Raw genomic sequence first — 283,739 nt, forward strand, 5'->3', positions numbered from 1 at the left:
CCTTCTCTCTTCCTCTCCCCAGAAAAGGCAGAAGGTCCCACACTGTGCCCTGCAGCCAAGTGATCCAAGCTGCTGCGTGGCCAGAGCAGCTCCTGCAGAAAAGCTTTGCAGAGCCTTGCAGAGGCAGAGCTCTGCACAGGGGCTGGGCAGCAGCTCCAGCTGCAGACATTGTCCCAGGAGCAGCACCTGGCTTTGGGTCATGGCTCCGTCTCTCTTGATGGAACTGGATTTCTAGGAAGGGAGAACAAATTTTTAAGGAAAATGGAGGACATTTTCCCTTCTGGGGTCAAATAAAAGGGCATCAGGAGTTGCACGGCTCCATGCTGAGGAGCATCAGGGACACAGATGTAGCTTTCTGTACATAGCCCTGATCTAACACTGAATTCACTCTGTGACTTTCAAAAAGGCACTTGGCTTTCCACCAGCTGTGCCTTTCCTCTGCCTTGCCTCAGGCTCTAAGCATCAGTAGGTGACACATGTAAAGGGAAGGGCCACCCTGCAGCTCCTGCCTCTTTGGGATGTCACTGCCTGTGGATGCCCAATAATGACAAACACCATGGGAACCTCTGCACCCACCAACCCACTTCTTCCCTGACCTGGGAGAGTGGGGCTGGTTTTAACTTGAGGCAGAGGACAAGCAAAGGAGAGAGGAGATGGGAGAAGTGCCTTTTAAGAAGTTCCTTTGTCGCTTGCCTCCATGTCCCGTGGCGGTGCCTGCACTGACGTCAGTGTGGCGCTGGTTGATTGGCACCAGCTGAGGGGCTGGCACAGCATCCTCCCCTCCACAGCGGCTCTGACGTGGGGCAGGAAGGGCTCGTGCTGGGATTATTCCTGCCCGTGTCACCCTGGTGGCCACAGGGCGAGGAATGAGGAACCTCTGTGGAGCGACAGCCGACCCTCATGGCTGCCACAGAGCCCCTGCTGCACCCTGGCACCCAGTGATGGGGGCTGCTGCCCAGCCCTGGTCCCTCCGTGCCAGGGGAAGCACAGTGAGGTGGCTGCTGCAGGAGCACCAGCATCAAAGCCTCACCTTGCCAAGGGGTGCCAGCCTGGCACCTTGCTCACAGCGTTTGTGCCAGCTGTGACACAGCTGTGAGCCCTCGCTGCCATCCCTGCTCCTGGAGAGGAGCTCTCGCTGCCATCCCTGCTCCTCTCCAGGTGTTCTTCCCTCAGTGGAGGCTGCAGGACCTGACTTGGGCATCCAGCCCTACAGCTCTGGGGTTTCAGCAGCCCATGGAGGTGATGCCCTGGTACGCCCAACCTTAGCTTGCTGCCTTACAGAGCAACGAATCCCAGAAGAGCATTTTTGACTAGTACTTTGCTCCCACACGTGGGAAGCACCCCACTAAACGCTCCTGGGAAAGAGGAGCCAGCCCTTGGAATCAGAGCTGCTTTGGGAAATGGATGATGGAATGCTACGCACCCAGCCACAAGAAGGACAAGTGCTAGGCAGTCAGCAGCAGTCTTCTTTACTATGGACCACAGGAGATCAGAAAAGTAACCTTGTTAACAGGAGAGCTAGCGGCTAACAAAATGTCATGCTGTAGGACGGACTAGAGAAGCACAATCACCAGAACAGAACGGCACCCAGGGGGACAGGGAAGCCCAGGGGGTTGCAGGAGATGCTCTACAGCAAATCTCTAGTGTGGTATTGACAGGTCTGTGAGTGCAGGGGCTGGCTGCATGTGTTCCTTTAGTCTTGGACACAAGGCAAAGGGTCTTCACCTTTACCCAGTTCCAGTGGCTCTGGCACAACGATTATTGACTTTTTTCAGAATAAAAATACGAATATAATTTTGTTCCAAGAACTTTGTGCAACAATCATTTCTCCAGGTGCAGTGAAAGGAGGGCAGATAGGAAAATGGCCTTCCCAGGGTTGTCCTTGTGGCTCCTGCCCTCTCCTCACTGACACCACAGCTCTCCCCAGCAATCCTCTGTGGCTTTGCCTTCCGTGAATCCCAAACAAGGTTTTTCAGAAAAAAAAGGGGGAAAAAAAAGTATTGCTGCTTCTTCTTGTAATATTTTTCCTCTCTCTCTCACCCCCCCGTTTCTCCTTAAAAATGTTTACTTTCAAAAATTCCATTCCTGCAGAGATTCCTCCTGAGCTCTGAGGTCTCTGGACTCCACCCTCCTCTTCGCCAGTCAGAAAAACTGAGTCTCGATGTCTCTTTGGTTAAAAAAAAAAAAAAAAATTAAAAAATAGCACAAACAAAGAACACACAACCCAGTATGATCCCATTCCACCCCGCGGACGCCTGATGAGAGGGTGTCTGTGGAAGAAGGAAGCATCAGAGACGAGCTGTCTGCTCTGGAAGCCGAGGTCTCCGCTCCGTCCCGCCGCTCTCCTCTCTCATACGGTGGTCGCCGGCCCGTACTGGAGCACCAGCGGGGACGTCTCCTTGATGCGCACCAGGAACCGCCCCTCGGGCTGGCTCGTGTGGAGGGACAGGGGCAAGAAGTCATCGGGGAGCCACCGCTCGCCCTCGCTGGCAGCGAACACCAGCCCGAAGTGCTCCAGCTGCTCCTCGCCGTAGCAGACGGCGGCGGCGGCGCCCAGCACGTCCCGCGCGAGGCCGTTCATCTCCAGCACCACCAGCTTCACCACCTCGCTGGCAGGCGTCTGGCTGGTGATGTGCAGCTGTGGAGAGAGAGATGGCACAGATGGAGAGATGGGAGAGATGCATGGTAAGGGGGAGGAATGAGGAGGAACAGGGGCCAGAGGCAGCGGATGGCGTGGAGGAATGGTGAGGGTGGAGGAACAGCTGCCCAGCAGTGCCCGTGAGCAGTGCTGCCCATGGCAGCAGCCTGGCACAGAGCCATGGGCACACCACGCCAAGGGAATGCCCAAGGGGTGCCCCTGCATGCCAGGGCCCAAACTTATGGACTACTCTCCTGCCTCTACTCCTGTTTCCAAGCCCTTGCCACTCAACCCTTGCATGTGTCACCTACAGCTCTGCTGAGGCTGCCCCACAATCTCATCACCTGGAGGTGGAGAGGGACAGTCCCTGTCGTGCTCCTGATACTGTGGAGGGATCTGTGTGAAGTCCCTCTCGTGAGCAGGGTCCAGACCCTCAGACTAGCTGGATCACAACAGCTCTGCCAAGCTACAACTGAAACCTCTCTGGAACATGGCAATAAATTTCATCCCGCGCACAAGCTTGGGTTCTCCCACCAACAGCTACCCTTGCCCTCTGCTTCCCAGAGGACAGCCCTGTGAATCCCAAATCCTGTCAAGAAAATGAGCTCATCAGGGCCCTGGCTGCTAATGCCAGGAACCACTGCTTGGCTTCAAAGGCCCCAAGGCAGGACATCCATCCTCACCCAGGGAAAGCAACGTTTCCTTTGGCACATCTGTGAGGGCACGCAGAGCTCCAGGAGTGCCCTGGCAGGGTGGTCCCAGCCCTGGCCCATGTGAGCACTGCCAGCCCTGAGCAGCCGTGGCAGGGCTCAGCCATTCACACCAGCCCAGGAGCTGCCTTTGAACTCGCCTTTCTTCCAGGAGAACATCGTAAAACGCTTCCAAGCAGGCGTGTCCAAAGCTTTGTAGCTTCAAAAGCCACATGGGCAGCCCGCCAAGAACCTGAGGGCTGGGCTTCAGTTCCATAGAAATCTATGGGCATTCCTCAAATGGAAAAATCCAGTGAGGCAGAGTTGTCTCTGCTAGGATGTCCCAGCTGGGTGCAGAGACACTGGCTATCAACCCTCCCCAGCTATAAACCAATCAGCCTGTTGGCACTGTTCTTCCTCTGCCATTCCTTTAGGGTTGCTTTCAACCCATACCAGTCATGATTTAATGATTTTCTGCTCCATCATCCTCTGTCCTGGGCACCGGGAATGTCTCGGAAAGGAAACTTCAACAGGGAAAGCATCTCCATGGCTGGGACCAAAGGAGGGCACAAAGCCAGAGGGGCACCTGCCCAAGATGTGTGTCCTGGGGGATGGTCCTCTATGGGGGACCCCACCTGGAGCAGGTGTGAGTGATCAGAGCTGGTGGGGTCAGCTCTTGGCAGCAAAGCCCTCATGGAAGGGAGTCAGGTCACACAGCTGCTCCAGCATAGTCTGAAGGAGCATGGAAGGAGCTCTGCCCGCTGCCCCAGCTGGAACTGGAGTGGGTTCTGCCACTGGAATTGCCAGAGGCTGGAGACAAAAAGCTCCTGCTCTCCCTTCCCTAATGAGCAAGGCTGGAGCAGAGACCACATACCCAGGACGGGGAGGCTGTAGGAGGAGCATGGCCCGGGCAGGGGTGACAGCTGAATTTTGGCCTGGAAGTATAATGTGTTTGAACACATCATCACATCAGGATATGGCAAGGATGTGGCAAGAACACCACCTTAAACAATGGATTCAGTTATTATATCAGTAGCTTGGATATATCAAGGAAGATTTGGATTTTTGCTAATACACTCATCTACTATTTTGGCTTTTTTCCCCCTATTAGAACAGTCGGGTTTTCTTCTCTCTTTATTTTAAACAAAGCTAAAAAAACCAAAAAAAAAACCCCAAAGAACACCAAAAAAAATCCAAAAAACCCCAAAAATGTGTCCTTTGCTCTGCCTGCCCACACTGGGTGGCACCAAGCTACTGTCACCTGCTGAACCACAGACCAAGATCTGAACTTCAGCTCCACTGCTTTGTCCCCAAAATTCACCGTGTATGGCCCTGACTCATCCTTTTGCAGCAGCGGCCATCCCTCCTGCAGAGACACCCTGTGCTGCCAGGAGCCTCATCTACAGCAGGGACACAGGGAGACAGGGAGTCAGGGAGTCAGGGCAGGGGTGCTGTGGGTCTCCAGGGGATGGTGAAGGATGGGGAGGGCAGTGCCAGGTGTGGGGCACAGGACCCTGCTGGCTCTGTCCCCATCCTGCCAGCCCTGTCCCTCCGGGCACGGCAGAGCCACTCTGCCACCCGTGACAGGCTCGGGTACCTTGACACTGGTGTCTTTGGAGAGTCCCGTTTCGTACTGAGGGCACACCCTCAAGGTGACAGAGCCCGGCTTCTTCCCTTGCTCGGCCAAGCCCCCGGGCTGCTCTGGCTGCTCCTCCGGCAAGTCCTGAGTCCACTCATGGGAGCCCCGGCGGCCCCGGCGGCGCTCGGGGCTGGGTGTGGAGCCAGGCCGCAGCCGGAGCTGCCCGCCCGGGCCCGCGCTCCTGCTCTCGGCCGGGGAGCTGTCCACGGAGCCGGGGCACGACTTCCTCGGGGCAGGGCAGTGCGGCTTGGGGAAGTCCAGGCTGCTGGTCCGGACGCAGTAGGCCTGTCGCTTCTCGGTGATGCGCAGCAGCTCGATCTGCCGGCTGGGCAGCACAAAGTCACTGTCGTAGAGCTTGGCCGGCGGCCGGGGCTCCTCGGGTGGGGGCGGCCCTGCGGGGGCGGTCTGGAGCTCGTGACTCTGCAGGACATCCGGGGCGCTGTCCCGCAGGGTGCGGGCCCCCCTCCGGCTGCAGCACTCGGGCCCTGAGGTGGAGCACACCAGGTCCAGCTCCTTCGGGCTCTGCGCCCGGCTGGAGTCGTAGTCGCTGTCGGTGGCCAGGAACACCTCCGAAGAGCCCTCCTCGTCCGACAGGCCGTGCGAGTCTGCCGGGGGGAGAGCAGTAAAGAGCGACTCAGCCTGAGTGTGGAATCCCTCGCTGAGGGGAATCCAGGGAAGCCTCTGGGGTTTACCCCCTTGTGACACACCTGAGCTGCTCGGCTCGGCACAGGCAGGGCGGGTCTGCCCCCCTGAGACCGACTGCCCTGGGTGTCCACAGCTCCAGCCCTGCTGGCACCCCGGGCACAGCCACCCCGATCCCCCGAGCCCCAGCCCGGGCACAGCCACCCTGACCCCCCGAGCCCGGGCAGCCCCTGAGCCCCCAGGCAGGAGCTCGGGTCCCTACCGGAGTTGAGCTTGCGGCTGGTCTCCGGTGAGAGCACTGGGGACGGAAGATAGTCCAGGTGGGACAAGGAGGATCGCGTTTTCTCCTTCGCTGGCCCCCCGGCCTCGCTGAGGAAGCCACTAAGAGAGATCCCACAGGAGGGCTGCTTGTAGCGGGCGTGCTGCAGGACATCCATGATCCAGCGCATCTCTCGCCAGATCTCCTCCATTTGCTGCCAACAGAGGAAATGGAGGAGCCCTTTCACACAGCACACGACAGCAAGAAAGTGCCATGGCCAAACACGGAGTCTGTACACACACACACATCTCCCCAGAGCTCTGGGGGAATCCCTGAGCTGGGAAATGCAAAGAAAGTGCTCTCAGGCAGGAGGAGGATGCAGCTGCTGGTTCAGCAAGAGTGCTGGTGACAGGAGTAGGTGAGATGCTCTTTTGCAAGTCCATCCTAAAATGCACTTGCAGGCCTTTTTCTAGCAAGGAGGGCATGTGCACTTTGGGTGTCTCCTTGGGATTTTTCATGTGATCACTGCACTAAGAAGTTGCTGGATAAAGCAGCTGCAGCCTGGAGAAGAGTTGAGGAGGCTCCAGGGACATCTCAGAGCCCCTTCCATTGCCCAAAGGGGCTCCAGGAGAGCTGGAGAGGGAACTGGGACAAGGGATGGAGGGATGGGACAAGGGCCTGTAGTGACAGGACAAGGGTGAATGGCTTCCCACTGCCAGGGGGCAGGATTAGATGGAATATTGGGCAGGAATTGTTCCCTGTGAGGGGAGGCCCTGGCACAGGGTGCCCAGAGCAGCTGTGGCTGTCCCTGGATCCCTGGAAGTGTGCAAGGCCAGGATGGACAGGGCTTGGAACAACCAGGGAAAGTGGAAGGTGTGGGCTGGATGAGGTTTAATATCTGTTCCAACCCAAACCATTCCATGAATCTATGAAAGACCTGCCTGCTGCTACCCATCAGTAACCTCAGAGAAATCCCCCAGGGCTACCAAGACCAGGGAACAGCCTGGGTGCAGATGCTGCTGCCTGAGTCCTGGCAGGTCAGGGGCACTGTCGAGCCTCCTCCTCCCCATACCTGGATGTAGTCCTGAACCTGCTGGTGCCTCTGCTTGGCAGTGGCGAGCTCGGCATCGGAGAAAGCCTCCCTGAGGCTCTGCTGGGACAGGAGGGACTCCAGCTCCAGCAGGGCGGACACCTGGCAGTACTGTGTGATGAACTCCCGGCTGTATGTGAAGAAGTGGACTGGGAGAGGAAACGAGAGGGGGGATGTAAAACATGAGGTCCCACGCTGTGGGTGCCCTACAGCCTCCTCCCTGTCACCCAAGATGAGGAGGGAACACTGTCCATCAGTCCACCTGGACAGCCCTCAGTACATCCCTGCATGCCTCCTCCCCAGGGAGGGAGGGAACTCTAGGCACCCACCCCCTGCCCAGCCCAGCTCTCAGGGAGCCTCAGAGGACAAGAGGACCAGCAAAGTTGGGTTTTTGCACTCCCTCTCCTCACCCAGCTCAAAGATCTGCAGCGGCAGCGTGAGGAAGCCAGAGCGAGGGGTGTAGGGGTTGTTCTGGCCCGGAGCGGTGCAGACATCATCTGATGGAGGCAGCAGCAGCAGGAAGGAGACCTGATCCCCAAAGTCCAGCACCTCTTGGCTGTACAGACGGAAGTCTTTGGCCTGCAAGAGGATAGTGCAGGTAACAGCTGCACACATCACCTGGGGGGGCCTCTGCCCAGTCCTCATGGATGGAGCAGTCCTCAGGGACCACCTGCAGCCAGGGGACACTGCACCTTCAGCACATAACCAGAGGCTTCTGGCACAATCTGCATAATCTCATCACTTCTCCTAATTTATCCTAAAAGTTTCAAAACTTCTGGTCAAAGCCACCATGGCAGGATGTGGAAAACGTCCCACCAGTGATGGCTCAGCAATGAGCAGGGAGGTGCCTTCCCAGCTGCCCAGCCAGAAGCACATACCCAATGACCCAGCAGTCATTGGGGCTGCTTACCAGCAGATATTTGGCATGATGGAAGGAAGTTTCTCCCCATGCAGTCTGGCCCCAGGGGCTGCAGCTCCAGTCCAGCACTGGCCAGGGACCAGCCTGCTTTGGAGGGGCAGAGCTGGGCTGGTCTCATGCTGCCCAGGACAAAACCACTGGCAGCAATAACAACCCAGATTTGCTGTTGCTGCTTTGGGGGTACAGTGTGGGAAGGACAAACAGCTCCTGTGGACACTGTCCCTGGGCAGGGCAGACTCACCACTCACAAACCTTTTGTTTGCACAGCACTAAAATCTGGGTGCTCCAGCCTCACAAGGAGAGCTAGACATGCAGCTCCCCACCTGCTGCAACCACCAGCACTGTGCTCACAGCCCCATCCCCTCCCTCTGCCCAGGCCTTGGCTCCTGCCTCTACCTCTTGCAGTGGGATGTTCACCAGGGTCATCAGTTCTTTGATGGCCACTTGGAGCTCCTGAAACAAGGGGTTCTGGGACCTGTCAGTCTCTGGCTCTGTGGGAACAGGCTCCTCCACGCCGGCCATCTTCTGCAGCCACTCCCACTCCTCCCTGCAGAAGGCCAGAGACAGACAGGTGAAGGAGGGAGCAGTTTGGGTGGACATGGATACAATTTCTCTGAGAGCTGTGTTTGCTTGGCTGTTCCTCTCCCAGGCAGTGCAGCATCCCCAGAGGTTTGGGAGAGGTGGAGGTAGAGAGGGAACTTGGTTTGCTCTAGGCTGAATCAGAAGCACAGAATATGCTGAGCTGGATGGGACCCACAGGATTGTGGAGTTCAGCCCTGACCCCACCCAGGACACCCCAACAACCCCACCCTGTGCCTGGGAGCACTGCACAGGGGGGACAGGAGGGGATATCACACTGCTGCTGAAGAAGGAGGTGATGGATGCTGGTAGCCTGGGTGGGACACAGCAGCCTGGCTGGGACAGGGGCTCTCACCACCCCCTGCAAATCCCACCTGGAGATGTTGGGGTTGGAGCGGATCTTGACGTGGCACAGGATGTTGGGGAGCTGCTCTGGCACCAGCACTCGGATCTGATCCACGGCACTGCACAGCTTCAAGTAGCCCAGGTAGAGCCCCGGGGAGAGGGCATGGCTGCTCCGCTGGTGATAAGCCAGCTTGTCCTGGGAACAAAGACACTGCTGGACCGAGCAAGTCCTCACAGCAGGGCTTGTGCTGATGCTGTAGCACAGCCAGTGCAGCTGGAGAAGGGGAGCAGCACAGGAACACAACCCAGCACTGCCAGCTCCAATCTGGCACCATCTGGATGCCTCCCCTTGAAACAACAGGAATTTTGGAGCTGGCTGGGCTCTGCTCCCCCTCTGCTGTGACCCTTCCAGGCCGAGGGGAGCAGGGAGCACTGGTGTTTCCCAGGGGAGCCCCAGCACAGACCTGCAGGGAGATGAGCAGCGTGTCCAGGGCCGTGGGCTCCTCGGGGGAGGACACGGACTTGCGGCCGCTCTGCAGCTTGCAGATGGGCACCCAGCGGACGCTCTCGAAGGTCTGGTTGGTCTTCACCTCCTTCAGGGTGACGATGAGGATGTTGCCCTGCTTGTCTTTGATGGGCTCAAAGAAGACCTGCCCCAGGTCCTGGATGCCCAGCAGCCCCTGTGTGACAGGGTGGGAAGGCAGGAGAAAGCAGAGGGTCAGGGGACATCCCGGAGGCATGGTGGGTCTGGGCAGCTGAAATGTGCCTGCAGCTGCCTGCTGGAAACCAGTCTGCCCAGAAAAGCACCCGGATGGTGCCCAGCCCCTCTGCTGGAGACTGCCATGACACCTGGCACCTCACTGTGCCATGTCCAGAGTCCTGCTAGGGGGACGAGGCAGGGACACGCAGTCATGGCCTGCAGATCCTGGGTTTATCTGACTGTGGTACATCTGCATGCTGCTCCCAAGGGAGCTCAGCCTCCAGCATCCCACTCAAAGTGTTTGTTCCCCCCCAGGCTGACCCTCACCTGCATCTGTGAGATGGCCAGCAGCATCTTGAAGCGCGTCTGCAGGATGCAGGAGCAGGAGGACTGGGACACGGTGACACACTGCCGCAGCCACAGGATCTCGTCCCACATGCACGACACCTGCACACACCAGTGTCACTGCTGCTGCAGCTGGGGCACACCAGGGAGTTCTGGGGAAGGTGTTTGCCTCTCTCAGCTGGGTCAGGAATGTGCATGGGCATGCAGCACCTCAGCAGGGGTGCAAACCAATCCCTGTGCCACAGGCGCTGAGGTGCCTGCACCCGAGGGCAGCCCTGAGCCGTGTCCACTCAGACACCCATCTTCATCCAGGACTGAAACCTTAAGCTTGAATACAAGTTGGCCAAGGTGGGGAGGGAGGAGAAAGCACTCCCCATCAGTAGATAAGGATCACCCAGCAAATTATTTTGGCCCTGAGCTGCCCACATGCCCTTTCCCTAAATCTGCTGACATCAGAGGAGCTGGCAGCTGCTCCCTGTGCATCCCACAGCAGAGGCAGAGATGCCATGGCAGGATGCTGAGTGGAAGCAGTTCAACAGCCACTGACATCCCTGCGGAGAGGCACCCCACCCTGGCACACAGCCTGCTCAGCGTTGCTCTGGTCTGTCACCCATCTTTGGGCTTGATGAAATTTCCTGGTCTGTGCTGAACCCCAGCAAGAAGCAAGTCCACGGGCTGCCTGCACTGCCAAGCCCCAGTGTCCAGGCTGGAGGGGCAGAAGTGTTGCCTGATGCCTGCCTGGGTCACCTTGGCACTCCTGGCCCTCTGCCCAAGCACAGGGTCCCTCACCTTGGTGAGCCAGAGGAAATCCTGCATGAGCAGGCAGGAGTAGGTGTCATCAATCTCCACCACAGGGATCTGGTCCTCGTGGGTCACCAGGATGTTGTCATCCTTGTAGAAGATGGCTGTCAGGTAGAGACCCCTGCAGGGGAGAGAAGAGAGACTTCAGTACCACCCCAGCTGCCAGCTCCATCTCCCAAAGGGTCTCTTTCCTGAAAGAAGAGGAGATGTCCCAGTCCCCACTTCTCTCCAACAGCCCATGGCAGAAGAGGCTTGTGGCTGGCACGGGAGCAGGGACAGGAACCCAACGTGTCCCAGAGATGGCCCATGACCCTGCAGCACATGGGACAGAGATGAGCCAGGCTGTGCAGGGAACACTCTGGGTCTGGACAAGGTGGGGTGCCAGGTGAGCCCCAGAGGTGATGCAGGGATCTGGGCACCAGCACAGCTTGGCCAGTCCAAATAGAGACACCCAGAGCACCTCTGATCTCTGGGCCATGGGATTCATCTCCACTGACACCACCAGCTCACTCCCAGTGCAGACCCTGCTCTGAGCACCCCCAGCCCCCAGCATGCAGGCACAGCTCTCAGGATGGGCAGCTCTGCAGCCCTGCTGGGACAGGGGCTCTCACCATCCCCGAGCACCAGCTCTCACCGCTTCAGTGTCTTGAGAAACTTGCTGCCAGGGTGGAAGAGGTGCTTGAGGCTCTTGGAGACTGAATGCTTTCTGCTCTGGGGCTGGTTCTTGCAGGGCTCTGTGGAGCAGAGAGCAGAGGATACTGCAGCAGGAGATGAAGAGCTGATACCAACCCTCTGCTGAGGTCTCCACTGCTGAGCTGTCTCCCTGCTCTTCACATCCCTGGCACAGAGCTGTTCCTGCAGCACCAGCTCTGCAGATCACACCAGCACTCCCAGGGCTCAGCTGCCCCCGCCCCAGCCTCCGTGGAGCACCGTGCTGTGGGCTCACCGTGGCAGATGCAGTGCTGGTGGACGGTCTTCACCTGGCCCAGGAGATGGTCCAGGGCCTCAGCCTGGCCCCGCCGCCGCGGCGCCCGCCCGTCGTACTCACGCCAGTCTGTGGGACAGAGCAGCGTCACCCCGGCACCCTCTGCCTGTGTGGGGGCACCTCTGGGGCACAAGGGCTCCATCCCCTCCTCCCACACCCCCTGGGTGTCCCCCTCACGCCACCGCATGGCAGCACTTGTGGGTGCTGGGCGATCCCCAGCTTTGTGCCCCTCTTCCTAGGAACACCCAGCTCTGCACAGCACCCCGTGGCCACCAGCCTCCCCACAGCATGGCAGGGACACACCAGGGGCAAGGAACAAGGTTCTGTCTGTTGCTGCTACACTTCACTGGCCTTAAAAAATAAAATTCTTTCCAGTCTCTTCCTCCAGGTCTTTCCCAGTTACTCCAGATGAGCGCTGGAAGCCGGGCTTACCTCGACAAACACATAAATAAACTCCTGCCAGCTCCACCCGCTGTGGGACAGCAGCAGGACCCTGAGCAGGGCTGGGACCTGCCTGCTCCTCTCCCTCAACTTTATATTAATTGCTTTAAACACCCCATGTCCTGCCCGCTGCTGTTTTCCATGGAAAGTTCAGCTCTGTTAACTTTGGCTGGAACTTGCTGCTATTTTTAGTAGCTTTAAAAACACCCAGGGAGGTGCCTGACCATATTCTGCTGGGCCAGGGAGGGATCTCCAGTGAAGGGAGAAATATTACTGGCAATAAAAATAAATAAACCCCACTCCTGTCTGATTCACTTTGGCCACACTCAATTGATGCCACCTGGATCGTGGTCACAGGGAATGTGACCTGTGTGAGGTGGCAAATGGGCTTTAAAGTGGGTGCAAACATGACAGGGACAAGATAAAGCCACGGTAGTAGACTGCTGTGCCCTTGCTGTGTGCATTCCTAGACATGCAAATGGATTTTTTGTGATTTCAGCGCTCTGTGGATCTGCAGCCAGGGCTGTGTGCATGGTGCTGCACATGTCTGACCCATTACTGTTCATCTCCATCTGTTCCCAGTGCCCTCCCTGCTTCCAGGAGCAGCAGCCCTGCTCCCTGGGTGCCTGCAGCTTGGTGGGACAGGACGTGCCTCCATGGCCTGATCCTTGGGACAAGCTCAGCCTCCCATGGGGCTGCTCCTTACTCATTTACAGCACCAGTCCCATGGGACACCACACAGGCACCTGTTTTGGGACTGGTGACAAGTGGCAGAGACCATTCTGGAGCCTCCTTAGTCCTGAACTTCACCTTTGGGCTGCTCCTCTCAGCTCAGTCCTCCTGGCCCTTCTCCACCCAGCCCCCTGGGGTTCCTTGTGTGACACTGGGGCTGTTTCATGACAATTTTCCTGGGGCCAGCATGGGGAGGAGAGCGCTGACAGCCCAGAGCTGGTCTCTGTTGGGGCTTGTGACCCCCATCCATGCCAGGGAATGCAGCTCCTTGAGTCTGGGCTGGATGGGAGAGACCATGTGGGGGCACAGAGGCCACTGCCACCCAGGACCCCTCTGAGTCCTGGCTCTTTGCCACCTCCCAGCTTCCTCCATGGGATGAGCTGATTCAGGTGGCCTGAAATGGCTCAGACTTTCCCAGGTGCCAAGGGTAATTCAAGGCTGAAAACTCACTGTTTGCAAAGCCCCTGTTGGCTGCAGGCAGCACCCCAGACCCCCAGGCACAGCCTCCCTGCCCGGCCTGAGACTCCAGACTCTGCCCCAGCTCCCCTCACTCCCATCCCAGCAGTGAGAGGGACCCCTGGATGGCACGGGGGGCTGTCCTGTCCCCCCTGCCCCACGCTGGCATCCATGGGGGTGTTGCCAGGGGTACTCACTGGAGGGGATGGCGAAGGGGGGCGTGGAGGCTTGCGGGGGACCCCAGCCCTTCATGTTGTAGGCAGACACGCGGACGTGGTACGCCGTGCCCTGCAAGGAGAGCAGCACACTCAGCACACCCCACCCCTCCCAGCTTGGCAGGGAGGCAAGGGGGATTCCCCCCAGCCCTCTGCTCCAGTACAGCATGAGGAGCACTCAGCTGGGAGCCCACAGCCCGGTCACTGGCTCTCACCTCCCCTCCTTACAAAGCCCTTGTTATGAGGCACTAGAGAATCCCTGTGGCCTTGCTGGGTGGGTTTGGGGCACACAGGAAGGACTGGACATTGCAAATTGCCAGAGAGGCTCCAGCCTGAAAGTCTCAGTGCTTCTGTGGGTTGGGTGCTGGCGATCCCCTGGGACACGTAAGGATTCAGCCCCTGGAGACAGGGAGCTGGCCCAGTACTGTCAAGGGCTTGTAGCACAGTGATGGTGATTAAAGCCTCTGATTAAAGCCCAGCCAAGCTGCCAGATGTTGCCAGGCCTCCAGGCACTCATGAAGGTGGCAGGAGCCTGTGAAGCAGCTCTGAGAGTGTGATTGATGGGCTTGGAGCAGCTCCTTGCAGTGATGCTGCTCCAGGCTCTGCTCGAGCCCCTCCTGCCACACCACAGACAGCCCTGACAGCTCCTGGGCTGGGCACTGCTGCTGGGCCTCAGCCCCTCTCACCTCACCTCACCAAGGGGGTTCTCTGCTCCTCAAATCAGTGCTCCCTGCCTGCCTACCCCTGCTAAGGCTGACCCCATTTATCCCAGCATCTGCCCGTGCTCCCATCCTGAGCTTCATCCCACCACAGTCCCCGTGTCCCTGGTGCCAGCCCAGGCACAGCTCCTGCAGCTCTCAGGGAGATAAACCAGCAGGGAGCCACAGTCCCACCAGCCACGACCTTGCTGAGCTCCCAAAGATGAAGATGGGGCTGGTCCCCCCTCTTGGTGACACTGGGGCTGGGCTGAGGGGTTGGACTGTGCAGGTGGCAGAGGGCTGAGCACTGATTTACTGCCCAGGAAGAGCCTGGGTGGAGACAGGAGTGGGGAGGGGGACGGAGGATAAATCAGAGCTGGGTGAATGGGCCCATTCTGGCTGTCACTGCAGTCCCCAGGCACCCTCTCAGGGAGGTGCCCCACTGTCAGGGGCTTCAGCCATGTGGGGACAGACAAATGCTTCTCCCAGCCCCATGGTCTTGGCTCTGCCCAAGCTGCGCCCATGGCACACAGCGTGGCACAGCCCTACTGTTCCTGCTCAGAATGATCACAGAAACAAAGAACCATTAAGGTTGGAAAAGGCATCTAGGATCACTGAGTCCAACCACTGCCAAGGCCACCACTAAACCATGTCCCCAGGTACCAAATACACATCTTCTGAACATTTCCAGGGATGACGACTCCACCACTGCCCTGGGCAGCCTGTGGCAGTGCCTGATCCCCTCCTCATGGGCTGCACTAAGGCCTTTTCCCAGCTATGGGCTCTCCCTGCTGTGCCCTGCCCGCTTGGGCACTCACCGACACCAGCCCCTGGATGGTGAAGTGCAGGTCCTTCAGCTTGTCAATCACAGCTTCTCCCAGCAGTGGTGAGAAGGTGGGGGAGCAGCTCCACTCCACTGCAAGGACAGAGACCCCAAGGTGCCATGAGGCCCTGGAGTGGGGACAGGCCACCAGGGCTGGGGCAGCGTGTCACAGAGAGCAGCTCAGGGGGACTGCAGACAGCACAAGAGATGGAGGCAGCAGAGTGCAGGCATGGAAAAGGTGATTCACAGAGGGGGGAAGGTCATGGGGAGCTGCTGTCCTCACCAAGCCACCTAAGATGGGCTCAGCACCTCTAATTGGTGGCTCAGAAGTTGGGGGTGGAAGAAACTCTTCCAGAAGCCAAAAATATCTGGTTTAAGTGGGTGAGGGGTGCATAACAACAAAGTCTTCCCAGTGTGCAGGATGAGGGAGCAGCCAACAAGCGACACCCCAAGTTTTGCCTTGGTGCAGGATGATGTTTGGTCTAGCTCAGAGCATTTGGGTGGTGGCCAGGCTGTCCAGCAGCTGTGGCTTCCTCTGTCGTCCAGCATAAAACTGGCCTGACTGGGGCTTGGCAGCACTGCCCATGCTCTGTTGTGTTGACATGGGGTGCAAGGCACCTGCTGTGGCTGTGTGACCCTGCCCTGCTGCAGGGATCCCCGTCCTTACCTTTGTACTTGGTGACAACAGCTGAATTGACACTCAGGGGCTCCCAGAAGGTCACCTGCAGTGAGGTGCTGCTGGCCACAGAGAGGTGGACACTGCTGGGGGCATCTGGCACTCCTGGGGACAGAGAGGGCAGGCGCTGCTACAGCCATGACGGTCACTCTGAACCTCCCTGCGTCCCTCTTGGGCCTCTCCCCAGTCCCAGGGACATATTCCCTGATGGAACATGTTCTCCCTCCATGCACCACACTGCAAGCCTGGCCTCAGGGTGCAGGTGATGGGAGCTGGAGCCATGCACAGCCCCAGTCCTTCCCCCAGAGCAGGCACAGCCCCAGCCGTGCTGCGGGCACTCACGGGCATGCTCAAACCCTGCCTTCATGCGCTTGTACAGCCGGAACCGCCACTCCCAGGCCTTGAGCTGCTTCTCCTTCTCGGAGCAGTCGGCGTGGGGCGCCTCGTTCACCACCTGCGCCATCAGCTCGTTGACGCGCTGCTCCGCCTCCCGCACCAGCGTGGACAGGTGCAGCGAGCGGCTCTCCAGGCTCACGACTGCGGGAGGGAGCACACGGCCACGGGCCCAGGAGGAAAGGGAGGACAAGGTGGTTAGGGCAAGCTCTGCCTCTGCTGGAAGAATCCCCACCCTGAGACCCCAGCTCCTTGCTGTGTCCCGGTCCTGGGGCTGATTGAGCGCACGGTTCCCCTGCAGCCCTGCTGCAGCCCGCACTGGTGTCCCAGAGCCCAGTGATCACCTCCCCACCTGCATCCACTGCCGGGGGTGCTCCACTGCACCACGCTGCAGACCCAGGTGATGGGCACAGCATGACTCCTGTCCCAACTCACAGTGTGGGCTCTCCTTCGCTCCCGCCTGCAGCAGGGCCCTGGCGATGGGAGCATTGTTGGTCATGATGGCGATGTCCAGGGGCAGGAGCCCCTCGCTGTTGGGGGTGTTGAGGTCCAGCTCCTCAGGGCTGTAGTGCTTCAGCATCTCCTGCACCCTGTCAAGATCCTGCAGTTCCACGGCCTCAAAGAGCGCAGCATTGCTCTGGAACTGGGTGAAAGGAGAAACGCAGCTGGGCTGAGCACAAGGCACCCTCCTCCCTCCCACCACACACCCTGGACCCTCACTAGCACCCCATGGACCCAATCTGGGAGAGGGTGCCCTCATCCCAAGGGCTTGTGAGCATCAGCTCTTTGCAGACACATCTGGATGATGCCAAGTGAACACCTGGACCACCTCCAACTGAACTTGCTACAGCTTCACTTAACACAATCTTGTGCTCCCACCCAGGTTCCAGCACCACCCACACAGAGACCCTCTGTCCCCACCTGGATGGATCCAGCCCCCACAGACCCTCTGTCCCCATGTGGATGGATCCAGCCCCCACAGACCCTCTGTCCCCTCTGGATGGATCCAGACCCTCTCTCTCCTTCTGGATGGATCCAGCCCCCCCAGACCCTCTGTCCCCATCTGGATGGATCCACCCCCATAGACCCTCTGTCCCCTCTGGATGGATCCAGCCCCCACAGACCCTCTGTCCCCATGTGGATGGATCCAGCCCCCACAGACCCTCTGTCCCCCCTGGATGGAGCTATCAGGCACTGACCAGGTAGGACTTGCGGAGCTTCTCCTTCTCGCCCCGTCCCACCAGGCTGCCCTCGTCGAAGGAGGTGTAGTTGACGCGGAATTTCCCGGACAGGTTTCGGTAGAGCCTCTTGGCCGCGTTTGGTGAGGAAGGGCCTGGTGGCTTCCTGGCCTGCGCCAGCTGCAGGTCCCGCATCTGCTGGGTCATTTTAGGGGAGGATGACCTGGGAGAAAAGGCAGGAGGGAAATGAGGCATGGAGGATGTGCCAGAAAGGCAGAGGCACATCTGTACTGTCAGGACCAAGACAGCAATCGGAGAGCCAGAGCACTCCCAGGCAGTGCCAACGTGAGCAGCTCCAACGTGAATGCCAGTGCCAGCAATGCCCTCACCCATCTGTTTTCAGCTGAGGCAGATCTGTTCCTAGCTGCTGGCCCTGCAGGGGTGCCAAGGGGCTCATATGGTCCCTGCAGGTAGGACATTTGCTTCCAGACACAAGCTGGGATGCCCAAAACAACCTCAGGCTGCTCAGCTCTACAACTGGTCTGGATCCATCCCAGCAGGGCAATCTCTGCACACACCCAGTCTCCACCATCCAGCTCCTACAGAGATGCCAGCCCCCCCAGCAGTGGAGGCTGCAGGGCCTGGCAGCCCCAGACCCGTGCTGGGTGATTGCTGTCCATCACCACTGGCCTGGGACAGTCTTGTGTACCATCTCTGCACCCACCCTTCTGCAGGAACCCTGCACTGAGCACCATCCCTCTGCTCTTTGTGGTACATGACTTTTCTCAGAGTTGTTATTCCAGCAAGGGCACTCTCTGGAAGTGAAGTGGGAGCAGGGAACATTAAGCCCCATTTCTAAGGGCATCCAGACAATGCCAGGTCCTGATGGGGACCAGTGACCCCAGTCTTCCGCTCACCAAGAGATCCTGGCTTCAGAGCTGCTCCTTACCTTTTCCATCCATTAACCTACAAAACCTTTTCTCCTCTCTGATTATAGAATCACAGGCTGGTTTGGGTTGGAAGGGAGCTTGAAGACCATCTAGTTCCAATGCCCTGCCATTGGGACATGATTTTGATTCTTACTTTCAAGATCTACCAGTCACAAGGAAAGCTGGTGTCTTTTCTGGGGCTCTCCAGAGTGGGAGCTGTTCCTTTCCCTGCCGTCAGAACTCTCCTGTCTCCATCAAGACCTCTTCCCACCAGTCAAAATCCCCAGCTTTGCATGAGTGTGGCCCTGCTGCTGTGTGGGGCTCTTGCCCATGAGTCATCCCCTGCGGCATGGAGGGTTTCCACTGCGTCAAACATCTGATCCCCTTCTTGCTGGAGCTCTGGCACAGCTCCCAGAGAGGAGCATCAGGTCTGAGGAGCATTTAGCATGGCTACACTTAACACAGTTTCTCTCAGTTTTGGCCCCATCCCCCTGTGTATAAGGTCAGATATTTAGGGGCAAAGTCTTCCTCCCCTTGCTTTATTGGTTAAATATCAAGTGTGATAAAAGCATGGCATTTGGCTGAAGGTCATGGCAGAGCAGCCCAGCGAGGCTGTGCCTGGGGTAAGGATGTTTATAAAGCCATCATCGTGAGACAGGATATTAATAACCCCTCGCTCTGCGCCCTTCGTCGTCCTCATTTCAGATGAGGCACAGGGGGCTGCAGAAGGACTTTAATGATTTTACCTTTTATTACTGTGATATTTAAGAGTGGAAAATGCTGCTAAGGTTGGCTCCTGGCAATCATTCATCTCATCAGCTTCAGCCTGTGGATTTAGAGGGCTCCAGCGTGGCCCAAGCCACAGTGTCAAGTTGCTGCCCTGGGTTGCTCCAGAAATGGACATTATCTGAGCACAGGGCTTCATGGGTCAGGCACCGAGCACCAGCCACACCAACCAAAGGCCCATTTGCAAAAGCAGACAAGTGTTTTGTCACTTCAGGTGGCAAAGTACCCCTGAGCACCCACACTAGAGTGGGTGAGTTTTGAGCAGCAGAGTCCTACTTGTTGTGGTGGGAAGGGAGGGAGCAGCACCCAGGACTGTGTCACCATGGTGGGAGACACCTGCACAATGCAAGAAAGGGTGGAAAACCAGTCCTACGGTCTCTGGGCCTGCCTGGCTCTGACATGGTGTCCTCAGCCTGTGCACACCACGTGTGATCATGGACAGGGAGCAGCTCCTGGCACGGCCTCTCCTGAGGGCTCCTCATGCCAAGGGCTCACACACACAGCACACACAGGGCACAGGGCTGCAGCAGCAGCACAGCTCTGCTGTCACTGCTGCACAGACATGAGAGAAAAGCCACCTGCACCTGAGCAGGCAGAGATGTTCTGGCAGGAAGAGACAGGGAGGCAGGTCCTGACTCTCAGGAGAAGCCTGAGATGCAAAACCTGGCATATTTAGGAAAAAGAACTGACTCAAGAGGTTCTCCAGCAAAACCTTGCCCTTTCTCTTGTGTTTAAGAGCTGACTGCTGCCCAGGTTCTTGTCTCTCCTCTCCACCTCCAGCTGCTGCTCAGAGGTGAAGGTGCCTCTTTCAGCAGGCTCATCAACAGTCCCAGTAAATTCCACTCCCTCAAAGGAGGCAACAATGCTCTCCCACACAGAATGCTCTTCCCTCCATGGAAGCTGGAGCTTGTAACAGAGCCCTTCTCCAATCGTGCCTGCAGAATCAGGCTTTAAAATGGAGTGGTGCTTTGGAGAGAAAGTCATTTGTTCTGCCAATTAAAATACACAGCAAATGACCCAGTGCAGGCAGACTGCACAGCTGGGAGGAAGCTCTCTCAGAGATGGCAGAAACAGAGACAGAGAAATTTCTCACTGTTTTCCCTCCTCTGATTTGCTTTTAATGAGAAGTAAAGAGATGGAAATTATTCAGTGCTCAGGAGTGAACATCTATGTATATTAAACCAGCTGCCCCAAAGATAAAAGAGTTTCCTGCCCTGTGGTTATGAGTCATCTGGACTCGGTGAAATGGTCTTGATTTATCTACAGCTAAACTTTGCCCTGGAGCAGCTGATAGCTGAAAACAACACCTGCAGGTGTCCTGCCCTCAGGGGCCAACCAGCCAACACCAGCTCAGCCATGGCAAAGCCCCATCCTGCAGGGAGGTGTGGGAGGAGATCCCACCTTCTCTGCCTGAAGAGTCTCAGTGCAGCCAAACTAAATTTATCCCAGCCACAAATGGGTCTTGTTGCTAATTACTGTCCTGCAGCCTGCAAGCAGAGGACAGGTGCTCTGCCTGCCCCAGCAGTTCAGGTCTCTGTGACCATCGGGGAGGTGATGTGGACATCAGGTCTGCAGTGCCATAAACCCACACACCAGCAAACTCCATCACCCTCTCCAGAGAAGAGGCTGAGGTTCTGTGGAAGGATGAGCTGGGTGGGACTGGTCAGATCCAACTGGGGTCAGTTCTGGAACTCCCATGGCTGGAGGGGGTCCAGAGAAGGGAATGGAGCTGGGAAGGGTCAGGAGCACCAGGAGGGGCTGAGGGAGCTGGGAGGGGGCTCAGCCTGGAGCAAAGGAGGCTCAGGGGGGACCTTGTGGCTCTGCACAGCTCCTGACAGGAGGGGACAGCCGGGGGGGTCGGGCTGTGCTCCAGGGAACAGGGACAGAACAAGGGGAAACAGCCCCAAGCTGTGCCAGGAGAGGTTTGGAATGAATATCAGGAAAACCTCTTCCCTGAAAGGGTGCTCAGGCACTGGCACAGCTGCCCAGGGCAGTGGTGGAGTCACAATCCCTTGAGGAATTTAAAAGTGGATGTGGCACTTGGGGACATTGTTTAGTGGTGGCCTTGGCAGTGCTGGGTTAATTGTTGGATTTGATGATCTTAAATGTTTTTTTCCAACCTTAGTGATTCTAACTGTGATTCTGTCTCAGGAAACCAATGCAATAGAGGTGGTTTTCTTTTTTAAAAAAAGTACATGAGAATGGATGAGCTAAGGCATCTTCGTTTTTTCCCTTCCTCCAGCATCAAACAAGCAAATCCACTGGGTACTTTACAACGTGGTTTATGGATATTCTGAATGTTAATGTTTGCAACACTGCAGATCTTGGCCTAGTAAAAAGTGTTAATAATTGCTGCAATTCCTTGATTTTAAGTGCATTTTGTAGAAGGGCGTAGCCCCTCCAGTTGTCCAGCTGAGAACCAGTCCCTGACAGCCAGGGCTGCTGTGCCCCTGACAGCAGAGCCAGGGGCTGGGACAGCCCTGCCCAGCGGGCACCTGGACAGGCAGGGCATGGCACCCTGCCCACAGCTCACCAGGACAGACATAGGGAAGGAATTGTTCCCTGTGAGGGTGGCCAGGCCGTGGCACAGGGTGCCCAGAGCAGCTGTGGCTGCCCCTGGATCCCTGGCAGTGCCCAAGGCCAGGCTGGGCAGGGCTTGGAGCAGCCTAGGACAGTGGGAGGTGTCCCTGCCATGGCGGGGTGGGATGAGATAAATGATCTTTGAGGTCCCTTCCAACCCAGAGGAGTCCATGATCCCAACACGTGGCTGGTGAGGGCCAGGGTGGCCATCCCAGGGCCCCAGGAACAGCTGGGAACAGCTGGGAGCAGCTCCTGTGCCAGCAGGGCTGTGCTGGGGCAGTGCCCTCCCAGGCTCCGGGTGCCCCAGGCTGGCTGTGGTGCCTGCTCAGGGTGGCAGTGGGAGGGCAGGCTCGGGCACAGCAGCTGCCATGAGGTCACTGTGCACTGCAGCCCCTGGGTCACTGGGGGTGGCTGTCACTGCGGGGAGCTCCCACCAGTCCCTGATGCAGCAAACAAGGAAGCAGCAGGGCTCTGTGCGCGAGAAAAAGGGAGCCTGGAGGAGGGGGGTGAAAGGTGCTGGTGGCTTTCTAAGGACAAGGGTTGGTATTGGGAGCAGAAGAGGGATTGGGCCCTGGCAGAGTTTGCTGAAGCCTCACAGCTATGTGGATGTTAGTGGTGTGTCAGCACAAGATGCCAGGGATACTCTCCTGAACCATGCTCCAGTTCAGCCCAGAGGGGTATCCAAGGATGGAACAGGAGCAGCCCAAAACCCAATTTCAGGGGGACACAACCCAGTGCAGCCAGGCTCCCCCCAACAGGGAGCTCACAGCAAGAGGTGATCAGCACCAAGCACGGGCAGCAGGGCAAGGGGGCAAATCCACCCCTCTGCCCCACTCAGGTGAGACCCCACCCGCAGAGCTGCCCCCAGATCTGGGCCCCCAGCATAGAAAAGTGAGTCCAGAGCCACAGAGATGCTTCAAAGACTGGAGCTCCTCACTCTGAGCCAGGCTGGCAGAGCTGGGGGTGCTCACCTGGAGAGGAGAAGCTCCAGGGACACCTCAGAGCCCCTGCCAGGGCCTAAAGGGGCTCCAGGAGAGCTGCAGAGGGACTGGGGACAAGGGATGGAGGGACAGGACACAGGGAATGGCTCCCACTGCCAGAGGGCAGGGATGGATGGGATATTGGGAATGAGGAATTGTTCCCTGGCAGGGTGGGCAGGCCCTGACACAGGTGCCCAGAGCAGCTGGGGCTGCCCCTGCATCCTTGGCAGTGCCCAAGGCCAGGCTGGACAGGGCTGGGCTGGGAGCAGCCTGGGACAGTGGGAGGTGTCCCTGGATATGGCAGGGGTGGAACTGGATGGTCTTTAAGGTCCCTTCCAACCTGAGCTGTCCCATGGCTGTATGAAACTATGAGATCAAGTGGCAAAATCAACATACAGGTGTTTCCTGAGAGAAAAACCTGAGTGTGAGAGGTCTCTCCACACCTGAGCACACTTGGTCTGCCCCATGTCCAGGGCTGTGCTCACCCCTGTGCAGCAGGAATTCACAACCATGGCCATGGACACTTGGACACCAACAACTCAGAGCAGCTCCCCCACAGCCATGGGGACAGCAACAAGAAGTGCCGTGTCCTGCATGAAGAGGAGCTGCTGATGTGTTTGCATTTTCCACTCTTTTTGCCCAAGCATAAGTAATTTTTCATGACTGGCAAAACAGAGGCTGGATTAAACATGGAACATGAGTAGGGGAGCCCTTCCAAAGAGTGGGATTTCATAACCCACCAAAAAGCACGCTCAGAACGAGGACCAAATGCCATGATCAGCATCCCTGCAAGGCAGCAGGGCTCATGGAGCAGCAGGCACAGCAGTTACCCACCCTGGGCTGTGCAGACCACCAAGGCATTTAGGTGCTGTGCAGTGACCTGGCCATGCAGACACAGAGCAAAACACTCCTGCTCCACAGAAACATCATTTGCCTAGAAAATGCACGTGCCTATTGAAACCTGGGTCCAGGGAAAGGCACCAAAGCAGACTTTGTTTATTTGTTTGTTTGTTTGTTTGTGTTTCCTCCAGCTTTTTTCTTTTCTCCCCACTTGGCAAACCTGCTGGGTTTTGTTTTGAGTGGAGCTGAAGCGAGCATGCCTCTTTTGTTTAGCAATAACAACTAACTTATATAGATGCTCTCCTGCCAAGACATTTTTGTTGGAGCTCCAGAAACCCAGTGCTGTTAGACCCCAAAGCTTGGAAGAGCTCAGCGTGGCGTCAGGCCCCTGGGTCAGTGCAGACCTTCCCGAGCAGCAATGGCAGCACACTGTCCCTGCTGTCCCCACGCCAGGCACACACGGTGTGTCTGTGCTGCCCGAGCAGCTCATGGCCCCTAGAGCAGAGAACACCCCATGGACACCCAGCCCAGCCTGGCACAGCACGGCTCTGCAGGGGAAAGCTGACTCCCAGCAGCTCAGAACCCAAATGAAAAGCACATCCTGGGTGAGATCTGCAATATCCAGCAGTGCCCAGTGCCCTGCACCTCTCCAGGAGATGGAGAGCAGCATTCCCCCTCGGAGCACTCCTCCTGTGCCATCCAGGCTGCTCCCCAAACCTGCAGGGTTTTTGCATCCTTTGGGGAGCACTTGCACTGGGAACACATGGCAAGGACCCCCCTCACCCCTGGGTCCAGTCCTCACTCAGCTGTGGCCAGAGGGCACTGACACAGGCTGGACACAGGAGATCCCACAGCACAGGCTGGGGTCAGCAGTGTCCTCCTGAGCACAGCCATGTCCCCTGGCACAGCACAAAAGAGCTGCCCAAATGTCTCATCCCTACTTAAATCACAGGCTGAATTTGGGAAAGACAGAGACTTCAGGACTCCAAGAGAAGTCTGGAGCCAACCAAGTAGATCACTTGCTGACAGTGTCCCATAAAACACCCCACTGCTGCAGGCCCAGCAGCGCCCTTGGGGAGGAAGGCAGCAGAGACGCTTGAGCAAACTCTGCTGCCACACAACAATGCTGCTGCTTCTTGCTTTTCTTTATTTTTTTCATTAGACCTCCTGATCACTGCTAAAAAGTGAGACCAGAAGGATCTTGTGATTCAATGGCCATGAAAATGTTGCCAAATCAGACCTTCACTTGCAGTGTCCCTGTGACATGTGCCATCAGGCAGGGCTGCCATCACAAAGTGCCACTGTGCTGGCCGTGCCATGCAGGGCACCGTCCTGCCCACACACCTCACACAGCACTGCCAGGCACGGGGCACCTCTCCTGGGCACTGTGCTGCTGAGGGACATGGCACAATGACTGCCTCACCAGCCGAGGCAGGCAGCCCATAAGCAACACCTTGGGCTGCAATGAACGGGGCACTAGTGGGCACAGCCTGGCTCCAGACACCCCAAACCATCCCTTGAGGGAGGAAATTCAACATTTCAGAGGCTCACACAGTCTCCATGCACAGATCTGGGTCAGGAAGGAGACGCTGGAAGCTTCTATGCCTAGCCCAGCTCTGCTGATTTTACTGTTTTCACAAGGATTTACCCCACAGAGCTGCTGCGTGTCCTGCCCAGAGGTTCCTACCTAGAAAATCCACAGAAAATCCACTTTTCTGCTTCTGTGCTACCAAACTTTTGTGAGGATGGAGCCGAGTGGTCTGTGCATTACAGACTGAGGGCATCTCTGCCCGGAGCGGTTCGGGAGCTGCTGCTGGGGATGCAGCATCCCCGTGGTACCTGCAGTGTCCCGGGCACCTCCCGTGCCAAACGGCGCCGGTCCCTCCCACCGGCACCGCCACCGGCCCCGGGCTCCCGTCTGCCGGGCCGGGCAAGCCCTCCTCGCTGCCCCGCCACAAAGCCAGCCTTTAATTGCCGCTTGACATTAAGTATCTGAGCAAGGAAGTCTTGGGTAAATGTTCTTGCTATGGGAACACACAGTGCTGAGTCTCTTTAATTACATTGTTTTTGTTTGGCTTTTTTTATTAGTCGTGCTGCGGCTTCCCCTCCCTGACAGGCCGGCGAGGCTCACGCTAAATATGGCCGGGTTTAAAGTGCGCCGTGAAACCCGAAGCGCGGCACCAGACTGGCTGGACGCGGCGCAAGCCAGGGTTACGCGGGACACGCATTCCAGCCGCCGGCTCCGGCCCGCGCTCCCCCCCTTCTCACACATCGAGCCTCCCCGAGAACAACCTCCACGCTCCGAACCACCTCTGCACCTTCCTCTTCCTCGCCCTGTGAAACCCCCCTGTGAGCAGCCCAGCCCTGGGCCCCAGGCTGCCCCATGTCTGTCGTGCTCATCACTTCCACACCGCATGTGCCCACATCTCCACGGTACCCTCGAGCCCGTCTCCATCCCATCTGTCACCTCCTGTGCTGTCCCCCTCCCAAACTGCCCTGCCCCACACCTGCTCAGCCCACCCCCAGGCTGCCCCTCAGGGCCAAAGAGCCTTCTTTCCACTGGCCACACTGCTTTCATCTTCCTCTGCCCTCCTTGTTATTTTAAAGGCATTCCAGAGGATGCTGTCAGGCTTGGATGTGGTTTGGTTGGGTTGTTTGTTTTCGTACTGGAGGTTTTATGATCGCATTGGGAACAAGCCCTAATTGAGCTGCAATTCGAATTGCAGTCCGTGGGTATTTGTTTCATTTTTGGAAGGGCTCAAACGACTGTGCAGCTTAGGCTGGAGAATGCATTTGGTTTTAACTGGAACCTGATGGAGACAGGACAGAGCAGGACAAGCTGCCCTGAGCCATGATCAAAGTTCCTGGGGAAGCCCATCGTGGTCAGCCCGGTGCCAGGTACCCATGACAGACCAAGCAGTGCTGGTTGTGATCACAGCCCTGTGACCACCCAAAAGCCCTGGCACCGTCAGGGAGGAGGCAGACAGAGCCAGAGCTCTGGTGCCAAGAGCCAAGCACACAGCCCTGGGGCCTGGCTCGGTGGGAGCTTGCAGCCACCCTGCAAACCCCAGTCCCCTGCAAACTTCCATTCCCTGTGAACTCCTGCCCTGCAAACCCCTGTCCCCTGCAAACCTCTATTCCCTGTGAACTCCTGCCCCTGCAAACCCCTGCAAACCCTTGTCCTCTGAAAACCCCTGAAAACCCCTGTCCTCTAAAAACCCCTGCCCTCTAAAAACCCCTGAAAACCCCTATGCCCTGCAAGCCCCTGTCCCCTGCAAACCCCTGTCCCCTGCAAACCCATCTGCTGACAGCCCGTGTTCTACAAATATCTGTGCGCAGCAAACCCCTGCACTCTGTAAATCCCTGTTCCCTGCAAACCTCTGGAGGGGTTTGGGACTTGTGCTCACCTAAGAAAGGGAGCCCAGCACCCCAGAGGGAGCCCAGCACCACTGCTGGCTGCTCCTTGCTGAGTCAGGAGCTGCTGCAGACCAGGGCTGCCCACAGGGAACAGCAGCAAGAAGGGGCAGCACCCAGGTCAGTGCCCAGATCGCCCTTCATGGGAACTGCGTGGTGTCACCTTCCACTGACCGTGTCCCACAGCCACTGCCACAACCAGTGCTCAGCCCCACAGCCAAACGTGCCTGATGCTTCCAGCACCAGCAACCAGCCAGACCTCTGCAGGTAGGGATGGGCAGACAGAGGGGCCAGAGAGCACCTGCTCTGCTCCCTTCCCATCCTGCCAGGAGCTCAGAGGCCCAGATGCTGGAGCAGGTCAGCAGAGCTCTGGGAGACACCTCCAAGCCACTAACAGCACCCTGGTTAAATCAGATTTCACATGGGGAAGCAGATGAGCCGTGGGGACTCAGGAGGAAACCCTATCCCAGGCTGGCCTGCCAGGAACGAGCAGCACTCCTGCCACAGCTGCATGTTTGCAAACCCTGCTCCAGGGATCAAATGCAGGAGCTGAGTCATACGACGACTGAAATCAAAGATCACTGAAGGCAAAAGAAGGGAGAAAAAGTATCCCTGTGGGTTCTCAGGGGCCCACTTTGGATCCAACAGAGCAGGAGGTAAATGCTCAGCATGGAGATGCCCAGGGAACAGCTGGCATGCTGGGAAGAGTGAGAAGGGATGTAAGGTCACACTCACCCAAGCCTGGTCCTGTCCCCTTCCTTGGGTGCTGACACACACCTCTGGGGAAGGAGCAGGGCAGGGGCTGGCAGAGCCCATGGGGCCAGAGGCTGCTCCAATGGGAGAAGGAAGGGGGCTGGGATGGCAGTGTCCCAGCTGCTCTGAGGGCTGCTGCCATGTTCCTGCACCCCACCAAAGAGCCCAGGACCCTCCAGGAGCCAGGAAGAAGCACTCACCTGTCTGTGCCCGGACTGCTGTAGCTTGGGCCAGAGGATGTCATATGTTTTGTCATGGCCTCACCCCAGGGTAATGTTCCAGTGTCTCCTCACTGCCCTGACACCACCTGGGCTCTACCCCCGAGTCTGGTTCCTCTGCCTCACTGTGCCTTCCCTGGCACGGTGGGGTCCACATGCAGACCCCCACGATGGTTTGAAGGTTGGTCAGCTCCTGGTTCTGCTGGAACAGAGCTCCAGGGAGCCCCATCCTCACTGCCTGGCCCTGGGGCTGAGGCTGGCCTGGCTCGGCTCCGGGGGCTGAGACCTGCAGGCTCATCACAGCAGTGGGAGGCAATCCGTGTGCACCCAGAGCTGCAGAGAGCCAAATCCTTTAACCTCCTGCGCCACCTGGTGCCACCGGGAAGGACGTGCCACCGGGACGCACCTCCCGGCGGGAACCACATCCTCTCCAGAACCATGAAATGGTAGAGAAATGGCCCAAGAAGGTCTTCTGGAGGTCCCCTGAGCTCAGCTCCCCATGCCTATGGCTGGGCTTCATCCTCAGCCACCTACATCCCACCTGTACTTCCCAGTCCTCCAGCCCATACTGGGATGTCCCTTCTGGTGGAAAGCCACCTGCATTCCATTGTCCCACCCAAGACCTCCAGCCAGATGGGAGCAGCATTGTGACCGAAACCAGGCTGAAGACTTCCAGAGCTGCACCCAAAGGGGTTACAAAAGGGAGCCCACAGCCACTGATCTCAGCGGGGAGGAGGAGACATCGGCCAAGCGACAATGGAAGGGCAGACAAACGCACACACCCAGCTCCAGAGCTGCTCCCAGCTGGTAAATGTTACTGCAGTCAGAAAGGCGCTTCCCGCTGGAAGGCACGCAGCAGGAGCCAGCCAGCAGAGCTGGGCACTGCCCACAGACTGTCCCTGGCACAGCTGCCAACCCAGCCACCCCCAGCAGGCTCTCCAGCCTGTCCCAGCCTGGCAAACCCCTGGCCTGGCACAGCTTCATGCCAGGGTTTGCTCCCAGCTCCCTCCAGATCAGCTCCCTGCCCAGCACCCACCAGGACCTTCTCTGAGCACGCCACCACCTCGCCCTGGGGCTGGTCTCATCCAGCACCACCCAACCCATGAGCAGCACCAGAGGGGCTGGGTCACTGCCATGGGGTCATCACTGCCACTGATCTCCATGGGGTCAGGGTCCAAAGCCTGCAGCCCACGAGGAGAAGCCAGTTTTTTCCACCATTTTGCTAGAAAACATCCCGTAAGTGCCTGAGCACTCTTGTACCTGCACTAACTGGGGCCAATGACCACCAGCAGGAGCTCCTGCCAGCTGGGGCTTGCCTGTTCTTCATCAGAGCAGAGCTTTCCCAGCTCATGTGTCATTCCTCCCTCTGCAGAAAGCTCTGAGGTCCCATCAAGTAGAGAAACCCCAGCTGAAGATAACAGAGTCTGTGGAGGAATTTCCAAAGCCCTCGGGACAGCAATTAGGAAAAGCTTCCACTCAAATATAAAAGAGCAACTTTGAAAACCATAGGGATCACCAGGACAAACCTCCAGCTACCAGGACCTGCTCAGCCTGGACCTGATGGCCTTGAAGGTCCTTCCCAGCTGTAATGGCTCTGGGATTCTGTCCCTCCATGCACGGATGTGATGCTGCTGAGCTCACCCATGGGGCAGGCAGGTCTACAAACACCCTTCCCAGGTCTGGCATGACAGGAGCGTTTCCTCAGCTTCTCCTCCCCTCACCTGGCACAGCCCAAGCTGGCCTGAGCTCTGCTGAGGGTGAGAGGCAGGTGATACCCACAGCCAGTGCCACACACGGGAAATGGGGACAGAAACAACCTTGTCTTCGTAATCTGCTTCTGAGTTCATTGGAAACGGCTCCTTCAGCCACCACCCCTGACCTGGACCTGCCCGGGCAAGGAGGTGTCCCTAGAGAAAGGGACAGAGGACACAGAGTGGCCAGAATCCCTTTGCAAATGGAGACACCAGCAGCTGGCCCCTGAAAACCTCCTCAGGCATGCCCAGCTTTCCAATGGCTAACCATTTGACCAAATCCATGTTGACTTCCAGCAGGAATGCAGCATCCCTGCCAAATTTCAAGTCTCTTTTTCAAAGAGTGGAGATACCAGAAGCCCTCAAACAAAGAGACAGCAGGGAAAAAAAAAAAAGATAAATTGACAAAGCTGCCATTTTTCCCCAACCTTCTGCTGAAAATTGGGAAAAATAGAGGGAAAAAAAAGGAGAAAGTTCAGCCTGAGGCAGAAAAACATGGAATAATCCAGCCCAAACAGTTAAAGCCTGGCAAAGGTAAGAGAAACAAACTTCTACTGGGAAATGCTGTACAGCCCTTCCAAGGGTAAGCTGTGGTGCCCTCCTCATCCCTCCAGGCAGCTCGCAGGGATGGCTTCCCTGCAGCTCCAAAGACCAAGGGTGGCAGGGGGCAAGAGGAGACAGCACCTCCAAGATCTCCCAAAGCCCTTGGGACATCCCTGCTCACACAGTGACACCAAACAGGACCTTGGAGCCACACACAGCCACCTTGGGCCCTCCACCACCAAGGGGCTGAGAAACATCTCCAGAGCTGGTGGCCCCAACACATGGTGGGTGCTGCTGCCTCCTTCCTCCCCGTCTTCATCCCCTGAGCAGTGAGGTGAGGGGTGGGGATACCCCCATGCTCCTCAGACACCCAGCTCTCCCCACCATGCTCCTCACCCTGCGTTTCACATGTGCTGCAAGAGGTTTCCCAGCAGCAGGATGCTCACAGATCTGTAGAACCCCACTGTGCCCGGCCACGTGCTGCCTTAGGATGCCACAGCTTGTCCCGTGTTCACATGGGTGGCTCACACTGCAATCACACCTTCCCCTCACTGATCCAACAACTCCTCAGCCCTGAGGGCCTCCCTGGCTCCACTGCCCCAATTTTTCTGTGGTCAGAACACAGACATGGGAGGGAACAAGAGTAATCTCCAGGCAAAGTGTGGGAGTGTCACGAGGAGGGGGATTTAACTCTCTCACAGACCATCTGGGTACCCCTGAGCAGGCCACTAAAGCCCTGGTGCTGTGCCCACCATCCCCTGGGACCAGGGAGAGCAAAGGTGACAGGAGCACAGTCCCAGTGTAACACAGGAACAGCTCCATGTCTGCTGCTGGTCCTGCCTGGGCACCAACAACTACAGAATCCTGGAGTAGCCAGAGCTGGAAGGGACCCACAAAGGTCACAAGTCCAATCCCTGGCCCTGCACAGACACCCCAACAACCCCACCCTGGGCATCCCTGGCAGTGCTGCCCAAACACTCCTGGAGCTCTGGCAGCCCCGGGGCCGTGCCCATTCCCTGGGGAGCCTGGGCAGTGCCAGCACCCTCTGGCCAAAGAACCTTTTTGAGAGATCCAGCCTGCCCCTGCCCTGGCACAGCTGCTGCTGCTCCATGGGCCTGTCCCTGGTCACAGGGAGCAGAGATTGAAGCTGCCCCTGTGCTTCAGAAGGATGAGGTGATGACAAGGAAGGCAGCCTTGGGTCCCTGTGCAGTGCAGGATCCTGATCCTGACCTCCCTGCATCATCAGGACAGAAAACGGCCAAAGAGACTTGGAGTTCATGTGGAGTTCACCCGAGCTGAGCTGTGCTCCACAAGCAAAACTTTCCTGCCTGCCACAGCCTTCCAGAGCCTTCCAGAGCTCATGACCGGGGCAGAGCAGGGCCAGGACTGTGCTGGGAGGATGGGATCGCTTGGCAGGATCCTCCTTCCACTTGCACAGGAATCAGGCAGGGTTCCACTGGGAGTTCCACCTCCTGCAGCTCCAGCAGTGTGCTCACTGCTGAGGCTCCTCAGGCCCCAGCTGGACAGCAGCAGTGCACCAGGCACAGACAGGGAGAGCAGGAGCACTGACTAAATATCACAGCAGCTTACCTGTGTGCAGAAGCAGCCTCTTGCTGCCCAGGGTTTGGCCCGGTGTTCTGCAGGATTTCAGGGCACAGGAAACCCTGCCCAGGTCCCCTGCAGGCACAGCAGGACTTGGCTCTGGAGCCCGGCTCGGGCAGGGAGGATGGAGCAGGAGGATGTGGCACAGGCAGGGACAAGCACATGGCAGAACCTGACAGCAAACCCTTTGCCCAACTCACTTCCCAAGGAGATCCAGAGGGACCACAACCCAGCCCAGCCTCAGGAGGTGCCTCTGCCCTTGGGGCTAGTCAGGGCATGGACAGCAGGGACTGATCCCCCAGCAGCCTCTGATGGATCACTCACTCCTTCAGGACTGGTATCCCCTGACACAGGCCGGGCTTGCAGACTGCAGCACACAGGAGGAGTGAGCACCCTACAACTCCAGGGCCTGGAGCACAGTGACATCTGTAAACCCACAAGAATTTGGGTTAAGATTATACCTGCCTGGATCTCCCCATTTACCTCTGCTCCTGCCACTGCCTCTGACCACAGTCACTGCCTCCTCCTCCTCCCCAGTGACAGTGCTCAGCAATCAGAACACCGGGGATGAAATAGAGACTTTTTTAGAATGTGCTCCCTGGGCAGAAGTTTCAGCCTCTCTGGACACCACTTTCGGTACAGAAACCTTGACCTTGGTGTTCTTAGCTACAGTGCCAGCACAAGCTGATGTAAAAGCCTACCAGGAAAACCTGACCTGCCAGCCTGGAGCTCAGAGCAAGCCCACAAGTCAGCCATGGGTCTGGGGCATGGCCAGCACGAGACCCAGATGCCAGGAGCCCTAGAACAGCAGCAGCTCCTTCACCAGCAGCTCTCATAGAATCAGAGATTCCTGGAATGGTTTGGGTTGGAAAGGACCTGAAAGATCACCTTGTTCCAGTCCCTCTCTATGGGCAGGAATACCAAAGTGCCTGAAAAAGGAGAACAACATTGCCATGCACCTTTTAAAGAGTGAGAAGCTGGGGGACAAGGAGGGCCAGCTCTTGTCCTCAGCTGCTCAGTGGGCCAGGAGAAGCCTCAGGTACCACAGGTACCCCAGTCCTCTCTGCAGTGGGTGAAGCTCAGAAGTTCTGGTAAGTTCTGGGTTCTGACCTTAAACGTGCAGTCTGGGGATAGAGAGGAGAAGCAAGACCAGGAGGAGGTGAGTGACCATGGTGCCAGGTAATCCTGCAGCCCCTGCCCTCTCAGGGGCCTCAGCAACCCCACCCTGGGAAACCTGCAGGGTTTATGTGGAGACACAGCCCAACAAGCCAGAGTCCCCTCAAGGTGACAGTGGCTCCTTTTGGGGCAGCGGGCCAGAGCCCATCCTGACAGCACCAAGAAGAGATGTTCCTCATGTTCCTCACAGCTCTGCTCACCTCGGCAGCTGTTCTGCAGCCACGCTTAACAAACCCTATGTAATGTCATATGTTCATTTTTCAAAGTTCATTAAATCCAGTTTTTACTGCAAATCAAGAATGCAACACAAGACAAATGTAGACTTGTAGGAGAGATTCCAGAGGAGGCCATGAAGATGCTCCAAGGGGCGAAGCCCCTCTGCCCTGGAGACAGACTGAGAAAGCTGGGAGTGGTCAGCCTGGAGAAGACTCCTGGGAGACCTCAGAGCCCTTCAGTGCCTAAAGGGAGCCTGCAGGAAGGCTGCAGAGGCAATTTTTGGAAGGGCAGACAATGATAGGACAAGGGGGAATGGCTTTAGGCTGAAGGAGGGCAAATTTACATTGGGTATTGGAAAGAATTTCTTCTCTGCAATGAAGGTGAGGCCCTGGCACAGGGTGCCCAGAGCAGCTGTGGCTGGCCCTGGATCCCTGGCAGTGCCCAAGGCCAGGTTGGACAGGGCTGGGAGCAGTCTGGGACAGTGGAAGGTGTCCCTGCCATGGCAGGGGTGGAATGAGGTGATCATGAAGGTCCCTTCCAACCCAAACCATTCAATGATTCTATGCTTGAAAGCAAAGGAGAGCTCAGAGCTCTCCAGGGCAGGGGTAGGCCAAACAAAGCCCACTCCATGATTCTGTGACTGAATGAAACCATTAGCAAGAACCCTGCCCTGACCACTGGCATGAGATTTGTCCCCGAGTACTGCCTGATGAGCCCTGGCAGCCCTGTTGGGACACTTGGATGGAAAGCAGACTCTGAACAGACCTGGAGGGGGCTCAGGTGAAGCTCTGCACCGTGGGCAGGGTGAAGACCACAGAGAAGTCCTCAGGGTGACACTGGCAGCTACTGCCAAGTGCCCAGTTCCACCTTGGACAAAGCCAGGCATGATCCTTGCCTTTGCCTGGCCTGAAATCTAGCAGATCTGCACTATCTGGCACTGCCTGCATGGAAAATTCTCCTCCACATTGCCCAACAGTTCCTTGTGGCAGAAGATCATCCCTGTCTGACCTTCCCTGTTACCAGAAAAATAAAGGCAACAAAGGTAAAATGAGACAGGGAGAGGAATGTCCCTGAGGAGGAAACTGCTGAGGTAGATGGGGTAGATGGATGAATAGTTTAATTTTCAGGAGAAAGGGAGGAAATGTGGAAGTCAGGAGTGGAAGGGAACATAACTTCCCTCTCTGATCTCCACCAGGCATAAGGCTCAGCAGGTGTGGAGGCCACTTGGGCTCACAACTTCCCCAAAAAGGTTCCAGCCCACACAGGAAGGTTGGGTATGAGGGATGGGCATGAGTTAGTGTGCAGTAAGACTCCATCACAGGTGGAAAGAGGTCCCAGCACATCCAAGGACATGGTCCTCCTTGCCCCAGCGTCCTGGGCTGACTCCTCCCTCCCACTTGGCCTCCCCAGAGCACTGCCCATCCTGCCAGCATCCAAGCCAGTAGATCCAATATCAACCTGGCACTGAGAGATACTCTCCAGGAAGATAAACAGGAGGTGTCTGGAGCCCTGGCAGGCAGAATTGTCTCTGCCAGAGGAAACTCTCTAAGAGCATGAGAAACCTGCCCAACAGTGACTGCCACTGCTCAAGGGACAAGGAAGGATTGAAAGTCCTGGAACACCTTGAAAGTGCCACCTGTCAGGACTATCTGGCTATGTCCATGCTTCTGTGTTTCCTGACCCAATGTCTCCAGAAGCATCAGCAGCAGAACCAGTGATCCCTTCTGCTCCCAGGGATGGAGGGAGCCTGGCATTCCAGAACTGGAGTGTGCTGCTGCCCTTGCTGGAGTTGCTCAAGATGTGCAACTCCTCCACACTGCCCTTCCCCAAGCCCAAAGTGGCTCATGGAGAAGGAGGTTCATGGCTGAAGATCCAAACACCTGACCAGTAGCAGGAAACCAGGACTATTATGGATATTCCCATTAAAAGAAGCATACTGAGATACTTTTGTGTGCTGGATAAGGGGACTGGGAGAGCAACAACCTTCCAAATCCAGTGCACTGGCACCATTGGTAATGAATAAGGGGGAATGACTTCACACCAAAAGGTTTATGCTGGATATTGGGCAGGAATTGTTCCCTGTGAGGGTGCTGAGGCCCTGGCACAGGGTGCCCAGAGCAGCTGTGGCTGCCCCTGGATCCCTGGGAGTGTCCAGGGCCAGGCTGGGCAGGGCTTGGAGCACCTTGGGATGGTGGAATGAGATGGGCTTTAAGGTCTCTTCCAACTCAAACCATTCTGGGATTCCATGGGAATACCAGGTGGTGTGGAAAGGCTTGACTAGCACTGAGATTTAGATACCCATGAGGTTTCCCTTTCCTACCAAGGATTGTGGCATCTCTGCAATTTCCCCAGTATATCCATGGGACTTGAGTTGCCTGCAGTGGAAATCCACTGGCACCTTCCAGGCAGAGGCATGTTCATGTAGAAGAACCAGTGGAGATCCTGCAGGATGAAGAGTGTCCTCCACTCTTCAGCAGGGACCAAGGCACCCATCCTGCTTTGCAGATCCTGGCCATGGGAAATTGCAGAGGGATGATGACAATAAATAAAAACAAATCAGGCAATTGGGCTATTTGAGAGAAATGAAAGTGTGTTGAAGGTAATGGATTGAGAAATAATCTTATTGGAGGTATCAGCTACCAGCAGAGGGAAGCGGCCAGAGCACCAAATCAGCACAATATTTTATATTTGCCTTTTAAATGTTATTTGTTGCCTGTGCTCTCAGAGAGGAAGGGATCTGGCTGAGGGCTCTGGTCCCAGACAGGGAGAACCTGGACATCAGTCTTCCCTGAACATTTTCCTTCTGTTGCTTCCCCAGAGGACTCAATTTCTCCCACAGCAGTGACACAAGAAACAAATGGAGGAGAGCGTGCTGGACCTGCAGGAGCCTGCGGCAGCACAGAGAGGCTCCAGGCCCTGCTCTGCTCCCAGCCTCTCCAGCCTCATCCTAATGACAAGCTGAGCTGCCTCTCCTGAGAAGAGGAGGAAAACTGGGCTCCCAGAGCCTTGTGGCACCAGGAGGAGACGCACAAGATCTCTCCTTTCCCACCTGCCCCGTAGGTCAGAATGCTCCCAGCTCCCTGCTGGCAGCATGAGGCAGCAGGAGCGGGGCTGCAGGGACCCGGCTCCTCTGCCAAAGCTGCCTCGGGGCTGAGGAGTGGCTGCAGCACCATGCCAGTCCCACCGGGACCACCAGCTGCCCTCCAGCCTCTGCCCGCCTGCAGGCAACTCAGAAAATGAGGATAAAAAGTGATCTTTCTCAAGTAAATTGTTCCTTTGCAATGTTCTCCTGAGGGTAATCTGACTTTCAGGGGTGTTTGAAGGGCTCGCTCCTCCCCACCCCACCAGCATGTCCCTCACAGTCACTGTTCAATCATGGTCCCTGGGGAGGGGATGTGATCCCCTGCTCCCCAGTGCATCCCGAGGCACTGGCCATGCCATTCTCAGGCTGCCAGGGACACAACCAAGCTATTGAACCACACTGTCCCACATACAGCTCAACACCAGGAACTCTGGGGTTCCTCAGCCGGCATCACCTCACTGCCAGAGAGGGGAGGAGAGGTAAGGATGGCACAGCAGGGCAGCCAGCAGAGCCCCTCGCGTGTCTCTGCAGACAGAGCCCTCCTTGTTCACTGGGGGGCTGCAGCTTCTCTTGGCCACATCCATCGTCTCTACACCAGCTTTGCAGGGCCCTGCTGATGGCAATGTCCATCTGTCCATCTGCCACACGAGGGAAGCTGCGGCTGCACCGAGCCCCGGGCGAAGGGCCCCGGGAGCCCGGACAGCTCGGCAGGGCCCGGCACAGCCCAGCAGAACCCGGACAGGCCGGCAGAGCCTGGACAGCCCAGCAGAGCCCGGCACAGCCCGGCAGGGCCCGGACAGGCCGGCAGGGCCCGGCACGGTGTGGCAGAGCAGCTCCCACCCGGCTAATTCAATAAGTCACAGACACCATGACTGCATAAGGCACAGAGGCTCCACAGCTATTAGGGGAATTGGGAGCGGGGGGAGGAGGAGCTGAAATGGAGAAGGGATGGAGACGGGGAGGGTGGAGAGGGGGAAGCTAAGACAAGCAGCAGAACAAAACATCCCATAAATCATGAGGAGCTGCTGAAATACCAGAACAAATGACCCCATAGCTTGGCCATTGTTCCCGAGCGAGGCCTTAAAGCGCTCCCAGTTGAGACAAAGCGCCTCGCGTTTCGTTTCAGCACCGCCGGCCGGACCTGGGCTGGGGCTGTGTGTCACCTCGGGCTATGTGTCCCCTCAGGGCTGTGTGTCCCCTCAGGGCTGTGTGTCACCTCAGGGCTGTGTGTCACCTTGGGCTGCGTGTCACCTTGGGGCTGTGTGTCCCCCCAGGGCTGTGTGTCCCCTCAGGACTGTGTGTCACCTCAGGCTGTGTGTCCCCTCAGGGCTGTGTCACCCCTGGCTGTGTGTGTGTGTGTCACCCCGGGGCTGTGTGTCACCTCGGGCTGTGTGTCCCCTCAGGACTGTGTGTCACCTCGGGGCTGTGTGTCACCTCAGGCTGTGTGTCACCTCAGGCTGTGTGTCCCCTCAGGGCTGTGTCACCCCTGGCTGTGTGTGTGTGTGTCACCTCGGGGCTGTGTGTCACCTCAGGCTGTGTGTCACCTCGGGGCTGGGCTGGGGGCTGTGTGTCACCTCGGGGCTGTGTCACCCCCCAGCTGTGTGTCACCTCAGGCTGTGTGCCACCTCAGGCTGTGTGTCACCCCGGGGCTGTGTGGCACCTCAGGCCTGTGTGTCACCTTGGGCTGTGTGTCACCTCGGGCTGTGTCACCTTGGGCTGTGTGTCACCTCGGGCTGTGTGTCACCTCAGGGCTCTGTGTCACCTCACCCCTGGCTAGCACCCCTGGATGGGGGTGTGATGCCCTTCAAGGTTGGCTCCCCACAGGAAGCGCTGCCAAGGCCATGCCCACAGCTCAGCCTGCCCAAAGCATCTCCCTGCTCCCACAGCTCCCAGGCTCTCTCATTCCTTCCCTTCCACTGCAAGGCTCAGGCCTCATTTCCCTGGTTTTCCCTCACTCAGGCTAAGAGCTTCCTGGTCCGGGAAGAGAAAAAGCTCCAAGACTTTCCTGGAGTGAGATGGCTCAAGTAGGGCTGTGAAACCTGGAGGAGCTCTCAGCCCACCATCTTTGTGGTGCTGCTACTCTGCCTCCCAAAAAGTTGACAACAACTTACTTTGTGCTGGCTGACTTGGCAAAGGGACAAATGTCACACAGAGAGTCCTGGGGACAGCCCCAGATGACTGTGGACAGCTGTGGGAACAGCAGCAGGCTCTCAGGGAGCTGTGCAACAGCAGCAGTCCCCTGCACTGGATCAGGAACAGTGGCATGGGTCAGTTGGCAGCTCAGCACTTCCTCCAAGCCCTGCAGCTCCACCAGGACCACGGCACTTGGTGCCAGGAGGAAAGGACCCCATGGATGGGGACAGATCACCTGGCTGCTTGCCCACAGCAGCGACAGCACCAATGCTGGAGGCACTTTCACAGCAGGGATTCCATACCCAGCCATCCAGGGAGAACCTCCACGCCAACAGAGACCACTCAGAGGGGAAATATTACACTTTGAATAACTTGAAAAACAGTTGAAAACAGTTCCCTTAAAAAACATCTTTACAACCAAACCCCAAACACAAGGCAGAGTGCAGCAGAGTCATGTGCCACCTCCACCAACCAGATGGTGCTAGCGAGGTTCCCGTGCCTGGTGGCTCCAGCTCACTTGGCACCTTCCACCCGGGCCTGTGTGCTCTGCAGGGTGGCTGCTGGGCTGGCAGCTCCCTGAGCATCCCAGCGAGGAGCCAAGGGTCAGGCAGGAACTGAGCTGCAGGCAGGGCTGAGCCTGTCACAGGAACTGAGACGCTGCTGCCAGCACAGGGTGGGCAGCCAAGGAGCACAATGAAATAAGGGCATGGGTTGGTGGGAGGCAGGAATGCTGCATTTCTCCTGGCACCATGGGAATAGGCCATTCCAACCATGGATCACAGGGAGCCTGTCTGACAGGGAGAATGCCAGGAGCACAGAGAGGAAAAGCAGTGAGTAAGCAAGAAGAAGAAAACAGAGGGGAATCAGCGTGAACAAGTGGTGAGAATGGGGGGAAAGCAAACCCAGGAACAAACAGAAGGAAAACCAGAGCTAGAGCTAAAAAGGAAAAGGAAGGGACAAAAGGATTTCAGGACAAACCTGCAGGGCTGAAAGACCCAATGAGCAATGGAGCTCTGAGGATGCAAGAGGGAACAGAGGCTCCCAGCTCTGCCCACACAAGGGCAAACCAGGGATCACAGCCCTTCCATTGGATTCAGCCTCACTTAAGAGGGAAGATAAATGTGGGGCATATCTCAGGTAACAGGCACTGGAGGAGGCCTCTGCTCGCTCTGAGAGGGGAGAACAGGGATTGCTGGGGTTTTGACATTGCTGTAGGACACGGTGAGGACTCCATGGGAATCACCAGCTTTCATCTTCACCCCATCAGCAGAATGTGGTGAACTTCAAGTCAAGAGTGCTTTAGTAGCCTTGTGCTATTTAGGCTTGGGAGCTAGATTAGGACCAGAGATCACAGAAAGCAGAGCTTTAATAAACAAAATCCCAAATACTTCCTTGCCTAAGTTACTTTTGCCTCATTTGGAGCAGAAGCTGCCTTGGTGACCCAGCACACACCATGGAGCAAAGAGGAGAAGGGAATCAGCAAACCTGGGCAAAACCAGACATGTGCAGCCCCCAGGTTTCTCCCAAAGACTGGGAAAGCTCCTCTCCAGCACCTCTGACAGCAGGACACCAGCACAGGGAGCCATGGGCTGAGGTGATCCAGCACATTCACAGGCCCGAACACTGGGGACTTTGTGGCGCTGGCTTTAAAAAAAATACCCTAAAAAAGGCCTAATAATGAAGTATTTATTTCAGCAAACAACATATGAATGAAAGAAGTGTTTTCTCAATACTTCACTTTTTCTCTGCCTTCTCTCCCTTCCCCCAGCAATTTTGTTTTTAATAAGTGGAACTAACAGGGCTTCGCTCGCTGCTGGCCGGGCTGGGAGCAGGGCCTGCTGCAGCACAGGGACACGTGCCATGGCAATAGAGCTGCCTTGTGCCACCAGTGTCCCCTGAGCCAGGGACATGGGCTCTGATGGACACACACACTGCCTTGGGAGCATACTTGGGCTGGACAGCAGCACAGGACATGCAGCCCCTCGCTTGTTGTGGCAGCAAGAACTGCAGCTCCTCCTGGCCCAGGGCTCCTGACACTGGAGAAGGGCCAAGGGGAGGTGAAGGATCTGTGTCCTGTCCCACCTGGCTGTGCTCAGAGCAGGAACACAGTGTTAGACTCCTTCACTTCTACCTCAGCTCCATCCACCCCTGCCTGAGCATCTGAATAATTGGGAACACTGGAAAACTGGCTCAGCTTGCCCCGTGTGGGGATGGGTTGCACTGACAATGCTTTGGTGGGAATTTCAAGCAGGAAACTCTAATCCCTGTCCCAAACTGACACCCAGCTTTTCAAAGCAAAGAGCACAGATGATGTCATGCTTTTCTACCTCCTCCTTGGCAACAGGCAACAGCAGGTTGAGAAGCTGTCCTTTGCCTTCAAGCCTTGAGGTAAGGATGGGCAGGATTCTCAGAAGCTGCTGATTTGGGAAAACATGGTCCATTGCTCTTCCATGCCACTGTTACCCATGTGGGATGAGCTGAACCCATCACACACAGGGTGGGTGTTCACCTCTGTGCAGAGGCAGGTGAAAGGACGCAGTGGGAACCCTGGGCTGTAAATACAGACAGATTTGATGGGGGTAGGTATTTACTCTGAAAGACAAGTTAGGCATCTGTAGATTTGCCAGGATATGAGCCAAGTTTCCCAGCCAGAGCACTGAAGAGCAGCCTCACGTGCACCCCAGGATGGTCTGGAGTGACTGAGGGTGCTGATCCTGCTGTGATGAGCAGAGATCCCTGGTGGTGTACAGGGAACACAGAAAAGCGGTTTCACACCAAGGAAAAGGCCAGGTCACGGCTGCAGAGAAGGCTGGGATAATCTCTGAATGCCTCCCTGAGGCCCTGTGCACATGAGATAGATGGGAGCAGGCAACAGGCAGGGTCCTCAGCCCCCTGCCACCCCTCACCACTGTGCCCCTCTGGGGTGACCCCTCCTCTGTGCCCTGGCAGCCCTGAGCTCCAGCAGCCTGAGCCACCCATCCTGGCTGCCCTGGTGGTGCCTGATCCAGCCCAAGGTATCTCCAAGCCATGGAGACAACCCCAGCACAGGGTGGGAGTCCTGCCTGGCTGTGCCTGTGTCCTGCAGGATGGGGACATCAGGGCTGTGTCCCTCAGCCCCAGGAGGGACACAGCACCTCCAAGGGACACAGCACCTCCAAGGCAAAGGCAGCCCCTCCTCAGGCACAGCTCCTTCCCAGGCTGAATCCCTCCAAAAGAGCATCGTCTGCCACTGCTGCGAGTCCTCGCTGCACAAGGTGCTGTGCCAAATGCAAGACAGATGGTTTCCCCCAGGAAAATGCTGTGGAGTGGGGAAAATGTACCACAAATATCCCCCAACAGGGCTAAACTGGGACCCGGGGGCTTCAAAGACACATTTAGAGAGGAAAGAGATTTGCTGGCTTCTCGTGCTCCTTTGTTATGAATAAAGACAAACTCTGATGGTTTTTAATGAGCTCTCTCTTGTTTCCCTATTTGCTACATTACAAATTCACATATTTGTCTCTTTGGGAGATTGAGAGTAATTGCAGACCAGGTTTCCTCATGACATCCTCTTAGCAAAGGGAAGAAAGTTGTGTAAGTGGAGAGGAAAGCAGTCTGTCCCCAAATATCCTGAATTCTTTGGTTCATTAATATCTGGTGAGCTTTGATGCTCAAGGAACCTCAGATAAAGGAAGCCTTTGAGGAGGGTTCCACAGCCTCACACTGAAGTGCTAGAACACACAATAAATGCCAGAAAGATCTCCAAAAAAAGCAGGGAAATTGAAAACCAAATTTGACATTCTTGCAATTTCTAAGCACTTTTCTTTTTTCTTTTTTTTTTTTAAGTTTTACCCTCCTTTATCCATCTAAGGAAGCAGAAAGCAATGTAATTTCCAGCTCTTTTAAATATCCTTAGCAGGTCACCTCTAAGGCAGGGAAGGGAAGGTTCGGGAAGGTTCCGGGAAGGGAAGGTTTGGGAAGGTTTGCGAAGGTTTGGGAAGGGAAGGTTTGGGAAGGGAAGGTTTGGGAAGGTTTGGGAAGGTTTGGGAAGGGAAGGTTTGGGAAGGTTTGGGAAGGTTTGGGAAGAAGGTTTGGAGGGAAGGGAAGGGAAGGGAAGGGAAGGGAAGGGAGGAAGGAAGGGAAGGGAAGGGAAGGGAAGGGAAGGGAAGGGAAGGGAAGGGAAGGGAAGGAAGGGAAGGGAAGGGAAGGGAAGGGAAGGGAAGGGAGGAAGGGAAGGGAAGGGAAGGGGGAAGGGAAGGGAAGGGAAGGGAAGGAAGGGAAGGGAAGGGAAGGGAAGGGAAGGAGGGGAAGGGAAGGGAAGGGAAGGGAAAGGGAAGGAAGGGAAGGGAAGGGAAGGGAAGGGAAGGGAAGGGAAGGGAAGGGAAGGGAAGGGAAGGAGGCAGTGGTGGGTGCTGCCAGAGGCTGTGTGCTCGTGTGCCCCAGCTCAGCAGACACTCAGCTGGGGGTTGGCCCTCGTTTGATGCCTTGGGGGGCTCTGCAGCAGGTGCAGGGGTTTGGAGGGCCATTGTCCCATGGGACACCACTCTGACCATGGCAGCAGTGGGAAAAGGGGACAGGAGGCGACTGGAGAGGCAGAAGCTTTGTCCCAGCCCTGTCCTGCAGCTCTTACCATTCAATGCTCAGAGACCTGGGCCGGAAGGCAGACAGCTCGGCCGAGCCATACTCAGCTTTCCTTCTCTTCTCCTGCTTCTGCTTCACCGACAAGCGGTGGGCAAACCTAGCGAGGCTGCTCTCCGACCTGGGGAGGGGAGAGGACAGGTGTTAATGGCCCTGCAGCCCTGGGCACACCCTGGCACAGCCACAGGTGCTCAGTGCTGAAAGGAGGGGGCTCCCAGGGCGGGCACCAGCCCTGGGGGTGGGCAGTGCTGGAGCAGCAGAGCAGCATGGTTGAATTGCTCAGCAGGCCAGGACCAGCACAGGTCCATGTTAGCCAAAGTGGAGCTGCAGCCTGGCAGGCTGAGAGAGCCAGGTTCTGCTCCCTGTGCAGCTAAATTCCCTCCCCAGGCTGTGCATTCCTCCCCAAGCTCCAACAGGTGACAGCCAGCACCGAGAAACAGCCAGGGACAGTCAGTGGAGAGAAGCAAAGCAACTGAATCAAAGGCCACACGCTCCTTCAGAGGAACCCTGGAGCCCCCGTGGCCTCCCGAGCACCAGAACAGCTTCCCTGAGCAGGGCTGACATGGAAATCAGCCCACATCAGAGAGGTTCTGGAGACAGAAACAGAAACGTGTGGGAGCAAATGGATTCAACTGAAGGACCTGTCTGTGCTGACAAAGCCCCTTCCCCGCAGGTGGGCGGCACTGCCAGCCCCTGGCACCTGGGAAAGGCACATCCACAGGCTCTGGGAGCTGCTGCACATCCCAGCCCAGCAGCAGGGAGGGCTGCTGGCCCAGGGCACACCTGCCCTGTGTCCAAGCCCATGGCACAGGGCTCACAGGCTGAGACAGGCTGGGGAGGCGCCTGCCCCACAGAGACCCTCGGCCCTCTGCCTCCCACTGGCACACGGGAGCCCCAGAGCCCCCCATGCTGAGGGTGGCACCCCCAGAGCCCCCGTGCCAAGGGTGGCACCCCCAGGGTCCAAGCTGGGCACGGGGCACAGCCTGTCCCTGCTGCCAGCCCGGAGCAAGGCAGGACAAGCCCAGGGAGCTGGGACACCCAGACTTGGGCACACAACCAGGCACGGGGGCTGAGTGCCAGCCCTGCCACACACACTGACACAGGCACTGCCTCCCATCCATCAGTGTGCCAGCACAACCTGCTCCCACTGCTCAGCCAGCCCGGGCTGGGCATGGAAGGGACAGGAGGGATTTGACAGAGGTGCCAGGGGATGAAGGATAGAGCTGGGGGGAACTTTGAACCTACACACATTGCTAAAGCCAATCCTCTCCTCTCCTCTCCTCTCCTCTCCTCTCCTCTCCTCTCCTCTCCTCTCCTCTCCTCTCCTCTCCTCTCCTCTCCTCTCCTCTCCTCTCCTCTCCTCTCCTCTCCTCTCCTCTCCTCTCCTCTCCTCTCCTCTCCTCTCCTCTCCTCTCCTCTCCTCTCCTCTCTCCTCACAAAATACCTCCAAAGAAAGAGAAAAAGAGAAGCTGTTTCTCAGAACTGAGAGCTCCCTGCCTTTCCTCACAGTAATTAGGCCAGCCCCGACCAGCTAACAGTTTTTTCCCTGATACATTTTAAACACAGACATCTTCAATTCATTAACTGGTTATTGATTTATTTTTCAGCTTATGAATTGCTGTTGCTGGGGATGGTGTGGAGACAGCTTTCTGGAGAGGGCTCTTGTCTCTCCAGTCCCTGCCAGCAAAGAGCTGTTCAGACCTTCCAGGGCAATTCTTTACATTCTTGAGAAAAAATCCTACTTTGATGTAAAGGATGAGGTTTGCCTTAAAAGAAACCCAACAAGAAACCCAAACCCTAACTTCCCCCACTCACAGCCGGAGAAAGAGGATGAAGAGGAGTGATCCTGGTGCCCACAGAGCAGAGCCTGGCACCAGCCCCATCCCCACCTCCTCACTCCCCTTTCATCTGGTGTCAGAGCTCACTGGGATGGAGCAGATCCCATTGGGGAGGGGTGAGAGGTGGGCACTGCCAGCCAAGGCTCTGCAGGAGCCTCAGGCATGGTGTGCACACCAGGATGTGCAGGGCTGGGCCAGCAATGGGGCTGGCAGTGGGAGCAGGGGCTGCTGGCTCCCTACAGCACCTCCTCAGGGGTATTTGGCTGCTCCCAATCCTTCCCACCTGGCCAGAGGAGCTCCTGCCAGCCTGCAGGGCTGGGGGTGTTTATGTGGGGCCTGCCTGCAGAATCCTGCCCTGCCTGCTGTGCTGAGCCCACCTGCAGCACACTCCCTGCAGGATTCCAGCCACCCCTCCCACCCTGCAGGGAGAGGGGCTGGGAAGGCCTTGGTGCCCTGCACAGATGCAGGAAGGCAGCAGCCCCTGCCACAAGTGCCTCTGTGGTGCTGCTACATGGCCCTGGCAATGACCACCACGGGGACAATCACACACCCAGGGGCTTTACCTGGATCTATCCACCTGCCCAAGCATGGCAGGAGCAGCCACTGCATCCTTCAGATTGGATAAAACCAAAGAAGAGCTGGTGGGCGAAAACAGGGCCATGTGCCCCATGTCATCAGGGTTAAGGATGAAGGATGGTTAGTCCTGGGGGCAGGTGGGCTGGTGGGGCTGGAGAAGCCACCTGGGTGCTCAGGAACATGAGGCCTTGCTGTGAGGCCCCAGGGGTGGCATCAAGGACACAGGCCATGGATGCTCTGCAGCCCAGGGCAGGGGGTGCCCACATCTGCCTGAGGCAGGACAGACAAGCCAGTCCATGGATGAGTCAGAAGCTGACCAAGAACCTTGGGGTGCTGATTGCACCCCCAGACCTGCTGGCCACCACCTCCAGCTGCTACAGACCAGGTACAGGAATGGCTGGGACATTCCTGACAGCCCAACACCTCCCCTGAGAGCTGTCAGCAACTTCTCCAGCCATGAACCAGCCTCCCTCACCTCCGCCAGACCCCAGAGCTCCAGCAGAAGCATCACTAATTAGAAGCCAGGAGCACATTACAGATCATCTGGCAATTGATACAGAGCTGCTTTACATAAACCCTGCTGCAGAAAGGAATGAATCATACCTGCTCTGCCAGGGCTCTGCTGGTGGCAGCTCCCAGCCCCTGTGCTGAGCTGCCCCTGTCCCCTGGGGTCAGAGTGCACCCAGGATGGTGTGCCAGGGCTGGGTGTTCCCAGGATGCTGTGCCCAGGGCTGGGATGCTCCCAGGATGGTGTGCCCAGGGATGGGGGCTCCCAGGATGGTGTGCCCAGGGCTGGGTGTTCCCAGGATGCTGTGCCCAGGGCTGGGATGCTCCCAGGATGCTGTGCCCAGGGATGGGGGCTCCCAGGATGGTGTGCCCAGGGATGGGGGCTCCCAGGATGGTGTGCCCAGGGATGCTCCCAGGATGGTGTGCCCAGGGCTGCTCCCAGGATGGTGTGCCCAGGGATGCTCCCAGGACAATGTGCCCAGGGCTGGGATGCTCCCAGGATGCTGTGCCCAGGGCTGGGATGCTCCCAGGATGGTGTGCCCAGGGATAGGATGTTCCCAGGATGGTGTGCCCAGGGCTGGGATGCTCCCAGGATGGTGTGCCCAGGGATGCTCCCAGGATGGTGTGCCCAGGGCTGGGATGCTCCCAGGATGGTGTGCCCAGGGATAGGATGTTCCCAGGATGGTGTGCCCAGGGCTGGGTGCTCCCAGGATGGTGTGCCCAGGGCTGGGATGCTCCCAGGATGGTGTGCCCAGGGATAGGATGTTCCCAGGATGGTGTGCCCAGGGATAGGATGCACCCAGGATGGTGTGCCCAGGGCTGGGTGTTCCCAGGATGGTGTGCCCAGGGCTGGGTGCTCCCAGGATGGTGTGCCCAGGGCTGGGATGCTCCCAGGATGGTGTGCCCAGGGCTGGGATGTTCCCAGGTTGCTGTGCCCAGGGCTGGGGGCTCCCACAGCTCTGGTACTGTGCGGGGGCAGTGGGGGTGAGCCCCCAGCACAGGGAGGGGGATGCTGTGGAGACCACAGTGCTACTTCCCAAGTGCTTTCCAAACATTCACAGATGTCTCTGTCCCTTAAGAAGGATCAGCATTAGGGATGTTAAGGCAGAAGCAGAGAAACTGAGGCACGGAGAGGGCACACAGGTGAGACAGATTCCCTGTGGCTGTCAGCATCCTTCCCCTTGTGCTTATCTGATGGGCAAGATTTGGGTGCCTTCCCCCATCAGGACCACACACTCAGCCCCACAAGGGCTGTTCTGGGGAACAGGCAGCCCCAAGTCCCACTGTCATCCTGAGCCAGCTTCATGGCAGCCACAGGATGGGGACAAGGGCAGCCTTGCCCCTGCACAGCACTGCCCCAGGTCCAGCCGGGCTCACCTGCCCAGCCTCCCTCAGAGGCAGCACCCCTGCAGCAGCTCAGCACTGGAGCAGCAGGGCTGGCACTCAGGGCTGGCACAATGGGCACAGCTGGCACCTGCCAAGGCAGTCCCCACACCCCCAGGGGACACGTGGGAAAAGCCATCAATTGGAACATCAACTGCAGCACCAGGAAGAATTGTCTCCTGACAACCAGAGAAGGTTGTTCAGCTACTGTGCTGTATCATAAATCACACCTCTATGACTTTGCCATCTGTCAGCCAGATTACACGTGTTCAGAGTCCCATGTCAGCATTTAAGTCAGAACACGGCATCTTTTTCCAGAAATAATTATCAGTGCTGAAGGCTCTTGCAGCAATATCTGTCCTCAGCCCTTCTCTCCAAAGCTCTGGACAGAAGGGCAGGACTGCCAGTGTGGCACAGCAATGCACAGCCTGGTGTGACATTGCCCCCTAAGCCCACTGCTTCAGGCACAGGGAGGGGCAGGGTCTGGCATGGCAATCTCCCTCCTGGCACCAGCCATGGTACCCAGCACCCTGAACAGAGCAGGCAGGGACAGGCAGAGGCAGAGAGACAGTGCTGTCCCCAGCCTGGGGTGTGCTGAGAGCCTGAGTGTCCCACCAGGATGAGCAGAGTACCCAGAGCAGCACCTGCACGCCAGCCTGGCCAAGGGGAAGGGTCCAGCTAAGCCCAGGGCACAGCTCCCACTGTGTGACACAGCCCGTATCCATCCCTTCACCCCACGGGTTTCCTGGGAGTCCAAGCCCACAGGAGTGACTGCCAAAGCCCCAGCCTGCCGAGGCACTGGGGAAGGCAGGCAGGGCACGGATGGGGGCTGGCAGCCTGTCCCCATCCTGCCTGTGCCTCCAGCAGCTCGCTGAGCCGGCCCTGGCCCCGGCACCCAGCGCACAAACCCCTCAGCTGCCCTGGGATGAGGACAAGGGGCTGAAGCAGCGTCCTCCGCCCCCTCGCTGGCCGGGCAGGCGGATGAGCAGTGACATTTCCCAAAGCTCAGTACAGAAATACACAGGCACTGGATCCATCCTCCAGCTTCACCCGCCACACACAGGCGTGGATCCGGCCGGGGGTTCGCAGTCAGCACCGCATTCCCCACACCACAGCTGGGAAGTGATGACAAGCACAATCCTGATCCCTGGGCTCCGCATCCCTCCCTCCCTCCCCTGTGGTGATCTGCTAAAGCCTTTTGGCAGTTTGCAGCCGCCGGGGTGAGCGTGTGCCCACAGGAGCCCGGGTGTCTCAGCAGGCACCTGCAGCATTCTGCCACAGCCAGAGGGCAGGGACACCAGGGGCTGTTCAGGCAGGGACACCAGGGGCCGTGCAGGGACACCAGGGGCCGTGCAGGCACGGACACCAGGGGCCATGCAGACACAACTGCACCAAGCCACGGGTGAGGGACGGCCAAGGTCACGAGAGAGCTGGTCCCAGGCACAGGATGACCAGCACAGGATGACCAGCACATGATGACCAGCACCAGCAACACCTCTGCCCCACCAACCCACCCAGCCAAAGCCCTCAGCACCACACGAGTACCAGCCATCCATCCCACAAGATAGCACATCCAGGCAGGAAAACCTCCCACTTGTTGCATGCACACTCCTTATCCTGAGACTCGGGAGCCAGCACGTGCCTGTGGCTCTGAACTAACCCAGATGTGGGCAGGCAGCTCCCAGCCTCTTCCACCAGCACAGGCAACAGTCCCGGGACGAGCCACGGGCTGCCAGCAGCCCAGGCAAACAAGCAGCGTCTCAGCTGGTCCTCCCTCCCTGGGGAGCAGCCCCTGCACGAAGAGCTTTGAGCCGGGCTCATCCCCAGCAGATCCTGGCTGCAGCCGGGCTGGGGAGGGCGGCTGTGCCCGGGGTGAGCAGTGCTGGGGGCACAGAGCCCTGCACTCCCTGCGCTGCAGGGCTCGGCTGCTGTCCGCAGCTTATTTGCACAGGTACAGTCAGGATCAAATAGAAGGAAAATAACCAAAGCTGGAAAGGCTCTTCCCAAGCAGGGAGCAGTCTTTTGGGAGAGAGAGGGTTTGGAAGCCCTCATGGCCACGAGCACGCAGTCAGTGCTGGCTGTGCACAGCACTCCGGCGAGCCCTGCTCCCGGTGACACGCTTCCCACTGACCATGGTCCCGGGCACGAGAGTGCCTCCAAAGCAGCAGCCAGGGCCAGGAGCCAGTGAGCCATGCCCAGCTGTGCCCTGCAGGGACAGGGACAGCGACAGATGCCCGCGAGCCGCGCCAGCGATGCTCACTCACCTGCACAGCCTCTGCTCCCTTTGCTCGTGGTGCTTGGCTCACCCACTGCCAGAGCAGCAGCTCATCCCGGGGCGTCTCTTCGGGAGAGTCCCTGTCCCCTCTGTGCACACTCCCATCCTGAGTGGGGTCCCTGCTCCCATCTGCGTCGCCTGACCTCCTCAGCTGCCACCTCCGCTTCCCTCACCCATCACCTCAGGTTTCTCGTTTGCTCTGTGCTTGGCTCTTTTTTTCTTTTATTTTTTTTTCTCCCAATCTTGTTTCTATAGAAACGAGATTAGCAGAGGGGGAAATAAAACAGCCCCATGTGACTCAGATTCCGACACTGAAGAATCTCCTGGTTGTGCCTGCTGTGGCTTTACATAACCAGGAGCCTTGCGGGCTCAGATGGGGGTACCGGGCTGGGACGAGGGACACAGGGCCCAGCCAAGGGGAACCAGGCTCAGGTGAGCGGGATCAGGCTCAGGTGAGGAGCACCAGGCTCAGCTGTGGAGGAACTACAGGCAGAAGGCAGCGATGCCTCACCTCCACTTGCTTTGGGTTTGCTGTGACACCCCTGATGCAATGACAGGTCACCAAACCCTGCATGGCCCTGCCTCACTACCTGCTCCCATTGAGAAGGGCAGAAAGCAGAAGCAGGAATGATGAAAACTGCTCTGAATCTCACCAAAACCTCTGGGGTCCCCAGGTGAGCTTTGGAGGAGGAAGCCCCAAGACCCCGCCATGCTGTCAGGCTGTTCTGCCCCTGCCCTCAGCAGAGGGAAAGTGCTTTGGGCCACTGGTCTCCAACCTTCAGGGACTCATGGGTGACCATGCAGGCAGTCTGCTGAGCTGCAGACAGCCACATATTACACTCTGCTGACATTCCTCCTCCTCAATCTCCCAAACCTGTGAGCAGTGCCCATGACTGGGGCACACAAACCACAGACTGAGCTCTTCCATCACTGTTTTGGGGACCAACACAGGACGCTGCCCACAGGGACTCCCCAAGCCCAAACCTTAGCTCCAGGTGAGCTGGGAAGTGCTGAGGATACTGCCTGAGGACCCCCATGTGTTTCCTTAGCTTGGGGACAGATGATGATTGCACGTGACCAGTGCTGCCTGCCAGGGTCACCCACCCAGAGCTTGTGCTGATGAACTCTTTGTGTGTATGGCTCACTGCACTTCTGCTGCACCCCTGGAGGCTCAGTCCCCACTCAGCCCCAACTCCCCAGGTACTTTTTATAGTGATAGGACAAGGAGCAACAACTTTAAAGTAAAAGAGGGGAGATTTAGATTAGATGTTTGGAAGAAATTTTTTGCTTATAGTGTGGTGAGACCCTGGCACAGGGTGCCCAGAGAAGCTATGGCTGCTCCTGGATCCCTGGAAGTGTCCAAGGCCAGGCTGGATGGGGCTTGGAGCAATCTGGGATAGGGGGAGGTGTCCCTGCCCACAGTACAGGAGTGGAACAAGATTATCATGAAGGCCCCTTCCAACCCAAACCATTCCATGATTTCTAGGATTCTGTGAAATGGGAGTCTGGGATGATGTCCTGCCAGAACACAGCAGTGAGGTGCCTTCCCCATGGAACAGCATGGAGCTCAGCTGGGCTAGCAAAGCAGCAGAACATCTCTGGAGGTTTGGCTCCTACCCAAAGGATGGAGCATTGGCTTAGCCAGTTCCTCCAAGTCTCTGGTTTTCCTTCGGGATTTCAATGTCCCACTTCTCAGGCTGACTCAGCCATGATTAGCTGGTGAGCTCTGCTGCTGTGACAGCCCCAGGCCTGCCTGCAGGATATGACATTAGGAAACCTCTCCCCCCTAGGGCACACTGGTGTTCAAGGGGGTCTCAGTTCCCTCCCTGACAAGCTCAGGACAGATCAGACAGAATGTCAGAGCAACTGTGGGCAGCCATACTGAGAGCAAGCGATGAATTCGGGCACATCCACTCAACCAAACTTCTCCATGAGCTGTCCCAGAGGGCTGGGGATGTGATGAGCAGTGGGGTGGTGCTGCAGAGAAGGAGCTGCAGAGAAGGTTCATGCAGTGCAGAGGGGATGAGCTCTGTGAGGGCCTGGCTCTCCCACCTGCTGAGGACACAGCTGCACACCCAAACCCTGTGTGGTGGGACAGAGCTGGGGATGCCTGTTCTGGCCCAGCAGGGAGGTGCTCAAGGGCAGCACAGCAGGGTAGCAGCAGCTTGAGGCTTCCCAAGGCCAGGGAGAGGGACTCTGGAGGTGCTGCAGATGGGGAAAGAGTGGCAGGACTTGCATGAGAGAGTAAGGAAAGAATGTAGAGGGCTCGTCAAAAGGGAACAAGGAGAGATGTCTGACAGCCCTGGGATATGAGGCTGCAGCTCTAGACAAGTCAACCCTGAGACCCCAAACTATTCCTCCCCCTACCACAGCTCACCTCAACATGAGCCATTGTTCTGATTACCCTAAAACAGTAAAGAAAAGATGGATCAGAGTGCAACCCCCTGAAAACCACAGCCCAGGGCAGTCCCTTTCATTGGCCCAACACAGCTGTGGTCACCGGGGACTTGGGGAAGGGATTTTATAACAACAAAAGTCTCAGTGGTCACTGACATTTGCCAGATATTGGGGGCCATAATCAGTGCTTAAAGCCTGTCACTGAGTGCTGCTGTGCCAAGCCTGACTCTTCACAAGCCAAGCAGATGCAGGCACCAGGACTGATGCTGGGCTGGATTCCCTAGAAAGGACCAAGCTGGGCTCTGCAGGTCCTGGCTCTGCAGCCAGAAGCTGGGCAGAGCAGACGGGATCCTCTATTTAAAGTGTGATAACAGGGTCACAGAAACGTCTGCCAGCAAAAGGACTTGGATACCTTGATCTAATTATATATGGCATTATCAGGCTGCATTACAATTAGCAAGTCAGTGGCCAGTCTCTATTTCTGGTCTGCAACACGAGGCAGGTTGGTATTCCAAGGAAGAAGGAGAAGGGAAGCAGGGGGAGCAGGACGGAGATACCTCACAGTGTGTTAAATAAGCAGCACAGCTGCTTCCGAGAGCTGAAGACAGGCAAGTTTTATTTGGAGGGGCTTTATATGGAAAGCCAAGGAGAGAAACACAACCCATCCCTTCAGCACAGCCTCCATCAGCCACCTGTGAGCAGCTCCTGCCCCCACACCTGCTCCTTCCCTGGCTGCTGAGGGCTGTCCTCACCCTCCAGGGGAGCTCCCACCAGACCTGGGGTCCTGTGCCTCAGAGAAACCCTGGCCCAGCTTTTCATGGAATTGTTTACGTGGGAAAGTCCTCTCAGATCATCCAGTCTGACCATACCCCAGAACTGCCAAGGCAATCACTGAGACATACCCCCAGGTGACACATCCACACAACTTTTAAATCCTTCTGGGGACAGCGATGCCACCCCTGCCCTGGGGCAGCCTCTTCCAATGCCTGAGCACCCTTCCAATGCATAAGCACCCTTCCATTTCTTCCAGTGAAGAAATTTTCCTGAACATCCAAACTTTTCTAAGCTATTTAGAAGCCAAATTGAAGCAGCATCCAGGAGGGAGCCCAACCACACATCCTATTTGAACCCCAAAGTCTATTCCCACTGGCCCTGTTCAGTGTTCAGCACCAGACCAGTCACTTAAGGACGGCTGACAGCAGCCAGAATCCCAGGAAATGGCTGGCATTTCTAGAACATCTTTTTGTTTTCTTTGAAAACCAGAGTTTTTTCAAACTTAGAGCATTTGCTGCAAAGTATATGATGCTAATCCCAGCAGAAGGAACCATCTGATGAGTCCCAAATTAAAATGTTCTTTTGTTTTGGCTTTCAAACATTGCATTTTAATACTAATGCACAATCAGAATGGAAGGTAAATTTGCATGTCCTTCCCCTAAAAATTGTCTCTCAAAACAATAATTTTACTCATTTGCATTTTGACAATAACAACTGTCCCCTCTCTGACCAACATCTGTGCTGTGACAGAGATGCTGGGCACATGTGCCACAGCCTGGTGAGTCATCCTGCACCCCAGCATGCCTGTGCCACTGGGGAGATTGGCCCTGCATCAGTATCATCTCCCCCCTGAGCCGACCCTTCCAGCTGGAAACCCACCCCACAGGAGCCATCCCAAAGGGGCACAGCAAGGAGGCAGCAGGATGTGCTGCTGAGAGCCCAAGGATGTGGTCTGAAAAGGGGCTACAGGGCCTTGCAAGAGGGGGATCCTGGAGACTATGTAAGACAGTCAGGAAGTTTCCTCTCTCTCCAGATTCTAAGCAATATTTACGCTGGGATCTGCACACCTGTGCCATTGTCACATTCAGATCCCGTTGTTGCCATGTGGTGCTGTAAAACAGCTGAAAAGCAGAGAAGGGTTTGGGGGTGCTGCTGGCTGAGAGCTGGACCTGCCCCAGCCGTGGGCACTCAGAGCCCCCCTGGGCTGGGCAGCAGGGAGGGGGATTCTGCCCCCTCAGCTGAGACCCCACCTGCAGAGCTGCCCCAGCCTGGAGCTGCTGCAGTGAACCCAGAGGAGGTCACAGAGATACTCCAAGGAGGGAGCCCCTCTGCTCTGAGCCAGGCTGGGGTGTTCAGTCCCAAGAAAAGGCAGCTCCAGGGAGAGCTCAGAGCCCCCTCCAGGGCCTAAAGGGGCTCCAGGAGAGCTGGAGAGGAGCTGGGGACAAGGGACGGAGGGACAGGACACAGGGAATGGCTCCCACTGCCAGAGGGCAGGGATGGATGGGATATTGGGAATGAGGAATTGTGAGGGTGCTGAAGCCCTGGCACAAGGTGCCCAGAGAAGCTGTGGCTGCCCCTGGATCCCTGGAAGTGTTCCAGGCCAGGCTGAACGTGGGTTGGAGCAAACTGGGATAGTGGGAGCTGTCCCTGCCCATGGCAGGGTGGGGAACTGGATGGGCTTTAGGGTCCTTTTCAACGCAAACCATTCCATGATCCTATGATTGTACATAACAAAGATCCTTTTCTGACCCCCAACCATGAACCAGATCATTGACAAGGACCATTTAATGACTGGCACATACCAGTGTGCTTCACTCTCAAAATTAACAGTCTACTTTAAACCCAAAAATCCATCCATATACAGACAACAAATAAATAAAACCTACAAAATAACATGGTCAAAAATTCCTTTCCTTGGGCAAAATTCCCATCACTTTGCTTGTTTTTAAGAATTCTATCATTTCCCTCTGAGATTGTTTTTAATGAAGATATCTATCACTCCTTCCTGAGCAGCAGGACGGAGCACTCGGGCTCTTCCAAGCAGGCTGTGTGAGCATGATGGATTGTCCATGTGCCAAGTCAGAGGAACGTGCAGACTTGCTCCTGTCTTGCCAGGAGCCAGGTTTTTAGAATTCCCCTACTACCAATTACAGCTTTTATCCTAATTAAAAAGATAGCAGGGAAAACAAAGAAAAGGAAGAAATCCAACGAATGTTTTTGTTCTTGTTCTCTCAGCAAGGATGGGTGAGGAGGTTCCTGAGGGGTTCAGTCCTCCTGGGACCTTCACCATTCTCCATTCCTGCCAGCTGTGAGCCCACACATGGAGAGGCAGCACCACGCCGCGCTGGCAGCCCTGCCGTGCCGTGCCCAGCCAAGCCGAGCCAAGCCGTGCTGTGCCGTGCCTAGCCGTGCCCAGCCCCGCCATGCCCGGCCGTGCTGAGCCGTGCCGTGCGGTGCCGAGCCAAGCCGTGCCCAGCCAAGCCATGCTATGCTGTGCCGTGTCCAACCGCCCCGGCCGTGCCCAGCCCCGCCGTGCCGAGCCGCGCCGAGCCGCGCCGAGCCGAGCCATGCCGAGCCATGCCCAGCCCCGCCGTGCCGAGCCGAGCCGAGCCGAGCCGTCCCGTGCCGAGCCCCTGCCCGCAACCTGCCCTCCCTGCGCGGGGACAGCCCGGGGCTGTGCCATTGTTTAGTCTGAGCGCAGCCCTGGCGCTGGAGCCGCCTCTTGTTTTCCATGGCCGCGCGTCCCACGGTGCTCAGGAATGGAAAAGCTATGTTATTGTGGGCTGCCGGGAGCCGGGCCCGGCCAGCAGCGGCTGCGGGGATGTGCTGAGGGCCAGGGGGGATATGCTGAGGGCCAGAGGGATGTGCTGAGGGCCAGCGGGGATGTGCTGAGGGGCAGGGCGATGTGCTGAGGGCCAGGGGGATGTGCTGAGGGCCAGCGGGGATGTGCTGAGGGCCAGCGGGGATGTGCTGAGGGCCAGGGGGATGTGCTGAGGGCCAGCGGGGATGTGCTGAGGGGCAGGGGGATGTGGTAGGGCCAGCGGAGATGTGCTGAGGGCCAGGGGGATGTGCTGAGGGCCAGGGGAATGCAGTGAGGCCCAGCCGGCCCAGCCTCCATGGATCAGCCCCGGCTGTCCCGCACCGCAGCAGCGGCACCGGCAGGGACAGGAGCCGGCTGTGCCGGGAACACCATCCATGCTCATGTGCCCAAGGGTGCCTGCAGGGGCTGCAGGGAGGGGAAGCATAGGACAAGGGTGACAGAGAACAAGCCCAGACCACAGAGGCATCAGGCAGCTGCTCATAAATGAACCCCTCAGCATCCCACTGGCCTCAGTGCTCAGGAATGGTACAAAGCGGGGCCAGGACATGTCCCTTTGGGGGATGGAGCACTGCAACGGGCTGCCCAGAGGGGCGGGGGAGTCCCCTTCCCCAAATATGATAAAAAACACACCTGGGCACGATCCTGTGTAACCTGCTGTAGGTGACACTGTGCTTCAGCAGGGCTTGGACAAGATGATCTCCAGAGATGCCTTCCAGCCCCAACCACTCCTCAGTCCCACAGCACACACAGCCTGACCCATCTGCTGCCTCTGCACATCTGCATAGTTGGAGGTTCTGGTGACCCCCAAGGGCACCCAATACCCCTCTGTTTCACTCACAAAGTTCCTCAAACTGGTAAAGACCTATCAAAGAAGTTAAGACCTGTTAAATCCCAACCTATGGGGATCCTGGGCAACCAAAGGGAAAAAGGAGAATAGCAAAATACCACAAGTCTGATTATGAGATGTAACACTGGTGCTCACCAACACCAAACAGGAAAAACTCACTGAAGTACTTTAATGGTCAGAAGGAGGAGACCATAAAATGCCACCGTGTTACCACAGCCCTGTTCTGCCCTCTGCGGTTCTTCTCCTGCAGAGAGTAAGTGATTATTAGGGACAGCTGGGCCCACACCACAGAGCCCACTCCGTTGCCAGCACCTCCTGGTCCCAGGATGGGCTGCAGGAAGATGAAGAGCTGCAGGGGCACCTGTGGAACTTGTGCCCTGACCCCTGGGTGGATCTGGCTGGGGGTGCAGACCCTGCAGGCCGCAGTTCCAACCACATCTGTCCATGCCAAACCAAAACGTCCCTCTCTGGTTTTCCCTCAGGATTTGTGAGCATGTCAGAATTAAACCCCACTCTCCTGGGCTCATTGCACTGGTGCAGGAACCTGCCACTTTTTCTCTTCTCTGTGTCCCAGTTCTTCCCAGTTCAGTGAAAATCCCTCCCCACCTTGCCCAATGCACTTCAATACTCATGGGGATGCAGGACGCTGCTTAGCAGCTCTTGAAATAATGGGGACCAGGAGAATGGGAAACACATCCCTACAGGCAAACCGTGGCTTCTTCAAACTTCCTCCCAGTCCAAAACCTCCCTTGAAAAGGCACGACAGGGAGTTACAAAGGTCCCTCTTGCAAGAAGGGGAAAAATGCAGGAGAGAAAAGCCCTTGGCGTGCCTCCCGCGCAGCCGGCTCCGGCCCCCGCGGCTGCCATGGAGGTTTGAGGGACTTGAAGGGATTTGCGACGCAATAAAAACATTCCTGCTTGCAAAGCATGAAACCCCAAAAGTTTATGGGAAACCACTGTCTTCGGGATGTCTGCATATCTTCAGGCATCCTGGGAGCTGTAGTTCAAAGAAACCAAGAAAAAGCAAGCAGCCGATAATGATGGTTTCTGGATGGAGGTTGTGTGACTATTGGCTCCTGCACGAAAGCCTGAATTTCTGGGATGCTGAGCCCATTTCTGCAGCCAAGTGAGAGGAGAGCTCCTTGGCGCCTGGGGCACGAGGGACTCCACCCCACAGCGAGGGAGAGTGAGAGGCACCCAGAGAAGGGAACCCAAAACCCAGGTGTTGATGACTGGGAGGAGGAGTGCACTGCAGCAGAGGCCAAGAGGGACAGGCCAAAGCCATTTCCAGGGCTGGGAACCTGGCTGGAGCACGGCCTCGCCTGTGAGCTAAAACCTCTGTGCCTCAGTTTCCCCATAAACTCTTATTATCCCCCTATTTCCAAAGGCTGCAAGATCTCTGCTGTTTGAACACCTCTGGAGAGCTAAACTCCTCAGAAGGCAGCTGTTCACACTGCACCAACAGCATTAAATCACCTCCAGGCCCATTTCCTCTGAGCCCATGAAGGACAGCTGTGCCAGCCAGGCTGCTGAAAGGCACTTTATTCCAACACAAGACACCCTGCATGCAGGAGTCACCTCCCAGCAGGAGAGCCAGCAGCACGTGAGTGACACCCTCAGGGTGAGGCACTGCCCATCAGCAGAACTGCCACACCTGAAATGCCCCGGGGTGCAGGGGCAGTGGTGGGGGACAGAGATGTGAGAGGCTGTGCATCATCCTGGACTGAGCATGGAGTCATGCAGGAAATACTTTTATTTCCAGCTGAGGAATCCTGCAGCAAAGACCACAGCCTGGGTGAAGCCAGCGCTGGAGACATGAGCCAGGCAGGTGACCTTCCCACAACCTGCTTTGTATCATGGGCTTGGCCTTCACTGCCCCGTGGCTGTGCAAGGCCCTGTGTGACAAGGGACAACATCTCCCCACCAAGGCACCACCACACAAACCACGGGGACAAACCCACAGCGTCAGGCCTGGCACCAGCTGCCACAGCCAACATCAGCATGGTGTGCTCTGCTGGCTGCTGTCAGCCTGAAGGCCTCAGAAGGGCTTTCTGACACTTGGAAAGCAAAGATAAACCACAGGAGAGTTTGTCCTGGGGGAAGTCCTGCAGTCCTGAAGAACAAAGAAGAGGTGGAGCATTCACACAGGCAATAGCAGCATGGATGCTATTCCATGGATGTTCTCTAGCTGCAGCATCATCCTGCTCCACAGCAGAGTATCTTGCACATTGTTGCCAAAACCACACATTGGTGCTCACCAAACACTGCCCATGGGGTGGGAACACCACACAAGCCAGGTCCTCAGGACACAGCATTCTTCTCATCTCACTGTCACTCCATCCAGGCTGTCACAGAGCTGGGCTTTCAACTCCTCAGCACCACTCTGGTGTGACGAGGCAGCAGGTCCACACCACACTGAAGCCCAGAGCTGAGTTTCTGAAGGTTCTGCAGACAGACACCTTGGCTTTGCAGAGCTGAGCCCTCTGCTCTGGAGAAGAGTGACTAGAATGTTTCTGGGCCAGCTGTGCCTTCACAGGCAGTGGAAAGGGCACCCTGAAATGGCCAAGGCCAGGGCATGTAAGCTGGAGACCTACCAAGATTTAGGACATCATGCTGGTGCCTCTTGCTTCCTTCTCCTTGACTGTCAGACTCACACAGCAATTCTGATTTCTCCTAAGTCCAGACTGACTGAAACCATGCAGTGGACACAGCCAGCTCCCTGCTCTGAGGCTCCCAAACCCCAGGAGATACCCAGAGGCCATGGGGTGAATGCCAGCACCTGCTCCACCTCTCCCAAGGCAGGAGGTCTGCACTGTGGCCTTGCAATGGTTGTCCCTGCTCACTTCAAACCTCAGTTTGGAGCCCTTGTTCTGTACCTCAGAGCTGATAAAACCCAGCTGAGGAAGATGGTGGGGCCTTCAGCAGCAGAGCAGATACTCAGAAACCAGGACTACCTCCCAGACAAGCCCAGCCAAAGCACAGCATGTGCCTCTTGCACTGCAGGTCTTCTCCTGCACTGCCTGACCCTGACAGAGCCTTTTCATGGCACCACAAGCCTCAGGAATGGACATCTTCAATGCAGAACCCCAGGGAGAGAAGAGAGGAGCAGGAAGCTCCTGGTGTTATGGCCATTGTAGAAAGGAAAAGCAACCATCTGGGTTCAGAGCACCTCTCAGCAGCTGGAGGAACACACAGGCACTGCTGTGGTTTGAGGCAGGTTGGCTCAATGCCCCCCAACAGGTACCCTGGGCCTTCTGCAGTCATCTCCCTTTGAATTAACGCTGCTCCTCAGATGTGACTGACAATGCTGACGTCTGGCTATTGTACCAGGAGTCATTCCCAAAGCTCCTGTACCTTTTTCCAAAAGAGCCAAAGCAGCAAAGGGTTATTAACCAGGGAGAGAGCGAGCACAGGGAAGGAACGTGCTGTTCTTTGACAGGAACTGTGCTAATGAACGTTATAAAATTAAAGATCAGGAAAACCTCAATGACAACTTCAGCCCTAGAAACGCTGCCATTCAACCCCAAGGAGAACAGCCAAGAATGAAGAAAGTTCACTGTAGATTCTGGGTCCACATTCCAGAACTTTCTCCTCCAGCACCAGGTTATTCCATTAAAGCAGAGTCTGGCTTTAGGCTCATCACAGGGGCCCTCTGCAAATTCTGGCTAAGATTTCAGCCAGCCACTACCCTATCCTGATGGAAAGCAGTTAGGTGATAGCTGAACCAGGACTTTGCAAGCCACCAAGAGCACCATGCAGACACAGATCCCTGTCCTTTCTTTCAGCACATTCCTTGGGGACGAGTGGACCTGGTGTCCTCTCTCCTCACACCTCCTTGGAGCTGGTTAATCCACAGAGAAGAGGAGCTGCCACACCATGATGTTTGTGGCCTTGCAAGTGGCTTTCAGGTTTGCTTGAATGGTTTGCTTGGAAACTTGAGTGGTTTTCAGGCTTCATCTCCTTGGCCACTGCAGGCACTGCTTTAACAGGAGCAAGTCCAATGAAACCCTTCAGCATGTGCTCATCTCCCAGGTATGAGCAGCCTGTGGAGATCAGTGCTCCAGAAAAACACTTTCTTGGATGTGATGGAGATGCCACCACCAAAGCTACCTGAGTAAGACCTCCCAGGGCTGCCTCTCCCCAGGAAAAACAGCAAACCTATTTTGAGTACCAACCTATACTTCAGGCATTTCAAAACAAGCACAACTCACTCCGCTCTACAAAATAACAAAAATCCTGGAAAAAACAGAGCACAAACTGTGCCTTCACACAGGCCCCACCAAGCGTCAGCCCAGGCTGAGCAGAAGCAGCTGAGTCCAACGAGAGTCCCATTTTCGAGGGAACATTAATGCAGCCCTGGAGCTGGTGCTGACAGGTGAGCTCCGGGCTCCTGGCTGTGCTGGGCTCAGTGGGAGACGGGGCTGGAGCCCCCTGGGATGGGAGCTCTAAATCAGGAATGCAAACATTGCCCCCCTGCTCAGCAGAAGGCTGCACTCAAAGTGAGCCCTTGTCTGGGACAGCCAGCGAGGCGATAACAACAGCTCTGCCAGAGTCCAAAATACACCCGCAACTTGTTTGGAATTATTTTGTGCTTTAAAATATGCTGAAAAATTTCCATCCAGCCTGGCTGTGGAGCTGCAGGAGGAGCCTGGGGTTTGTTTCCACATGCAGTGATGCTGATCTGAATTTCTCCCCATGGGTAGTGAAAGAGAGAACTCTCAGGGAGGGCAGTGCTGAGGGGAGAAGGGGACAAGGAGCCACCCAGGGTGCCCTAGAGTGATTTTGGGTGGGGACAGCACAGTACCCACAGCAGGAGCTGTAGGGGGGAGCAAAGCACCCATGGACACATCAAGCTGAGCTAAAGCACAGAGGGAGATCTGCTCCCTGAGAGGGCAGCACAGCCCCCGCCGGCACTGGAGCCTCTCGCTTGTGGCTCAAGTCAAGGCAGATCCATTACAAACAAACCTGTGGGAGGGAGAGGCAAAGAAAGAATCCCTCGAGGAATCTGCAAGGCACTGGAGGAGCTAAAAATAACCACCACCAACAAATCAATCTAGAAACAGAAAGCTAAAATCCCTAATAATAGAGGGTTGCCAGGTGGAGGAGGGAGGTGCCTGGCATCCTATGCTCTGGCTCTGCCCACCAAGGATCCTGCAGGGAGTGGGGGCACAGGAATGTGGGACTGAGGGGGCATCGCTGCCTCTGTCTCCAGCACACACCAGCTCCCATACAGGGAAGCGGGGCATGGTTCCCCTGTTGTTTCTTACCTTTGGGGTTTCAGATTGTCTCTCAAGATGGGCCAGCTGACTCCAAGGAACCAAGGTGCTTCAGCCAAACTGCCCAATCCCTCCTCCATCCCATTCCAAGCTCCAGAAATGGAGCCAAATCTTGTGTCCTTTCCAGTACTGGTCACCATCTTTCCCACATCCCTCTGGTGAGATCAGTCTGATCTTAGGACTCATCTCTGTATTTATCAGTGCTTGGGTCTGACATTTCCCCCCAACCCCAGACCCCTCCAAGGATGCACATCCCAATCCAGGCCTTCTGCCCCTGAACATGTGCTGTCACAGACAGAAACCTAAGAGTGCAGGTCACCACCATCCCACAATTGTAAAGTAACAGAAACACTCTTGGAAAGTGCATAAAGGGCTCTGGATGGCAACTCAATTGCAATGTGAAATTCAAATGTGAATTTTAGGACTTCACAGGACCAAAAGAATCTGTCCTGGATGTGGTAAATCAGCAGGGTGGAGGAGCCCTGGGTTTGTTCACCAGGCACACAAGAGAATTCCCAGCTTGCTGGAAGGTCCCAGCACAGGGGCAGAGAGCTGCTCCTGCCCTCCACATCCCCAAGGCCAGCAGGGAAGAATGCACCCCGGGGGACTGGGAGAGCCCCCCATGTTCGTGCCATCCCCAGTCCCAGGCTGCCATCTGCACACCACGGCATGCCCAGAGCCAAGCAGAGCTGTGCCATGGCGGCTGCACCCATCCCTGTCTGTGCCCACCCCAGGCCTGGCACAGCCCCCTGGATCAGAAGGGCAGAACTGGAGGGACATGCGGCAAGGACAGGCCACCCGGGAGCAGGGACAGGAGGAAATTCGATGTGCTGCCCATGCCTCCCCCAGCACGGCTCAGCTCGGGTAACGAGCGCTGCAGGAAAGGGGACGCTGCTCTCCTGACACCATACACGCTGCTAATCCCACGGCTTTATCTGTCACTTTATCTGTCACTTTATCTGTCACTTCCGCGCCGGCTGCGGGACCCAGCCCCATCCTGCCCGGCTCCCTGCCTGCCTCCCCATCCCCGCTCCTCGCTCCCTCCTTTGCCTTAAAAACTCCAGCAGGGGAAAAGGGTGTTGACAGGGTGTTTGTTAAATCCGATGAGCTGGGAATGAGTGGGAGACTCACCAGGCAGCGCTCCCAGCTCTCCTGCCACAGAGTCCTTCCCTGGGCTGGGAGGGGAACGGGACAGGCACGGGGCTGGGGACTTGCCCGTGGGGTCGATGCTGACACAGGGCACCCCTGCGAGGGTGCAGCAGGTTTAGCACTGGGCAAGGAACTGTGGAAGCACAGGAGCAAAATTCCCAGTGGCCACCAGTCCCTCCTGGGTGCTCCCCTGCCCTGCTGCTCCCTGCAGGGACCCCCAAATCCCTCACATCCCTCACAGCCCTCACATGCCTCACATCCCCCACATCCCTCACATCCCCAGCCTCCAGGGACCAGCAGCAGGCCCTGACATCCCCATCCACACCTCCTCTCTGGCTGTGAAGCAAGGCCCCTGGACATGCCTGGAGGGATCTGCCCAGGGACACAGACCCCAGCCATGGGTCCCCATGGCAGTGCCACCCAGGCCAGGGCCAGCTCCTGCCCAGGAGCCTCAGAGCAGATAACCTGCACTGTGCAAGTGTGGGGCATGCAGCTCGGCTATAGCCCAGCTCTCCAGCTCAGGAATGTCCAAATAAATACAGAAATACATAAAAAGGCCATAAATAAGGTTGCCTGAGATGACTGTTTGTCTCCCCCTGGCCAGGACCCCTGCTCCCCTGCTGCTGTTTGCCTTGGCAGATGACAGCTGGGTAATTTGTTTCCATTGCAATGAAGTCCCAATTAACTGGAATAAACTTTTTACACTAAGTGTGTTTGTTTAACAAACTGGCTCTTTCAGAGCCTCACCGAGACCTGATTGATGCATTTGAGGGGAGTGGAAACACGCTGGGTGCTTGGACATTAAAGCTGCAGTGTCTGAGCAGGCTGGGGCTGAAAGGGCTCTCTCTGTGTTTGGGAAATCAAAACTGACACCTCTGATGTCTGGACTGGGACAGGGATTTCAGCGTGGCCTTTGTGTACAAATATTGGCAGTTTCTAATTTGCTGGGGCTGACAGCCCCTCCCGTGTCATTGCTGGGCATTGCTCCACTCTGCTGGGACAAGGTGGGATCCAGCACTGCTGGGATGCACGTGGTCCCTCCTGGGGACAGCACTGGGGGCTCCAGCCAGCCATCAAAACCCCAAAGAAAGGTGGGATTGACTCCACAGGGCACTCTCAATGAAGCAGAGCCAATGTGTGCAGAAGCAGCCACGCTCCTCCTCCCAGCCCTCTGAGATCAGCCCCATGGCTCATGGAGCCATTGATTCACAGCAGCAAGGCCAAGATGGTGAGAGACCAGTCTGAGATGGCTGGAAACTGGCTGGGAGTCTGAGCCTGCTTTCTGCTTCACACCAGAGTTTTCAGCAACACCCTCCAGCCTAGGGGAGGTGAGAGAACAGAGAAACATGATAAAAGCTCAGAAGCAGAGTCCTCAGAACCATTCAGCTGGGATGGAAATGGCAAAGCCAAGTGGACAAACTGCACAACAGGGGTCTGGCACAACTGGGGGCCAAGGCAGGCAGTGAGGACCCTGCCTGGACACATCTGGAGGCTGCTGTGCCTCCTTTGGGAGCACTGCTGCTGGGAGCACCCCCAGGACAGCACAACCCAGCCCCACACCTGCCAGGAGGTGGCCTAGGATGGAGAGGGACAAAAGAGGAACACCGTGGGGAAAAGATGACCCAGCCACCCCTGGCAGTGGTGCCAAAGGCAGGCACCAAGCACCGCTGCTGGCTCTGGTGGGATGTCCCAGGAGGAGGCAAAGCCACGGCACAGCTCCATGGCAGAGCCCACGCCAGGAGCAGCCCCACGCTGGAGCTGTGTTCCAGCTGCCTGCTGAGACACTGCATGAATAATAAGCACTTGTGGAAAACAAAGCACTTCTGACATCCGAGGGGACAATGAGAGCAGCTGAGCTTTCTCTCCCTGGGTGCTTTTTCCTTCCTACCTCAAACTGCAAAGGAAAACCTCCAACAGATCCTGCTTGAGAACTGTCAGCTCCAGAGGTGTTCTTGAAGCATTTGCTGGGAAGGTTTTTCTATTTCAAATCTAAAAATGGGAATTTGCAGGTCCCAGAGCTCCTTTCTTCTGCAAGCAACACACACACTTTCATTTGCCGTGGGGCAAGGTGGTCTGGGGGTTGAGCTGATCTCCCACAATCCTTCAGTAAAATGCTCCAAAGTCTGCCTGAAGTCAGCCTGCCAGGGCTGTCCGCAGCTTGATTCAGTCAAGTCTTTAATTTAGGTGTAAATACAATTATTCATTGCTCCATGCCCTGGCACAGGGTGCCCAGAGCAGCTGTGGCTGCCCCTGGATCCCTGGCAGTGCCCAAGAACAGGCTGGACAGGGCTGGGAGAAGCCTGGGACAGTGGGAGATGTCCCTGGATATGGCAGGGGTGGAACAAGATGAGCTTTAAGGTCCCTTCCAACCCAAACCATTCTGGGATTCCATGATTCTTCAGTGACTCTTCTCAGCTCATCCTACATTCAGGATGTGCTGAAGCCACCAGAGGCAGCACTGATGGCAGAGCTCTGCACTCTGCCCAGGCTCTCTGTGCAGTCCATGGGGAGGTAAGAATTCATTTCCCCATAAATCAGATAGAATGCTGGTCGTGATGCCATTTCACATGATGTCCCAAGCCTGAAGAGACAAATAAGCACCCTCACCCTTATCCCTTCCCAGTGCACAGCCACCACACCCTGAATGCTGTGTCTGCCAATGCCAGAAAGCTGCAGGGAAGCTGAAATCCCTGGATCCCCCTCCATGCTCTGTCAGGATGCAGGACAGACAGAGCCCTCCCTCCTGTTACACCCTCAGTGACACTTTCCCTGAGCAGATCAGCACTGTTCCCATGGCCCTGCAGGCTGCCCAGCACAGCCCAGCCCTGCCTGATGATCCCTCCCAGGGGAAGAGCTCCAGGATCTGGCTGATTGCTCACACAGCCTGAGACTGCCCCTGGATCAATGGAAGTGCTCCAAGAATGGGGTTTGGAGCAGCCTGGGACAGTGGAAGGTGTCCCTGCCATGGCAGAGGGGTAGAACTAGATGATTCTTAAGGTCCCTTCCAGCACAAACCCTTGTGTGATACCCCAGTGCCACAGCCCAGCTGTCAGTGTGGCCCTGCAGGTGGGAGCACGGAGAGAAAACACCACAGTGGTATATGAATAAAAACCCAGATGAATCTGAGGCTGCTCCAAGCAACTGTATCAGAGCCCTGCTCGTGCTGTGCTGACAGACAAAGCTCTTGAGGTGATGTGAGGCAGCAAGGTGGAGAAGGGAGAATGAGGAAAGGGCAATTTTCCCTCACGAGCAGAAACTGAAGGCGCTCAACACCCTGGAGCTGCTGAAGGTGACGGCAGAGCCTGCGTGGGAGGGTGCCAGGGAGTGCAGGGGAGGGCACTGCACACCATTATATGCTCTTCTTTGGAATTACAGATCTTTTAGCAGTTGGTGCTTGAATAAACTCGTATTTACCTTCTCACCAAGGACTGGGGCGAGGCACAGCACATCATACCTAAGCCAGCTGCAGGGGCTCAGCCTTACAGGCATGTTCCCAAGGGATAAGGAATAATGTGTTAGCACACTGGGAGACTCTCAGAGCCAGCAGTAAAATCATGGAATCATGGGGAGGGTTTGGGTTCCATCTATTTCCAACCTCCTGCCATGCAGTGCAGAATAGGGTACTCAATACAAATGAAATATTACAATATATAGGAAAATTATTAGGGAAACTAAAGAAAGGGAAAATGTGTGGCTGGACATGGAAAATCTGCTATTGAGGGCCAAACAAAGGCTAGCAGTAGGTCTGGTTTTAAGGATCACTGGGGCTGCTTTAAAGCAGAGTCTGTAGGACTGCTCAAATGATGCAGAAAAGGAAAACATCGTCCATATTTATTCCATGTTTGGAAAAAAAATGTGAGTAAACTAATTCCTAGGAGAGATGAAGCTCTCCTGAATCATTAGCATCCATGTGTCTCAAATGTGGCCAAATGGCACCAAGCAGCCAGCACAGCCAACACATACCCAGAAGCTGGAGAGAGGTTTCTGGGCAGTGCTGCTTGTTTTGAGCCAAGTTCAGGTTACCACATCCAGATGGAAACGGCTCCTTCCCCCCAACATTCCCACCTGGCAGTAAGGGTGACCTAGTTACCAACCAACCAGTCAGCCTGATACAGGACCCAGAAGGCAGGGCTCATCTGGAATTAAATTAAGGAATAATTAAAGGATGTAAGTTCTAATTAAAGTCAGTCGGTGTGTCTTGGTGGAAGAGATCCTGTCCAATGAGCCTGATGTCACTCTGTAATGAACCCTGGCTGCACAGGCAGAGCTCCCAGTGCTCCCTGACACTCTCAGCTCAGAAGATGGGGCTGTGCTGCCCTAATCAAGCACTTTAAATAGATTTAGAGGCAGCTGACAGGTCTCACACAGGAGGTGTCAATTGGGAATCGTTAGCCAGGCTCCACAGGGAACACACCAGCCGATATTTCCATTGATGATCACATGGAAATACAAAATCCTCACTCAAAAAATTAGCGGGTGACAGGAAGATTGATGGAATGGTAAATATTGATGAGGAGAGAGGGAAATGCCTGGTAATGCTGAGCCCATTCAAACCCTGTACATGATAATGCAGCCCAGCCTGGGCTAACACACTTCAGAAAGGGATTTCAGGCTGTATTTCTGAACAGGGACTGGACCCCAGACAAGAGGGAGCCCCCAGAAAGGGTCAGGGGTCACCACGGGTGAGCAGCCCAGCACAAGGCTCTAATGTGATGCTGTGGTGAAAAAAGCTGATGCAGTTCTTAGGGGAGAGCAGGAGAGCTGCACATACTGCACGGCTGGGACTGCCACTGCCACTGCTGCAATTAAGGTGTCCGTGTTGAAAGGGGACATTAAAATAGCAGAGCCTGGAGGGATGAGTCACAAAATTGATCTGGTGGCTGGAGAAAACACCATGCTGTAAAAAGATTTGAGCTATATTGAGTTTATTGATAAAAATCTGCCACCAATCAAAAAACAGAGTGGTGCCAACTGCTGTTATGAGTGAGAGGTGGCAGGAGGCAGGGACTGGGAAATAGAGCCCAGCAAATTCTAGCAAGTTTTGGGTCAGGATTGGATACATCTCAGGGGTGCTCGGAGAATTAGGTAACTCTCAGAAGGCAACCAAAACCTCTGCAGGAGCTTTTGGGCAATTCATATCCCTGCAGCACATGGGAGGCCAAAGGAGGGCTCTAACAGACCTAAATCCCACCCAAATTAATCCCAGCAGACAACTGGAGCTCCAGGGCTGGCTCCTGCCATGCACACGATAAAGGCTCAGAAGGGCTGTTTAGTGACTTTAAACTGGCAGAAAGCATATTTGGAGTAAATGCTGTGAAGGAATTGTTCCCTGTGAGGGTGGGCAGGCCCTGGCACAGGGTGCCCAGAGCAGCTGTGGCTGCCCCTGGATCCCTGACAGTGCCCAAGGCCAGGCTGGACAGGGCTTGGAGCAACCTGGGACAGTGAAAGATGTCTCTGCCCATGGCAGAGGTGGGACTGGATGAGTTTTGAAGTTCCTTCCAACCCAAACCATTCTGGGATCCTATGAGACAGTCCTGGCCTTGGAGCCATGGGGAGCTGGGGGGCACTGAGCTCCTCAAAGTAGAAATTCTGAGCTGCAAGTCCAGGTACCATTGAGGAGTCCCCATCAAGTCCTGTGCCAGAAGCAAAGCACGAGGGAAAGGACCCCTGTGTCTGGAAGAAAGCCCAGCAGGGACTGCTGGCAGCAGCTCAGGGAACTCCTCTCCCCACTTGTCCCTTCTGCACCCGGCTGTCCTTGGGACCGACGGCTGCTGTGGGCGGCAGCAGCACCTCCCATGGCTGAAGCATCTCTGGCTTGACTCACTGCAGCAAACAGTTTGCTCTCTTGCTTAGGGGAGAAGGCAGGCTCGGTTATTTGTTAAAAATGCCCATCTTCCTACGCTCAATTCCCTTCCCATGATTAATGCCAGGCGCTGCAGTCGTGGCAGGGCTCCTGTGCCAGCCTGAGTGCTGAGCTGGCAGCAGCAGGGGGAAGGCAGCCCCGGGCTCAGGGCAGGCAGTGCCATCCTCATGTCCCCACCAGCGGCCTGGGCAGCCCCAGTGCCCACTCTGCTCCCTCCTCCTGGAAAAAGCAGCAAGGACAGGGACCCCATGGTGAGCAAGGAGCCTTGTGCTGCCCAGAGGCTCTGCAGGGGCACAAGGGCTGAGCCCCAGTCCCTGCTGGCATTTCATGGGACAGAATCCCCTCAGGGAAGTGCACAGGGCAGGGGAACACACACCCTTCAGCTGGGACAACAGCAAGCACGACAGAAAGACTTTGAGTCCTTTTGTGGCAGTTCTGGAGACAGGGAATCAGGCCCAGGCAGGTTTTTAATTGGAATGGAATTGAAATTACAGGGGGGACAAAATTCAACCCTGCTTTGGTGTAAAGAAAGGGGCTGGGGGATCAGGGAAGAAAGCCCTGCAAGTTTCTATGACAACTGCCACAGTAAGAGCCTACACTGCAACCTCACTTAACACATTAAAAGCTGCAGAGAAACAATGAAAGCCTAAACTTTATTTTATGCCAGGTGCAGGAGGGCCATTCCCAGGGGAGAGCAGGCACAGGGCCTGGGCTTGGTCCAGTGCTCCCATGGCCTGTGCATCCAGTGCAGGCTGGAATGAGTTCAGCCAGCCCCAGAAACCCCTCCTGCTGTCCCCTGGGCTCCAGGGACCACTAAAACCAAATCCTTGTCCAAACCTTTCTTGGACAATATATTGAATTCTGGTTATCAAGGGTCCTGATGCCATCCAGGGTATCTGTGTCCTGAAAAGCCGTGGATCCAGAATAGTTTGGGTTGGAAGGGACCTTAAAGCTCATCTCATTCCAAGCCCCTGCCATGGGCAAGGCACCTTCCACTGTCCCAGGTTGCTCCAAGCCCCATCCAGCCTGGCCTTGGGCACTGCCAGGGATCCAGGGGCAGCCCCAGCTGCTCTGGGCACCCTGTGCCAGGGCCTGCCCACCCTCACAGGGAACAATTTCTCCCAATACTGAATTCAAATATCTTCTCTTTTACTTTAAAACCATTCCTCTTTTTCCTATCACTCTCTGTCAATGTAAACAAGACACTCTCCCTCTCTTTAATAAGCTCCTTTAAGTTCTGGAAGACTGAAATGAGGCACCACTGAAGCCTTTCCTTCTCCAGGTGAACACCCTCAGCTCTCCCAGCCTGGCTCCAGAGCAGAGGGCCCAGCCCTGGAAGCATCTTTGTGGCTTCCTCTGGGCCCATTCTGTGTGCAGAGCATCCCACCATGGTCCTGCAGGCCCAGAGGGCATAGGAGCCCAGGGCAGGCACTCTCTCCCAAAAACCAACAAAAGGAAAATGAGCAAGAGCAGTGTTCACCCAGACCTCAGCAGAGGCAGTTTGGGACAGTTTCTTGCATCACTGAGTATCCCCATGAGTATCCTTTATGGAGAGGTGGTCTTGGCATTGCTTCTCCTACCCCACAGCTCCCTGGTGTCTCTGGCACCATCTCCCCACTTCCCATCAGTGTCTCCTCCCTCTGCTCAGCACTTGGAACCTGAGCTCCCAGCTGAACACCTCTCAGCCACCACAGAAGTCAAACGCTTCTACATGTGTGTGATTGTCATCATTCCTACAGCAATAATGTCTGAGGGAGGGAGGCAATGAAATGAGAACCTGGCTTAGGAACACATCACGCTCATTATGATGGTCCTTAATGCTTCCAAAATGTAAATACTTATTTCTAGAGCCTTTAAACCACCAACATTTTACGAGATAATGATTCAGCAAGGAAACACTTTCATCGAAGTGCTGGCATGGCAAGATTGGAGTCTGGGAGATGAAATGTTGTGCTGTAAGGGCCAGGTGACAAAGAATTAGCTGTGGAGACAGCTCTGTGTAATGACTTTAAGACAGCAAACAGGAGCTGCTGCTTTCTGGGAGGTGCTTTCAAAGGCCCCTCCCGTGTTTGCACTTCTGAGCCTGAAGGACAGAGGGTGGGGGCAGCCTTTGATCCCAGCTGAAGCCAGAGCCACGAGGTGCTGCCCAAAAGGGCTGTGGGATCCTGTGGGATCCTGTGGGATCCTGCTGTGAGATCCTGCTGTGGGATCCCGCTGTGAGATCCTGCTGTGGGATCCTGCTGTGGGATCCTGTGGGATCCTGCTGAGGGACCCTGCTGTGGGATCCTGCTGAGGGACCCTGCTGTGGGATCCTGCTGTGGGATCCTATTGTGACATCCTGCTGTGGGATCCTGTGGGATCCTGTAGGATCCTGTGGAATCCTGCTGTGGGATGATCCTGTGGGATCCTGTGGCATTCTGTGGGATCCTGCTGCTGCAGGGCACGCTCTGAGCCAGCCAGTCTCTTCTGCAGGGCCACCACACCAGGGGACAGGCGTTCAGGATCCATGGAGAGCATTTTGTCACTGCAGCTGTGTCTCTGACCCCTCGGAGTGCCTGGCACACAGTCCCTGGCAGCTCAGCACAGGGGGAATGAGGGCAGCTCCCACTGCAGAGCAGGGACACTTTATTAAGCCCAGGTATTTCAGTCTGCATTTCCTAGGGGTTTATGAGTGTCATTACCACCAACATCTCTTTCTGCTTTAAAGAAAATTAGTTCCTGACACTGAAGGGCAAATGCGTGCCAGGGGCAATTAGCAAACACACCAGACAACTTCAGCTCCTGTCAAGGGACTTCCACCCAGCCCTGCCAGGAGAGTTATTACCTCCTGTCCCAGGAAAGCCTATTCCTGTCTCTGAGCATGGTGTCCTTGCCCCTGAGTCCTCGGCCAGGGCTCCTCACGGCCTTGACAGAGAAGTCAGGGCCCTGTGTTAGAAATCTGCAAGGACCTCTGGAAGCCTGGCTATTCTGACAGCATTACAGCTGTATCAGCACCTTCCAAAAGTGGGGTGGCAAAGGAGAGAGCAGCTCAGGGGCTGGCCTGATACCACCCCATCCCTGCAAACTCTGGTCAGATCCTACACAGAGCAGAGTTGCAGCCAGGCCCTGTCATGGGCCCAAACTGCATCAGATGAGAGTTTTTAGTTGGTCAGGATAAACCACTCTGACATCTGAACACACTGTTTTGGAAGCACAGGAAGGCTCCTGTACCTGTTCATGTGGGATGGCTGGAGCAGTCAGTGCAGGTGAGGATACTGTGCACATGCTGGCTACCAGCTGCACTTGTGGCCATTCCCAACATGCCAGATTCCTCTCAGGTATTTCAGCTACAGGAGCTCTTTATGTGCCACTGCTGGTCCTTCCTTGGCTGGTCTCTACCCCTTCCAGTTCTCAGCTGATGTAACTTTTCTTAAGATTAATGCTTCATCATTCCAGGCTCAGGCTGCATCCCTCCATTTCCCATGGCAGAGGGAACATTCCCTCCCAGACCAGAGACCAGGAGAGCCAGCTCCTGCCATGGGCCAGCTCTTACAGGATCATCCATAGCACCACCACTGAATCCTTGCAAGCAGAGGGGTGTCCCCCAGGGCAGGCAGCAGCTCCATTCTGCTGGGGTGCACCTGCACTGCAGCTCACTGTGTGCTTTCACTGCATCCTGGGGAGATCTGAACCTCATGGATGGACTGGGAGGTGGGGAAGGGCCATCAGAGGCTGATGGGTGAGGATGGACACATCTCCATGCCCTAGATCAGCACTGGGATGCTCCAGGAGCTCAGGAACACTCACCTGCTGCCTGAGACAGACAGGAACTGGGAGGGGAGGACACATTTCCATTTCTGAAAGGAAGAGGCAGCAAAGGAAGGAAAGGACTCACTTCAGGAGACACAAGGCAATTCAGCAGATGGAATATCTGGTGTCCATTGAGGAAGAGGGCACCTGATTTGAGAGAGCTGAACATCGCAGGAATGGAGCAGGAGTCCCTCCCAGGACAAGCAGTGACAAACTCACTGCTGAGATTTCTGGCATGGGTGTCTCCTTTTTCTGCTTTCAGGACCAGCACCTGCTGTGGGAGAGCCCCAGTGCTGACACACGAGCAGGAGGGCTCTGACCCTGCTCCCACAGGGCTTTGGGGCAGGTGAGGCAATGCCTCGGAGCTGGCAAAGGAAAAGCAGAAGCACAGTCAAGCTTGCTGTGGCACATGGGAGCTGCAGGACAGCTGCACACTGCCAGGCTTCTCTCACTGCACAGATGTGTCCAGGAGCTCCCACAGCTGGGCTCAGCTCCTGCCATGCTCTGGCTGCTGGCCCAGGGTTGGAGAGCTGTGATCTGGGCTGAGGAGCTGCTGCACAGGAGCTCAGCTCTCTCAATCCTCAGCAGGGCCACCCAAGCTCTGGCACTTTCTAGCAACCCTCTGCTGAGGAGGATGAGCTCCAGCCCTGGCAGAAACTGAAGGGCTCCATAGGGAGCACCTGGTCCAGCCTTGCAGATGGGTTCAGCAGGCACAGTGTGGCATCAGCTGGGGGATCAACAAGCCAGATGGGATGGGGGCAGTGGTACCAGGCCACATCATGGCCAGAAACTCACCCATCACAACCCAAAACAGCCACTGAGGAGTGTGAATGGGCATTAACCAAAGCCACAGTGTTATGACCAGTCACAGCTGCTGGGCCAAACCATGGAGGTCCCATGGCCTTGTGGAACAGAGAAACAAACTCCCATAAACCATCCTGGATCTACAAGAACACCAGCAACCCCACTCTGACCCAGCAGCTCCACACCTGCAGTGAGATGGGAAGCCCATGTTCTCCCATTCCAGGTAGAGAAACAATCCTCATTTCTCAGAGGAGCTTAGTTATAAATGCAGCACCACAAATTGTTGTACCAACCACCAAAACCACAGAAAACTATAGGAAATCTGAACAGTAAGAGCTCTTTAAAGATTTCCTCCAAATCTCCTACTTCAAGCCTCCCCAAAGCTTCAGCTGGAACTGAGACATGGGAGATGCTTCAATCTGGTCTAAACCTGCTTGCCAGACTCCTCACAAACACAGCTTACACTCAGGAGCACCAGAATCTTGGACAGCTGTTGGGAGAGGTCGCACAAACACAACCATGAGCTCTTTGCCAAATGTGTGTTCATGTTGTTGTGGCATCCACAATGACTCCATAATCTCCTGTGATATTCCTCTGATCTCCCAGAAAGCCATGCAAGATTAAACAGATATTCTGTGTTTCCAGAAGTCTTTATCTGCCTGAGGTCTTGGAGAGCTGATGAGCTGCACTGCCTTGGGGTGAGCAGGCAGAGAAGCTCCCTCAAATCAGATTCTCAGTACAGACCTAGAAACCAGCACTGAGTTTTAAAAACTCTTGGTGACATAAAGAGGAATCAGCAGACAACTGCAGAGCATGCACAGAGCCCACACCTGCCCTCCCAGGACAGACAGAGAGCAGGCAGCTCTGTACAACATTCCCTGGCACAGGCTGGCACCCCCGGACCTGCTCCCCCTGAGGCCAAGCCTGGCTCAGACCGAGGATGCTGCTTGCACTGCTGGGATGCTCAGGAAAGCAGCAAAGAGTGAGCAAGAGCAGGACAGTGAGCTTTGGAGGAGAAATCCTCAACCCAATTCCTTCTGAATTGTCCAAAGCCAAGCTCCCCTGATAATCCTGCCCATCAGAGCACTGACCCACAGCTTCAATTGCACCTTTGTTTTTTGGTTTGGTTTTTTTCAGAAGAAAGGTGATAACCTGCAGACCTTCACTGCCCCAAGCAAAGCAGGAGCAACACAAGGTCCCACAGGTGATGTGCTCAGCAGCACAGCACATAATGCAGTGCCAGGGCAGAGCCTGGCAGGGCTTTTAACAGAGTTTGCCATTACCCAAATGATGATGGGAGCAAACCTGTCCATCCAGCAAGCACAAGCCTGGAAGGTGCCATGCTCTGGTGAGGTTCTGGTACCTAACCCACACACCAAGCAGCCAACTGCTGTGCTGGTGGAGTGGTTTGCAGTAACTTTCTCATGTCCATAGCTCTAAAGCCCCCTTGGCCTCCTGTCCCCCTGCAGCTCACAGAGCTGCACCAAGCACAGGGTGAGACAAAGGCACCAGCAGCTGTGGGGATGCACTGGGAGATCTGTGACACACAGCAAAACCCTTCCATCCTCCAAGGCAGCTCAGCTGTGCAAACCAGGAGCAGAGGGAGCCCGAGGCGGGAAAGGTCACCAGTGCACCCCCTTCTCCTGGCTCTGTCCCCCAGGCTCAGTCAAGCTGTCATGGCTCCTTCTGACCTGATGGAAGGATTTGCATATGCCCTGAAGCCAGCATGACTGACAGCCCTTCCCCTGTTATCCTCACTTGTGTAATTGCAGCAGCTATTCTTGTACACTGAAATGTCTAATCTTAGCAAGCCATGGAGCTGCTGGGTAATGTGGACCAGCCGGGAATTTCCATGCAATTACTCACCACTGCTACTGGCACTTACTTTGGCTGGTAAAAGTCCTTCTTGTCTGCCGACCCCAGGCTCTGCAAGACACAAAAGACAGATGTATTTATTTTTTTACCCTTTGCCAAGTGAGTGTCACTGATGAGGATGTGTGGGGAAGCACTGAAAGGCACATGTCTGCTGTTTTCCTGCCCAATGGGTCTCAATGTACTGGCTGGACAGGACAGCTTGGCCCTCCAGCCATAGGCAGTACCCACAGCATCAAAGATGTAAAAATAGAGAGTTAAGCTAGAGGTGAAAGGATGCATTAGATCTGAACTCAATGTACTCTGGCATGTCTGTGTGTCCTGCCGAAAAGTGGCACCTGGTGTCTGAGGGGACTCAAGGCCTGTCAAGTCCCCCCAGCTGGAAAGAGGACAAAGTGCAGGGTTTGGTGGAGGGGCTGAGCCACCACCACTGCAAAGCCCCTCTGGCAGGTCAGGGGCTGAGCCCCAGGCCCACAGTTTCCGCCAGGAGCAGGACAACAAAATTCTTCTGCCAGGAAAACCACACCAGGCCTCAAGCACATGCAAAATAGGAAGCAGAGAGAGCCCTGATGCTCGCTCAGGTTCCTGTCCCTCCAGCTACTCCCCAGCATGATGGATGGATTAGAAGTCAGAGAGCACCACAGATGGGCTGTGCTACGGTTCCCTGTGAGACCCCAGTAAGGCCAAGCCTCCCCACGGGACCCCTGGGGGCTCTGGGCACAGCACAGACCCCAGCTGGGGTGCGTGGCCAGGTGTGTGCATGGCACACAGAGCAGGTGCGCAGCTCCTTGTGCTGTGAGGATGGGGCCGTGCACCCCACACACACCCCACTCTGTCCCCCATCACACCCTGTCCAGAGGCACCCACAGCAGGGCCTGGCCCTGCCCCGAGGCCCCAGGGCATGGCAGGAGCTCCTAGAGCACAGCTTGGCACCTGCTGCACCGAGGGTGTGCAGGGCAAGCTGTGCCCAACGCTGGGGGATGCCCATGGCAGGCGGCACCGGGACAGACAGACACAGAGCCACCAGACCTGGCTGTCACCAAAGCTCCTGCACCACCACAGCCCTCTTCTCCTCCTCCTCCTCGTCCTGGGGCTGATCCTTGTCTGTGCACCCTGTGGGGTGGAGGGCAGGGGGCAGCAGTGCAGGGTGGCCCAGCTCCTGTCCCTGTCCCCGCGTGTCGGTGCCGGTGCCTCTCGCAGGAGCCGCCGGGGCTCGGGGCTGCTGCTGGAGTTTTGCTCTGTGGTTGCCAGGCAATGGCGAGCTCCAACTCCAAACAGTGGGAGCAGCAGGGCCGAATGCTAATCAGGCCCAAAGAGCGATCCCAAAGCTTCCCCTTGCCAGCCAAAGCCACAGAGAGCTCCCACCAAAGCCAGCAGGGAGAGGAGGACCCCAGCTTTTAAACAGACAGGGATCCACTGTCACCAAAACATAACCAGAAGGGAGCTCTGGCCACTCCAGCAAGATGGGGATGCGGTTCTGGGGTGGGTGACCCTCTCCATGGCATGGAGATGTTGGGTGGTCACCGGGGCAGTGGGGAGGCTGCAGCCGCCCCAGGGCACACAGGGTACAACAGTCTGTGTGTGACATCCTGGGGCTCAGCCAGGGCACACAGGGTACGACAGTCTGTGTGTGACATCCTGGGGCTCAGCCCAGGACACACAGAGGCCTGCAGGCAGAGCTGGCAGCACACGAGGAGCAGCTTCCATTTGGGGTGAGAAGCTCATTGGGAAGGGCTGGAGCTGTGTCAGGGCAGGTTTGGGTTGGATATCAGGAAAAGCTCTTCCCCCAGAGGGTGCTGGCACTGCCCAGGCTCCCCAGGGAATGGGCACAGCCCTGGGGCTGCCAGAGCTCCAGGAGAGCTTGGCCAATGATCTCAGGGGTGCACAGGGTGGGATTGTTGGGGTGTCTGTGCAGGGCCAGGAGTTGGACTGGATGATCTTTGTGGGCCCCTTCCACCTCAGGAGATTTTCTGGTTCCGTGTTTCTAAGATGTCACCTGCCCTGGTGCTGACTGTCAACATGCAAGAGCTCTGAGCAGCCCCGCTGGGTGGATTGGGGACAGCCCTGGCTGTCCCTGCTGCTCCTCTGACCCCACAGCAGCACGGAGCTGCAGCAAAGCCCACAAATCAATGGCCGGACACCAAACTGGGCTGATCCAACACTGGCACAACCTGCCCAGATAGGTGCTGGATTCTCCATCCTTGGAGACATCCAACACCCACTGGACATGGTCCAAGATAATCCAGGGTAGGTGATCCTGCACTGAGCAGGGGTTGGGCTGAGAGATCTCCAGGAGATCCCCAGATCTCCCAATGCACTCTGTGCATTCCTGAGGTAGCAGAAAAATGAGCAGAGCAGTAACTGCTGAGGGTGAGTGATGGCACCTGAGCCATGGGAGCTGTCCTGCAAGCCCAGAGCACACCCAGGAACAGCTCCACCCCTTCCACACAGCATTCCCATATGATATTTCCTTACTTCCTTAAACTTGCACCCAAAACCCAAAGTGTCAGGGGAGGATGCATTGGTTTCAATGAAGTTCATCAGCCACAACAAATTCAGTTCCTCCTGCTCTCTGTGCTAGTGGGGATCATGGAGAACTGCTGATTCTTAAGGAGAAATCACCCACAAATACTGTTTTCAATGCCATTGAAACATCTGGACAACCTGCACCTCACATAGCCAGACCCTCCACCCAGCCACAGTGGAGATGTCCACAGAAAAAGCTCCCATCAATGCCACAGCCAGTGGAAAACTAAGATTTTAGATATCTGAGATAAAACAATGAGGAACTATGCAGAGAGATTAAAGAACCCCACCAATAAACTGGGCAGTGGTTACAGCAATGATGAGCCAAAATTACTAATTTAATGCTCATGAGGAAAATAGCAAATGAGGAAGAAAAGCAGAATTTCAGCAACATGTCCAAGGACTTGGGCCCTGAGGAAGACCAGGTGCTCTGACTCAGCTGGTGGCTGTACCACCACCCCAAAGTCTGCCCTCCGGCCATTTCTTCCCACTTTGTGTCCCAGTTTCCCCACATTGCTCAGGCACAGCCCTTTGCCTCCTCATCCTCTTTCCAGAAAAGAACAGGACCATGCCCAATAGGCAGGTGGAGCTGCACAGGTCAATCCCACCATGCTGCATTTCTCTGTCCCAAGCAAGGTGGCCATGGATGCAGAGGGCTCTGAGAGAGTGTCCAGGAAGGCACAAGAACCACCAGGGAATGGAGCAGAACTTGCTGGAGCCTTTCCATGGGCAGGGACAGCACAACATCCTGGTAGGAACCAGAGCCCTGAGAGAGCTCAGAGCCCTGCCTGGGAAGATCCTCCTCATCAGGGGATTGGTTAATGAAGAGGTTAATGAGGGATCACGCAGGGAATGGGGGAGGCTGTGGGCAGGACTGCCATGGGCACTGCCTGCTGTGCTGTCACACACAAGGGACAGCAGCAGGGCTGGGACAGTGCCACCAGTGCCACCTCGGTGCCACCAGGTACCACCCACAAGAGGGGGAGATAAGGGAGAAGTGGCAAGGGAAGGGCGGGATGTAGGTAAGCAGGGTCAGGCAAAGGGAACACACATCCTGGACTTTAGGGAAAGTGTCCTGTCACTGGGCCTGAGCAGTGCCAACACCTCCAAGGGGGAGGGATACAGCAGGTTTTACAGCACTCACCAAACAAACCAGTGTAGAGGGGACAGGTCCTGACCTTACTGGGAACCGGGATTGGCTTTTCTTTTCCTGCCTGTTCCCGAAGCCTGGGAACTGAAAGAGGCAGAGGAGCAGAAGGGGGCCTGGTGTTTTCCTGTGCCTTCTGGGAGGAAAGATCAATTCCTCCTGGACTGAGAGGGGATCTGCAGGCTTCTATCAATGCAAATAAAGAGCAAAAGCTCAAATGCCAGCCTGTGTGCATGCTCTGCTCCTGGATGGTCTCCAGACTCCTGGAGCAGTGACTGCTTGTGGCTCCTGTGCATGCAGGCAGAGCTGGGGATGGCAGAGAGGGGCAGCTGCAGTGTGCCTCAGCTCCCAGAACAATCTGGGAGCCTCACAGCCCCCCAGACACCTCCTGCTGCTGCTCAGGGTGCTGAGAGCCCCAGCCATGCTGAGACAGAGGGAGAGGAGCATCACCCAGCTCTGAGCCCTGTGAGCCCCGCGCTGCAGCGTGAGTCACCCTCCACTGGGACCCACTGCTGCTCCTGCTTGCTCACTCCACTGATGACTCAGGCCTGAGGAAGCACACTTTAAGTCCCTTAATGAAATAATTTTCATCAGCTTGTCTTTCTAAAACAAACACCTCAAGCAAGGCCAGCATCCATCTCCTCCCTTTTGTCCTGAGGCACCGGGGTGAGGGACTGTGGGCATGGGCAGCACAGAGGCACCTGTGGGGGCAGGAGCAGCCCTGCTGCCCTGGTATGAGGCACTGGGCAGGGCAGCCCCCAAAACTTCCCAGAGCATGTGCTCCATCCCTCCAGTGCCCCAGCAGGGCCAGGAGAGGAAAGGGGGACACAAGGCTGCTTCCCAGATGACACTGCACATCCCTGGAAGTCTCCAAGGCCAGGTTGGATGGGGTTTGGAGAAACCTGGGATAGTGGAAGGTGCCCATGGCAAGGGGTGGGACAGAATGAGCTTTAAAGTCCTTTCTGACCCAAACCACTCCTTGATTCTATGAATCTGGGCCAACAGGAATGCTTGAATTTGCTTGTTCAATTTCACTTTTCAGGCACTAATTAAATAATTTTGTGAGTTCCACAATGCAGGTAAGACAGCAGCCCAGATTCCCTAGGCCAGCTCATCTCCCCAGCCAGCCCTGCTGGTCCCTAGTCAGAATTAGCACAACATGCTGCAGACAGAAATGATGAGTGACTTAAAGGAGTGTGCTGAATTTCAAAATTCAGCCATGCTAGGAAGATTACAGACCTGGGGTTGGAAACAAGGATGTTCATGGAGGGGCTAAGACAGAGGTATTGTTTTATTTATTTCTCCCTGCCAGCAGACATAAATCCTGTTGTACTTTTTCCTCCCATAAATGTTGCCAAGCATAATCTTGGCTCATCTTTTTTTCTAGGCAGTGTCCCTGGGAGAACAAAGTTATTAGCAAGGCTGAAGAAGCCTCATGCAATTATTTAGCAGCTATACCAAAATAATCCCCAAAGACCGGTGGCTGCTCACAGGTGGCAGCTTTCTCAGTCACTCCAATAAAATCTGGCTCAGTAACTCCCAGCGTAATCAATGCCCACACAAACAAACCAGAGGAAAACTGAGGGATGACTGATTCTTCCATGCTAGAAGAGGATCCTGCAAAGCAAGCTCACCAGCCATTGCTGGCTGCAGGCTGTGCTGCCACCCTGCCACTGTCCCCTGCCAGGACCTCAGTGTCCCTGAGCTGCACCTGGAGCTGGGCTGGGCAGACCCCGGGGGGATTTGGGCACAGGCAGGAGGTGCTTGGCCCCAGGGCAGGGCAGGGGCTGGGGACCATGGCTGTACAGCCTGTCCCCATCCCTCCCGGCTGTCACCTGGATCCTGGTGGTTCTGCTCCCAGCACAGCCATTCCCCAGGCTCTGTGTATCTGCAGCATGCTGCAGTTATGAGTAATCAGGAGGTGATGCCTGACTGTCGGAAGGGGAATAAAATTCAGAGCCTGGGATGTGAGTGGTTGGTTGGGAGGAGGAGGAGGAGGAGGAAGGAGATGGCAGCCCCCAGCCCAGCTCACAGCATCCCCCCAAGCCAGGGCTGGAGCAGGGGCAGGCTGTGTGCTCCAGGCAGCCCCTGTCCCTCCAGCCCAATGGCAGGGGCTGGCTGGGGAGCCAGAGGGCTCTGGGAATGCTGCAATGCTGCCTCCCTTCTGTGGGCTCCAGACCCACCCCACCTGCCCCCAACACTGCACTCCCCAAACAGCCCCGAGCTAATACAGCCCCAGGCAGCCCCAAAACACCCACTGAGGCCAGATGAACCCTCAAATCCTAAAACTCGAATTTCAGGCTGGATGAACCAGATTGCTGAGCTGAAAATCACAGAGGTAACTCCTGCCTCCAGTGTGGGTGCCAGCCTGGAGGGAGCTCCAGGCCACCAAGCTGGGGGCAGCCCAGATTCCCAAAGGCCATCCTGGATGGAGAGCAGATCCTGCTGTGTGCTGAAGTATGGAGCACAAGGAATGGAGAACTGGGGTGACCCAGCACAACAAATGTGGTGGCAGAGGAAGGGTCAGGTGGGGCAGGCAGTGCTGCCCAGATGAGAATGGCTGGCTCAAGGAAAGGAGGGAAGAGGACACAACCCTCTGGCAATCACAGAAGGGCCTTTGTCAGAGGATGGGATTTTGGCAAGACCAAAGCACCCGTGGGAGCACAGGGAGGGGTGTGAGCCCTCAGCCCCAACCTCTCACCATCGTGACCCTGCCTCTTCCTGCCTCCAATGCAGAGGATCTGAGGAGGGGGTGGCAATGCACCCCAGACCCAGCCAGGGAGGATGCCAATGGCTCCAGCATGTTCATTCTTCCACAGCTCCCTCATCCCAGCTCAGAGCAGGAGCCTGATCCAGCTCCCACACTGGCCTGCAGACAGCCCTGACCCCATGCATGCACATGGGGCAGCGATGCACATCCAGCTGGGCTTTGAGTCCAATAGAAGGTGAAAAACAAGCTGGAAACCAGAGAAAACAGGGTTTGGACCACTGAGGGGGGAAGGAGGAGGGAATGTGGCTATGCACACACAGTGCACTGAGGCAATGCAGAGAACAGAAGCAAGGCCCTGCAGAGCAGCAAACCCACACTCAGGAGCTGGGGAGCTCCTGGGGCCCTCCAGGCACCTGCCCAAGAGACCACAGAGCCCGTGGGGAACAGGGGCTGTTTCTGTGTCCCCCTGCTGCCACAGCGTTGCTCAGACACCAACCCGAGCCCAGCCCCTCACAGTGGCAGGGTGTGTGAGCAGGTGAGCTCCACCCTGCTCAGCTCAGCTCAGCTCAGGGGCAGGGGCCTTTCTGCCACCCACCCTCACAGCTGGGACCCAGGAGGGGAGGCCTTGGTGCTTTTCTAGGTCCTGAAATACAAATATGAACCTGGTTCTTTGGAAAATGGGGTGACCACCAAAGGGCGCTGGCACTGCCCAGGCTCCCCAGGGAATGGGCACAGCCCCGGGGCTGCCAGAGCTCCAGGAGTGTTTGGGCAGCACTGCCAGGGATGCCCAGGGTGGGATTGTTGGGGTGTCTGTGCAGGGCCAGCAGCTGGACTTGGGTCCAGTTCTTAGGTCCAGCCTGGGTCCAATCCCTGTGGGTCCATTCCAGGGTGTTCCATGATTCTGTGATCCCCACCCAGCCTCTCCCTGAGCCCCAGGACAGTGATCAGAAGGGCTCTCTGGGACAGCAGCCACATCTCCAGCCCCTCACTCCAGAGCATGTCTGCAGCTCAGCCTGGCCCTGCCAGCAGGTTGTACACTCCTCAGGGCCAGGCCAACCAGAACAGTGCCAAATTTCCCAACATCATTAATTCTGTTTCCTATTCTCTTCCAGCTCGGAGCTCACCCCTACAGGTGCAGTGCACAGTGGAGCAGGGATCTGTGTTGAAGCAGAGGAAGGAGCCAAGCCCTGGTTCCACAAACCATGCCAGCATGGCTCCAGGGACCCCACACCCCCCTCCCTCAGCAACTGCACCCACAAAACTGGGCTGCCTGCAGCACAGACCCACAGTGACTTGGGGTTCCTCATCAGCCGCGAAGGGAGGACCAACCCCACCCCAGCCTGCCTTCCTGCAGGAGGAAAAGCAAGTCTGCTCACGAGCATCTGCCAGCACTCTCATTAAACAAGCCCCTTTGCACTCCCTCCTTGCCTTCCCACCCCTTGCAGCATCTCCCAGCCCTGCTTTCCCCAGCTGAGCCTCCTCCCAGCCGCGCTCCCCGTGCCAAGGGGAGCTCACCCACAAACCCCTCACAGCTCACACCACGCTACGGCTGACCCAAGCTTCAAAGCATTTCTGTACTGAGAGCTCATCCAGGAAACTTTGTTTTGTGCACTGCTATTGTAGTGCTGCATGCCTGCAGGAGTTCATTGATGCACAGACAGCCACGCAGGCACGCACAGGCTCTGTGCTGGAGCCTCCCTGTGCAAGGAGCTCCCTGCCAGGCCGCCACAGCCAGACCTGCACTTGCTGCTGCTCCGCATGGAAGAACTTGTCAAATTGCTGGCAAAACCAGGGGAGCTTGTAAACCTGCCACCTCCACAGCCCCCAGGGGGACAGGCACGCACAGGCCTGGCACCCTGGCTCTGTGCTGTCAGTCACCAGCCCTGCAGAGGGGCACAGGGGGCAGAACGTGCCAGGGAGCTGCAGGCACAGGCTGCAGTCACCCATGGCCTGTACCTGGTGGGCCGCACACTTCCCTTCTCCACCTTATTTTTCCTTCTTTTTCGTGATTAGAGCCTGTAAACTATTACAGCAGCTTGGAGCATATCGGGAAGGAGCTGTGCTTGGGCTTAAGTGTTTGCAGGATCAGGGCTGAGCTGTGGAGCTGAACTTGCTGCTATTTATAGAGGGAAGCCCTGAGCACAGCACGTGCTGGAGGGGAAGGTGGCCAGGCCTCTGTTCCTGCTAAAACCTGGTGGTTTTTCTATTTTGCCTCCATTTGGGGATGTCAGCTTCCTGATCTCATAATTGCATTCATGTGCTGCCTGGTATTTACAAATTGTTACTTTTTAATCTTTAGGCACACCAGGTCATAAAATCCCAGACTGGTTTGGGTTGGAAGAGACCTTGAAGTTCATCCTATTCCACCCCCTGCCATGGGCAGGGCCACCTTCCACTAGACCAGGTTGCTCCAAGCCCTATCTACCCTGGCCTTGAACACTTCCATCCTCCTACATGTTTATACTGGTTTATAGGTGAACTTCTATCTTTCATCACTGGTTTAAAAAAAAAAAAAAAAACAACAACAGGAAAAGAAGCTAAATCTGAGTAGTAACCTCAGCTCCCAGGACCTGCAGCTAATTAACCACACCCTGTGGGGCAGCATGCACTTCACACACGGCCCTGCTGCCCGCAGCCTGCCTGGGTGTCAGCAGCCTGACAGCAGCTCTGCCCTCCAGCCCAGCTAATTATAGTGTGGGGAGCAAATGAGGGTGCCCTCCCTGCCCTCCCTGCCCTGCCATCCCTCCCTTCCCCTCCCTGCCCTCCCATCCCCTCCCGTGGCTGCTCCCCTGTTGCTGCAGCCTCTGACAAAGAGGATGAGGATGCAGGGCTGCAGCTCAGGTCCCCCTTCCCTGAGGCTCCCAGGTGAGCAGCACAAGGATGAGTTCCCAGAGATGTGTCAGGGGGTGTCCAAGGGCCCTGAGCCCACCCCAGGGGTACCTGGGCAGGGAGCAGGGCTGCCACCACACCCCCACTGTGACCCTACCCCGCTGCAGAGCCAGGCTGCTGGTCCCACGCCATCCCTGCTGTCCCTCCAGCCACCCCAGCCCTCCTCGGACAGAGCTCTGCCTCTCCCTTGGCTCTCCCGCTGCCTCCATGCACCCCCAGCTCTGGGTCTGGGGGAGCCCCCACAATCTGCTGGAAACCAAGGTCATGGGAATGTCCCTCTCCTCCAGCAGCCTCAGCCCCTCGAGAGGGACAAGGCACAGATGTAAGAGGAGCAGAGTGGGACCCACCTCCACTGCCCGGGGTTTGCAGCCCCACTGGGGAGCCTGGTACCACAGACCCCCCCACAGGCAGCAATGCTGTCATCTCAGTGGGCACAGCCAGGACCAACAAAGCACAGCACCCTCAGGAAGTGTCCTCTGCCATCCAACCACTCCTGGGGTAACACACGTGGAAAATGGGGAGGATCTGAGCAGAGCAGGACCAGGGGACCTGGCTGGTCACCCAGCATGAGTTATAAACACCCACAGCACACATGACACCTGCAGGGACATGAACAGAACCCAGCCCTCGCACAAGACACAGAATTCCACATGGCTGGAATGGGTTGGAAGTGATATTAAACCTCATCCCACCCCCTGCCATGGGCAGGGACACCTTCCACTATCCCAGTTGCTCCAAGTCCTGTCCTACCTGGCCTAGAACACTTCCAGGGCTCCAGGGGCAGCCACGGCTTCTCTGGACAACACCACCCACCCAGAGCTGAAAGCACCATTGCAGAGCAGCTCTCTCGTGCTTTTGGCCCTGAAAGTGGCTCCCCAAGGTCACACAGCATCTGACTCAGTCAGTGTCAATCAGTGAATCTCCACTCCCAGGAATGTGGCTGCCACCACAGAATGACCTTAACTGCTCCTAGCCCTGGGGGAAGAGCAGGGCTGTTTGCAGAATGACATGCCTGCCACAAAACAAGGATGCTCCTCACAGCTGGCCTCTTCATCGTCCTCCTCTTCCTCCTCAGTAGCCAGCACTGAGCCCAATGCATGGGAAAGCTGCTCCTCCTGCACAGTTCGTGCCCGGGGAGCTGATGGGGCTGGGCAAGCTGGATGCTACAATTTGCTCCTGAGGTGCTGCCTCAGCTTTATCTCAAGGCAACAGCAGCTAAAATATGATTTGGTCAGGACAGGGACAGATGTGAGTCAGAGGGAGCACCTGAGCTCCACAATACAGAGCAAATCCACTGCTTAGACACAGCAGGAACCACTTCACTGCCTGGGTAACACTGAAAGGTCTCATCTGAGCACTCCTTTGCCACCATCAATTGTCCAAGGAAACTCTTCTAGATCGAGAAATTCACTTTTACTCTCAAGTTAAAAGTATTTGTTTAAATAGGGCTTGTAACATATCAACTAACGCTTATCAGAGCAGCAAGCTCTCTGAAATTCATATGAAGCTGTGGCTGCCCCACCCCTGGAAGTGCCAGGTTGGATGGAGCTCGGAGGAACCTTGGATCATGGAAGGTGCCCCTGCCCATGGCAGGGGGTGGAATGAGATGAGCTTTAAGGTCCCTTCAAGACGAGTCCCTTCCATTCCAAACCACTCCATGGTTCTAGGATAATATGCCGCAGGTTTTTGGGAGTATCATCAATGTGAGCACAGAAAAACTTACAAGAACTTTATCTATTTTGGTTACAGGCGAGGCTTTAAGAAGAAAGAGCCCCTGGAGCTTTGCAGATTTCTCTTGGAACAGCCTTTCCTGAGGGATGGAGGCACTGGTTCAGTGCTGGCCACACATTTCTCATGTAGACAGGGGGGAAGAAGGAGCCAGGGGATGAGGATACCCCTCCATCCCCACAAAGTCACCCCATCTGGTAGGAAGACTGAGGTCAGCAGTAAGGTGGGGACAATGATGGCCTTGCTATGTCCCCAATTCCACCTTCCCAAGTGGAAAGGGACAGGGACAGGCAGCCCCTCACTGCTCCCACTACTGCATCCATACCCTGAGCACTTACACAGGCTCCAGCCAGCCAACCACCACCATTCAGGAATCAAACTCCATAAAGGACGCACAAGACACACTACAGAATAAATTGAGTACATTAGAAAAAGCCCAGAGAGGAAAAATAGATTTTTGGAACGTGTTCTCAATCTCATTAATTGGGAAGACAGCCTTGGAGGGGGAAAAAAATGATTATATCCTCCCCAAACCATTATCCGCTCTTCAGAGTGTATCATATGAAAACAGTTATATAAAAGAATAAATTATATTTGGAATGGCAAGAACCCCAGAATAAAGCTAGGAACTCTGATGTTCCCATATAAAGATAGGAGACAGTTATCTGTTCCAAATTTTCCAGTTTTCTGCTGCGCCAATTCAAATTCACTACATACCAGCATGGCCATATAAAGGGGACTCCACCCATGTGAGCTTGGAAAGAGCAGTAATCCCCCAAACTATCAATTTAATGTATGGGGATAGAAAATGAGGGAAGAATGTACTCCCAGAAGGAGCGTTCTTTTAACGACATGGCACAGGGCTCCAGAACGTGCACACAGCAATATCATTTACAGGCACCTCTGCCTTGGGAGACCCGGCTGAAATCGAGATTTCTGCACGCAGACGCCATCGATGCTGCAAATTAAATGTCCGCTTCCAGATCCAATGTGAACTTTATTTTTGTTTTATTTTCTACTATTTGCTCAGTGTCACGTTTCTTGGCCGGCACTAGGAAATCATCTCTTCCTTGGGGGTTTTTAAATTAATTTTCAGCCCATCTTGCCCGGGCTGTCCTGAGCAGCAGAGGAGTGAGGATGCCTCAGGGCAGGGCTGGCATCAGGCAGGGTGCTCTCAGCCTGACCCTGTGGAGGTGCTCCAGTCCCAGCCTGAGATGTGGGTGCTGACCCCATGCAGGAAACTCCACATGGGCAGCCTCAAGCTCCCCTTACCCTGCCCTGGGTCTGAGGTGGATAAAAATCCTCCTTTTTCATGGATTTCTGCAGATGCAACACAGCACTGGCAATGTTGTTAGCATGGGCACATGGCCCTGGTGTGGGCTGGGGCACAGCAGCAAGGGGCCAGTGACACAAACAGGGGAGGCAGGATGTGACCCTGAATCTGCCCACACACTCCTGAGCCCCCAGGAATGTGTTGTCACGTTTGAAACCACACAAGCAGCTGGTTCCTCACATGAACTACACAAACAATACACAAAGTGCAGGTGGTGCCTTTCCAAGTTTTCTCTCCTGTTTGGAGTTCCTGGGCAGGAGACCCAGTGAGTGGCCCAGCAGCTCCATACTCCTCCCACCAGACCCGTGGAGCCACTGCTCACACCAGGAGGCAAGAAGACAGGAAGGATGGCTAGGAGATTGAAATATGGGCCAGGAGATGGAAATGAGGGCTACAGCCCATCTTTCATCAGTTTTTAAACCAGTCAAGGGCTGGCACAGAGACCCCTTGTCACCAGTCTGAAGCTTCCAGTCCCTCTCCCTGAAAGTGTTCAAGGCCAGGTTGGACAGGTCTTGGAGAAACCTGGTATGGTGAAAAGTGTCCCTGGGCATGGCAGGGGGTTGGTACAACATGAGCTTAAAATTTCCTTCCAACCCAAGCCATTCTATGAAGAAGCAGCCTGAAGAAGAAATTATTTTCTCCAGCTCTGCCAATCTAATAATAATCATTACAAAATAAAACAACAAAAAAATAAAACCTAAAAGCTAAGAACTTTCTAGAAAGCACCTCTGGTCATGCCCCGAGAGCCTGCTGGGGACAGCAGCTCCAGGCCCCGCTCCCCCGCGCCATCGGCACCGCGCGGCGCCAGCGCCCTGGGAAGGAGCCGGCAGCCACAGCCAGCCCTGTCCAAGCCATCAGGATGGATATGCAGATAAACCAGGTCACAGAAGTGTTTCCATCCCGGCCAGACAGTGACTAAGAGACGGCATTAATTTGTTCCTCAGCCCAAGTTTAACTTTTCAGACCAAGGAGAGCCAAATGGTCGTTCCAAGTGAAAAAATACTGCAGGATGCATTCCTTTGCCCTGTCCCAGGAATACCCAGGGATTCATGATTTCAAGATGGAGTTGACAGCTCTTTCATATATCACTAAGAATAACAAACCAACCTTTCTGTTTTTCTTTTCATTCCCCAAATGCTATTTACTGGTTGCAAGAAGCCACACGTCATGTTCACATAGCGCTCTGGGAAGGTGGGGCTGGACGAGCTCCACATGCTCTTAGTGCAGCACATCAAACCACCACAGACAACAAAAAGTTGTTTTATTGGCAGTCCTGCTGTCAGCACAGAGAATGAAGCGTGTATGAGGGAGCATCCACCTTCCACCCCTTTCTGGGCCCACTGTGAAGGCTCCTGGGAGCTTCACCAAGGATGTGAGACTGAGAACTCAACTGAAAAACCCTTGGGAGCTTGAAAGCCCTTCTAAGTTTATTCAGAATTTGGTAATCTGCTACAGCAGCTGTTTCTGTTGCCCTGCCTGATTCAGACAGTCCCCACATCACCGCAGGTACAGGGCAGCACCTCCATGCCAGGCCAGGGAGGGACCCACATGCCCAAGTGAAGGGACAGCAGCCCAATGCCTCACTGCAGGGCCCAGCAACCCCAACACCACACAGAGGGTTTGGTATCGCCAGAACCTATCACACAACAGCCTTTTTTAAAATTTTTGCCTTTTAGGGCCTCCAGAAAATGGTGTTTTCAATAACTGGGCTCAGAGACTCATCCAGCATCATGCCAAGATGGTGGCAGTTGTGCCCAGGGAGAGTCATCCCAGCCCCACTGGTGCCCTCCTGTCCCTGGGCTGAAGCTGCAGGGCATGAGGCACCACAGGGTCCCTGGGATGCCTCACACCACGTCAAAGCATTTGTTCCTGCAGGGAGAGGAGATCTGACACTGTCAGCCTGGCCAAGGGCAGCACAGCAGAGCTCTAAACAAACACTGCCACAGCGCTCACGGCCAACTCTGCCCAAAGATGGAGCAGAAGGGATGTCCATGACATGGTACAGCCTCAGAAAATCCTGCCAGAGAGCTCAGACCATGCCATACCCACATCTTGTTTTATAAAACCATGTGCTGTTTCACAGCAGGTCGGGGCTGTGCAAAGTTTTCAGCCCCAGCATCCCTCTCCTGAAAAATTCCCAACCAGCTCTGCCAAGGGGCCATGATCCAGAGATCCAAATCCACCTCCCTGTGGTTACCCAGCACAAGGGCTGGTACCACACACTGCTCCTGCCCCTTTGGACCCCAAACAGTCCCTTCTCCACCACTCAGGACCTGGGAACCAGTTTTAGTCCACAGCCAAACAAGCTGCAGGAATGCCTGTGGGACAGTGATGGGAGAGCCCACAGAGGCCCAGCCCATGAAGGACCACTGTCACTTGGGGGACAGCACAGTGACAGTCCTCACTCCCCCTGGACATGGAAACCAGGCAGACAGGACCCACCTGGTCTCCAGCAAAACCCCGGGCAGCTCCAGCCGAGCTGGGTTGCTGTGGGAGGGCAGCCCAGCCCAGCACCCCCGGGCACGGACAGACAGACAGACAGGGGCTCTTACACTGAGGCAGGGCATCCTCCCGGCAGCCAGGCAGTCAAAGGGCTGTGCTGAAATGCAGGGGCCACTCGGGAGGCAGGTGACACATCCTGCGTGCAAAAGGCACATCTCCAACCTGCCGGGGCTTTCGGGGCTGGGCAGGGCTCCTGCTCCTCCCCGTGCCACCCACAGCCCTTCCCTGTGGCAGCTGCTCCCAGTCCCACCCTGCAGCTCCTGCCATGCCCTCATGCTCACCCCATCCCACCAGCTCCAGCTCAGAGGGCATGAGAACCCTCCAGAACTGGGGTAAGGACTGGGCCAAACCCCACTGAGCCATGGCAGCTCAGGGCTGGCTGCCACAATGCCACTGGAGAGGTCCCTCCTCTGCTGTGCCCCTTGTCAGGCACAGCCTCCCACACACAGGGGTCTGGGCAGAGCTCACCTCTGCACTCCACAGGGCAGCAGCCCCCCAGGTGCTGGCTGAGCCCTGCTGGCCTTCCCCACAGCCAGAACCACAGAGTCTTTATGAACCTCGTGAAAAAAACAACCGCCTTGAATGCATTTTGGCTTTTTCCCAGTAAATCTCTTTGGTACCCCCCTAGTCTGATGTGCAATCACTCACCATCTCCACAGCACTCAGAGCTGCACAGAGTCCCTGCTTCTCCCTATCGTTCTTGTCTTCTCCTTCTGTCTTCTCTCCTTGTCCTCCTCCTCTCCCATCTGGGTGGCCAGGCAGGGCAGCACCTATTCCAAGATTCCTATCCGGCCGCCCACAGCCTCTCCCAACAATTACAGGCCTCTGCAGCTGTCCCAGGTAAGCAGCAATGACAGACCTCGAGGCAACTGCATGGAAATGTCTGTTCAGAGGCAGGGTTACCTGTCCCAGCCAGCTCCTGCCTGGAAAGGAGCATCCTGCACACCCTGGCAGCATGACGATCCCAAACTGGATGGAGGGAAACGAAATGACACCAACATGTCCCTAGAAAACAAGGGTCTAAGTATTTTCTGGGGTCCCTGCATCATTCCAGCGGCCCCACCCCAGTCCTATGGCTTCTTCCCAGGTCTGTGGGGTTGGGGTGCCCACCCCTAAAGCTTGCTCGAGCCCAGCAATTGCAAAGACAGAGTAATCCTTTCAGGCCACATCCACATCCAAAGGTTATTATTGGTGAAAACCCAAAGGACAATCCTCGGCAGCCACACTCAAAATGTGGGTGCTGGGCACTGGGCAGTGCAGGGCAGAGCCCTGGGCAGTGGCTGCAGGAGAAGCCTCAGCCCTGAGGTCAGGCTGCAGCTGCTCCCCAGAGAGGCACAGCCAGGCAGTGGGGCACAATGTGATGGGCTGGGGCTACACCAAACCCTTCATCTCTGACTTCTGGGTGTGATCACAATGAAAGCCCAGAACCCCCATCCAAAGGACAAAGCTGGGAATTCCCGGTTGCAGCAGACACCAAGCCCACGCTGCTGACACAAGGCACAAGAAACTTACAGCTCCTCTCACCACAAGCAAATGACCTTGTTCCCCCTGTGCCATCCCTCAGGAGTCACTGAAGGCATCACCTCCCTTGCCTTATCCCTGTGTGATCCCAGCCCTGCCCAGCAGCACCAGCCCTGCCAGATTGAACACTCAGCACAGACTCAGCCCAGCTTCCCTGTGCTTTGAAAACAGCAGCCTCCGACCTCAGGAGGGGCTGGTGCCTCAGCAGGGCCCGTGTTTCCCACTCCCACAGTCTGTCCATGAAAGCCCTCACACTTCCCTGCTGAGCAGGACACCCAGGACCCCCTGTCCTGTCTATCCACTGCAAGGAGCTCCCTGGTCACTGCCTGCTGCTCTGCCTGTGTATTGTAGGGACATGTGGCAGATGGGCACACCAGGGAGGATGCAGGAGGCCCTGGTCCAGCACAAGCTTGTGGCAAGTGAACAGCACCCAAATTTTGCTGACCACAGGTGTAAAAAGTGATTTAGACATAAATATGAGCATAGATCTTTGGGAAGGGTGAGGAGGAAAAAGGCTGAGGAAGAACTGGCTGAACTGGGATAAAGAAACTCTTGCATCCAGACCCCATTTCTCTCCAGAAAAAGCCAAAACCTTAACAGGGGTTTGCATTAAAGCCTCTGATTTTCACTGGGGTTTCACCCCTGGGCACCACATGTTCACACAGCCGAAGCCCAAATTCAACTTTAACCCAAATAACATTAAAAAGATACTCCAGGGATTAAGTGACTTGACAAGCTCCAGGCACACCCAGGGACAGAAAACTAATGGTGTGTGTCACAACAGGGCTCTGATCACATGGCCCTCCTGGCACTCACCCCATGTGCCTCAGTTTACCCAGTCATTATGGGCAGGTGCAGCAGTGCCCAGCTCCTGCAGGGCAGGAGGAGGTCAGGTGCATATCACAGAATCATGGAACCATGGAATGGTTTGGGTTGGGAGGGACATAAAAACCCATCTCATTCCAGCCCTCTCATCCTCCCATCCATCCCACACCTCCCACTGTCCCAGGCTGCTCCCAGCCCTGCCCAGCCTGGCCTTGGGCACTGCCAGGGATCCAGGGGCAGCCACAGCTGCTCTGGGCACCCTGTGCCAGGGCCTGCCCACCCTCACAGGGAACAATTCCTGCCCAATATCTCATCTAATCCTACTCTCTCTCAGTTCAAAGCCATTTCCTTGTGTCCTATCACTATATTCCCTTGCAAATAAATAAATAAATAAATAAATAAATAAATATTTATATACACGCACTCCCACCCACACATATTAGATCTGCATTTGTATTTTATGCTCAATAGTGCTGTTCCCAGGACTGCTCCCAAGGGAAGCACAGCCCCACTCTGCTTTGGCTGGGGGTCGGGATGAATAAGCAAGAGGAGGGAGGAAAGCCATGGCCCTGGGGGGTCTGCCTGCAATCAGGCAGCGTTTCAGCAGTGGTGAGGGAAGAAATTAAAGAAATAAATCGTATTTTGTTCGTGCTCAGTGAACACTCACTAGAGAGTCATGATGAAACCACACATATGCTTTTCCAGGCAGGAGACTGCAGTGCTGGGAATCACGGGCTGGTCCCAGGGTGGCACAGAGATGTGGGTACTCACAGCAGGAACAGGATGGATGCTGACAGGGGAGGAGGTGTCAGAGCTCAGGGAGCTCTGGCTGGGGATGTGGGGTGAAGCAATGGATTTGCTATGCCTGAAAAGCTGGGCTGAGGTGGGGTGCTGGGAGACGAGCTGAGGGAGGAGAGGGGAGGTGCAGCCTGAGCCCTGTGGCTGGCACAAAAGGGGCAGCAGAAAACCCCCTTGACAGGACAGACCCTGCCCAATGCCACCATGGCACTGCTGGGGCTGGGCACCACCTGCTCCCCTGCCTGTCCCCTGGCCTTGAGAATGAGCTGGCCAGGAGCATCCCAACATCTCAGGATTCCCCGCAGCAGCAGGGCGGGCATGGCGCCTGCTACAAAAAAATGAATTGGGTGAGCCAGTTTTGGGGCAAAAGAGCAGTTTGTGAAGAGGAGGGGAGAAAAGAAAATAATTAAAAAAAAAAAAAAAAAAAAAGAAAAGGGAAAGACAAAACCGCTGTGTAAGAGATGAAGGGAATGGGGGGAGAAAAGTTTAGAAGAAATCCCTGGGGAATTGTGGAGAAGAAGAAAAAGCAGAGGCACGCCAGGCGCGCTGGAGTGCGAGCCAGGGAGCAGGAAGCGCCTAACTAGGATGGAGACAGAGATACTACAGAGCCCGGTGACGTCATGGCGGAGCGCAGCGGTTTCCAAAACAACTCCAAACTCCAGCCCAGAGAGGGATGGGGAGTGCGGCAGAAGGGGAAACGAGATGGGGCTGGGCGCTCCGAGGGAGCTGGAACGGGAGCTGCAGGCGTCTGCGGAGCGCAGCCTGCTCCCCGCTCCCCGCTCCCCGTCGGTTCGCTCTGGCGGGACGGGCTCTGGGGAGCCGGCAGCCGCGGAGACAGAGCTTATTGTAGAGCCAGGCAGCATCAGAAAGGAAATTCCTGAGGGTGTTTTCCTAATTGACACGTACAATGAAGTTACAGTCCCCCAAAGCCCCTTGCTGCAAGAAGGTAAATGCTGGATGCTCCCAGAAGCAGAGCCAAAGAGTGAGCAACAGCAGAGCCAGCGACCCAGAGGAAATAAATCTGCACTAAATGGGAACCACACACAGAGAGCTGTCCCGATGGCAGCAGGCGGCTCTGCCCCAGCCTGTTCGGATTAGAGGGTTTTATGGCTGTGCTGGCCTTGGGGAGCCTGGCCAAGGCGGCTGGGTCGGCTCAGGGCTCTGTGAGGAGGGTGGAGAACAAAGGGAGAGGGCAGAGCGAACCCCCAGGGTCAGGCTGTGGTGCCCTTTGTCCGGGGCTTGCAATGTGGGACTGCCCCCTGTGCCCCCAGCTCACCCCACAGCTGCTGGGTGGGTATGGCAGCACCCTGTGGGTGAGGAAGGGTGGCACAAACGCCATGGTGACTTTTCCTGTCTCCCAGCCTCAGGTGTGTTTCTGCCGGAGGCTGCAGGAATTCCTGCAGGTTCTCCACTGCCAGCCTGGCCAGAGCCAAGGCCAGGGCAGCACCTGGGTGCTCCCACACCTTTGCTCTCACAGCTTCACCTCCTGCCAGGCTGGAGCCTGCCTGCTCTCACGGGCTGTGCTGCAGTTGTAATTGAGCTGTCCTGGGGCCGGGGCTGATCCTGGAGGTCTGGTATCCTGCAGCAATCCAGGCCTGGATCCTGCTGGGACACAAGGATCCCCACTCCGTAACAGTGCTGCACATGTGATGAACCTGCTTGGTCTTAGAACTGTGCTTGGCTTCTGCCAGGGGATGCAGCACCAGGGAACACTGCCAAACACACTGGCCAGGGGGATGGGGGTCAGGGCACACCTGCAGGCTGCTAAAGGGGTCCAGGGTGGGAAAAGGACCCAAAAGGGGTGAGCAGGGCACAGTCACCTCTCTGCCTCCAAACCTGTGCCAAGCAGCAGGAGGGCACAGGCTGCACAAAGCGACTTTGGCCATGAGTCCACCTTGCAAGCCACTCAGGGAAATCCGTGGGAAGGCAGCGAGACCCCCGAGCTGGCGAGAGAGGCAATTGTTAGGATGGAAGTGCTGAGAGATGTCCTTGGTGCACACCCTGCACGGCTCGGAGCCGGCAGCACCGGCAGCGGGCTGGCCACAGCAGCAGCCCCTGCCCACCACCCTCCCCTGGGCCCCTTCCCGGCTCCCTGCTTCAATCCCACCACGGCTGCTTTCCTGCCCGGGGGCGAGGAGAGCCTGACTCACGCAGCAGCAGAGATTAATAAGTGAGCAGAGGAGCCGGGCTGGTGCTCCGAGGCGCGGCTGAATCACCGCGCTCCGGCTGCCGGCGCATTGTTCCAGCGCTGAGTCAGGGCTGCTGCGCACAACAGCGGCAGCGAGCACAACCTGTGGCCTCTGAAATGCAGTGGCACGGAGAAATCAAAAAAGAAGCGTTGCTGTAAGCAAGCTAATAGGGCTACCCACGGAGTCCCAGCAAAGCAGTGCTCTGGGCTCCAGCCTCCCCCCAGAAATGCAAACCCCCAGACTCTCACAGGAGCACTGCTCTTGGCATCAGCAGCTTTCCTTCTGCTTAAAAGCTGCCACCTCTGTAGTTATCACTTTTTATGTTCAGCCTTAACTGGATGACGTGGTCTGGTTGTTCTCCCACCCCGGCAGGGCTGCCCATGCACTGCACACAGATATCCCAAGCCTTTCCCACCCCTGGCAGTGTCCAAGGGCTGGACGGGACTTGGAGCAACCTGGGACAGAGGAAGGTGTCCCTGCATGTGGCAGGGGGTGGGATGGGATGAGCTTTAAGGTCTTCCCAACCCAAACCTATGCTCTTCCCATAGCTCTCAAACTCACAGTCCTGGTCCAGCACTTCCTCCAAAAGTACAAGATGGGATTTTGAAAGATGAGGGAAACATTAATTCCTGGAGAAAGTGCTGTCTCAGAGCAAGTGACAGCCATCCTTCTCAAACTCTCCAGATCATCTCCAGCTGCCAGGCTGCCAAGGTTCTCTGTCTCTCCCACTGCAGCCAGGTGTGCCACCCCCTTTTGCCCCCCTAGAACAGCTCCTGCCACACAGCAGCGTGAACAGCCACCACTTGCTGGGCCTTGCAAAATAAACCATATTTCACGTCAAAATGAAGCAAAAGCCTCCTGCACTCAACATCCTCCTTCCTGAGGTTGGGAGGGAGTGTCTCAAATCCTCTTAGGGTCCTTGTCCACCCACAAGCCACACACTTGGCAATCTGGAAAGTACTTTGCTGATATGCAGGGCTCAGAAACTTGGAGAAACAAGGAACTAGAACCTGGATTCATGGAGCAGAGGGACAGAAATCAGCTTGAGAAACAGGGTCAGCTGCTGGTCTGCCCTTAAACACAGCCCTGAATTACAAACACCACTGTGCCCCAAGTGCCTCTTTCTGATCATATCACCCCCAGACGAGTCTCAGCCTCCCCTGACAGCAGCTAATGACTGGGCTTTGAAGGTGCTGCATGGCAGCAAGTTCTGCAGGTTAATGGCAACGTGTGGCAGTGTTGTGTCTCCTTCCTTCCAGCCTGGTGCAATGTCCTGCCCCAGAGAAAGACCAAGTGCCCAAAGGACACACCAGGAGCCACTGTGTCACCCCACAGGCACCAGCCCCAGTGCAGCTCTGGGAGCCTCTGCACCCCAGATGGATGGTCCCAGCACTGAGTTGTGCCAGCAGCTCCTCCACCCCCCGTGCCCCACTGTGGGCTGACCGCAGTGCTGGTGGTGCTGGGCAGGTCCCACAAGAACACAACGTGAAACCTCCTTGTCCATCATCCAGCCCAGGGTCATCCAATCTCCAACCACCCCAATCTCAATGAACCATCAACCTGAAATATAACAAAATCCGCTCAAAATCCCAGGGAGCACCAGGTTGCCTCTGTTTGCTCTTACAAGGATCTAATTCAGGTCTAATAGGACAGTTATTATGATATATTAAATGAGTGGCAATTGATTATTAAGAGCTTATTCATTGGACCTGGGCAGATGGGTAATCAGATACCTGCCTATTACATAGCTGTGAAACCACTCTGAATGTGCTTCTAATGACCAAGTGATATTTACTTAACATTCAATATCCATCACTAGGAAAGGTCTCTCTAGATTTAATAAGCCTCTGTTATTTTATGTTTAATTAAATACCATCCACTATTAAAAACATATTTAACTGAGGTCAAAACCAGTAAAAACTGTATCTTATAACATAGCTGTTAAACCTCAAATATCTTCTTAATGATTAATTGGGATTTAGCACACGATCGCTGTCCTACTGGGAGCAGATGGAAAGCGGAAGCTCAACGATTCAGGGACCAAAGTGCTTTGCTTCTGCAAACAATTCTGCTGGCTAGATGGTTTGGCTAATAAAAATAAAGCAGAGCAGTGGGAGCCTCGGTTCCTACGTCACCCAACTTTGGAAAGTCCAGAATACAGCACAGTCACTTGCACAGTGCCCAGCAACTCAAACAGCCAGGGAGCCGGGACCACCATCCTCCTCCCGGAGATGTGTGTGCCACAGGGGCTTTCCTGAGGGTCAGGACATCAGCAGGACCTCTCCAGAGCTGCTCTGCCCCAGCTTCAAGGCAGAAACTCTGGGGCAGCGCTCTGGGGACTCCTGATGGGACAGTTCCAGTAGGGATTGTGAATGGCATCCTTTCTGCTTGGGCTGGCCAGCTGGGGCAGTTCAGTGGTCCATCACACCTATCAGTTTCCCCAATGGAAACAATAGTGCCTGGGAGAAGGTGGAAACAGATTTCATAGAATCATGTAATGACTTGGGCTGGAAGAACCTTAAATAGATCCTTAATAGGACCCATCCCATTCCACCCCCCTCCTACAGGCCAGGACCCCTTCCATAGACCAGGCTGCTCCAAGCCCCATCCAGCCTGAACTAGGCCACTTCCAGGAATGGGGCAGCCACAGCTTCTCTGGGCAACCTGTTTGCCACAATGGTCCAAAACCTCGATGTTACAAACAGAGAGATCTTTTCAGGCCAAGGGACCCAACCCTAACCCTAACCCTAACCCTAACCCAGATCCAAGGGCCCTGGAAGCACAAGTCCTGCAGCAGCAGCACACTAAGGACAGATGTTTCTGTCACTGCCCTGCACAAGTGTCCTCCAGGCAGCTGTGAACACACACAGCACCACACACCACATGCTTCCTTCACCTCAGCACAGGGACAGCTGATGGGGGAAAGGAGCCTCTAGGCAAGGGGGAATAAGTTTGGACAGGGAGCAGGGAAAAGTCCAAAGCATGTCAGCACTTGGGAAAAAGCCATTCCACCTCAGTGACCTCCTGCAAGAAGATTTATTTTTATTGGTTTTGTTTTGAAAGACCTTGAAAGCAAAATCCGATACTAGCAAAGTATTAAATATAGCAGTACAGACCCACATGGATTGCACAAGAAAACAATTTCAGAATAGAAACAGTAAGAATGTCTACAAACACTGAGAAAAATACCAAGAGACTGAAGCCAAGAGGGTCCTTTCTTTCTGTTGTTCCCCTGGCAGGCTCAGGCATGCTGGGGAAATCGGGGTTAGACCGTGGGCTGCATGCTACAGCCCTGGGAAATGAGTCAAGAGCCTGGAACGTGTGCTCAGCACCAGGCACAGCCAGGGTAGCCCTGGGCTCTGAGCTCATGAGCTTCCTTGGAGGGACCCTGGTGGGTCAGACCCGCTTGTGGCGCTCCAGGGAGAGGCACAGAGGGAGCATCCCAAGGGAGCTGCTGGATGGGCTTGGAGACAACCAAAGCTCTTGCCCAAAGTCATGTCCCAGGAGTGAATCATCATCCTGCCATGAATGACATTCCAAAGGGATAAGAAAACATTCCCAGTGTCTGACAAGACACTGTGTTATGCGTGAGAGGGGTTCTAAATATCCACATGGAAAAGATGTTTTTGGAGGAAAACCTCAATGTTATTCTGTGTTTCTAAGACCAGGAGTCTCTGGGAGTCACAAAATTCCAGGATGGTCTGTGCTACAAGAGACTTAAAGCCCATCTCATTGCATCCCCTGCCATGGGCAGGGACACCTTCCACTATCCCATTTTGTTTCAGGCTCCATCCAACTTGGGCTCAGACACTTCCAGGGATGGGGCAGCCAGAGCTGCTCTGGGGAAGAAGAACAAGTCTTTGTTTTCTTCTTCTTCACCAGAGAAGCCCAAGAGAGTCCAAGCACCAGAGATCCAAGAACCTCAACCAGAGGGAAGCAGTTCAGAGCAGACCTGGGCAGTTGGCCCTGCAGCCTCCACAGAGGCTCCACGGAGAGGACACTCATGGAGTAACCTTGTCATCAGAAATACTCAGTCACTCCCCACATGTGAGGACCAGGAGGAAAGTGCAGCTGGATTTCATTTCCTTCCCCAAGCACTGTCTGTATTTGTATATACACAAATGCACAAACCACCTCCTCACCCTCAGCACCTCCCTCCCATGAGGAGCCCCAGCAGCAGGGCAGGCAGGCCCAGCAGATATCATCTGGGCTGCTTCAAAGCCACGCAGCTGATTAAGGAAATGGCAGAGGTGGCTGTCTGGGGGATATGGTGATTAAGGATGTCTCCATCTCCAATCAGCCCTGGAGACTTTGCTGGAATATTGACTAGTGCCCCACATGTCATGGGAGCAGCTCCATACCTGCTGTGTCCTGTCTCATTCTGCAGAAGTCAGAGCATGTGAAGAGTGAGGAGGAAGGAGCCTCTTGAGATGTCTCCCTTGGCCAGTGGAAGAGAGCAAGACATCTGCTCCACCACATCTGTCTCCAATGGACAGGGCTGGACTTTTCTCTTTCCCCTCATTCAGACAGAAACCACTGCTCATTCAGAGTGAGTTAATCTCACTTTTGATCAACTCTTCACAAGAGCCTTACAACCTACAACTGCACTTTGGTATCTGTAAATGACTCCCAGGAGTAGGGGAGGCCTCGGGAGCTGCTCCAGCCCCAACACAAGGGTTTGCCTCCTTCAAATGTTCCTTTTATACCCTTGCAACCCCAAGGTTCCCCAGAAGGAAAGAAGCACCTTTTCCACCAATCCAGTCCTCCAGCTGAGGCTGCAGGCCACATCCCATTGAGTTTGAGTGTTTCCAGGAAAAACTTCAGAGCTGTACAGAGGAGGGCCCAGGTGGGCATCATGGATGCATGGGATAAGGACACCAAGGTGGGCTGTAAGACCCTTCACAGAGGTCCTGTTTTCTTCCATAATGGCCAGGACACTCCTTGCTCAAAGATGAGGTGGGGCTGGCCAAGCCCTCCATGGAGTCAGACACACCTAAACACACACAGGGCTCACGACAGAGCCAAATCCCACCTCTGCTTCTGCTGGATGCTTCTCACTTGGGAAACATCACCAGGCCCATCTTCCTCTCCAGGCTGCAGCAGAGGCATCATCTCCAGTCCATGGCAACCCAAATGTGTCCCTCTGCTGCTTCACACCCCCACCCACACAAGCCAATGGCACTCTCCTGATGCCCACTTCCCTCCACACCTGTGAAGACACTGCAGACACCCAGTCCAGACACCACCACATCTCTGTCTGGACAGGCAATTCTCATCCCTCCCCTTCCATACCTCAGTTTCTCCTGTGGCAGAAGCAAACAGTCTGTGGGTGCCATCCCACCCCAGCCCCAGCAACACAGGGAGGCTGAACTCAACCCTGCAAAGTCCTCGAGATCCTTCCTCCACCACCATGGAAATCCCCAGAGGGTGTTTGTTTAACCCCAGTGTGCAGACAGAGCCAGGCACTCAAACCCACATCCCCACAGCCCCACTGCCTTCTCACAGCCCCACAGCCCCACAGCCCTCCCACAGCCCCACAGCCCTCCCACACAGCCCCATTGCCTTCCCACAGCCCCACTGCCTTCCCACAGCCCCACTGCCCTCTCACAGCCCCACAGCCCCCCAAGGGGCAGCACATGGATTGGTTGCTGTGAAACAACAACTTCCTTCTTTCTTTTTGCTGGAGTTAACTGGGTTTAGACTGGGAATTCAGTTACATTTGTGGGCAGCCTTTCTGGAGACATCCACCCGCCTGATGCAGGGGAGAGCTGTCTGAAACCACGGGCACTTCATGTGTGTTTGGATTCCAATCCTCCCGTGGTTCAAAATCCTGGGAAAATGAATCTGTGTTGCTGAGGTGAAGTTTTGGTTTGGAAGTGTTAGACTGGAAGTGACTGGCTGTCCAGCCAAGCTGCTGGGAGTTTGGGCTCCCTCCTTTGGCTCTCCCACACTTCCCTGAGCAGGAGTTTGCAAAGACTGAAGTGATGTGCGCCGGGACATTTGGGGCCTGCAGGCCAGGGAAGCACAGGCACTCAGGAGCCTGCCCCCCAAACCCTGCAGGCCAGGGAAGCACAGGCACACCAAACCCTGCAGGCCAGGGAAGCACAGGCACTCAGGAGCCTGCCCGCCCAACCCGACACCGCTCTGGAATGCAGAAACTGCAAACGATACTTTAATTCCACAGTCACTCAACAGTAGCTCCGGCCTTGGGAAATACTGGGAAAGCACATGCTCAGGAGCACTTAAAGGGAGCACATCCAGCCCCAGCCTAATCCACGGGCTGGAAACCATGCTATCTTTATCAGAACTTCCCACCCCAGCCAGCCTCCCCCCATGCCTGCCCTTGAACCAGCAAGAACCACTGTGAGGCATGGGCCAGGGCCTGAGCCACAGCTCAGCTCAGCTCAGCTCAGCTCAGCTCAGCTCCCTAACAGTGCCACAGGAAGGGACACTGGCGCTGGGGACACTGCCCGTGGTGCCACCCTGCCACCCACACCTCAATGGGCACAGAGCTGTCCTGCCACCCACACCTCAATGGGCACAGGGCTGTCCTGCCACCCACACCTCAATGGGCACAGGGCTGTCCTGCCACCCACACCTCAATGGGCACAGGGCTGTCCTCTCCACCCACACCTCAATGGCCACAGAGCTGTCCTGCCACCCACACCTCAATGGGCACAGGGCTGTCCTGCCACCCACACCTCGATGGCCAAAAGGCCCTCTGATCCTGCCTGGGCACTGCACATGTCGCCACTGTCCTCTCCACCCAGGACACTTGTGCTGAGCTGTTTTGTCCAGATGCCCCCTCTCCCCGCAGGGACCATCCCAGAGCACACCCAAGCCCCCAGGCACAGGCTCCCTGCACAAGTCCTGCTGCCTCGCTGGCTCCCACCCGTGCCTGGTGCTGATGGGTCAGAGCTGCAGGAGCCATGTCCCCTGTCCCACAGCAGGGATGTGCTCAGGCACAGCACCTAAGGAGCCAGGAGAACCTCAGGACTCAACCCCCAAGCGCTCTGCTCCCCCCAGAAGCCCACACCTCTGTGCTCTCACCCTGCTCTGCACCCTCAGCCTCCCCTGCAGGGGCACGGGCATCACCAGCAGATCCATGGGGACCACGGTGGGGAAGGGCAAGGACAGACCCACAGAAACAAAGGTCAGAGGATATGGTAAGCTCAGAAAAGCCACATAAGGAACTGAGCAATGGCCATGGCTGGATTTATTACCAGAAGGGAGGATGTGAACTTGAGGAGAGTTTGCAGTTCAGATTTAGCACCTCTCAGTGCTCAGGCGGTGACGCTGAGAAGAGCTCAGCACATCGGGATGAAGGCTGTTCTCGCCTTTCAGGAACTTCCTGCTCTGGTTTCAGCTCTTTCTTTCTTCCTTCCTTCCTCTCAAGCTGTCCCCTCTGAAGTGGATGGTTTTGGAGACCAAAGGATAAACCAATTTGCTTCTCTGTTCCTGAGAAGGGCCTTTCAGCTCCCTGCTGGCATACTCCAAAAGCTCTCAGTGGCACAAGGGGCGGGGTTGGGCATTCCCAGGGCAGGTGCCACATCCCACAGCTCAGGAGACTTTCCTGGGCCCCCGACGGTGCTTCCACCTCTCCCCTCCTGCTCACCCACCGTGGGCAGCAGCAGATGGGGTCCTGTTCCTGTCTGCAAACTCCTCCTGCCCTCCAGCAACGCGCTGCACAGTGAGAGCTGTCCCACAGATTACTGCTGCCACCTGACGTGTCACACCAGGTACTGTGTGACACAGCCCAGAGCTGCAACATGAGGTCCCCTCCACATCACAGCCTAGCTGGATGGAGACACACTGTGCCTGCATGTCAGCACGAGAACTGGGTGCTTCTCCTGCCCTGGGTCACACAGCTACTGTGACCTTAAAACCTCACCTCCCCCAGAGCTCTGCCATGGGTGACCCACCTGGATTAAGGCTATCATGATGGAAAAAACCTACAGGATTTAATGTCAAACCATCCTCTAATCTCTGGCACTGAGCCAGCTCAAGGCTCTGAATGGTGAACACGCAGGGCTCTGGACCAGGGACAACTATTGCTGCCCCCACCCTGCCCCCAGAGCCTCTGTGCTCAGACACACTCCAGAACAGGTTTCTTGTTATAGCTTGTGTCAAATACTGGGTCTTCAGCAGAAAAGACTCAGTGGGATATCTAAGGCTCTGCACGAGCTCTCATTGATCCTGCATGTAGCTCGTCTCTGAGCATTCCATAAATCACAGAATGCCATGAGTGGGAAAAGACTTAAAAGGATCATCCAGTCCAACTCCTGGTCCTGCCCAGGACAAACCCAACAATCCCACCCTGGGCATCCCTGAGATATTGTCCAAGCTCTCCTGGAGCTCTGGCAGCCTCAGGGCTGTGCCCATTCCTTGGGGAGCCTGGGCAGTGCCAGCACCCTCTGGGGGAAGAACCTTTCCTGAGATCCAACCCAAACCTCCCTGGCACAGCTCCAGCCACTCCCTGTCCGTCCCTGTGACAGAGAGCAGAGGTTGGAGCTGCCCCTCAGGACAAAGCTGTAGCCACTGATGAGGTGTGACCTCAGTCCCCTCCAGCTGAACAGGCCAAGTGCCCTCAGGCCTTTGTTTGGTCAAGTGAGGTCCCTGCACCATGGGGACAACACCCAAAGGTGAAAGTTCCCATGTCCTGTGGTACCAGTGTCACTTATACCATCTCCAAGGGTCCTGATTCATACATGCTGTGGCTCTGGGCAGGGAGCTCGGCACAGGATGCCCAGGAGCACAACCATCACTCCAGGAACCACTGGCTCCAAGGTGGCTCTTTGGGAGGCTCAGATCCCACACACACCCACTGGAGAACATCTCTGCCTGAGTACTCCTCATGCAGCTCTGGTTTCCTTGGGAGGTTCAACCCATGATCAAACCCCTCAAAACCACGAGTCAGAAAAGAGCGCTGGCTATTCTGGGCTGTGTGTCACACTGAGCAGTGGGGAGAGCTCTGCCCTCCCAGTGCCACCTCACTGGTTTCTCCTCCCAGAGAGCCGTGTTTGCCACTGGAGTGAGCAATCCCCACCCTGCCTGTACACTGCCCTTTCCCAGCAGTGATCCCTCTTCCCCCAGAGCTCCTGCAGGCCAGGACTGGGCTCTGTGCTCCGGCCCAGCCAGGCAGGGAGGGAGCAGCCCCTTGTGCCAGAGCGCCCTGCCGTGCCTGGAACAGGGTAACCCGAGCTGTGGCTTCCCCACATTCCTTGTGGCTCTAGCTCCCCAGCCAAAACAAAACCAACATTTTCCTTTTTTTTTTTTAATTCCCTCTTCTCCTCAAGGCCAAACAGGAGGAGGGGGTCCCTCACAGCACTTAGCCAAAGCTGCTTTGGCTGGAAAGCAGCTATTCCTACTTCCAGCCGTGTTCCTGCAGCCCCTGGGTGAGCAGGACATGTGGAGTGACGCTGTGGGGTGACACTGTGGGGTGACACTGTGAGGTGGCACCGTGAGGTGACACCGTGGGGTGACACCATGGGGTGACACTGTGGGGTAACACTTGGGGTGACATTGTGAGGTGACACTGTGAGGTGACACTGTGGGGTGACATTGTGGGGTGACACCATGGGGTGACACCATGGAGCGATGCTGTGGGGTGACGCTGTGGGGTGACACCATGAGGTGACACTGTGGGGTGACACCGTGGGGTGACACCATGGAGCGATGCTGTGGGGTGACACCATGAGGTGACACTGTGAGGTGACACCATGGAGCGATGCTGTGGGGTGATACTGCAGGGTGACACCATGGGATGACACTGCAGGGTGACACCGTGGGGTGACACTGTGGGGTAACACTGTGAGGTGACACTGTGGAGTGACACCATGGAGCGATCCTGTGGGGTGACACTGTGGGGTGACACCATGGAGCAATGCCGTGGCACCGGGGCACACAGCAATGACACAGGGACACTGACTGCTCCCAGCTCATGGAAATCACTGCTGCTCCCCGAGGAGCTGGGGAAGCACTGCTGGGTCCCACAGAAGGGAGCCAGGGCCCTCCTCTTCAGAAACCTCCCCAGGGGCAGCAAGCCAGGAGAAGGACAATGCTGCCCCAGGGACAGCACCTGCCACGTGTGTGTGACCCCATGGCCACATCAGGAGCTGCAGGGCCTCCCAGGGAACATGAAAAAGGATCTGGAGGCTGCCCCCCACATGGTGTGAGCACTGCAAGCATGGCCCAGGTAGAAAGGACGGAATCACACCTCGAGGCTGAAGAACGGACACACATTCACCCAATACTCTGAGTTGGAAGGGATCCACAGGCATTACTGAGTCAAATTCTTAAGTAAATGGCCCAATGGGGATTGAAGTGAGCCCTGTTTGTGCCACTCTGATGAGCCAGTGGCATCCCCATGTGTCACCTTCACAGAGGCTCCTGCTATCCACACCACCCACAGCAAAGCTGGTAGCCATGGGATGGTGTCAGGAGGAGGACACAGATCCTCTGCTGCCACCCACCATCCAAATCCATCCCATGCCATCCCACTCTGCTACAGAGCACAGTGAAATGCACCTGGAAGGCAGGCTCACTCTCCAAAACACTGGGACACAGGGACATGCTGAGCCCTGTCCCCAAGCAGGATGTACAGCAGGGAGCAGTGAGGAGCCCCAGCTGCCAGGAATGGCTGGGGTTTACCTTGGCTGGCTGCCCAACACCCCCAGACTGGTGTCTCCCACCCCCTCCTCAAGAGCAGCCCCAGAGCTGCAAATCCCCAACAGCTCTGAGCTGCCTTGCAAGCTGCCTGGTTTGCTGAAGCAAAGCTCCAAGCCCACAAGCCCATGGAGTCAAGGCACCATGCCAAGGTGCCAGCCCAGACCGGGCACAGGGACAGTGCTGGGCAGCCCCATGCAGAGCCAGCGCTGAGCAATGGGGGCACATCAGTCCATCGTGCCAAGGGACTCGGGATGGCAGGAGAGGAGTGTAAGCACGGTGCCCTCACCATAACAGGTCCTTTGCAGACTCACACACAGTGGGCAGAGCTGTGAAATTTAACTTTGATCATCTCAGGGCAAACCGTGGCACTGCTGCTGTGCAGCTGAGTGTGAGCAGAGTGAGAATGGGGTGAGAGCAGGGTGAGCTGCCAGCCTGGGCTCCTGCCTGGGTGTCTGCTGCAAACACCAAAGCTGAAATTCTCTGCTTGCATTAGAGAAGCACAGATTCAACAACTGTAACAGCTGGAGCAGTGGGTCAAGCCCCACCATATGAAGTTGAACAAGGCTCAGTGCCAGGTCCTGCACTTGGCTCACCACAACCACAACCTCCTGCAGCTCCAGGCTCGGGGCAGGGTGGCTGGAAAGGTCCCAGCAGGAAAGGCCCTGGGGGTGCTGGTGACAGCAGCTGAACCTGAGCCCAGGTGTGCCCAGGTGTGCCAGAAGGCCAATGGTACCTGGCTGGGATCAGCCATGGTGTGGCCACAGGCCCAGGGCAGTGACCATTCCCTGTGCTGGGCACTGCTGGGGCACCTCCTGTGCTGGTGCCCTATGACAGAAAAGACACTGAGGGGCTGGAGCAGGGTCAGAAAAGGGAACAGAGCTAGGAAGGGGCTGGAGCACCAGGAGGGGCTGAGGGAGCTGGGCAGGGGCTCAGCCTGGAGAAAAGGAGGTTCAGGGGAGACCTTGTGGCTCTGCACAGCTCCTGACAGGAGGAGACAGCCAGGGGGAACAGGGCTGCTCCAGGGAATAGGGGCAGAACAAGAGGAAACAGCCTCAACTTACACCAGGAGAGGCTCAGATTGGATACTGGGAACATTTCTTCACAGTAAGGGTGGTCAAGCACTGGCTCAGGCTGCCCAGTGCAGTGGTGGAGTCCCAGCCCCTTGAGGGATTTAAAGGCTGTGTGGATGTGGCACTTGCGGCTTGGCAGTGCTGGGTTAATGGTTGGACTCGATTATCTTAAAGGTCTTTTCTGAACTCAGTAATTCTATGACTATGACTCTGAGCTGAATGGCTAACAAAGCAACTGCTGCCTGCTGGCCATAGCAGGGGAGCCTCCACGATGGGAAGAAAATTACATTCACCAAGGAATGGGAAGAAGGAAATGCTGGTGAGCAGGAAAGGCCACCAAGGACAGGGCAGGACCACTGCAAGGTGGGAAGTGGTCCCAGCTGGGCTGGTACAGCCAAGAGGCAGAGGCACTTTCCCATGTGGGGAACATCCATTCTGGAAATGCTAAAAGCTGCTCCTCAGTCACCAGTGCAGGAAAAAAATCAGAGATGTGCCAAACTTAACAGCAAGCAATGCCTTGTCAGTTAACGTGACTTAATTGGTAAATTCCTAACTAATTCAAAAGTTCTGTGCTATAATGTGCCACACTCTGCCACCCTCAGCCAGGCTACCATCAGATGGGGAGGAACCAGGTTCCCCTTGTTCTTGTCCCTGTGCCTGGGCACAGGGAACAATCTTGGGGTGAGATATTCCCCAGGGCTGGGTTTGAATATCCCCAGCCCTGCCCATGGGACCGCAGCTCCTCTGCAGAGGCTCCCACAGCGAGCTGCAGCCTGGGGAAAGAGTTAATGCTTCCCCCGTTTCTGACAGTGTTATTCAATACATTATTGACGTTGAAAAGTCGTCACATTACAAGCCAGCAGTCCACGAGTATTAGGGGTAAAACAGCGGCACGCAGAGACACACAGAGCGCGGAGCCGTGGGCCCCTCCGAGCTACGGTTACGTTACCGCACACAAACTCCTTTCCCAGACTCGCTTTCCTCCCCCATTTGGGGCGAAACCGACTCGTCTGTTATTTGCATTTAATGCCACAGTGAATCCCTAAATCCAGCTCAGGGAATGGATTACTGAGGGGGGAGGGATGGCTGCACTGAGTTTTTTCTCAGGCTTCAGCAGTTGTGATGCTGTGTGAAACGAGGAGCAGGACAGTGGTGCTGGGACTGGAGTCCCCTCATGGCTGCCTGGCCAGACCCGTGTCCCCAGAGTGGACGGAGCTCCCCAGCTGTGCTGGCCTCAGAGCCTCTGCCAGCAGAGCCCACGTGCTGTGCCCAGCACATCCCACCCTGCAGCCCAGCACATCCCTGCTGGCTCTGCATGCTGAGCTTCCCACGGAGCCACGGCTGGCAGCTGTCTGTGCCAATTTCGCAGAATCCCAGCATGGTTGGGGTTGGAAGGGACCTTAAAGCTCATCTTGTTTCACCCCCTGCCATGGGCAGGGACACCCTCCCACTACCCCAGGTTGTTCCACAACCTGTCCAACCCAGTCTGGAACAGTTCCAGCAATCCAGGGGCAGCCACAGCTGCTCTGGGCACCCTGTGCCAGGGCCTGCCCACCCTGCCTGGGAGCAATTCCCTCCCAATATCCCATCCATCCCTGCCCTCTGGCACTGGGAAGCCATTCCCCCTTGTCCTGTGATTCCAGGCTCTTGTCCAAAGTCCTTCTCCAGCTCTCCTGAAGCACCTTTAGGCACTGGAAGGGGTTCTAAGCTGTCCCCAGAGCCTTCTCCAGGTGAACACCTTCAGATCTCCCAGCCTAGCTCCAGAGCAAAGGGGCTCCAGTTCTCGGAGCATCTTTGTGGCCCTTGGAACCATTAATTGCAGAATAGTGACATCACGATGGTTCACAGGAACAGCTGTGTTTCATTCCCTGTCTCTTCCTCCAGCCCACACCTCATACTCCACTCCAGACCTCATGATGCTGATGGTGCTTCTCTGGGGAGGTCCAGTCCAGCAGCAGGAAAAGAATATTTTAAAATAATTTAAGGAGTGTAATTGGTCCGGCCAGCACTGAGGAGAGGAAACCCACCGTGGTACAGACCTCGGTCTGCCACCAAGGCAGACCTGAAGGCTTCAGCTTCTGCCAGCTGCTCCAGCCTTGGGCATCTCCACCCTGCCAAGCCTATGGGAGCCCAAAACTACACCTTGTCCCTCTGCCCACCCCAGGTGAGCTGGGAAGGTCATGAGGCCTCAGGTGATGGCAGATAGGGGCCAGCAGAGCTGCTGCCAGGGCAGGCAGGGGTCCAGCAGCACCTGCACACCACGGGGTCAGCCACGCACAGGCAGAGGAGGCTGGACGGGCACAGGGAGCTCGCCAGGCACGTTCCCTCCCTGCTCATATTTTATTTCATCTCCTGATGGGTGAAATGTGTCCTTAATTTGTTCAGAAAGAAAAAGCGAGTGAGCTGCATTCTCACACCCCTAACGAAGACAACACGCAAAGCCCTTTCAAAGCCGGCGCCACACATACGACGCGCGGCCTTGTTCTAATTAGCGATGTCTTTTCTCATTAGCCACGGCCGCGCGTGCTCCGGGCCACGCTGCCTCTGGGGCGAGGGCCCCACGGTGCCACTCCTGCCCAGCAGCACCGCCGGGCACTCCTGGCCCGGGGCTGAGCGGTGCCTCGGGCTGCAGGGCCGAGCAGGGGCAGAGCAGCACATCCAGGCCCTTCCCAGACTATCCGTCCCCAGAGGGCTGTTTCTGGCTTCGCTGGCGTTTGAGAGAGAGGGTGCATCTGGTTCTAATCTCACCCCTTGCGGTAGCTGTCACCATGGGTTTGCTGTCAGGGTAAAAGATGCCTTCAAACAGCCCTGTGCCAAAGCAGCAGACATGGAAACCCCAGGCCACAGCTAAGCCCCCATGTCCTGGGCTACCCTGGGCTCTTCCTGCAGCCCAGTGAGCAAGGCAGGCCATTGCTCACAGGGTGGGCACAGTGAGCACAGGAGCCCAGGAAGGGGGCACTGGGGAGCACACACCTCCCTTTCAGCTGGCTGCAGTCCCTGGGGACCCACAGCAGCACCCTGGGCTGGGGGCACTGTGCCAGGCCAGGCACTGCAACCCCCAGGGCCGCTCGCCTGACCTGGAGTGCGCTCCAGCCCAGAGTCTGCGCTCCAGTTGCCTCTTCCCTTCTCACAAAAAACACAGGGAACCACAAGAACCACAAAAATGCCTCTTGTCCACAGCACAGAGCCTGTCTCTCTGAAGGGCAGGGCACGCTGCCGGAGGACCAGCCACACCGCTCACCCCAGCCGGGCTCCTGGAGAGCCGCCAGCCTTTGGAAGCAGCTGTCACATAAAAGCAAACCCTGAGAGCCATCTCGGCACTGACAGCGGAGCAGCTCTGACGCCCGCTTGCCTTTGACGTTGCTCCATCCTGGTTCAGTTCAGTGGTTCCCCCACAGCCCCTCCCTCCTCCTCCTCCTCCTCGGGATCATGGTGCTGTGACATCACCCTGCCATGCCACCGTGACAGCAGTGACATCACAGCTCACAGAGGCCAGCACATCTACCCCCTTCCCAAGCATGGGGAGAAGGGGAGAAAGCAAGGGAAAAGGCACAGGATGGTGAGGACATCACAGAATCATGGAATCATTACAGTTGGAAAAGCCCTCTATGATCATCGAGCCCTACCATTAACCAAGGACTGCCAGGTGCCCTACTGCCCTCTGTCCCCAAATGCCATATCCACATGTTTTCTGAGCACTTCCAGGGATGCTGACTCCACTGGTGATGTCAGCAGAGGCTGGAGCAGAATGGCACCCAGGTGGTCCAAGCGGGAACTGACCTCACCCCATCCCAGGCCATGCAGTCATCCCATTGAAGGAACCTGCAAGGAAAGGGGTTAGAAGCAATCTTGGAAGTCAGCGAGCGTTCCCCAGCTGCACCTGGGAACACCAGCCAGCACCAGTGTAGGAAAATCTGTTCCCCTTGCCATGTCCTGGGATGTCCTGGCAGGCACAGCTCCTCCTGCACCATGCCCAGCTGGAAGAGAGGCCAAAATATCCCCAGCCCCTTGGGCCATGTCCTGTTCCACACCAAGGGGCTCCAAGGGCGTCCCCACTGCCACCCCTGAAACTGGCTGGGGCTTCACCCTCCAAACGGGAAAACAACCCAAGCAAGCCCAACAGCATCCCTGGAATTTCTCAGATAGGCTGAATCAGAAGTAAGACAAACAAGGCCAGTAATGCCCATTGGCAAATACAGGGCCTGGGACTCATGAACTGCTCTTATGGATACGCATGCCAGTAATCATGATAAAAAATGCAACAGGACAAGATGCATTGCATTTCATGGACTGGTGTCTCCTCTCCCTCTCACAGTCACTGAGGAACGAGCCCTTCCTCCAGGCTGCCACCCTCACAGCAAGCCCAGGAATGGCTGATGGGCTGGGAAGCAGCTCCTGGCTGGTTGCACTGTCCTGGCAAAGTTGGCAGCAAAGGGCTCTGAAGCACAAAACCCCTGACCCAGCAGTTCCTCTGCCTGGGCTGAGCAGCTGCAGGGGGAATGGACATCCCCCAGTGCCAGATGCTGCTACACCGACATCCCTGCACCTGGGGATGGAGAAGCACTGCAGGTGCCACCACACCACGCTCTGTACCAGCTGGAGTCACACAGGGTAAGGAGAGGCCACACTGCCGGGTCCCCATCCAACCCCCAGGAGCCCTGAGCACCAGATCTCGGTGAGCACAGGATCTGGGAATGGTGCTGGCAATCCTGACGGAAAACCTGAGCCAAGGCAGCCCCTGCCCTGAGCTGCCATGGCAGAGCTGGCCAGAGGGAGGGTGCAAGTGCCACCACTCTGGAGCTGGACTGGTTCCTCTGACTCCCAGAGCTTCCATTTTGCCCTTGGTTTGCCAAGGGTTGCTGCCTCGCCCATAAGCCAGAAGAGTTTTATGGATCTCAGAAATGACTGGCACAGCCCCAGTAGTCAGGAACAAGTCTCTCCATGCTGTGTCCCTGCCTGGCCTGCAGACACGGAGGCTGGGAGGTGCCAACTGCCCCCAGTCCCGCTTAATAAGGTGTTAACTCCCAGCCTAATTGCCACCACTCAGTATGTCACCACCCTTCACCTCACTGCTGCTGAACAAGGTTTGAACCAACACAGCTCAGTGCACACTCACGTGTTTGATCCTCAGCTGTGTTTTCTTTCCACCTCGCTCCCCTCCATCACTCCAAGGTGGGAGCACAGTGTACCCCATCTCCCCAAGTCCCTCTCCCCAAGCAGGGGAGCATCTCCCCTTCAGCCATTCATGCTCAGCCCTCCCTCTTTCTCCATGCACCAACAAAGGGAACTTCACTTCCAGCATCCTAACTTACACAGGCAAATAAAAAAGGCATGAAATTAAAAAGGTTCTTATAACAACAGTAACAGAGTTGCAATGCAGAGCTAGGATGTATATAAAATATCTTCTAAAATAACATGTCAGCCCAGTCCCTCCCCAGAAGGGCAGGACACGCCAGTGCCCACATCCACAGAGTGCAGGATCAGCACAGGAGAAGGCAGCACACACATTTGCCGTGATCACAGCCGTGTCCTTCCAGTTTTTTCTAAGATTTTTCCAAATTTGGCCATTACCGTGTTTTATGTCTATTCACGTCACTCCATCTTTTGCTTTTTAAGGCACAGAAGATGGAAAAACAATAAAATCAGCCTCTGAGTTTAGCCCTCTGCCCCATTCGCAGACAGTTTCAGCAATTTATTTGAGGCTGCTGTCATAAATGCCTCCTGCTCGCATCCTAACAAACTGGCAGCACAGAACTCTCCAGAAAAGGGCGATTCATGCATTATTTTTCTTTTAAAAGGCTACTTTGTGAAGCATGCAAAGCAGCTCTTCCCTGCTGTAGTGGGATACAGAGCCCATCCTTGCAGAGGTGAGTAGCAGAGAGGGGATGGGCTCAGGATGGTGAGAGCCACCACCAACACTTGCACTTGCAGAGCACTTGCAGAGTACGTGCCTAACCCCCGAGGCTCAGCTCAGCCAACACCTTCAACTTCCAGCAGAGCAGAAAATTCCCCTGGTCTCCAGCTGCTCCAGCCCTCCCACAGTTCCCTTTCCAAGCAGTCCCCAGCAGAGTCCCAAGGGATGAGCAGATTCCACCCTGGTCTTGTGGGCCCTTGGGTTCAGCCTGGAAATCCATTTTGGGTCATCAAGCTCTTTCCTCACCCACCTCACTCCCTGACTTGGAACCAGGGAAATCTAAGCAGTGGTATCTCCCCATCATCACCTCCATGGTCTCCCTGGCTTAGAAGGTTACTCCAAGGTTTGCAGAGTCGTCTGTGCTGTGGACTGGCAGCAAATTCACACCCTGAAGTTACAGGGCAGATGAGAGCATAGCAAGGACCTTCTGTACAGATGTTCCCTCTCAAAGCTGGGGTGACCTTGGGAAGCAGAGGAACAGGCTCCAGCCAGATCTGCAGTGACGCTAATGAGATGGACATTGACCTATCTGCATTGGCTTCACCCTCTGGAGATACCGCTGGGCTCTCCCAGGACTCTCCCTTGGATGGGTGTAAGTGAGGGGCCCTGACTGTCACAGCGAGCTGTGGGCTGGGACACAGCCCAGCCTGGGGCCAGCCCTGAGCCTCTCACTGCACATGGACACCCACCGTACCTAGAGGAGCTCATTTTCTGCAACTTGTGGCTGTCCTGGTTCCTCCATCCCTTCCTCACCAGGGAAAGAGCCAAGAGCTGAGCAAGCCAAAGAGTGTCCTGTGCCATGGGTACCCAACAGCCACGTGCAGACACCCCAGAGCCTGGCAGATCCTCCCATGACCTGGGTGGAGTGGCTGAGATGACCTGACCCTCCGCTGCAGTCACAAACACCCTTCCAGAGCTGGTCCCATCACTGACCCACCAGAGACTGAAGGATAAACAGCGAGCCAGGTCTCTTGGTCAAACACAGCTGGGTCTCTGTGATGGTGTTCACAGGGGTTCTTGGATGAGGGAAGAGACGAGGATCTGACTCCATGTTTCAGAAGGCTTGATTTATTATTTTATGATATATATTACATTAAAACTATACTAAAAGAATAGAAGAAAGGATTTCATCAGAAGGCTAGCTAAGAATAGAATAGCTAGAATGATAACAAAGGTTTGTGGCTCAGCTCTCTGTCTCCCAGATGCACCTGTTGCATTCCACAGCAGCAGATAATCAATGATTACATTTTGTTCCTGAGGCCTCTCAGCTTCTCAGGAGGAAAAATACTAAGGAAAGGATTTTTCATGAAAGATATCTGCGACAGGTCTCCTTCCTCAGCTGTCCACCTTCCCACCTCCCATCAGTGAGGAAAGAGACGAAGGGACAGGGGGGAATTACCCTGCTCCAGACTGTGGTTTTCTGCCAGGACACCCCAGTGAAGCAGAGCAGGGGTTCTGATGAATGTGATGGTTCATCTCCAGCCTGAGGGAACAAGAGCTCTCCAAGAATCCCATACAGCAATGGCCCCAACCAGCTTCTAGCAGCATCACAAATTAAAGCTCAACTTGAAACAAGGAAGGGATGGAGAACCTGCAGTGTGGTCAATGCCATGGGAGAGAAGAGGGAGGGCTTGGAGAAGATCAAGGAAGAGGAATGGGGAAGGCCAGGTTTGGGAAAGCAAAAGCCAGACAGCCGAGGGATTTCGCTCCATCACCAGTGTCGGAGCCACGGCCCTGAGCGCTCAGTGGGGATGTGAACAGCGAAACCTGATCGGCCGTTAACCCAGGAATGCGTGGAAATGGCAACTGCACATAACTCCAGGGAATCCGCCAGCGGTGCCCCAGCACCCGGAATCACACGGATAACCCGCGCGCTTGGCGCATGAGCTCATCCTGGGGATAATGCTCTCACATGAGCCCAGCCAGCAGGAATTCACCGCACGCTCGGGGCACGGGGGGGGCTCAGGGGGATCCCCTTCTCCTCCTGCTCCTTTCCCCTGCCCTCCTGCCACCATCCCGCGTTTCCCACGGATGGCGCGCTGCACCCTGGGAGCTGTGCCCGAGCTGCAGCCTCCCCTCCGGGGCAGGGCTGCACAGGGCTGGGGAGAAAGCCCAGCTGGGGAGAACACTGTGAAGCCAGGGGGAAAGAAAAGCAAGGGAGAGGGATCTGTGCTCCCACATTTCTAGCACTGAACCTGCTTCTTACTGTTCCTCCAGCCTGCTGGGAAAGGGAATGAGAATGTCTTCCCTGTTTCACCAAGATCCTGGCTGCTGGTGGTACTTCATGCACCCAGCAGGGCCCAGCAGCACTGTGAGGGATCGTGCTCCAGCCCAGTGGCACGCTGGGCACCATTAGGTATTGTACCATTCCTCATGGCACTGCATCCATGCAGCTCCTCTCCTGCCTCTGCCTTCCCCTTTCACCACAGTCAGCCCTGTGGAAAGAAGCTGGAATCCATGGAGGTCCCTCCCCCTGGGAACCAGCAACCCAGCTTCCTTCTCGCAAGCAGCAAATGACCCACAGAAGAACCATAAATAATATTTGCTTATTCTGTTCCTCCCTCTCCCAAATGCATCAGCCCAGAACTTGCTCTCTGCTGAGAGGGATGGTACAAGTCCCACGGAGCAGGACTTGACCTTTGGTGGAGGATTAGCTGTGCTCCACAGGGCAGACATCCAGGTGGTCCGGGAAGCCAGCCTGGCTCACAGAGGACATGTCTGTCACCGCTCAGGCACTGACACCTCCTGCCCATGGCAGCTTTTCTGGAGACCATCTACAAGGGAAAGTCAAATTCCTGCCCCTTCCACACCTCAAGGTGTCTCCTCCAGAAGGCAGCTTCCCTGTATCCATCTCCTGGTGGGAACCAGGGAGAGACAAAGCCACCACAGGTGGAGGAAGAGCTCAGACCTACAGGGCAGAAATTCAAGCTGCATTGCACATGGCACAGGGACTGCTGCAAACCAGGGAGCTCCAAGGGCCATCAGGTCAGGGGGACCAGACTCAGCTCCCCAAACAGCGCCCAGCATGTCCTGAGGGCTGGGCTGCATCCTGCTGGGATGAGATCCCTTCCAGAGCCTGGCAGGGGTGCCTTGCAGGGGGCACAGCACTCATGCCCAAGGTCAGGTAATCGGAATTTTGGAAGCAATTCCAGGCTTTTTTGAACTACCTCCAGAGAAGCAGGATTTTCTACCTTTGAAGTGAATGATCCAATCTTTCCACAACCAAATCCCTCCCTCTCCAGTGGCTAAGCTCCGGAGCCTCTGATGTCACTCACCCTGGAAATGTCAGGGCAGGAACAAAATGAGCCAGCCCAAAAACAGCCTAGCCAGGACAAAATGCAGGCAGGGTCCATAACCTGTCCTCCTGTGGCTGGACAGGCCCCAAAAGAGGACTGGAAATGCAATTTATTGTGCCAGCAGAAGGATACTTCACATCTGGGCAGCTCTGCTCAGAAAGGTGCCACACTGGGCTGAGGGTCTCTTGGAGACCACCCCACCCTCCCATATCCCCCTGGAGTCTCCATCTTCTCCTCCAGGCAGGGCTCTCCCCGTCCATGGGGCAGCATCACCGGGAGCTGGCTCAGGACCCAGGGCTGGGAAGAGAGCTGGCAGTGGGAGGAGAAGGGACCAAGGCTCAAACTGTGAAAGGAACAAGAAAATGAAAAGTTATGCCAAGAAAACAGAAAGCTGAGAAGTAACACAACAGTGGGGCAAAAATCCCAGGGGGAAACAGACACGGCAGAGGTCACAGCCAGCCTGCCCGGGGGAGAGGGGAAGGAGCAGATGCACAGTGGGGGTAGCTCCTTGTATTGACCCCTTCTAATCCTGCATCCCACCCCAGAGCTGGATGTCTGCTTGATCACAGTGCACGGGACATGGAGCAACAGGAGATGAGTGCTCCTGTCCCAGGAGTTCCCAACGTTCCCCAAAACATTGCCCACACCGTGTCACCAGCCAGCCAGCTGAGATTTTCCCCAAAGCCGGCCAAGAGCCCTGAGCAAAGCGGCGGCATGAGAGACAGCCCCGGGGCCGCGAGGAGATGCCTGGGAGCCCGGGGTAACCGGACACCGGCAGGGACAGTGATTTATTGCTTCCCGGGAGAGCAGCGGGAGCCCCCCGCGCGGGGAAACGGCACCAGGCACGCCCTGGGAGACCCCATGGGATCCCAAAGATCCCAACAGATCTCCCAGCAATCTCCAAGGCCCAGGCTAGAGCCGTGCCAGCCCTTTCGGTCCGTGCCAGGCGATGTGGCAGTCACGGCTCCGCGTGACTCGTCCGGAGCCAGCCGCCGGCAGACAGACAGACGGACAGACAGTTACCGGAGCCTGCCGCGGCCGGGCTGGAGGCGAGCGGGAGGAGCAGCAGGAGGAGGAGGCCGAGGGCTCGCGGGGGACTCGCTGCTCCAGCGCGACATCTAAAGGGCTCCGCAGGCGGCTGCACGGGGAGGGATCCCAGCGCATCCCCGCTCCCAGCGCATCCCCGCTCCCAGAGCATCCCGCTGCATCCCCGCTCCCAGAGCATCCCGCTCCCAGAGCATCCCGCTCCCAGCGCATCCCCGCTCCATCCCCGCTCTCAGCGCATCCCCAGTGCATCCCCGCTGCATCCCCGCTCCCAGCGCATCCCCGCCCCATCCCCGCTCCCAGAGCATCCCCGGCCGCGGGCACCGCTGGTGGAGCACCGCGCTCCTGCTCGGAGGAGAGAGAGAGACGCGGGGCTGGGATGAAAATCCCGGAGTGAGTGCACAGAGCTCGCCGATAACAGCACGGATTCTCAGCCCCAGAGGGGAAGAGGCTGTGGGGGCTGCGGGGATGCAACATCATCTCCTTATCACTCTTTACCCTCCGCAGGGGCTGCAGGAACAGCAGCTCTGCCCTTGCAAACACATCCAAACCCTGGCAGGGTATCCCAGAGCTCAGGGATGGAGCTGTGGGATGCTTTGGAAGGTGAGGAGCAGGGCCAGGCTGCAGGAGCAGAGTGGGGGCTGCCTGTTATCCTCTACAGAGCCGTGGGCTGGTGCCACGCTCTCAGTTCAGGCAACGAACAAAATACTGCTGAAAAGGAAAACAGGCAAGATGGAAAGGTGCAGAGCACGGCAGGTGTGGGCACAGAGCCAAGACCAGCCCCCACACCCAAAACTTCTGATTCTGCCTGCCCTGCCCTCCCCTGCCTCCCATCACTCTGACACCTGATAAATGCCTCGTGGCAAAGTCCTGCAAGGAACTTCACAGGTATCAAACCATTAGGCTGCTCAAGACATTCCTTTGAAACCTGCAGAGTTTAATATTCTCGAGAGTCTTTGCTGTACTTCTTCTATACCAGCCCAAAATACTCCTCAGCAGGTGCAAAATTCTTTCCTGAATTCCAAACAAAGGTCTATTCCTAACAAATCACAGTCATTGCTGTGAAGCAGCAGTGCAAGGGCCTCACCCAGCTAAATCACTGGGGTAATCACAAACGGGGACTCCCATTGCCCCACTCAGAGCAGAACATTTTTCCTATTAATGGGAACAGGATTTTTGGAGCAGCCACAGATGCAGGGAGCAGAGGTGGATTTGGTTTGGTACTTCCACTCCCAAATCCCTGCAGGTGATGAGTTGGCTGCAGACAGAGCTCTGACACCAGACCTCAGCCAGAAAACACCTATGGGGTTCTGCCAGGGCTCAGCACGTCCTGAACAGCTGAGGGATGGAGCACCTCTGCTCTGGGGGAAGGCTGATGGGACTTGGAGCAACCTGTTCTGGTGGGAGGTGTCCCTGTCCATGGCAGGGGTGGCATGAGATGGCCTTGGAGGTCCCTTTCCATCCAGAGCATTCTGGGATTCTGTGACAGCCTTCCCTTGGCTTCCCACCCAGCCCCTCTCTGACCCCCTCAGCTGCTCTGATCCCACAGAGCTGCTCTGGCAACCAAGGTGTCCCAAGTGCTTCAGAAACTTATCCTGTCCCTCCCAGTGCCTCCGCCTTGGCCAAAGCTCCTCACCCGCTCTCTTGCAGCCCCTTTAGGAACTGGAAGAGGCTCTAAGGTCTCACCAGAGATTTTCCTCTTCTCCAGGCTGAATAACTTATTAGAGGGGGAGAGAGCCCAGGAGCCAATGGAGCCCATTAATTACCCCAGCTAATTCCCTCAGGGCAGCCCCAGGTCGGGCTGGGTAGTGGGGATGGGAAGGGGGGCAGGGACCCCTCAGCCCCTGAGCAGTTTCCCAGGCAGTGAGGGGCAGCAGGGCAGCTCTGCCTCCCCTGCCAGCCATCTCCTGTTTCCAAACACCCCTCTCTGCTCTGCCAGGGTTGCATCAGCTCCCGCACGCGTATTTATAACCAGGCTTTAAAACCTGATATTCCATTTCCAGTAGCTCGATGGGGGTGAGCTGAACCCTCAGGGCCCCCAGCCAAGCAGCTGCTGCCAGTGTGATCCCTCTTCCCTCACATCCTGCCCAGAAAAGCTCCCCACCGTCAACCTGGTGCCACGGCTTACTGGCATGGGCTCTTTAATTAGCTGAGCGAGGCAAGAGGCAGGCTCTCATTAAAGGGAGAGCTAATTGAGCCTGGGCAGGGCTCAGGGAGCTCGGTGGTGTTTGACCCAGCTCTGGGTAATTGAACTGAGAGCACGCTCAGGCACATTGCTGCCTCCCCTTCCCAGTGAGTCCCAGCACCAGCCTGAGGCTTTGGGATTAAAAAGACCCCAGCAGCAATTTTTAAACTGATGGATGGGTGGGAAGGGGTTGAGTGAGAGAGAGAAGGGAGCCCCTCTCCACCCCGAGCACTGTCAGAGAGGCTGAGGGCTGAGAGGAGCTGCAGGTCTGTTGGGAGAGTAGCTAGGAATTAGAAAAGTACAAGGCCATGGCTAATTCCAAGTCCTGCACCTGTAAGACAGCATGTCCTTGGGCCTTGCTGGAGTATGATAACAAATAGTGAAAGAGACATGAGAAAAGAGAGATGTAACCCCTAAGGAATGGAGAAGAGCTGATGTTGTGGTGTGGCCAATGGACGGTGTAAATTACAGAATATTCATGAGCTTGTTACTTGCTGTATAAGTGTCTGATGCTCTCTTCAATAAACGAAGCTTGCTGATCTCATATTGAGCGTCCCAAGTTTTCCCTGCACCCGACAAATGGCTCATTCTGCAACACAGCTCCTTCTCCAGAGCTGCTTCTCTGCTCCTTCCCCAAGCCAGGGGAGGGAGAGCCCAGCTCCAGCCACCACGACTCCAGGGCTCACCCTGGGGCCAGCTCACAGCAGGCTGGTGACAGCAGAAGGGCTGACCATGCCATGTCCCTGCCAGGGCAGCTCCGGGACCTCTGCTCCCTCAGGAGAACCTTCCAGCTGCTTTAGGTTATAAATAAAGAATGAGCTGATGAGAAGGGCCAATCTCCTGGCACCAGTATCAGTCACACACCTATTAAGTGCACAAAGCTACCTCTCAGATTAACAGCAATCCATAAACCCTGGCACTAGGAGCAGATTTGGAGCTTGGCTGGGACCCATCAGCCAGTCTGCTTCCATGTACCATCTAATTCCAACACCATTTAATTCCACATCCACTTGGCCTTGGCTACCTTTTGTGGAGAATCCTAGACCCAAATCTGGCAGAAACAGCATAAAAAGGAGAAGTCAAGCCTGGGACTCTTAAATGAATCCCCTCCCAGCCTCAGCTGCACTGTGTGTGTCTGCAGAGGCCAAGCAGCTTCTGTGAGCCCAAAACTGCTTCAGTGGAAAAGGAAAATAGCATTTAGTAGCCTGAAAGGGGCAGTCAAAAGACAAATTGCCTATTATTTGAAATGTGTTTTGGGAACCTCTGCTGAAAAGTATTTGGGAAACACAAAACAAGCCTGAAATTATGCAGGCTCCTGGCTGGGTGCTGCAGCACTGCAGCATGCTCACCTCGACACAGTGGACCAGCTCATTTTTGGGGGTATTTGGGGCAGGAGGGGTGGGTATCCAGCAGGCTGCAGCTTATTTCCCTGCTTTTACACCCAAAGCAGCCATCTGGCCCTGTCCCATTCCTGGGCACCCGGTGCCACCTCCCTGGTCCCACGCCCTGCTCCTGGCCAGCCCCTTGCAGCACAACACAGCACAGGCACTGCTGGGCAAAGCCTCCACACAGGGAAAACTGCCCAGCTCCAGCCCCAGAGCTGTGGGGACACTCCAGCCCCCAGGACTCAGGGCTGCTGCAGGAACAACCCAGACATTGCTGACATTTGCTCCCTGAGGAGCAAAACCATCACCTGCTTTCATGAAGGCCCAGCCTGAGGCAGGGAGGGAATTTCCTGGTGTCCAGCATGGCTTCAAAGCACTTATTCACAGGAGGAGAGTTCCCCTCCATAATCAGCCCTCTGTCATCCTGTCCCCCTTCATTCTGGGGCTCTCAGCAGCTGCTGTTCAGGGTGGAACAGGCTGAACCAGCAGACACTCCGTGACACTCAGGGCAGGGATGTGATCCCATTTTGGACAAGGTAGCAGTTACTGTCTGATAACCTCAGAGAAGAATCTGAGCAGATGCTCAGTGAAGATGAAAAATAAATGCAAAACTCAGTCTTGCTGCAGACTGGTGCCTGAGGCCATGCTGAAACCCATCCTTCCCTGATGGGAAGCTGTTTCAGACAAAGCTTTTTCTGGCACCCACAGAGAAGGAGAAAGTATGGGGGTGTCCCAGCAGTCACGACAAACTGTTTGGAGCTGAAAATCCATTTGCCTGCAACAGGGGGGCCAGGCAGGGCTTAACTCTGATCCACCTCCACCTCATTACCCCACACAGCATCCCCAGCAGGGAGGCAGCCTGTGTGGGAAGGGAAAAACGAGTGCCTGCAAACCCCTCCAGGCAGTGACAGCCCTGAGCCTCAGCCCTGGCACCGGGCAGGGAGCAGAACATCCTCAGGAGCCTCTTCCTGACCACCTTCACCTCTGGGAAGCAAGGAGAAACCTACACCTAGAGCACAACATCCAACAGAGAGTGGGGTGAGTTGAAAGGGACCTTCAAGATCATCTGGTTCCAAGCCCATTGCAGGGACACCTTCCACTAGAGCAGGCTGTCCATGGCCTTGGGCACTGCCAGGGATCCAGGGGCAGCCACAGCTGCTCTGGGCACCCTGTGCCAGGGCCTGACCACCCTCCCCAATATCCCATCCACACTCTTGTCCGGTGACTCTCGTCCCTCTCCAGCTCTCCTGGAGCCCCTTTAGGCACCTGAGGGCTGCACTCATTTCTACTTCAGTCTGGAATTACTTCCTCTGCTTTCTCCAATGACTCCACTCCTGCTGTGCCACAGGTGGGGAACACTTGAGTCACACATGGCAGGAGGGGAGGGATCCCATCTCCAGACCTGTGTGGGTTTGCTGAGCACACCCCAGCCCTGCCTCAGAGCTGCCTCCTCTCCTAACGAGCACAGGGACTCTCCCAGAGAGCACAGGACTCTCCAAGGAGCACAGGGACTGTCCCAGGGAGCACAGGACTCTCCCAAAGAGCACAGGGACTCTCCAAGGAGCACAGGGACTGTCCCAGGGAGCACAGGGACTCTCCCAAAGAGCACAGGGACTCTCCAAGGAGCACAGGGACTGTCCCAGGGAGCACAGGGACTCTCCCAAAGAGCACAGGGACTCTCCAAGGAGCACAGGGACTCTCAAGGAGCACAGGGACTCTCAAGGAGCACAGGGACTGTCCCAAGGAGCACAGGAACTGTCCCAGGGAGCACAGGGACATCTCCAGGAGCACAGGGACTGTCCCAAGGAGCACAGGGACTGTCCCAGGGAGCACAGAGACTGTCCCAAGGAGCACAGGGACTCTCCCAGGGAGCACAGGGACTGTCCCAAGGAGCACAGGGACTGTCCCAGGGAGCACAGAGACTGTCCCAGGGAGCACAGGGACTGTCCCAGGGAGCACAGGGACTGTCCCAAGGAGCACAGACTGTCCCAGGGAGCACAGGGACATCTCCAGGAGCACAGGGACTGTCCCAAGGAGCACAGGGACTCTGTGCCTCCCCTTTGCTGCCAGCTTGGAGCAGGCTCAGCTGAAAGGCACTGCAGCACTACAAACCATGAGTGTATTTGAAGTTGGGAGGATTTAAGAAGCACTCGTCGTGATCAGTTTTAACTCTGAGATAAGCCTTGTACCTCACAAGCTGAGCTGGAGATCCCAGTGCCAGAGGCAGGGAGGTGCTGTCTTAGATCCTTATTTACAACAAGATGCTTCCACATGATAGCAACACCCAATTTTGGTCATTATCCTGCAGCAACCCAACAGTCAAGTTCTGTTTGTGCAGGACTGGTAACGAGCCATGACTCCCATTGCCATTTCCCCCCTGCCAGAGGCATCATCAGAGGAAGGCAGGGCAGGCTGACAGCCAGGGGCAGCCAGCAGAGCACAGCCAAGTACATGCTGCTTTCACACACCACACTTGGGCTGTCTGGATAAATTTGTTCTCCACCTTCACAGCAGGATGGTTCTGGGTATCCCCACACATTGTGGTTAGCCCTGAGCAGCCCAGCAGCTGAGATTTGGATGGGAACTCCAGGCTGAATCAAACCCAGCAATCACTCCTGCCCCAAACCTTGGGAAGCTGCAGGACACAGCAGCAGCATCTGCACTCAGACATCTGCATGCTCCTTTGAACCGGGAAATGGGATTTTCTTCTCACCCAGCTGTCGTGTAGGGCAAAGGTGGAGCAGCCTGGGAAAGATGTGTGCCTGGTGTCCAGGTGGTCCCAACAACCCAGACCCAGGAGAGCCTGGAGGACAAGAGATCTTCCTGCACTTTTCATTGACCAGCAAAGGAAAGTGGAAACAGAGTCACGGAATCACAGAATCACGGAATCACAGACTGGTTTGGGTTGGAAGGGACCTTAAAGCTCATCTCATTTACCCCCTACAGGAGCAGGGACCTTCCCATTGCCCCAAACCCCACCCAGCCTAGCCTTGAACACTTCAGGGACGGGACACAGAGCTGCCCTGCTGCCATTGCTGTTTGTCACAGGCAAGAACAACAACAAGGCCTGTGACACTTTCACTTTGATTGCAGGTTCCCTGTAATTAAGAACAAGAGCTACTGCAACAAAACAAATTGCAGAGCAAATCACCTGCATGAGCAATGAGGGCCCAGCAGAGCCATCACCACACCTGGGAAGGGAGGGGTGTGGTGACAGCCCTGCAGGGCTCAGCAGGGTGAGGGTGGTGATGTGCCTGAATTAAAATCTGCTTCTCACTGGGCTGAATGCTAAAGCAATGTAGGAACTGGCAATCCCAGCTTGTCTGAGCTGCTCTACCTCAGCCATAGGAGCCAAGGCATCCTCAGGGTGGGCACTTATTCCTGCCCACAGACCACTCCTGCCCAAATGCAGATAATGGTTAACAGCCAGGGTGCCCCAAGGGCCCTGGCAAGTATAAAACCACACCAAAAACCCCAGGGATGCAGAAAGGATGCTATGGAACAGCTGCAGCCAGAGCAGCCCTTGTGGCCCAGCAGGAAAGAGGTGACCCGAGCACAGAGCCCGTGGCTCATGCTGGCATTCCCAAAAGCTGCTCTGTGCTGGTGCCAGGGGTGGCCAGCTGGGTACAGCAGAGCCTGGCTGCAGGACAGGCACCCAGGAGAGGAACAAGCTGTGGCTGGGGATGAGACCAGAGCCATCTGGGACATCCTTTCCAGGCAGCCAGAGCCAGCACGGGAACCTCCTCTGCCACCACTGGAGATCCTGGATGGGTTCTGAAGGTGATCCCTGCAAAGCTCTGTGGCTCACAGCTTTCTGCTGGAGCAGATGCTGGTGAGGCTGCTGCCAGCCCCAGGCAGCTCTTCCAGCTTGCTCCCAAGCCTCACTGGGGGCTGCAAGGGCCAGGAACTGGGGGGACATCAGGGCAGGACCATCACTCCCCTGTGAGAAGCAGGGGACACTTGCAGGTCATGGCCAGCTTCAAGCAGGAGTGAGTTGGTGGGATGGGGCATCTCTGAGGTCATGCAGGGACACCAAGGCACAGCCAGGGGCAGGATCAGGCCTGGAGTTACCACATAATTCCACAGAGAAGAGGGCAGGGCCACTCTGGGAATGAGCCCATGATTTAGGGACGGAGACAGAGGCTCCAGAGCTGAGCAGGGCACGCCTGAAGGCCACATCTCCTGTAAAGGCAGGGCCCATTCAGCACAAGCCATGCAGATCCTGCAGCACCCCTGCCCCAGCCAAGCACACAGGGTGTGGGTTGGCCCCAGGGACACCTCAGAGACTGCTGGATCTTGGGTAATGCTCTCTGCCAAGGCAGGGGCTGCTTTTCCTGCCTGATGAAGACCTCTTGCCTGATGCTGCCCCTTGTGCACAGGACATTTCCCCAGCACAGCACTGCTCTGTGGCTGGGCTGCCCAGCTCCTGCCCCTGGCATCAGCTCTGCCCACTCCAGAGCTGAAGGAGCCACTCAGTGCAGCATTCAGTGACTCTGCACTGCCACATCCCAGGCACAGACTGCTTCCAAAGCCAGCCAGCCTCTCTGCTGGCAGGCTGGGACTGTGCTGATCCAATGACACCTGACTGCAGGGCTCAGGAGCAGCCCTGCAGCAAACAGGACATGCAGATGTTCTTCTGCTCCCCAGCATTCCCAGCCCAAGGCAGACAGACTGAGGCTCAGGAGCACAGAGCTGAAGTTTATAGTAGGAGTCCTAGTAAAATCTATGTACTGTATAAGTGGCCTTGCCCCAGTCCTAGTTGTTCTAAATGGGCTGCAGCTGTGATGTCCTTAATTGGGTGGCAGCTGTGGCTAATGAAGATAACTAGGATAAAAGGGGCTGGGTTGGCCAGTCAGGGACAGCCTTGATGAAGAAGCAGGAGCAACGCTGCTGTGAAGAGCTGTGTGTGAGAAAACCACCCAGAGGGTATGGGACTCTAGAACTATGATAACAACAATATGAATGCAACAAAAGTTTACAGTGCTGAGGAGCAGTCACAGTTCTTATCTGAAATGCACTGATGCCAACAGAAACACTGACATTGCCTTCCAGGGGCTACTGGGGAAAAGCCTTGGAGCACAGAGAGATGATCCATGGAGCAGCAGGGCCAGGCCAGCCCATGGCATGATCCAGGCTCAGCTGCCTGGAGGAGGAGATGCTTGAAAACACATCATTGGTGTGGACAGCCAAGGGAAGCAAGGACCAGTCACCTTCAAAGGTGACTCCATGGGGCTCCTGGGGGCTTTGGAGGCCATGGCCACCCCCTCATCCACTGGGCTCTTGAGGCAACCTCTGCCTTGACCTCAGAGCAAGATGTTCTGACAAGGAAATCCTCCCTAGGCTGTGTTTGCTGTCCTTGAGCTGGTCCCTCACCATGAGGTTCCACCCTAGGGAGGTGACCCACGGGCCAACAACTGCCCTGCCCAGGGCAACGGGCCCTGCCCACTGCCACTCTCTGCTCTGAGGGACCCCCAGGAGATCACAGAATCCCAATATGGTTTGGGTTGGAAGGGACCTTAAAGCTCATCTTGCTCCACTCCTGCCATATCCAGGGACACCTCCCACTGTCCCAGGCTGCTCCCAGCCCTGCCCAGCCTGGCCTTGGGCACTGCCAGGGATCCAGGGGCAGCCCCAGCTGCTCTGGGCACCCTGTGCCAGGGCCTGCCCACCCTCATAGGGAGAAATTTACTCCTCACACCTGGTCTAAATTGCTCCTGTTCAGCTTAAAGCCATTCCCCTTGTCCTGACAGTGTACCTTAAAGCAAGACCTTACAGCAAGGTCCCACTGGGGGTCAAGGAAGGCAGGTGACAATCTCCACTATGAAGAAGGTTAGCAGTGGGACAAAGGTTTCAATCAGAAGATCAGCTGGGGGCATGGTGGGTAAAACAGCCTCTGAAATTTTGCACTAAGCCTGGTCCTAACACTTTACTGAGCTTACAACAGTGCAAACCACTCCTGCATTCCATCCTGAGAGGTGTCCCAGTGGAAAAAGGCTTTGCAGAGGGCAAAGATCAGTGGAAAAGGCTTTGCAGAGCAAGATCAGACTGGAGACTCCCAGCAGGCAGAAGAGCCAAGTGCTGGTTTGGTTTGGATCATTACTCAGCTCCAGCACTGCTCCACCCGAGCCGAGTGTGCAGCAGCTCCAGGCTGGGTGTGAGGCCGGCCAGGCAGCTGCCATGGGCTTGGCTGGGAGAGTGGCGACAGCTCTGCAGCCCTCAGCAGCCAAGAGGCTGCCCAGGGCCACCAGCAGAGCTGGCCTGAGCTGGCCATGTCCCCTGCAGGCACCATCACGCTGCTGCCTCCTCCCCAGGGCTGTGGCATCAATCCCCCCACAGCCCAGGGCGCTCCCTCCCAGGCTGCTCCCAGCCCTCAGTGCCCTCCCAGGCCTGGGTGGGCAGGCATGAGATCTTTGGGGCCATGGTGGGGTGAAGCAGAGCCTGGCTGAGCCCTGGGCTGCCCTGCAAGCACCAGGGCTGTGCCTGTGCCAAGCTTCACCAGTGCCCACCTGGGCACCTGTAGGCACAAAGGAGCCAGAGCCCAAAACTCAAGGTTCATTTTTCCCACCCTCTGTGGCAGCTGCCTGGCTGGGAGCTGAGAATTCCCTTGGATACCCAGGGGCTCATCCATACCCAGCTGGAAACCAAAAAAGGGACATGTCCCAGTGAGCACAGGTACCAACAACAGCTCAAGAGCCCTGCCAGGGCTGGGGCTGCCACTTCCTCAGCCCCAGTGGGGAACACAGGAAGGGGATGGAGAGCAAAAAGGCCTTTGCAGCCTCCTCCAGGACCCCAGCAGCTCAGAGGAGTGGGAGCAGCAGAGCTTGAGCCCAGAGTAACACCCTGGTCCTTGGGCAAGAAGGACAAATGAGGTGGGGTGTTGGTGAGCCAGGGAATCACAGCCAGGTGTGCCATGGGATCATAGCCAGGTGTGCCAGGGAATCACAGCCAGGTGTGCCAGGGAATCACAGCCAGGTGTGCCAGGACACACAGCCAGGGGTGCCATGGGATCACAGCCAGGTGTGCCAGGGGATCACAGCCAGGTGTGCCAGGGGATCACAGCTAGGTGTGCCAGGACACACAGCCAGGTGTGCCAGGACACACAGGCACCTGGATATTACTCCATCATAAACCATTACTTGGCATGAGAGCATGAGCTAAACGATTGGGTGTTGGAAGTGCCAGCCCAAGAGGGGTAATGAGGGCTTCAGGCAAGGAGAAACAGGGCAGGGAACTGGTGTGAGCACTGGGACTTGTCCCATGCACGGGAGAGAAACCAAAGAACCATTTGTCTGTCTCCTGCTGGAAGGAAAAACACACCAGATCTTAATAATAGAGATTATTTCATCATTTGGAAAGGTCACCATTTGGAAAGGTTGAAGTCCTGCAGCTCAAGCACTGCCACAGAGAAGCTCTCCCCTAGGAGAGGCCAGAGCCTTTCCCAATGGATGTGCTGCCCACAGAAATGGCCATGTCTTACCCCAGACTTCCCCACCCATGTATCCAAAAGCAACAAAAGGTTGGGGGCACAGAGGTTTCTGCACTTCAAGGGCATTCTATCACCTCCCACCATGCCCAGTTCTACCAGAGGAAAAAAATCATCAGATCCTTTAAAAAGTGCCAGGTTGGCACACTGGGAACAGGGATTTGCTCAGGGGAGTGTAAGAGGAGTGAAGGTATCTGTTCCCTTGCCTATTTACAGAACATCAGCTTGCCTGCTCAAGGATGCTGCAAACCAGAGAGCATCCTTCAGCAGGGATGGGCCCTGAGCCCCTGTGGCACAGGGACAGGGACACTGAGCAGCAGGGACTGCCACGAGCTGCCATGGGGCACAGGCTGACACAGCACATGCAGGGAAGGGCAGCAGGAACAGCTCACACACTCCTCTTTCTTCAGAAAGCTTTGGAGCTGAAAGGTGAGGAGCTGCAAGGTGGTGACTGAGGCTGAAGTGTTTAAAATTCCATCTGGGAGGAGGCTGGGAAGGCAGCTGGGGATGAGGGACATGGCTCTGCAGTGTAAATGAGAGGCAGTGTGTGAGCTGGGAGGGGGAGCACCACGCAGGGGGCATCCCTGGGCCTCCCCTCCCCTCATCAAACCTTCAGGGTGGGCTCTGCTCACTGCCTGTGCTCCAAGGAAAGTTCAAGTGCACGCTGGGCAGGGGCAGGAGAGCTGCAGGACTCGGGGAGCTGCTGACAGGCAGCCCCAGGGTGAGCTGGGCTCAGCAGCCTCGGGTGAGCAGCCCTGGCAGGGGCAGCCTGGCCCAGCAAACACATCAGGCTCTCCTGGGGGCTCGTGCACAGTAACCACTGAACACACGGCCGACAGAAAGTGTGCAGTGATTTATTTGTGTTATTGTTGGTCTGAGAGCCCTGGGGGCTGGCTGAGCACACACCAAGCTATCACAGAAGTGTCATAAAGCAAACATTGGCAGGGCCTGAGCTGGGGGTGATGTGGGGCCACCACACAGCGGGAGCCACCGCAGAGGTGACATCATCCTGCAGGGCCTGCAGGGCCCGGCCACCATCCCTCAGCGAGGAGGAGGAGGAGGAGGAAGGCCACAGCAGGATCCTGCCTTGGGCAGATGCCAAGGTGGAACTGGCTCAGCTGCAGCAGACTCCTGGCCACCATGCATGAGGCAGGAGAAAAATCCTCCCTGGAGAAGGGGCCTGAGCTGGCTCTTCCCTGGAGCCCATCTCTGGCAGCAGGATGGAATTCCCACCTAATAGCTATCAGGCTTCCATCATCCAACATGCAGACAATGTTATAAAAACCTCAAAGTCACCATGGACTCTTGACCAAAATCACCCAAACTGAGGGGTGCATTTCTCTGGGACATGTTTCCAGAATCTTTTGCTGCTGGAAGGGAGGGCACTGACACCAGCAGGAAGCTCCCTGTTTTCTCACAAGGTGTTTCCCTGCCATCCTTCCCTGCAGTGACCATGGCATTGTCCTGTCTGTGTCCCCATGCCCTGCACGTGCCTGATGGTGACTGCAAAGAGCAGGGACCCTCTGGCACTGGGTGGGCTCTGAAGGGCAGCAGGGACCGAGAGCCCTCTCTGCTCCTCAGCCAGGTGTCTGCTTGCCCGGCAGAAATGCCCATGCAGGGAGAGGCTGTGACCAAGGGGACAGGGAGGTCCCACCAGGACAGGACAGGTTCACAGAGGGCTCAAGCCAAGCTGAGGAGCTGCACTGGCTGCACAGGTGAGTGTTGGGAATTCAGCTGAAAAGAGACTGGAAAAGTACAAAACCACGGCTGATTCCAAGTCCTGCACCTGCAAAGATAGTGTGTCCTTGGGCCTAGCTGTAGTAGGATAACAAATAGTGAAAGAGACATGAGAAAAGAGAGATGTAGCCCCTAAGGAATGAAGAAGAGTTAATGGTATAGTTTAACCAATAGATTGCTTGGCTTAGAGAATATTCATAAGCTTATTATTTGCGGTATAAGTGTTTGATACTTTCTTCAATAAATTGGACCTGTGATGAACCACCTGGTGTCCTGGTCCCCTTCCTATGACAGGTGAGCAGTGGTGCAGGGCCATGGGTGGGCCCTGGGCAGCAGAGTCAGAGCTCTCACGTCCCCTGGGGGTGGGGCAGAACCTGCTCTGCCCCACAGTCCCACTGGCCCTGGAGAGGAGCACAGGGCAGCAGGGTCCTCACCAAAAGAGCAGGACAAGGTACCAACCAGTGCCACACTCTGGGAAGTTTTGCCCTCTGAAATAATGATTCCCCCTGCACAGGCTATGGAGCAGGACGCAGGGGGATCCAAGCTCAGGCTCAATGGCTTTGCAATGCCAGAGGACAGGCATGGATGGGATATTGGGAATTGGGAATTGTTCCCATATCCTAGGGATGTGGAGAAGTTTGAGAGAGGAGTTTGCTTTGTGAGGATGAGTGTTTGGGCTACAAAATTTCCTCTCCCTCATGTTTATGAACCCCTTGAAGGTTCTGAAAGATGCAGTGACAAGTGGCACTAGAGAAGGGATTAAGGGACAGGACACAGGGAATGGCTCCCACTGCCAGAGGACAGGGATGGATGGGATATTGGGAATCAGGAATTGTTCCCTGTCAGGGTGGGCAGGCCCTGGCACAGGGTGCCCAGAGCAGCTGTGGCTGCCCCTGGATCCCTGGCAGTGCCCAAGGCCAGGCTGGACAGGGCTGGGAGCAGCAGGGACAGTGGGAGGTGTCCCTGCCATGGCAGGGGTGGCACTGGATGGGCTTTAAGGTCCTTCCGACCCAAACCATCCTGGGATTCTGTGATGATTCTGTTATAAGGTGGCACTTGGGGACATGGGTTAGGGGTGGCTTTGCAGTCCTGTTTTTATGGCTGGACTTGATCTTAAAGGGCGTTTTGCAACCTAAATGAGTGTAGGATCCTACAACCAGCACTTCAAATGCCATCACAAGGCTCACCCACCTGATGTCCCCCTGCCCTATCCAACCCAGCTCAGAAGCTGCCACAGACAGAGCATCACACACTGCTCACCTGGCGCTGCTGAAGCTGCATTTCCCCTCTCCTGGGGGCAGAGGGGTGCAGAGCTCAACGCTCACCCCCCTCCCACGGCCCCATCTCACCCCACCCATCCCAAAGCACATTCTGTCCTATTGAACTCGCCAGGCCACCCTCCTGGTGCTCCCTCAGCAGCTCCTGCACACCCACACTCGCTCCATGCAAGAGACAGGAGAGCTGAACAAGCTTCATCCACAGAAGGGAAAATTAAGACAATCAGCTCTCCCTACAGATCATCTTTAAAGTTGGGTTGGTTTTTTTTTCAAGTTGTCCTTCTTTATTAGTCCCAGACAGAAATCTGAAACCCCCTTTAAAAAAAAACAGAGATACATAATGATTTTCAAAGCTGTGTCACATAATTAATGTCACATTTATCTCCTCAGTTGTAGAGATAAAAAGAAACCATCTATCCATGTCCTCATTATTTTTTATTCTCCTTTTAAAGCCAGAGTTTAAATCCACGGGGTGGGGACTCTGAAGGAGGGGGAAGGTCTGGCTTTCCCTTTACCCCCCACAACTTGGTGATAGAAGGATTCTCCCTCCCTCTCCCCCGCTCTCTTTTCTGTCCTTGCTGATCAAGGGTAGAGTATCAATGAAGCAAATGCTGTGTAACTGTTTCTCTCCCTCCATCCTCTGTCCCACCACTGAAGTTCAGCAGGGACATTCCAGCAGCCAGGAGCTTTTCTCCCATTTTCCTGGGCCAAGCCAAGGGCCAACCCTTCAGGGTCTGCTGTGACACACAGTGAGTCCCACAGCAAGATTAGCTTTTAAAAGCCATGGACATTTTCCACCATTAACACAGCTCTGATTCATCTCATGTTGCATTTTGCTCTGTTCAGGGGCTGCCATCCCATTAAAATGACATTTAACACCTCGGAGAGGGACCAGCAGAGCTTTTCCCCACGGCTCCCATTGCTCAGAGCTCCCTCCTCCCGCACAGACAGGGATGTGCTGGTCACAGCCTCACAACAGAGGCCCCAGAAGTGAGAGGGACCTTTTAAGATCTCTGATGGATGCAGATAGTCCGGTTTTGATCAGCTTATGACAGCTCTGAACACCACAGCTGGAGCTCTGGGGGCTTGCAGTGTGTTTTGTGTCCCACACATCCACACTCAGCTTTCACTGAGCCCCACGGCACCCCTGGTGGACACCCCTCCTGTCCCCCCCTCTGCAGGCACCCAGGCTGGCTGTGCTGACACTGGGGAACTTTCTGCTCTCCCATACAGCCCAGAAAGCTGAAGGGTATTTGGAAAACCCCAGGAACAGAGAGCATCACGACCTCCAGACCCCTGCATCCCACCCAGGGCTCCTCCACACACTGCTGGCACCAGCAGCTGGGCACAGGACGTGGCAACTCTGCCACCAATGGCACTGGCAAAGGGAGAAACAGCCCAGCCCCTTCTCCACTGCCCAGGACCCTGCAAGTCCACATCCCTGCCATGTGCTTTAAAGAAACCTGTCAGAAAGAGCAACCTGCCCCACTCCTGGTGCTCCAAGGAAACGTTTTTGGTGGCAGATACCACAGCCTCAGGTGGCAGCTCTGGCAGGCCAGGCTGCAGCTGCTGCTTCCACCCCAGCTCACCCCCTGCAGCTCAGAGCCCTTCCATCCTGGGCCTCCATCTGAACCAGGGTCAAGCAGCACACAGGAGGACAGGCCACTGTCCCCTGGACCAAAGCAGTGCCCAGGCCACTGTCCCCTGGTCCAAAGCAGGGCCCAGCTTGGGAAACACTCCTCTGCTGCCAAACCAATCAGCACAACCCATGGACAGCTGTAACTCAGTGTTTCTGTGGCAGAAAACCAGAGCCATGAAAGGAAAACAAGCCTGGAGCATCCTCTGGGCTGGGGAATGCAGCACAGCACCCACCTTTTGCCAGGGGGAGCATTGCAAGCCCAAATTCAGCTCATATTCCCATGTGCTGTGGGATGAAGATGGTCACCTCTGAAACAGGGTCTGGGGCAGTGTAAAGCCAGGGAGAGCTTTGCTGTGTCCAGACACCTGAGCACTGCCAGGCCTGCAGCTCCAGCAGAGAAAATGAACCTGTGCCCCCTTCCAAAGGGATGCTTTTGCTCCACAACCACTTGAGTGCTCATCTAACCCCTCTTCCTTCCAATCTCTCTTGAGAAAGGGGAAAGGAAAAGCAGGACAGTCAAAGTTCCTCTTCCCTTATTCCCACTGAGCACGTGGAGTCTTGAAATCAAGCAGCTGCTCTGGGTGAGGGATCTTCAACACAGGTGCACACCTGAGCACCAGCTCCTCCCTCTGCCCTGAAACACACCCAATTAGCCAGGGAAAAGCATTTAATAGAGGAATTCCAGCACACAGAGCCACTGACAAATTACAAACTGAAATTGTGGCTTGTCCACAAGATTGCTTCTAACCAAGCTGGTGAAGGGCAGGAGAAAAGCAGCAGCACTGAGGGGAAAGTGTTCCACTGTGTTCCTGAGTGCTCCACTGAGGGGAAAGTGTTCAGTGTTCCACTGTGTTCCTCAGTGTTCCACTGAGGGGAAAGTGTCCCGTGCCTGGGAATGAGCTGCACATGCTCTGAGATCCTGGGTGAGGCAGGGAGAGGCAGGAGAGCTCCCCAGTGACAGACACACCAGTGGCACAGGGGAATAAGGGACTGTGCAGGGAGCCTGGAGCTGGGAGAGGGCCCAGCTGTGTCCCTGTGCCAGCAGAGGGGCTGGGCTGCTGTCACAGCTCTGCCCATGGAGCGGGGACAGCTGGGAGGGGATGGGGCAGATCCCAACACCTGAGACAGAATCGTGGAATGGGTTGGGTTGGAAAACACCTTAAAGCTCAATCTCACTGCACCCCTGCCATGGCAGGGACACCTCCCACTGTCCCAGGCTGCTCCCAGCCCTGCCCAGCCTGGCCTTGGGCACTGCCAGGGATGCAGGGGCAGCCACAGCTGCTCTGGGCACCCTGTGCCAGGGCCTGACACCCTCACAGGGAAGGATTTCTTCCCTATATCCCATCCATCCCTGCCCTCTGGCAGTTTAAAACCATTCTCCTTTGTCCTGTTGCTATCTGGACACAAAATTTCCTCTGTTTTGTCCTCTGTTGAGGAAGTTAGTTATGCTTAGGTGGTGGATTAAAGGGTTAAATTATCCTAGGGATGTGGAGAAGTTTGAGAGAGGAGTTTGCTTTGTGAGGATGAGTGTTTGGGCTACAAAATTTCCTCTCCCTCATGTTTATGAACCCCTTGAAGGTTCTGAAAGATGCAGTGACAAGTGGCACTAGAGAAGGGATGGAGGGACAGGACACAGGGAATGGCTCCCACTGCCAGAGGACAGGGATGGATGGGATATTGGGAATCAGGAATTGTTCCCTGTCAGGGTGGGCAGGCCCTGGCACAGGGTGCCCAGAGCAGCTGTGGCTGCCCCTGGATCCCTGGCAGTGCCCAAGGCCAGGCTGGACAGGGCTGGGAGCACCTGGGACAGTGGGAGGTGTCCCTGCCACGGCAGGGGGTGAAACAAGATGAGCTTTAAGGTCCCTTCCAACCCAAACCATTCCATGATTCCATGATCTCCCTCCTCAAGTCCAGCTGTGCTTCCCAAAGCCAGAGTAGGTTTCCCTTTGGGCACTGTGAGCTGTGTCTCCCCTGATCCCACAGCCATAGGCACAGGCAGGAGCAGGGCTGCCCTGGCCCTGTCCCAGTCCCTGTCCCCTGGTGGCCCTGGGCTCCCCCTGGCCTGACCCTGCTCTGAGTCCCATCCCTGGCCAGGGGCAGTGGGGGCAGGAGCAGCTCCCAGCACAGCAGCTCCTCACCAGCACAGCAGGACACCACAGGTCCCTTCTGCCCTTTTGGCTCTGTCTGAGCCGTGGTGTCACCAGGGCAGGGCCTGCACTGGAGCCACCCCCATCGTGGATAACCCTGCATCCACCCCAGGGACAGCAGGGAGGCTCCATCCCTGCTGTGGGCTCTGCAGGAATGCACCTGCTCCACCATCCCACCCTCCCTTCACAGACCCTCCCCAGCCAGGCCACTTTGCCCTGCTCCTGTCACTGAACAGGGTTATGGACACACGAGGGTTTGCAGACACACCAGAGCCTCTGTGCAGGGACATCCCACAGCAGCCACCCCTTTCTCTGTTTATTTATTTATTTACAGGAAACTATTTCTGCAGGTAACACAGCCCTGGAGACAGGCTCAGACACTCCTGGCTCACAGGAGCAGCCTCATACAGAGCTCCTGCAGGAGGGTGTTTAGCTAAACCCACTCTGGGCTCACACAGGGATCACCCCCAGGCTGCTCAGTGAACTTGAGCACCTGGAGACTTTGAGTCTGCACTCTCTGTGCATGTGGTCCTGGGCAAGATGCTGAGCTCATGCTCCCCCACAAGGAATGACAACATCTGGGCAGCTCCAAGTGGGGACACAGGCTCCAGGCTGGTGTTTGCCACAGCTATCCCTTGAAAAAACCCTTGAAGAAATCCCTTCTTTATCCTGCCCTAGCTTGTGCAGCTGTAGCAGGGCACCCACTGCCCACCAGGCAGGATTACTTGCTTTGGGAAAATCCCAAAAGCCAGGTCAGACCAGCTACAGGCCCATTTTCTGCACACAGAGCAGATGATGGCAGGAGATGCAGCCAGGTGAAAACACAAAAAGCAGCAGCACTGGGGAAGAGAGACCCAGAAAGGGATGTCCCAGACACCACCTTGTGCAGGGACAGATTTTGTGGTTCTGCCCCTGAAAAACTACATCCCTTCTGCTTTTGTATGGGAAACACAGGCTCCTGATCCCAACAGGAAATTTGGGAAGGCTCTAGGGTTGGGCACTTTGTTCCTTAGAGAAAAAAAGCTAATATTTAGTGGAACAGCAGCCTGTTTGCTTCTCCAAGAAACATGTACTGAAGCCATCAAGATCTGTGCTTCCAAAAATGCCTTCCAAGTCCCTGACCTGCTTACACGGCCAGGGGCAGGATGCCAGCCCAGGAGCCCCACAGCTGTGCTGCTGAGCCCTCTGGGTCACAGAGCTGGGTCCTCTGCCTTCAGCAAGGCCAACCCTCTGCAGTGATGCTCTTCCAGCTGGGGAAGCCTTGTCAGTGCAAGGCTGTGGAGCAATCTGTCTAGTGAAAGATGTCACTGCCCATGGCAGGGTGTGGAACAGGATGGGCTGTAGGGTCCTTTCCAACCTGAACCATCCTGGGATTGATTGTGCCCCCAATACCAGCACAGGGACCAGCCCAGCTCCAAAAGGGGCTGGCAGAGGGGAGGAGCTCATTGGAGCTCTGAAGGACGTGAAAAGAGAGAACACGAAGAAAGAAGCACCACCTGTTGCACAGACAGGGTTAGGGGGTTAAACCCTTCCCTTTCTACCAGTGCAGGAAAGGGTAAAAGGCCACATCGCAGCTGGGCATTGGGGACACCCTCAGGAGGCTCTGCCAGCACGGACAGGTTGGTCTCAGCACAAGTAGAAACACAACAAAGGAAGAAACAGGCACAGAACAGCTCCAAAGCCAAGGCAAGGGCTTCCATCAGCCACATGGGGCTCCCAGAACTCTCCCCCCCTGCAGCACAAGCCTTGGGAAACCCTTCCCCACCATGGCTGCCCCCAGAGCTGCTGCTGGGGCCCCCAGTGGGCCCCACAGATCCTGGCTTGTTCTTCTTCCCCAGATCCACCACAAAGCTCCTCTGCTCCACTCCAAGGAAGGCAAAGCACATCTCCCTGCCTGGGCTCTGCTCTCACCTACATTGCCTCAGGGAAGTTAACCCAGTCTCCATTCTTCCTCCCACTTCCACCCAATACACTGAGGCATAGCCACTCCACAGACAAGAAAAAAAAAAAAAAAAAAAAAAAAATCCCACAAATTCTGCTTCTTAATATTCCTGCACTAGAAATCTTAAAATTCTGAAACAAAAGGAAGAGCACAGCACCTCCTGCAGCCACCAGCAAAGCCCCTGGTGGGGCTCAGGGACAGCACAACCCACATCAGAAGCACGTGGGGCCACCCAAGGCCAACAGCTGGGTCAGCACTGACACCTGCACCAGGTCACACACTGCTGCACTGGGAAGTGTGCAGGGGTTACACTGAGGTGTATACTGAAAGGTGAACTGTGAGTCAAATTAATTAATTTGTAGTAAAGACACCTGCTAAGGTGTGCAGGTCACCACCTTACTGCACACTGCAGGTGAATACTGAAAGCAGTTTGTATCCAGGCATTCTGCATCCTGAATTAAATTAGTTCATTTTAACAAATGCAGTCAGTGCTGAATCAGAGACCCTTTACAGCCCAGTAAAAAATCAGTGTACCAGTGCTCAGCCAGCACAGCAACCCCACAGCAGGCAACCCTGAGCAGCAGTGGGGCCATCCAGAGCCATAAAACACATCCTGCTCCCCCAGCTGAACTCATGGCACTGAAGATCCCTGCACAGCTCCCAGTGCTGGGGTTGCACCGTCCACAGCAGCCCTGCAGGATGAGATGCAGAGGGTGCTGCTGTCCCACAGCCCATCCCAGGGATGCTGGCACAGATCCTGCTCCAGCTGCTCATCCCCAGGGGCTCAGAGCTCCAAAGCCAGTCTCTCTCTCCAGAGACTCATCCTCTGTGAAGGAAGACAAAGGCCTGAGCTGAGTCTCACCACAGGGACAGGCTGTTCTGCCTGGGTGCTGCTCAGCATCTCCTTCACCCCCAGAGCAAAAGGCAAAGCCAAAAATCACAGAACCCCAGAATGGTTTGGCCTGAAAGGGACCTTAAAACTGATGTCATTCCAAAGCCCTGCCATGGGTAGGGACACCTTCCACAGACCCTGCTGCTCCAAGCCCCATCCAGCCTGATTCCCATTGGCACAGGATGGGAAGGGCTCTTTGCACCCTCCATGATGTTTGCACATCTGGGGTGTGGTTTTTGCTTTGCCTCTCCTGAAGCCATCCCCAGGTGCTCTGCCATCTCTGCTCTCTTCTGCAAGTTTTCCCAAACTGTGACCAAATTCCCAATACCACCAAAAGAAAGAACTGATGGTGCAGCTCTCACGTGTGGCCACTACCATTCTTCATATTACTTTTAATGGAGAAATCTTCTTTAATTTGATCAACCACCTAATTTTCCATCTGAAAAGTGGGGCAGAGTTGACATGTCTCTGTTAAGCTGTCCCAAAGCAGCCAGAGAAATGCCCTGAGCTGCTGCTGCTGCCCCAAGCCTGCTGTGACTCAGCTCCTCACATGCAATAACACTCCCTGGTGGAGCCACCACTCCGTGGGAGTGCTCTGGTGGAGCTGGTGACACAGCTCCCTGTGTTTGTCTTGGAGGGAGAGCAGTGGGATATGTGGACATTACTGAATAAAAAATCATTGCTCCACATGAACAACGAGCCAGTCATCCAAAGGCAAAATATTTCCCCAAAAAAAGCAGATAACTCTTCAGACACTTTTTGCTGTGTGGCTCCTCGAAGCCCATGGAAAAGGGCTGGGCCTCGGCCTCCCCTGCACACCAGGCCAACACAGGATCCTTGTGCAGCACAGCTCAGATGACAAAATCCTTCCAAGCACCAGGAGATATCATCAACACTGCAAAGTAATGAATGCCTTCAAAACCCCACTGGAAAAGGCAGGGATTTTGCTGCCAAGCCCACCAAGAAGGGATGAAAGGGGAGCCCTGATGGCATCCTGCCTGCCTGCTGCTCCAGGCTGGACAAACGGAGGGCTGGGTGTTATCAGTCCTCATCCCAGATACTCTGCATGGATGGGGCCAACCTTGGAGCCACACCTGATGATCACTCGTGAATCCCAGAAGGGTTTGGGTTGGGAAAGAACCCAACACTCATCTCACTCCAACCCTCTGCCATGGGCAGGGACAGCTCCCACTATCCCAGATTGCTCCAAGCCCTGACCAACCTGGCCTTGGAGACTTCCAGGGATCCAGGGGCAGCCACAGCTTCTCTGAGCACCCTGTGCCAGGGCCTCCTCACCCTCACAACCAAGAATTTCTCCCAAGTATCTCATCTAAATCTCACCTCTTTTAGTTTAAAACTGTTCCCTCGCATTTACAGAGGTGAAAACAGAATTCCTGGTGGTGGATGAGCCAGACTCAGGCAGAGCCAAGCTCTGTGGTCCCCAGCCATGCAGGCCCCTGCTGTGCCAAGCACCCCAGGCAGAGCAGGAACACCCTGTCCTGTTCTGTCTCCGTTCCCCAGGACACCAGCAGAACTCTGCTCCCACCGCAGGACCCTGACGGGACTCTGAACCACATGGAGGGACAACACCAAGGAACTCTCCCATGCAGGCACCTGGAGCCAAGCACTGGCACCATTAGGAAGAAAAAATAAATAAAAATAAACCCGAGTGTGTTCTGTGACCGCCCACGGGTTCACTGCTGCCATTCCTGGGCCTGGGCTGCGCAATCCGTCTCCCAGCTTGGCGCCCGGGCTTCCCTCAGAAATGCAAGTCTTTACCCAGGAATTCATGGTAGGAGAAATCAAGAAGAGAAAAGGGAGGGGTGGAAAAATAAAAAACACTTTTTGTATTTTATCCAAAGTGTTTTGCAGGTCTACTTCCCCTTGGCTCACTCACTCTGCTGGGTCTACCAGCATATTTTGGGTAATGAAATACACATTTGCTGGTCAGCCCTAATAGACCCAGAGGGACTGGGTTTCACGTGTGTTTGTTTTAAACTTAAGGGTGTTGTAAAGTTTTTCCAAGAGCCCAGGCTGGGATGATAAGCCATGGCAGGCAGTGCCTAGTTAGTGGGTGGTTGTGGTGTTAATATTTATCCCATAACTGAAGGAAGACGTGACAACATAAGCGAAGCAAACCACCACCACCACATTTCCTCACAGGGCACACACTGAACCTCTGCAGGGACCCCACACAGGAGGCATTTCATACAATCCTTGTGTACTGCCAGAGAAAGGGCAAGTTCATTCAAAAAAAAAAAAGAAAGGAAAGCAGAGTTTAGAGGAGAATCAGGCCTTCTGTCCCAGAGCCTTTCCAGCCAGATCCTTCAGGTGTCTGTGCACGGGACCTGGTAAGAGTGAATGCAGAGGACGCCATGGAGATGCTCCAAGGATGGAGCCCCTCTGCTCTGAGCCAGGCTGGGAGAGCTGGGGGTGCTCACCTGGAGAGGAGAAGCTCCAGGGACACCTCAGAGCCCCTGCCAGGGCCTGAAGGGGCTCCAGGAGAGCTGCAGAGGGACTGGGGACAAGGGATGGAGGGACAGGACACAGGGAATGGCTCCCACTGCCAGAGGGCAGGGATGGATGGGATATTAGGAATTGGGAATTGTTCCCGGTGAGGGTGGGCAGGCCCTGGCACAGGGTGCCCAGAGCAGCTGTGGCTGCCCCTGGATCCCTGGCAGTGCCCAAGGCCAGGCTGGGCAGGGCTGGGAGCAGCCTGGGACAGTGGGAGGTGTCCCTGCCATGGCATGGTTTCCAACCCAAACCATTCCATAATTCTGTCCCCCTTGGCCAATGCTCAGGTCCCAGCTGCACAGTGGGCCATTCCTGTGGAGCCCATCCTGCCCCAGCCCTGCCAGGCTCAGAGGATGTGGCTCCATCCCTGCACTGTCAAACCCCCACAAGCAAAGTCTGCTTCCACTCCAGGCAGTCTGCAGATCATGGGGAGAGCTCACCTCCCAGAGCTACAGGGGAAATCTCACCTAAATTGATTTTGTGCTTAGAAAACTAAAGATATCACAGGAACAGGCACCCTGCCTGGAGCAGGCACCATGAATCCTGCAGAGCTGCAGATCAGCAGCACCAGGGGCACAGGGCGAGGGCAGGGAAGCTCCAGCTGATGGGAAGGCAGCACTGCCCAGGCCATTTCTGTCCAAGGAGACCTGGGGGAGCAGTGGGTGCAAGAGGGGGCGACCATCTGTGCAAACCCCCCTGCAGAAATGACAATGTGATCGAAAATCACCCCAATGATGGGGACATCAGTGCCACCTTTCCCTTGCTTGAAAAACACAGGAGAGGAAGAAAAAGGTTTCCTAAGGCAATGAGCATAAGGAAAAGTGAGGCAGAACGCTGTAGGGAGATCTGGAGGCCACATGTCTGCATTTGGGAACAAACTGGAGACTGACTCCATCCCCGTGGCTTACCCACCCCTCTGCACTGGGGTAACTGCTCAGGTGCCCAGCTCAATGCCAGGGGAAGCCCTGGCACCCATGGCAGCCCCTTCCCTTCCCAGGTCCCTTCTGCTGCACACAGACTGACAGCAAGGGATGGAAAGGAACACAGTTCCCCATAAAACCTTGCTGTGGGCAAGAATCAAAGCAATCAATGACACTTAATGCTTGTTGCATACGGAACATGGATGAGGAAGGGGAGAGCTGACGTGGCCAGGCTGCTGCAGAGCCTGGGGGTCCCACTGGGACCTTGCTGGTGGGCAGCAAGAAGTGACCTGGGACAACCTCAGGACACAGACCCATTCCAAAGTCACCTCTCACCTCCTGTGCTCACCTAACTGTAAAGCAGCTTCTTCTACCCACAACCTGCCTAAAACTCAACACAGGCTGCCTTCACTTCAGGATTTCAGAGACCATTTAGCAGGCCAAGTCTGTGCAAAGCTGTAGTATCTGGGCAGTACTCTGCTAAAAGTAAAAGGAGAGTTGGGACTTCTCCCACAGCCATGCACATCTGTCATCTCAGATTTGCCAGTTGGTGGCTTCACTCTCAGGTCTCTGTGCAGCACAGGTCCAGGTTCCTGCATGGAGAATCCCAGATTGTTCTCACACCTGAGCTCCCCTGGCACAACAAGAGATGCTCAGTTCAGCATCCCCCCACAGCAGCCTGTCCTGCACTCCCACAATCTCCACGTTTCCCATTCCTGTCCTTTTTGTTCCAGGACAGGCAGGACTTTATTTATGGCATTATTTGGTTACTTGCAGAAGGACTCATGCTCATCTAGGCAATCACAAACTGAATGAATGGCTTATGGACAGAAATTCAGTTTATCCCAGTTTTAGAAGCTGACACAACCTTGTTCTGCACAAGTGCTTGGTGATGTGTCCTTGCAGCTGATTTCTCTCAGCTTCATCTCTTGTTTGGATGAAAATTTGGAGGGGACTGGCCACCAGTCCTCCCCCTGCACAGCTTCTGCCAGGCTCATTTATGGAGAGGCTCTGGGAAGAGGCAAATACATGATTTAAATCAAAATGTTTAACACCAACAGCACCATTCCAACTATTCCAACACCACGCAAGGCTTGTCCGTGGCAGACAAGATCCCTGCCCAATAAACCTTTTAAAGGTTCACTGATCACAGCTAGACGTGTCATAAACTTCCCTACATACTTTATTATCCCCATAAATCTCTATAAAACTATTTTATCTCATCTGGGTTGGCAACAAAGCAAACTTTGCTCTGTTTATGGCTTCCCAAGGCAGCCTCTAATAACAACACATGTGCTGCCTAAAAAGGGGGATGAAGATCTCAGCCCTGGCCAGCCCTCCCCAGCACAAATCCTTCCAACCCTGCATCACAGGCACAGCAAACACCCCACGTGCTCCATGTGCTTCCCTCCAGGAACAGACCTACTATCAAATAACGTTTTTTCTACTTTCTTATCTTCTAAATGTGCTATTTAAAGGGGGAAAAAAAACAGCTTGGAGGTTTACTCAACTCACTCTTCCCAAATGTGTGCTCAGCATATCATCCAAAGAGGACTTCTGTTTCTGGGAGCTTTGCAGCTACTTTGTCAAAAGCTTTTTATTGGGAAATGGTGATGTTTTATGGTTTCATTTAAATCAGGTGGATGACTGTAAAACTGTAATCTGTTTGGCTTTCAATTAGAAAACACAGAAATAAAAGCACTTTCCACATTTTCCTACCCACTACATGACTTCCAGCTTTTCCATGCAGCCCTATCCATTTTTGATTTAGAATCCCAGGATGGTTTGGGTTGGAAGGGACCTAAAGTTCCTTCCTTTCCACACCCCTGCCATGTCAGGGACACCTCCCGCTATCCCAGTTTGCCCCAAGCCCTGTCCAAGCTAGCCTTGGACACCACTAAGGCCATGACCCAGTGGATCTCCTTCCACCCAGCCCTGGTGCCCAAATTGATGTTGTACCATGTGTCTGTCACCCACCAGTGCCACAACAGCCTGTGCCAGCTGTGGCAGAGCTGCCCTTGCCCAGGCCTTTGGGCACAACCACCAACCTCCTGCAAGATGTGCCCATGGGCCCCCTGGCACCACCATGCAGCAGAAGAGTCAGAGATCCCCTGGGAGCTCCCAGCCATCCCCACAGAGGGACCCACAGGAACCTCAAGTCGCCCACTGAGCCCTCCTCCCATGCTGGAATCCTTGGGGGTTCAACACTCCTCAGTGGAGCTTGGGAAAACACATCCAATCACAAAACCCTTCAATCACATCTGCTCCCCTCTGCTTCCCCAGGCAGGCAGCTCCCCAGCCCTGAAGGAGCCCTGCACCACCCTCATGGGCCAGGGCTCACCCCAAGCTCCACCTGCCCCTGCCACCACTCCCACACAAACCCTGCATGCCATGCCAGGGAAATGCAGCAACTGCCCCTATCACCACCCTGACAAGGGACCAGGAACATGGCCGGCACCCAATGGAGAGGTCCCAGGCATCTCCAGGCCGTTTTTAATGAAAAAATAGCTCACACTCTCAGACTCCAGGAGGGTGAGGACCAGGAGTCATTTCAGGAACCTTCAGCACGAGCTGTGGGCGATTACTGGAAGAGCCTCACCCTAAGGCAATGGCAGTGTGGATGCAGGGCACAACTCCTGGGAATAGGAGGAGGCAGAACTGCTTGGTCATGGGAAAACAGGAGCCAGGGAGTGACTGACCACCCACACAGGCACCAGCAGCAGGGCCACCCTTCTCCTGACTGTTACACTCCAGACACCAACAGCAAGTCAAAGCCATAACTATAACATGCCAGAGAGGAGCACTGCTGATGCCACCTGTGTCCCAGTCCCCTGCTGCTGCAGGGCACGTGCTGCCCTCCAGCCACCACATCCCAGCCACAGCCCCAGCACCAACCGTGCCACCTCCCCAGTGGGTCACCCCCAGCTCCTGCTCCCCAGCAGGCAGAGGTGAAGCACCCAGCCCGGCAGATGGCAATTTCCATGGCAACACAGGGATGCCATGGCAGAGGATTAAGCTCCAGAGGGAGGGGAAGCGGGGCCAGGGGAGGGAGGTTCATCAACAAGCACCCGACAGGGACGCTGAGCACGAACCGAGGCCACGGCAGCGATTTTCACGCCCATCTTCCCCTTTCAATTCTTCTCTAGCATGAAAGTCCCAATTTAAATGGCAGAATTTGACACCATTAGAAACTATCAGACCATTTAACACACTGCCCCTTCCTCCCACGTCACTGCACCCACGGCTGCCACGGGAATAAAGAGCACTGCAAGATCCAGACATCTCCCAGCAGTCCCGGCATCAAAGTGCAGCAAATCTGCGTCACACAGAGACCCTTTGAAAGGGGATGAATGTGAAGTGCAGGGAGAAATGATTACTTTATTTGTAAAGACCATGTCTCTTGTCATTCTAATTCATCCCAAATCCTCCTGGCACTGGACAGCTGCAGGTTTAATCATGAATATACAAATCAGCAACACATGAACAACAAAGAGTCTCCAAACACCACAGACAAGGCCCAGAATTCGGTCTGGTTCAGCTGCTGCTCTCCCTCCTTTGCACTGAAAGGAGGGGATGGGTAAAGCCAGGACCTGACACCTCCTCCTGCCACCACAGTGCCCCTCCCATTGAATCCCAGACATGGGAACGCTGCCTGCACTTCTCCCTGCTCTGGCAAAGCTGGCCCAGCACGGAGCAGGGAGCTGCAAGAGGGGAGCAAAGGGAAGAGGACAGGGAGAAGCGAGGGATGGGGGGCAAGGGCTGGAGGGAAGGAAAGGCTGGGGACAGAGAGGGGCTGGAGATGCACAGACACTCGAGCTGGGAAGGAAAAGCACAGGGTTTAATCCCTGCAGAAGATGGGAATTGCTCGTTCTGTGCAGCCAGGGATGGGGTGCAGGTCCCCAGGCAGGCACTGCTGCTGCTACACTCAACATCAAACACCAGCGCTGTAAAGAGGGGTTCTACAGGGGCTGCTGCTGCCAAGCAGGCTAAGGACCCTGCCCAAGCATCAAAGACCTGCCTCTGCTGCCTCTCAGGTGTTTTCTGCATGCTCAGGTGCTCCAAAGCTGCTGAGCAACACGGGGCAGGCAGTGACAGCCATAGTGCAAAGCACTGCGTGCTACACAGCAAAGTGAGCTGGGCAGCAGGAGCTATCCAGAGCTTCCAGAGGGGCTGCTTTGCAGAAGGAATCTCACCAGGTCTGCAGCTTCCTCAGGAGGGACAGTGGAGGGGCAGCTCCAACTTCTGCTCTCTCTGACCAGGGACAGGCCCAGGGAATGGCTGGAGCTGTGCCAAAGAGGTTTAGGTTGGAGATCAGGAAAGGTTCTTCCCCAGAGGGTGCTGGCACTGCCCAGGCTCCCCAGGGAATGGGCACAGCCCCAAGGCTGCCAGAGCTCCAGGAGAGCTTGGACAGCGCTGCCAGGGATGCCCGGGGTGGGATTGTTGGGGTGTCTGTGCAGGGACAGCAGCCGGATCCATGATCCTTGTGGGTCCTTTCCAACTCAGGATATTATTCTGTGATTCTGTGAAAAGGACAGGGACTGAGTACAAGACAGGGCTGAGCATCAGCCCAGCACAAACCTCATCTCTCCTGCTGCTGGGAGCTGTGCAGCGCTCTCCACCTCCCAGGCCCTTGCAAAACTTAGCACACAATCACAAGGAATTTGCTTTCCAAGGGCCTGAGATCCTGCAGGACATCGTGTCAGAGATCTGGACTTGAGGTCTCAGTTTCCAACCCAATGCTATTTCTACAGAATTACCTGCTTTAACTTCAACCATTCTGTGGAATTATTCATTTGGTCTGGAGTATTGCCTGCCTGGAAGCGATGGGGTGAGGGTGATGTGCTTCCAGATTGCAAGCTTTAGAAATAAAAATAACCACACCAGTCAGGGAAAGAAGAGGTTTTTGAGTCTCCCAGAACACACCCAGCCTCTCCTTTGGTCTGCCAGGCTGCACTGGGGCTGTGGGTGGGACATCAAGGTGGACACATGGGCAGTCCTGGCAGATCAAAATCTGTGCCAAGGCATGGCTCCAGCAGCCAGTCCAACAACACCTTCCTGTATCACAGCAAACTGCTTCACAACAAGCTTCAAAGCTCCATGGTGCTGATATTCCCATGCAGTGGGAGAAACAAATCCATTCTGCTGCCCACTGCAGTGCAGCACTTGGATCCCAGCAGGGCATGTGTATCCCCAGGCTCCAGAAGGGAGGATCCCAGCTGCCCCACGCTGGGAAGGCTCCATCCCCTTCTCTTGCACATCTCTGAGACCTTCTGGCTCTCCACAACCTCCTGACAGGAGGGTCCAACCAGCTGAGGGTCAGGCTCAGCTCCCAGGGAACAAGGATGAGAGAAATGGCCTCAAATTGTGCCAGAGGAAATTTAGATTGGATATTGGAGGTAATTTCTCCATGGCCAGACACTGGCTCAGGCTGTCCAGAGCAGTGGCAGAGTCAACATCCCTGGGGGAATTTAAAATATCTGTGAATGCAACACATGGAGACATGGGTCAGTGGTGAACACAGTGGTGCTGGGTTAACAGTTGGACTCAATGATCTTGGAGGGCTTTCCCAATCTTTATCATCCCATGATCCCCAAACAAGTTTGCATATGGAGTGAGAGAGGTGTTCCAGGGTCACCTGAGCCCTCGAACTTGCAAACTCTCTGTATCCACTTCTGCAGCCTCCCCCACAATATCTGATATTTCTCTGGGGATATTTGAACTTTCCAGGACCCCCAGAGCACCCCCAGAGCTCTCTCTCTCTCCAGCCCAGCTCCAGGGCCAGCCCACTCCTGGCAGCCCTTGCCTCCCCTCCACCTCCACCACAGCACCATGAGACAAAGCTCCCTCCCAACACTACATCAGCTTCCCAAGCCAATCCTGGGACCACCAATCACCAAATGCAGAATGCTGACACAATTAAAATCCCTGTACCTAAGAAAAAAGGCCAGTTCCCTATAATGGAAAGAATCAGACAGGAATAAACCTCTTCCCTCCACTGCCACTAGTCTGGAGCCTCCAGGATTCTACAACTCACCAGCTTTGGTCCTGTGGGCAGAAGCACCTCAGGGCAATGCCAGGACCCCCCTCTCTGCCCTATCCCACCCAGCAAACCCCACAGGGTACCACAGGAGCCTGCTGTGGGACTGGAATTACCTGAGCAAACATCCTGTGAGAGAAATTCAGTGCTAAAATAAACAGCACCAGAGATGCCCCACCAGCCAATCCCATCTGTATCTAAAATTTCAGAGTTTCATCTAAGCAAAGCACTTGCTCCATGTGTCCTGAGCCCAAGCCCAGCAGGGCTGTGACATCTTGGACAGCTGTGACATAAACTGCATGAGCTGGGAATGCAAGGGCATCCCCATCCCTACAGTCAGCACCAAAAGGAGACCTCAGAGCCCCTTCAAAGGGGCCATCAGGAAGGGTGGAGAAGGGCTTTGGATGAGGGCCTGGAGGGACAGGACACAGGGAATGGCTCCCACTGCCAGAGGGCAGGGATGGATGGGATATTGGGAATCAGGAATTGTTCCCTGTGAGGGTGGGGAGGCCCTGGCACAGGGTGCCCAGAGCAGCTGTGGCTGCCCCGGATCCCTGGCAGTGCCCAAGGCCAGGCTGGATGGAGAACCTGGGACAGTGGAAGGTGTCCCTGCCATGGCTGGGGGTGGAATGAGCTGAGATTTAAGATCCCTTTCTACCCAAACCCTCCTGGGATTCTAAAACTCCTCCTATGGTGAATCCAAAGCCCAGCGAGCAGGAAAACAAAAATATTGATGTTTTCATGGATAAACAGACCTCCAAGCCTGCAGGCAAACCTGGCCTGCAGCCTTTACACCATGTCTGGGCTCTGACAAGGGGTGGCTGCCCCCAGCCCAGCCCCCAGCTGGGGCTCCCCAGGCAGCTGGGCACACCTGTGGGAACTGTCCCCTCTATAGGAACTGTCCCCTCTGCCACAAACCACGGCCTGGGGCTGTCAGGGCTGCACCCAAGGGAGCATTCACCACTGAGAAACACAGACACGAACCCACAGCCCCCTGGGATGGGCTGGTGACTTCTCAGGGATGGTCTCAAACCTCATCCTCACTGGGAAAGCCCCTCCCCATGGGCACAGGCTCGGTGCCAGCCCTGCAGTGCCACTGACTGGGCTGGCAGGAGCTGGGAGGGGGCCCAGGCCCCAGAGCTGGCAGGGAGCAGCACCTGAGCACCCACACATGACCCACCTGCTCCCCACTGCAGACACAGAAAATTTCATATTCCCCCCAAGCAAGGAAAGCCAGGGAAACACTGAAACACTGCCATTCCCTGCCAGGCAGGAAGCCCTGGGAACAGCATCAATGACAAACCCACTCTGTGCCCACCTCTGCCCACCGTAACTCATCTGGCCCTGCAGCAAGAGAGGAAGGGGTCTTGCACCTCCCACCCTCCTTAAAAATTGCCTTTCTTTGACAAAACATTCCTTCAACAAATGGCAGCAAATCCCAAGGCAGAGCTGCACAATGGACACTTCAGTCTGCCCAGGGGAGGAGAGGCAGGACCTTCAATGCCTAAATAAATGCAATTTGCTCATTAAGAGGGGGCTGGGGAAGGTTAGGCAGAGGGGAGCCCCGGTTATTCACTTCCCCCAATTAACATTCCAGCGGGGCTGCTCTGCTTTTGAGGAACAATAACTTTTTGGGAAGGGGGAGTGATGCCTGTGGGGGCATGAGGTGGTCCTGGAGAAAGGAGACATGTCCAAGGGTGTGAGGGTGAGTGTGTGTGATGGGAACTGCTAAACAAAACCAACACTAAATAAAGGTCTACCCTATGTAAAAAGAACCTGCAAAGTAAAACCCTCCACATCCCTGGACTAAGATTTGCCTTTGCTTCTGATCTAAATGCCTTTCTGTGGCCAAGGAGGCCTGCACAGAAAAAAGATGGCTTGTCACTATTTGAAAGAGGTCTCCAAATGTAGGATATTTTCCACCACAACTCTCTGACAGTAATTTTGTCATCTATTTCCTTGTCAGGATGAAAAAGCTGCATTCCCTCTACAAGGACATTGACTTTGCAGCACATTTGGTGGCTCTCATGGCTTCCCCAACCCTCTCCTAAGGGAAGCACCTGGGCTTTGGTTAGAGCCACACACAGAAATTGGGCTTTGGTTAGAGCCACACACAGAAACCAGGCTTTGGTTAGAGCCACACACAGAAACCAGGCTTTGGTTAGAGCCACACACAGGAACTGAGCTTTGGTTAGAGCCACACACAGAAACTGAGCTTTGGTTAGAGCCACACACAGAAACTGGGCTTTGGTTAGAGCCACACACAGGAAACACGGAGAGCGAACCAAACCCACCTGTGGTAGCATGGAAAGGCAGCAGGGGGACTCTGCATGCCCAGCAGGGCCCACCCTGCCCAGCAGAGCCTGCAATGCCCCCATGACAGCTCGCACCACACAGCACAAAGCTGAGCCCAGAGGAAGCTGTGCCTGCTCTGTCTCGAGCATCCAGCCTGGCAGGAGCAGGCTCACCCTGGTGAAGCTGAAAGGAGCTCCCTGAGAGGGAGCAGGGCCATGCACACCCTGGGACCATGTGCTGGGGCACATCCATTTCCCCACACTGCAAATCCAGCTCCAACACACAGATGGTGCAGCTCAGCTCTCCCAGCCACCACTGGGAGCAACAACAGGAGCAGGAGGCCGGCTGGACAAACAGCCACCCCCCAGGGAGGACAGACACCCCCCAGAAGGAGCTCAGGCACCACAACCACAGTGACACCATCTGTGGATGCCAGGGTAGGTAAGGAAAACACTGATGTCTGAATGTGCCAGGAATGAAAGCCCAGATTGTTTGGCTGGTTTGACACCTCGAGGAGAATGTGCCCCACTGACAGTGCTCTGGTCATGCCATGTTCAGCTGCTCCAGCCCCAGATGTCCTGCAGGACTCAGAGCAGGCCATGGCCAGGGGTTTTTATTAATTCACCCACAGCAACACTCAAGCTGATGATTTGTAGTTTGCCCGCTTGACCTCCCAGATGCCAAAGCAGCTTTTGCTGACACACCAGGCAGTGCAGGATCACATCCAAAGGCTCTCTGGTGGCAAAGCCATCTCAGGGAGAGGAGGAAGGATGGCAGAAGGGCTGTACCTTCCTGAGAAGGTGCCTCTCACAGGCTCCATGCAGAAAGGTTGGGAAAGCTGGATCAGACCACCAGAATTGTCACAGTATTCCAGCAGAGTTCAGGGTGGAACCACAGGAGGGTTCATCTGGTCCCACCTCCCTGCTCAAGCAGGGCCATCCCAGAGCACAGAGCACATACAGGATTGGATCCAGGTGGGTTTGGAACACCCCAGTGAGGGAGACTCCACTAATTGTCTGGGCAGCCTCTTTAGTGCTCTCCAGAAGTGAGATGAACAAATCATCACCCTGAGGCTCTTGGTAAAAGCACAGAGAACCACAGAGCAGCCAGAGCTCTGGGGGAAGGCTGGATTCACCTGCAGCCCACAGGAACTCTCCAGGCACACCTTCCTGCCCAAATCCTTCCCTGGGCTCAGCAACAGAAAGGCTCCCAGGAAACTGCTGCCTGTGCTCCCTTCGGAGCACCACAAAGATCAGTCCCAGGGCAAAGTCCTGGTGCCTTTTCACAGCAAGCAAAGGGCTGCAGACAGAACAAATCCACTCCCAGGCCAGCACCACACACTAGGACTCTGTTTTCCCTACTTTTGGGGCAGCCAGTGCTCCATCCTACCCCCCACTGCACAACACTCTGCTGCAGAGCCGGTGTCACAGATGTCACCAGAGGTACCAGTGAATGGTCATCTGGACAAAACCTGGATGGCCAGCAGAGCCGTGGGCTGGGTTTGCTGCTGACTTTCAAGCCTGAAAGAGGAACCCACCCACAAAGATGCAGAGGTAAATTATTGAAAGAGCATGACTCCCCCACCAGAGGGGAAGCAGCACAAAGCCCAAGCAGAGGGGGCACAAGGTCCCTCCCAGCCCAGGTACCACAGCCCAGCGTGGGGCTCCTCCTCCCTGAGCACCAGTTAGGCCAGAGGGGAAGGCAGCAGGGGCAGAACCAGGGCCCAGCAGGGACCCATCAATGTCCCTTGGAGCCTCCTGACATGAGCTCCATCCCTGCTCCAGCAATCAGCCTCCTCCCTCTCTCCCCAGGGGCTAACAGGGGCCTGGACAAGAGTGTCGAGACCCCAACACCCCAAACTGAAATTGGGGTCTTTCCAAGACCTCACCACCCCACAGGGGCACTGGGAGCACACAGGGTCATTCCAGCACAGCTGTTTCATCCTGCTTTCCTCAAAGTGTCCAGAAGTGCTGAAACTTATCACAAGGCTGGACATTCCTTCTGTCAGGGAACAGGGATATCCAGAATGCTGTCATGCTGACAGCTGGACATCTCAGAAAAGCTCCTCTCTACCTTGGAAAGCCACCTCTGTAACAGCCAAAGAAACAGGGGAATTCTCTCCTGCAAAAACATCATTGTGCCTTCCTGTCCCCTGCCAGGCCCTCTCCTCCTGGGCTGCCCAGAGGCCTCAGCAAGGACAGATTCAGCAGGCCAGCAATGAACACACCCGTTCCTTTAAATGAGTGTCAAGAGCTCATTTACAGAAAAAGCATCCATCCCATCCCTGCTGATCCCTGGGTGAGGGTCTGGGGGTCTCACAGAAACCCCCCCCCACCCCAGTGTGGCTGTGCTCAGTCCTCTGGCAGGGCTGGGCTCAGACTGGAGATGTGACCGCAGCAGCAGGAAGGAGGAAAACCAGCTTTACATGTGACATAGTCAATGCAGAGAGAGAGAAATCTCCTTTTCTTTGCAGGAGATCAAGACCTGATTATGCAAATGGGGCACCTCCAAAGGCACCTTCCTCTGTGCAGCAGCCTGGGCACCCTCTGCCTCTGCAAGTGCTCCCTTACAGAGACAGGCTCAGCTGCTGAACCTCACCAACTCACCATTAAAAAATAAAACACGAGTGAGATGAACAAAATGCTAATAGGAACCCCCGGGTCAAAACGCCTCCCTGTCACCAGGGCCTCCTGCCAGCACATTCCTGTCACTAGAGAGGTCCCATCACTTCCTCCTCCCTCTTCAAATTGCTCCTGGTGATGCAAATCCACCGTCTTTGTTTCTATTCTTGGAGTAAAACCAGAACCAAAGTAAAGAGCAAGCAGCTCTTAGGTTTCAGGAGCCTTTCTTTTTCCATCCCTCCCAACTGCAAGAAGGAGGCTGCTGCCGTCCAAGGGAGGTGACACCCGAGCCCAGACACCAGCCTGCTCCCACAGGAAATGCTCCACCTGATCTCCAGCCCCAAGATCCCCTTTGAGACCGCCGCCAGCTCCTTCCCCAGCCCTGCTGTGCTCCAGGGCAAGTGCCAGGCTCCTCCTGGAGAGGGAGGGAAGCTGTGGGGGCCTGCCAGGGACCCCGGGATGGCAGAGCTCTCTCCATCCCCAGTGCCCACCAAACCTTCCCCTGCCAGCCTTCCCCAGGGAGCTGAACCAGCTCCAGTCTGTGCCCCAGCTCATGGTGCCCACGGCTTCCCAAGGGTGCCACAAAGGGGGAAGGAGACACATGGCAGCCCCAGTGGCTCCATCAGGTCTGTCCTGCACATGGCAGTGTCCCACGGAGCAGGGTGGCACTGTCCTGCCACATCCCACTGCCCGGGAATTACTGAGTGTCAGCTCTGTCACCATGAGCCCCATGGGAGCTGTGGGACAAGAGGGACAGGTCTGTCCCTGACAAAAAGCCATGCTCACATCGAGTTCTGCTCTGTAACAACATCCCCCCAAAGTCCCTCCTGCCCCAGCTGAGATCAGCAATGCCCAGCAAGCAGCAAACCCTGCACGAGGGGCTGGGACCTGCAGCAGGACAAGCACACCCTGGGAGCACCAGTGCCACATCCCACCACTCTCAGGTCACCCTGGAGAGTGGGCAGCAGCACAGAGCTGCGCCCTGGCTCCATGTGCAGGGACAGCATGGAGCCCTGGCAGTGCTCACTAATGATGGGTGAGCTCAGATGTGACCACTGGGTGCTGACACAGTGACCCCCAGGGCTGTGAGAGCTTTGGGAGCTTCCCACAGAGCCCCAGGCATAAGGAATGGGGAAATTGTGAGGTACAAGAGAGCTGGAGAAGGGCTCTGGACAAGGACTTGGAGTGACAGGACACGGGGAATGGCTCCCACTGCCAGAGGGCAGGGATGGATGGGATATTGGGAATTAGGAATTGTTCCCTGTGAGGGTGGGCAGGCCCTGGCACAGGGTGCCCAGAGCAGCTGGGGCTGCCCCTGGATCCCTGGCAGTGCCCAAGGCCAGGCTGGGCAGGGCTTGGAGCAGCCTGGGACAGGGGGAGGTGTCCCTGCCATGGCAAGGGATGGGATGAGCTTTAAGGTCCATCCCAACTCAAAGCCACCTGGAATGCCCTGCTGCAGAGGCTGGGAGCTCAGAGCTCTGGAGAGAGAGCAGGGCGGGCAGAGGAGGAGAGGAAGGCTGGATGGAGCAGGAGCAGGAGCAGGACGGGAGGAAGGCTGGATGGAGCAGGATGGGAGGAAGGCTGGATGGAGCAGGAGCAGGACGGGAGGAAGGCTGGATGGAGCAGGAGGGGAGGAAGGCTGGATGGAGCAGGAGCAGGACGGGAGGAAGGCTGCAGCAGCCGGGGAGCAGCAGCAGCAGCGCGGTGCTGCAGAGACCCCTGGCAGCGCTCAGCCGCCACTGCAGCCACGCTCCGGCCCGGCCCCGCACTCAGAGCTCTGTTCCTCACCCCAGAACTGCCTCACAGCCCCCGGTGCTGTATCCAGCACAGCCCGGGCACGCTGCACCTGGAGAGGCTCTGCAGCCGCAGCTGATGGCACCCGGCACACACCGAGTGCCACCTCCACACAGCCAGCGGCTCCCAGTCCCGCAGCTGAGCCCACCTGCGTCCCTCTGAGGCACAGCCATGGCCCAAAGGGCTTTTCAGGCACAAGCACCTCCCTGCAGGAATGTGCTTGTAGGGAAGGGGCTCTGAAGGATTTAATCCTCAGGCTGGCAAGGCACTTTCTTCCCTGGCACGCTCCAATTGCACAGGAAAGGCACATGGGGATAGCACCATTAGCTCACAAACCTGGGGCACCCGCCTCCCTCACAGCAAGAGACGCAAAGAGCTGCAGACTGTGGGTCTGAGCTGTAGGAGGACACATCACAACAGCCAGATTTCCTGTCTGAGATCTGGGAAACAACTGCAAGGGGCTGGAGAGGAAGAGCAGAGGAGCACATCTCCCAGGGAAACAAATGAAGGACTGCAGCTGGACTGAGAGGCCCCATGGGCAGCAGGGGATGGGATTTAGTACACCTGATCTGAGCAGTGATCCACCTGGATCCAGGGACCTGCCACCACAAAGCCATCCTTGTGGTAAACCCCAGAAGAAAGGGAAATCAAGACACAAAACCCAGCAGAGTATGCACTTTGGGATTAACAGGAAGAGCCCCAGCAGGCAGGACCTGTCCTGCTGGATGCCAAGGGCAGGAAGGGCCTGGGCAGCAGACATGTGGGCACTGCCACCATCACAGCCAGCTGTGGGAAAGGACAACCGGGCAAAGGCAGGTGGAGAAGCTGAAGCTTCCCCTCACACAAACCAGACACTGATCTGGGTTGTGCCAGTACAAGCCCTCATGCTCAGGGGGTTGGAACTAAAAGCATTTGATTTTCCACACAGCTGGAGCATTGCTGGCTGCAGCCCAAAGCATCCCCAGCCCACCCTGCACTGCCAAAAGCCCAGACAGACCCACAGCTCCAGCCCTAAAAATCCTCTGAGTTACATGTAAGGCTCCAGTCCTGCCACGGAGGAGGAATACTCCAGCTCACAAAATAGTGTCTCAGTTATTAAATCACTGTGGTTATTTTCTTTTTTCACACAAACCCCACAAACCAAAGGACACAGTGCACATTTTTGGTGGGTCTCGCTGGTGGAAGCAGAGTAAAATTGGAAGTTGGCAAATGACTCTGCTCTCCTGCTCAGCCCTGCTGCTCGCTGAGCATTTCATGTTCCTTGTGCAGAAATAGAAATGGTAACACATCAGAGGCTGGAAACAGAATCATAGAATGAATTGGATTGGAAGGCCTGTTAAACTCATCCCACCCCTGCCATGGCAGGGACATCTCCCACTGTCCCAGGCTGCTCCCAGCCCTGCCCAGCCTGGCCTTGGGCACTGCCAGGGATCCAGGGGCAGCCACAGCTGCTCTGGGCACCCTGTGCCACGGCCTGCCCACCCTCCCAGGGAACAATTCCCAATTCCTAATTCCCAATATCCCATCCAGCCCTGCCCTCTGGCAGTGGGAGCCATTCCCTGTGTCCTGTCCCTCCATCCCTTGTCCCCAGTCCCTCTGCAGCTCTCCTGGAGCCCCTTCAGGCCCTGGCAGGGGCTCTGAGGTGTCCCTGGAGCTTCTCCTCTCCAGATGAGCACCCCCAGCTCTGCCAGCCTGGCTCCAGAGGGGCTCCAGCCTTTGGAGCATCTCTGTGGCCCCCTCTGGACTCTCTCTAGCAGCTCTGCAGATGGAGTCTCCCCTGAGGGGGCAGAATCCCCCCCTCTCCTGCTGCCCAGGCCTGGGGGGTTCTGGGTGCACACAGCCAGGGCAGGTCCAACCCTCATCCACCAACATCTCTAAGTCCCACTCAGCACTTCTCTTGCTCCATTCCCTGCCCAGTCTGTGCTTGTGCTTGGCATTGCCCCGAGCTGGGTGCAGGAGGCTGCACTGGGGCTTGCTGAAGCTGCTGCTTGTCTCTCTGCCAGCCTGGGGGACACCACGTGCTCCACAGCATCATCCCCAGCCCTCGGCAGGTGCATCCCGGCTCTCCTCCCCACAGCAAGGCCAGCAGAGGGAGCAAACACTGCAGGATTGCAGGGAGACCATGGTGGTTTCTCACTGTTATATTTTAAATGTAGAGGTTATGTCGTGGGAGCTTGCATAAGCTGTTTGGAAAGGTGGTGGAACCCTGGTTACTGAGAATTTCAGACTTTCTGTGCTGCCAGGCAATGACCCCCAGGAGACCACTGCACTGACCTGAGGCTGTGGAGAAGCTTCCAAAATGGAATGATAGAACTGGGATTGTGGGTGTGGAGTATGAATAGAAGTGTGTGATTTCACAGGGTGTGTTTCACAGGGTGGGAAACTCAGAGTTTAAGGGTTTAGAATACAGTAATATATATAAAGCAAGATGGAGGTTTTGGGCAGAGGCTGGTCCTTCTTCACCTTCTTCTCCATGGGTTTGGGTGGTTTTGTGTAATTGGATAAAAAAGTCTGCATTTCGGGCCATGGGTGGTTGGTTATTGTATAAAAAGTGAAAACAGCTTAGGTGTCATTTTCTTAATTGGACAGTTTATCCTTAAAAGGCCTTGTAAAGAGAGAGAGATGGGGCTCCATTTTTAGTTTGTTAAAGTGAAGTGCTGCAGAACTCAGGGTCTGTGAGACTGTGACAGAGATAAGACCTAACAAACATCTGAGTCCCAACATGAAATATCATCTGACACATTTAATCCTGACCCTGGCAAAAAGAAGATAAAAACTCAACAGAAAGGCCCAGGTTAGGAGCAAAGCCAGGCTGCATGTTTTCTTGGGAAATGACACATCAGTCTCACTAGCACCTACCCTGCAATGACAGCACTGAAATCAAACCCCAAGTCTGGTCCTCAGCAACAAACCCCTTCCAGTTTCAAGCTCAGGATCCCACATCTTCTGGGTGTCAATTTTAGATTCCTGTGCCTTGAACTTTCCCAGCACTGGGCCCACCTCTCACAGCAAACAGAGGCCTCACCCAACCCAGCTCATTCTCACTGTCACAGCCACTGGTCCCAGCCTGGCTTTGACCAAGTGGGAGGTGTGACACTGTCCCCAGCCCCAGCAGAACCCCTCTGTACCAGCACGGCCCACAACATTCCCCACAAACTGCTCTTCTGCTTCCTAATTCCTCCCACAGGAGACATCTCCCTTTGTGTGGGAATGCTGTGCTCCCCCTGAGGCAGCCCTGCTTTCCTACAGGCACCACAAAGCACCAGCTGGGACGTCACAAGCTGCTGTTGTAAATAAAACCACGCTCACCAGAGAAATGAGCCGGCTACGTTTGGGTTTCGAGCTTTGCTGTGCCTGTTCACTCCCACACTAATTTGCACAGTGGGGTGATTCACAGGGAGCCTCTTCCCAGCTCCCAGGGACTGCTCTCCAGGGAATGAGTCTCTCTCTGGCTCCAGTAACACGTTATTTATCAGGTTTGGGTTTTTCTGTGGAGCACTCTGTGAACAAGTCAGCAAGTGAGCAATGTGGGGAGGAGAGGCTGGGCACAGGAGTGATGCACAGAGCTCAAACATCACCTGCCTTTGCAATTACCTCCCTCAGGCAGCCACTGCCACTCTGCTCTGGGAGCTGGGGCAGTCTGTGTGGAGCTCCAGGACGACCCTCATGGCTCTGCTCCACCTCCTCACCAAGCACAGCTGACCTGCTCTCACATGGTCATTTTATCAACACAGAGCAGCTGTGGCTGCCCCTGGATCCCTGGAAGTGTCCAAGGCCAGGGCTTGGACAGGGCTTGGAGCAATCTGGGGTAGTGGAAGGTCTCCCCATGGCAGGGGTTGGGATGAGATAGTTTTTAGGGTTCCTTTCAAACCAAACTACCCTAGGATTATATGATTCTATGACTCTGTTTTTATATATGGATTTATTTTTATCACACTGAACTCCAGACACAGCCAGGAATCTTCTGTCAGCTTGCTGATCCCTTCTGAAATCGGGTATGGGAGTGCATGGTTAGCAGTGTCAGAACAGAACCCAGTAAAATACAGCAAGGAGAGAGGCACTACCAGCACAGAGAGAGTGGGATTCCACTGGAGCAGAGGGATCATGGCAGGGTGACATGGCCTTGCTGTCACCATAAGCATCACCCCAGAGAGGTCTCCTGGCTGCAGCCAGCAGACTTGGGGAGGTCCCTGCACACTTAGGAATGAGACCAAACCCTTGGGATAACGCACAGATGGGCTCTACCAAGGTCCTACCTTGGCTCCAGCTCGTGTGGTACCCAGAACTCAGAGCAGGATACTCACACCCATGGACTGGTGCTGCTCTGGGGTAAGGCAGCTTCTGCCCTCCTCAACATCCCTGCAGTGACCAGCAGGGACAGGAGGCATTTCTGGGTTGATCATTATTCACTGGAATAGGAAAACCTGGGCAGGTACCTGCCAGCTGGTGCCAGCCCAGCACTGTCAGTGACTCCAGTGAGCACCAGGTGTGACCAGGTCTGTGCCACACAGTGACTTCCTCCCCTCACTGCCTCCCTCCCCAGGCTCTGCTATCCCAATCCACCTTGTCTCTGCCATCATTGCTTTGTCAGGCAGGGATTTCCTCTGCTCAACTTATCTGTAGAACTCCCAAGACAAACAGAGTCTAAGTGTTTCCTGCAGGGCAGAGACATTTCATATCAGAATCACTGCATGGAAAAACACCATACACAAATAATAATAATTAAAAAATAAATTAGTGCATGAGAGTACGGAGTAAAATTAATTAGTGCAGAGGCAGGGAAGCAATACAACCCCGAGTCACCTACTTGAAACCTGCAGGAACTGCAGTGAGCAGAAGTGTCTGGGCAGCTGGGGCAGCACCAGGGATGCCATGGCAATGCCAAGGGCTGCTCTCCTCCATCTCCCCTGCACAAACTGGTGACTCCTCTGCAATGCTCAGAGAGCAGCTCATCATCTCAGAGCAGCAGAGGGGTCAGGGCAGAGACCTCAAACCAAGCTGGCTCAGCATGTGGGACCCTGGGCACTGCTGGCTCCTCCTCAGAGGCAGCAGGGTCTGTGCCATAACACCACAAAATGAGTGGGCAATGCCAGAACGACTGGCCTAGATACAGAGAACTTGAAATTCCCATGGGGAAAAGGGAAGAGCACAATTCCCTCAGAGCCCTGCTGCAATCTGCACTGACTGTCCCAGCAACCACCACAGAGAGTGACTCAGCCCTGCTGACCTCTTTTAATGCTCCATAAGGTTAATGCTGAGTTTAACAGGGTTAATTCTGCCTTTAATGACCAGTTTTCCAGTGAAGGCAAGGAGATCAGCACAATCTGTAACTCAGCCATGTCTCACTTCTCTCCCCAGCAAGGGACACTGCAGAAGGTCCCATCCCAGGAGCCAGCTGGGCACAAAACCAAAACAATCCCTTGGCCATCACCAAGTGACCCCAAACAACATGCCCAAGGTCTCAGAGCACAGCCCCAGCCTGTCTCTGTCACAGCTGGAGTGACTGGGACAAGGCAGGGATCCGAGTGAGAGACAGATGTCAAAAGCAATCAGCCGCTCCCCTGTCTCCAGGCAGGAATGCTGACAGCACTGCAGCCCTTGGAGGAGTTAAAAGGAAAAGCTTATTAGAAAGAAAACTCGTTCTGACAATCGCAAAAATTGGAATTCATTTAAAATTCAAATTATGCAAATTCCAGTAATCTGTACGTGCAGATCCATCGCACAGCAGAGTGGGGCTGCAGACAAATGCCACCAGTGACATGGCTGGAGAAATCTCCCCCTCCCCAGTGCTCTGGGAGGCAGGCAGGTGTGCTGGCCTCAGGCAGGCAGGGGAGGAGAGGCTGCTCTGGGGCCAGGCTGGATTTGCAGGTGCTCCCTCTGCACTGAAGATGCTTCAGCAGCCCTGGCAGCATCTAGCATGTCACAGCCAGGGGAGCAGGGAAGCCATATTCCAGTATTTTCACATAAATTATAGCAAATTCTCCCTTGGACAAGCTCAGGTGCCCATGAGCAGCACAAAGCCTTCATTAGGCAGCACCTAATCACATGGATGTGAGGTGGTCACACAGCACTGCGTGCATGTGGGCAGCAGGTCTGCCCTGTCACCACCCACCCTGCCCTCTCCCACCCAAAGCCTCAAGAGCCTCCCCTCTCTCAGCAATTCCCAAAATTCTATTTTTGAGGAAACTGAAAACCAACCCAAGCAGCTGCAAAGGTGGCTCAGATTGTCAGCACAGAAAGAGCAAAGCCAGAAATCCTCATTACAGGCTGGGGAAGTGCAACAGCCCAGAAAAATGAATCCAGATTCTTCCTAAAAGATGGGCCACTGTGATATGGTAAATCATGCTCCCTCCTGTGGGTGCTGTGCCATGCATGAGGAGAGCAGATCCCACCTGGCAGTGATTCCCTTTCAGCCAGGGCTGGGCAGAGCCAGTGGCACACAGGGCCAGGGCACAACACGAGCCCAGGGAAGCTGCAACACCTCCAGCACAGAGATGGAAACTAACTAACCCAGCCATGGGAGCACACAGAGCCCACAACTTTCCTTGGAAATCATTTCCCCAGCTTGGCAGGATCTCTGCTTTGAACTTACAAACCTGGCTGTGGGCTGTGTTGGGAATGACGGTCCTGTCCTGGCCCAATCCTCGGCCAGTTCACCTTTCTCCACACTTTCTGCCAGTTCACCTTCCTCCACACTTTCTGCCACTGCTGAAGGGCCCTCTGGAAGCCCTTTCCAAGTAGGATGAGTCTGCTTTTCTCAGCAGGTCTCACAAGGTCAGAGCCCATGGCTGAGTCTACAGCAACAGCTTTTACGCTGGAAGGAGCCAGGAATTATTTAGCAAGGAAAAAACCCCACATCCCACAGAAAACCTGCTCTCTTCCTTGACAGCCAGCCAGCTCTGTGGGTACACCAAGGAAAGCTAAAAAAAAGCTCAAAACCTGAGTAAGTCAAAGGCCAAATCAAACTGGCCACAGACAGCACAGAGAGGTGCTGGCATGGCACTGAGCAGGGAGGGACAGGGGCTGCTCCACAGGAAGGGCAGAACCCAGCTCTCTGTAGGTACTAGGACACTGTGCTTAAAACCCAAGTGCCTCCACACCTTTTGTCACCATCTCCACTGCAGCACAGAGGCTATGAGGAACAGGTCCCACAGAGACACTGAAAAACATCCCTGACAGACAATGGTCCCCAACATCTCAGTGCCCTCCTGTCCCTCCTGGGTACAGCTTGGAGCCACAGATCCAGGCAGACAGAAAAAGCAGACAGTTCCTTACCCCACAGCAGGGCCGCCTCATCTTAAACATCTCCAGCATCTTTCAGCAGCTCATCAGGTGCCCCATCCTGCTTGTGCTCATCGCCAGCCCTGAGGTTTCAAGAGCTTCCTGAGCCCGAGGCAGCAGTTCCCACAGAGAAGGTTCACTGGCAGTGCTGGGACTGTGACAGCTTCCACAGACTCACCCACAGCCCTCACTGCTGGCCCCAGCACGCTCCAAGACCAGAGGTGCCCTCCCAGGGCAGAAGCAGTGGCTACATCCAACAATGCAGGCACAAGAGGGAGGGTGAGCTCCCAGACCCACACACACTGCCCAAGTGCACCAGGAGAAACCCCCAGTGTGACCCCAGAGGGACCAGCCCTTCCCCTGGGGCAGAGGAAGCCTGTGCACAGCTTGGGGCAGGTGAGCTGTGCAGCCTCAGCCCATTCCCTGCTCCATGCCCATTGTACTGGCTCTCTCAGCCATTGCCAATCAACACCGAGTGCTTCTCATCCCCGCGGCACCTGAGCCCTCATTACAACCCGGAGCCGCTAACGAGGCGGGGGAGGGACACCCGAGCCGCGGGGTTCGGTGTCTCTGCGAAAGAGAAGAGGCAGAGCCCATTAAACATTGATCAGAGGCTGCCACAGCTGCGGTGCAGCCCTGGCGCATCCCTGCTGTCCGGCCACCAGGAGCTCCCGAGGGCCAGGGGGCTCCTTGCTGCCCCAAGGACTCGGTGCTGGCTCCTTGCTGCACCAGCCCCTCACTGCTGGCCCCTGACAAACCTCTGGAGAGGTGCAGTTCCTCACAGACACGAATCCGAGGACAGGAAAACTCATTTCCTCCTTTCAGCCTGGTTCCATGCTTTGCACAGCAGTGCCCGGAGTCCAGGCCCTTGTCCCCCCTCACCCAGCAGCCACCCTGAGCCCTCAGAGCCAGGGGGACAGGACCCCAGGAGAGGGGCTCTGTCACGGGCTGGGCAAAGCCAAGCTGCCACCACCATCTGCTCCACCACTCTGGAGCAGCCTCTCTTTCTGTTGTTTTACTCATGCTGGGCACAGAAATAGCTCTCCAAGATGTCAGTGTGTTTGGGAACCGCGCGTGGGGCCGATACTCACGAACTGCCGCCGCAGCTTGGTCCTGACGCGCTCGGCCTTGCTCTCGGCCGGGTGCACGGCGTAGCTCAGCGAGCCCAGGTGGTTGTCCACGGACAGGCTCTTCCTCATGTAGAAGGAGCGCGTGCGGAAGTAGCTGAACGGGGCGTCCTCCACGGCCGTGCCCAGCTGGGGGGCCCTGGGCGGCTCCGAGCAGTCATCCTCCAGCCGCCAGGCCTCCCCTGCCCGGGAGAAGGAGATGTGTCCCCATCAGAGCGTGATCAGACCTGTCCTACCCCCTGAGACAGCTCTGGGGATGCCCAGTGGGTATCCCTGGACCCCCTCTGGCTGTCCCACATCCATCCCACCCCATCCCATGGGGTACAGGCACTGGGAACTTACTCAGATGGCATCTCCCTCCCACAAATCCCCACATACCCCCTGCCCCAGACAACAGCCCTGCACTCAACTGCCCACCCAGGTATGCACAGTCCCCACCATCTCCTGGCAGGAATCAGCCAAATGCAATTAGAATCATGGAATGCTTTTTGCTGGAAGGAAGCTTAAAGCTCATCTCGTTCCAACCCCCTGCCATGGGCAGGGACACATTGCACTTCATCAGGTTGCTCCAGCCCTGGTCCAACCTGGCCTTCAAGTTTTGCTTTGTGAATGAGAAAAATGAGGCATCAATAAGTGTTAAAAATGACAAAAGAATTTACTGCCATCTTCTCCTACAGAAAAAACACCCCAAAACACTTTATGGCACAGCCAGCAGCAAATCAAGAGCCCCATGAAGGACAGAAGCCAGATCTCCCTTCTCCACCTGCCCGTCACCAGCAGCAACAGGATGCAGCAGTGCAGGGCTGAGAGCCCCAGGGACAAACCTCACTAACACTGCCACAGTGGTGACAGCTGGCACCACGCAGGGCTGGTGATCCCAGGGCAGGACTGGCCACTGCAACAAAAGGGAAAAACCAACAAAACAACAGAAGATGTCTCCAGAATATCACTGCTGCACTCTTTTCCCTTCGGCTCAGATTGTCACCTGCTTTTTGTTGCCAATCTCCTCTTTACATCTGGAGCTTGCCCTCCCTCCTCCCCTCAGCCAAAATCACTGCTCAAGCCATGACAAACAATCAATAAAAGCCTCAATCTTGAAACCTTCTCAATTATTAGCCCAAAAGGGCATCTCACAGGACTGCCTCCAGGGGCTCTCACCCTTCTGCAGCCTCTTACCAAGGCAACATCCTTCGCCTCTCATTGCTGAAAAACCCAGCACCTTCGAGCATGAACGACCATGATCCTGCTACACCAGGGCTGAGGAGCAAAAAACACTTCTGGGGTTTAAAGCAGATAATGGCCCTAAGCCCCAGTTCAGCAGCACAGTCCAGTTTACCCAGCAAGGCTGTGGGGTTTACATGGAACATAGTGAGACACAGGCTGGACTCCAAGCCACCAGAAGAGGAACCACCTACACAGACTGCCAGAGGGCAAGATTAGATGGGATACTGGGAAGGAATTGTTCCTTGTGAGGGTGGGGAGGCCCTGGCACAGGGTGCCCAGAGAAGCTGTGGCTGCCCATGGATCCCTGGCAGTGTCCAAAGCCAGGCTGGATGGGGCTTGGAGCAGCCTGGGACAGTGGGAGGTGTCTCTGCTCAGGACAGGGTGTGGAACAAGATGACCTTGAAGGTCCCTTCCAACTCAAACCCAAACCATTCCATGAAAGAGGCAACCCAGAGCACAGCACTCCGAGCATCGTGTAGATTTTTTCTCCCCTAGTTTCAATTTAATAAGCTGCTGCTGCTCCTCTCCAAATGTCACCTCACACAACACAGGAACTGCTGTTTGAAAGCTGTGATTATTCCATGCACAAACACGTCAATCGGAGGCAGATCCAGGCTGCCATTGTGAGACAGCATCGCTCTGGGAGCGCAGCAGGAACACTGACACACCAGAGGCAGGGGACACGCAGGGAAACCACACATGAAAGGAGAACCTGCTCTCGTGCTCACCTGAGATGTCCCAGCCACTGCCTGTGCCACCTGTGTCCTCAAGACTGTCCCCTCCCAGCCCCAGAGCTCACCCAGACACAGCCCCCACTGCTCTGCTGCCCTGAGCAAGGGAGGGCCAAGGCCAGGTGGTGAATGAGGGAAAGGATTCACCTGCTGTACCCACCTGCTCCTCTGTGCAGGGCACCTCACCCAGGGACGAGGAGCTGGGTTTCAAATCCTACAGAACAGCTGTGCCACATCTGCTCTCCCTGATCCCAGCTCCCCAAGGATTTTTGCAGCTTTTGGTCTTGTCTCTCATCTGCAGGAGCTGAGTTCTCCAGCAGGAGCTGGACCAGAGGCAGCTGCTCCCTGGCCTGCCTAAGGGGTGATCCTCACCAAACTGGGTCCTTCCTCCCTGCACGGAGGGAGCCACCACAGGACCTTGTCTATCCCAAAATGCTTTTCTACCTGCTAAAGGAGCTTGTTCTGACTGCTACCAAACAAGTAAATCAATGATCAAGCCCAGAATGGCCAGAAGGGGAAGATCAAGAAGTCAGAGAATCAAAGACTGGTTTGGGCTGGAAGGGAAATAAAAGCTCATCTCGTTCCAACCCCTGCCACAGGCAGGGATGTCACTCACTAGATCAGGTGGCTCAGGACCCCATCCAACCTGGAGAGAAAATGCCAGGAACAGAAGCAAACCCACAGACTGGAGGCCAACAATCGTCATGCTCTTGTGTCTTGGAGCTGCTCACCCCTCTGCCACTCAGAGCTGTGCCCTCAACATCAGCACCTCTGGAAGATCTCCTGACCATCTCCTGCAACAACAATTCCTGAAAACCCTTTTTTCTCTCTGAATTTGAGGTGCTGGGGAGGACACACATCAAAGGATGGAGGGAACAGCAAGGACAGAGACCCGATGCCTCTCCAGTACATCCTCTACAAGTAGAAGAAAAATTAATTCCAGGGTCCTGGTCTAAGCTCAAATCCAGCTGCTTCCTTGTGGCTTCTTTATTTTCCTCCCATGGGCACAATTCCCACAATAAACTCACACCAGCCATGCTATGAGTTAACTTCTTCCCAGATCCACAGCAGGGCATGGAGCCAGCTCCTGAAGAGCTCTGCATGTTCCTGACAGACAAGAGAGAGTGGAGGCAGGGAAGAGCTCCAGAGTGGTCTGCTCCTTCCAGGTGCCAGAGGAGGGAACTGCAAGGGACCAGGCATGTAAACCATGCAGAGTTTCTGTGCAGGCTGCAGCTCAGGGCTGCTGCAGTGCTCAAAGGCTGAGAAGAAGCCCCTGCCTGATGTAGAAGGAAGAGGTGAGAGAGCAAAAGGAGGGCTATTCCTCAGTCCCACTCCTAAATCTCCACACTGGAACAAGGGATAAGAAGCAACAGGCAGATCATTGCTCTGTGCCACCAGCATGTGTGAGACCTCCTGGCAGAGTGCAGTGTGACACCCAAGGGACAATGGCTTGGACAAGGCAGGCACTGTCCCCTGTCCAGTCAAGCCCCCTTTGTGTTTGTCTTTCCCTCTCCAGGGCTTGGAGACATAAGAATGTGGGGTTAATACTGGAGCTGTTTCAGGCTGTTTCAGTTGAAGGATATAGGATGGGGAGGAAGAGCTCACAGCCTGTCCAGCTGACCCCAGTACTGTTATGGGTGTCCTGCAGGGAAAAACAAAACCAGACCAGCAGGAAACCCAGACCTGCTGACCAGCCCAGCCAGTTCCTGAGCTCATGGAATGAGGTGGAAGGTTGTTTTGAAGGGAAAGAAGGGCTCTGGGAGGCTCAGCAGCCACGGGCTCAGCTCTTCTGCCCATCTTCAGGGTCCCAGCTCCCCCCCAGGCACCTTGGTGTCCTCACAAGGACCTGCAGAGGAGCTGTGGTTCCACGGCAAGACATCCTCCTGTGACCTCCTGTCAAGTGCCAGAGCACATCCCTCCTCCAGTGCTGACACACTGGAACCATGGGACACAAAGGAAAAGGCTGAGGAACACGTCCCAGTGGTCACATGAGGATGTCACATCTCATCCATGCCAGACACAATCACATCTTCCATCTTGCTTGGAGATTCCTCTGCTCGTGGCCCCCAGAACAGCATTGAGCAGAGTGCAGTTCCTCTCCACAGCCATGAACACTCCTGAAGATGAGTTCATCACATCTCCCAAGGACAGCCCTGCTCCTGCCATGTCCCTGTGCATGAGCCCCTTCTGAGCTGGTTTTGGTCCTGTGTCCCCCCACCTTCAATGGGGGGTGGTAGTGCCTGCTCACAGCAAATCCACCACTTCTTTAGGGAAAGGACCTTATCCAAGAGTGATGAAATGGTTTGGGTTGGAAGGGACCTTAAAGCACATCTCATTCCAGCCCCTGCCATGGGCAGGTACACCTTCCACTATCCCAGGCTGCTCCAAGCACTGTCCATCCTGGCCTTGGACAGTTCCAGGGATCCATGGGCAGCCACAGCTTTCTGGGGACCCTGTTCCAACTTCTCTCCATCCTGATGCCCAGCAGCCCAGCTCTTGCTCATAAATCCTTACAGGAATCCTGCATTCCTGGTCAGCATCCCAGGGCTTGTTAACCTTCAGCACCACATGCTGCTCCATTCCCTTTGTGCTGTCCAAATGTCCTACCCTGCCAGCAGTGGCATCTCTTCTTTTTCTGCTCCGGGACATCATCCTGACAGCCTTCATAAGTAAATAATTAGCAGTTTCTAATTGAGCCAGGAAAACAAAGTGGGAGAATCTGGACTGAAAACAACACACTCACTCATCCACTGCTCTGGCTGTGGAGGGAGCCCTCCAGTCTCCAAGGGTTTTCCTACTCCTGCTCCTCTTGGCACCCCTGGCCCCTTCCAGCCATGAGCAAAGGAAGATCTCAGACACTTCTTAGGTGCACTCAGAGTTTCCATGATTCCTGCTGTGCAGGAAGGGTGTGCATGGGGTTTGCTCCAGGACAGTTGTTCCAAGGAGCACGAGCCTGTCTGCACTCCCAGGACAGCAGGAGTCTGCAGCAGGAGGTGAGGTGTTTGCAGTGGGGCTGACCCACAGGGCAACATCACCCCACAGTCTCACCCCAGCCTCCCACTCCCGTCCTTCAGCTCCAGCACAGCTCCCTGGAGGCACCAACAGAGCAAATGGGGACCTGCAGGTGTGCAAGGGAGCTCTGGATGCCATGTCCTTCGTGGTGAAGGCTACACAGCCTTCCCACAGGTTTCCATCCATTCAAAGACCCACTCTAACAATTTGATGGGCTGAAGGAAAACCCCCAGGTCCCACACATGGCAGCAGTGGCTCAGGTGCTGCAGGACACCCAGGAACTCTGTCACGACAGGAGTGGCAGGATGGGCTCAGCCATGTGCAGAGATCTGCTCTGTGCACAACTTTTGGGAGAATTAGTAGCATCAGGAAATGAAATGTAGCATGCAAAGCATCAAAATTAATCCAGGGTTTGGACAGCTGCTCTGCTGAGCAACACACGGATCTGACTGTGAGAGGGATAATTTAAAAAACCCCATTAAAATAAAAAAATCCAAGGGTGCTGTTTGAAGGGAGCTGTTTTATAAGGGTTTTATTCAACACTGGACTGTCAGCCCTGGCTTCCAGGCTTTATCTTTGTTTCAGTGTTAATAATCCCCCTTCCCATCACTTTTATGGTCCCAGCGTGATTCTGCTGGCACCAAAAGCACTGAAACACTTTGGCCATCAGCAGCTTTGCCAATAAACTTGCTCAGAGCAGCTGGCCCAGCAATATTAGTATTTCATCAGGATCAGCATGAGAGTAGAAGAACATTATAAAAATCCTTAGGGCTGCCCAAACACCAAAACACAGCGCTAGGCTGGGAGCATTTGCAAATTTCCAAGGCCAGGGCTGTGGGAAGAGCACAGTCATGATGTTCCTGCCACTGCTCCTGGTGCAGACCAGCTACAAGTGAAATAAGACAGAGGCACCTAGGCCTGGGCACTGGACAAGGAGGCCCCAGGGTGGTGGCTCACCCCAGCACCCTCAGGCAGAAGGCTCCAAGCATCACCCCTCCACCTCGGGTGGCTTCCAACAACCTGCTCTTCTTTTTCACCAGCATTATATGAAGGATGGGGAGGTTTAAGTATCAAGCACAAAGAAAGACTCAACCAGGGGCAAAACCCCCAAAAGTTCACCAAGAAGTGCTATTTTCAGAGCAGAATAAACTCCAGGTGGGCTGGAGTGGGGTCTGTACCCCTGGAGAAGCGGGGAAGCTTGGCTGGGATCCCGTAGGCACAGAGGGGCGGGCGCACTCACCGGCAGAAGGCACCGTGCAGCCTTTCTGGTGCTCGGAGGCCGAGTGCTTCTGGTAGGGCTTCTGCTCCGGCATCTCGTCCCGGTAGGCGGCGGGCTCGAGCAGGGGCAGCCGGCTCAGCACCGGGGACTGCGGGATGCTGGGCAGCGTCCGCGACTTGCCCAGGAGCGGCCGCTGCAGCTTCCTGTCCAGGGACCTGCGGGGACACGGCGGGACAGGCCCTCAGGAGGTGGGACAGGACACGGGACACGGCGGGACAGGCATTCAGGAGGGGGGACGGGACACGGGACACGGCGGGACAGGGCCTCAGGAGGGAGGACGGGACACGGGACACGGCGGGACAGGCCGTCAGGAGGTGGGACAGGACACAGGACACGGCGGGACAGGCATTCAGGAGGTGGGACAGGACACGGGACACGGCGGGACAGGCATTCAGGAGGGGGGACGGGACACGGGACAGGGCTTCAGCAGCTGCCATGGGATACAGCACAAGGGCCTTCAGCAGCTGGACAGGACACAGGACAGGTGTGTTCAGCAGCTGGGACAGGACACTGGACACAGGACATAGGACAGGGGCCTTCAGCAGCTGCCATGGGACACAGGACACAGATACAGGACACAGGACAGGGCCTTCAGCAGCTGGGACAGGACACAGGCCTTTCAGGAGGTGGGATGGGACACAGGGCTTTCAGGAGGTGGGATGGGACACAGGGCTTTCAGGGGGTGGGAGGGGTCCCTCAGGCCAGGACCCCTCTGTGACACACACACAGCCCCTGGCTGAGCATAGCTATGCCCTTCATGGAATCATGGAATTGTTCAGGTTGTGAAAGCCCTCCAGGATCAGTAAGTCCAACCCTTACCCCAGCACTAAACCATGCCCCTAAGTGCCACATGCACAGGTCTTTTCAACACTTCTGGGAACAGTGACTCCACCATTGCCCTGGGCAGATGTTCCATGAAGAAATTTTCCCCAAGATCCAATCTAAGCCTCCCCTAGCACAACTTGAGGCTGTTCCCCCTTGTCCTGTCCCTGTTCCCTGGGAGCACAGCCATGCCCCCCGGCTGTCCCCTCCTGTCAGGAGCTGTGCAGAGCCACAAGGGCCCCCCTGAGCCTCCTTTGCTCCAGGCTGAGCCCCTTCCCAGCTCCCTCAGCTCCTCCTGGTGCTCCAGACCCTTCCCAGCTCTGTTCCCTTCCCTGGACACACTCCAGCCCCTCCATGTCCGTCTTGTCATGAGGACCCAGCACTGGAGGTGCCCCAGCAGTGCCCAGCACAGGGATGTCACTGCCCTGGGGCTGTGGCCACACCATGGCTGGTGCAGGCCAGGTGCCACTGGCCTCTTGCCCACCTGGCTCAGCACCACACTGCACCCTCTGTTAGCAAAGCTGCTGCTGTGCCAGTGAAGCCTTCTTCCCTGGCCACTGTAATTAGGATTAGCATCCTGAGCTGCAAGGCACAACCAGCACAAAAAGAATTCAAGACCCCAGCCCACCTCAAAACTCCCAGATAATCTGAATTAACCAAATAAAGAAACCAGAGGGTTCAAGACTGAAGGGATAAAAAATTCCTTTGAGACAGTGAAACCCCCATTAAACATCATCCACAGCACCAGAAAGGGATTTGAGGTAGAAAACAGGACACTGAACAGGTACTAGGGAAGGTCCACACTCCAGAAAGCCAGACTCACACAGAAGGGACTGCAGAGGTCCTCAGGGTGTCGTGGAACATGCAGAAACATAAATTCAATGTCTCTGCGAGGTCAAAACTCAACTGAGTTTGATGCTGGGGCTGCCAACCTGCCAGGGTGAGCAGGACACAGCCCACGTGTCAGGGTGACCACGCACAGCCACAGTCCCAAAGCCCAGGGGCAGCCCAGGGCCACAGGAGGCTCCTCAGGTGCCCTGCTGGGGATGACACCAGCCCCAGCAGCGCTCCAAGGAACCCAGAAATGCCATAGAAAGGAGCAGAGCCCAGCACTGCTGTGGGGTGTCCTGGGCTGAGATTACCCCAAGGCTGTCCCTTGTCCCCTGCTCTCACAGAGCCCACAGCTGAGCCCAAATGAGCTCCCCAGGACACCCCAAGGCTGTTCCAGAACCACAGAATGCTTTGGGTTGGAAAGGACCTTAGAGATGATATTCCAACGCCCTGCCATGGGCAAATCTCATAATGAACGGTACAGATCATTCAAATTTCCATCTAAAACACAATTCTTCACTGCTTATGCTCATTTGTTCTTGTGCCAATATTAACCTTTAGCTTAAATAATTATCCCCCCTCTACGGTGTTTGCTCCCATGATTAATTTCCATTATAATGAAGTCCCAGCCCCTTTCTGCCTGCCTTTTTCAAGGCTGATTAACACAAATTCTTTCAGTCTCCTCTCACAAAATTAGCTTTTATTTCCCCATGGATATTTCCACACCCCTCACTGCCCTCCCTCTCTCTTGGACTCAGCTTTTTCCACCCATTCTGGAGCATCACAGAATCCCAGGATGGTTTAGGTTGGAGGGGACCTTAAAGCCCATCCAGTGCCACCCCCTGCCTTGTCCAGGACAACTTCCACTGTCCCAGGTCACTCCCAGCCCTGCCCAGCCTGGCCTTGGGCACTGCCAGGGATCCAGGGTGGGCACCCTGTGCCAGGGCCTGCCCACCCTCACAGGGAACAATTCCTAATTCCCAATATCCCATCCATCCCTGCCCTCTGGCAGTGGGAGCCATTCCCTGTGTCCTGTCCCTCCATCCCTTGTCCCCAGTCCCTCTGCAGCTCTCCTGGAGCCCCTTCAGGCCCTGGCAGGGGCTCTGAGGTGTCCCTGGAGCTTCTCCTCTCCAGGTGAGCACCCCCAGCTCTCCCAGCCTGGCTCCAGAGGGGCTCCAGCCCTGTGATCATGCAGACCTGAGCTCCTGATGCAGACAGCAGGGCAACCCCTCTGCCTCCCTGCACGTTCCACCACTAAATTTTATCCTATTTCATGCTTCAGTGCTCAGAGTCACACAGGCAGAGTCTATCATGCCAAAGCTGCTGACCCTCAGTGCTGGCCTGTCACCGACATGTTTGTCACAACAGCTCTGCACTCCCATTCCAGACACAGCAGCAGCTCCAGTGGTGCCAGTCTGGTGTCACTCAGGAGGGCAGGCACAGGGCCAGAGTGGTGCCACAGCTGTGCAGGCACCTCCCAGGGACGGTCACACCCAGCCCTGGGCACAGGGGCCGGGGCAGAGGGCAAGCCCTGCCAGCCCTGGCAGCCCTGGCAGCCCCACAGGGCACAGGGCAGGGCTGGGCAGCACGTGCTGACATTGGGTCAGCAGCTCACTGCTGTAAATCCATCACATTCTCTCTCAGCTGCCTGGTGCTGCTGCTCTCTGGGGCTGGGCAGGGGCAGCAATGCCCAGGGCAGCAGTGCCTCAGCTGTGCCAGGCACTCAGCACCATCCTGCCACCCCAGGCCCCACGCTTCAGTGGGATCAGCATGGAAACAAGATGTGCCAAGAGATACAAAGCCAGAATTAGCTTCCCAAGCAGTTTCCATTCCAGCAGAACATTTGTACATCTCATTGTAACATATTTCACTGGCACAAGGCAACAGGGACAGAGCTTAACACATCGCTGTGCTGCATAAATGAGTTCAAAACATTCCTTTTTCTGTGCATGTAAATCCCAGGATACCTGTGTACAGCTCCATCACCTGCAGAACCCCATTAGCATTTTAGTGCTCCCGTTCCTTTTGTGCTCACAGGGCCACTCACAAGAGTCACATGGGGAAAAAAACCAGAAGAATTCACTCTGTTAGAGAAGCAATTTTCAAGCTATGTATCTTCAGGCAGCGATTTATATTGTCAGAAAAAGCAAAGCTACTAGAAACCTGTTTACCACTGAAATCTGAGCTCGAATTCCCAAGCACAATTGAGCTCCATGGATTTACTATCCCACTTGTCATTGTTGAACCACAGCTGGCACATAAGTACCACACAGCCCCTCATTCATCCAACCCCCTGGTGGGCTGGGGAGGAGAACTGGGAAAAAGTAAAACCCATGAGCTGAGGTAATAATTGAAATACAGTTGTTAGTGGGGGTTATTATTGTTATCATTATTGTTGTTGTTGTTGTTATTGTAATAAAAACGGAGATAAGAAAAAGAGAGAGAGGACTATAATCCCAGATAAACAAGTGGTGCCCAACACAGTCTCTCACTGCCCAAAAAGCCCAGCCTGTTCCTCAGCAGCCATAGGCCTCTCCCAGCCAACCCCCACACTCCACATTGGGCATGACATTCCATGGTCTGGAATATCCCTCCCAGTCCTTGGCACCTCCTGGCAGGCAGAGCATGGGAAATGGAAAAGTCCTTGACCTAGGGAGAGCATTTCCCAGCAACAACCAAACCAGCAGCGTGTTATCAACACTGTTCTCATCCTGAACCCAAAACACAGCCCTGGACCAGCCATGGGAAGAAAATGAATTCTCTCCCAGCCCAAGCCAGAGCTGGTGCACAGCTCCAGAGCTGTCAGCAGCCAGTGCCAGGCAGGACCTGACAGCAGCAGGAAGTCACATTGCATCTCCGTCTGCTTCCCAAGCAGGCGTCCCAGCTGGGTGCTATCAAGGATGCCACATCCCATTAGTAAAAATCCCTGATGGAGTGTAAAGCTCAATTAGAAAAGCCACAATCAACACTTTACAGCCTATATTTAGCTGCCGTTCGGCATTTGGGTAGGAAGGAGAGCACATAATCGAGTCATGACAGGGGTGGAAAAATCCTCCTGGCTGGGTGTGAGAGCTCAGGCAGGAGCCCAGGGACAGCTCTGTCACTGCCAGTCCACAATCAGATGGGGAAATGTGGGAACATCATCAGGGCCAGGTCCCTGCCCCAGCCCCAGGGACAGCTGTGGGGCAGGAATGACTGTGCCAGGCAGGGGACAGGGCTGCTCCAGCACCCCCAGCCCAGCCCCAGCCCCACACACCCAGCAGCACGGGAGGAAAACCAGCAGAACTCATCTCCAGACCTTGCCATGGTGATGTCCTTCTCCAACCCAGGAAAGACAGGGGAAGGGCTCAGATAAAGGGAAGGGAGGGAGAAAGAAAAGTTTACTGCAAATTAGAAGGCAGCTCCTGCAGCCCTGCTGCAAGCTGGGAACAAACTGCACACATCTCCAGCCTCTCCCCCAGCTTGTATCTGTGGGGGAGAAGCTGCACTCTGGAGAGCACTTCCAGCCCAGCCCAGGGAGTGTGGAGTCTGCAGCTTCCCAGGGCAGGATGGGGGAGTCAGCAGCCCCAGCAGCACCAGAGAGAGCAGCAGGAGGGGAAAATAACCCTAAACCCACTGCTCTCACAACCCAAAAAGGACCACAGTAAGCCTCATTGATTTATATTATTTGCCCAGGAACAAAGCAAGGAAACCTGCTGCAGGTGTCCTGCAAATGCCTGAGGATGCTGACCCTGCAGAGATGTCCTACTCCTGGGACAGGGGAGCCTTTTTGTTGCCACAGCACCCAGTCCCAGCAGCTGTGACACAAACCTGAGCAGCCACCCTGCCAATCCCCTCCCCGAGGCAGCTGCTGCTGGAACACAGCAGGGAGAGCAGGTTAACCTGGGGGGGAAACCAAGGAGGCAAAGGGGCAGAGCAGCAGAGCAGCAGCTACTCCAGACCTTGCCCACCTGCCCAGAGCTGTGACTTGGTGACAGCCACATGCCCTGGGAGGGACACTGAGGCCACTCCCAAGATCCAAGGGGGACAACACAAAGAGCTCACAGCCCGAAAACTCAAATCAAAAACAGACAGAGTAGACAAAGTGCTCCTCCTGCAGCACCACAGAGCATCCCACAGGTAACTGGGGGGGGCTCCTTCACCCTCTCAGTTAATTAATTCACTAAATCTACCCAGCAGAGGAAGTTGATAGAGCAGAAGGCTGGGGGAAGAACAGGCTGAGAGGGTGGCAGGGATAGGGGCCAGGAGAGCCCAGCTATTGCACAGGGACAGGTCTCCCAGATCTTCCCAGCCTATGGCTGCTCACTCACTTCCCAGCCCGCTCCTCCAAGGAGGTGTAACTTAGCAACCTGACCTTAAAAACTCAGCAAGGGTTCCAGCTGGATTCAGGAAAATGAGAGATGTTCCAAGGCAGGAGGAGCCATTACCCACCAAACTCCCTCTGAAAGCAGGTGGGGTGTGGGGAGGGGGGTGCACCTCCTGCACAGCCTGAGCCCCATGGCAACACAAACAATGGCTGCAAAATGGAAACAACACAACACCCACAGCCATGCCTGAAACAGCTTGTGGAGATGCAGCTGGGTGTGACAGGTACAGGGGGTAGGGATAGATGGGATACTGGGAAGAAATTCTTGGCTGAGGGCTGCTGAGGCCCTGGCACAGGGTGCCCAGAGCAGCTGTGGCTGCCCCTGGATCCCTGGCAGTGCCCAAGGCCAGGCTGGACAGGGCTTGGAGCAGCCTGGGACAGCGGGAGGTGTCCCTGCCATGGCAGGGGATGGGATGGGCTTTAAGGTTCCTTCTAACCCAAACCCTTGTGGGATTCTGTGAGGTTCCCCCTCAGTGCTCAGCTCCACAGCACAGGATTCACCCTGTCCTGCCACGGTGCCTCACCCCACTGTGTGTCCCTGCCCAGGGCAGACACAGAACTCACTCCTGGGACACTCCACCGGGCTGGGCTGAGCCCCCAAAGCCCAGCTGTGCCCCTGACCCCCCAGCAGTGCACAGTGCTCACTGGGGGTGAGCTCTGCTCTGAGCCACGGGGCTGAGCAGAGATTTGAGCAAGGATCTTCTCCATCCCCACCCCGAGAGCAGCAGGAGACAAGGCAACATCCACCTGCAGCTGGTGCCTGCACAGGGGCTCTGCAGGAGGGGAGGGGAAGCACAGGAGGCTGCTGTGCATCAGAAGCACGAGGCAGCAGCCCCTGGGATGTGCCTCAGTGCAGTCCAACACCCAAAGCAGTGGCAGGACCCCATGGAGGGCAGGGAATGCAGTTTAAGGAGACCACAGAGCAGTGCTGAAGCCTAGGGAAGGAGTAACACAGGTAACACAGAGAGTAGCCTTGGAAACCAAAGCCTGAGGATTCTGGCAGAGCAGAGCCTTTGCAGGGCATCCTCACCTGTTCAAATCACCAGCTTGCTCTGCAAACCTTATCAGCTGTGAGCAAACCTGTGAGTCACTGGCACTATTTCCAGTGACCCTGTGGATGACAAAGCCAGAGAAAATCACGGAGAAATCTTCCTTTCACATTCAAAAACACCCAAACAAAACACCTTCCTTTCTGGCTGGCTGGTGTATGTGTGTGAAGAGTGGAAAATGAGAGCTGAAACAGAGCATCTTTCATCTGACTGTGAGACAGTTTCAAAGCAAAACAAAACCCAGAACAGCATTCAGTGTGCAAGTTCAGAAAAGGAGAAAACCAACCATGTGAAGCTATAAAAATACCTTCCCAGGCTCAGCTGTGAGCTGGTAAATACCACGATTCCCACCAGCTGGTTTCCAAAAGCTTCTTCTCCTGCCACCTCTCCGACTTGCAGAGCATCTCTGCAGCAGGGCCATCACCCCAGCACTGAACTAAACACCACTGGCATCCAGGGAGTAATTGCTGCTGTCCCTACAAACTGCACTTTGATTTGGAGGGGCGTGGGAGGACAGGACAGGTGGGTCACACACCCCTTGTGTTGAGGACAGGCCTCAGAAAACATTTCAGAGCTGCCTGGAGGATTCAGCACCACTCCCTGCTATGAGCCCCCTGTGCCCGAAGCCCAGCCCTGCTCCAAGCACCAGATTGGGAGCCAAGTACCAAATGACCCTGAAAAGGGCCAGAAGGTCTTTTTGTGGCAGATGCTCACACCCTGAGCTCTTGGGTGTGTGACAGCTAGGGTCACACCAGCCACTGCCCTCAGCCTCTGTCCCAGCAGGCATTTACCCAGGGCTAAAGAGCTGCTGCTGCTGCTGCTACTCACCCCTGGCACCACGACACCATCCCTGCACACCAAGCTGGGCAGAGCCATCCCCAGGGAAACAAGGTGAAAAACACAAACCCTTCATGGCAGCCCTCACAACCTATGAGCTGTGCCTGTTTTGTAGCAACGCCTCCATTTCACCATTCACTGGAATCCAATTGGTGAACAGACAAGGAAATGCATTGGAGCCAGACACCGCCATTCATTCATTCAAAAGTGCGTTGGTTTCATCATCAAAAGAATCTTTTTTCCCAGCTCTGTTGCAGGCAGTGAACGCAGGGGGATGCTCCCCCTGCTCCCCAGCCCAGGAGCACCCCATGGGGCCTTTGCTGGTGGCCACCCTGCCCTCTCTGTCACCCTCTGTCCCTGTGGTGCCACCAGACATCCCCTCCACATCCTGCAGTGAGAGGAGCCCTGGGCACTCCCTGCCCTCCTGCTGCCCTGGTCACACCCCACCAACAGGGGCAGAGCAGGGACCAGGCCCTGGGGAAGGCTCTGGCAGAGCCCAGCTCAGACCTGCCGGAGCTGCACCTGCACAACAAAAAGTCCCCAAAGACAAAAATTCCCTGGGGCCAGGGAAAGAAGTGGGAATATTCATGGAACATGAATATTTATCCTGTTCACTGGGTTCTCTCTGATAAATGGGGAGCGATGGCAGACAAAGGTGAAATTAATCCCAGCACAACAGTGGAGCAGACGAGCATCCTCCCTCCTGGCAGCTCCAGAGCGTGACCTGCATCCTCAGGGACCAGTGTGCTGACTGTCCCAGGGTCCTCGAGCTTATAGCCAGGCTGTGCCATCCAAATGAAGCAGACAGGATGGCCAAAGGCATCTGGGATGCTCCACAAGAGCCTCAGGGATCGCTCTCCAGACGAGCAGCTCTGAGGCTCACAAAGGAGGGTGTTTGAGATGCAGAAGGAAGCTCCTTCCAGGCTGACAGTCAGCTCACGAGCAGGACCTGACTCCCAGGGACACAGCAGTGCCTGGCCAGCCCTGAGGCAGGAGAGACACAGCAGAGCATGGCTGGGACACAGAGCCAGGCACAGACACAGCAGAGCATGGCTGGGACACAGAACCAGGCAGAGACACAGCAGAGCATGGCTGGGACACAGAACCAGGCAGAGACACAGCAGAGCATGGCTGGGACAGAGAGCCAGGCACAGACACAGCAGAGCATGGCTGGGACACAGAACCAGGCAGAGACACAGCAGAGCATGGCTGGGACACAGAACCAGGCAGAGACACAGCAGAGCATGGCTGGGACAGAGAGCCAGGCAGAGACACAGCAGAGCATGGCTGGGACAGAGAGCCAGGCAGAGGGAGCAGCCCAGGCACTCCTGTGACTGGAAGGCAGAGCCCCCAGAGCCATGCCACCCTGGTCACTGTGACCCTGTCACTGGTCACTCCTGTGACCCTGTCACTGGTCACTCCTGGTCACTGCTCACTCCTGGTCACTCTGGGGACCTGCCAAGGCCACAGCAAACACCTCCCACTCCTCAGCCTCACCAGACCCGCCACAGATCATACCCCAGCTCCCAGCTTTTCTTCTGTGGTGTTTCTGTATCTCCTTTTGTCTCCTCTGAAACATTTCGGAGACAAAAGCTAATGAAGCACAAGTAATGGATGACAAACATCCGGCTCACAGTAAAGGGCTGGCTAATTTACAAGATAAATAACAGAGCTGCCTCCTGTGCATTTACAAACACCTTTCAGGGAGGATGTGGAGGGGTTCAGCATCACAGCCAGCTCCTGCCCTCCTCCCTCAGCCCTGCATTCCCAGGAGAATCCCTGGAGCAGGACTGGAGCCAAGATGCCCCTGCACCACAGCCCCCCAGCAGCTCCTGGTCCCGTTCCCAGTCCCATGACACAGGGCTGCTCTCCCCTGTTGCTTCAAAATCCAAGTCACACGACAGGAGACAAAAAGCTGCTGAGATCATCTTGGAAAGGACACTGCTGCTCCTGACAACCATAGGGGAGATGCTTCAGGCCTCAATTTTATGTGCTCCAGCACAGGAAGACACTCCAGGCAGCTGGTGGAGCTGCTTGGTTTGCTTGAAACCCTTTAATTTCTGCAGCATAACCAAGTTTTCCAGCACTGGAGATGAACAGGGGCCAAGCTGATCCATCTCTGACTATTAATCCCTGGCAAAACTAATTATTTGTATATGTTTTGGTCAAAAAGCAGATTTTTAATCAATCACAGGCATGCTGTTGTTTTAAATCCTCCCTGAGCACCACTTTTCAACCAGAGCCTTGGGCTGGTTTTCATTTTCCTCTGAAGCACAAGAGGCAGGTCACCACCATGGTCAGAGAGACAAGCTCATTGAACAGAAAAAGATTGTTATGCTCCCAGTGTATCACAGTAAAAAATCCTTAAAAAGAGAGTTTTCAGTGCAGGAGTAATGGGGGCTGAGGGCAGCTGGGAGCAGAGCTCTGGAAAAGTAGCTGCTCATGGCTGGCTTAATGAATTTTATCTGTCTTGTGAGGAGAAGAACAGGAGCAAACAGCCCCAAACCAGCCCAGGGGAAGCCCAGCCTGGGCAGCAGCACTTGGGGACAAGATTCCTGCAGGGCAGAATCAGGTCTGGGTCCCAGGCAGCCCCAGGGCCCCACCCTACAGGGCTGGGCTGGGGTGCAAGGAAATAGAGCCCAAAAACCTCCTATTTCCAGCCAAGAAATGGCACAGCTTCAGCTGCCAGGCTGTCTGGAGAATCACAGAATCATCAACGTTGGAAAAGACCTCTAAGGTTATAAAATGCAACAACCAAGACAGCACCACCTCCTTTTTTCATGTCCTCAAGTGCCACATCCACATTTTTGCAATGCTTCCAGGGATGGGGACTCTGCACTCCTGTGAGCAGCTGCAGAGGAAGGCAGAGCCAGGTTCTGCCAGGGAAACACATCCCTGCTGCAGGAAAAACATCCCCTAAAACCTCAGCTCAGAACTTGTGCCTGCCCCATCCCTGGAAGTGTCCAAGGCCAGCTGGGATGGGACAGTGGAAGCTGTTGGAACAAGGTGAGCTGAAATCTCCATTCCAGCCCAAACCATCCTGGGCTTCTGTGATAAATTTTATCTCTTTGTTCTTTAAAGCAACATAAAAATGCACTGGAGCTTTCCAGTTTTTCTACAAACACGGATTTGCAGCCAAAACATAAATGTACCAGAGACAGCCACACAAATCCTGCACACAGGGCAGGCAGCAGGGGACCAGAGCATCCAAGCAGCCAACAGGAACCAATGCCAGCTCCAGTGGCTTCCAAACACCTGTGGAAGCACATGGATGCTCCAGGCAGCAGCACCACACCCAGGGGCTGCCTCAGATGGGGGCTCTGCTCTGCTCCCCCCATGCCAGGGGCTGCAGCAGCCAGGGAACCAGGAGGAGCTGCTCATTCCTGTCTGCATTCTTTCCATCGAAAAACCCAAAAATGCAAACTAAAAATATCTTGCATTAATTTGTATAATTGCCAACTATTCCTACAGGAAAAAGCATAGAATTTTTGTGAGGGGAAAAAAATGTTTTAATTATTGAAGTAAGTATTCTAGTTTTCCCATTTGAAATATTCCCAACAGCAGCGTGCTTTTTTCCTTTCCTCTTTGAAATGCTTCTTCCTGGGTCTAGAGAAAATCTCTTTTGTTGATCTACTCCCTCTCCCTTCCTCCCCAGCTCTCCCAGAGGTGGCTCAGCCCACCTCCTGCAGGACAGCATCACCTGGGTGCCCTCCCCAGAGCAGCCCTCTCCTCCTAGGGGGGCTCTGTCCCCACCAAGGGGCTGTTTGAAGGACATAACCCACCCAAACCCCCTGCAGGAGGGTGCTGGGCTCCTGTCCCAGGGGATGGACAGAGGATATTCAGTGCCCAGACACCTCCAAATCCCACTGGCATCTCCTCCCTGCTCCCAGGCTCTGCCACCATCCCACGGGCACCCACAGCTCTGACACTTCCATCCTTCCACTGTCCCCATGTGTGGTGCAAGGACACCAAGCCCCCCCCGCAGGTGACACCGATGCAGAGGGACATTTCCCAGGTGTTATGGGGCAGGCAGCACGCCACAGCTGCCCTGTGCCTGGCAGGGCCCCCCCAAATCCCAGCCCCACCTGGAGCAGACAGAGCCAGCCCTGCCACCCAAGCCAGGACCGGGCTGCCCAGTGTCCCCTTGCACCCTGGGGGCTCACAGGGACTGCCCTGCACAGGCAGGAACAGGCACAGAAGGGCACCAGGAACAGCCCCATTGGGAACCTTCCCATGCAGCCACCACTCCCCCAGCAGTTGTTAACGTTGCCACTGCTGTCTGGAATCCCTGTGCATTTCTGGGGCTTGTGTTTCCTACCTGTGCCCCCACCCAGCTGTGACTCAGTGCTACAGCAGTGGGAATGAGGAGCCCCAGAGCCTTTCGAGCAAAGTGTGACTCACAGGCCAAGGCTCTGTGCTGGAGCAGCCAGCTCTGCAGTCACGCTCTGCCTGTAATTCCCCTTCATACCAGTTTCACTCCCTTCCTCCCACTACCCATCCAACTACCACTCCAAAATAAAGCATGCCCATTCATCTTTTTCTGCCTCATCCAGGCAAAGATGAGCTTCAGCTTGAGCAGAAACTAGGCAGCTCCCAAGCTCATCTCCTGTCCCAAAGATTGGTCTTCAAAGGAAACTGGAAGCCAAGCAGAAAGGGAAAACAGCAGGTGCAAGTCTTGTCTTTACCTAAAACATGGCCCCAAACCCCAAAAAGATGAGCCTGAGGGCTCAGATGTGCTTTCAAATCTGTCACATCCAAGACCACCAGCTCCCAGGCCACACACACCTGCACTTTTATGGAACAGATCTCAAACATCCCTCTGCACACAGCCATGGCAGCAGGATTTTGAGGAGCAGGAGGAGGCAGAGGCCCAGAGCTTCCCTGGCTCTGTCCATCACCTCCCCCTGCACCCCAACAGCATGGGGGGAACAGAGGCACAGCCCAGAGAGCAGGAGCTCTGTGGAACTGAGCCCACACCAGTGGGGCTGGAACTGGGAATGCACCCAGGTGTCCCCCAGAGCACAGAAACCACAGAGAACCAGGATAAGTCCAGGTTTGGTGGAGGGGCCCCTTGCTAGGACAGGTTTGATGGCGAGACAGATTCTTCCTCCATGCTGCTCCCCAAGCCTCCTCCTGCCAGATCCCAGGCACGGTGCTGCAAACAGGAGGAAGAACAAAGCCTAAAGGCTTCTTAAGGTTTAATATACAAAACCCAGGCAGCTCAACCAAGCAACAAAAGTGAAATGTCATTTCCTCCCGTGGCACTGCCACTCTGCTCACAGTTGTGCACGTCTGACAGCTTGTCATTGTCATGAGCCACCAGGGACACAGCCTGGGGAGAGCTGGCTCAGAGCAGAGGGGAGGAAGGCTCAGTCCTGAGCCCGCAGACACCAAGAGACAGGGGGCACCTGAGTGACCCTGCCAGGCACAACCACACAGGGCAGGTGGGAAACAGCACAGAATCATGGAATGGATTGGGTTGGGAGGGACTTTAAAGTCCATCCCATTCCACCCCTGCATGGGCAGGGACACCTTCCACTGTCCCAGGGTGGGGAGCTCTGTCCAGCCTGGCCTTGGGCACTGCCAGGGATCCAGGGGCAGCCACAGCTGCTCTGGGCACCCTGTGCCAGGGCCTGCCCACCCTCACAGGGAACAATTCCTTCCCAATATCTAATCTAAATTTCCCCTCTTGTAGTTCAAAACCATTCCCCTTGTCCTGTCACTGTCTACACTGTCTGTAATAAGTTGCTCTCCCTCTTTTTACAATCCCCTTTTAGGCACTGGAAGGGGCTCCAAGGTCTCCTCAGAGCCTTCTCCTCTCCAGCTCTCAGCCTGTCTCCATGGCAGAGGGGCTCCAGTCTTTGGAGCATCATTCCAAACAAGCCTCACCCAAGAGGACACAGGCTGCCTTAAAGACAGCCCCATCCAGAGCTGTGCAGCCTCAGGCTCCCCAAAACCTGTCACCACATTCCCAACCTCCAGCTGAACGAGGCTGAAGTTTCCAGCCCCAGCTCCTGGAGCTCTTTGCCTCATTCTCGCCCAGCCAAGCTGCAGAAGTGCTGGGCTGCCTGTTCCAGTTAAGAGGATTAATGGATGCTCAGCACCTCGGTGAAGCAGGCACGGGCTGAGTCACCAACACTGGATTCAGGACTTCCAGCACCAGCACTGCCCACTTCCATGCAGTGCCAATGGACACTGATCTGTTAACAGGTTACAAAAAAATGGGAATCCACGCAGCCACACACATTTTCCTGCTGGCATCTCAGCAGGCAAGGGAGGTGTGAACGCTGGGAAGTTTGGAGTATGAGTGTCACAAACATTTTATTGACTAATTCCAAGTGGAAACTTTCCACTTAACCCAAAACACTTCCCAGTTCCTTGCTAGTTTTCGCCTTTAAAACGCAGATATCCTTCCATATGGATGTGTCATTTGGAAGCAGAAAGATTCAAACATTCAAAATGTGCCAAAAACAAAGTAGGAAAAGTCAGTCAAACTCTCAGCCATGTAGGACAGCCCCTCAGAGCAGCCCCTCTGGGCACCTTTACATGCCACCCTTACCTGTCTCATGCTGTGTGCTGCTAACACAGGAGCTGCTCCCTCAGTGCAATTTCCCAGCCCCAAAACTTGCAGTTCCTCCTGTCCCCCACCACAATCGTGTGCCTGAACACAGACGTGCTGTCAGAGCTGAGGAGGTATTTTTAAGCACCCAAAAACAACTAAGCACAATCGTGCCAGGAAAACATTCCCCACTACCCCTCCCCACTCAAACCCATCACACTGCACAGCGAGGACATGAATCAGGGTATCAGTGTGGAACAGACCCCTAAAGGAGAGGAGGGAACAGCTCCCCATGGCAAAAAGCAGCTCCTTGGTCCAGCTTCCCACAAGGCTTGGGACAGGCTCTGAGCCTGGACCCACCTCAGCCCCCAGGAGTGCAAAGATAACCCCAAGCATCTCTTCTTCAGCTGGATATCATCTAATGACAGGGGCAAAAACATTCCCAGGAAGCTGGAATTTTTACATAATTTAATTCTTACATAATCGAATTCGTTGTTAATTAACACCAACTTCCAGCTCAGGTACTGAGAGGACAAAGGCAGCAGAACCCTAAAGCTGCCACCCTGCAGGCCCAGCAGAGCCAAACCCCTCTCCTCCCCCTTTGCCACGCTGAGCTTCTCCGGCTTCCACCCCAAGCCCCTCTCCTGGAGCCCACTGAGGATGCAGGGGCTTCACCCTCAGGTTTTTGGGGCTGTCAGCTCTGCTGCCCCCAGGGCTGAAGGTGCCCCAAGAGCAGAATGCAGGATCCAAACCCTGGCACAAATTTCCCCCTCTATTCCCACACCCTGAACATCATCTTTTCCATAACAAGGCAGTGATCTCCTGAGTTCATCAAAGCCCCTCTGTGGGGATCCTGTGGGGCTCTGGGGGCCACAGGGAAGGGGAGAGGTCCAAGAAAGAACAGAACTTCCTGAAGCCAGGGAACAGATCTATCTCAGAACAGTCCTGGGCTAACAGTGAAAGCCACTGAATCAGTCCCCAAATCCCTGCCTAGAGGAGAAATTTCTCTCAAAAGCCACTTCTGGATGGGACTTGAGATTTTTAATGACTTTCAATTGGCATTTTAAATTATTTTTTTAATTAATTACCTACTGTTGCAGGTCACCTCTGTGGTGACAGAACTGGCCTTCTCAGGCAGTTCTGCTTTCCTGCACTGCACCCAGACTGAGAGCAGCTCCAAGAGTGTCCTTGAGAAATTCCCCGACATGCATTAACTCTGCCATGGGATCCCTGCCCTCCCAGAACCCATGCAGGCCCCAGGTCCCAGCCCAGTGCTCTCCCAGACTGGCTCCCTGCTAAGCAGCCCTGGCAGCCAACAGCAGCCTGGGAAGGGCCATCATGTTCCAGAGAGTTCCAGCCCACCCTGGAGCCCCCCTGGCTCATTCACAGCGGGCAGGGCTGCTCTCCAGCCCAGTGACAGCACAACAACACAACACTGATGTTGTCATCCACTTTGCAAAAGCTGCAGGAATCCAAAATCGGCTGTCCAGACCTTTCAGATTACAAACAGCTCACTAAAAGAAGAGCTAATTAGCATAACTTGCCTTTCTCTTCCATTTCTCCTCCATCCCAGTGAAGCCTCTGTGCCCTTCCAGACAACACACAGAGCTGGGCACAAGCACCTCAAGGCTGGCACCACAAAATAACACAAAGAACAACACACCAGACCTCAGCAAGCACCCCGAGCCCCTCCTGTGCTCTCCCACAGGCACCTGCACCCAGTTCTGCAGACAAATCCTCATATCCCTGCCATGCCCCGGGCTCTCATCCCTCACGGAGCAGTCCTGCTCCAAGCCTGTCACCTGGAGTTTCTCTTTCATCCATCACTGCCCCTGCTAGACAGAAAAAAAGTTGCTGCAAATAAATCAGCTGCTCCCCTGGGCTGGGCTGGGCTTGGCTGGGGTGCTCACTCACACTGCCAGCCCCTGTCCCAGCACAGCAGCACAGGGACCCCCTGATCCCCTGGTCTGTCACACCCGGGGCCTCCCAGCCCCAGGGACAGTGTGCAGGTGATGATTTAATAACAGCAGGCAGTGGTGCCACAGCCCCTCCTGCAGCACAGGGCTCAGGCTGGGGGAGCCTCCAGCTGACACAACACACAGGGACAAACCAGGACACACTCTGTGCCACAGCTGGGGCAGAGCAGGGGGCAGGGGCTGAAGAGCTCCTGCAAGCAGCACCTTTGCCCAAAAGCACCTCGAGTGAGATGATCTCCTGCCAGGCTCCACTTCTGCACACAAGTCTGAGCTCACAAACTCTCAAGCCCAGCAGACTTACTCATCCCAGCTCACTCATGTTGCCTTATCTGGAGGCGTAGTTTAAAAATGCAGGAATATTATTTAAAACCATAACTGCACACCTGCTGATTTCTGTTAGGTCCTATGAGAATGCGTGGGACCACTATATTTAGAATTTAATAACTCCAGTCAGTGCAAGCTCTCGACTGAGTACCTGCCTACGTCTGTTCCCTGTGGTCCCAGGGGATTATGCAGCCTTGGGAAGCGTGGTGGGAGCCTGGCTGCCCTGAGCAAGACCAGGGCAGGGCTGTTAGACATCACCCTGCTGAACCTGGGCTGCAGGACCTCTGCCATCTCCATGTGTGGGGAAACATGGGAGCTGAGGATCTTATCTCCATGCTTCACTTGCCCACAACAGAGTGAAGAAATGAAGTAAAAGCAGAAAGCTGATCAGCAGAGGTGGAAGAGGCACCATCTAGAGCAAGGGCACGGCCAGACATTGCAGCAGCTGCATTGTGTTGGCTTTTGGATCTCAGCCATAGAGATTTCCTGGGGCTTCTCAAGGTACAGACATTGGAGAGGCAGCGAGGAACAGGCAGAGGCTCAAGCAGCTGGGGTGACAAGTGACACTGATTTCAAAGCATCCCACACTTCAATCAACACTTAGTTTTACTTTCATAATCAGCTGCGGCAATCAAGGGAACGGGCTCGGTATCCACAGGTGCACTCGAGCCCTGTCACTGTGGGGGTCAGGGACACCAGGAAATCTGTCCCCACACTCACATCCAGCCAGAGGAGCTGCCCTGGAGCAGCTGCATGGCCCAGGGGGCAAAGCAAGCAGAGCACGGCTCCGTGCAACTTGAGCTCGGCCAGAGCAGAGCAGCCAGGCACACACAGGGTCTGTGCTTGGGGGAAGGGGCCCACCAGCCCCACACAGCACTAAGCCCTGAGGGGCAGTGGCCTTGGTGGCCACATCTGATGCACAGTGAGCCATGGTCCTGCGTGAGGGGACAACTCAGACACAGAATAGTTTGGGCTGAAGGGACCTTAAAGCTCATCCTGTTCCATTCCCCGCCATGGGCAAGGATGCCTTCCACCAGAGCAGGCTGCTCAGAGTCCCACATCCATAGCCAGCAATCCCAAGAAAATTTGGTATGTGAGCTCCACACCATCAGTGCCACTTCTGTGTGGCTCATGTCACCCCAAACCCCAAGGTTCAGGGCAGCAGCACCCTGTGCATGGGGGTGGCACCTCCTCCTCCCCCTTGGGCTGGGCATTGGCACACACTCCAGGCGCGCGCTGTGCCCAGCAGCACCTGGACAACAGACCTTCCTCACACCCAGCTCCACAGCAGGACAGCAAAAACCCGAGGGCAGAAACCAGGGTTTCCATCCTCAACGCCAAAAAGGAGCAGAACAAAGCTGCTGGCTCTGCCAGGAATGTTTCCTGAGAAACATGAGTGGGGAAGAAGCGACTCCTCTCCAGCCACCGAGGGCAGAGGGGAGGCAGCGGCGGCCGTGCTCGTCTCACTGTCTCAGCAGCAGCACAGGCAGCAGCAGGGGCTCCAACTTCATTTGAATCTGTAGATATTTAATTACCTTTACAGAGTACAAAGTGCTCTCAGCAGCCAGGGAGGAAGGTAAGTAAACACCTTGGTGTTATTTTGTGCCCTGTGAGTCCATACACAGACCTACACCCCACAGCAGCAGGGAGGCACCGACTGCAGGTCAGCAGGAGATTTGGGGACACGCTGCTCAGGCTGAGCCCACACAAATGGGGAAGAGCCCAGAGCAGCACTGAATGCTAGCTCTGTCCTACATGCTGCACGAAACATCCAAGGAGAAGCCACCCAGGCACAGAACAATTTTCTTAATTGCAGTAACTGTGTTTACATGCAAAATAAGGATGTGTGCAACCCCCCCAACACAACTCTGAGCACTCACATGCTCCTAGAGGATTTCCAGTCAGCCCAAAGGCCACCTTCCCCATCCTCACTATGATCCCCTCATCAATCCATACCCCAAACAAGCTGCTGATGATCCATGTGTCTGTCTGCCCAGAAGAGCTCCCCTCTCCACTGCCCAGACCCTTCCAACATGACAGCAGGCTGCATCAGCACCTCATACACACAAATTCCACTTCACCTGAGAAGCCACCTCTTGCTGCCCCTGCAGAGAGACCTTTGCACTGCGCAGATGGAGGGAAGGGCAATTTCAGTGCAATGACCTTGCCCCTCTGATGAGGGGACTGTGCAGTGGCACAGCAGAGAGCACCAGGCAGAGGAAGGCAGGCACAGGTGCATGTTGTCACCCATGAGACACCCAAGATGTGCCACCAACACCTGAGACATGCCCTGGGCAGGGAGACAGATGCCAGCTCACAGAGCCTGCCAGAGACATCCCGCAGTGAAGAGCTGTGTGGGAGCCCCAGACAGGAACAGGGTGATGCTCCCAAGGCCCTTGGCTTGCTCCCAGCCCCCTCCCAGCCCCAGGAGAGCTAAACAGAAAGCAAAGCACCGAGGATCACACATTGCATCCCGCAGCCCCCGGCACACACGGAGGCACCAGGACAGCCGGGTCACTGGCAGCCCGTACCTGCACTCGGTGACACTACAGCAGCAGCTCCCGCTCCGCCGGCCCCAGCGCCTGGAGCGCAGCTCCGGCCTCGACTTCCTCAGGCTGAAATACTCCGTCAGCTTCCCAAACGAAGCCATGGCTGCCGCCGGTGTCCCTGCGTCCCTCCGCACGCTCGTGCATGCTACACCCCAGCTGTGCCCGCTGCCCCGCGCGCTGCTCCGGCCCTCAGCCCCAGCAGGGAGCGCGGCCGCAGGGACCCAGCGCAGGGCACGAGGAGCTCAGCCACCACCAACTTGGACAGTCCACAGCGTGCTCCAGCCAGCCCTCAGGTCTGGAGGGTGCTAAGTCCTGTCTCCCTGAGCCAAGCGCAGGTCACAGCTCAGGGCAGCTGAACGTGTATCTCATGAGATGCTGCAGAGCTGAGTGAAGCAGGAAAAATTAAAAGTGCTCGCTGGAAAGGGTCCCTCGGTAGCACAGGCACAGGTCTGCGAGCCCCCACGGCGAGTGGCACTGGGCAGGTGGAGGAGCTGCCCTCTGAGCAGGTGGCCCAGCGTGGCTGTGGTGGCCCTCGGATGAGCAAGGGGATGGGGTTTGATCTCAGAGGTGATGAGAAACTCCAAGAAATCGGATGTTGAGATGAATTTCCAAAGGGTCTGTTCTTACAGCGTGGAGAAGATCCCCGCTTGGTCCTCCCAAGGCTATTCAGAGTCCACCAGTTTTCCTCCCTCCCTGTTTTCCAGAGCAGAAGGCACCCTCAGCTGCCAGCAGCACCTACCTACCATGACTTTCCAGCCTGTCACCAAACACCTGAGCCCGAGGAGAGGGACAGGCATCTAAAGCCAGCGAGGCTGATCCAGTTAGAGGTCACCTGTGAGCTCTGCTCCCCACGCTCCAGCACACAGCCCTTCTGCAGCAGACAGCAGACACGGGGATGCTGCGAACCCGAAGGGAAATCCTCCTGCCAGCCCTCCCCTAGTCAGGAGCACTTGTCTCTGCATCCTCGGCGCCTGACGCCAGCTGGGCGGAGAAAAAACAAGGGCTTCAGAAAAAACCACCCAAACCTTGCTCCAGCCCCACGGAGCAAAGCCAGATCAAGTCAGTGAAGCACATCCAGGGGAAGGGGTGTCTGACGGCAACTCCAGCCATGCCAAGAGAGGAAACAGCAAGCAAAACTGGTGGTAACTCAGCTGGCAGAGCCCCAGGCTCCCTGAACATCCTTTTATCCCTCTGGTGTGGATGCCATGTTAAAAAATAAACAACCTGCATTCATTGCTATTTCCCTGCTTAGAGCCATACCCTGCAAGCAGCCCCCTCGCCACCAGGGACGGCCATCCGCTGCCGAAAGCCCTTCCTGACCTCCACTTCCCTCCTCCCTTATTATCTTTCTTTTCCTGTAGACTCTGGCTGAGCTTTCCCCTCGGAATTGAACGCCTGAGCAGCCGGGCGCGCCCCGCGGAGCACGGCCCAGGGACACCGGGCAGCCGCCCCCGCCGGCTGCGTGCGACCGGCACAGTCACCGTCCCCGTCACCGTCCCCGCCCGCGCTCTTTGGGGGGGTCATTGGTTCGCACCCTCCCCACTCGCTGCTCCCCGTTCCGGGCGCTGACATGCATGCATGCCGCTAACGGAGCCAGCGCCGCAGACCTGCACACAAAGCAGGGGCTGGCGATGCTCGGGGGGCCCCGCGGCCATGGGGGACCCTTCCAGCACCTCCCCGGGCAGGGACACGGGGAGGGAGAGCGGGGCTGCTCCCCTCTCGCAGCCGGGGAAACGCAGCTGCTCCCGCACTGCTCCGCACAGCCACCCTCCCCCGGCTCCCACCTTCTCCCTCGGATGGGCTCCGCCGCAGCCGGGAGGGCTCCAGGGCGCTTCCCCGAACCGCTGGGCTTGTGCCGAGGGCAGAGCATCCGCCGGCTGGCTCCGGGCGGCGCAGCGAGAGCCCGGAACACGGTCACCCCTCTTATCTGCCATCGGCTCCCCGTTACCCAGCACGGTGAAATGCAACACGTCAAAGGAGGTCAGAGCAGCCGGAGCAGAGCGGAGGAGCCGGGCAGAGCAGAGGGGGCCGGCAGGAGGCAGCGGGAAGCAGCCGAGGGGGCGATGAGAGAAGGGGAGGCAGAAAAGGACAAACTCTTGTTTCCCCGCTATGGGAAAAGGCACGGCAGCGCTCTGCCGGAGGAAACTGCGCCGAGGCACACACACCTTGGAGTGTGGCAGGACAGCGGGGTCACCTGGCAGCGGTGATGTGACCTGCTCCTGCCTGTGCCAAGGCAACAGGAGAGGGGCTGGACAGGGCAGCAGGAAGAGGGGAGAGGAAGAGCGGCGTTAATTTGAATCCCTCACTTCCCCCCTTCCTCCACCACCTGGGAGGGCAGAGGGGCAGCCACGCTGCCCCAGGGATCCTCCTTTGGCATTTGCAAAGCAAAACTGTTTGGGGACAAAAGGGCAATTTGGAAGACTGCAGGCACAAAATCCAAGGAGCAAGGCAGATTTCCCCAGCACTCCGGGGGACACCCTAGAGCCAGGGACAGCACACATTGCTGCAGCACCTTGCGGTGGGGTCAGCAGGAGCCACAGCTCTTGGCGGGGAGTCAGGCTCCCTACAAGGCTGCAGAGCTCAGTCCGTGAGCCCAACAGTGCCAGACTTGGAAAACAACCAGGAGGAAATGCCACCTTCATGAAACCTCTGGATAAGCTTGGGGCGGTGGCTTTGAAGGCACCGATGCCTGAAAGCTCAGACAACTCCACAAACGCTTCTATCTGTGCCCAAAAAGGGGATTCCAGCCCCACACTCCCCCAGTGACCCTGGAGCAAGCTGACTGGGACCCATCTGGCTGAAAGCACAGCCAGTGCTGGCGCAGAGGCAGCGCAGCTCCCACACCATTCCTCTGAGTTACAGCCTCTGCTTTGTGCTGCTGCCTTGAGGCAAGGGAAGGGCTGTCTCCTTTGCCCCAAGGACATGGAACAGCCCTCAGGCCCTTCCTTGCTCCAAGAAGAGTGGTCAGCCCTTCAAACAGGGCTGTCACACCAGCTGCCTCCCAGAGGAGCTCGGTGCCTCCTATCAGGCAGCAGAGGCAATCTGCCAAGATATTGCTGAACTCTCTAATTTCACATTAACAATCTGCTGTGCTGGGGTTTGCAGCCATGCACTCAGCGATGCAACTGCTTCCCACTTCCACTTATCAGTGGAATGAAACACTTCATAAGCGAAACAGTGGTTTAATTTGCAGAGACATAAACTGATTTTTAAGAGGAGCTGTGGAGGAGATGTTAGAGCAGGAATCAGAAGCCGCACGGCGCTGGGACTTGGGGGATGCTGAGCAGGGCTGCACAGCCATCACACAGCCCTGGCACAGCCATCACACAGCCCTGGCACAGCCATCTCACACCTCTGGCTGCAGCATCTGGGAGGAGAAAATACCCACAAGTCAAACACAGCCTGGCTGTCTGGGTCATCTCACACATTTCTGTACATATACTGCTTTAGGCCCTAGAGACCAACGCTGCCCATTTCAGAACCCTCCAAACACAATGAAGCCATCACAGATATGGGAACCAGCACTGGTCCCAGCCTGCAAACAACCACATTGCTTTTTCAGGCAGAAATCAGCAGAGCTATATCCCAGCAGCTCAGACATCCTAAGTGTGAACTGGGAAGCTTCTCTGCCAGGTCCTGCGGCCAGCCAGCACACTGGGACAAGCCAGACAGCCCTGGAAGGTGGCCCTCGCACCATCCTTGCAGCCCCCAGTCCCTGTGCTCCCAAGCCCATTGTGAGCAAACCAGATCTGGTTACATCTGTGGCTTCCCCAAGCAGCTTTTGCTCCAATTACACTTCTTAAATATGGATAGGCAGAAGCAGGGAAAGAGGAAAAGGGGGTTCTATTGAGCTGACAGTTTGTCGATCCACTCCTACAGTCCAAGAGGACCCTAACTGCATTTCTCCAGGGCTCACTCCACACCAGTGAAACACATCCACTTTGCAGCCCTGGCTCTTCCAGGGAGCTGCAAATCCCTAAAAGCCACTGAGCAACTGATGCAGAGCCCATCCTGCTCCTCCTTCAGCCATGCTTCCCACAGCCTATCCCTCGCCCAGGACAGCACGGGATGCTCACCAGATCCCGACCTCCCAGTGTGTGGGGGAAGCAACTAAAACAAGTTGAAGCCATGGTGGGAGCAGCCACCTCATCTCTACAAGCAAACCCTTGGCTGGTTTAAGGCTCCCTTCCCTTTTGTCCCTATCCCAGGCTGGCTGATACCTGGAGAGCAGAACTCCAGCAATGCAGAGAACGGAGCCCAGCAGGATGCACAAGTGCAGTCCTAGTCTGGAGGGTGACACTGAGCAGTGACAACAGCACACCAGTCTAGAAAAGCTGCCAGGTGGGCCAAAGGAGGAGCTGGAGCCTGAGCAGCTCATCAGGAACAGATTCAGAACAGGAGGCACTGCTGCCTGCTCATCCCAGGATGTCTTGTGGCAAAAGGCTTTACCAAAGGAGTCCTGTTTCCATCAGCTGTCATCAGAGTCCCTCTCCCCACAAGGGAAAAATACCTGCTGAGATCCCAAAACTGGGTGAGAGGAAGCTTCCAATTCCCCAAGAACATCTGTGTCCTTGGGTGGAAGAGGATTTCTTATCACCCTTCTCTTAGTGCCAGCTGGGGAGAGACTGGCCCCTCCAAGTCACCTCAGAAATCATCTGAAAGCACCATGGGGACCTCAAAGGACTTTGGGACAGGAATTTTCCACACTGCTGAAAACTGGCCACTCATGTCACACATCAGCTCCCAGTCAAATCTTTCAGCCAATTCAGAAGAATTTTGATAAACACTAATTTTTTTTAATTCTGAGCACTAATTCTACTTCTTCCACCCTATTTTAAATATACCTGCAGTGACTGAGACCAAATTTTTCACTGCTGGTTAACCCAGCATACCAAAGAAACATCAAATGTTTTGGGATAGCTACCAAAATAAAATTGGAATACATTATTTCACAGGGTGCTCAAAACCAATTATCAACATGTCAATGTAAAGAAATATGTTAAATACAAGTATGAACTGATTTAAGAAACAGATGCACAAGAGACATTGGAACAAACCTAGAGGAGGCCATGGAGATGCCCCAAGGGTGGAGCCTCTCTGCCCTGGAGCCAGGCTGGCAGAGCTGGGGGTGCTCACCTGGAGAGGAGAAGCTCCAGGGACACCTCAGAGCCCCTGCCAGGGCCTGAAGGGGCTCCAGGAGAGCTGCAGAGGGACTTTGGAGTGATAGAACAAGAGGGAATAGCTTCCCATTGACCAAGGGCTAGATTAGATGGGATATTAGAAAGAAATTCCTCTTTGTGAGGGTACATGAGGGGACTTGGCAGTGCTGAGGTAAAAGTTGGACTCAGTGATCTTGGAGGACTTTTCCAATCGAAATGATTCCATCCAGAATTCATCAAAGCATTTCACTATGATTCTAAATGTGCCCATGCTCTGTGCAAACACAAGCCCACAACACACTGCAGGTCCTCTCTGGTGCCCAGCACCCTGCAGAAACACCTCTGGAGCTCCTGGAGCTGACTGCTGGGAACAGCACGGATCTGGGAGCAGCACACTTGCTCTCAGAGCTGTGGGGCCCTCTGGGAAGTGCTACATCTCAACACAGCTGTAATAAAGTGCAGAGTGTGCAAGAGGCTCAATAATTTCAGTCTAAGCAGGCACTTTGCTGTAATTGCCAGCTCTATTGCATTACTCACACACTTCCGTGCCGGCACCTACCACGAGCCAGCCACATCAATTTACTGATTTACCCAATGTATCACTTAGCACAACCACTCTAATTCCAGCAGCAAACCCAGATGTGCTGCCCAAATTAAGGTAAAATACCCTCATTCTCAAATTAAATTAAAATATCCTCTTTCTTGGAAATAACACAGAATCACATAGGGAGAGCATTGCACTACAAGGATGGGGAAAGGTTTGGAGGGGACGCCAGAGGAGGAGCAGCTGAGGACACTTGGTTTGTTCAGCTGGAGGAGAGGAGATGGAGCACAGAGCTCCCAGGGGCTGCAGCTCCTCCTGAGGGGCAGCACAGGGGCAGCTCTGATCTCTGTTTTCTGTGACCAGAGACAGGAGCCAGGAACGGCTGAAGCTGTGCCAGGGCAGGGTCAGGTTGGATATCAGGAAAGGTTCTTCCCCCAGAGGGTGCTGGCACTGCCCAGGCTCCTCAGGGAATGGGCACAGCCCCGGGGCTGCCAGAGCTCCAGGAGAGCTTGGACAGCGCTGCCAGGGACGCCCAGGGTGGGATTGTTGGGGTGTCTGTGCAGGGCTGGGAATTGGACTCGTGATCCATCCTTGTGGGTCCTTCCTATGATTCTATGGAAATTCACCTTCCCAGAGAAGCACTCAGAAATGGAATCACCACCAAATGCAGCGTGGCAGCACAGAGGCAGCCCCAGCCCCCAGCACAGAGATGCCAGTGCTGAGCCAGTGCTAGCTCACCTGCAGCAGCTGATCAGCAGCTGTCCCTTTTTGGAGCATCATGGGACGTGCATGCTCCTGAAATCCAATTCCCTTTTTAACCCCCGGATGGAAATCGCCAGGTTATTTCATCCCATTTCAAAGGGTTCTCCCCACTGGCAGCACTGTGCAGTTAAATCTTGGGCACACAGGGATAATTACCTCCCAAAGCAGGGCTGTCCCTGGTGCTGCTCCCTGACTGCTGCATAAAAACCTGGCTCAGGCTTGCAGGGAAGAGATAAGGGCAGGGAAAAGCAGCCAGCAGCACGGGCAGCTGGAGGTCACACAGGCCTTTAGATACTTGCTAAGTGAAAAAAAAGGAGAGAAAATTGGTTGATACCTCCTAAAAATAGTTTGTTGAGTTCAAAAGGACTGAAGAAAGTCTAAAACATCGGCAGTGAGGTGATGGGAGTAAACACAGCCAAAGGAGAAACAAAGGCAGGATTATTTGAGGACATTTGGAGCTGGCAGGTCTGTGTGATGGAGAAGGAGTTCTGCCTCTGCTGAGCCATTCCCCAGTGTGGCCCCATTGGCTCTGCCCCCACCCTGCTTGAGATCCACCCAAAATCCACTTGATCCCCAGGGAATGGTCCCAGCCCGAGGCTGCCAGAGCTCCAGGAGTGTTTGGACAACTCTCTCAGGGATGCACAGGGTGGGAGTGTGGGGGCTGAACTCAATGATCCTCGTGGGTCCCATCCAAGTCAGGACATCCTGTAATTCTAAGATTCTTTCAAAAAAGACAAAAGGGACAAACCCCCCAGATCCTGCCCAAGTGGGATAAACTGGGACATGTATAATCCCCACTTACTCAAGCAGCCTGGGAACAGACCCAGCTCACTGCACAGCAGTTGTTCTTTTTCCCTGAAAAACCAGTCCTGGCAAAACCCAAAGCAAAAATTGGAAAACTTATTAACATGATCAAGGGTTTCAGAAAATGGAAAGGAGAATAATTCATGCAATTAGAGCCCAGCAAAATTCATCAGTCTTCAGAAAAAAAATTATAATCAATATGGAGCAAGCAGTCTCCAGGCTGGGAGAACAGGGGACTGGATCGATGCAGTTGCTCACATCCCACGGACAGCAGAGCTCCAAGGAGGAGCTGCCCACTCCCACAGCTGCCTCCTGACAATTGTGTCTCCCCCCAGCCCTGTCACACCCAGGGGGACTGTTACAGGGGTTCCTTAGCAAGCACAAAGCCCCCAAGGCCTCCCAAAAGGGGCCAGGACTTGCAGTGCTGTGGCTGGGGAAAGACAAAGCAGAAAGGGGACGGAGGGGTTGTGCCCAGCAAAGCCACCCCAGCCACACAACTTTCACTGTGTGCTGTGCTGTCCCCACTCCCCCTGCTCCTGTACACACCATGGTGGCTGTCCAGGGAGCCCCTGCTGCTCCCTTCACCCCAGCCTTGTGCCCAGAGGTTCCTAAAGCACCTGTGAGTGCCCATGGCTGGGATGTCCCCTCATGGGGCTCACCAGGGCAGGGAGGGGGCACCAGTGGCCACAGGCTGGAGAGGGATCAAAATTCAATTAACAGCCAGGCACAGGAGATCACCTCACACACAACAAAATGAGCTGGATGAACATCTGACCTCTCAGCACTTGGCATGGCCTGCTTGGAAGGGAATTATGGATAAATCCCAGAATCAGGGAATCATGGAATGATTTGGGTTAGATGGGACCTTAAAGCCCATCTCGTTCCACCCGCTGACATGGCAGGGACACCTTCCACTGTCCCAGGCTGCTCCAAGCCCTGCCCAGCCTGGCCTTGGGCACTGCCAGGGATCCAGGGGCAGCCACAGCTGCTCTGGGCACCCTGTGCCAGGGCCTGCCCACCCTGCCAGGGAAAAATCTCTTCCTAATATGCAACAGCCTCTCTGGGAAATGACTCATCCACAGGCTGAAGCTTCCTTCTGATTTGTATGAAGTCCTTCCACTGATCCCACGGCCATGGAGGCTCAGTCCTGAGCACCTCTCCCTCCCAGGGCTTCACAACTTAAGCTGGACCTTTGAGCCCTGGCAGCAGACCCAGATGGCAGCTGGGGTTGGTGTGAGGGAGAACCCAGGAGGAGATGGTGCTCAGACCCCATGGGAGTTTGAATCCTCTCTACTTCCCAAGCAAGCACCACATCCCTCAGGAAGCACTGGCCCAGAGGGGCACAGACACCCTCAACAAGCCCAGGATCCAACACCAGGCACCATTTCTACTTCCAACCATTTTCTTTTCACCTCACAAGCAGTAATTATCGAATTTCTGCATCAAAACAGAATCTATTAAATCTGTTCTTCCTCAAACAATAGATTGACATAATGCTCTTATGCCACCGAGCTGGCCCTGCCTGTTGCAGTCAATGATTGCAAACTTTCAAGCCTGGAGTAAAATTTTAACTTTTCCTGTCAAAACTCTGAACAGCACAATCACCAGCTAGACAGGGATGTTGGATTTACTCAGAATAAGGCTTTCCATTTAAATTAAGGCCAAAGATTTCCCCAGGTTATAGCAATTTAATTAAAACAAAGTCAAAACAAACCTCTACAACTTCTGAAACGCTAGTTGTGTAAAATTAAAACCTCCAGGACTGCCAGAGTACAGAGCCCAAATGGCACCCAAAGGAAAACAAATACTTTGACTTATTTCCGGAGAATAAGACAACTGACAAAGCAAATCACATCTGATCCCTCACAATATAGGCAAAATATTTAAAGCCTCATTGGGCAGGACAAAGACAATTACCCAGATGGTCAGTGCCACCAAAATGAGCAATTGCATGGTGAGACTCCTCACCTGAGAGGAACTCTGCTGCTGTAGAGCTCCAAGGCATTGCTGTCTCTTCTCACACCCCACATGCAGGCAGCAGGGACAGAGCTCCAGTCACTGCTGAGCTGCTTGGGGCACTCACATCAGCTCCCTCAGCTCTGGCACCTCAGGGACACCCACAGGCCTGGAAGTTGGTGGGGCTAGCTGTGCATGGGGCAGCCACACACCAGGGCTCCAGGAAACCCTCCATTTTCCAGCATGAGCCCTGAGGAACCCGGCTGCTTCCAGGACTCTGCTCCACATGCTCATGCTATGCTCATGCCAGGAGCACATGGTTCAAACCTGACACTGTGGTGAGACGAAGGCTGCTGCTGTGGACAAAGGATGCAGAGAAGGAGGGAGACCCTGCCATCCTGCACCATGTGCAGCATCAGCTCTTCTCACCTCCATTCCCACCTTTACCTCGCTGCTGCCTTCAAAGGATGCTGCCATGCTGACAGAGGGAAGGGAAACCCCAGGGAGGTGTCAGTGCAGGCTGATGGGAACTGGCTGTGGGACAGGTCTGTGTCACACTGTGAAACTCACACCACCAGCAGAAAGGGGCAGAAATGAATCAGCTCAGCTGATCTGCTGAGAACCGAAACACAGCCCAGTCCAACCACACTGCCTCAGCACCAGCGTGAGCTGATTCATCCTACAGCAGGCACTGGACCCAACACAGGGGCTGGGGAAGGAGGGGACTCCTTCCAGGGCTGGGGGTTTGAACCTTGCCCCAGCACCCAGCAGGGGATGAACAATGGGAATCTGTGCCCTGAAGAACTGTGGGGAGACAACACTCGAGCCCTTGCAAAGCACCCTAGGATCCTGCCAGAGCCTGGACCAGGAAAGGCACTCTAACTACTGCACATGCGGCACATCCAAACCCCAACATTTAAGTCCTAGCTGGCCAGAGGGTTTAGCCAAGGTGGTTTCTGACAAAGAGCTGGGGTCAAGGGCCCACTGGGATCCCACCAGAACTCAGTGCCCTTCCCTAAAGAGAGGGGGGTAAAACAGCTGTAAGGCAACACCTTTTACAAACACCCCACTGGGGTCTGTCAAGCTGTGCCAGGACACAGGGGAAGCAGAGCACACCTTGCCTGCAGCGTGGAGGAAGGAGGTCCAGCATCACAGCCATGTCCCACAGCAGAAAACCCTCCAAACCTCCAGCTTCATGATGTCAATGTGGTGAGAAAAATAATTCACAGCATGTGCTCTGCAAAGACACTACTAGGAAACAGCAACCACTGACAGGAGGCAAACACTTTTGCTTAAAAGAGAAAGCGAATTAAAAATGGCAATTTCTACAGCAGTTACCAGCTGCCATGGGAGAGGAGATGGTGGAGCACAAGGCACTGAGGTCAGTGGTTCTCCCTGTCAAATACCTAAATCGGCATCACAAGTGTGTGACAGAACAGGCTACTTACTACATCTGCTCTCGTCAGCATACGAACACACGGATTATCTTCAACTAAAATGCCAATGAATCTATCCCTTAGTATCCCCAAATGAGAAAAAAAGCTTGAAGCACACCAAAGATTTGTCCATGACATTGCTGCGAGCCGTTGCTCAGCCAGCAGCACCTTTGCACAAGCAGAGACAGCAGCACACCTCAGGCCATCCCTCAGCGCCCCGGCAGGAGCAGCACCACCTGTGGCACCTGCAGGGCTGAGCAGCACCAAGGCACCTCCGGCAGCCCCTCAGGCAGCTCTGGGAGCTGGGCTTGGCCCCCCAAATGCTGGGGAGCCCCGTCCGACGTGCCTGCCTCCCCCCGGGCAGCACAGCCGGCTCTCTCGCTGCCCCAGGCCTGCAGAAGGCACAGCTGGGAGGCACGGGAGCACCATGGCAGCGGCACAGAGCTGCCCTGCCCGCTCCGCCCTGCCCGGAGGCGCCGGGCTCGGCCATGGCACACGGGCTGAGGGGCAGAGGCCAGGCCTGGGGCCCTGGGAATGGCCGCGGAATCCGGGCCGGGCCGCGGGGGCAGGCAGAGCTCAGCCCGCCATTGTGCAACCCCACACGGTCACCGGGACACGTCCCCTCCCACAGAACCTCGGCAAAACTCAGGGCGCTGCCCTCCCTCCCTCCCCGCCGGGCTCAGGAAGGGCTCGGGGCTGCTTCCAGCCTGGAGCCCTCTGCCCTGGAGCCAGGCTGGGAGAGCTGGGGGTGCTCACCTGGAGAGGAGAAGCTCCAGGGACACCTCAGAGCCCCTGCCAGGGCCTGAAGGGGCTCCAGGAGAGCTGCAGAGGGACTGGGGACAAGGGATGGAGGGACAGGACACAGGGAATGGCTCCCACTGCCAGAGGGCAGGGATGGATGGGATATTGGGAATTGGGAATTGTTCCCGGTGAGGGTGGGCAGGCCCTGGCACAGGGTGCCCAGAGCAGCTGTGGCTGCCCCTGGATCCCTGGCAGTGCCCAAGGCCAGGCTGGGCAGGGCTTGGAGCAACCTGGGATAGTGGAACCTGGAATGGGATGAGCTTTAATATCCCTCCAACCCAAACCATCCTGGGATTCTACTTTCCTCATGGTTATCCCAGGTGCCAACAGCTCCCCACCTGGTCCAGGCTGGCATGAGGGCACAGGAGATGTTTCCCCATCTGTAACACCTCAACAGAAAAAGGAGGAAAACAAGAAAAAGGAAGGAAAAAAGGAAGATTGCATCTTAACTCAAGTTGTCCAGTGCTGGATGTCACTGCTTTGGTCTCCAGCTCCCTGGCAGCAGCTCTCTGCCCTTTTGTCACACCACAGTCTTGTCCACTGTCAGACCCCCAAATCCACCCCAACCTTCACTTCCAGTGCAAGGAGCCCCCAATCCACATCCACAAGTGTCAGCTGGGGCCTTGGACACGCAGGAAAAACACCTCACTCCCAAAGGCCTCAAAAGAAATTCTAGAAAAAGAAGTCACAACCTCACCAAAATCATAAGCCCTCAACATTCTCTTCAGAGTTGTTCCAAATCACCAGGATCTGCCAACAGCAGCCCTCTGGCAACACATAAAAAGCAAAAGCTGAACACAGGCAGCCACATTTCAAATGCAGAAGCTGATGGGTTTCCCTGGTGCAGCCTCACATGGCTCATCTCCATGGGTCCCACCACAGCTCTGCCCTCATCTTGGGGCCCATAGCTTTCCCACAGGAAGTAGCAGTTCTGGAATGTTCAGCAAACCCCTGGGGCTCCTTCACATCAGCTGCTGCAGAGCACAGACAGATGAGGGCCACAGAGTGAGGGCAACCAGCTCACACTGATGGGCAAGGCCACCCCGCGCTGCCCTGCAGCATTCAGGCTGCCAAAAACAGTCTGGGGCTTTTTCATTCCAATATCCTCAGGATCTGCCCAGCTGGGCCATGGTTCCAACTCAGCTGTGTCTTTCCAGCCGTTCATTTTCCACCAAAGCTCAGCTTTCCCTCCCTGTGCAGAGAACCCCAGGCCCCCTCGCTGTGGGGCTATGGCAGGAGCAGGCACTGCAGTGGCACATGGCAATCTGTGCCCTCAGCCTCCTTGTTGGCCAGAGATTTGCCACAAACAGGTGGGACCTAAAGGGGCCAGGGGATTATTTTCTGCTTGGTGCTCCCAGCAGGGCTGGGAAGGTGTCCCTGCCTGCCTGCCTGGTGTCAGGATGCTGCTCAGAGCCACGGAGTGACCACACAGGAATGCTGCTCGGCAGGACCAGCCCCCCTAACCCTGCAGCAGCAGATTAGAGCAGCAGTAATACCACCAGGGAAGCAGCTTCTTGTCCTGCAGGAGGGACAGTCACCAGGATAATGTGACCCACATCCTCCCCAGCACAAACATCCTCGTGCCACCCCAGGGATGCAGAGCAGGCAGGCCACAGATGCCTTATGGACAAATCCTCACCCACATCCAGGAGTTTTAAAAGGTCACTCTGCATTTCATGCATGGAGCAAGGAGGAAATCAGACAGGCCACACTGTCACTGCTGGCAGGCTGGTGCTATCCCAGCCAGGCAGAGATAGGAGCTGCCAGCAGAGCAGCCAGACTTGTGAACGCTCATGGATGAATGCTCTTGGAACAGCACAAGCAGCCCCACGGGGCTCAGGAATAAGATGAAGTGATAATAGGGCTCTGGCACTTAGAGCAGCTTTCCTGCTATAGACACTCAGCCCAGAGCATGGGAGTGGCAGTGTCTGAGCCAGGTGTCACCCATGGGGCACATCTGCCACTGCCTGGGAGGTTGGTCATGGCTGAAATCCACCTCAATTGCCTCCAGATGTAGGCAGTGAGTCCAGCCCTGGAGCAGGATAAGGGCCAGGGCTTCTCTGGCCCCAGATTAGGTCCTGGCATCCCAAGAACCCAGCCATGGGATCACAGAGACATGCTCAGAGCTAAAATGGCTTTTTCAAGGCACCAAGATGCAAATAAAAATAGATAACATGAAAATTAAAAATAAATAAATAAAGATGCAAAGCATCTTTTTCATCCACAGAAAAGCCTCATGCAGAACTACAGCTGCAGGATGCAAGCTGTGCAATCCAAGGTCAATAACCCTCCCTCCAGCCTCACAGCTCTGGTGAGCAGTGATATCTGGGCTCCCCAGGGAATGGTCACAGAGGCTGCCAGAGCTCAGGGAGGCACAGGGTGGGATTGTCAGGGTGCCTGTGCAGGGCCAGCAGTTGGACTCCATGATCCTTGTGAGTTTTTTCCCACTCAGGACATTCCATGATTCTATGATAAGTCTGAAGATGTGCCAGCCATCCTCAGGCCCCTTTTCTTTGGAAAGCTGCATCCCCTGCTGAACTCTGCCTGATTTGCAGATATGTCTTTGTTACCTGCCCACTATTTGCAGAGGAACACATCAGATTAAGGTGCCCCCCAGGCACCAGCTTTGACTCTTCGATTTACTCTTTCACGGGTCACTGTCTCTGTAAATGTCTATCAAAGGCAATTGCCAGCACAATCAACAGCTGCACCCATGGTTGTGCACAAAAAATGAACGAGGCTTTCCTCCCAAATTACTCCTGCCTCACCGAGAATGCTGTGAGGGCAGAAAGCAGGGGACAGGAAGGAAGAAAAGGTCAGAGCATGCAGCAAATGCAACATAAAAATCAAATCAGCACAAGCAGGATGGGACAGTGTGAGCTGGGTTAGCAAGAGCCCTCCCTCTCCCCTGCCCAGGAGCAGGGCAGGCAGCACCAGGCTCAGCAAAATGTCACCTCATTTCCAAAAGGCGTTTTATAAAAAAAGCTGCCAAAACATGACAGTCAGCAACCCTGAAACTCTTAAGAAATTGGGACAAGCAAGGATTTTTGAGCATGGAAATAAAAGAAATCACAAGCAGAAGCAACCTGCTGGAACGGGGTTTTTGGTAGCAGCCCTGCAACAGCACATCCCAAATCCTACGCAGTTTATCTCCACATTGTTCTAGCTGATGTGACCCAAGTACACACAACACAGAGAGGATCCTGCTTCCCTGGCACAGAGTGGATGTGGCACTACAGCAAAGAACAGGGAGAAAGCAGAGGAGCAGCAAGGCCCTTTGCCACCCCAAAGGCTCCAGCTGCACCAGCTCCAACCACTCTGAAGGGAAAAGCCTCTCGGGTAACATCAGGGCAGTGCAAGAGCTCCACAGCACAGGCAGGGAGACTGACTCTTCTCCCTTAGCAGCTGGCTGGATTAAAGATTTAATGCAAGGGGTCCCTTTGGAAAAAATTACACAGGCTATTAAGAAAAACGCGCCTTTCATCTGCTGAAATCCAGCAAACAGTGCAGCTAGCCGGGCACCCGAGCGGCCCTGTGGAGCAGAGGAAAAGCTGCAGTTGCTCTCATGAGCCCTTTCTGGATGCAGGAACCAATGGGTAAAGCAGCAGCTCCATCAGCAGTAAAGCAAATGTGCAGACACAGCCGTGCCATGCCTGCGGAGAGCCAGGCAGACCTTGATTCCAAGGGAAGAGGCAAAGGAACGCTCACTGCTTCCCACTGGAACCCAGGGGCTCCCAAGGCTGCAGGAACAGAACAAACAGCCCCAGGCCAGGGGCAGCAGGGAGCCTCAACACCTCACAGGATCTTCCTTCCCAGAGAAGAGCAAGTCCCCACACAACCATCCCCCTGCAGACTGTGGCACTTTGGGATCCAAAGCACTTGCTGGTTCTGACAGCAGGCAGGAATTAACCCTGGCTCCCTCACCCAGGGCTGATGGGAGCAGAGGAGCACAGGCTGTCACAGCATCAGGAACATCATATGCTAAAGAATCTCATGGCTTTGGGGAGATAACCCAGTTTAGTACAGCATTATTGAGGGTGCAGCAAGTGCCACTTCCTAAGCAGCACAGACTCCAACACACCCTAACCTTTACAGTAGAACCTGAGCAGTAAAACATTGGACTTGTCCAGGGGAAGCAGATGCAGGGGAAGAGTTCACACAGCAGAGTTCCCATTGACATCCACAGAGCCCTTTCTGCAGGGCAAACCCATCCACCCAGCACAAGGCACCTGCAGATCATTTGCCCAGGGAACCAGAGCTGACACCCTGGGCTCACTCACAGATGCAGGGAGCATTTCCAGGTCCTGAGTGTGACTTCCCAGGTCCAGCCACCTGCACATCTCACACTCCTTCCTGCTCTCTGGGCTTACAGCTGCTGAAGGGAACCTGCTGGCTTGAATGCTCCACTGCAGAGATCCAGGTGCTTTCACAAGCACACCATGCCTGGAGGAAGGTTACACTCGTGGATAACACTCCTTTACAGTGGAACTCTGGTGCAGTTTGCTTCCCACGGGCTCACCTGGAGATGCACTCACCTGGAGATGGGTGCTTGAAGCAACTTCCCCCACCACTTTCACTGCTGTATGGTGCTTTGCTCCTTGGAAAGGCCATTCCTCAGTCCCAGCCTGGCTCTGGAAACATCCCATGCAGCCAAGCACCACCCTGTGGTGTCGTTCCCCATGCCACAGGACTGGGCTCCGTTCCATAAACACAGCCTGTCCTTTGCTCACTCCCCACCACTGTCCTCATCCTCCACATCCTCCCAGCTTCCCATAGCAGGGTGAAGCTGAGCCACTCATTTCTTCTCCCAACCCTTCCCCATTCCCTTTAAACCCCTCATGGTTCAGGAGCTTGTGTGAAAGCTCCTGCAGGACCCAGATGAAGGTGGACTTACAGAAGCAAATAACAGCTAAAATTCAGTTGCTCTGACCCAAGCAAGGATGCTCACAGATTTTCAAACTCCACCATGGAGAGAAGTTGGGAAAACTGGAAAAGAGATGCCTGCAGACTGAGATGATGACTTAGTGTGAAATGCCAACTCCTGCCATCGGTGTGGGAGGCACGGGCAGGCTGCAGGGCACTGCCCTGGGCTGCCCCTTTGGGGTGACAACAGCTCCTCACTTCTGTCCCCCAGCACTCACAAAGCTCATGGGGCTGCTGCAGGCAGAGCACTCCTCACCTCCACATTCTTCTGCTACGAGCACCAGCATAGATCCAGCAGAGCAACCCTGCCCAAAGCCTCGGTGCTGCCCCATGAAAGCAGCTGGGTTTGGGGGGAGCCTCAGCACCCAGTGCCTGCAGCCCCAGGAGCAGCCCCAGCAGCTGCACACCCCTGTTTGTCAGCTGAATGAGTCAGCTTTGAACACTGGTGCTTCTGGCAGCTCCCTGTGGCCAAGGAGAGAGCACAAACACATCCCCCTGCTCAGCTGCTGAGCAGCTATTTGCAGGTTATTAATAAATCATTCCCTGTTTATTGCAATCATTCTGCCAAAACACAAACAAAAAGCACTGCAGTCACTACCAGCAAAGCTGCCTGCTCACACAGGTCAGGGAAACAGACGTTTTGGGCACTGCCTTCTGAAAAGGGGGTTTGCAGAACCTTGGGTGGCCCAAGCTCCTCCAGCTGTGATAGCTGTGCCTGTACGATGGTGTCCAGGACAAACTCAGCCTCCTGCCAAAGTCCCTGTGCTGAGGAAGAGACAGCAACACAATCACTCCCTGCAGAAGTTCTCCTGAGGAGCTCGTGTTCTCTCCAGGCACCTTTTGGCAGGGCTGCAGGGAACCTAGCAGGGCTCTGTGTCTCTCCACCAGCTTCCCACAACTGCAGTGAAGGACCAAGCCCACGAGTCACCCCCCAGCACTGCAGATGGGTCCAAGGGCTGCTGACAGCCTCTTCACACTGCTTCCTCCCAAAACACCATGGGAAAAGAACAGAAAGGAGCGAAACTGCCAACCTGCCCTTACTTTGCTGGTAAACAGGGAACCTGCTTTCATCAGCACATCAAGAGCCTGTGGAGATCAAGGGAATACATTCCTCCATACACTCTCCAGGGCATGGAGCTATTTGCAACCTGAAAAACAGCTGCTGTCACTGCACATCTGAGGAATGATCCTGAGCACAACAACGTGGCTTTAAAGGAACAAGTACTACCCACACTGCAGCGTGTTGCATGCTTCCTCCAAAGTGCCTCTGGGTAGCCTGGGAAGTGATCTGCAGGGAGGCCCAGCACCACCCCACCCACAGAGACAGGGCACAGGGATCCCCCAAAGCCCAGCCCTAGAGCAGATCTCTGCTGCTGGCAGCCTCACCCCGGGGGACTGCAGAGATCCTTGTGGCCAAGGCCCACTGTGAAAGTCCTGGTCAAGGTGGAGGTGCCCACCCCAAACTGAAAGGCTGAGACAGGGCCTTGGGGACATCAGTCACAGGGACCTCCAGGGAGGAGGAACAGCAGCATGAGCTGAAGTTGTGTCACTGAAGACCAGAATTAGATTTTGTGCTTAAACAGAGTGAAAACAAATAGAATGACCAGAGCAAGCCACAACTACATCTTGATGTGCTCCCCAATAGGCACCTGCACAGCAGATGTGCCCTTGGGACACCTGGGGACAGAGCAGCACTTGTCCCCAAACCAGGAACCCTGAGCAGGTTGGCCTACAGTGCTAGGAGTAGACATCACCCTCCCTCCCCACACTCTCTGAATAATTAATTCTCCAGAAATTAGTCAAGTCTTTAACTAAGCCAGCTCAGCAAATGTAGTAAGGAATTTCTAGGTCAGAACTACAAGCACTGGGGAGGGGAGAAAAAGGAAAAAGAGCCTTAGTGCTGTGCCTCCTGCTCACTCCCAAGGGATTAGCACTCCCGCTCTGCCTCTCCCTGCCAGAGCCAGCACCTCGTAGCAAGAGCTTAGATGGGAATCACACCTTGTCATCCTGACATCTCTGACACCTCAGCTGCCTCTGACACCACCAGAGCACATTTCTGTGCACAGCATCTCTCTCCATCTCATACAGCTCACACCCAGCACTGAGAGGGAAGCACCCCATGACAATTGCATTTGTTACATCCCTCCCGCTTCAATGCCTTTGATGTCTTAACCACCATCTTCTGCAGAGGCGTTTTCCCTCTCACAGAGCTGTAACCCAGGCATGGAGCTCACAGCACAAGCCCCAGGAGCACCAGATTTCACAGCACCAGAGGAAGAGCAGCCTCTGTAAAGCCTCTCTCAGCCCACCCACATGGTACCATCCACCCCCGTGCCCAGCAGCACAGAGGGCAGGCAGGACCCCGGGCACAAGGGACAGCAGCCACTCCCACAGGGCACTGGGGGACAGATGCTCCTGCAGCAGGAGCTGTACCCAATGCTCCAAAAGCACGAGGTCTGCCTCCTCAGGAGACAACCCTTGTGAAAATGAAGAAGTAATTCTTGAAGAAGATCAAGTTCCATGAGATAGATACAGATATTTGGCCACCCAAGAGAGTCTAAGCTGAGTGAAGAGAGCACACAGAGGTGGGGTGGAAGAAGGCAGTGGGGTCAGGACAGGGTAGAGGATTGGGCACAGGTGAGGTGTTCCAGCAGTGCATCCCAGTCCCACAAGTGGCCAGAGCCATAGGAGCAGCAGTGCCCAGCCCACACACCATGGGGACATAAATCTCTTCCCTCCTGGGGACCCACTCTGAAACAGCTCCAGTCTCCTGCTACTCCCTCCTCTCCTCCCACCTTCATCCAGAGAGCAGGGGGGCTGCATGGGGGATCAGAGACAGGGCCAGTGCTTGCAGTTTCCCAGTTCTCAAGGAAAGAGCTCACCCTGAAACTCCACTGTGGGAGCATGGAAAGGGGGCAGAGGGCTCTAGTGACAGCTGCCAGACCCCCCCGAGCATCCCCATGCAGACAGGATGCAGGAAGGAAACACAGAGGGACTGGGCTCCTGCCAGGAGCCTGGGGCAGAGGAACCCACAGAAACCTGTTCTCACCTTTGCTCAGGCATTAAAACATCCCTGACCCCTGTTCCTACAACCTCTGGGCAGCCAAAGAGGTGTTCACAGGCAGGCCCAAAGAGAGAGGGTGGCAGGAACCAGGCAAGGGACACAGCCCATGCTGTGCCCACCTGACACGTGCTGCTTTGTGCCACCCCTTCTCACAGCAGTCACAAAGGCCATGTTGTCCACAGGCAGCTCCTCCCACACTCTCCCTGACCACACACCTGCTTGTCTCTTCCTTTGGGTTAACCTGAAGGACACTGCAGTGCATCCTTGCACCTGGAGAACCTACAGCACATATCCCCCAAGGCCCTGTGTGAATCTACATCCACCAAGCCCCTGTCCCAGCTCCAGCACCCCCAGCTTGTCCATGCACTATTCACAGGCTGGGGTTTCCACCTTCTGTTTCTGCAGTCTGAGACAGACATAGATAAAGGGAGAGCACAGGGAGCAACAATGCAGAGGGTTGGTCCCTACACCTGGTGGGGCAGACACTTTCCAAGGGGCTCCATCCCCCTGTCCTGTGGCAGGAGCACTGAAACCTTGCTGGAATGGGGATATCCCACGTCCCTTTCTATAGTAGGAGTCCTAGTAAAAGATATGTACTGTATAAGTGGCCTTGCCCCGATCCTAGTTGTTCTAAATGGGCTGCAGCTGTGATGTCCTTAATTGGGTGGCAGCTGTGGCTAATGAAGATAACTAGGATAAAAGGGGCTGGGTTGGCCAGTCAGGGAGAGCCTTGATGAAGAAGCAGGAGTAACACTGCTATGAAGAGCTGTGTGTGAGAGAAAACCACCCAGAAGGTATGGGACTTTAGAAATATGATAACAACAATAAGGGAACAACACCTTTCTCTCACCCACATGGCAGCAGTGCAGATGGCAAAGGCGAGGCTGGTGCAATGCCATCTGAGCAGGACCATGTGCTCTTGGGATGAGCCCTTCTCCCTGCTCACATTGTGAGGGGGCAGCCAGAGGACAGGTCCTGCAGGAGCAAGGGGACCTGGGGGGCAGAGGGGGCCAGCACAGCAGCTCTGTGCCCCCAGGCAGTGCCGGGCTCTCGGGGTGCCAGGACCCAGAGCAGCACAAGGGGGGCACGGCCAGCACCCCCTGCCCATCCCCCGAGGGAGGCCACAGACAATGGCACATTGACAGCTGCTCACTGCAGCCCATCTGCAGCTCCGGGGCACACAAAGCCACCGCTGGGCCAGGACAGCCTGCCAAGGCAGGGACACAGACCCGCCTTTGTGTGTGCTAAGGCAAAGTTAGCTTTGGGGAGAAGATGGGGGACACTTCCACCACTGGAGCAGTGCTTTGGCTGCTTTTCATTGGAGATGGTCACCCACGTGCAGAGAGCAGCAGAAGTGTCCAACACCCCCTTCTCCTGCTGTCCCACTCTTGAGCCCAGGTAGGGGCCCCTCACAGGTATCCCTTCGTGCAAGGGTGAGCACACAGAGGGCCATGAGAGCACTGTCACAGCAACAGAACACCAAGACAGGGGGTTTGATACAATCACAGAACGGTTTGGGTTTGGAGGGACATTAAAGCTCATCTCATTCCACCTCTGCTATGAGCAGGAATTCCTTCCCCTACCCCAAGGTGCTCCAAGCCCTGTCCAGCCTGGCCTTGGATGCTTTTAGGGATCCAGGGACAGGCACAGCTGCTGTGGGCAACCTGTACCAGGGCCTCACCACCCTCACAGCCAAGAATTCCTTCCCAATATCCCATCTATCCCTGCCCTCTGGCAGTGGGAAGTCATTCCCTTTTTCCATCACTCCAGGCCCTTGTCCCCAGTCCCTCTCCAGCTCTCTGGCAGCCCCTCCTCTTGTATGGTTTGACACATCCCAGCTTAAATCCCTCTATCATCCCTGTTTTTCTTTTGCCCCCAGACTGGCAGAGAGCCAAAGAGTTCCTTCAGGGGACCAAAGAAAAGCAGGGCCTGTGCTTCTGCCCTTGGACCTGGCCCATCCTGTCCCTCCCCAACACTTGCACTTCACATCCCTGCCAGCAATGATTTCCATCTGCAGAAAAACAAATCCCCAAGGACAACAGGTTTAATCCCACTTCCTTCATTTCCCAGCTCTGCGGCCTGCAGTGAGCCAGCAGCCTGTCCTCACTGCTGCCCATGTCACACAACAGCACCCTGCCTTCACCCCCACAGCCCTGGGGCCACTCTCCAGTGACCTCAGCATGGATCTCACTGGTGGGAATGTTTAGCAGTGGTCACTGATGGCTGCTGAACAGCCAGGACAGCTCAGCCAGCACGATTCCAAAGGGATCCTCCCTGAAAAGGCAAACTCTCCCCGCAACTTAATGCAAAAAACAACACCAAATATAAAGGGAATCAGGAAAACTGTTTTCCCCACTCTGGAAAGTGATGTAATGGACGGAGATGAAACAGATGTGTTCAGCCACTGCTGCAGTCAGACTGTCAGATGTGACAGTACCTGGCTCTCACTCCTCAGGGTGCGAGGCCTGACTGGCCCTTTGCAGGGTCCATCCCCCCCTCACCCCAGGGACTGTCACAGCCCCAGCTCCTGGGCAGCCCAGAGTCCGTGTGCCAGCACACAGCCACCCACGCTGTGCCTGCCAGCCAGCCTGTGCCCCTGCAAGGGACAGAGGCACAGAGAGCCTGCCCTGGGTGATCCCCACACACCAGCAGTGCTCAGTGACAGGGGAGTGACACCTGAGTCCTGCACAGGAGAGCCCATGCCCAGCACAGCTGAGCTTCCCAGCCACACAGGGACAGGAACCCCAGGGCCCTCTGCTCCAGCACTGTCCCACCCAGCAGCCTCAGCTCACCCTTTCTCAGGCCTGAGCAATGAGCTCAGTTTAGAGGAACTTAACATGAAGGATGGAAGGTTTAGATTGGATATTGGGAAGAAAATCTTCCCCATGAGGGTGGGCAGGCCCTGGCACAAGGTGCCCAGAGAAGGTGTGGCTGCCCCCGGATGCCTGGTAGTGCCCAAGGCACATTTTGGCAGGGCTGCAGGGAACCCAGCAGGGCTGTGGGTCCTGGTTGAGTCCAGGCTGGACAGGGCTTGGAGCAGCCTGGGATAGTGGAAGGTGTCCCAGCCCATGGCAGGGGGTGGAATGAGATGATGTTTAATGTCCTTTCCAACCCAGACCATTTCAGATTCTATGATCCCAGCAGCCACGAGCCTGAGTTTTTCTCTGTGAGGAGACAAACCTCCCTTTCTTGCTCTGACATTAAAGCAGGACGTGCTGCCCTCTTTTGGGATGATTATCAATCACTGAACTGATGAGAGATTGCATTAGCTAATGGATTACATTAATTTCTTATTCAGCAGTAAAAAGCAGATGTGTGAATAGGAACTATGGGCTTCCACATTCATATATCCTTTCTCCCCTCTATTTGGCACCAGCAGCCAAAATTTATTTGTGCTTCCTCCTGACCCCAGCAGACATGCACAGCTTGGCAAGACTGCCCTATGCATTCACTCACTGCCATGTTGATGGTCATTTATTAATTACACAGCCTCATGCTTGTTAGCCTGCAGCCTGGGGTGTCAGGAGAGGTGATGTGCCCTGTTCAGGAGCCAAGGCACAAACTGCTGGGGAAACAGAAACCCTCTCCCAGGAGTGGGAAGAGTGGGAACTGGTGTGGATCAGTCACACCATAGGGGGGAAAGCCCAGCACCTGTCCTGGGCCAGCCAGCACTGCAGAGTGCATGGAGCTGGGAAGGACAAGGGCTAAACGGGTAACACCATCAGCAGACTCTGCTGTGGGCTGAAGGGGTTGCTGTCCCAGGGGAACACAGGGAGCCTTGGCCAGTGGGAGCCACAGCCCCTCTCATGGGATGGGGCAGCTCCCCTGAGGGATGCTCACTGGGATTTTGTCAGCAAATACCAGTGAGTACAGGGTCAGGCACAGAAACCTTCAGCATCAAGATTTCCTCCATTAGGGATAAAAGAGGGAAAACTCACCCAATAAAAAGAGGCCTCTCAGTGCTTTTTGTGCACAAGTGCTCCATTTTCCTCTGTTTCAGCTCATGACACCTGTGCTTTTAGCCCCCAGGCCCTGACATGCCTGTCACTCACTGCCTGTTGCACATTCTCCCTGTGACAGACAGGAAAAGGCGTCTGCCAGCTTTCAGCATCACTGAATTTCAGACTAATCTGAGCCTGGCTTCAGTTTCCACCGTGGAACTGCTGCTGCTCCAGCATTTACATGCAAAGCAAATTTGTGGGGGAAAAAACACAACTGAGACCATGATGTGCACATCATTATTTTGCTTCACTAGAGCTGGACACTGATGCAAAAGGAATATTTGCATCACATCCTTAGTCACACCTGCTAATCAGGGCTCCTGCTCTCAGCCAGCCAGGACTGAAATTGAATTAATGCACACAACCAAGTGAACTGCTTCCCTCACTCCTGGCCCAGCTGGGGCTGCCAAGGCAGCAGAAAGCATCTTCCAAAAATTACTTACCCTCAGAAAAATCATAGAAACTCCAGACCATTATGTCCTGCCCATTGCAAGAGGGTGGAGTGAGGTGATCTTTAGGGTCTCTTCTGTGATTTTATGACAATTCACAGGTGGAAGCCTGGAAACCGCTGTTTCAGCCAGAATTATTTTTCTGGTTGTAAATTGGAGGCTACAACCTCACCGAAGCAGTTATGGATCGAATCACTGTGTCTGACATGGAGAAAGGTGTCAAGGAAATTTTATTGCAACACAGCAAATGGGGTTTGCCCTTAAGCACTGAACAAATCTCCCAGTTCATTACCCAATGTTAAGAAACACTTGGGCAAATTAGAGATTGGAAAGTGGAGGCTGCAGAGCAGCTCTCTGATTTACCTTAAACTGACCTGCAAATAAAACATTCCATCTGCCCCTCCTGGCCACCCTCCCCACACAGCACCCCATCAGTAACACCCTGAGGGCAGGGCAGGGCAGGCAGCTGATTACAGAACTGCTTTCTGCTCACTTGGTGAGCATCTCTCAGCCAAGGGATGCTCTTCCCTGCTTGCCTGGAAAGCTGAAACAAAGCTGAGGCATCCTTGGCCTCCCAAAGTGCAGGGAAAACATCACATTTCTGGCAAAGAAGAAAGCCTGGAAGAAAATTTCTGCGCACTCAAGTGATGCAGACTGCAGAAATGTAAAAGGCAAGATGCAGACAAAAAGAGTGCAGCAAGTGGGATGAGTGCAACTGCCAAGGCCACCAAGGGCATCCTGACCAAGCCAAAGGGGAGCTTGGTCATCACTTCTCTCCCCAGTGACTCTGCTCTTCACCTGTGCTGCTCTTGCAGCCAGGGAGGGAGGTTTGTGGAGGCAGAGGACAACACCAAAGGGAATTGGGCGCTCTGTGACAGTCCCACACACTGACAGACATGTGGGGCCTGCACTGCTGAGGAGCAAAATCACAGAGCCATGGAATATCCTGAACTGGAAGGGACCCACAAGAATCAATTTCTGGCCTGCACGGACACCCCAACAATCCCACCCTGTGCATCCCTGAGGGCAGTGCCCAAGCTCTCCTGGAGCTCTGGCAGCCCCAGGGCTGTGCCCATTCCCTGAGGAGCCTGGGCAGTGCCAGCACCCTCTGGGGGAAGAACCTTTCCTGAGATCCAACCTAAACCTCCCTGGCACAGCTCCAGCCATTTCCTGGGCCCTGTCCCTGGTCACAGAGAGCAGAGGTTGGAGCTGCTCCTCAGGAGGAGCTGCAGCCCCTGGGAGCTCTGTGCTCCATCTCCTCTCCTCCAGCTGAACAGGCCAAGTGCCCTCAGCTGCTCCTCCTGTGGCTTCCCCTTGAGACCCTTCCCCACCCTCATGTTCCTCTCCTTGGACACTCCAACAGTCACAGACCCTTCTGATACTGTGGTGCCCCAAAGTGTCCCCAGCACTGGAGGTGAGGCTGCCCCAGTCAGGAACAATCCTCTCCCTCACTTGGCCCAGCCAGCCCAGGCCATGGCTGTCCCTCCTGGCTGCAGGGCACTCTGGGACTCACACTCAGCCTGCAGGCCCGGAGGAAAGTGAGGAAGGTAGGGAAGAGCCAAAGCAGCTGGAGATGTTCCTCAAATGGTGGCAGCCACAGGAGCCAGCTTCAGACAGTGCTTCAGGAATGAAGATCATAGTAGGGCTGAGGGTAGCGGGGGCCTCTGGAGATCCCCCAGTCCAGATCCTTCCCAGCAGGGCCAGCTACAGCTGCTCAGGACAGCTTCTACTTGAGTTTTGAATATCTCCAAGGCTGAAGACTCCACAACCTCTCTGAGACTAGCCCAGTAAAACAGCATTTTTTGATGTTTTAAGTGCAATTCCTGTGCTTTAGTTTGTGCTCTCCAGCCAGAGATGAGCCCACCTGGGGGCAAACCCCTTCACATGGGCAGGGCTCACTGCCAGGAGCTGACAGCAGAGCTACACACCAGATTCCTGTGGGTGCTGAGCACTTCAAAACCACCTGTGGCAGCTGTTAATAGGGAACCACAGCACTCAGGGTGGGAAGGAGTGGTTCCCAGCACTCCTCCCAAATCCATGCAAAATCAGGCTTTGCCACAGCAACACATCTCCTTCATAGGACAAGGCTGGATTGAATTTCAGCACCTCTGGCCAGAGGTTTGCTGTCCAGAACGGGCCAAGAGGTTGAGGAAAGTACATGCAAGACGCTATGAGCACCCACACTTCTGCCTTTGCAGAGGCACCTGGCTTTTCCCTCTGCACAGAGGGTGCCTGGGCACAAACCCACCTTGGGAAAGGCTCCCTGCTGCTGTCACTGCAGGACAGAGCCAAAGAGCAGCCAAGTTCTGCTGCCACAAAACCTGGGTTACTCCTTTCACTTTTCCAATGCTACCACAGGCTTGGGAAATTGTTCTATCAGATGAAGTAAAACTGTCCAGATGTGCACAGGACCAAAAGGATGCTCGCTGCAGGTTTGGTCCCATGGTCTGGCAGCAGCTGCTCCCTGCAGAGGATTTATTCCCTACTGTGGGACATCAGCACTGACAGCCAGGGATGCAAACCCACAGCCCCACCTGTCTTCTCTCACAAAAGAGGGTTGAGCTCATACAGGGCTCAGTCACTGCAGTATTTGCAGAGTGGTGATCACTGGCCTGGCTACATCAATGATTTTGACTTCTTTGCATGAAATGGTCCCAGCCAAGCGAGCCAGGAAATTAACAACTTCAGCAGGTTCCTCCAAAAGAAAGGAGAGAAAACCCCCTTTTGCCAAGAGCAAATACAGACCATTCAGGAATTCCTGGGAGCTTGGGTTAGTTTTGTTTGTCTGGTCTTCCTTTTCATTCATAGTCACTGAAAGAGTTTTGTGCCCTTAACTATTGTGTGTGCCACCAGCTAAGCACTGAACGAGGAGGAAATGAGACTTACCCAGTCATTGCTTGGACAGGAGGAGGGAGGCACAGCCGTGCCAGCCTCTGCAGCCATCCTGCCCCAGAGCAGCTGGCAGGAGCTGCCTCAGGGCAGGGCTCCCAATCCCTGCCCACCCACCCTGCTGTGGAAGGGAAAGCTTCACACCACAGCAGGAGCCCCCTGTCCTGGGCAGGGACAGCACTGATGCCACATGCACTGCACAGCCCTGCAGCCCTCAAAGGGGCTGCCCAAGCTGTCAAATTGCCCCGCCCTTTCCAAGGGCAGGCACCTGGGAAAGATACAGAATGAAAACAAAATACAGAGAAACTTTCAGGCTGCACATGGAATAAGAGCAATGCCTGAAACTCTCGCCACAGCCACAGCCAGCTCGGGGTGGGGGTCTGGCAGAGGACTGCTGTGAGTTATAAAGTGTCCCCCAGCTCAGGGAGGGAGCAGGGCTGCACTTGTCCACAGGAAGGGATACACATCCACTGCTCAACAGGGCAGTACAACACAGCATCTCTTCAATACTACACAGAGGGGCAAGACAGCAGCCAGACAGTGCTGCACACACAGCCTTCAAACCCTTTGGGCTGAGATCAAAGCGACCTTGGGTTGAGAAGGCTGCTGCTCTGCTGTGGGTTAGACCGTCCAAGAGCAGAGCAGCACAGCCAGAATCCAGGAACAGGAACTAACCCACATCCCACAGAGGCAAAGGCCTTTGGAGGAGCTCAGTGGTAAGGACTGATAGCTCCAGAGACTGCCTGCCACCCTCCAGCTCTGCCAGGCAGGGAGGGCAGAGCCCTGCTCCTGCCCAGCCTGCCCCCCACGCTGCTGCCCGGCAGGAACGGGCATTGCTGCACATCCATGTCAAACACTTGCCCTGTTAGGATTGGCAAGCACTCAGCAACGAGCTGCTCCCTTGCCTGCCAGCTCGAGGGGATGGAGAAAACTCATTAAAGGCAAGACACAGTCTCTCTCGATGCTGAGCAAGGCAGGACAAGCCATGCCATGCACCCAGCAGCCTGTTTGGATGGAGAGGTGTCAGCCACACCCTGGCAGATGCAGGCAGGGTGGGCTGCATGACCATGTCCCCAAAAGCAGCAGCAGCTCTTCCATTTCATTCCCAACCAGCCTCCTCCTCCTCGCACAGGCAGACAGCCCTTTGCTGTCAGAGCTGGCTCCAGACACTGCAGATCCCAGCTGGAGCTGTGCAGGGGGAGCAGACCATGGAGAGCAGGGACCGTGCCACGCTATGACAGTCACAGGCTGCATCAAAGAGCCTTTGCTGCTGTTGTGCACAAACACGAATTCTGTCTGTCCGTGGCCCAGCCACAGCCCTGCCAAGCTGCTCTCAGCACCATGGCAGGACATGGCCCCCACAAGTGGGCCCATTGCTCCAGCACCTGGCACACCAGGGCTGCACCTGCCCAGGGTTTGCTTCAAACTGAGTTCCTCTGCCACAGACACAGAAGAGACATCACAAGCACAGAGAAAACTCCAACCCCTATGGAAAGCAAGCACCGTAACTCACACAGCTCCAAACAAGGCACCGGGTGTGTCCCTGGGCAGAGCCCCACTCCCTGAGGAGGAGCACATGGTCCTGAGGAGCAGGCTGGGCTGTCTGCCTGATCAACACAGCCAGATCCTGGTCACAGCATGGCAAGGAGAACATTCCTCAGTTTTCAGCTTGGCTTTTCACAGCACCTCTTCTTGGTGGGAGAAGAAAAGAGGCATCACAGGAGCTGTCAATGATTCCTGGCCAGAAGCAGCACAAAGGAGCCTCACACAAACCCCTCTCACCGTGCCACGCTGCCACACAGCCCTGCAGCTCCCCAGCAACACCCCAGCCCCCAGGGCACAGCACAGGAGCCAGGGAAACAGGGCTGGGAGAGAGACAGGGCTGGGAGAGAAACAGGGCCAGGAGAGAAACAGGGCCGGGAGAGAAACAGGGCCAGGAGAGAAACAAACAGGGCTAGGAGAGAAACAAACAGGGCTAGGAGAGAAACAGGGCCGGGAAAGAAACAAACAGGGCTAGGAGAGAAACAGAGCTGGGAGAGAAACAGGGCTAGGAGAGAAACAGGGTTAGGAGAGAACCAGGGCTACCAGAGAAGCAGGGCCACGACAGAAACTAACAGGGCTACCACAGAAACACGGCCAGGAGAGAAGCAGGACTACAAGAGAAACAAACAGGGCTACAAGAGAAATGAGGCTAGGAGAGAAACAGGGCCAGGAGAGAAACAAACAGGGCTACAAGAGAAACAAGGCCACGTACTCATCCTGCTCCGGGAGCCCTCACCAAGCTGCAGCTCAGCTCCATCCAGCAAGGAGGGCTGGACTGATGGAGGGGTGTGGGAGCCACCTCAGCCTCCTGTCCTCATCACCAGCAGCACACAGCCAGAGTTGAATTCACTGATGCAGGGAAACAGAAGAATCGGGAAGCTCTGCCTGCAGCCAGGGCTGCTCACAGACACGGCCTGGCACAGCTGTGCTGCCCCAGCACCCGGAGCCCTGCTCCCTGCGAGACTCCAGCATGTCAGCAAGCAATCCTCTTTGCCTATGGGCAAGAGAACTGGAGGGGGGAGGAAAAAAAAGCATCAAGAAACTCTTTGTCTCCAAGCATCCCAGGCGGGCGCACGTGCAGCGTGAGCTTCCTGGCGAGGGCGGAGGGGGGGTCTGGACTTGGGAGCCATCATTTCCGCCCCAGAGCCCTCCGCTCGCTTATTGTCCTCTAAAAATAAAAGTAAACACTGAAGAAGAGCTCTTTGTTTTTATTTCTGCTGTGTCAGAGAGATTTCTCTGATAGCAACAAGTTGTGGGGCCTCTTCCCAAACCTCTGGGAGCTTTCCCAGAGAGCAGAGCAGTGCTGGAAGGCGGTGGGTGTCCCAAGGACTGGCAGGGAAGGAAAGCTGTCCTGTCTTCCCTCCAACCTGCAGCTGCTCATGGTGGGGACCATAAATCCCAGAATGGTTTGGGTTGGAAGGGCTTTAAAGCTCATCTCATCCCACCCCTGCCATGGCAGGGACACCTCCCACTGTCCCAGGCTGCTCCCAGCCCTGCCCAGCCTGGCCTTGGGCACTGCCAGGGATCCAGGGGCAGCCACAGCTGGGGAACAATTCCTTCCCCATGTCCAATTCAACCCCACTCTGTGTCAGTTGGACAGTGGGAAGCCATTCCCCCTTGTCCTGTCACTCCATGTCCTTGTGATGGTGAGCATTACCTGCCCTGGGCAAACCATTTTCCCTCTGTTTCAGCTCACAGAGAAGGCCATTGCCCAAAGTGCAGGAAGCCTCCGTTTAAGTCACATCACTCCCCTTAATAAAGCAGCAAAGCACAAGGAAAGCCAGGAAAGCCATTTTAACACATACAATACATATTTAAAAAATAAGATTGAGATATGCATGTAGATCTCTCCCTGGTCTTGCTTCCAAATCTCTCTTCTTGACAGGCCCAGAGGCTGACAAGGCCAAGCCTGAGCCCTACACAGGCAACATCACTGATTAAACACAAGCACAAACTTCCTCACCAGGCAGCTGCCCTAATCTAAGCATCTCACAGCTTTCCCAGTTGTTTGTTCAGCTTCTTCCTTTACCATGGAGCTGATCTACAAAACTGCAGGGTAATGAGACACACACACACACACATATACACACATATACACACAATTACCTTTTTTTTGGACCTGCTTTAGGAGTAAATCCAACATTAATAGCCCAAAACATCAGGTATCTTCCATGATTTGATGAAGTTGCTTATCTAAGCAAAACCCTGCAGGAACCAACCTCATTACTCACAGCAAAGCTCTTCCCCCACACCCTGATTAGTGTTTCTTTGAATTTGCCAGTTCCAAAAAAAACCCCACAGATTAAAACAAAAAGATAAAAAAAGAGCAGACATTTGTTTTCTCGATTTGAGTGCTCAGATGGCTTCCTATGGGACCTGTCCCCGGGCAGCTCAGGACACCTGGGCCCTGGGGAATGGCACAAGCAAAGGGCAGTGGGGCTCCTGGAGACAGGAATCACCCATCCCAAAGGCAAGGGGCAGCCCAGAGGGACAGGAGAAGACTTGACTGGAGCCATGACTGCCATGGTTCCCTCTGGAGCAGCTGAGAGCTCCCTGCCCTGTCCTCTGCTGGGACAGGACCTGGCTCCACCCTCGTGGGGACAGATATATTTAAAGATAGCGGGTTTGACAGGGCCCCAGCTCCACAACAGCAGCTCATGATTGCAAACATCCTCCCCAGGGCCCGATTACCCCTGAGAGTAATGAGTTGCAATAAGCAGTGCTGGACCAGTAAAGCAGCCCAGCCCTGAGCAATCAAGCAGCCTGAGAATACACACACCAAAGCCTGCTGATAAAAGTGCTGTTAATTCCCTAACCATCCACTCCTTGGCTGCCAAGTTACCCACTGTGTTTGCCTGGGTGGTTTTGCTCCCAGCAGAGCACTGACAGTGATCTGAGTCTGGTTGCAGCCTCCAGGGCACTGCAGGATCCTCCTGCAGCTCAGCACAGCTGGAGGAAGGGGAATCTTTTCTCTCCAAATACAACTCAGCCCCCCAAAATCCCAGCAAAATTCTACAGATTCAGATGTACCAATTTGTGAGTATCAGAGTGTGAAAAAATGGTCATTAGCCCCATCATGTGTCACGCAGGGGCTCTGGGGTCTGGGCTGCCTCCCCCAGCCCAGGCTGGCACCATCATCTTCCTCTCCCTGTGCCAGGCCCTGCAGCACCATCCCTGCTCCAGATAACGAGCTCCAGCATGGAGGGAGAGCTCAGCAGTGCAACCTCCCTCCAGCCTCTGCCAGCATTTCTCTGATCCCATGGCTGGGTCTAGCACAGGAGGTCTCATTCTCCTGAGGCACCCAACCTCTCCTCTTCCAGGGGCTCTGTGAGGCTGCACGTCAGCTCTAGTGACCTGTCACCACTTCACACCACACAAATAAAAACCAAATCAAATCCACAGGAAAGAAGCAAGAAAAGAGAAAAAAATTGTTTTGTTACTTGTTAGCTCACCTATGAGCCGGAAAGCCAAGTCACACCAATACAATCTGTGGGCAAGAGCCAGCAGGATGTGTGACTGCTGAGCCTCCAGCATCCCCTGCTGCAGCAGAAGGAACCCAGGACCCAGGGAGGGCTGGGATCCAGGCAGGCCACGAGCCCTGCACAGGAGACACTGGACAGGCAGCTCTCACCTCTGCCCAGCCTGGCACAGCACTCCAAAACCCCAGGAGCTGAGCAGCAATGCCAGGCACAGCACCAGGGCCAAACCCAGCAGCAGCTGTGGCACGGCGGGGCTGGCACAGGGACGTGGCACAGGGACTGTGCTGCTGGCACTGCTGCCATCCTGCATGGCAGGGCCAGGCTCAGAGCTGGCAGGAGCAGAGCTGTTAACCAAGAGTTGTTAACCATTTAAAGCAGACTGTAACCAAAGAAAAGCCACGTCCCTGTTCAAAACTGACCAGCAGCAGTGTGAAAGAACAGCCCTGTCCTTCCAGGCCCAGCCATTGCAGCTCTGAACTCTTCACACACCCAACTCACAGAGCAAGATAAGCTGCAATGCATTGTTAATGCACTGCATAGTTACAGCTGGACAGGTGCATGCATTGATTTACTCCATGCACATCTCCTGGGAGCCCAGAGAATGCTCACCAGCTCCCATCCCAGTCTGACTTACAGCCCAGAGCTGATCCAGGCACAGAGGGACACTGCAGCTCTTCAGCATTCTGGTGGGAATGCCTCCAGCAGGAGCCATGGGAAGACTTTGGCTTTCCTCTAGGCATCTTAATTCATGTCAGTGTGCTTCCCGATGCTGGCACTGGAGGCAAAATCAACACTAGGAACTTGCCAAGCCTCTCAGCACTGCCATGGCTCCCAGCAGCTGCCTGCAGCCAGGGCCAGGGAGCCCCCAGGGCAGGGCTGGGTGCTGGCAGTGCTCAGGCCATGTCCTGCCAGCCTCCAGCAGCTCACCCTGAGCCTTCTCTAGACAAAGGGCCAACCCCCAAACCCCAGGCACGGGCACTGCTCTGGGCTGCACACTCACCTTTGGGCTGGGAAAGCCTCATGAGCACTCCATGAACGAGGCCACATCCCTCTGAGCTGCTCTCCCACCCAGCTCTCCTCATCCAGCTCCCCATGCTGAGCCAAGAGCACAAGGACAGCCAGAGCTCCCACAGGACACCCACCACCCATGGCAGTGTCCCCTGTGAGAGCACAGCCAGTGTCCCCTCTGAGAGCACAGCAATGTCCCCTGTGAGAGCACAGCAGTGTCCCCTCTGGGAGCACACCCAGTGTCCCCTGTGAGAGCACAGCCCCCTCCCTGTCCCTGGGGAGGGCAGGAGTGTCCCCCTCAGGAAGCACAGCACCCAAAGCACTCCACATGCACCCTCACTGCCAGGGCATGCTCAGTATTCCCTGCAGAATATCAGGGAAGGCAAAAGCCACTCCTCAGCCCTGCTGTCCCCATCATGCACCAAGCTCTGTGCAGGCAGTGCAGTGCCCCAGGAGGGGCAATTCCTGTGCCAGTCTGTATTACCTGGCCAGCTCTCAGTGTTTCTGTGCAGGGACAGCTCTGGTTGAATTGAGGGAAGAAGGTAAAAGTGGATTGCCCCTTGCTGAGCCCCAGAGCCTGCCCAGCTCCTCTGGGCCCCTCTCACACCCCAGAGGGCGCAGAGCAGGACTCCTGTCCTGAGGAAGGGGGCACAGAGGGGTGACACCACCTGCCCAGGCAGGCAGGGTCACTGTGCCTCTCCCAGGTGCCCTGTCCACTGATGCTCACCAGCTCTGGCCATGCACAGGAGGGCTGCAGCAATGAAAAGCAGGACTGCTGTGCTGGGTTTGAGCTCCAGCAGCTCCAGCTGTTTGTCCTCTGCCACCACACCTCTAAGGATCTCTCCTGGAGCACACTCACCTGCTCCTCTTCTCTTCCAAGCCCACCTCCATGTGCTGAAAGCCGCACCAGTGCCCGAGCCTGGCTCCAAGCTGGTGCCAGCCTGAGGCTGTGCCAGGCACAGAAACCTTCCTGGGCTCAGAGGGTGAGGAAGAGCCCAGCAAACCAAGCACAGAGAGGGCAGGGCTGGCTTTGACTTCCCCACTTCTGACAAATCTAACAGCACACCCCTGCTGCAAGAGGAGGTCACATTGCACACCAAAACCCCTTCTAATCTAGAAGATATTTCCAAGGCATGTACAGGGGACAATGGCACAGTTACAGGCCAATCTACAGATCTAAGAAGATCCTACTGCACTTTGCACCTCCACTGATGCATTCCTAGAGAGACAGCAGTTAAAAGAAGTTGCAAATCTTATTTGCACCATCATTAGAGGGAGGAAAAGGAGATTAAGAAGATCTGATAAGATTAAGTGCTGTTAGCCTCAAGCAAACCTCAAAATTAAGTCCCGAGGTAAGAAGAACAAAGTAATTACCTCCCTGAAAAGCTTTTCTGTTCCCCATGAGGAGAACATTCCCATCAGGACTGGGTGTGCTCAGGGAAATGCTCTTTGATGCACTCAGTGGTACCAAGGTGGGGCAGGGCAAGCCCACTGCAAACGTTCCACAGCCTTTGCATGATGCTCACAGCTCCAGCTGCCATCCTTCCCCACGCCAGGGAAGGGCTTGGGGCTTTCCCTTCTGGTAGCTGCAGCTCCTGGAGCCCTGCTGGATGCAGCCTGCCCAGAGGCCCTGGGCAAGGGTACAGAGTCACCAGTCAGTGATGAGACTTTTAGGCAAGTTATGTCATAAGTGCAGCCAGGAATGTCTCTGCCTGGAGGGTAAATCCATCCAGTGACCTTCTTGAGTCACTGCCTGCTGATTCACTCCCTTGGGCAGCCTGGGCTGAGCTGTAGGCAAGGAGGTGTCATGGTGACAAGGACTCAGTGACTGTCCCCTAACACAGGAGCCTTGCAGGTTCTCCAGGATGGCAGGAGCTTGTGTGCAACAGCAATCAGCCCCCCTGTGCTCTCCTGCACTCCCTCCCACCTCCTCATGCCCCAGGCCATCATCACAGGGCAGAGACTTGCTCTGCTCTTGTGCCAGGACAGCTCCAGCACAGCCAGGGAAGGGGAGTCACTGTGCAATGTGCCAAGGAGTCAGGTGGGCAGGAGCAAAAGGCCACAGTGCAGCACAAAGCAGAGAACTGGGCACAGGGAGGCAAGGCTGGGCACAGAGAGGCAGGGCTGGGCACAGAGAGGCAGGGCTGGGCACAGGGAGGCAGGGCTGGGCACAGGGAGGCAAGGCTGGCACAGAGAGGCAGGACTGGGCACAGAGAGGCAGGGCTGGGCACAGGGAGGCAAGGCTAGGCACAGGGAGGCAGGGCTGGGCACAGGGATGTGAGGCTGGCACAGGGATGCAAGGCTGGGCACAGAGAGGCAAGGCTGGCACAGGGAGGCAGGGCTGGGCACAGGGATGTGAGGCTGGCACAGGGATGCAGACTGGGCACAGGGATGAAGGGCTGGCACAGGGATGCAGGCTGGGCACAAAGAGGCAGGGCTGGGCACAGGGAGGCAAGGCAAGGCTGGGCACAGGGATGTGAAGCTGGCACAGGGAGGCAATGCAGGGCTGGCACACAGATCCAGGGCTGGGCACAGGGAGGCAAGGCAAGGCTGGGCCAGCTCCTTCCCCCTCACAAACACAAAGATCTCCTCACAGGAGCCATGTGAAAGGGTCAGTGTCAGTGCTTGCTCTGGGAGCACCACACAGGGTCAGAGCTCTAATATTAGAGCACAGATGATGACAGGGAAGCAGGGAAGGAACAATGAAAGAACCACATAAATAGCAGCATTGTGCTTACTGGGTTTCACAGGGCATCTGATGTCAAATGGGATCGCTCACTCAGAGATGAAGTCTCTAATTGATTCCCATCTGACAGTTTCTTATCCAGCGCTTGTTCACCGGCCAAACAAGCTGAGTAAATATGCTTTGTTCTACCATTAAAGCAGTGACAAATCATTGGCTTGCAGCAAACCCAGGGTAAACAGCATCCTTGCTCTGGGCCAGATCTCCTCCTATTCCCCTGGCACCCTCCCACTGCTGTGCTGCCCTTGGATGCTCTGCCAGCCCCTTCCTGGCCTGTGTGATGGGGACCAGCACACATTTGGCTTTGGGAAGAGAAGCTGCTCTCTCCAGGGGGTTTGGGCTCCAAAACACCTTTGCAGATCTCAAGTGAAACCTGCTGCAGCCCAGAACATGCATTTCAAACCAGAGACATCCAATCTACAGCCTAGAAACATGAGTCCTTACAGGAGGGAGACCATGATCTGAGCACAGCCAGCTTAGCCTGGCAGTGCCACAGACACATTTTATGGTCAAGCAGAATTCAAGACAGACTGGAGATGTTTTGCCCTAGACACATTTGTCCTGACCTTTGGAGTGTCTCCAGAAGATTCCAGCACCCCAAAGACCATCAGGAACTGCCAGGTTTTCAGCTCTTTTTCTCCAAAAAAGCTGCTTAGGGAGAATACAGGAGCCTGGGTGCTCCATGGTGCATTCCTGGTACCCACAACTATGGGATGAGGTATGACAGTGGATATATCCCAGGTGAGTCCTTTTTGGATCCAGCTATAGACCTGCTGGCCAAGATTGTGCCTAGTGCCTTCCAAATGAGCCACCTGCCCCCCAAGGTCCAGGCCCTTGTTACCTGCCTGGGGAGCATCACCTCCCTCCATCCATTTTCCATTAACTACCCCTGAGTTTGACTGCCAGCTTCTGGGTTTTGTATAGAGAGATGAGGTGAGCAACAGTCACACCTTCCTCTGACTCAGAGCCTTCATGATTTTATAAGCCTGGACCAGGTTTTCATTCCATTCTCATTCAATCAAAGCACATTTTATTTCACTCCTGTTCCAGACTGCTGATGGAGCCCCCACACCAGTGCTGAGGTGTCACCACCACAGACTTCTCCATCCCTAACACTCCAAAGGTGACACACAGCTGACCCTTTGCCTTCCATCACCCAACTCCTTTCCAGCAACTGAAAGACCCTTCTTAGAAACACAGAGTTGTTACGGTTGGAAAGGACATTTAAGATCACCAAACGCAACCACCCACCGAGCACCACCGCCATGTTCACCTCATCTTTGTGTGCTGGAGCACCAGCAGTGAGAAACAGCTGAGCTGAATCCTGCAGGGATTCATGGGGCCAAGGGTGCTGCTCACCCAAGAGAGCACCTTTCCAGGTGCATCCCACCACCCAGCCAGCACCTGGACCATCAGCACACACCAGGCTTCATGGAAAAGCCAGCTGGTGGCACCTGAGGGAGTGCTGAACACATTGTACCTCCTGCTGTCCAGCCAGCAGCTCAGAGTCTCTCAATTCTCCCATGCTGGGGGTGCAGCATCCCTCAGTGCAAAGCTCCTGGCTCACTCTCCTGCTGCTGTGACCAACAGCAAAGCCACAGTTTGGCCAAAGAGCCATCATCCACACCAACAGCAGAGCATCCCAGCAAATGACACAAACCCTGCTGCCTCAGGTCATGCCAAGCATTGCTGCAGCAGCAGCTTCACCAGGAGGTTTGGCTTAAACACCCTGCGATCCCAGGGTAAGCTCCATCTTTGCTTCTAGACATTTGCTAAACCTCAAATGGAGGAAATCCAAAGCCCTCAATATTTTTCAAACAGATGATTGCTGAGAGCTAGAGAGACCTTGTGGTTTTGTGAAGGGGCCACTCAAAGTATATATTGCTTTTCAAACCCAGATGAGAATCACTGCCAAAACAAGGGTCTTTTTTCAATTTTGGGCCCAGTGAGAGTAGGGAGTAGTGGGTGAGGGTAGAAATTTAGTGCACATATTTGCTGTAAGGGCCAAAGTCCTTACTCAAAAGGTGCCTGTCAAGGGACACACCTGAAAACATGTGAGGAAGCAAAAGTATAAAATTCTACCTGAGCCCTACTCTAGGATGTTTCCTAAATGTTGACCTTAGTGCTGAAGTTTGGAATTTTCCTAAGCAGAGCTGGAATGATACAACTGCAGAGGAAGAGGAGCTGAGAGCCCAGCAGGAAGGGGTGGCTGTAACCAACCAGGATGAACAGCACCCCTGGAGCTGCACACAGAGGATCTGTTTTCCTCCCAAATCCACTGCCAAATGCTCGGACCAGGGCACCCCCAGGTGGTGCCAGACCCATGCCCTCAGCAAAAGCTCATGAGGGAGTGCCACAGCCACAAGGTCATCCTGCAGGAGTGACTCCCAGCCCCTGCTCTGGAGGACTGCAATGCTCTGTCCCCTGAAAACATTGTTGTCATCATCTGGGAAACAGAGGAATAATATAATCACATGTTTCTGATATCTCTGTTTACAACTACATTTCCAAGTCCTCCCCAGAAAACATCTCTTGGGAACATTTCTGTAAGCATAGCTTAGCTGGAAAACCTTGAGCTCTGGCTCGGAGATTAGAGCAAATCCACCTCACGTGGCTCCCAGTGAACTGGGAACAAGTGACAGCCTGGGGCTCAGCTGAGAGCTCAAACAGGAGAAGGGGAGAGAAGGTGGGAACATCCTCAGATGCACTTAGCTGGCCACAGACTCCTGGGTTAGCACATCCTGAGCTCATTGTTTTACACACATGGCAAATATTCCAGGTCAAAAACCACTCAAGTCTATGGCAAGACCTTCCCCCTCAACTCTGCTGCCACTGGACTTGGCCTCAGGCAGCTCCTCTGATTATGCCAAACCAAGTTACTCACACTGAAACCCTTATTCCAGGATCAGACCTGCTGCAATTGTCATTTCTGCAGGAGAATTCCTAGTTACATTTGAATTTTAATGTCCCAACAAAAAGGAGAGTTTGTGATCCTTTAAGCAGTGTTCCCTACTCAGGGTTTGAAGGATACTCTTCATGTTTCCAGTATGTGTGGAGGTAAGATTTACAATGTCCCTAAACTGTCCACTTCCCTGCCTTTAAATGCCTGGGGTGTATGAATGATGCAGCACACCCAAACCACCATCCCTCAGAACCCCCACAGGAACTCCCCATCTCACCCCACCTGCCTGGGGCAGACAAGGAAACATTTCTTCCAAGTCTCCAAAAGGTGGAAGGGAGTTCACAGCAGCTGATGTGTCAGTCAGTGAACAGCAGCACTGAAACCCAAAATCCTTGGGCTCCAACCTGAGGTGCTCCTGAGGGTTGGAAGCAGCACCCTCAGACCCACGGTGAGCCAGCACCCCACCTGCCCCTCCACCAGCACTGTCAAGGATGGGCCTTTCTCCTGTGCTGTCTATGCCAGAGAAGAAAACTTGATTTCCAAACACCTTACACCATCCCTGCCCTAGGGAACGGGTCTGTCCTGTACCACATCATGCCACCCTCTATATGGGCACACTCCTACTAAATCCTCTGTATTTCTACTCACTATTTCTCTCCAACCAGGCTCAAAGGATGGTCCAGAAGGACAGAAGTCCCTGCACAAGGTCCCAAAGCACTTGGCCAAGCCATGGGGTTTCAGTGGACTCCACACAGGGCTGCAGTATCAGCTCTAGGGCAAAGGGTTTAGAGCCCATGGCCTGTGCCCACCTCCACCCCGGGCAGATCCTGGTGCCAGGCACACTGAGAGTCCCAGGTGTGAGGCACAGACTGGCAGAGGTGACAGGGCCCCGAATTCCCTGGCTGTGAAGGATCAGCCTTGCCCCTCTGCCAAGCAGCTCAAGATCTAAACCTGAAAAGCAGAGCAATAAAGGAGCACAGGTAACACGAAACCTCAAGTTTCACCCAGCTCTCTTCCCAGGGAACTGCAAATATTTGCAGTGTTTTATCCAATATCCCTCTGTGTTTGCCCAGTGCCCAAAGATAAATGAACAGGTCACGTACACTTAAGATATAAAGATTTTATAAGACTTCAGCACAAACACCAGCGAGGCTCTGTTGCCACAGGGAAACAATTGGCATCCGTGGGCAGCCAGGGACCCAGAGTGCTGTAGCCTTGCAAGCCCCAGGGATGGATGTTCAGGTCACATTCACCAGTTTGTCCCCACAGGCCAGCAGAAGCCACCCCACGGGACTGAGGCAGCATGGGCACAGCCATGGCTGGAGGTGAGTGCACTTTCAGGAGGTAAGATTTGCTGCAAGCACCTCTGGGAGCCTCTTCCAGAACCTCCCCAAAGGCCAGATGACAGCATGTTCTTGGGCTTTTTGCACTGAAGATGACGCAAGGGGTTGTGACCCTCATGTTCAGTTTGTGTGACCACCCCAGAGCCAGGTCTGTATCCCCACACAGGCAGGCAATGCATCACCAACAGCAACATCCATTCCCTCTACATGCTCCTTTTTCTGCTCTGTTTCTCCTAGAAATGCTCCTGACCAATCCCAGCAGCCCAATTTCCAAGCTTTGGCTCCCTCTCCCCTACAGCCTGTTTTCAATCATGTGTTAAAAGGGCAAGCAATGCAGAAACAAATCTGCACTAAAGGTCAGCAGCTTCCCCCACCCTGCAAGGCTGAAGGAAAGCCCCTCTGGCCCCAGCAGAGCACAGTCCCTGATCCAGCCCCAGCCATCCCTCTCTCTCCTACCTCAGGCCCAGAACAGCTGGGCAAGGCCAGGACCAGATGAGTTATGGCCAGAACTGGGTGCTACCAGCCCTTGCCATAGCCACACTGGGAGATGTCACTCCAGAGCATCACCACCACAGTTCTGAACAGAACATCATCTCTACAGTTCTGTTTCTCTATTTTCCTGGACACTGTGAGCTCCCAAAACTGCTCAACAGCATCACACCAGCACTCTGTGCTGGTCCAGCCTCACCTCGAGTCCTGGGGGCAAGTGTTGGGGGCCACAATATCAGAAGGACCTAAACAGGAAAACGTCCAAAGAAGGGCCACGAGGATGGTGAAGGGTGTGGAGGGGCCATAGGAGGAGCAGCTGAGGGCTTCTTCAGCCTGCAGGTCAATCTTCATCAGGGTCTGCAGCTTCAATCTCTGTTCTCTGTGACCAGGGACAGGGCCCAGGGAATGGCTGGAGCTGTGCCAGGGCAGGTTTAGGTTGGATCTCAGGAAAGGTTCTTCCCCCAGAGGGTGCTGGCACTGCCCAGGCTCCCCAGGGAATGGGCACAGCCCCGAGGCTGCCAGAGCTCCAGGAGAGCTTGGGCAGCACTGCCAGGGATGCCCAGGGTGGGATTGTTGGGGTGTCTGTGCAGGGCCAGGGGCTGGGCTGGATGATCCAGGATTGGATGATGTGCTTTGCTGAAGGAGCAGCTGCTCTGGCAGCCCCTTCCAGCATCTCTTTCCCTCCTGCAGGGTCTCCTCTGCTACACTGCCATCACTGTCATTTCAGAGACAACAACTGACCACAAAAATAAAGAGCAGGAGCACTGCTGCCAACCCTCCTGCTTCCCCAAATCCCCCTTGTGGGCAGAGGAAATAACAAGTTCACCCTTAAGGCCTGCCCTTCATCCCAGTAAATTTGCTCTTCCCAGACAGAAACTCCTCAATCCCAGGTAACACACAGACAGAGGCAGAGAACAGGAAAGCTGGATGGTGACCATGGTGAAGCCCCTGCCAGAACCTGCACTGTGAGATAAGGAGCTGGGAACAGAAAAAGCAAAGCTTCCCACCAGAGCAGGGGCGTGCTGGGAGCAGGGCCATCGACACCAGCCCGGAAGGGCAGGCTTGGATCTGGACTCAGAGACACCCATGGGTCCCCACATCTTGGGAGCACACAGGGAAAGGAAGCTGGGCTATTTTTTCCCCCCTTCTCAGAAGATTTGGCTTCATCTGAAGTCAGCCTCACAAGGTCAATGCTCTGGCAGGGACTGGGAAACTTCCGAGATGATTCTGTTGTTTTAATTTTGTAACATTGCAGGACTGGCTCAAATAATAAGTGCAGTTGTTCTCTAGGTACTCAGCCCCCCAAGCTGGGGACAAGGAGCAGAATGAAGACCCCATCAATTCCTAAAGAGGAAGGAGTCAGCAAAATGCTGCAGCACTCAGACACCCACGAGTTTCTGCAGCCACATGGGATCCACCCAAGGGTGCTGAGGAGGTGCTGGAAGAACTCATTGAAGCACTTTCCATCATTTACCAGCACTTCTGGCTTACCCAGCTGCCTGGAGGTGCCAGTGTGATGCCCACCCACAGGAAAAAGAATCTGGGGAACTGCAGGACTGCCAGTGTGACCTCATGGAGCAGATCATCTCAGGACAAGCAGGTGGCACCTTCAGGACAGCCAGGGAATCAGGGCCAGCCAGCACAGGCCCAGGAAAGGCAGGGCCTGCTTGAGCAACCTGGCCTCTTTCTGTGCCAGGGTGATCCCTTCAGCTGATGGGTAACAAAAGTGTGTGGATGTGTCTACCTGCACTTCAGTAAAGCCTTTGTTACCCACAGCATTCTCCTGGGGAAGGGGGCTGTTCATGGCTTGGACAGGGCACTGCTTGCTGGGTGAGAAATGGGCTGGAGGCCGGGCCCAGAGGGGTGGGGAACAAACCAGTGGTGCTCCCAGGGCTCAGTGATGGGGTCAGGTCTCTTCCAGATCTTTGATGAGCTGGCCAAGAGGGTCCAGGGCACCCTCAGATCACAGGTGACACCAGTTTGGGCAGGGTATTGATCTGCTGGAGGGCAAGAAGACTCTGCAGAGGGATCTGGACAGGCTGCATCCATGGGCCAACACCCCCTGCATGAAGATCCAACGAGGTCAGTGCCTGGTCCTGTGTTTGGGCCACAACAACCCCGTGGGATGCTCTGAGACTGGAACACAGCAGCTGGAATGCGCCCAGTGGGAAAGGGCCTGGGCGTGCTGCTCAGGTGGTGCAGCTGAGTGAGACAGGTGTGCCCAAGGGGAACAGAAGGGCAGTGGTGGCTGCTCACACAGCTCCAGGGTGGCCAGGGACCCAGGGCAGGACCATTCCCCTGCACTGGGCACTGCTGAGGCACCGCAGACACTGGGGCCATGCATGACCTGCCCGTGCTCCCTGGGCGCTGCAGCAGGGAGCTTTACACTGCCCAGGAAAGATGAAGCTCTGTTCAAACCACAACCACAAACTCAAATTACCATCTCCAAAGACAAGCCCAAAGCCACAAGATGAGTTTTGTCCCCAGAACTCTCTCCAAGACGAAATAATACAATATCTTGCACTAAACCTGTGGATCCTGCTGCATTTCCCCCTTGCAGTGGCAGCAGCAGAGCCCCCTCAGTGCACACCCACACACAGAGACCAGACCAGCTTCACCACCCTCGTGGCTCGGGGTGTATTTGCACATTTTTATCACATTATGTATGTTTGCCCAATTCATTTCACTACAATGGGAGAAGAGCTGGAAAGCTAAATTAAGCTGCAGAGGCAGGAGTGTTAAAAAAAGATCAAAGGTCCGTCATTTAAAATTAATTAATTCAAGCTTGAACTATTAACATAAATTAACAATTCAAACCACACACAAGAATATACCCCTTTCCAAGTAATTTTGAAGAACCTCTAGTGCTGCAAGATAAGGTAATGGCACATTCCATTCATTTGCAGGATGCACAGCAGTGGTTAACCTCCACTTAATTAGAACTAATTGTAATTTTGTGGGAATAGGGCAAGCACACATTGTAAGAGATCCTCTTGACATTGCACCTCACAGGGAGGGCACAGAGCTCTTTATGCCACCTCTCCCTGCACATTCTCCATCTGCAGCCCCCATACAGGCTCAGCTGGCAGAGCAGAGGCATTGCACACAGGGCCACAGCTACCAAGGCAATAGGAAAGCACAGGATTTCACTTCTACAGCATCCCTGCTATGGCAAAGGAAAGGAACATGGACACAAACACCAGAGTCACTGAGGAAGGGCTGCAGAGAGCTGCAGGAGCAGCAGCCCATGGCAAATAACAGCCAAAGAGCACACAAAGAGCATGGAGGAACACCAGCACTGAACCCTGCTGGAGCTGTGCCACACGTTGCAAGGTGTGACATTGTGAGAGGATGGGAAGGCTCAGCCCTTCCAAGGAGCCTGTACAGCAGGGTGAAACCCCCTGCCCAGGCTCAGAGCCAAACCTGCACCTGCCAGGGGGCCAGGATGGGTCACAGAGTGAGCCCTGTACCCCACAGCCCCTGTGCTCTGCCCTGCCACCCAGCAAGGCCCAGGGGGCCAGAGGGGTCAGGATGGGTCACAGCATGAGCCCTTGGCTGTGCCACCCACAGCCCCTGTGCTCTGCCCTGCCACCCAGCAAGGCTTGGAACCAAACCTGCACCTGGGCCAGGATGGGTCACAGAGTGAGCCCTGTCCCACCCACAGCCCCTGTGCTCTGCCCTCCCCTGAGCACAAGGCACATCCCCTCCTCAGCAGCCTCACCCACCAAACCAGTCCTGGCCAGGAGCCAGCACTGAGCTGGAGCCTGGGAAGGCTCCTGGCACCATTGGTGCCTCCAGCTTCACCACCAGCCCTGCTCCAGCCTTCCCCCACGGGCTCTGCCTCCTCCCCAGCCTGGCCCAGCTCCCACAACAGCTCCATGCACACTTCTGCTCTCACCTATGCAAAATAACCCCACACTGTGGGATGGCCTCCAGCTCCATTAACCCAAATTGATGCAAACCATAATTCAAAGGAGTTAAAGACATCCACCCTAAAATTCTTCAAATTTGCCTAAATCTTCTTAAAAGGCTCCAATTCCTGTTCTACCTGAAGCTTCTCTGCAAGCGGCAGGAATTGCTGCAGGGTCACAGGGACTGCACCCACCCGGGCAGTGCCAGCCCTGAATGTCCCCCAGGAGCCAGGGGACACCCAGGCCTGCCTGCCCTGGGGACTGACCCCCACTGGGACCCACAGCAGCAGCACAGCCGGTGCTCACAGGACACAGCTGCTTCCACTCACACCCAGGGAGGGAGGGAAGGACCAGAGCCTGGAAACCAGAGGTCCCACTCTGTGGCAGCTGTGTTACAGGTGCCCACAGAAGGTAGATTTTAGAATTTAGAATGAGATGGCATTTAGGGTCCATGCCAGCCCAGAGCAGTGTGTGGTTCTGTGAAGCACTGACCTCCCCACGTGGGCACTGCCAGCCCAGGCAGGGTGCCCTGCACACAGCACATGTGCCTTTGGCTTTTCACCACCTTCAGCCTGAACTGCTCACCCCTGAGGACACCTCCTGCCACCGCCAAGCCAAGCAAAGCAAAGCAGTGACTTCATCGCAGCTTCCTTCACCTAAATTGTCTCAGGAGACCCCGGCGCTGCTTTCCAGCATCCTCCCCACGCAGCTGCACGCCCCCGCTTCCTTCCTCTGCCTCACATCACCTCCCTCAGGCTGCCCTTAGCCTCCAGCCTGCCTGTGTGCTGCAGGACAGCCAAACCAGCCAGGGACAGGGATCCCTCCTCTCCAGGGCTCCCACACACAGCAAGAAACCTCCAGAGGCTCCTCAGGGTCAGTGGGGCTGATAAAGAACCAATGTGAGCTCCTGGGGAGAACAGGCAGGGCAGGATCCGCACCAGCTCAGGGTCAAGCCCAAGAACAGGGAGCAGTAGCATCAGCACTCTCTGCCCTGAGCTTGGGAACTTCTCTGAGACACAGGCAGAGGCACATTTGCACCCAAACTGCTCAGTCCATCTCCCCAAAAAACACGGGATGGCATCAGCATGCCGAGGTGGCGAAGCACAATCAGCCAAGGAAGGAAAATGCCTGCAACATCAACAAAAACCTGGAAATATTTTGGAAAGAGATATTTTCATTCTGTTTTTCTGTGAGGCACAGCAAAAAAAAAAAAAAAAAAAAAAGGTGCTTGAAATAATTGTATTTAAAGCTTTTTGAAGCACCATGTTGCTCAGCCAGCTCCACTAGACAGACACTCCCCAGCACCATCCCCAGCAGGCTGATGACATTCCTGAGGGTTCCTCTGGATGTGGCCAGGGCCCAGCAAGTACAATTAAGGCAAACCTAGTTTAAAAACAATAGCACATTGCTTTCAGACTCATCTGGTTGCTTTTACCAAGCCTGTGCTCCCAGCCCGAAAATAATCTATCAACAAAAGTGTCTCCATTGATTTGGAGGGACTTCAGCTCAGCACACAAACTGTAACATCCACCTGCCCTCTCACAGGCCAAAACTGTTCTTGAGATCATGCTTTTGTCCTCAAAGCACTCCCCATGATTCAGGCAGGCTGCTATCCCTCACAGAGCCATGGAATGGTGGGAAGGGACCTTTAGGACCATCCCATCCCACCCCTGCCATGGCAGGGACATCTCCCACTGTCCCAGGCTGCTCCCAGCCCTGCCCAGCCTGGCCTTGGGCACTGCCAGGGATCCAGGGTGGGCACCCTGTGCCAGGGCCTGCCCACCCTCCCAGGGAACAATTCCCAATTCCCAATATCCCATCCATCCCTGCCCTCTGGCAGTGGGAGCCATTCCCTGTGTCCTGTCCCTCCATCCCTTGTCCCCAGTCCCTCTGCAGCTCTCCTGGAGCCCCTTCAGGCCCTGGCAGGGGCTCTGAGGTCTCCCTGGAGCCTTCTCCTCTCCAGACTGAGCATCCCCAGCTCCATCAGCACTTGGGATGCTCCTTAAGAGCAGAAGGGGCACAGTGTGAATCAACCCAAAACATCAGCATCACACATGGTGCTTGTGACTTCATATTTTCTAAATTTTTAGGTTTGATAAGTTTGAACAGCTCCATTTCTCCCTTAATTGGTGCAATTGTTTTTAACCCTGCTCCTGGAGCCACGTTGCCATGGCTACCCTGCACCAGCCTGGGCGAGCGAGGTGTATTTTTAGAATTGCCAAAATACACATCTCTAACAGAGCCTTTCTGGACAGAGCTCTCCTTGTTCCATCACAGAGGAATTAAGGCATTCAATGGAATTAAAATGTGGGAAATTCAAAACAGATTAAGAGAGAGGCCCGCGGTGCAGCTGGTGCACGGCACGGGGTGGTGCCTGGGGCTGGGCTGGGCTGGGGACAGGGCTGGGGACAGGGTTGGGGACAGGGCTGGGGGACAGGGCTGGGGACAGGGCTGGGCTGGGGACAGGGCTGGGCTGGGGGACAGGGCTGGGCTGGGGACAGGAACGGGGACAGGGTTGGGGACAGGGCTAGGTTGGGGGACAGGGATGGGGACAGGGCTGGGGACAGGACTGGGGACAGGGCTGGGGACAGGGATGGGGACAGGGCTGGGGCTCAGGGGATGGGGCTCAGGGCTGGGGACAGGGCTGGGGACAGGAACGGGGACAGGGTTGGGGACAGGGCTAGGTTGGGGGACAGGGCTGGGGATAGGGCTGGGGCTGGGGACAGGATTGGGGGACAGGGCTGGGGACAGGGCTGGGGGACAGGACAGGGCTGGGGACAGGACAGGGCTGGGGGAGGGTTGGGGACAGGGCCGGGCTGGGGATAGGGTTGAGGCTGCACCTCCCCAAGACACCCTGGGACAGCCCAGTGACCAAGTGCTGCCATGGATGGAACCCACGTGGGCTCTGTGGGTCAGCAGGGAAGAGCTGCTCAGGGCCCATGGGGCTGTGCCTGAGGAGAGCTTAGGGCTGGGGGACAGATGAACACAGGTGACATTGTGGGGGTGTCAATAGAGCACCTGCTCAGGGCACAGCAGGTGAGACATTCTAGCAAATGGCAGAGGTCCTGTGTTGGCAGATTCTGATCCTCACCCAAATGTGTGCTGGAGGAACAGCACAGTGGGACTCAGGTGGCACCTGGGAGCACTGGTGACAGCTCCCTGACACAGGAGAGAGGGGACAGCACAAAGAGACACCTGCTGGGCCTCACTGCCCATGAGGAAGGACTGCTCAGGGATGTGAAGGCTTGAGCAGCCTTGGCTGCAGCCCCACACGTGTGGGGACACTGATGGAGCAGCAGCCCCAGCAGGCCCCTGTGAATTCCTGACAGTGACACTGGGCTGGCCATGGCCAGGCAAACCCTGAGGTGCAGAGATCCATCCCCTCAGACTGCCCAGCTCCAGCACTCCTGGCACCCCTCCAGAGAGCCCCTGCCCAGCAGAGCTCCCTCAGCTTCAGGGCAGAAAACACAGCTGGGCTGAGCCACAAGGAAATACCAGGAAGGAAATGGAAAGTGTAGCAAAGATTAACACCATTTTCCCTGAAGTCAGCAAGGGGATTAAGGGGAGGGAAAGCTGGGGGCTCCAGCATCAACTTGTCCTTTAGCAGGAATGAACCATTTGAAAGAAGCTGCTGAGCTGTGGCACTGTGAGCTGACCCAGGTTCCTGCAAGGACCCATCAGGGACAAGGGACAGCACAAGCAGAGGAGGCCACGGTGCCAGCAAGAGCCATCCCCTGCTCCAGCCCTGTGATGCTGCAGCTCTGCTGTCCCTGCACCCCCAGGGAGCTGCCAGGCAGAGGCTGGAGAGGAACCAAAGAACCTTTCACCTCCAGCATGGCTGGGATGGCTGAGCTCAGCCTGATTTTGGATCAGAAGCTGCACTCAGACTCAGCTCACAGGTACAGGACCGGAGAGAGACCGAGGGCACAGCAGGTCCTGGGGTGGCACAGCCCACCCTGAAGGAGGCACAGGAGAGGGTCTCCACCAGCACAGCTCTGTAATGCTGGGCAGGAGCTGCACATGCAAAGCCACGTGCAGAACCATCGCACCTGTAAGGAAGGGCATGGCCTGCTGACAGCCATTGCTCCTGAGCCAGGGCACCACCACTGCAGGGGCTCTCAGCACCCTGGCCACCCACCCTGGTGGCCACAGGCTGTCTGTTCAGGAACACACCAATGACATCAGGAAACACAAAACAAAAAATGAAGAGAATATTCTAGAGGTGCAAATACCCAGGAGCGAATCTTCTGGTTTACAGAGCAGCTGTGTTTGAGAGCTCCTAGGGTCTTGAAAATTTACATAGACTAGAGAAAAGAATAGCTCAGAGAGACATTTACATGCTGTAAGTCAAATAGGATCATAAACATGAAGACAACAGCAGAGTCCAAAGATGTTCCTGCTGCTAAAGCCTCTCTGAATCCCCTGCAGCCACTCTTCCCACAGGAGCCATGCCATGGACCATGACTTTCCTGGCTGAAGCTGGGCTCTGCCAGCAGCACTCCAGGGGCACTGTGCAGCTGGAAAGATGCCCTCTCAAAAATCATCTGCACAATTCATTTCAGAGTCAGAGCAGTCTGCCAGCAGCTCCAGTCATGCTGTCCCATCCCTTTCACAAGGACATGAGTAATTATTGAGCACTCTAGCTACTAAAACTGATTAGAGCAAAACAAACTAATTTTGTTGCAAGGCAATGCTGTGACCTCGCTAACGATGGTAGTAATGGGCTAACAACATTTCTCCCTTACACAGCGATGTCTTTCATTAGTGCTCAAGCTGTTTTGTAAAGGAGCTTAGTGCATTCCTATAAACTCATTTGCATAGGAGGAGACCCAAGCCAACACCCGCATATCCAGAGGCTGCTCGCTGGGAAGCAATCTGGATTGAGAGCTTGGAGAACATCACCCTGCAGCCAGGAACAACAGCCCGAGGAGCAGGGCCGGTGTGGGGGCAGCCCTGCCCTCCCTGCCTCTTCAAAGCTGCTGCATCCCAGCCAGACCTGCACAGCAGCTTTGCTCCTCCTGCATCACAAACCTGCACCTCTCATCTTGTCCTTGTGAAGGAGGAGAACAACTCTGGGCATCCACACTCACCATGAGACACATTGCACAGCACAGTTATTAACCTCCCTGCGTGTGGAGCTGACCAGCAGCTCCTTAAAGCTCTCACAGCTCCCCTCCTACAAGGCATTAGCCATTACACAGAGCTCCAGCTGCCCTCCAGCCAGTCTGATGTCCTGCACAAGGCACACCAACAAGGATCCTTCCCAAGAACTCCATGAAGAGCCACCTTTGCAAATTCTGCTTTCCCCTTCATCCTTTGTGCACTTACAGACACGCCAGGGACGTTGAGCATGTACCAGCTTCAGAGCAAGCTGCCCCAGCAAGGGCATCTCTCCTCATGCCCGACAAGAGAAGCTGGGATCTGCCAGGTTCAGCAGAGGGAGCAGCCCCTGCCCGATGCCCTGAGGGCTGGGACAGGGATCCTGCTGCTCCAGGAGGGGCTGGGATCCCAGCGGGCAGCAGGAGGCAGATGGGGAGGGCTGAAACACCTCTCGCTCAGAATCACCTGCAGTCAGGGCCTGATTTAACCCACCCCTGTCACAGAGTCAGCAGCCCAGGCACCACACAGCTCCCACCCCAAGGCCAAGCCGAGATTTCCCCTACACTTGGAGCAGCAGGGACAACAAAACCTCAAGATAGTGCTGCCCATAACATCCCATCCCCCAGCCTGCCTTCCCCCTGCCCTGCAGCCAAAAGCCTCAGGGCACTTGCTAATCACTAATCACTAATTAACAAGATCTTACAGCTCTGCTTTGGAGGAGGGCTGGGAAATCACTTCTCCCCATCTCAAAGATAAGGAAAAGCCCGGCACAAAAGGAGATGATGCTCTTTGAGGTCCCCACAGGCCTGTCTGGAGCTCAGCAGCTGAACCCCCCTGGCCTTGCAGGGCTGCACCAGCAGTGCTGCCTGCACCTGCTGACAGGTGAGGGGTTTGTGGCCATTGCTTTACAGTTCCCAGCCAAGGCTCACACACGGGTTAAATGCATTTGAAGAAAGGATTAGCCCACTTACCCCTCTGCACTGTTAGAAAGGGATGTTTGTGCAGCAAAACAGCAAAGATTCGATCTAAGGAGATCAATCACAGCCAGAGAGCAACCACTCTGTTCCCACTGAGCCAGCACAGCACTGTATGGCAGGGGGAGCTTCACCTGAGCTCACGTCCCAGGGACTCCTGGGCTTCTTATGCAGCTCACACATTCTCAGCACTCCATGAAACACTAAAAGCAGGACAGGCAGCTGCCCTGCCCCACTCTTACCACTTGCGGGCTGTCACGGTGTCACTCACGATGCTCTGAGAGGCAAAGTCACCCTCTGCCAGCTCTGTGCTGCAGACATGAGCACAGAGCACCTCCAAGTGATGTCCCCAGGTGCCTCCTGTAAAGAAATACAACCAAAGCTGGGTGTTAGACTGGTTACACACACCCAGAACCAGGCTGGATACTGGCAGCAGGGTGACGTGCAGGCACACAAGGAACATTCACCTGAACGTTGTACAACCATGGGGAAATGGGCAGGTTCTTGAGACAAGTAGGTTTCTGCCTCTCTTTTGGAAGAAGGCTTACAAATGCTAATCCCAAAGCACCCAGAACAGGGACAACCCAGCACTACATCCCTGGCAAGGTGGAGGAACAGCAAGGGGAGAAATGGCAGCCCAGAGGCAGCTGCCTCAATGCAGGCAGAGCAGCACTGGAGCTGCCAGAACGTGCTCAGCACAGCAGGATCAGACCCCCTTGCCAGCACCAGTGGGAACAGCCTCACAGCAGCCCTGCAGAACACCAAGCAGATCTCAGCCTCCCTCATTTTAGCATCTCTTTTTTCCCTTCAGGTCACTTTTAAGTCACTGAAATCCCTGTGTAAGTCTGGAAGCCCTTGTACTCTGGTGTCTCTCCACGAGCTTCCAAGCCATCAAAAGAAAACAATTCTACCAAATTCTCCCTGCTTCCCTTTTTAACTCCCTGTCATGCAGGCACCAAATCTCTGAGGCAGAGGAGCTCAGCCCAGGACCTGAGCCTTGTTTCACACTAAATTTGGTCTGCCAGACATCCAAAAAAAAAAATCACATCAGTCATTCTGCTTCAGAGCTGGTTTCTCAGCATGGAAAATTACATTTCCTACATGTAGCTAATGCATGAAAAGCTTTGAAAGGTCAAAAAATGAAGCCATCAATTTATCACAAAAAGTAACTTCCTATTAAAGCTGCTGCCAGCCTGGGCTCCCCGGTGCAAACACTCCACCTAGAGCCAGCTGTGCCAGCCCTGCCTGGCCAGGGCTGCCAGCGCCAGTGCCACCACAGCCACCAAACTGCAGCCACTGCTCTGGAGGGGACCCAAGCAGGCTTTTGGTGGTACAACCTCCCCTGCTTGTGCAGGAGGTCTCAGCAGAGAGGACCCTCACTCCCAAAGGAAAAAAAGAGCAAGTACCTGTGCTCTTGCATTGGCTTTCATTGGAGAGAGGTCCCCATGAGGGGATCCCAGCCAGCAACATCTGTCCCTTTGTCCTTAGGGACAATGTGTGGCTGAGCAGAGCACGGGTGCAAACACAAGGTGTGGAGGCACTGGGGTGGCAGCAGAGCTCCCAGACACTGCCAACACTTCCTTCCAGAAGGGAGAGGAGCAAGGGAGCCTGAGGGGCTGAGCCACACCAGATCCTCTCCCACCCAGCAGCTGAAGGGGAGCAGAGACCAGAGAAACTCATTCCACCTGAGCATCAGCATCCAGCCCAGCCATAACTCTGCCCAGGACAATTCAGAGCCACTGAAATGGCACTGCTGTTCCCCTGCTGGGTCCATCCTCCAGCTCTGTGGTCATTCCTCAGACCAAAGCATCCCCCAAAAACACCAAGCAGTGCCAGCCAAGGCAGGATTTGGTCCCCATGCTCTCATTCTGGCCCAGTGAGACACAGGCCAAGCGTCTCACAGGTGAGGGAGAGACTCCTGCAGCTGAGCAGGACAGGCACTGAATACAGGAATGCAGGGCCAGGAGCCACAGGGGTTGGCACTTGTCCCTTCCTGCCTTAGGGCTGCAGCAAACAGGCTGTGACACTCCACAGAGCCTCAGCAGGACACAGCATCCCTCACCTGCCACAGCTCAGCACAAAGATGTCATTTAACATCTCAGCTTCAGAGCTGGGAAACACCTGAAGCAAGCTGGGCGGGGAGTGCCAGCCCAGCCTGGAGAGGATGCAGCAGCAGAAACTCCAGGCCAAGCTGAGCACAGCTCTGGCCCTCGCTGCCATCCTGGTGCTGGCAAAGCTGCCAACACACATTTCTCCTTTGGGACAGAAGCAGCCCCACAGGGAGCAGCTGCACCTGAGGGCAGCCAGGCCCTGCCAGCAGTGCCCCAGGGCTGCCCCCTGTCCCTGCCAGCTCCCAGAGCCAGGAGCAGGACACACAGGGCACCAGGCTGCACTGGCTCAGCTCCCCACCAGTGCCATCCTCTGCAGCTCTGCCTCCAGACACAGCCTGGGCTCCCCAGGCACTCCAGACACAGGCTCTGCTCTGCTCCTGTGCCATTCCCAATGCCAGCACTGCTGCACAGGGAGGGCAGGGATGGGGATTTCTGCAGCTGAGCTCTGTGCAGATGGTGATCATGTGCCCTCTTACCTTAGAGATGACAAGACGAGTGTTTGCTCTTGAGTTATGACTCGTGGGAGGTAATTGGCATTCCCATTGCCATAATGACCTCGTGCTGGAGAGAACATCTGACCCTTCCCTGACCACTGTTCTCAGCATCCTGGAGGAGCACACAGGACGCTGGCACGGAGTTCTCTTCCAGGTGAACACCCCAAGCTGCCCATGAACATCACAGCAGGGGTCAGGGGAGAAAGCTGGGGTAGCTGCTGGTACTGCACAAGGATGGAGATGCCCCATCCCAGTGAGGCTGTTCCCCAGAAGGAGACACCCAGGAGACATCAATTCCTCTGCAGGGCTCTGCCTCTCTGGGGAACAGCCTCAGCAATGGCATTGCCTTCCCTGCACTGGGAAAGACCATCTGAGACTGACACAGCTCCAGGGTCAAACAGGAATGGACTGCAGGTTCCTGGGCTGGGAATCATTTAAACAACTGTTGTCAGCATAAAAACAGATGTGGTTTTTCACTTAGAAGAAGGGGAGCAGGAAGATCTCAACTCATCTAATTAATTAATCCAACTATAACAAGAAATAAAAAAGATTTATCAATGAAGCCCAGCTTTGCTGAGGTGAACGCTGTAAAAGTCCACTTTCATGTACCCGGGGACAGGCTGGGATAGGAAATTTCCCACCTCTATTTCAGGGAAGAAAACACCATTATTCAGCAAGTTCTGAACTTCTCAAAATGCAGGATAATTTCCAGGGACCTCATGGGAGTTCTCAGTGCCACAATAAAATTAATTCAGGGAAATAAAGCAGAACAGCCAACCCCAGAGCATGATACCATTGGAGACAGCCCAGGCTTAAGAAGCACAAAGCAAATTTCCCTGGCTTTAAATATTTTTGAGGTTACCGTTTTAGAGGTAAAATATTTACGATAAAGAAGGAAGATAAATTGCCCCCTCCTCCTCATTTCACTGCTGGAATTTCCAGTTGAGAGCAAAAACAGTGCCCTTAGGAAGAAGGCAACAAGGAAAAGCAAGTTCCTGAGCACCACACTGCACCATCCCGTTTTGGAGGGGAATAAACAGAAAGCTGAGCATGACACTAACACAAACTGGTCCTTCACTTGCAGATGTTTCACTGGTGTAAACATGCACCCAGCCAACCCAAGGACCAACTCCAACTTGCTCATCCTTGTGTTGAAGCATCCTGCTGACTCCAGGCCTCAGGAATCAATGCCCAGCACTTGCCTGCTCTGTATTGATTTCTATAAAACACACACAACTTGTTGCTCGTATTGAAGAACAAACTGCTCAGGGAGCACATCTGCACATACTGGATTCTCAGGGAAGCAATTTCTGCTGGTTTGGTTGGCTGAATTTCAATGTCACCTGCACGAGAAATTTCCCTGTTCCCCCATTCTCAGACAAACCTGAGGAAATCCAACTTCCACCAACAGAGGAGAAAAACCGAGGCTGCTCCACACAGTAACAATCCATGGCTGCAGGAGCCAGGACAGCAGCCAGCAGGCTGGGAGTAAACAGCCCGCTGCCAGCATCGGCACTTCCCTGAAAATCACATATTCTACGGAAACCTCGAAACTGAAGGAGAAATGGTGCAGGAATGAACCTGCCAGACGAGGAAGCCTCTGGGCACACACCATGGACCGGGATTAGTGCGGTCCAAAAGGGCAAACATCCTCCGAAACCAAGGCAGCAACAGAGACAAGGAAATCGTTTAAAGCGAAAACCTGCTAAAGAAAAAGGCGCTGGCGGCAGAGCAGCGCTCCAGGGCAGCCCCGCCAGGCAGCCTCTATTCACTGAAATCGAACAGCAAAACAGCATTGCAAGAGCATGAAGTAATCCCACCCCTGCAGTTCGTGTTTTCCTACCCAATTAGCTACTCCAAGTGTAAGAGGGAAAAGGGAAAGGAAAAAAAAAAATTCAAACGCGCTGCAAAGCCAGGAGATGTTTTGCAACTCCCGGGCTCCTGCAGCCGAGCCCTGCGCTCCCGACAGCCGCGGGCGAGGCGGGGGCACCACGAGGAAAGGAAGAGAGGAGGGAAGAGGGGAGGAGGGAAGAAGGGAGAAGGGAGAAGCCGCTCACTCGCTCCGCCGTCCCTCGGGCCCGTCCCGCGGCGCAGCCGGACCGGAGCGCCCGCCCGGCACGGAGGGCACCGGGCTCGGCCGGAGCAGGGGAGGAAGCGGCGCTGGGGGCGGCCCCGGAGCCCGGCCCGGCCCAGCCCGCCCCGCCCCGGGATGGAGCTGCCCGGGCCGAGCCCGTTGGTGTCCCGGGGGTTCCGCCCCGCGGGGACAGCGGCGCTTACCGCGGCACGGAACGCGCTGCTCCGGCGCGGTTCGCTCCCGAGTTTAACCACACCGGTTTGAAATCGCTGATCGGAGCGCTGGGAAAGAGCGCAGGGAGCAGCAGAGCCCCCCGAGGCTGCTGGAGCTGCTCCGAACCGCGCTGGGCACGGGCTCAGAGCCCCTCCCGCTGCACATCGTCCTGGGGCTTTTCTTAGCTCTTAAGTGCTTCTAACCTCAGACTCTGAGACATCTGCTAGAGCAGGATGCCTGGAGAAAGTGAATGCCGTCCCAGGCTGGATGTTAATTTTAAACCGTGCAAACTCTCAGTGCGTGTGAACAGCGGCAGGATGCTGCGGGCTGCAGGCAGGACACAAGCACTGCTCCCGGAGCTCACGGGTGAGGTCCCCTCGCAGCAAAGCAGGGAGCCACACCCGCACTTTGATGGCTCGGGGATTCCTGCTGCCCTAAGAGAAACCGGAGGATCAAGGACTCACAGCGCTTTGCCATCACTACAACTCCTCTCTGAGAGTGGCTGCTGCTGCCCGTGCTGCCTCCCTCCCTGCAGATCATTTCATTTCCCCTCCACCGCTTGTCCTGCGTTCCACTGGTGCTGCAGCTGGAGCCGGGAGTGCTTCCCCGCTGGAGCCTGCAGCCCCTGCTCCCCTGTGCCGGCTGCCTGCGGGCACCTGCAGCCCCAGCCCAGCCTGGCACACCACCAAATGCACTGAGGGCAGGGAGTGCACACAGCTCCGATGGCTTTGGGAAAGTGCTTTTGTACACCCCTGTGTGCTGGGGTGCCAGTGTCATGGGCATGGCACACAGGGTTGTGTGCCAGTGTCATGGGGATGGCACACATCCCTGTGCCAGTGTCGTGGGCATGGCACACATCCCTGTGCCAGTGTTGTGGGCATGGCATATATACCCGTGTGCCAGTGTCATGGGGATGGCACACATCCCTGTGTGCCAGTGTCATGGGGATGGCACACATCCCTGTGCCAGTGTCATGGGATGGCACACATCTCCTTGTGCCAGTGTCATGGGTATGGCACACATCCCTGTGCCAGTGTCATGGGGATGGCACACATCCCTGTGCCAGTGTTGTGGCGCTCAGCTCCATCACCTGCCCCAATGTCAGACCCTGCCACCCCCAGTGCCCTGAGCTCCGTGCTGCAGTGCAGAACAACAGCTGCAGGTTTTTCTCTTGTTCCTGCTGTGTTGCCCCAGACCTGTGCACAGAGATACAGATGGAAGCAGAGGCAGGACTTCTTTGTGCAGGGTCATCAGCCAGCCCAAAAATTGGTTTTGTCCCTTCTCTGGGGCTAGGTAGGGTTTTCTCAGTGATGTCCAGCTGCGTGGGCAGTGCAGGGTGGGCTGGACACCACGGGAGGTTATGGACATAATATCCCCCTGTGTTAACTCCAGAACACACCATATATATCTCTGTTAAATTCAGGCAGGGAACTGCCTGTGTTTCCATGTTCTTTCCATTGGTATTTTGTGCACATCCACCTGCCAAGCTGCAGAGCCACAGAGAATTTCATTTCAGTTAAAAAATTCTAAGAACACTCACACTGTGGTGATTCTTATCAGCAGCCTCTGGTGCCAGCCCAAGGTTTATGTGACTGCCTCTCATTAGCACCATTTGGAGGTTAAGGCTTCTGGGATTTAGCAGTGGAGATAAATGTGCTGATGGGCAGCCCAAGGAGCATCTGTGAAACCCTGTGTTAGCATTAAGCTTGGTACTGGGAGTACCTGGGCCTCATCAGTCTGTCCCTGAAAACAGCATTTCTTCACCTTCTTTCTTCACGTTTGCCAAAACATAAGCACAGAGAGTAAAACACATGGGTTAATCAGGGGAAAATATGCTGTGGGATGAAGAAAGAGACACCACAGTGAAATGGTCTGCTAAGAATGGCAAATGCATTTTCTGTGTGTGGTTAGACAGAAAAAAAATCTTATGAAAGGCCTGTATCTGGCAGAGGACCTGTGGCATACACTGAGCTCCCAAGCTAAAATGCTTGAGGCGTGTTTTGGTTTAGGAAGGAAAAATGCTTTCCCTGTCAGTCAAGAGCACCTTGATGCAAAGCTTCAGCACCAAGAGAGAGCTGGGGGGTGGAAGTGGCTCCTTGCAGGGGCTGGGGAGGCTCAGCCTGCACAGAGGGCAGGTGCCCACCCACACACAATTAATGGTCACAGGGGTAAAGAGGAGGAGGCTGAGAGGCTTTTCTGGGGCATTTCACAGCCCTAGGGACGTGCTGTGCTCCCCTAGAGCAAAGTGCAGGAGCTGCTCCTCCGCAGGGACCCTGCCCCAGGCACTCCTGATGCTGCAGACCATGGGGAGGAGGATGCCATGAGGGAAATGGTGCTGGGCACCCCAAAATGCCCAGTCTGGAGGTCCAGAATGTGCATTTCCTGAAGGCCAAGCAATGCAGGTCTCAAGACAAGTGAAAGGAAACAAGGAATGCCAATGGGCTTTTCAGCTTCATTGGTTCTTGATTACATCAAATATTCCTACTCAATGAATATTCCTATTTAATAGGAGCACAGAGATGCTTTGAGGGCTGGTGACCCTCAACTACAAAGCCAGGCTGAGATCTGGGCTGTTCAGCCTGGAGAAGAGAAGGTTCCAGGAGACCTTAAAGCCCCTTTTATTGCCTAAAGGGGCTCCAAGGGAGCTGGACAGGGACTTTGGACAAGGCCCTGGAGTGCCAGGACAAGGGGGAATGATAGGGGGCAGGATTAGATGGGATATAGGGAATTAGGAATTGTTCCCTGTGAGGGTGGGCAGGCCCTGGCACAGGGTGCCCAGAGCAGCTGTGGCTGCCCCTGGATCCCTGGCAGTGCCCAAGGCCAGGCTGGGCAGGGCTGGGAGCAGCCTGGGACAGTGGGAGGTGTCCTTGCCATGGCAGGGGTGGGATGGGATGAACTTTCAGGTCTCTTCCAACCCAAACCATTCCATGATCCTGTGATTCACCACTCTGCCCTTGCAGGGAGCAAAGGCTGCTGCAAAGGGCTGACATGGTGTCATGAGCATCCTGGTCCCTGCAGTCAGTGGCTGCCACTGCCCCCAGCCTGGCCAGTCATGGCTGGGTGCCCTTCCCTTCCCTTCTGCTGTGCAGGCTGAACCCCACCATGCCTGGGGGTGGCTGTGGGGGATGTCAAACCCAGGGAGGGCTCACGTGGCTGTCTGAGCACAAATCATCATCATTGGGATGGAGGTGTTGGGGGTCAGGTGAGCCAACCCCCCCCCAGAGCAGCCCTGGGATCCTTCCATGTGTGAGGCTGCTGTCTCAGATAACTCCATGAGATTGGGGACCCTCACTGGGGTAACCCAGCTCATTCTGAGTTACTCTTCTAAACCTTAAGAAATCTGAAGTCATTCGAGTAGAACCAATTCCACTGGACATCATGAATCTGTATTTGAATCCTGATGCAGCTTAATTGGCTTAATTTATTGAATTGGTTTAATAAAACCAGTTAATCTGGTTTAACTGATGTATAAAATAAATCTTGTTTGAATATATAATGTGTCTCAATTTTACAAGCCTCCACAACATTCTCTCATCACACTATTTCTATTTTAGATTGATTCTCCAGAGTTGGACAAAGTGGCTCTTAACCTCCTTCCAGGCAGCTCTAAATCTGCCATGGAACAGTGGGGTACCAGAAAAATGAACTATAATTAACCCTGAACATCTCTCACTTTCCAGTCCTCTACAAGCTTATGAGGAGCAATGATTCCAGGATGGCAGGGCAGCCTCATGGACAAGTCTTCTGGAGTGAGCTGCTTTTCAGGGTCAAGAGATCTTCAAATCCCTGTCTGTGTGGTGAGTGAGGCTGCCAACACCAACACCAACACCAACACCAACACCAACACCAACACCAACACCAACACCAACCCTGGCACTGCACCCTGAAGCCAAACCCTCACCGGGCACTGCAGCTCCAAGGAACCTGTGCAGGTGCACTCCTGTTTATCAGTCCTGCTTCAAACATGGTATTGGTTACCCTGGCCTGGGGCTGCAGATGAGACATTGACAAATCCCCTGTTTAACACCCCTGCTTCACTTCTGGGCCTTATCTTCTGCTCATCAGTGGCTGCACCTTTCCTACAGTTTATAGGAAGGACTTCTTCCTATCAACTATGTTTATGTTTATGTGTCTATAAAGCGTAAACCATGTTTATATTTATGTTGTCTATGGTTTGAGACCCAGCTACAAAACCTTGTCTAACTCCTCTCTTAATTCACAGGCTTCCAGTTCAGACCCAGCTAACGAGCAGGATTTATAATGAAGGTAGCTGCTAATGAGCTGACATGAGATGCAGCACTGGATCATACTTGCTTTGAGAAGCACTGATCAAAGCCCTGTGCTTTCTGGTTGGAGAGCATAATTAACTACAATTTCTAAAAAGTCAAGTTTGGGTTGATTAAAAATGCCATCTGACAGCTCCAGAGTGTTGTGGTGTCTCATGATGTGCTGTGCAGACACAGCACAGCTCAGCATGGTGTCCCTCCCCCCCAGGCAGGAGAAGGGCTTTGGCTTCCTTCAAGCAGGCTCAATCCCTGGGGTGTGCAGGGTGATGGATCTGCCCCAGGAGGGCTCTCAGGGCTGTGGGACCATCCCTCTGTGAGCAGCTCAGGGTTCTCCTGCTGCCCCTCTTGCAGAGGGCTCTGCACATCTGGTGGGGATGGAGGGGTCTGATGCCATCAGCAGCAAAGTGGAGAGCCTGCTCCAAGAAAGCAGACAATCCTTATAGTGGCTTGGGAGATTCCTGCCTCAGTGGAAGAGAAATGAAAAAATGAGAGCTGCTGAATCCTTTTCAATCTTCAATACAAGCAGGTCAAAGCAGTTCTTTGACCATGAACCCCAGGACACAGATTACCTGTTTATGTCCAAGCCATTAACTCCTGGGGTTTACTCCTGCCCCCAGCAGCACAGAGGGCCTTAATCCCCACTTTCCAGACTCCCATTTTCACCTCCCATCTCCTGTTTAACTCTTCAGCCATCTGAGGTCTAGAATACACTGACAGGGACATTTAACCAAACTGTGCCCAACCACAGCCTGTGCAACAAAATTCTGAGCACAGCACTGACACCTGCCATGCCTGTCAGGGAGAGGGAGCTGCTGGAGAAAATCACAGGCACCTGAAAGCAGCACTGTGTGCATCTGCTCTGCTTTGGGAAAAGAGCCATGGCCTTGGTCAGCCCCTCCTGCCTTCAGCCCCCACTAAAGCTTAATTTACCTGACACAGGAAAATTCTTCATTCCCAGTATCTCTCCCACTGTGTCCACACTCTACTCCAGCTTGCAGTAGAGCAGAGCCTTTGGCCAGGTGATTTCACTGTCAGGGGAACATGTCCCCTCCAAAGCACACCACCCCAGTCACAATCAGCTCCTTATCCGGAGCTTTGAATCTGAATGGAGGCTTGGCCACTCAGCCCTTCCAGTGAGGGAACCACAGAACAACTTTGACAGCTCAAATTAGAGATAAAAACTGAAAACAAAAGTGGTAAAATACCTTCCTGGTCCCTGATCTAGTGAGTGGCATCCCTGCCCATGGAACAGGGCTGGAACAAGATCAAATTTAAGGTCCCTTCCAGACTAAATCATCCTGTGATTGCATGATAAAGTACTTGCACTCCCCTCACCTTACAGGAGCTGGACCAGACCCTTCCTCATTCAGGCCAAAGTTGGGTTCAGCCCTAATCAAGATAAAACCCCAATTCACAGGGAACTCACCTTGTATTTTCACAGATGGGTGTGATGCAGATCCCGTGGTGCCTTCTGGAAGGAGTTATCTGATTTATTATGATGGAAACAAAACCTCTTCAAAGTTGCTGTGGTTTTCCAGAGTGTTAGGCAGGACAAACTGCCTGGGGAAATTAGGAGGTTGTGGAAGAGGGTCTCCGTGACTGGCCTATCTTAAAAAAAACTGATTTATAAAAGCCATAGGTACTGATTGCTCATAATCAGTCCTTGCTTCAAAACACAGAGAAGAATTGAAGCAACTTTTTCTTTTTCCTCTGTGGGCTGATCTGTCTCCCTGCTGGGAACCAACAACACCTCTGCTGAAGGCTGAGTTTCTGTTTCTGGGTCAGACAGAAACTCAAGCACTCATGGAGATGTTATCAGAGTGTGGAGCTGCCCAAGAGAGGGAGAGCTCCTGCTTGGGGCAGATGACATGCTATGGAAGCAATGACCCTTCCTAGATGATCTAGGTGCCCACCACTAATATTTTTTCCACAGATGAGGCATTAAAATGCTGATACAAGAAAGGAATTTTTATTTCTATGGCACCAAGAACGGATGGGGATTTTTTTCCCTGTAAAATTCTGAGATCTAGACCTGTCTGATAGCATTGACATTCTCCATAAGGATGAGAAGTGGAAGGTGATTTTAGTGCAAACATCACTAGTGCAGGAAAGGATGAACAGACATGTGAGGTAGAAACTGAGTGTGAGATACAAGCAGAAATCAGAAGCCCTCCCAGAGACAACATGCATGTGTTTGCATATCAAGATTGCTGTATATGAAAGACTTTTACACGGTTTTGGCTGAATGCCCTCAGAGAGACACAAAATGGACAGCTGAATTTGTAAGTGAATTTCAAATGCTCTGAGAAACTCCAACTCAGGCCTTAAATCAAGTTCAGGAGCAATGAAAATGAGGTTTCCAGCACATGAAGACCTGCAGTAATTTTTGAATTCTAGAAGAGGAAGATGAAAGTGAATAAAGAAAAACAAGCTCAATTCTGAGCTTGATTGCTGCCCACAGGGAACAGGAAGGAGCTCATCAAATGCTCTTACCTGAGCAATAGATGATGTGATGGCCTGGAGCTGAAAGGTCTTGTCTGAGACCAGCAGTAAAGATAAAGATGATGCTAATCTGCATTGATTAATCAGTTTAATCTGGCAGTGATGTCTGCAGAAATTTAGATACCTTTCCTCCACCTGATGCAGTCTTCTCCATCATCAGCTTTCAGGTATCATTTGACTTAATCAGTTTTGTGCAGAAGACTGAGACACAGTGTCAAGTGCTTTAGTAAAATCTAAATATATTACTGCAATCTCTTCTAGCATCAGTCAGCACACCCCAGACTCAGAGCTGACAATTTCCTTCTCATTTAACTCCTAATTATTAACTAAATTGGAAAAATAATAAAAGACAGGAAGGAGAAGCAATCAATAAAGCCATGGAGAAGCAATCATAAAGCTTATGGTCCTTTGCCACCAGCAGGGCCCTGTGGCCACTGATTGTGGATCTCTCTACATGGATACAGGAGCATCCAGAGCTTTTTCTTTCTCAGTCTTTGCTCCTTTTCAGTTAGCACTGAAGCAGATTTATTTGTACAGCTACTGCCAGCTCAGTTCTCTCCTGTGCCTTTGCACCACATGGTTTTCCGAACTTCTGGATTTTCACCGCTTTTAATTTTCTGTACCACAGGACCATCTCCACCAGGACCACGCATGGTCCCACCAGGGCCTGCTCACACAGCACAGGCAGCTGGTACTGTGGAACAGCCAGCAGGAGCTCCTGCTGCAGGCCCAGCTTGAGCAGCTGCTGCCATGGGGCCATGGGGAGATGCCTGCAGAGCTGGCAGGGGCAGCGTGGTGGGCAGGTGAACCCACCTGTGCTCTGCTCCATCCCCTGTACAAACACCTCCCAAGCAACCCTTAATGCTGGCCCAGAATGTCCTGAGATTGAAAATCGAGGCCATGTCAAAGTTAAAGTCTTGGTGTTCTTTTCTTCAGGTAGAAGGCAAACATTTGGGAATAGATGTGAATATATTTGAGTCTCCAAGGTGTGCATGCTCCATGTTTGAACTTTCTCCAAGAAGCAGCCAGCAGTGTTTTAGCTTTTATCCAGGAATATTATAATGGAAGGCAAGAAAATACATTTGTTCTACGCTTTATTAGCAATTCTGAGGGAAATAAAAGAATACTTGTCTTTGGCCCTTGTTTCTCTCCATCCTCCATAGGGCTCAAACTTTCCCAGAGCTCAGATCTTTGCATTTCATTCCTGGTGGTGTTTGTTTTTCATTCTTTTTTCCTGTGAGTTTTGCTAATATCTTTGGGGTTTTTTTTGGTTTAACTCATGCAAACTTCAGTATCCACACCCTCCAGTGCTGATGAGCCCAGAGTTCACCCCCATTCCCAGAAACTGCACTTTCCAGGGAATTAATGGTGCTGTGCAAATGCTCAGAGCACGAAACCATCAGGCAAATCTCACAGCCACACTTGGTCCCAGGATTGTTTAAGGCCTTGCATGAAGCCTCAGCAGGAGAAGCCCTGGTCAGTGGATGGAACAATTCTTTGTCCTACAGGAACCCCATCTCCTTTTCTCCCCATCTCCAACAGTCTGTCCTGTGAGAAGGCCAGAGAGAAAAAAAGGAAAGATCCCTCAGGTTTCCATTTGGCTGCATTTTCCCAGACTGTAAATCAGGCAGCGAGAAGCCTGAAGGGCAAAATAGCCCCATAAATACCTCGGTGCTATGGGTGACTCTGCAAACTGGGTAAAGCCCTTCCCTTGTCCAAAAGCTCCAAGAGACATGGTTTTCATTTGGTGTGAACTAAGACCTCAGCCTGGGCTCAGGATTTTGAAGATGTGTTAATGTGATGATCCTTAACACATTCAGTCCCCAGGGGCGGTATAAATCCGCTGCTTTCCCTGTGGTTTATAAACTCCTGGCCTGGCTGTATGGGGACCTGCAGGTGTTAAATGCATCATTTTCCACAGAAGCAAGGGAGGAAAGACCCCCTTGTTACTGCAGCCAAAGAACCGCACTGGCAGAGTAAGACAGCGAAGACAGAACGCTCCTGCACATGGTGCTCACAAGGGCTACTGATGAACTGCTGCAGATGTTTTCCAAACAGCCTGGCCAAACGTCCAGATTCACAACCTTCCCTGTGCCCAGGTCTCACTGCACAGCCCAGCTCTCCTTGCTGAAACACCAAACCCGGGTTCCTCACCTCCTTCCCCCACGGGCAGACAGGATCCCCTGAGGGCCGGCCCGGGCTAGCGCAGCCCGGGCAGGGATCGCCGGCACCGCGGCCCGGGGCTTTGGCCTCAGCCGTGTGCAGGAATTCCTGAGGGACAGCGGCTCCTCCGACCCTGCCCGGCTCCAGCAGCGGCACCAGAGCCTCTGCAGAGGGCTCATCCCGGCAGCTCCGGTCCCGCTGAGGCAGCGGCAGCCCCGAGCAGCAGCGCCGGGCCCGAGGGCGGCGGGACAGCGAACCCAGCGGCGGCCCCGCACTGAGGGCTCCGAACCGGACACGGAGACCTCCTTTGGAAAGAATTCCCTTCCCTTTTGGATCTCCTCACCTCAGCTGCAGTCTTTTCCAACTTGGATATGCACAATCTTGACAGGAATCAGGGACTTGTCTTTGCAAACGAACTGTGGATCTGCTGGTAAATAAAGCTAGATACTGAGAGATAAAAGAAACAATGGGAAGGATTTCACTGATTGATAAATGGAATGAGAGATTTGTCTTTACAAACAAACTGCAGGTCTGCTGATAAATCAAATTGAATACTGAGAGATGAAAGAAACAATGGGAAGAACCATAAAATCCCTAAGAAATTCCACTGAGCAACAACAAGGAAAAGACCACGGTGGGGAGTTATACATGAGAAGGGGGTATGAGGCGTTTCAGGTATTGGGTGTTTCAGAAAGTCTGTACCTGTCAAGTACCTCAGCCAATGGGGAAAGAGAGAGGGACATGCAGCCAGGAAATTAGGATAAAAAGGAGGCTGTGTCCTCCTAAAATTAGAGGGACTCCAGGGGAATGCCCCACAGCCTCTCCCTTTCTTCAAATAAAGTTACGGGGCTTCTCTGTCTCCTTTTTGGACATAAATCTGTGGTGGTTTTAGATTAATTTTCTTGACAATCTGTTCCATGGTTTCATACACAGGAGACTTCCTTTGCTCTCCCTGTTTTGTTTCAAACAGGGCTCATCCAATGTAACATTCAGGAAAAGGGTGAGGATACAGACTATTTCCCAGTGAAAGCGTCCCTGCTGTCAGCATTTTTCACCTAGCCAGCTGAAGCTGAAGCAACCTCAGGTTCTGCCAGGTGAGGTTTAGGTTGGATATCAGAAAATAATTTAATCACTGTAAGGGTAGTCAGGCACTGGCACAAGCTGCCCAGGGCAGTGATACAGTCACCAGCCCAGGAGGTGTTCAAAATAGATGTAGATTTGGCACCTGGGGATGTGGTTTGGTGGTGGGTCAGTGGTTGGACTTTTATGAAAATCCCACTATGAAAAGCCAGGGTCCATAAAGAAGACAGAGGAGTCCTGAAACTTTATTCAAATAAAGGCAGAGAGTCCACCAGGGCACACACCTGTGGGAGTTTCTCTCCTGAGGTTTCAGAGGGCGCAGCCTCCTTTTACCCCAAACTCCCAGCCAACATCTTGCCCTCTTCCTTTCCCCATTGCTGAGGCACTGGGAAGGCACAGCCTTCCTGAACAGCCCAGCACATGTCCCCCTTGAACCTGTCATTTTACCCCAAAGCTCAGAAACTGAAGCTCGTGCAGACTCACTTGTCTGTTTCAGGAGTCAGAGCTGTCTGGGCTCTGTCACAAACCTGCTGCTGGTGATGCCCTGTGCAGGCTGCCCTAGAACAGAGACTGGACAGTGCTAAAGAATAAAGCAGGGATTTGTTAGGAGGGCTCAATGGATCCACCTTGGGCAGCACAAGAGCCCAGCCAGAGCTGCACCCAAGATGAATCAAAATGGTCACAAAACACACGACCGGGCATGAGGTCTCTCACTTTGAACAGTTCTGCTCCATTTGCTTATTGGAGTTAATTGTCCAATTCCAGCTTTAGCCCATGCAGTCCCATCCTTCTTACTTTTCTCTCTTCAGCCCACGTTGTTTGTGCTCTTGGGCTTGAGATTTGGATCATTTGTCCTTGGTCCCCATCTAGAGAAGGAATTGTTTTGTCTCCCTGCTCTGTGAAGAGAGCTTACTATCTTCTAATATGAAGCTCAGAAGTGCACACTAAAGCAGCACAGAATCTGAAAACTATAAAAGCTAAAACCTGAGGCCTCACTTGAAGCTGGTAGAGACATTAAGGACATTAACACCCATCCCCTCACCCATGGAACTGTGTGTAAAGACATTAGCACACACCTTTCCTATCACAAGGAACTGTTACCTGTGACAGTCTCCTGCTGCCCTGGCGATGGTTGAATACCTGCCTGCCCAGGAGAAGCAGGGAATGAATTCCTGGTTCTGCTTTTCTTGCATGGCCTTTGCTTTCCCTGTTAAACTGTCTTTATCTCAACCCATGACTTTTCTCACTTTTACAATGCTCTCCCTTGTCCCATTGGGAAGGGGTGAGGGAGTAGTGTGGGGCTGAGTTGCTGGCTGGGTTTAAGCCACAACATGCCCGTGTACCTAGGGAGGATTTTCCTGTGTCAGTTCAGCAAAGAGCACTGATCCCCATGAGCAGCACGCAGGAGGAGCACAGCTCTTGGAATAATATAATATAATATAATATAATATAATATAATATAAATATAGAAAGTCTGGGGAGCTGTATTAGTGATTAAGTTTATCTCCTGGTTTAATTTTTTTCTCTTCTTGTTGTTAAGTGATGTCTACTTGAATTTTACCCCAGGGAATCCTACCTTGATGGGTTATGGGCAGGCTTTCAAAGAGCTTTAGGCACCCAGCAGGAGATCCCAGTGCCTGGACAGTTATTTTTATTAGCTGACAGGTGTTTAAGAGTTGGGCTCACAGAAAAATAGAAGTACAGATTGCAGAATATCACCTGGCACCTGTCAGCCTGACCAGTGAATGAGTGCTGACATTTTAACTTCCATTACATCTCACCTGTGCAAGATTCTCAGGACTTCAGGCCCAAAAATAACTGGTGCCAGAGCTGTGTACCAGCAACAGTCCCTTGCACATCACAAAAATATTTTAACCTGTCTTTTTTAACTAAATTTTTGCACCAGTTGAAATGTTACTTAGCATGGGTGCCAGGTTGAGCCAGCATTTTCCCAGCAAGCAAATGTCATGAAGCAGAAACACAGTTCAGACTCTGTTAGCTCAAAATCCAGGCTCTGGCACAAGTGTCTCCTATGCCAGCTGTGCCAGCTGTGCCTGCACTGGTGCAGGGCCTGTTGCTACATGAACAGAATACAGCTCTTCACTGCATTTACCCACTCCAGCACAAGATGCTCTCAGTGAAAAGAGTGACACACACACCCAGGACCTTTTCCTCAACTGCCTTTGTCAGATGATCCACTGGAAACCCAACCACCCACAAAAGAAGGCAGGAACTGATTTCCCCAGCTGCTGCCCTGTTGCAAGACTCTCAGAAGGTGAGGCAGCAGCAGCCCGCCATAGAGGTGCGCAGGGGAGTGGGAGCAGCTGAGCTGAGTCCAGAGTCAGCACGTTTGAGCCCTGAGCATCAGTAGAGGAGTGGTTTTATAGCTGTCAGGAAGTTTCTGCTCTCCACCTGCCAATTCTCACCTCACCCCATCTCTGCCATGGTAAACCCATGGTTTAACCAGTGCTCGCTGCAGCTGGAAGGTGTGAGGTAAAGCCTTGCCCTCCCTGCCACGCTGCCCCTCCTGATTTTATGATGGCAGCAGCCATCCTCATTTGCCTCACCTAAAACTTTAAGCCAACATGCAGATATTCATCTGTCCTTCTTCCCAGCAAGGTGCAGCTTAAGAGCAAAGTGCCTGCATTAAAGCTTTCCTGTCTGTTGGGGGGAATTCTACTGCCTGCATAAAGCCAGAGGCTCAGGAGGAGCACACAGTTGATTCATCTCCAAGGATTCAAAGGGATCCTTGGGTTTTGGGGATCATTTTCAGCACTGCCAAACCACAGAGACTTGATGCAAAAGGCAGCCGTGTCAGTAGTGCTGCTCCAGCAGGCTTCATGCCTCGGGTGACCTTCCCGGATTACAGCAGCCTGATCCCTTTTCTGGTTGTTTTTAATACTTAAATGCCGACAGCATGCAGGCGCCTGAGGAGAGGTGTCACTGTCACGGCCCAGGCTGCGCTCCCCCGGGACAGCAGGTGATGCTGGAGGCTCCGGGAGTCCAGGGCTCCATCTCCTGGCCGGTCCCAGCCTGCAGGAATCCACCCACCCCGGGCACAGCTTTGGGCACCACAGGATCGGGAGGATCCAAAGTCACTGGAGAGCAAAGGAGGGGCCCGAGGATGGTGAAGGGTCTCGAGGGAGCTAGAGCTGTGTGAGGAGGGGCAGAGGGCACTCGGTTTGTTCAGCCTGAAGGAGACTTGAGGGCAGAGCTCAGCAGGGCCTGCAGCTTCATCCCGAGGGCCAGCTCTGATGTCTGCTCTGTGACCAGGGACAGGACCTGAGGGAAAGCTGGAGCTGTGCCAGGGGAGGTTTAGAGTGGATTTTAGGAAAAGCTCCTTCCCCTAAAGGATGCTGGGCACTGCCCAGGCTCCCCAGGGAATGGGCACAGCCCCAAGGCTGCCAGAGCTCCAGGAGTGCTTGGACACCATTCTCAGGCACAGGGTGGGATTGTTGGGGTGTCTGTGCAGGGACAGGAGCTGGACTCATGATCCTTGTGTGTCCCTTCTGATTCAGGATATTTAATGATTATAGAGAAGCAGCTGTCTAAAAATGAGCTCTTCTTGTTCTGCTGCTGTGCTTCCAAGGGTCCCACAGCATTGCACCTGGTGACTTTGTTGATTAAACTATTTTCTGAGTGTCTGATACCCCCAACAGCCCTGCTGAGCCCAGGGATATCGAGCTGGGCTCTGCCTTGGCTCCTGCCTCAGAAGCATAACTGTTCACAGAGTTCTGACAGTGGACTCACACTTCTCTACAAGATTCAGGGCAGGAAGGGGCCAGCCTGTTTGCCAAATTCAGTTGCAAAGTCTACAGAGAGAGAAATCATTCTTTGCCTGTGCCAAAAGTGCAAATTACAATTGGAAAAATGTTGAGTTCGTGAATGTGGGAACTCACGATGTGTGATGATTTTTCTGATATTTTGTAACATTTTATAAGGGGTTTTAAAATCTTGTCTCGACGAATCACCTGGAATTCTCAACTTCTATTTTAAAAGTCTGTGGTCACGTCGCTGCAGAGAATCACGAGCATCTCAACCTCAAGACTCAGCCATTGAAGGCAAAGAACCACTTCTTTCTTCCTTTCTAACTTTTTGTTAACTTTCATTCTGCTGCGCAAGGGGGAGGACTGGATTCCTGCTCCTCAGCTGCCTGAACAGACAGTGCCGAGTGCCAGCTACGGGCTGTTCTGGGGAACTGCACTGCTCCGCAGCGAGAGCTCATCCTGACGGGATCCAGCAGCACTCGGAGCCCGCGGTACCAACCCGGCTGCTCCCACCGCCGCAGAGCGAGGCAGATTCCCCTCTCCATCAAAAAACCCCCACAAATTCATTTGTATGCTGCCGCAAACCACGGGCGGCAGCAGCAGTTTGCCGTGCGTGGGGCCGAAGGTGGCTCTGCCACGGTCCCGGGGAACGGCGGACACCGGGCCGGGCCCGCTCCCACCTCCGGCCGCGGGCTCTGTGTTCTCGGGGCGCTCCACTGCCAAGGCTGAGGGGAACAAATCCCCACTGGGTCCTGACCCCAGGAGAGGTCCAATACCTCGGGCTGTAGAACAAGCCCGCGGCGCCCGAGCCCCCTTAGAGGGGGTAGGAAAGAGCGGGAAGCGCCGAAGGCAGCGGAGGGAAAAGCCGCTTCCCCCGGCCCAGCGGGGCATCCCCGGCCCTGTCCCGCCCGCGCCGGGCAGGCACAGCGGCCACAGGGACCCCTCTGCCCGACACCCTCGGCGCTGCGGGGAGCGAGACCGGAGCCGCTCCCGCCTCATCCCCGGAGCCGCCGGAACGCCTCAGGCCCGGGGCCGTTCCCGCCTCAGCTCCGGGCCGCTCCCGCCTCCGCCGCGCTCGGGCCCCGCCCCGCCCGCCGGTCCTGGCCGGGCCGCGGGGAGCGTGGGGAGCGCGGGGCCGGCGGGAGCAGCGGCGGGAGGAGTGGCCGGGCCGATGCTGCCTGCGGGCCGCGGCCAGAGGTGAGGGGCAGGGGCCAGGGCCGGGCCGGGCCGGGTCCCGCGGGGCGCTGACCGCGCTGGGCCTTGCAGGGCGGCGGCGGCGCTGAGGGCGGCGCTGGGCGCGGGCGCGGAGCGGCGGCGGGAGCTGGAGCGGCGGGCGGCGCGGAGCCGGGCGCTGCTGGGGCGCTGGTGAGTGCGGCACCCGCGTGTGGGGCGGCCCGTTCCGGGCCCCTCCGTGCCCGGCGGCCGGCAGGCAGGGCGAGGCCCGGGCGCTGCTCCCGCAGCCGTGCCCGAGGCCCGCGGGCCGGGGGTGCTGGTCCCTTCCCGGGGCAGCCACGCCGGCTCCGTCGCTGTTTGTTCCCTCCAGGGATGATGAGGAAGAGGAGCGGCCACAGCCACAATCAAGCTCCAGCACTGAGCAGGGTGAGCGCCTGCCCCGGGCCGCTGCCCCCTCATGTCACACCGGCCCCGAGCCAGGTGGGGTATTGGGAGTTATTCCAATGCTCTGCATCCACTTAAATACCCCCTCTGCCTTTCTCCTCCCTCTCTCCTCCTTGGGGTTAGCTTGGAGTCCTGTCTCCTTAGCCAAGGCCAGCAATAAAGTGACTGCGGGCCTGACCCAGGTGTGGGAATGTCACTTGTTGAGGTTGGCTCAGGAGATGTGTCCTCACATCCATCCTGGGTCTTCAGAGCTTCTGGCAGTCCTGCCTGCATCCTCTGTGCAGTGGCTGTTCCCACAGCTAAAAAAATACCCCCTACACCGGTCATTAGGTTTTGTTTCCTTCTGTGCCACCTGGAAGAGCAAGTGAAGAGTCAAATAGGGAACATCCATGTTTGAGCCTTCTGATGCGTTTTCTCTTCTTGCAGAAGACAGGCCTTCACCCAAGGAGCTAGAGGAGCTGGAACTGCTGAACAGGGCCTTAGAGAAGGCACTGAAGGTCAGGAAAAGCATCTTGGAAACTCCATTAGAGGCTCAGGGAGCTAGAGGACAGAAATGGGCAGGTGAGGCACGTGCTCCCAAGAAAGCTGAAGAGCAGCAGGTGCCTGTACCTGTTGAGGATGTTCCTGAGTGCAGGAAGGTGAGAACTGGAAGCCAAAAGCCTTTGTTGTTGAAGAAGCCCTCTGCATACCAGTTAAGAGCCCCTTACAGGACTGACCCAGATGTGAAGAAACTGCAAAGGAAAGTCCCAGCCAGATGTGTTTCTCAAGGCCCCAGGACAGCTGGGAAGATTTCCTCAAAAGGAGTGACTTCCAAACAAGGAAGGAGTCACAGGACAGCACCTGGTGCCAGTGCCAGAGAAGTCAGTGCTGCAGCTGAGCCCCAGGGGACACCTGGCTTGTCTGAATCTGCCCCAAATGAGCAGCAAAGCTTTTCTGGAGGGGATTCAGCTGCAGTAAAGAATTCCACAGTTGCTGGCAAGCAGTTACTAGATGCAGGGAAGAAAAGTTGTGATTTCTTGGGAGAGTCCAGCAAAAAGGAGGACACTGCAGGTGCATGGGGAAGGAGCACCTCACCAGGGCCAGGCACCCTGCAGGAAAAGGGGTAAGTGTGGGAGGTGGGCACCTCTCCTGTTCTGCTCCAGACTCACAGGCACATGTACAGATCCTGCTGGGGGTCCCAGCCTGGCTCCATCCTCCTCACATCCCTCTCAAGAGGAAAGATCCTATACAGTTTAAAAGCCTTTATTGTAGCTGAGTAAGTGTTTTCATTTTAAGGGCTTATTGTTGGATGGCTGGGACTTTGAAAGCCTTTCAATTAAGACTTTTGATGTTTCCTAGTCCCCTATGAGTGTTTTGGAAAGCTGTCTCTGTAGAGCTTTCTTGAGCCTTAGCTTTCCTCTGAGTGTACTCTCTATTATAGCATATTGATTTTTTTATTTATTCATTCTGTTTTTTACACAGTGACAATACATAATGCATGATTTCTCTCTCTGTCTCGAGCCTGTGCCCAGTGCTGTTTGGAGTGATGGCATCTGGGTTTGATGCTGTTAACCTGTAACATACTGCCCATGTAACTACAAAATCATGACTGACTAAAGTGCAGTTGTTTTAAGGGTTTGGTCCAGGAAGGATTATGAAGGGAATGTTACTGAGATTCTCTGTGGAAAAGTGGCAAAATAATACTTGGAAGACTGGCTTTGTCTTCATGCCAGTCTGTCTTAAGTAATTTCTTTCCTCTTTTGCTTTAACAACATTGAAGTTTAATCTGCATCTGGAAAGTTTTGAGGAGTGTTTCTCTCAGCCACCACAACCTAACTCTTGTGTTTGTGCAGGGAGGAAATGATCCCTTTTCACTGCATTGGAAGGGCTCCAGGACACTTCAGTGACAGTTGCTGTAGGAACAGGGATCTGGATTCGAACATTTACTTAAATTCCCAGCTGTGGCCTTGCATTCCTAGTCTGCATGTGACTAACAACTGCCAACCCTCCTGTTTTTGTGTAACAATTTAGGGATTATTCTGCCTCAGGGTTAAGAATCATATTCCCAGTGGAAGCTGGGATGTCCCTTTCCTGTTTCTCTGAGTGTGACAGGGTGCTAAGCAAAGCTGCCTTGTCCAGCAGAGGCAGGGCAAGAGGCTGTGGCAGAGCAGTTTCCCTGCAGGTGTTGTTTCCATGCCTGTGCTCTGCTGTGCCATGGCTTTGCTCCCAGCTGCCCACCCTGGATGAACCTCTGTTGGTCCAGGAGCTCTCCCAGCTCAGCCCCATGATGCCTGTGGAGCCCAATGAGCAACCTAATCTTCCCTCCTTGAGGACAGTCTGGAGACAGTGGTGGATCCAATCTTCAGAGTTGCTGACATCTCCCATTGCAGCTAAATTCATTTCAGCTTTTGACAAAGCACCATTTTCCCTGTTGGACCAGGCTGAGTTAATTGCTTTGCAGCTGCCAGGATTGATCCTTCTCCTGTTCCACAGATGCCAGCTGAAGCTCCCCCTGCCCTACAGGAAAGCCTACTCCAGGAACTGCAGGTAAGAGCAGTGTGAGGAGTTCAGTGCAGAACTCCCCTGAGCTTCAGGGCTGTGAGGAGGGGTGGGGTGTGGAGGCAGTGACCCCCAGGGCATGGGGCCTGAGCTGGGAGCAGGAGGGGCTCCCATACTGCAGGGCTGCTGCTGAGGATGTGTTCTGTTATTGTAGCCACCTGTGCTACTTTTGTTCTTTGAGTGCTAATTCCTGTCAATCACTGAGTCAGGAAGTTCCTGCAGTGCTTTAATTGTGGGTTTGAGGGTGCAGCAGAAGGCTCTGCTGGTGGCACACACACCCCCGTGGGATGGGTGTCTGTGTACACTGTCCAAATGAGTTTCCCAGCCCATCCCTGCCCTGCCTTTGCAGCTCTCCTGTGAGTGTCTGAGGCTGCTTCCTGCTGCTGAGCTCTGACACTCAGCCAGCTACAGTGTTACTGCAGGGATGGTGCCAGAGGTTGAGGCTTGCGTGCTCCAGTCCTTTCTCCAGCCTTCTGGAAGGGTTTCCCACAATTCCTCTGATGCTCATTATGTGCTTTGTTCAGATATCAAGCATAAACCCTTTCTTAAATCTAACTTCGTGCTGCCCTCAAGAATTCCTCCTCCTCTTGAAAACTGCCATTTATCAGGCATCAGTTTGTTAGTTGCCCTTCTGCAAGTTGGAAAGACTTTCTACCCTTCATTTTCACTTCTAAATTGAGTCTTTTAGCATTCCAATCACTTTGCTGCAATTTTATACTTCTCACTATTGCTTTCAACTCAGTAACAGATTGAGAATAACCTTTGCACTCAAGATATTTTGTAGAGGATTTGCATCTTGCCTGGGAACTTCTATTCTTTCCTGTTCCATTAACCTTGACACTTCTTTGCATAACATATTTCTGAAATCTGCAGATTCTAACATGATTTAAAAGACCCATTAGGCTAGAGAGAAGACACATGCACACTCGAGTTAGTCAGGCACTGCAGAACTATTTTAAGCTTCCTCCTGATGGCTCTCACTTGCTGTGGCAGGTTTTGGGAGACAATCCTTAAGGTTGGATATCATGGGGACTGTGCATCCATGAGGATGTTGAACTCTGTGAGAGAAATGCGTCTCTCCAGTAGTGCTGTTATTTGTGCAGTGCTTTATGTAAAAAACTGGTGGACTCTGGTGTGAAGTCCTGGCCAGCTTCCTCATGGTTCTGTTCTGTCCTTAAACCTCTGTGCAGCATCCCTGACATGCTGCTGCCATTCTGCTTGCCATACATACCACTTTGTCACCCCCAGAAAAATTATTAAGAATCTTGAGGAAGTTTGGAATGTGAAGTAGTTGGGTGAGAGTAGTTTGTCCTGTCTGCTCTTTTATTTTGTACACCTATACTAACAGAACCCATGTACAGAAATGCAAATGACTTACTCCCAAGAAAGGAAGGGAAGATTTGTTGTTTCCTCTGGGGTATAAAGAGGAAGGACAATACAGCATCATGAGGGATGTGCCACAAGTTCACATTCTGCTTATGGAAATGTGCTACCTGTCTTCTGATCCTTCCCCTCAAAACAAGAGGAGGGAGTAACAGGTGCTGTGCAGTGTCTGATGCTTTGTGCAGGGTCTGATGCTTTCTGCAGGGTTTGATGCTTTCTGTAGGGCCTGATGCTTTGTGCAGGGTCTGATGCTTTGTGCAGTGTCTGATGCTTTGTGCAGGGTTTGATGCTTTGTGCAGGGCCTGATGCTTTGTGCAGGGTGTCCCTGTTGATCTGAGAGCAGCCATGGGAATGAGGTGGGAATGGCTGGTAAATAACCTGTGAGAGAGACGGGGAGGGAGACACTTGTAATTAAAGCACTGCTGTGCCACACTGGTGTGTCACAGCTCAGTGTGAGCACTGGCTGGTACAAAGGAACATAACTTCCACCTCCTGCCCCTTTGGAATTTCAGGGCATGGGAGAGATGTCGCCTGTGCCAAACGAGTGCAGATGCAGCAGCTGCAAGGACCCGTTTTGTGGAGAGAATCCAGACAACTGTATCCTTTCCTAGCAGGCACAGGGTGCAATTGCTCTGCAGTGAGCTCCAGGCTGGAGAGAGTTATGCCTCCAATAACAGCAGTTCCAGTTGGGTCTCTAGGCAGTGGGTTTTTTGCTGAGCACTTGCAAAACTTCTGATCCAGCCAAACGTGGCCACAAGGCAAGCATGCCCCACACAGCTGTGCTTGCTGTCCTCACCTTCCCCCTGCAGTGCCACTTCCCTCTGTCCTGAGTGCAGCTGGCCTGGCCTGGGGCTCAGCATTCTGTGGAACCTTCCTTAAGCTGCTGCTCTTTGAGTTTTGCTCCCCGAAGCTGACCCCCAGTCCTGCAGAGATAGAGGAGGAATTAAGGGGCCTCCAGGATGTCCCCTCCCGTGTGAGGCAGTGCCTGGAAGCTGAGCCTGCAGGTAAGGAGGGAAAAAGGGCAGTGGGAGGGCAGAAGGTAGAATAAGGATGGTTTGGGCTCAGTTCCACGTGTTTTGTGTTCTTGGCATGTGCTGGACACGAGGGACAGGAACATTCTTTGCCTGAAATGAAGGCTGGTGAACCCAAGGCCATTCTGGAAGCTCTTTGGGGGAGGAAGGTTCCAGTGTTCACACTTTTTCTCTGCTTCTCTTGTAGATCCTCCCACTCTGCAAGGAGAGTATGAAAGCCTTCTGACCTTGGAGGGTTTGCAAAGCACAGTGTCCCAGTGCCTGCAGAAGCTGCAGCTGCTGCAGGAAGGTGAGACAGTCCCTGTGCCTGTGGTCAGGTGTGAACGTGGCCCTTTGCCATCTGTGTGCAGGACACTGCACCAAGGTCATTTTGCTCCTGGTTATCTTTATGGTATTGGAGAACTTAATTCTCTGGTGGCAAACAAATCTGTGGTACCTGTGTGTCCCCCCCTCTGTGTTCAGGAGAGACTTGGAGCTTTGAATGCAGTTGCAGTTCAAGTGGGCTGGGGAGGGGACAGTGCAGGCCACAGCTTAGGGTGCCCTGATTGTGCCATGTGTGCGGAGCTTACCCTGATTAATGCACTGTCTTCAGTCATCAGTTCTGGGAACAGTAAGTAGATCATAAAGTCTGGAAGTACAGATTTAACTTGTATGGTTTTGTCTCCTGCCCTTTCTTGTACCCTGGCAGCTCTGGAGTCCCAGCTGAGGCTGTGCCCAGAGTGGCCTGGGGATGTGGGGAGCTGCTCTCCAGCCTGTGTCCCTGCCAGGGGACACACGTGTGACAGTGCAGACATGCTGGCTGTGCCTCTCCTCTGTTACTCCAGTCTCCAGGAGCTCAGGGACCTGTTTGCCTTGAAGCTGCAAGTGGCCATGCTGCACCAAGAGATTGCCTTACAAAAGGTGAGTCTGGAGCAGTGTCAGTGCTCCCAGAGCAGGGAAGGAAAAGGACAATTGTGGGGCAGCAGCTGTTGTACAAGGTGTTGATGGGCAGCAGCAGCATGGCAAGTTCCTCCAGTGATGTTTTTGTGCTTATGCCTTGTTCTCTTTGTTGGTGAATGGGACTTTTGTTGTTGTTGTTGTTGTTAGGGTCAGAGCAGAGGCCCTTACATGCCTGACCCTCTCCTGATAAGATTTTGTTTATGTACTCTGAAAGAATTTGGCAGTGGAGGATGTTGTTGATAATGCCCCTTTTGTCAGGCCTTTACAGCCCTCTTAGGGCACTCATTCCCTCCTGTGTGACTTCCAGCTTCCACTGTACACCTGAGCTCCTCTGTTTTCTGTTCCTTTCCTTTTAAATCTCAAACCACTGTGCTGCTAATCTTGCTTTTACCATTCTGAGACTGTAAGAACAGGGTAGGAGGTGTCAGCTTCTTCAGCAGCCTGAGCAGAGAGTTTGCCACACAGGGATTACTTGTTCTTCTCAGCCAGCAGCAAAGGGCAGAGAAGATCTATGAAATCAAATCTCCTCCTTTGACCTATTCTTTGCCACTGACTTGAGTGATAGAGACTCTGGAAAAGCCATTTTTTTGTAAGCCAGAGAGGCATTATTAATAACTGTCTGCAGCCCTGTGGCTGAAGACAGATTGCTACCTGACTTCAAATGGGATTTCAGCATTATAATACTGAATTATGGATTATGAAGGGTTTGGGGATTTTTGTCTGCCCAAAATGAAATGGTGACCAAAGCCTGATTCCTGCTGCTCTGTTGGTGGACACAGTTTCTTCTGCACATGTACCCAAATAGATGTTTTGTGCCATGTGAGCCCTGAGGGTCTGAAGCAGCCCTGTGCAGAGTGTGCAGGATAAGTGAAATTCTTGGGCCAGGTGAAGTAAGTGGGTGTGGAACAAGATAAATGCCCCAGAAAAGGATGTACCTGTTTCTGGGCCAGGCCTCCACTGCCCTTCCATGGAGGAAAGCCAAGTACCACAGAAATTCCTGGTAGCTCTGAGCCTGTCTTTGATGGTGAGGATCTGTTTCTCCTGAGGTGTGAGGAGCAGAGCAGGGGGATGGAAGTGGAGCAGTGCAGCACTCCTCCATGGGCCAGCTTTCCCCTTAGGCAGCTTTCCTGTCTGTGGAAAGAGACTTCCCAGAGATGAGCAGCTGTGTCCTGCATCCCTGCACAGAGACTTGTGCAGATCAGGAGAGGGAACCCCCTGCAGATATCCTGTACTCTGTTCTGTTTGGCTCTTCCTCTGTATCATCCACCAGGGAACAATCATGGAATCACAGAATAACTTTGAGCTGGAGGAGACCCAACTCCTGGCCCTGCACAGACAGCCCAAGAATCCCACCCTCTGCCTGAGAGCGTTGTCCAAACACTCCTGGAGCTCTGGCTCTTTAGGGAGGTGGCTGACACATGCACTTGTCCTCTCTCCTGGGCAGGCAAGGTGCAGCAGGCTGGGTTTTGGCGTGCAGGCTGCTCAGACTTCAGAACCTCATGCCAGATGAAAAAAGAAAAAACTAAAAATCCCAGGCAAAATGTCTGTCTAAGCATTAATTCAAGAGTGGGGCACCAAAGACCAGCTTTTGTCCAGTGATTGGAGTGACCTGTGCTTGAGTTGTGAGTGAGTCCTGATCCCAGAGCTGGTACTGATGCTGCCCTGGGTTGTGTGACAGCTTGGGCTGAGATCCCAGCACAGGCTTAGCAGAGCAGCAGCCAGGCCAGGGAATGTTGGGCAGCCTGAGCAGCCCCTGTGGCCTCTTTGGGCTGGAGGTGCCACTCACACCTCTGGCATAGCTGGGAGGTGCTGGGAACAGTGCTGAGTGAGGGGCTGAACTTCACCCTTGGGTGAGTGAGCACTCCCTGTGTGCCTGCAGAGCTCCTGCAGCAGCCCCAGCTGCAGTTTCCTACAGGATGCTGATCTCACCCCAGTGTGGGCCCTCCCTGCAGCAGGGCAGCAGCACTGCCATTGACTCTGCTCTGGAAATGCTGGGTGGCTGCTGAGGCAGCTCATGAGCAGAAAATGAACCACTCTGCCTTTATTAAATATGACAAAAGAAAGTATCCATCAATCAATTAGCCTGTTATTAGTCATACTGCTCTGATTAGATTTCACTTGTTCTGCAGCCACTACAAGGAGTCCTGGAGTGCTGCTGGCTCTGGTGACAGTGTCTCCTTTGCTTCTGCCAGGTGATGATGGCAGAGCTGCTGCCTGTCCTGGAGGCCAGGCCGTGCCTGGAGGGCTCTGCAGGGCTGTTCAGGGCCATCCACAGCCAGCTCTGTCAGGGGGGCCGGCGCTTCCCTGTGCTGGTGAGGGACGAGCTGCTGGACTGAGCTGGGAGCCTCCTGCTACTCCTGCACACAGCCAAAGACAGTCCAAGCAATAAATCTTTTCTATGAACTTCTTTAGCCTGCTTGTTTATTCAGCTAAATTCCAGGGGGTTGTTTCCATTATGGGCTTTTTTTATTTTATTTTAACTTCCTTTTGTATGCCGAAGACTGGAGCCAGAGAGAGCTGGGGGTGCTCACCTGGAGAGGAGAAGCTCCAGGGACACCTCAGAGCCCCTGCCAGGGCCTGAAGGGGCTCCAGGAGAGCTGCAGAGGGACTGGGGACAAGGGATGGAGGGACAGGACACAGGGAATGGCTCCCACTGCCAGAGGGCAGGGATGGATGGGATATTGGGAATTGGGAATTGCTCCCTGGCAGGGTGGGCAGGGCCTGGCATGGGCTGTCCCTGGATCCCTGGAAGTCCAGCCAAGGCTGGGTTGGACATGGGCTTGGAGCACCCTGGGATGGTGAAAGGTGTCTCTATCCATGGCAGGGGCTGCAGTGAGGTGAGTTTTAAGGTCCCTTCCAACCCAAACCAGTCTGTGTTTCTGTTGTTTTGTATCACTTTCCTAACCTGTTAACTGAGGTTTTGTGAAGCCCCTTCAGGCCTTCAGAGACTCTGGTTTTGGCTTTTCTTCCAAGCTCAGGACACCAGGCTCAGGATGCAGACAGTGCAGCAGGTAGCAAAACATGTTTGTACTGATCAGCCATAGGACCATGGGTCGGGGCCTTCCAGCATCCAGAAATCCCAAGCTGCTGCCCCGGTACGGTGGCACCCAGGGTCAGGCAGTGTTTTGGTGCCGCAGGGAGCGAGCGGGGCCGGCGCTGCCCCCGGCTGTGCCCGGCAGGTGGCGGGCGGGTCCCGCGGTCCCTGCCGGAGCCGGAGGCACCGGGAATGTCCAGCCCGGCCCTAGGAAACGCCGGGCCTGCAGCGCTTCCCACCTTGTCACCGCAGGGAAAGGGCAGCTGCCATTCTCCTTTATGCTGGGCTTTTGCGTGTAATCCCCAAATTCCCTGGTGTTTCAGCGACAGGTGAAGCTTTGGAGTGAAGTGGAAAAACTCTGCTTGTGAGTACTTAAATTCCATTCAGGAAGTGTACCATGGCCTAGTACAGTTTGACCCAGACCTTATCTCAAAGCTGGACTCCTTTTGTGTGTATATGTGTGTCTGTGTGTGTAATTTAGCTCTTAGCAGTGCAAAGTCATTCATTAGTTTTATCTCTTTTCAAGGTCAGGTTGCTTCCTGGCTCTTCTGAATGTCTGGCTCTTTGTGACACTCAAAATTCAATAAAAATCATTCACATGATAGGTGAAAATCAGCATCTCTGACTTTCCCTTTGTATTTTTGTCACAGAATCCCAGAATGGGTTGGGTTGGAAGGGGCCTCATCCCACCCCTGCTATGGGCAGGACACCCTCCATGGGACCAGGGTGGCATTGGACACTCCAAGGGAGCAGACACTGCCTTCTAAAATAGTGTGGTCATACACATGAACATGTCCATGTTTGAATGGGAGAGCTGACATTTGCTATTGTTAATTAGGGTGCTGTTATGGATAACTTGCATCTGCAAGCACTGCATGAGTCATGGAGCATCTGCTGCTCAGCACAGAGCAGGCCAGAGTAAATTGGCAGCAACTTCAGCAGCACAGCAAGGACTGCAGAGGTGGGAAAGGGCTGGGAAAAGGAGACAGCCCACAAGAGAGGGTTCCCAGGGGTTGTTGCAAACTCAGAAGGCAAGCTGACCCTGTAGGGGCTGTGCAGAAGGGGTGCACAGTGTCAGGTAGCTGTGTTGTTCTCTGCCTCTGTGTGCAGTGAGGTTTTCTTTCTCTTCCTACACCACATTTTAAAATTTTAGAAATGTGTAAGACTTTAAATAATTTGAATGACTCACTCTTTCAAACCAGTCTTGTGCTGTAGCAGAGATAGATTCAATAGCAGCTGAACTCAGGGGCTGGGGGGCTTTGTTATAGGATGTGCCATTGTTGTTGGAAGAAAGTACATCCAGCTGAGATGAGGAAACAAAGACTTAAGGTAGTGTTTGATGCCAGGGGATAGAATTACAGAAATACAGGAAATGAGCAGTATTTTTGGAAAGTGATAGATGATCCCAGTGTTGTGTAGACATGAGCTGAGAAAGCATAGTGAGGGCCAGGGAGAATTAGCAGCTCTGATTCCTTCTTTGTCCCCTGCAGTAGCATTTACAAGGTTTTTGGGTTTTCCCTACTTGAAGGATGAGATCCTGAGGAGGAGGCAAGTTTTGCTTTTCTTTCCAGAATCTGTGACTTTAAGTATTTCCAACTGCTACAGTTTTTCTTTTTCCCTGGCTCTCTTCTCTCCTTCCCCTCTACAACTTCTCCACAGACTGTGTTTGTTTTGCAAATATGTTTGGGATAGCAGCAGTGCTGCTGTTAGTGCACACTGCAAACAGCAGAGCTTCTTGGAGGGCTTCACATGCACCAGTTGTCTTTGGTTAGCCTTAGAGAATAATAGGGTCCCAGACTGATTTGGCTTGGAAGGGATCTTAAAAATCATTTAATTCCACTCCCGCCATGGGCAGGGACACCTCCCTGTATCCCAGGGTGCTCCAAACCCCATCCAGCTGGGCCTTGGGCACTCCCAGGGGTGCAGGGGCAGCCCCAGCCCCAGCTGTGCTCAGTTCTGAAGCTCTGCTGAGCCCCCCAAGGGGTTCATCCTGCAGGTGTCACCAGATCTGCCACCGAGTGCTGCTGCAGCACGTGGAGAGACTCAGCAGTGGGGCTTTAGGGCTGCTCCCCATCTAAAACAGAAATAACTCGGGTCTTGGTGAGAGGGATGACACAGCAGGGGTGTGGAGGAATGTCCTGCCTCTGCCAGCCCTTCTGAGGGCTCTGAGTGTGACAGAGCATGGCAGGCTGTGCCCTGCTGCTGTGACTGCCTTGGCACCCTCCCACCCTGGGAAAAGGGCAGGAGGAGCTCCCTGGGCCAGGAGCACACCTTAGGGCTGGGAGAGGCAAACCCTGCTGAGCTGTGTGAGGCATAAGGGAATTTCATCAAAGAGCAGTTTAAGATGGTAAATGTTGAAGTGGGAGGAAAACTCCCAGCCCCCTCTGAAGATGACAAATTTGCTGTTGATGTTCTTCTCTAAATGAGCTTTCTGTGAGCTCCAGAGAGCAGGTTACTTGATTAAAACTGTGTGTGAGTCAAACCTGAAGCATTAACAGCTGACCCAGCAAGTTGTTGTGCCAGTCTAGAGTTCTAGAAAGAGCACTGATGCTGCAAAATGCTGGGACAGAGTTCTTGGATTTTAGGGGAGCCACTAGGGGGGAACTGTATCTCCACACACATTTTTTTAGTTTTTATATTCTTTTACCCAAATCAGTCTCTCCCTAAGTTACAGAATTCAGGATGAGCCTGTGTTTTCCAGCTGAAGCTCTGCTGAGATATTTTGTCTGGTTCTGCTAAAGCTGAAAGGGGTTCCACAAGCATGCAGAGCCCACTGAGGATGCTGGGTGTGGGAGCTGCAGGATGCAGAGAGCTCCTCCAGACTGTCCCAGGGTGTCTAATTATCAGCACACTGTAAGCAGTGAGTGGGAAATGCTCTAATAGCCTCATGGATGCCAGGGGAAGGAGCCAACAGGGATTTTTGGTGGGCAGGCAGCCAGTTCATGGCTGTGCATTTCCAGTCCTGAGTCCTGTCACCATTGTGGAGGCACTGAGAGGCTGCAGCAGATGATGGATCTGACACCAGGGCTTGTCAGTTGTTATGTGTAAAACAGAGATTGATGTGATTCCACTTGCTCTTGAGCTTGGTTTTGTGTGTCTGTGCTCTCTGCAACAAGGCCTCTTGTTCTGGTGGATTGTGGTTGATTTTTAGGAGCATGTACACTGGGACTGGTGCAGAGGACATCTGGGTTCACTGGCAGCTTCCTAGTCCTCCTTCACACACATTAATAACAACCTCACAAAAGAAAACCCCTAACCATTGCTCAGTCTGACATGAAAACAATTCATTAAGTATTAAAGTTCCTACCATTCACCACACAGATTGAGTGCTATTTTTGTAACCAGCACCCAGAAGAAAAGATCTATCATCTTGGTTTTAATTTGTGGAGAAAGAAGGGGGTTAGCATTTTAATTAAAAAAAAATTCTATGGCTGGTTAATTAATGTGAGCTCAGTAAGACAGAAGAGGGCAGGAAGCACCAAGCCCCATGTGCCAGGGAACAAAGAGCTGGGAATGGGAGGGGAAAAAATTAAAAGGGAGTTTTGAACTTTCTCCTTTCACAAGGAGAAAGGTTACAGTAATCTGTTATTTAGGCACACAAATGAAGATGTTTGACTTATTTTTAGCCAGAAAAAGAAAGATAACCAGTGGATAATGAGTTTGGATAAGAAAAAGTAACTAGAAGCAAGATGTGAGTCAGTGGAGGAGCCTGGCCTTGGAAAGAAGCTTGTCTGGAGTCTCCCCCTGGTTGTGGGAGCACAAGCTCCCAGATGTGCTCATGCTGCTGAGAGGTTTGTCCTCAGCCCTTACATGCTGTAGAGGGAAACAATTGATTTGTCTCACCTGAGGGGTGACTGACCCCAGTGGGGCTCCTGCCCTGGGCAACCTTGGCTTGTGCATTTCCTTCCCCTGCAGCTCTGTGGCACCTCAGCATCTCTGCCCTCTCTCCAAAGCAGTGTGCCACAGCTGTTGGTTCAGGGGCACAGCCTGGAGCTCTGCACTTTGCAGCTGTGTTCTCTGGGCATCTCTCCCTTGGGGTTTTGTTTCCTGCTTCAGGCTCTGAAGCTCAGCACACACAGAGCAGTTTTCTCTGCAGGTAAAGGCTCCTAGAGGATATTTTAGCAGTAGATCTTGCTTTTGGGATTGTTGAGTGCTTTCATGCAAGGTGAGGGCATCTGCAGCTCTCACTGCCTCCAGGGTGGGAGTTTTGGGTACCAGCCAGGCATAGGAACACAGAGGAGAGAGCACAGGAATCAGAGAATCATTTAGCTTGAAAAGATCTTTAAGAACTTCAAGTCGAAATGTTCCCCCATTGCCAAGACCACCACTAAACCGTGTCTACACATCTTTTAAATCCCTCCAGGGATAGTGACTCAACAAAAAAAAACCCCAAAAACAAACCTTTAAAAACTTACTGAAACCCTAAATAGTGCTTTAATTATAATATTGTGCTGACTGAGTAATGGGATAGAATTCAAATAGTTGGATACTGGATGCAGGGATGAATCAGACAGTATTTTTTGTATTTAAGCAAGTTTGGGCATATAAATTTAAACATAACCACATATTATTCAGTGTGTTTGCCAATATCTTTTAGACTATTTTCAATCTTAACTACCTGGTATTGTCTCCGTTTTAAATGATGTTTGCTGTGTTGTGCTGTTCTGGATCTTCTTGAGGATGACAGAGCTCTCACAGAGATCCTGCTGTCCTTGCAAGAGCAAACTCACCAGGTTTAAAGGAGTATTTTGACTGAACAAAGCAATAGTGATTTGAATCATGTGTGATTCCATCTCCCTTCCTCCCACCAGCGGGAGCACCGCGGTCTCCATTCGTAGGGAGGAGTTGAGGGTCTTGCTTATGACAATGCAAACAGCATTATTTGGGCTTTGGGCTTTTAATTAGGTTGGGGTTTTTTTTCTTTTTAAGAAGAAATTACAGTAAAATAGCTTATTTGTATGTATGAGGTGCATTTCTTATCTGTGAGCCTTAAAACCAGTGTGCTGGTGTATGAGTCACCCAGCTCCCTGGGCAGCACTGGGAGCACCCACAGCTCCTTTCCAAGGGCAGGAGAGGAGATCAGCAAAGCTGCTGGGGCCTCTTCTGCCAGCCTGGAGCTTTTCCTGGCTCAGGATGGCAGCAGGTGCCCAGCACTGAGTGCTGAGTGCCCGCTGTGGCCCGAGCTCGGTGTGAGCTCACCCCAGGGCTGGGAAGGAGCGTGGCTGTGCCTGGGGTGATGTCATGATCCTTTTCCATCTGCTCCCATCCATCTCTGAACCCTCAGGAAAGCATCCTTCTGGTGAGACACGGGAATGCCTCATTTCCAGCCCCCTCCCTGGTTTGGAAGTCCCTCTGGAATGCTGGGGCTGGGCTGACCTTCTCCCCCTGCTGATGGCCCAGAGGGGCTCCCATGCAGTGTAAGAGCCACGGGCCCGAAATAGCTCAGAGATGTCACCCAGCAGCTTGTCACTGTTGCCAAAGTCTTTGTTGGAGTGGATCAAGGTGACACTTGGCTGCTATTTTCAGCCCCACACTTCCTGATGGCTGTTGGTGCTTTATTCCCCTGCTTTGATTATTTATTTATTTCCCTTTTGCTGAATCATAGACCTGGAAAATACTTCTTAGGTCACTGAGGATCCAAGAATGTGCCTCCTGATTTATTTTGCTGCCTGTTTTCCAGCTTTACTTGGCACAAGGCAGCTTAAAATGGACTCTGAGATGCCACCTGTGCTTCTTTGATGATGCTTTCCTGCTGCGTGAGTGTCTTCCCTGCTCTTTATCTTAAAATTAATGGAGCTGCTCAAAGTTTAACACTGGCTTTGCCAGGGTTTTTTCCACACTCAGCTGTGGTTGCTGGTGCCATATTCACCCGCTCTCATTTCTCTGCAGCTCTTCATTGCAGTCTAAGTTTATTTATGGTGGGGGACAGTTGTGCAATAAGTTGTTATTCAGTATTTCCTACCCCAGTCTCAATCTATCATGTGGCTCTTGCATGAACTGTGCCAGATTTTCATCATGGAAAGTGATCAGGCACTGGCACAGACCGAGTGGTGGAGCCACCATCCCAGAGGGATTTAACAAATGTGTCAATGTGGCACCTGGGGACATGGTTTGGGGTGACCACGGTGGTGCTGGTTTCGTGGTTGGAACTGATGATCTTCCAACCTTCACAATTCCGTGATTCTGTATGAGCCAAATAAAGGCAGAATTATTAATTTCCTCACAGAGCCAAAGGAAAAAACCTTGTGAAGGTTTCTAAGTTATTACAAACTGCTGGGGTTAGTTGCTTTTTTCCACTTCCTCTGTGCAATAAGTCAATGCCTGTGGTCTGTTGGCATTTAATTTTTGCCCAAGTGAGGGTCATTTGTTGAGAGCACAGTGTGAGAAGGCTTCAGAGCTGCCAGTTTCTGGATTTCTACAACCTAGACCCCGGTTTTGAGCTGTGTGTCCCAAAACTGAGCAGTGAGGTGGGCACGAGTGAGTATTACTTCTTTGACTCATGCAGGGACACATGTGAATTGTGTAACAGTGATTTTCTTCAATTATCTTTGCCCACAGATGTTCCTGCCAGATATGTAGTTTTCTCTTCTTGTTTCCAGCCCCATTACCTTCTAGTTCTGGACAAAATAAGGCATAATTCCTCCATATACAAAACTTCCCTGTGCAGTGGTTTAGCTCCAGGAAGGAGTGTGTCCACCTGAGCACAGCAGGACCTGGAGCTGGAAGCAGAGCATGAGGGTGTCTGTGCATCCTGGCCCTGCTTTCTTTGCTGCAGCACTTCCATGTGCTCTCAGAATTATTTTGGCTCCAACATCTGCATTGAGAAGGTGGTGTCAGTGTCTCTGGTCCATAATCATGGACTGAAGGTGGTGTCAGTGTCTCTGGTCACTCAATAATCATGGACCATGGGACTCCTTCCTCCTGCCACAGTGCTAGAGAATGTGGATCTCCTCCTGCACCTTGCTTCTTCTGGGATTCCCTAGTGGTGCTCAGCATCATATTTAATTCTGGGCTTCCTTACTTGAAAATTGGAGACATTGAACTGTTTTAGAGGGATCCTGGCTTCTTCATCCTTCCTTTCCTCCTCATTCCCTTCTAGGAGTCTGGGTTTCTTGCTCAACCACCACCATTCTGTCACCCACCCAAGCCATTCACCTTCTCTGCTCTTTGCTGCTCCTCCTCAACAGGAATTTCCAGGTGTTTCCTTCCCTCCTGCAGCTCTTGCCAGGCTTTGGAGCCTCTCTGCAGCCAAGGGCACCAGGCCAGGCTGTGGGCAGGGTTCTGGCAGCAGGGAGAGCTCCTGTGCCCCATCCATCACCCCAGGCTCCCTGGGGGTGTCTGTGTGCACAGGGAGTGCCATCCCTCCCTGCTCCTGCCAGTGACTCATCCAGCCCCAGCTGCACTTTCATCTCCTGTGGGAAGCGGGAGGAGGATGCACAAGTCTCTATTTCTGCTGTGAAAATTACACCCTTAGGTTGGTTACAGCAGTGTGGAGGGAAGGAGTGCAGCACCCAGGCAGAGGAGTGTCAGCCCCACCAAGGGTGGGAGATTCAGTGCCCAGAAATGTGAACTCACACCATGCAGCCCATTGCACATTTGTGAGCTTATAGAAAACAACCATGAGATCAGAGAAAGTTGCCTGAATTTGGCCTCTGGATGAAGGAGGGAAAATTCATCCAGCTGCCTTCCACACATGAGTGTGAGAAATCTCCTGGTGGTGGCCCTGCCCCTGTGCAGCATTGTCCTGGTCCTGCTTTTTCTTTCCAGCCAGGAACAAAGCCAGCATGGCTCCCTGGCACGCACTGGGCTCTCTGCAGGTGATTTCTTTAAAGCATCTGTGCAGTTGTAGAGGTCCTTGGTTGGACATTGCTGCCTCTGCTGCTTTGAACCCTCTCAGGTGAGCGGTGTGTGGGTGGCAGTGGGAGCGCTTTGATGCAGGCACAGCTCCTGCAATGGGTGTGCGCCTGTGCTTCACCCCTGTGCAGCTCCAGGAGACACAGGGCTGCCACAGCAGGGTCACATCAGTCCTGCTGAGTCAAATACTCAAAGTCCTCACACATCAGAACTGAGACGTGAAAATGGCTGTTTTTCTAACCAGCTGGGACTTGTTTTTCTCACCTAATGCTTTCTCAAGGCCAGTCACCGCTCTTCAGCACCACTTAAAAACAGGTACTGCTGTCAACCCACAAATGCTGCTGGGTTTTGATGGAAGCCAAGAGTCCTTTTCAGTCCTCTGAGTGCAGGCTGGAGGTGTGGGGATGCTGCAGAGGGTGTGGCCAGCACGGGGGACTGGAGCTGTGTTCAGGGGTGGCACCACATCACAAATTTCCTGAGAAGAAGTTTGGGAAGTGGCACATTGCTACTTGGAGTATTTTGGATATACTCCAAATTCTTGGATTATTTTCTTCCAAAATACTCCAAATTCTTGGATTATTTTCTTCCAGATCCCACTGTCAGCAGCAGCTGAATTATTTTAGCTGATATTTTCTTCAAGGGTTCAGCTCAGGATAAATTTAAGCCTGAACATTTTCAAGTTCGACAAAGCTTCACAAAGCTGAAACTGGAGCTTGTGCTGGGTGGTATCAGCCTTCTGCCCTTGCTCAGAGGGCATTGACTCATGGAGTTCTGCTGCTCTTCCTCCCCTCTAATGAGCAATCAGGAGAGTAAATAACAAAACTCGGTTTGCAGAGCACTGTGTGCTGCATGTCTGCCTTAGCTGGAGTTATTTTCCCACTGCCATCCCTGTGCCCAGCTCTCTGTGTCTGCAGCTGCCTGCCTCTGGGCATGCCATGGGAATGTTGGGAATTCAGCTGATACCTGATCAACTTCCACTGTTGTTATTTCCGAATGTTGTTGAAGAAACTGGGAGCAAGAAGAGAAGCCAGGAGCCTTGCAGAGCCAGCCCCTCTGTTTGGGTGCTCACAGGTTGCACACAGCTTCCCAGGCCAAACCTGAAGGGGGCAAAGGCTGATCCAAACCAGCTTTATTCCTTCCCAGAGTGGCATGACTTCCCTGGGGATGCTGTAGGTAAGAGCAGTGCCCATAAAAAGGGAGGATAATGCATCTCCTGTGCAGATTAATGCCCAAACCTTCCCTTTCCTGAGCCAGTCCCATCAGCTCCTCTGATTCTCCATGTCAGCTTCCACAGAGCCTCCCTCTCACTGCCCTGCTCTGCTGCTCCTGCAGTGTGGATTTTCTTCCTTGTTTTTGGCTTCCTCTCAGTTGATGCAGACACACAGCTGGGCCCCATCAGCTCAGGGGAAGCTCTGACCCGGGAAAGGCTCCAGGTCTTCAGGTCTGCTGCAATAGCTCATTCCTTTCCTCTCTCCTTCAGGAAAACCAATTAAAAGATAAAACAGTGCAGGAGAAGCCAGAGATGGGAACTGTTTGTGCCCTCTCCAGTCCTGGTGCCTCTCTGATCCACTCAATGTAAAGGCACGAAAAGCTTTTGCCCTCAAAAAAAAAGTCTCTGGTGATGTTCAGAGCTGGGCAGGAGGATTTTGTACTGAACCTCCTCCAGGCTGTTTGTGTCTCCCTCCTCCCTGCCCAGGAGCCCTGGGTGGCATCACTGGGCTCTGCCACATTGTGCACATGTGTGGTTCTGTGCTGGAGCAGCGCTGAGCCAACATCCCCTATCTGTGCTCACCGCTGCTGTTTAAAAATCGTTCATCTTGGTGGTCAGGATGTGGGCACTGCAGGGAAAGGAAGCGGTGCCTGGGGTTCTGGTGGGTACGGTGCCAGCTCCCACAGCCCAGCCCAGCCCAGCCCGGCCCGGCCCGGCCCAGCCCAGCCCATCCCTCCTTCCCGGGACAGCTCCTGTGGCTCTGCTGATCCCCTCCTGCTCTCAGCTGCCTTTCAGCATCCTGCCCCCCTGGACCTCACCCTGCTGCCGCCCTGCCTGCTCAGCCATCATCTCAAACCCCAAATCCTCCCGCACCTCAGCTCCAGCCCCTTTCCCTCCGGGTCCCGTGATCGGTCACCCTCTATTCCCCGCAGTGTCACCCGCAGTGTCCCACCAGCACCACATGGGCTCCCAGTGAGGCTCCCCAGCCCTGTGCCAGGGAACAAAGACGGAGAGGGTGACACCGGGAGAAAAAGAACTTGGAGGGAGGTGATGGTGCTGGCATTGCCCAGGAGGAGCAGAGGGGCTCAGGGGAGCGGTCCCTGCCCATTCCCTTGGGATCTGCGTGCCCGGGGCTGCAGCACTGCGGGGCTGGGCGCACCGGGCAGTGGGGACAGCGCCCCTGCCCCAGCGCTGCCCGGGCTGGCAAATACAGACGCAAGTTGGAAAAACACACGGCAAGAGCGATGCCAGGCGGCTGCTCCCAGCCCGAACGAGTTAACAGGCGGCGGGGCCGAGCCGGTCCTCCCACCACCATGAGATCACCGCGGGCAGCGCCAATCCCCGCTGCAATCCTCCTCCAGCCCTCGCTCCGTCTGGCAGCAAAGGAGCCGCGGCTGCGAGTGAGAGCGGCGGCAGCGGAGCCCCGGCCCGTGGGCACCGAGAGCAGCACCGAGAGCAGCACCGCCGGACACAGCGAGCATGTAGGATCCGGCACCCTCCCTCCACCCCCGCACAGCCACTCTCGTCCGTCCCAGACGCGCCTTGAGCTGCTCCTTCCTGGCTTTTCCTGCCAACATGATGGGCTGCAAGTCCAACTCACTCACTTGCCTGCAGGGAGGAAAACCGGGGCTGCCGCTGGCCACAGCCACCGATTCCACGGCCACGCTCAACAAACTGGCCCTGGCCACGGGCGGCACCGAGAAATCCTGGTACCGCTGCATCTTCCCCTTCGGCATCGTCTCCGTGGTCATCGGCGTGGCAGCGACGTGCATCACCTTCACCATCAATGGCCCCCAGATGGACATCGCTAAGGTGGTCTCGGTGGCCACCCTGATCTTCGGGGTGGCGCTGCTGGTGGCCGCCTATGTGTGCTGGCGGGCCAAGCGGGAGCGGCAGCGCCAGCGGCAGCGCCAGGAGCCCCTGGCCCTGGAGCAGGGAGCGCTATGAGCCGGGCTGGGGCACAGCTCAGCTCCACCCGGAGCCCCCTGCTCACACAGCCCCCTCCGCGAGCAGAGGGGTGACAGCACCGGCTTTGTCGCATCCGAGGAGGTCCGGACCGTGCCCGAGGTCAGCTTGCCGTCATTGTCCACCCCGCCCGCGCCAGCGCCGGTCCGGCCAGCCCCGCTCCCGGCACGGGGTAGGGGCAGTCCGGCCACGCCAGAGGCTCCCTCCTGCCTGCCCGCCTGGGACCAGCACGGAAAGAGCCCGGAGAGCGGCCAAGGAGGCCGGAGAGTGGCCAGGGAGCAATTCACCAGACAGGGACCGGCTGCTGTCCCTGCCGTGCTCCGCCGGGGATCTGTGCCTAGGAAACCGACGCAGCCCCTGCTGGGTGTTGGGAGAGTCCGGCATCACTTCTGTCCCCTTGCGGTTTTTCCCTGTGGCGAGGACCCGCGTGGCGCAGGACAGAAGGAGTTTAGGAGGAAATTGTGTGTGTGCTCTCCGGGGAGCTGCGGGCACGATGGGCGCGGGGTGCGGGACGCACAAACAGCGGTGCGGGAGCGGGGCCGGCCTGGCAGGGACACCGGGGACAGCCACGGCCACGCTCCCGATGCGGGTCGGTAGCTGAGCCTGCCGGGGGAGCGGGAAACGGGGAATGGAGGGGCTCAGCCTCGAGCGGGCGGCTGCTCTCGGGGCTCGCTGTTCGTGGAGGAGGAACTCGGGCTCCTTCCGTGCCCTCGCCGGTGCCCCAGCCCGGTGGTGCCAGGGATGCCCGGGGTGCGGTGCTCGTGCTGTGAGCTCGCAGCAGCATCCCCCGGCTGTGCGAGTCTGACAGCAATGCTGTTCTGGAGAGGGAGCTGGAGGTTCATCCAAAAGGAGCAAATACACTTTTAAGACTTTTTTTTTTTTAAAGAAGTCCATGCTCCCTTTCTTTGAATTTAGCTTTGAACTCATGATTCTAAAAAACAAGAGTGAGACCCGGGCACGGGGTTCCTCTGTGGTTCCCGGCCGCGGGGGCTGCGGCAGAGCGGGGCCGCTGCCCTGCCCCAGGGCCCCGCAGCCTCAGGGCCTCCCAAAAGCTGCCCCAGCACCGCGGCCGTGCCCAGAGCTGCCGAGAGCAGCCCCGGGCCGGCAGCGGAGCCCCCCAGGCCCGCAGAGCCGGGAGAACGAGCGGAGCCGAGCCGGGGCAGGGCCGAGCCGGGGCAGGACCCAGCAGTGCCCGGGCAGCCGGGGCTCCCCCGTGGGCTGTGCCACATGCAGCCCTCCCTGCCCGCAGCTCTCATCCCCGCGGGCTTGTCTCCATCATTCTGTCGTGTTCCACAGCCCCGGAGCTGCTGCTTGCCACAGCAGGCACGGTCCGAGCCACCCTCAGGAGAGTGGGATCCCGGGTGCCAGGGCTTGGACACCCAATCCCACAAATCCAGGCTCAAACACCCACAGAGTTTGGAAGGCTGGAGACACTTTCAGCCTCAGATCTGATCAAAGCTTTACTTTTTTGGGACAGTATCCCAGAGCCCCACTCTGTGAATGAGTTTAGCAAACATTGAGCCCAGGCTGTTCTTCCTAAGGCTGGTCATTGTTTTGAGGTGTTTAAATAGTTTGTGGTTTCAGCCTCTCAGGGTCAGCAAACCAGTGATGGGTGTGTGGTGTGAGGGATGCTCAGTGATAAGTTCATGTATTGAGGGTCTGAGGTGCCAGCTCAATTTTATTATTTTTCATTTCATTCTCCTTGCTACAATACTTCAGCAAACACATTTGTGGCTGCCTGCAAACCCCTCTGCTCTCACCTTGCCCATCACCACCACCAGGACCAGGAGTGCTGCTCCTAATCCTGCCCACACTGATCTCACTTTTCAAGTGCTCAGCCCTTCTTCTCCCCATTCTGAAGCAAACCCATCTGAACAGGATGTTGGGATGGTTGGCCAGGTGCACCTGGAAGGCCTTGGAGCCAGCCCAAAATGTCTTACGTCAGGCCCTGTTACATCTCACCCTCCTTTGCTCTTGAAATCCAGTTCTCCAGAGCCAAATCAGCTCTCCTGCTCCCAGTGAGCTCCTCAGGGTGGCTCTCAGCAGGGCCTGGAGCAGTGGAGCCCATCCCAGAGACAGCCTGCAGGAGCTGGAATGCCAGTCCTGCACAGACCAACATTTCATTTTGTTTTCTGCTAAAAGCTTTAAGGGATTTGAGTTCTGCCAAGAGAGGCACAGCCACAACCACCCCTCCTGCTGCCTCTGGGGGTTTATGACAGGGAGGGACCCTGGCAGTTCCCCCACAGGACTGCACTGGGTGGGAGCAAGTCTGGGGAACTTCAGCCCCTTAAACAGCCCTGAGTGTGGGTTGTGGCTGCAAGAAATGGCTGGGAAAGTTACACCTGGGTCACAAAGAACTTGGAAGGAAGAATATGAAAGGAGCCACGTAGTCAGTCTGCACTCACAGAGCACCTGGGGATCCAGAATCTGCCACAAGCTGGAACCAGTGGTTCTGTGTTTGCTGGCACTGCCACCATCACACCCTCCTCCTTCTCAAGTGGCATTGATGCCACTGGTGGCATTGCAGACGTGTGGGAGCTGCCCCCATAGCTGTTCCCTTCCCTGTGCAGCTGGGGAGGCTCAGAGGACACCCCACTGCTGCAGCCAACTGCCCGTGCCACCTGGGCACCCCAGCCAGTGCCCCCTGGCACCAGTGCCCAGCAGCCCCTCTGCCCAAGGGTCTCAGCATCACGGCAGAGCCCAAGGGCAGCTGTCCTGGCCCAGCACAGGTTTGGAAAAGGGCTCACAGGGATGCCCAGGGTGTTGTCCATACCCAGCAGCTGAGCTGGAGGCACAGGAGCTGTTGGGGCACAGATGGATCCTCAGGGCAGGAAGGGGCTCTGGGCTGCCTGACCACGGTCTGGGCTGAGAGAGAGGCTTCACCCTTGCCAGGGGAACCAAAGAGAAAATTAATAAACCTGTCAAGCTCACTCAAACACCAGTTTCCATCTGCTTTGCCTGGAGCTGCAGCCCGGCCCAGCTGTGCTGCCTCACTGCCCAGGGACCTGCACCCTCCAGAGGCCTCTGTGCCCCTGGCAGGAGCTCCCGAGGGAGGAGAGGTGGCCCAAAGGCTGTGCAAGGCACCTTTTCCCCAAGCCATGCCTCGATGTAACCTGCATTGCTCCAACAGGGAGAACATTCCCCAGCCCAGGGCCACTCCCCTGCAGGGACAGCATCCCCAGGGCTCCCTGCCCACACCAACCCACACCAGCAACGCTTCAGCTGCTGGGACAGCCCCGGGTGCTCTCTCTGACAGACCTACCCCAATCCTCTTGCAACTCCAAACAGGATTCAAGGGGAAAACGCAAGGTTGGAGGCACCAGAGGGAAGGGTTAAGAATTGTTGCTGCCAGATTGGGAACAGTTGCAAAAGGGAAACATAAAAATAAAAACATGCATCCCTAAAATAAACCTGACATTCATTTCTTATCCTGGCTGACACGTGGGGCTGCTCCCACTGCTGGGCTTGGCTGCAGAGGGTGGAGCCCCACAGAGCCTGGCTCTCCTTGGGATGGGGACCATGGGCATTCCCACTCCCACTCCTGGTGCAGAGTGAAGCCCTTCAGAAGAGCAGGGACAGAGGAACAGCTGCAGAGGGACTGCTTTTCCTGGCAGCTTCAGGGCACCAGCAGGGCTGATGGAGGAGTGGAGCCAGCCTGTCACATGGAGTGAGGTGCTGGTGGCAGAGGAGGTGTCTGCAGGACACTCCCATGACAGGGACATCCCCTGCTCTGCCCTCTCTGCTCTCCCCCTGCCATGGCTGCTGGGATCCAGAATTTGCCACAAAGTGGAACCAGTGGTGCCACCATCACAGCCTCCTCCTGCCCAGGGCACAGGGTTTGGGCTGGGCCATGCACCTGAGCTCACACACAGCTGCAGCCATGCCCTGCTCCCTCCCCAGTGCCTCCATGACCCAAGCCCTGCACAACTCTGTGTCTGTGCTGCACCTGGGCCCCCTAAAACACACCCATCTCACCTTCCTACACAGCCCATCCAGCCTAAACCCCACATCTAGCTCTGCTGCTTTTCCAGGTGTCAGCTGGCTCTGGAAATTCGTGGTAAAGAGGAGCAAAGAGGCCCAGGAAAACTCACAGCACTACTGCAGGTCTCCTTATCCAGCCTATCTCCTTATCCAGGAGCAAGAAAGCTGGCACAGCCTGGGACATCCATCCCTACCCAAAAAATCACCATTCCCTGCTCTTCAAAAACACATTCATGTGCCCAGGGAGGTGTGGGAACAGCCAAGCCCAGCTACTTGCCTTCAGTTCAAAGCTGCCAGCAAAATAATGAGTAACTCTGAGACAGCTGGGCCGAATTCCTGGCTAATCAACTAATTTATTTACTCCTCTGATAGTTATTTGTTGTGCAGGGACACAAATGGAAATTTTAACAGCTTTTTTCCCTATCTGTGCATGGAAAACTCTGTCTTCCCAAGGCAGGGACAAGGAACAGGATGCCAGGCACAGGGTGGGCACTGGAAGCAGACCTTTGGGAATGTGGAAATGACCAACAGACTGTCTTACCCAGCACTGCCTCCCAGGGGGTTGCTCTAATCTTGGTTTAGGAAGCTCCAAATGGACAATTACAGAATTTTTTTTCCAAATGAATGCAGCTTCTGATGGTGTGTGTGTGCATGCAGGACTCACCGTCACAGAACATCCTTGCAGCTGCCCTGTGTCCTGATGCAGGGCTGGCCCAGGCAGCTCCAGCTCCAGCTCCTCCTGCAGCTCTGAACTCTCAGAGCTGTCTCTCCAATGGGGCCATATCTCAAACTTGTGGTCCCCCCAGCAGACAGAGCTGCAGCATTTGGGGTGCCTGGCACCAAGGGGGTCCCCAGCACTGCTGCAGGGCTGCAGGGGACACCTGAGCAGGGACTGGGGCTGGAGTGAAGGGGAGGCCACTGCTCATCCCCAGCAGGTCACACCTTCCTCAGAGGTTCAGCTCCTCTCACCACTGCATGCCTGAGCCCTGGCTTGGGTCTAGATCATTTTCCCCTGGGGGTTTACATGGATTGAGGGCAGCAAGGTTCGGGATGATTTTGCAAATTGTGTAGCGTAAAATGTATCACAGAGAGATGGAGCTCGGTGCAGCAGATACTGGGGGTGGTCAGAGGCCAAAGCTTGACAGAACACAGGGAATGGCTTCCCACTGTCATTGGGATGGATGGGATA

The 283,739-nt window shown here is 55.0% G+C and overlaps 2 protein-coding genes across 11 annotated transcripts; one reads left to right on the forward strand and one right to left on the reverse strand.

Moving 5' to 3' along the window:
• Window positions 1-1,453: 1,453 nt before the first annotated feature.
• LOC135454069 (ankyrin repeat and fibronectin type-III domain-containing protein 1-like) lies at window positions 1,454-243,067 on the reverse strand. Of its 7 annotated transcripts, XM_064725806.1 has the most exons (24): window positions 242,971-243,067; window positions 238,551-238,668; window positions 168,678-168,871; window positions 162,435-162,652; window positions 75,048-75,088; window positions 42,856-42,984; window positions 17,265-17,466; window positions 16,501-16,708; window positions 16,015-16,209; window positions 15,664-15,777; window positions 14,992-15,089; window positions 13,458-13,548; window positions 11,593-11,700; window positions 11,281-11,380; window positions 10,635-10,767; window positions 9,828-9,947; window positions 9,265-9,480; window positions 8,830-8,996; window positions 8,273-8,423; window positions 7,368-7,536; window positions 6,940-7,106; window positions 5,871-6,081; window positions 4,925-5,571; window positions 1,454-2,638 (listed from the first exon to the last, which is right to left on the reverse strand). In XM_064725806.1, the coding sequence occupies exons 3-24, from the start codon at window positions 168,748-168,750 to the stop codon at window positions 2,351-2,353; spliced, it is 3,846 nt and encodes a 1,281-aa protein (XP_064581876.1). In that variant the 5' UTR covers window positions 168,751-168,871; window positions 238,551-238,668; window positions 242,971-243,067; the 3' UTR covers window positions 1,454-2,350. The 7 variants fall into 7 exon arrangements, with proteins under 7 accessions (XP_064581876.1, XP_064581877.1, XP_064581874.1 ...); XM_064725807.1 differs by lacking the exon at window positions 238,551-238,668 and having other exon boundaries at window positions 242,971-243,044; XM_064725804.1 differs by lacking the exons at window positions 238,551-238,668; window positions 242,971-243,067 and adding an exon at window positions 189,814-189,914.
• Window positions 243,068-258,103: 15,036 nt separating this feature from the next.
• Window positions 258,104-266,913, forward strand: TEDC2 (tubulin epsilon and delta complex 2). Of its 4 annotated transcripts, none has more exons than XM_064726161.1 (10): window positions 258,104-258,195; window positions 258,265-258,363; window positions 258,542-258,651; window positions 259,042-259,717; window positions 261,088-261,141; window positions 263,049-263,133; window positions 263,423-263,540; window positions 263,755-263,856; window positions 264,256-264,467; window positions 266,699-266,913. In XM_064726161.1, the coding sequence occupies exons 1-10, from the start codon at window positions 258,170-258,172 to the stop codon at window positions 266,840-266,842; spliced, it is 1,626 nt and encodes a 541-aa protein (XP_064582231.1). In that variant the 5' UTR covers window positions 258,104-258,169; the 3' UTR covers window positions 266,843-266,913. The 4 variants fall into 4 exon arrangements, with proteins under 4 accessions (XP_064582231.1, XP_064582232.1, XP_064582234.1 ...); XM_064726162.1 differs by having other exon boundaries at window positions 258,105-258,195; window positions 263,432-263,540; XM_064726164.1 differs by lacking the exon at window positions 258,265-258,363 and having other exon boundaries at window positions 258,119-258,195; window positions 258,542-258,597.
• The last annotated feature ends 16,826 nt before the right edge of the window (window positions 266,914-283,739 follow it).

The sequence above is a fragment of the Zonotrichia leucophrys genome, chromosome 14 (assembly GCF_028769735.1).
Source record: "Zonotrichia leucophrys gambelii isolate GWCS_2022_RI chromosome 14, RI_Zleu_2.0, whole genome shotgun sequence".
In the NCBI taxonomy this organism is placed as follows: Eukaryota; Metazoa; Chordata; class Aves; order Passeriformes; family Passerellidae; genus Zonotrichia; species Zonotrichia leucophrys.

Excerpts from the sequence above, each read along its gene's own strand:
- LOC135454069 (XM_064725803.1), bottom strand. The coding sequence starts at position 188,130 with ATGGCTTCGTTTGGGAAGCTGACGGAGTATTTCAGCCTGAGGAAGTCG. Across the intron at positions 168,872-188,011 it reads TGTAGTGTCACCGAGTGCAG|GTCCCTGGACAGGAAGCTGC; the intron begins GTACGGGCTGCC and ends GTGTCCCCGCAG. Across the intron at positions 8,997-9,264 it reads CGCTGCTCATCTCCCTGCAG|GACAAGCTGGCTTATCACCA; the intron begins GTCTGTGCTGGG and ends CTTTGTTCCCAG.
- TEDC2 (XM_064726161.1), top strand. The coding sequence starts at position 258,170 with ATGCTGCCTGCGGGCCGCGGCCAGAG. Across the intron at positions 261,142-263,048 it reads GCCTACTCCAGGAACTGCAG|GGCATGGGAGAGATGTCGCC; the intron begins GTAAGAGCAGTG and ends TTGGAATTTCAG. Across the intron at positions 263,541-263,754 it reads CCTGGAAGCTGAGCCTGCAG|ATCCTCCCACTCTGCAAGGA; the intron begins GTAAGGAGGGAA and ends CTTCTCTTGTAG.